This window comes from Symphalangus syndactylus, chromosome 7, assembly GCF_028878055.3.
Source record: "Symphalangus syndactylus isolate Jambi chromosome 7, NHGRI_mSymSyn1-v2.1_pri, whole genome shotgun sequence".
NCBI classification, from domain to species: Eukaryota; Metazoa; Chordata; class Mammalia; order Primates; family Hylobatidae; genus Symphalangus; species Symphalangus syndactylus.
The window spans coordinates 39,025,203-39,313,560 of NC_072429.2; the positions used below are offsets into that span (position 1 = coordinate 39,025,203).

At 38.9% G+C, this 288,358-nt stretch overlaps 1 protein-coding gene across 5 annotated transcripts; it reads left to right on the forward strand.

Annotated features, from left to right (window-relative positions):
• The first annotated feature begins 31,219 nt into the window (after positions 1-31,219).
• Positions 31,220-217,424, forward strand: JAKMIP2 (janus kinase and microtubule interacting protein 2). 5 transcript variants are annotated; one of them, XM_055285729.2, is made up of 22 exons: positions 31,221-31,527; positions 136,420-136,696; positions 147,012-147,509; positions 157,924-158,133; positions 160,005-160,103; positions 163,491-163,637; positions 164,290-164,430; positions 166,725-166,781; positions 167,696-167,815; positions 168,764-168,892; positions 171,469-171,552; positions 172,232-172,294; positions 175,780-175,878; positions 177,047-177,145; positions 178,816-178,869; positions 179,739-179,804; positions 184,828-184,896; positions 187,779-187,856; positions 190,474-190,677; positions 196,206-196,271; positions 206,771-206,841; positions 216,879-217,424. In XM_055285729.2, exons 2-21 carry the CDS (start codon positions 136,568-136,570, stop codon positions 206,819-206,821), a joined length of 2,463 nt encoding a protein of 820 aa, XP_055141704.1. In that variant the 5' UTR covers positions 31,221-31,527; positions 136,420-136,567; the 3' UTR covers positions 206,822-206,841; positions 216,879-217,424. The 5 variants fall into 5 exon arrangements, with proteins under 5 accessions (XP_055141707.1, XP_055141704.1, XP_055141706.1 ...); XM_055285732.2 differs by lacking the exon at positions 172,232-172,294 and having other exon boundaries at positions 31,220-31,527; XM_055285731.2 differs by lacking the exon at positions 206,771-206,841.
• The last annotated feature ends 70,934 nt before the right edge of the window (positions 217,425-288,358 follow it).

Consider the following 288,358-nt stretch of genomic DNA (forward strand, 5'->3'; position numbering starts at 1 on the left):
GAATGGAACTTCAAATTGAACCCACTTATTTGCCTCTTACAATGACATGAGACTTGTAATACCAATAAACCTATGAATATTTTCAATGTTCTAATTTGTTTTTTATTGAACATTTGATGTAGACAGTAATAAATTAGGCACTGTTTTTACATTGTCTCTCTTCCCTCATCCTTCCACTTCTGGAACTTAGAAAATAGTCCCCTCTCTTCTCATATCTCTCTTCTCATATCTCTCTTCTCATATCTCTCTTCTCATTATGCCAGAACTTGTAAGTAGGTGAAGTAGGTTTGTCTCCAGTAATGACTGGGTACCCACTGTCCTCATACTACCAACTAACTTTTTCCTGTCTCTCCATTGAACTCTCATCATCCAGGCCATTCATTCTGCATTCTCTTTCTGTGTGTGTGTGTGTATGTGTGTGTGTGTGTGTATGTATGTGTGTGTGTGCCTGTCTGCCTCTGTCTCTCTCTCTCTCTCTCTCTTTCTCTCTATTAGTGACTCAACCATTCACCTAGTCACCCAAACTATAACCTGAAATTTACACTTAGCTCCTTGCTTCTAATCTCCCTCTTGCTCTCTATCACAAGATCATTTATATTTACTTCCTTAAAAATACATGTAAGAAAGTCTTTATTCTCATTTTGCAGATGAGGACACTGAACCTCAACAGGTTTAGTAATTGTTTACTACTGAAGACTAAGTAAACGGAAAGGCAGGATGGGAATGCCTAACTATGTGATTCTCATTGTGCCATGCTGCTTCCTCTACGTCTTAAGCAGTGTCTCTGGATGTGAATTATAATACAAGAGCTCAGTTAACCTCTACATGAACTATGCATTGTTTGTGGACAAAGGAAACTACTATAAATAGGTAACAAAATTGTTCAAATATATTTGAGGGTTTGATTCATAAAAAAATAATTTAAAGGCAATATTAATTTGTTCATTTAAAAAAATACTAAAGTTTTTGTCTTTGTGCACTTTCTTAACTAATGGATTATAAACATTTTAATTTTTGGCATTAGGGAGTTCCTCATATGCAAAGAAGTTGGAAACCAGTGGCCTTGAGGATGTAATGCATACTTTTTTTTTTTTTTTTTTTTTTTTGAGACAGAGTCTTTCTCTGTCGCCCAGGCTGGAGTACAGTGGCATGATCTGGGCTCACTGCAACCTCTACTTCCCGAGTTTGAGTGATTCTCCTGCCTCAGCCTCCTGAATAGCTGGGACCATAGGCGTGTGCCACCATGCCCAGCTAATTTTTGTATTTTCAGTGGATACTTGGTTTAACCATGTTGGCCAGGCTGGTCTCAAACTCTTGACAGGTGAATCCACCCGCCTCAGCCTCCCAAAGTGCTAGGATTATAGGCATGAGCCACTGCGCCCAGCAAAAATGTGAGCTCTTTTATAGGACATAGCTGCTGGAATTCAGCTTTTGCATAGGTGCTAATTTAAACTCCAGTTATCCCTGCTCTTTCCCTGTCACAGGTTAGACTTACTTCTAATTGCTTGGAACACATTTTGCTTTTGCTCATTTACTACATTTCTTTCCTTCTCTGTCACCATCTTCCAGCACTGATGGATGAGGTGGGCCATACACTTCCCATGGCCTTGCTGGCCCTGTGTGCACACCACTACCACAGCATGCCTCATGTTTTCATTATCCACTTGTGCAATCTTTATCCCTCATTATAATAAAATTCCTTAAATGTAGAAGATATTTCTAATCCATGCCTTTGTCTTCAGGAGGCTCAATAAGTGCCTATTGACCTACATTTTCCTGAATAACTTTGAGTTTACTACCATACTGTCCCCCAAATATATTACTATTATCCATCCACACTACTACTGTCCCCCAAAACTACAAATCCATAAATTAAAATGAAATTTTATTTTTCGGACTAATTTAAAACAAATTCCAGTCAGATGCAAAGGAGAGATAGATTCTATTATTTCCAGATATAGTGTAGTGATAAAATAGAAATTTAAAAATAATCTTAATTGAAAAAATATTTTGATATATTTTCTTTTTCTTGGTGCTGTCTTAAAATGATGTGGGGCTATTCCTAGTTGACCTTTTTCAGCTTTACATAGGACCTTCCACAGAAAGCAGGCTACAATGGGGCTTCATATGATGGGTTAATTCTCAATTATTGGAAGATAGTAAGATAATGCATAGCAAGGGCTGTCTGTGATTAATTATTCAGAATTTGAACAAGAAAATAAAGCAGCATTTTAATTTTGTTCTAAAACCTACTCAGAACACAAACAGGCCACTAAATCCTGTTCATCATTCACAGGACTTCTCACCTTTTATCTTCAGTCAGCCTGTCCATTCAGCTCCCAGAGAGTATTCAAGGGAAATAATTCCAAATCACTGTAAGTACTAGTCTTCTGTTGATCCAGGTATTCTGAATTCACGAATTCATTCATACATTAATTCACTCGACCATCATACCTTGACCATTTGTCATATGTTAAGTAAGGACTGTTTGCTGCTCTAATCCCTGGAGCTTCAATAATATCCAAGTTAGAAAAGATGCCTCTTGTCATACAGCTCACACTGAAATGGAAGGAGTAGGACTCATTACCAAAAGAAAACAAATACACAAACAAGATAACTTTAGATAATGTTAAGAACTATAAAATAAAGAAATATGAAATGGAAGGAGAAGGACTCATTATCAAAAGAAAACAAATACATAAACAAGATAACTTTAGATAATGTTAAGAACTCTGAAATAAATAAGAAGATATGATAAAGACCGATGGGAGGACACAGGAAAGGAGGCAGGATAGATTCGAAATCACCAAAAATTATATGCAGCAATGCTTATCAGGATGTAGAGTCTATTTCTCACTCATTAATCTTGGCTAGCCTCATGATATACTTTGGCCAATACACTGTGGCCAAGGTGATATGGTGCAACTTTCAAGCAGTCTCAAGAGGCCTTTTAGTTTATGCTCTCATTCTCTGGAAGCCCAGGTGTTTTGTAAGAAAGGCCAAACTAGCCTGCTGGAGAGGCCATGTGGAGAAAAATCAAGGCCCTCCAGCTGATAGATTCCATTAACTTCCAGGCAGGTGAATGAGGATGTTTGAGAGCCAGCTCCAGGGCTCCTTCCAACTGACCACAAATGCATGGGTGAACCCAGATAACAGAATGTGGAGCAAAGACAAACTATCCCAGCAGAACCCTGACCAAATAGCTGGCCCTTGAGTCATGACTAAATAAATAGTTGTTTTAAATTACAACGCTTTTGGTGAATTGTTACATGGCAATAGATAACTGAAGCTGAAACCAAGGTGGTAAAGCTACTTTAGATGGGATGGTGAGGGAGAACATGGATGAGGGGGTAGTATTTGAGCAGAAGTTTAAATAGGAAGAAGCCAGCCCTGCAGAGGTTCATGAGACATGATTCCAGGTAGAGGCAAATGCAAGTGCAAGGGACCTAAGGCAGAAAGATATGCAAGATAAATCAAAAGAAGAACATGTGGCTGGAGTGTGATAAACAATGGGGAAAGTAGCACTGTAATAGTAGATGAGGGAACAGAGGTAAAGGAGGCCTTATCAGGTACAGCCTTGTAGACTCTGGAACCAGGTTTTGATTTTATTCTAGACGAAATGGGAAGTTATAGCAGGTTTTCAAAAGAAAACTGATATGACCTTTCTACATGTTTACATATTATCCTGGATACTTTGTGAAGAATGGATAATAGAAGGGTGGAACAGGAAGACCATTTGAAAGGTTGTTGAGTTAGTTTAACTGATAGATCATGGCTTTGACTAGGATAATGATTGTGAAGATAGAGTGGATAGAATAGGTTAGAAATGTGTGTTGAACATAAAAATGGTAGGACTGTTGATTTGGATGTAGTGGGTAGTTAAGAGGAAGGCAAGAATGGAGAATTATTGCTAGGTTTTTGGCTAGATCATACTAATTGAGAATTACATTGAGGGTAGAAGAGAAGCAGTGAATATTTAATTTTTATTAAAGTGTGTTATTTTGAGTGGTGATGTATAGCAGTTAATAGTAGTTAATTGGCTTTTTGCTTGAGACTCAGGGGAGAGAACACAACTAGAGATATACATTTAGGAATCTTTAGCATATAGATGGTATTTAAAGCCATGGAAGAACATGATCTCTGCAGTGAGTTTAGGTAAAGACAAGAGCCTCGGTCCCATAGACAAGCAAAAGACATTGTACTGATGTAAAAAGAGTCACCAGTTTAATGTGAGGAAAATAAAGAGAATATGAATTTGTGAAATACTACATATATATATATATATATATATTTTTTTTTTTTTTAAAGAGTGGGTGGTCAGTTGGGTCAACTGCTACTTAGAAGTTCAAGAATGAAATAGACGTAGACCTGAGGGATGTTTCAACAAGTAAAGTATTAATGACAGAGACAAGAGCAATTTTGGAGAAATCAAACCAAAAAGCTAGAATGGCATGAGCTGAAGAGTGAATGGAAGGTGAAGGGGTACAGACAGTGAGTAAAGATAACTATTTCAAGAAATCTACCATGATAGGGAGTGGAGAAATGGATCTGCATCTCCAGGGAAATGCGGAGTCAATGGAGGACTTTGGAACCTTCCAAAGCATGTTTTTGAACTCATGTTGGGCAAAGATGGAGAAATTGATGATGCAAGAAGGTAGGGGATAATTGTAGATGTAGTATGACCAGGTTTGATGACTGGAAAGTTTAATCTCCCTAGAAAAGGTTTCACATAATTTTTTGTTGTTGTTCATTTTTTGTTTTTTGTTTTTGTTTTTGTTTTTGTTTTTTTAAGACAGTCTCAATCTGTTGCCCAGGCTGGAGTGCAATGGCGCGATCATGGCTCAGTGTAACCTCCACCTCCCAGGTTCAAGAGATTCTCCTGCCTCGGCCTCCTGAGTAGCTGAGATTACAGGCCCTCACCACCACATCCAGCCAATTTTTGTTTTTTGGTAGAGACAGGGTTTCACCATGTTGGCCAGGCTGGTCTCAAATTCCTGACCTCAGGTGATCCACCCGCCTTGGCCTCCCAAAGTGCTGGGATTATAGGCATGAGCCACCGTGCCCAGCCTCATGTTATTTTTCTTTTTTTGAGCTTTTGGAAATGATACTGTGAGCATGCGCTGAAGCAGTGGATGGTACCTGAGCAGGTGGCTGAGACTCCAACAGCACCTACTCCTGTTGCTTTGATGCTCCTCCCTCAAGCATACACCTGTAGCCTCAACTTGAAATTCTTTAATTTCAGTTGACAAATAAAAAAATAAATGGGTTGTGATTACAAATGGCTTTGCATATTGTGCTGGCATAAGGATAGAAATGCACAATGCAAAATTACAGCCCTATTAAAAGCTTTTGTGTTATAAAATGAAGAAAGGAGAGCCTCCCCTTTAGAATATCTTCTAGAAGTATGCTTGTTTTTTCTAATTTTTTCTGGGTAGAGTTGGCTCAAGTTACTAATATATACTACTTCATGGGCTAGCCAGATCATCAGACACTTGGAAAGAACACAACTGAAGATTTAGTAACAAGGACATCTGGGGAGAAAGTATATCAACTTTCTCAGAATGAATATAGGATATAAGGATATTTGTGTTCCATGTGAATACTCACTCAAGAGTACCCATTGAAGAGGATGTTCTCAGTAATCACATGGAAAATGCTATGCTCTGCAGATGTCAGCCCCAAGCACTCTAGCAGTCACTCAACTTGATGAGGTTAAAAATGTTCATGGCAGTAGGGATGAAAGCTATGCATTGGCTCAACAACATGGATTTCACCAGGGCTCACCTGGCTACCACCACTGCTGAATATCCACCTGACCATAGCTGATGCTGAGTCCTTCTATTAATAGTAGCATCATTCCTCAGGGGACTAGGCAGCTACTTGGTGTTAGGTTGATTTTACTAGACCCCTTTCCTAATGGTAGGATAAGTAACTTATCATCACTAAAATACATAGTTATTTTGAAAATGGATTTCCCCTTTCCTGCACACAGTGCCTTCATAGATACTCTTGCAAAGGACTTATTTGGAATCTTCATATTCCACAGAACATTGATGCTTTATTAGTTTCCTATTGTTGCTACAAAAAATTACCACATGTTTAAGGGCATTAAACAATACTATTTTATTCAGTTACAGTTCTGGAGGTCAGAAGTCTAAAATTATTTCATTGAACTAAAGTCAATGTCAGCAGTACTGGTTTCTACTGGAGCTGAGGGGAGAATCTGTCACCTTGCCTATTTCAGTTTCTAGTGGCCCACCTGTCTTCTTTGGCTTGCTACCCCTGTTTCCATCTTCAAGTTCATCATTCCAGCCTCTACTTCTGTCATCATGTCACCTTCTCCTCTCCTGTAGTGGTACCTCCCTCTGACCCCCTCTTATAAGAACACTTGTGACCAGGCCCGGTGGCTCACGCCTGTAATCCCAGCACTTTGGGAGGCTAAAGCAGGCAGATTGTATGAGCCCAGGAGTTCAAGATCAGCCTGGGCTACATGGTGAAACCCTATCTCTATGAAAAATATGAAAATTAGCCAGGCGTGGCAGCGTGTGCCTGTAGTCTCAGCTACTCGGGAGACTAAGATGGGAGGATCGCTGGAGCCCAGAAGGTGGAGGCTGCAGTGAGCTGAGATAGTGCCACTGCACTCCAGCCTGGGTGACAGAGCAAGACCCTGTCTCAAAAAAATAAAAATAATAAAAATAAGAACACTTGTATCATTGGGACCACACAGACAATTCAGTATATTCTCCTCATCTCAAGATTCTTAACTTAATTGCATATGCAAAATCTCTTTTGCTATATAATATAATAGATTTACATGTTTCAGGGATTACTAGGTAGACATATTGGGGAATCATTGTTCAGCCTACCACAGCTAGTGACCAATGAATGTATTCCATAGAAAACAAAGTGGGTCAATGGGCTGACACTCATTAAATTTACTGATCTTGCCACGTGCTCCATTATCCAGAAACACTCAGCTCTGCGGAGCATTAGAATGGCCTAGTGAAGATGTAGTCATACTACTTTCTGACTGAAAACACCCCGCAACCAGCCTGGAAAACATAGTGGGGCCCCTGTCTCTACAAAAATAAAAAAACATAGTCGGGCATGGTGGTGCATGCTTGTAGCCCCAGCTACTTGGGAGGCTGGGCGAGAGGATCACTTTAACCCAGGAGGTTGAGGCTACAGTGAGCCATGTGTGTTCCACTGCACTCCAGCCTGGGTGACAGGCAAGACCCTATCTCAAAACAAACAAACAAATAAACAAATAAAAACATCCTTCAAAGATGTGATGCTGTCCCAAAGAATGTGGTATATTCTTTGAACCAGCAGTCAAAATATGATGCTATTTTTTTTAATAATTGCCAGATTTCACAGTTACGGGAATCAGAGGATAGAAGTATATTCAATGACCAGCTTGAAAAATTTCAACTTCCTGGCCCTATAAATTTAAACTCTGCTTCTTTTAAGGTCTTAATTCCAAAAGGAGAACACTTCTACCACATGACATGATGATTTCATCAATCTAAAAGATAAGACCATCACCTGGCCTTTTGAGGAATCCTCATGTCACTGAAGCAACAGGCAAGGTGAGGTGACTGATCTCTATTAAGGGAAAATACAATGTTCTCCACAATGGGACATGGTTGACAACATATAGAACCCAAGAGATTCTCTGAAGTGCCTGCAGTAATAAAAGTTAATGGGAAACTATAGCAACTCAACCAAAAGGACTACTAGGGGCTCAGACTCTTCAAGAACTCAAGTTTGAATTATACCACCAAGTAAAGAGTATCAACCTGACAAGGACCTGCTTGAGGTTAAAGGAAACATGAGGCCGGGTGCGTTGACTCATGCCTGTAATCCCAGACATTGGGAGGCCAAGGCAGGAAGATGGCTTAAACACATGAGCTCAAGACAAGCCTGGGCAACATGGCAAGACCCCTGTCTCTATAGAAATTTAAAAAAATAGCTAGGCATCACGCCTGTAATGCCAGCACTTTGGGAGGCCGAGGCAGGCGGATCACAAGTTCAGGAGGTCGAGATCATCCTGGCTAACACGGTGAAACCCCGTCTCTACTAAAAATACAAAAAAATTAGCTGGACGTGGTGGTGTGTACCTGTAGTCCCAGCTGCTGGGGAGGCTGAGGCAGGAGAATGGCATGAACCTGGGAGGCGGAGGTTGCAGACAGCCAAGATCGCGCCACTGCATTCCAGCCTGGGTGACAGAGTGAGACTCCATCTCAAAAAAAAAATAACAATAATAGCCAGGCATGGTGGTGCATGCTTGTGGTGTCAGCTACTTGGGAGACTGACGGGGGGAGGATCACTTGAACCAGTAGGTTGAGGTTACAGTGAGCTGTGTTGTTCACACCACTGCACTCTAGCCTGGGCAACAGAGTGAGACCCTATCTCAAAAAAAAAAAAAAAAAAAAAAAGGAAACATAGAATGAGCAGAAGAGGGAATTGCAACTATCACCAGCAGCTGATGATCCGTTAACAACCAATCATAGAAATGATGACTGCAGTTACACATGATTTATTCCTTGCCTGTTATACAATATTTGTGTATGTTAATCAGCTGTTTCCTTTTTCGTCTCTCCCTTTCTTATCCTATTTTATATATAAAGTGGGATGATGGCTATTGTGCAATTTAGTATTTAAATTAGAGAATATCCAGAGTGACAGCTTTTCTGTTTGTATGCAAAATCATTAATTATGTTAGGTAAAAGCACCATATTGTTGTGATTTTTGTTGAATGAAATTTAAGTAACGGTACAAGGGAGGCAAATGGACACTGTATAAGCAAGAGGTGAACTATGTTGACTATTTGTCTATTAATTGCCAGCTCTACCCCTACTCTGTGGTGCTCTTTTCTGAATAACTGGCAGAAATGGGAGCCTGAAAACCATTTTTTCCAGGTTTCATTGACAGTGGAGGCTGAGAGAATATAGTATGAAAGAAGAGGAAAGCCATTTTATTTTTTGCTATTAATGGTGCATCAAGATGTGGCAGCAACATCAGGAGAAGCATGATCTCCTGACTTTCTGCTCAGCTGTAGTGGTACGAATCCAACTGAAGAACTAGCAGCAATGCATTCAGCAGCAGCAGCAGCAGCAGCAGGATTATAAACTCCTGCATTTCCTGATCAGCTGCAGTGGTGGAGATTTAACTGAAGAAGTAGCAGCAATGCATTCAGCAGCAGCAGCAGCAGGATTATAAACTCCTGCATTTCCTGCTCAGCTGCAGTGGTGTGGATCCAGCTGTAGAAGCAGCAGTCATGCATTCAGCCGCAGAAGCAGGAAGATAAACTCCTAACTTTCCTGCTCAGCTGCCTGGATGCAGTTTCAGCATCAATGGCAGCACCTCCAGCAGATAGAGGGCAAGGGTAGCTAGGCTTCAGTCCAGGTTCAATCGCAGCTTCCCGTGCCTGTATAACACTCTTCTTTCTTTGTGTTCTTTCAGTGTTTCTAAGAGCACTGTAACCAATTGTCTGCATTAAATCCCTCTTTGCTTGAAATATTTAGAATGACCTCTGATTGCTGGGCTTGGCACTAACTGACATAGACATGAATCTCTCATTTATATAATGTGTAATAAAACTATTTTCCAAGGTTGTTTGCTCTTTTTAGTCACCATTTTCCACCCTAGACTGGAGTATTGTTTGGGAAATTGGGCTGACCATCTCACCTAGAGAAACAGTGATTCATAATGAAAAAGCAGTCATGCGATCTTAGGCAAGTTAAAATTACCCTTCAGGGTAAGTGTCCTTAAAAGTGAAATAATGAATATAAGCTTGCCCAAAGAATTAAAATAATTATGTAAACTGAAGTATGCAAATTATATGCTTATGAAATTAAATGGTTTAAGAAAAAAAGATAGAATCAATAGAAGTGAGGCTATCTGACTGCTATAAGGGATTGGATGTTTCTATCTATTCTCTTCTTTTGTCCCTCTTCTCTAACATCTCTCCCTCTCTCTCATTCACTTTCTCATTCTCCCTCCCCCACTCTCTAACGAGACCTCTATTATTCTAGAGTATTTTGCACCTTTTTTTCTACTCATTCTCCCTCCCTGTATTATGGCTCCATTCCCAGAGAGACATAGTTCTCCCTCCCATGGTCAAGGTCACTGACAATGTAGTCCCATTATCCCAACATCTGCATCTACAACTAAAAACTTAGTTTACCAGACATTATAAGCATGATCTGTATTAGTCTGTTTTCACACTGCTGACAAAGGCATACAGAAGACTGGGAAAGAAAAAGATGTTTAATTGGATTTACAGTTCCACATGGCTGGGGAGGCCTCAGAATCGTGGCAGGAGGTGAAAGGCACTTATTACGTGGCAGTGGCAAGAGAAAATGAGGAAGAAGAAAAGTGGAAACCTCTGATAAACCCATCAGATCTTGTGAGACTTATTCACTATCATGACAATAGCACAGGAAAGTCCAGCCCCCATGATTCAATTACCTCCCCCTGAGTCCCTCCCACAACATGTGGGAATTCTGTCAGATACAATTCAATTTGGTTTTGGTGGGGACAGAGCCAAATCATATCATTATCTGTGCACATTCCCCTGCCATGGAAAGAATAGAACTTCCCAAGTCTATAGAACTGCAATTCAAATGTAATTCAATTAACTTGGAATTATCACATATCTTTTAATTATCTGGAAATTTAAGTACCAGGGATAGGTACTTAAACACAAATCTGGGAAGCTCTGAAGGGGATGGTTAGGCAAGTTATTGGTCCAAGATGAGGGTGAGGAGTCAGAATCCTATCTGAAGATGAAGCTACTGTGTTGACGGATCCTAGAAAAGGAGTACCACTCCCCTTCTGTGCTCTGCTGAATCAGAATCCTCTTAAGAAAGAAAAAAAAGGTTGAAAAAATTAAAGAATGTGGTGGAACTGTGAGATAGTACAGAGGGGATGCTAAGTCTGGAGAAGGAAGAAGAATGCCAATGATGCCTTCTCCTCATCCAGAGACTCCCTACCCCTGACTATTACTGCTAATGGGTGGTCCTTTGTGACTTCAAAGGCATAGAGTGCCCAGATACTCAACCCTGCAGCAGCCTCCTCTATGGGACTACTGCTGATCATAAGCATAACTCAGCAAAATGTCCTGATCATAGGGAATCCCTGGATGAACTGCTCCTTATGTTCAACAGATAAAATTCTAGACACAGTAGAATGGGAGAAAGGGCCACTGCCCATTAAAAATGAAAGCACAGCCATCAACAGAGGCAAGGATGTTGTACTGGGAACTGATGCCTATTGGCACTTCCTGCTTACACCATAGAATGGTGATATAACAGAGCTTCTCAAGGGCCAGAGCAGAGGAACACGTAAGGAATGGGGAAGCAAGCATAAGCATCGGGGCAAGTCATCTTCAAGGAAGATATTGTCACTGTTCTCAAAGATATCATTCATGTGGTACAGTTATCACTCGTTTCACACCTCTATTCCCAACACACTTCCAAAGCCTGCCCCAGTGTAACGTATGCAGTTACTTCTCTGCATAAGTTCTGCTTTTCCCTATCGAGTCTTACCACATAAAGCTACAGTTCTATTGCAAGAGAGGGAAGAACATCTCTACAGATTGTGTCTTTAAGAACTAACATGAGTATTTCACCCATCTGACTAGGAAGGAGGAGGCTTATCAAGTGATAGTTTAAGAAATCTAGATAGGATTTTTCTCTCAAACATTCAGAGTCAAAGGCCAGAAGTTACTTACCTGATGTAAAGTACTTTCAATTAAACATACTGGAGAGAGACTTGTATCAATGACGTTAAGTTATGAATGACAAAAGAGAAACAATTCAACCTCTTCTAAGGACATGTGTGAAATACTCCCTTGGAGCGTCACCAAGCCAGGCTAGGACAGAGAGCGAGGCCTCCAAACCCCTGGGCAGCACTTGCTTTCTTGAGATAGCATTATCTGGGGATCAGTTTCAGGTGGTAGGCAAGAAGTTAAGGAAGAGTTTGCCGCTATGGTAGAATTAGTTTAGCAGTGGGAAGGTCTATGTTTTGGTCTCAAGAGAGGAAATTGTGAATTTACCTAGAAAGGGTGAAGTTTTACCCAGCAGATAACTCTGCCCTTTCCTGTAAATTTACCTAGAAAGGCTGAAGTTTACCCAGCAGATAACACTGCCCTTTCCACTATGACCCATGTAACCTGGACAGCCCTGTATTGCCCAACACAAAGTTACTCTTAGAACATAGAAGACCTAGGCAGGAAGACCTGGTGGTGTTTATGATGCCCACTGTGGCCTTGACACCACCTAACCAGAATAAGAGAATTTTTTTTTTTTTTTTTTTTTATTAATTTTTTTTGCATACAAAAACAATAAACATTTCCTAAAAATACATACAAACAAAAAGATGCGTATCAAACATATTAGGAAGGTTGCACATGGGAAGTCGGGGAATAGAAATGGGGGTGGGAGTTAAAATAAATGAGAGAGGGACTTTATATGGATCAGTGATAATAACTCAATCCTCTATTTGACAAAGAAGAGGGAGAAGGAAGAGGAAGAAAAAGAAAGTGGGAAAAAGGATCAGAAAGGGAGGAAAATAGAAAAAATTAGAGTATGACTCCAGGGTAGACCTGTTTTGTTGTCATTGAGTTGGTTGGTTGGTTTGTCTGTTGTATTCTTCATGTTTCGCCAAGTTGGCCAGACTGGTCTCGAACTCCTAGCCCGAAGTGATCAACCCGCCTCGCCCCCCAGAGTGCCGGGACCACAGGCGTGAGCCACCACGTCCAGCCCCCACATTGCTTCTGGCCTCCGTGGTAGACCTCCCAGACGGAGCGGCCAGGCAGAGGAGCTCCTCACTTCTACCCAGACACGGGGCGGCCGGGCAGAGGGGCTCCTCACTTCCCAGACGGGGCGGCCAGGCAGAGACGCTCCTCACTTCTTCCCAGACGATAGGTGGTCGGGCAGAGGCGCTCCCCACTTCCCAGACGATGGGTGGCCGGGCAGAGGCGCTCCTCACTTCCCAGACGATGGGCGGCCGGGCAGAGGCGCTCCTCACCTCCCAGACGATGGGTGGCCGGGCAGAGGCGCTCCTCACCTCCCAGACGATGGGTGGCCGGGCAGAGGCGCTCCTCACCTCCCAGACGGTGGGTGGCCGGGCAGAGGCGCTCCTCACTTCTTCCCGGACGGGGCGGCCGGGCAGAGGCGCTCCTGGCTTCTTCCCGGACGGGGCGGCCGGGCAGAGGCGCTCCTCGCTTCTTCCCGGACGGGGCGGCCGGGCAGAGGCGCTCCTGGCTTCTTCCCGGACGGGGCGGCCGGGCAGAGGCGCTCCTCGCTTCTTCCCGGACGGGGCGGCCGGGCAGAGGCGCTCCTCGCTTCCCAGACAGTGGGTGGCCGGGCAGAGGCGCTCCTCACTTCCCAGACGATGGGTGGCCTGGCAGAGGCGCGCCTCACTTCTTCCCGGATGGGGCGGCCGGGCAGAGGCGCTCCTCGCTTCTTCCCGGATGGGGCGCCCGAGCAGAGGCGCTCCTCAAAGAATAAGAGAATTTTAGGGACCACTCCTTTTTCTTTCTTTGAAAAGGAAAACAGAAAATTGGGCATCAATAGAAACATCAGCCTCTGTCCTTCCTGACTTCTGATGTCTACCCTTGGACATCCATGAAATCCCAAGCTGTCTAATTCTCCTTGGAAATGAAAAAGTAGAGAGGGGTGTGCACTTAAGTTTCTCCGGCATGATGCCTCCACCTTATAGGAACAGGTTAAACATCCCCAGGACAATCATCAGCAATTGCCTTTGGATACATAAGGATTCCTAGGATCAATTGATCCCCCGAACTTGGAGAGATCACTTTATGTGTAAGAGAATGAAAAGCACATATATAGGGCCATCGAGGACAACACTGGCCAGAAAATGTAAGGTAAGGGCCGCAGCAAAACAAAGAAGCATTCAAGTAGGATTTCCTGGGCTCACATCATACTCACACCAAGGTCAAGGCTATTTTTAGTGTTCCCTTCCCTTCATCTCAGCTAAGGTCTGTAATTCTCACTGCCAAGTCCCAGGTTCATTTAGGCATGCACTTGATGCCACTTCTAAATCCTTATCTTTACCTGTTTACCTTGCTGTTTTCTCAGTAGTTGTGGCTGGATGTATCTGCTGTCCCAGGCAGACCAAGTTTAAGATATGTACATTGGTCTCCCAGATCAACTTAATTTAAATGGGTATGTCGTCCTTGCTACACACAACAGGATTTTGAATTGATAATCCAGGAAAACTGGAGTCACTTCTCCTGGGATAGAACTCTGCATTTATTTGCTCGAATCAACTGGTAAAGAATGATGGATGAGCCAACGTTTTCATTTCACCATATGGAATCAAAGAAGTTTGCATTCCTTGTTGCTATGTCTCTCAGTCTGTAGTCAACGGAAAATATATTTCATTAGAACAAGAGGGAGCTATTTAAGTTACCTCTTTTATGTTACTATTTATGTTACATCATAAATCAATCTAGTCTTTGATATAAAATCTAGTATTTCTAAAGCCATTACGTAAATACAAAATTACCAATTTTCAGTGCTTAAACCAGGGATGATGCATCTATACTAAAGCATATGAGAATTTTCTTTTTATCAGAAATACTGGTTCTCAGGCCTTTGAGATTACTATAAATATCAATGGGAGACTGACTAAAAGGCTTCTTTTTAAAGATTTGCATAATATTGTCTGGATGGTATTGTAGAACCTGGATCCTGCAATCTGCCCCTACCTTTAACTTGTTCCCATCGTGTTTGCTTGCCTTGACCTACTGGTTAGTCCTGCTTTCCCTGCCATTTTCACTGGGATCTTTCTTCATATGTGCTTATTTGTAGGAAACTCTTCTCCATTTCAGACAACATATTCTAAATGCTCTTTACTGCACTATACTTGAAGAATGCTCCTTTTAGCATGGACTGGTCTAAAAATTATATCAGTGCCAATGCAGTAAGATTTATAAGAGGATGGAAAATGCAGAGCTTGGCTGTTTTTAAACTCTTTTACGTAAGTAGGCTCTACAAAACATTTGAACTATACTTTATTAATATATTGCATCAAAATTTGGTCAACAATGCAAATTGTTGCTGGACCAGGTCCAGTGCTAAGATGATACCCTAGGCATTCAAAAACGCAGCTGAGCACTCCTGTCACATATGAACCATGAAGCAGGACCTGCAGAGTCAAAGGGAGAAAACATACATCTCATCTCCTATCTCTTCTAGTGCCTGCTTTACTTATTTACTCTTAACTGTGTGCATTTTCTTTATTCAGTCATTTATCTGTTGGCTTTATCTTCTTGGGGAAGTTAACTAATTACACAAACAAAACTCTTATCTGATTAGAATCAGATTATGCATTTTGGTAGAAATACCTCAGAAGCGATGCTGTGTCCTTTTCAGTGCATGACCTTAAAGAGACACAGGGCCGGGCATAGTGGCTCAGGCCTGTAATCCCAGCACTTTGGGAGGCTGAGGCAGGTGGAGCACCTGAGGTTGGGAGTTCAAGACGAGCCTGGCCAACATGGGGAAACCCCATCTTTACTAAAAATACAAAAATTAGCCTGGTGTGGTGGCATGCACCTGTAGTCCCAGCTACTCAGGAGGCTAAGGCAGAAAAATCACTTATCACTTGAATCCAGGAGGCAGAGATTGCAGAGAGCCAAGTTCATGCCACTGCACTCCAGCCTGGGCTGCAGAGTTAGATTCTGTCAAAAAACAAACAAACAAACAAAAAACAAAGAGAGAGAGAGAGACAGACATAGGATGTCTGTTCATCCTGCTCTTGGTGATGTTAACTTTGATCACTTGATTAGAGAGATATAGTAGCCCCCTCTATCCCCTAATCTAGGGGATGTGTTCCAATGCCCTCAGTGGATGCCTAATACTGCAGAAAGTACTGAACCCTATATATAGGCATACTTCAGAGATGTTACAGGTGTGGTCCAGACCACAATAAAGTATCAAAATAAAGCAAGTCACATGAATTTTTTTGTTTCCCAGTGCGTATAAAAGTCATGTTTACATTATACTGCAGTCTATTAAGTGTACAATAGCATTATACCTTAAAAAGAACAATGTGCATACCTTAATTTAAAATATTTTGTTGCTAAAAAATGCTAATGATCATCTAAGCATTCAGGAAGTCATAATTGTTTGCTTGCCTCGATACTGATGCTGCTGACTGACCAGGGTGGGAGTTGTTGAAGGCTGAAGTGGCGTGGCAATTTTTTAAAGTAAGACAACAGTGGAGTTTGCCACAACAATTGACTCTTCCTTTATGAAAGATTTCTTTATAGCTACCAAAGTTGTTTGAAAGCATTTTACTCACAGTAGAACTTCTTTCAAAATTGTAGCCAATCCTCTCAAACCCTGCCACTGCTTTATCAACTAAATTGATGTAATACTATAAATGCCTTGCTGCTATTTCAACAAGGTTCACAGCATCTTCACCAGGGGTAGTTTTCATTTCAAGAAACCACTTTTCTTTGGTCATCGATAAGATGCAACTCCTCATCTGTGAAAGTTGTATCATGAGACAGCAGGAATACAGGCATATCTTCAGAGTCTACTTCTAATTCCAGTGCTCTTGCTATTTCCACCATAACTGCAGTTATTTCCTCCACTGAAGCCTTGAACCATCAAAATCATTCATAAGGGTAGAGTCAAGTTCTTCAAAACTCCGATTAATGTTGATCTTTTGACTTCCTTCCATGAACCTCGAATGATCTTCATGGCATCCAGAATAATGAATCCTTTCCAGGAGACTTTCACTTTACACAGATCCTTCCCAAGAATCACTACCTATGACAGCTATAGCCTTATGAAATGAATTATATAATAAGACTTGAAAGTCAAAATGACTCCCTGAATCATGGGTTGAAAATGGACATTATGTTAGCAAGCATGAAAACAACATTAATCTCCTTGTACATCTTCATCAGAGCTCTTGGGTAACTAGGTACCTTATTAGTGAGTAGAAATATTTTGAAAGGGATCACTTTTTTGAGCAGTAATTCTCAATATTGGGCATAAAATATTCAATAAACCATGCTGTAAACAGATGTGCTGTCATTCAGGCTTTGTTGTTTCATTTACAGAGCATAGGCAGAATAGATTTAGCATCATTCTTTAAGGGCTCTAGCATTTTCAGAGTGGTAAATGAACCCTGGCTTCAATTCCAGGTCACAGCTGCTGTCCCCTAACAAGAAAGTCAGTTTGTCCTCTGAAGCTCTGAAGCCAGGCACTGACTTTTCCTCTTTAGGATGTTCTAGATGGTATCTTCTTCTAATAGAAGGCTCTTTTGTCTGCAATGGAAATCTGTAGTATAATATAGCCACCTTCATCAATGATCTTAGCTGGCTAGATCTTCTGAGTGGTTTCTTGAAGCTTCTACATAAGCCCTTGCTGTTTCACTTTGCACTTTTCTGTTATGGAGATGGCTTCTTTCCTTAAACCTCATGAACTAACTTCTGCTAGGTTCCAACTTTTCTTCTGTAGCTTTCTCACCTCTTTTAGCCTTGTAGAATTGAAGACAGTTAGGGCCTTACTCTAGATTAGGCTTTGACTTAAGGGAATATTGTGGCTGGTTTTATCTTCTATCCAGATCACTCAAACTTTCTTCATAATAACATAACAGTAATAAGGCTATTTCACTTTCTTATCATTTGAATTTTCCTCAAGCACTTTTCCTTTGAATTCACAACTTGGCTAACTGTTTGACATAAGAGAACTAGCTTTAAGTCTATCTTGGCTTTTGAAATGCCTTGCTCACTAAGTTTAATCGCTTAAGTAGAGTAAGAGTTACTTGAACACAAAGACTACAATACCGTCACAGTTGATCTAATAATTGAGAGAGCTACTAAGTTACTAACAGGCAGGTAGTGTATACAGCGTGAACATACTGGACAAAGGGATGATTCATGTCTCAGGTGGAACAGAGTAGGACCATGAGAGATTTCATCATCCTACTCAGAATGGTGCATAATTTAAAACTTAGGAATTATTTATTTCTGTAATTTCTCACTTGATATTTTCAAACTGCAATTGATTGCAAGTAATAGAAACTGTGTAAAGCAAAACTAAGGATAAGGGGGAACTCCGGTACCAACTAGGTTTTTTCACTGTAAAGTTATTACTTTGCCCTTGTAAAGAATGGGAGGGGGACCTTGTAGAGGTATAGTCTGACACTCCATAAATATCCTCTTCCTTATCAAACATTCACCCATTAGTTTTAGCATTGATGATTCATCCTTAGAATATTACTATGATGTTTGCTAAATGCTGATTTCCCAAATGATGGATCATTCCTTTTATAGTTATTAGTTGGCATTCTGCTGTAAGAAAAAGCTTTCCTCCGTGTTTATTTCATTTTATTTATTTATAAAAGAATGGAATCATGGATTCTAATTTTATTATATGTATTACATTCCATTACTATTATTATTCTTTCTGATGCCCAAACTCTTTCAGATTTTGTGAATGCCACTCCTTTCAAGCTGGTTCCTTTGACTTTTGAAGTGTTTCCATCTTTCCTTAAGTATTTCTTTACTTTCTACAAGAGCAAGATGTTCCAGGCTCACTTTATCTTTATTACTACAGCTCTGGAATCAAACATTTTGTCCAATGAGTCCTGATTTATTTTCTTTTAATGAAGTATGACCTTTAGAATTCATGCTTTCAATATTGTTGTGTCATTGCTACCAGGCCTTCTGAGCAGACAGAGCTGGCATATACATGTCAGCAATCTCTCTCTCTCTCGCTCGCTCTCTCCCTTCCTCCTGCATCCCCCCATCTCACTACCAACTTTTGTTCACACAAGCAATCTATGAGTGTCTGTTCCTCCACAACCTCATCCACAGAAGCTATTTTTATAACAATTCCCAATGATCTGCTCTAGTCATGAAGGCCCGACTCACACGGATCTGGGAAGAGGCAGCGTTCACTGTGCTGCATAAAAGTGGCGGCACAGGGTGACTAGATGTCACCAAAGGGCTCCCCTCAGTGTGGCAAGCTATGAGTGAAGTTCTGCCTGTAGCTTTTAAGAGAAGGCAGGCTAAGTGTTTCTCAGTAAATTTTGTCCATCTGCCCTAATGTATATGGGACACATAAAAAGAAAGGTCAGCGCAAACCAGAGTACAAATTCTAAGACAGACATGAAGCCTTGTCTCAAAGACTGGTCCCTGATAATAAGCTTTGGATTATTGACACTTCTTCTAAGCATGTCTAGAGTTCTCAAAGGTGGCTCAACGAAAAAAAAAATCTCCCTTTAAAGACTGCATCTTAAAATTTTGCCACAAAGAAAATTTAGAGTGGGAATGGATCTTGGAGAGATGAGAATGTATATGATAAAAGCAAATAGTTCCATTATTCCTCTGTGGCCTGTCTTCAGTGAGATGATTCTTGGCCACAGTAAAGATCCTGGAGGAGGCATGATCTGAAAAGATCCTGGGCTTGATGGTTAGACTTACAAAGTTCTGGGGATAGTATTGGGAGAGGTGAGACTCAGCATTTCATTGATGAACTTTTAATTAAACCAAAACTGGAGAAAAGAATTAAATGAGATGTCTTCTAAAGCCTTTTCACTGGGAAAGAAAGGTGCAATTCTAGTTTCCAGTTGCAGTTCTCATCCACATCCAACTGCAGTTCCCCAAAACTGAGGGTTTTACAGAAATCCTGATGACAGTCATGGAGCCACTTCTCTACTGAAGGTGTGGATGGAGGAGAGGACGGTAGGAATATCAGTGACACATTACTCACACACGTGTTAAAGGAAAAGGAGAGGAATAGCATTAGGATTCCCCTTTAAGTTTGGTCCCTTAAACTAGTCCCTGGATTAAGAAATTACTATGAATTATCTCAATAAGACATTACTTAGAATTATCATGTACTTGGAATTGTTAGTCTCAATCATCTTCATTTCCTCATCCTCTGTTTTATACATGGGTTTGTCTGATCTGAAAATAGGGTGTCAAGTGGAGGAAAGTATGAAGGTTGAGGACACTGAATGAAGCAAAGAATTAGTTTGTAATAGATTAATTAAGGCTTAGATTTTTAAAAAATGGGAAGCACAACAGATGTTAGTAGCCTAAGCCTGAAGCTGCTTTATCTTGGTCTCATACAATCTGCTTTTAAAGTTTCATTTATAGCACCTTACTCAGGATAATCTGTGGGACAGAGGCTCAAAAAACAGAATTTAGTATTTATTACAACCTTTGATTCGAGAAATAGGAAACTTATTATTATGATCTATAAAAGACCAGGCCTTTGACTTGGTCTAATTCGGTCAGAGGCCGTAATTAGGTATAAATTATTCTTTCTAAGTCTGATATCCCATACTTAGATCTAGGACATGAAGACTTCTCCTTCAGGGAAGGTACATAAAGCAAATGTACTCTTGTCTCTGTACTTATGATCTCTGCATAAAGTCAGACCCAGGCCATTTTCCAGAAAATTCTGTGAAATTAGGGCATTGTATGATGCAAAGCACTTTTCTCTTCTGTGACTTCTCTATGCTATAATATCCCAGAGCCAAGTCAGAAATAGTTGGAAAAATGGAGAAAATATTAGATCCATTGCGTCTGATTCACACTGTTTTAATTCTAATAATTAGGTGTTTGAACCAGATAGTCATTAGACACACCATTGTATCAAAAGGAAGAATAAAAATGTACTCCTAATTGTGAAGGCCAGCAGATCTCTAGAATTACAGTGGAATTTGCATGATTCTCAATATGCTATATCTTCTTTTGCTCTTATATTTAAAAATTGTTCCATGTTACAAAGGCAGATAACAGCTTCCGGGAATCTGGGGAAAATAGTAATGAAGCCATGTAACCTACTCCTCCTTTCTGGGTCTCCACTTACTCAGTGACTATACGTAAAATGAGGAAGGATTGGAAATTGAGCTGTTTGGAAATGCAGAAAGCGGTGACATTTTTCTCACTCAGTGTTAATTTGCTCCTAATGTAGTGACTTTGAAAGCCTCACCTAGAATAATATGGTAGGCTGAAAGGGGAGGGTAAATTCACTATTCATAGCATTATTACATACCAGGCCTTCCAGGAGATAAGAAGATGGTGTAATAACAGAACAGTCGACCGGACGCATTGGCTCAAGCCTGTAATCCCAGCACTTTGGGAGGCCGAGGTGGGCAGATCATGAGGTCAGGAGATTGAGATCATCCTGGCTAACACACTGGAACCCATCTCTACTAAAAATACAACGAAAATTAGCCAGGCGTGGTGGCACGCGCCTGTAGTCCCAGCTACTCAGGAGGCTGAGGCAAGAGAATTGCTTAAACCCGGAAAGCAGAGGATGCAGTGAGCCAAGATTGTGGCACTGCACTCCAGCCTGGGCAACAGAGAAAGACAATGTCTCAAAAATAAATAAATAAAAATAACAGGAGAGTCTTGAATTTTGCCACTGATATTCTGCCCCCGTATTGAAAGCCAAGTATTCCAAACTCTGGAAAAGGGTCTGGCCCAATTTCCTACATCATAATATAAAATCTCCATATGCATGGAGTTGGGATGATGTGACTCCAAGAGTTTCTCTGTAGTGTAAAGTCTGCTGATTCTCTGCATTGCCCAAAAGCACAGTCATCATAACTCTGTGGAGAACAATGACTACATAGTGTTAGGCTTTGCAAGAGGAGCTTCTGCTGGAAGGGACCCTAGAGAAGCAGGGTCTGCAGAGTTTACAGTTCTGTTGAGCAGAGGAGAAGCATGAAGTTCTGAGCACTGAGCTGTGAAGGCCTCTGCCAGACAACTCTAGACAAATCAAGGGGAACTTATGAAGCAAAAATTTCTCTCTTTTTCTTCCTGTTTCAAGAAATTCTCTTTTATGAAGGCAAACCATAGGATTAACAGTAAATATAGGCATGAGCAAACTGTACAAATAAAACCGTTTGTATTTTCTGCCACTGTCCCACTGTGCTCTAACGTAGAGGCAATGAAGCATGAAAATTAAAATGATAGGGATATAGCATGGCGCTGCACTGTGTTTCTACAGCACACTCGGCTTACCTGTCCACAAGGAAGATATGAAAGATTGGATAAGGAATTTAACAAGAACTATTTGAGTGGCTCATGCCTATAATCCCAGCACTTTGGGAGGCCAAAATGGGAGGATCACTTAAGGTCAAGAGTTTGAGACCAGCCTAACCAACATAGTCAGACACCATCTCTGCAAATTATCTAAAAACTAGCCAGGCATGGTGGTGCATGCCTGTAGTCCCAGTTACTTGGGAGGCTGAGGCATGAGGATTGCTTGAATCCAGGAGTTCAAGGCTGTAGTGAGTTATGATTGTGCCACTGCATTCCAGCCTGGGTGACAGAGAATGACCCTGTCTATAAAAACAAAAAACAAAAACCCAACTATTTGCTATATAACCTCATATCTCAAACCCTGATTCATCTGGATGAATGAAGGAGCTATTCAAACTGAAAGACCACATTCTTGCTGCATATATTCCCTAACTGCCCTCCACATATTCCACTTCAATGTCTCTCTTAAAGTCCCCAAGAGGTTTATTATATGAGTTGAAGAATCAGTGCAGCAGCCTCTGGCCTCTGCATGTAAAGGCCTGCCCTTCATCAGTGCCACTAAGCATGCAGCTGCTGTTGCTTCTCAAGCACCTCACACATGGTCTGTTACCCTGCAGGAGTCCTCATCTCCTCCATGGCACAGTGGTCGGCCCATTCACTCTGGTCACCAATGTCCCCAGTCCTTGTCAGATTGAAATGCTTAACAGTCTCTTTCAAGGTAAAGAGAATTCACTCTCACCTCTGCGTTATGCTCTTTTAGAGAAGGAGAAAGCTCTTTCTTCTGTATGTTAGCCTTTTTGAGTGAGGTAGGAACAATCCTCTTCACCTTCTTCTGGAAGAGTTGTCAAAGCAGGATCTCTTGGGCCCCAGTGTGTGAACGTGTTGAGTAGAAGGGATCTTTCAGTTTCCACACAGAGTACAGCATGCCTCACATGCCCAGTGTCACTGGGTCAAGACTGGCTCAGAGTCCAGTGCATAGTATACCTGAAAGCATTGTTTACATGCATTCTCCTTTTTTTGCCCTCTATATTTTGGTTATTTATCTGTTTGTCATAAATGTATAGCTGTAAGATGGGAGGATATTGTGAGAGATGAAAACATTGCTGAAACAAGAACTCCAATATCTAACTTTGGCCATATTGTGATTCTGCAGATGGGTTTAAAACCCAATCTGGCAAGACCAAAGAAAGTTAGGAGACAGGGTATGAAATTGTATTTCTCCGACTTCAGGATCAGATAATAGTGTCCTTAACATCCAGTGTGAGGTTTCTCACAGATATAAGAAAAGAGATGAATATTCATCAATCTGTTGATTCAGGTGATGCAAAGGCTGGCTATCATGAACTCAAAAAGTCAACCACTGGCTTAGTTTATTCAAGGTCGTAAATTAGATCAATCATAAGTATAAAATTTTATCTCAAGCTCGAAGCACAAGTGAGTTGTACAAGTAAACTTGGTCTTGTCCTCTTATTTGTACATTTTCTCTAAAAATCTAATTTCTCAAATGTACTTTGGATCCATTTTAACACCTCATTAATTAATTAATTAAAATAATTGACATGAGTTCATTTTGCATTTGCGTAAGGATCCTGGTATTGCCATTTTGAGAATTATACTTCAGCCAGAGTTAAGAATTTAATAGATTTATTTGAGAAATGGATTGGAGTTTTATTAAGAATTGAGAAATGTATTAGAAAGAGAAATGGATGGTGAGAAACAAGAAGGAATTTGGACTTAGGGTAAAAGAGGTTTAAAAGAGTTAGTATGAGGAAATCTGCTGCCCTGAAGTCTAAATCCTTCACTCTTGGCTTGGCCCTGCCTTTCTTCCAAAGCCTTAATTCAGGATTAAACCCACTAGTTTCAGGCATCTCAGGAGAAAGACCTTCAGCTTGTAGCAGTAGCTAAAGCCAAGGACATGTTAAGCAAAATGTCCCATAAGGAGGCAGTGGGGCAGCGAGCAGACACAGAGATCTCAGAGATTAGCCCACAAGGTTTTGTGTCCTTGGCAGGGAAACACACACACACACACACACACACAAAACACAAAACTCAAACTCCTTCATTGTGCATTTTTTCTAACATGGAAGTGTTGGCAAGCTCCAGGCTCCCAATTTCACACTTTGGATCAACTGTAAGAAAGAAATCAAATAGTAATAACATGTAAATACAGGATATGAGTTTATGAGCCAGAAAGCTGGCTCATAAACATATGAGACAGATCATGAAATCTGTAAATGCCACATTCCGGCAACCCTTTTGTCCATCAGTGTCTCTGTACCTGGCATGTCTTTCAAAGGAAAATAAGTACTTAGCTGTTTGAGGTACCTAAAAGATTATTTGGGGGTCTTCAGGTGGGAGGTATTAAGAAAAATGTTCAAATACCTGGGGCCCTGAAGGAAAAGACTAAGGCCCTCAAGGCTTTCATAAGAAATATTCAGATCTGGGGAAGGGCATTATATAATAGAATAGCTGGAACTAAAGAGACCCTTCTACATGCCAGACTTATGCTCAGGTCTTTACAAACATAATTCATTTAAATCTCCACTTAATAGCAAAGGCAATTATTATCCTGGCCTCAGAGATGAGGACAATGAGACACAGAAGATATAGTTACAAGGTCGCATGGTTAGAAGGTAACAGGATCAGGAGTGTGATCGAGGAAGAGGCCAAGCTAGCTGTGAGAGAAAATGCATTCTTAGTAGATAGAGGAAGGCCGTTTCCTATGGCAACCCACTTCTAAGGTCCTTGGGAATTTTCTGAATGAAAATCCAGGGCCTCACCTGCCCTTTTTAGCCAAGTTGCTTTCATTGCAGTAGCATAAGCTCAGTGATGGTTTGCCTGACCCACTGACAAGTTGTTCATGCCTAATTCTCAAAAGCACTAAACCTGGGGAGGGTCGAAGAGGAGTCCCACAAGTTGAGCATTTAGAACACCCTTAAGTTTCTCCACATTTTCCCAAAGCCAGTGCCCTGAGGCCTTTACTCATTACAGAAGGTAATAACTGAAACTTGACAGTGTATCCTTCCAAATGAAAGAAGCTAGTTGTCTACTTAGAAGTAATCCTTGACACCTCCCTCTCCCTCAACCCCAACATCCAATCCCTCAGCAATCCCCAGAATTCTACCTCTAAAATGCATTTGAAACAGTCCAATTTTCTCCATGTCGACCCTAATCTAACAGGTATCATCTCTGGCTTAGATTATTGTAGCATGCTAACTGCATCCACTTTCACCCACCACCAGTTCATTCCCACAGTGCTTTAAACCAAATTTAAATTCTGCAATGGCTGTTCATTGCAATTAAGAAACTCCAATTAACTTACAGTGGGCTACAAGTGCTGAATAATTTGACCCCTTCCCACCTTCCAAACTTCCCCTCATGCCAATTTCACCCTTGCTCACCATACTTCAGCCTTTGAAAGTATTTCTGATTCCTAACTTTCTCTTCAGAGCTCATCCATCCACATGAAACTCTCTTTTCTCAGCTCTTACATGATTGGCATAATTCAAATGTCATTTCTCAGTTTGAATGTCACTCCTCAGTGAGTCACTCACGTTTTCCCTACCCTCAGTCCTTCTTCATCCTTTCTTTCCTTGCTTCGTAGTACTTGTGAAAATTTGCTACTATTTTAGTGGTTTGATTTTTGTTCTTTGGCTTTCCCACGCATTTGACTCTAAGCTCCACAGGGGAAAAGCTATGTCTGTTTTTTCTCTGTGCAATGATGTGTTTATTGTACTCTCTGGCTCACGTTCTCTATCCCAGTGATGTAATAAGACATTTTGGGTCCTTAAGCACTGTAAAAATTATGAAAATTATGGTGCTTCCCATAAATGACTAAAAATAAAAACTAAAGTTACAATAAAACTTATACATATACTGAAATTAAACTGGTTTTTATTTGTAGAATTTCTGATTGTAAAATCTTCGAAAAGGTCATTGAAACAGAAGTTTTCTCATTTCTTTGGTGTCCCTGATTTTTTTGTAACCTAAGCCCATGTGTCATCTGCCATGGTAATATACAACTGTCCAGGACCTGAAAGGGAAAAACTGCTTCTCATTTCAGCCTCAGAGCAAAGGTTTGTATTATCATGTAAATCTTACTTAATAAATCTAATGCAGCAGTAGTTACTGTGAGCATCATACCTCTTTTTCTACTGTTAGAAGAATTAATCCTTTGGCCTGTTTTCATTCATTCTTATCTCATACAGCTTGTCAGCTCCATAGCTATTGACAAGTCCTAATCCCCTTAGTAAATTAACAGAAGAAAAATGGAAGAAAGAAGTTCTGTGTTTACGTGTGCTGGGAGATGGAGACGGCAGATTATTTTGACAAACATATAGGTGGCACATAATGGCTGCCATGTTCCGTGCTAGGTATTAGGATTAAACAACATTTGAGCAGCATGCCATGTTCTTTCACATATCAGGACCTACATGCATATTCCAAATCACCTGCTCCCATTTCACCCCACAATCTTTCCAGTAATATCTTCCCTGAGATTCCAAACTACATTATACTTTTCTTTTATCTGCTGTCAGAGCTGCCTGATTTTCTCTATTGCAGTGCTCAACATAATTTATTTTAAGTAATTATGTAATCTCTCTTTCCTCTTAGACTATAAGCTCCATGAGGGGAGTTCTCATGTTACCTGACTCACAGCTACATCTCTGGTACCTAGTAACAGCACACAATAGAAACTAGCAATAAACATTTCTTAGATTAAGTAACATTAAATGAATGGATGAACTTTAACCTTGACCTCAAAGGCCTTGCACTAAAATAAGAGAGAAAGACAAAGAAAAGAATATTTACCATTCACCATGTAAGTGTAGTTAGGATGTGTCACAATACAATGCTAACTCTGGTATCAGTGAAGATCCCCTGAAGGAGTTGATGGATACATTTTAAAGGTTGAAGAGTTGAGGCAACAAAGGAACCTCAAGAGGAAATAGACTGAGCAAACACAGAAGTGTCTACTTGTTATGCAGGGAGTCATCTGTAAGATCATTGGCCATAAGAGTGTAGAGTTCATAGGAGAGTTTTTCTAATATATTTGCTTACTGATACTATTGATAAAGGACATACAGTGAGGTCAGAATGAGATCCTTATTCTTAGCAAACTCAAGAAGACCCTTACTGCTTACATTTAATGTTCTCTGTAAATGTATACTATATTAATAATCTCTTATAAAGGAGGCAGGGGATAAACAACAGTCACTTATGAATGCCTTTGTTTTTGCCCCCTTTTTGGGGGAAATCAGGCTTTTGACTAAGTGTGACATAAATATCTCCAGAATTCCTCATTATCTGTTGACAGCTGGTCTGCAGCCATAACAGCAAGCTTGTAGAATAACCCCAAGTGATCTGAGTGCTTTGGAAACATCCAGAAAATTGTGCTAGGCATAACCATAGTTAATAAAATTGTGTTTATAACAATATGGATATGATTTATCATTTATTACATGCCAGGTACTCCTTAACATTTTGCACATGTCAACTTCAAAAACGACTCAATGGGACCAAAGACTTCCAACAACCCTAGGAATGAGTTTGGACTCATTGAACTCAGTCAAGCCTTCATATGAGATGGCAACCACAGCCAACTGTTTAACTACAACCTTATGAGAGGCTTTGAGCCAGAAGCTCTGAACTAAGCCACTCCCAGATTTCTGTCCCACAAACAATATGAGATGATAAATGATGTTTCAAGGTGCAAACAAATCCCACAGAACAATAATTCTGTGGGGTAGGTACTGCTATCACGTCACACAGATAAAGAAACTGAGCCACAGAGGAATAAAGCAACTTGTCCAAGGTCACTCAGAAAAGAAATGGTAAAGCCTGGACTCAATCCAGGAAGTCTGTCTCCAAAGCCCACACTTTGCAGCTTCCTCCCATTATGCTGTGGTTATCTCCTGAAATTTTAATGCCACTTTTGGAGCCAAGACTCATACCTGTACTTTTTCAGACATCTCACAGAATTCAGAAGTCAAAGTTGGCAAAGTCCCAGGAGAGGCAGACAGTTTGGTCACAGTTAGTACTATTGGCCAAGAAGCTCTTAGAAGAAAATCAGTGTTTCCCAAAGAACACCACGCCTACCCACTGAGGACATGTTAGATGACTTCGAACATACGTGAGCAAATGTTTTTACTTTCATAACTGTGTATTTTTAAAATCTGTGTCAGATAAACATTATGTTAATATGCATGTGTGTTAAATAAGGTAATTAGTATAATTATCTAAGTAATTATGAGAAATAATATATCTGAACAAATGATCCTATATGTATCATTATATATTTTTTATATATGTATAAATTACAGAGCCATGATTCAATGGAGAAAGTTATTCTTTTATTTATTTGCTGGTTTATTCTTCAACAAATATTTATTGAGCACCTAATATGGCCCAGACACCACTCACAAACAAACATAGAAATAAAAATCCCCACCCTCTCATAGTTTACATTCTAATAGGGAATAATACAGTATATTACTAATATATAATATAGTACACATTATAGTATAGCACACCACATTAAGCAATGTTATATTATAATATACTGCATTATATTATCATATAGTATATTATTAATATTAATTTTCGATATAGTATATAGAAAAATAGAGCATGGTAAGAGAGGAGATGGTAATAGAGAGGTGTGAGTTTTAATCTTTCTTTTTAAATTAAAAATTTTTATAAATAAAGTTGAAGTCTTTGTTTTACTAAAAAAATTAAGAATTTGTTTTCGTTTCCTTCCTATGGGTCCATTATCTTTACCATGTCAATTTTCATTTATGTTATGCTGAAGTCAGAGAAACATTTCATTAAAAAATGAACAAATAGCAAATCAAGTAAATCATAAATAATTAAAGCAAATAAGGGAAAACTATTATTAAATATTGATAACAGTGCTGCCTGGATGTGACCAAAAACAAATGAGTAAGTTGTATTTGAATGGTTAAACTGGACACTTCTTCAAATAGGAAACACCAAACTTTTCTCTCACCAATTGACTCTTGACCAATTGTTTTATGTTGATGGGAGGAGAGGAAAAACTAGAATCACCCACCCTTAGACATTTGGCTCCTAGCGCTAAGGATGAAATGCTGTCCCGAGGACAGTGTGGAGGGTTCTGTCATCTAGTGTGTCATAACTTCTACAGCCTGCAGCTTCCTGGTCTGCTTACTTACAAGACCATCTCTACAGAGAAAGCAGAAGATAAAATACAGGAATACAAAAAGAAGCAAGATGATCGCATCCAATTCCTTTATGCTACACATTACACATAGGTGATGCTGACTTGGAAGTGTGTGCAGGTTGTGTGGCTGCTGAGACTTTGACAGAAGGCAGGGGACACTAGCTGCACAAAGGAGGTTGCAGGCTTTCCCACCAAGTGGATGGAAAGCCAGTGTCAAGTGCTGGGGAAGTGCTGCAACTCTTTCCTCATCACCTAGTTATCTTCAAGCCAGTTTTATTAGAAGAAGCCCCTGACATCAAGAGTGACACCATGCAGGAAAAAGTCTTCTCATGTTTTAATATTAGTTACTTACAAATGAGTAACAAGTAACAGTAGCTACATTTATTGAACATATCCTATCTGCTAAACACTGTACATTTTACACACATCATCTAGTTTAATTTTTGTAATGACTCATGAGGTTCTGTGATTATTTCTTTTTACAGATGAAGAAACGTAGATTTGAGGAAGTTAATAAATATGTTCCAAATTATAACTATAGTAAATACTGGCACTAGGAACGGAGCCTAGATCGTCTGACTCTGGAACTTGTGTTAATCCCATTTGAACCTGTAAATGACTCTGTGGATTAAGAACAAAGATTATTTCCATTTTATGGAGGAGTGGCAGAAAAGCGTGGTGGTTAGGAGAGCAAATGTGTTAGAAGAGTCCATTTGGATTCTGGCTCTGTCGTTTATCAGTTGTGAATTTGGGAAATGTATCTAACTCCTCTGAGATTTACAATGTCCTCAAATATCAAGATGTAGAGAACACTTAATCTCTTAGGGCCTCTCTGTCTTTGCCATCATCATCATGGTTATTACGTATTTTGGGTTTTTCATCTTAATTTTTTCTCCTACCTGAAATTGCCATGTTATTCCCCTTAAACCCTTAGATTAAGAGATGGCTACAATGTACTACTATTATGCTGCTAATAGTAAATATTTATTGTACACTTACTACATGCCAAGTGCTTTTAGTGCATTATCTCCTTCAATCTTTACAACCCCTGCACGAGATAAATACTGGTGTCATCTATAATTTATAGTTAGAAACAGAACTCGCCTAGAACTGGACATTGCTGATTTCGCTTCCCCTTTTCCTGCCCACCACCCTGACTGCCAACGGACTTCGGAACTCCAAAAAGCCATCCATGAAAACGACAGGAATTGCCTGCAGGAAATTGAATGCTCCAGGAGTTTGACACTAAAAAGATTGGGAACTGTCCACCAACTGGTGCTACTGAGAATACTGGTTGTTGAAAACAATTTCGGTCTCTATCCCAACTTACTTTTCCTCAGGGATGTGTCAATTACCGCCAAGTACTCTTCAGAAGGGTAGCTGGAAAAACAGTGAAACCAAGTAACTCACCTGAGAACAAGCCGGGAGTAGTGCAAAGGAATCAACCAGACTCTTAATTTATTACAAAGTCCAGCCACTCCGTTTGCTTTCTAACAACCTTGTTGCCTGGTATTGAGTAAAAGATGCTATAAAGGACGAACACTTTTGGAAGTAATAATAATCTGCTGTTATGCGACATAATTTTCTCCACATTTGTTGTTATTTTTCTGATAATAAATTTCATACATTTTATAGGAAAACCACAGAAAATGCAAAAAATAGCTAAGCTGTTAGGTATGTTTCTATCTAGATTTCAATTAAATTTTAATTATTCTCTCCCCGTGCCTAGCCCCCCTTGCCCCATTTTTTAAAAGACCTGGAATCCAGGGTAGGAGAGATCAAGAGCATCCCAGAGGGCAGCACAAATTCACTCCCCTCCAGACCCTGCAGCTTGCTTCGCCTATCTCCCCTCCCCCTTAGCTTGGTCGCTTATCATTGGTCATTGCCATGGCAACCAGCAGCTGCCGGGCCAGCAGCCTCTACCGCAGCAGGGGTGGGGCACTGGGGGGAGGGGGAGAGAGAGAGGAGGAGCCAGAGGAGGTGTCTGCTGCAAGTTCCTGGCTGCTTCCGAGCTCACCCCATCCTCTGAGAGGGAGGAGGCCCAACTGGTGATGCTGCTGCTGCTGCCGCCGCCGCCGCCTCTATTGCTGATACTCTAGTGGGGCTGAAGGGTGGTTCCTATTCGCACCATCGCCAACCAGAGACAGAGGGGAAAAAAAAACCGGCAGCCGCTGCTGATGTTGGGTTCGGAGACTGCATCCGACTCGGTCACAAGGAAAATGGATTCAGTTTGCATCTCTCCCTCCTTTAAACAGCTTCTCCGGGTCTCAGCATGGTGAGTAGGAAACAGTAGGGCTCCCTTCTTGGTTTAGAGTGTTATTATTTGACCTGTGTATACATTTCTGGCCTGAACTTGAACAATGACTCCCGTGCCTCAGACTAGAAGGGGGAGATGTGGAGACAGAGATGAGGATGGAGGGAGAGGAAGCTTGCCAGGAAGAGAGAAGTGAGAAGACAACCGCTTGTGTTTAAAAAAAAAAAAAAAAAATGGTGTTCTGATTTTATCTCTAACTGGCTCAGAATGCAGACTGAGCCACTTGGTGCCTTTTTTCCTAAGCTTAGCAACAGCATCAGGGGTTGGAAAAAGAGCTAACAACAAGAAGAGGGTGTTATTGAAAGGAATCATTTCATTTGCAGCTCTCACATACAGGGTTGGGCCTTCTTCAGAAATACATCTGGTGTCTCATAAGCTTACCAGACTCATTATAAGGTGTTTTTGCTTATTTTATTGATTGCTTAGAAAAAGTGGCCCCAGAATTTGACATTTTATTTTATATTCTAATGTACTCTTGTTGAGAAATCATTTGCAAGACCCAGTTTTATTTTATACGTAGATTTGATTGTGAACTTACACATGTATATCTTATGGATATACATATCATATATACACGTTACTTAGCATTTATATTGCATTTATGAAGCATATTTATATGTAGGTTGTGCTTTGCAACCATTTTTGTGGATTACATATGTCCTTGCATGCCTGGAAGTAATTGCATGTTTTTGAAACTATGCTTCTGGTTTATATTATTATTCATTGGCTTTTTTTGGATTAATGTGAAATTTACTCTGGTTATTGTCTCTTAGTTTCATTGTGACCAATTGGAACAGATGCCTGTCATTTGATCTGTGTCATAGAACTAGATGCAAATTCGTAGCCTGCCTCTTTATTTTTAATTGGGTTTGTGGGGGATGATATTGAGGACTCCGAATTTACAACGATGGGAATGGGAGGCGGCTTGTGGTATTATTTTGTGTCTAGCATCTTACCAAATCAATGTTGAAGCAAATCAGTTTTCTTGAAATGCCACCCCAATCTTTTCATGTTTGTGCCTTCTGTCCCAGGAAGCACAGCTAAGCTGGAAGGTGAAATGCATTCATTTTATTTAATAGTGCTGCTATCTGCTGTTCATTCCTTCAGTACCCAGGAACCATTTTACAGTTCTCTCAAATGTTGTATTAAGGGTCTCCTACTGTAAATAATTAAGTAGGAAAGTAGGATTGTTTTGAGAATCTAGGTATTCCCAAGCACCCTAGCCCAGCGTTTCCAAATTAGTCTGCTTATACAATGAAACGAAACCAGAGAGTGAGCAAAGCCAGCAGGAGAATGTGTGGCTTGTAGCTGAAATGGGGGGCTATTGTAATTTACAAATGCTTACTGGGATCTGCTTGACCTTTTATTATGTCAAGGCTTTAAGGCAGTTCAGGAGACTAAAGATGCCTGAGATAAGGAGGTTCCATTCCCACCCAGGATAATGGATTTCATTGAATTAAAGCCAGAAAAAATTATGTAGGTAAAGTGTATTAGTAATATTACATTTACCACATAGGCTATTATAGTTTTATCCATTAGTCTCTTCTCTAACAATATCATTGTCAGTACAGACATTTTTTACAATGTAAAATAACAATTGTTTGGGGCTTTAGTCTTGCATCTGATTCTACATACTCCCCCCACATTTATAATTTTCACTTGTATTTGAATCAGGTTTATAGTTTAATTTCACTGAGAATAATTGTTCTATTTGGTTTATACATGAGAAGGGCCCTTGGTGACTCAATTGTGCATGTGCTCATAGCATGTTATGTATTATAGATCCATAGCTTTGTAAACTCATGCTACTTTGTGCCTAATTTTAACAACTATATGAAGTAGGGCAAGGAAAGAGGTACTGGGTTTGTATGTTATAACACATTGTATAACACATTGCATCCTGAATCTTTTAGTGATAACACTTGACTTCCAAAAATTAAAATGCTAGATATGCCTATAGTACACTTAAAAAATTAAGATTTGTACTAGTTGACCCCATTTCATGCAATGAGAGCAGATATCCTGGGGCTTTGTTTTTGTTTCTTTTTTTGTTGAGTTTTCGTTTGGAGGTGGTTTTATATGCAAAGTTGGTACAGTTTGAACAGAGGCAAATCCCTTAGGCCATGTGCTTAAAACTCCTTGTAGATAGCCTGTTTCAGCTATGTGTCAGCTGTTACTCTGACAGAAATACAGGTCTAGCTTTTGACCCCACTGTTTAAAACAATTATATGGCCTTTGCTAAGGGGCCATAGAAAAGTGAAGTGTGTTTCAAGCACTAGAAGTTGAACTCTCTGAGGAAAGAGTTTTAAAAGCTAGGATCATTTCATTTAGAGAAGAGAAAAATGAAATATGACAATCATTTGTTTCAGATAAGCTGAGCATGGGGCATAAGCATAGGACATTGCTTATTGCTACTTTTTGGAACCTCAAATGCCAATGGGCTTCAACTTTATGAGGAATTATGAAGATTAGAAATATAAAAATGTAGAAGTTCCTCATAGTAAGTGTGACTGGTCAACTGGCTAATCAGATAAAGCAATGTACTCTTCTCTCATCAAAACTTCCAAAAGTATGACCTAGATATGCGTTTGTCTAGGATGGACTAGATTTCCTTCTCAAGAACTTCTCTTGATTTTTCTAGAATGAGTCATTTATTTAAGAGAGTACATTAGTTGTTTAAGATCAGGCACTTCTAGGTTATAACAGTAAGACTCCATTTTGTAGTTGGCTTCTAAATTACAGGATCTAGGTATTTGTAAAGAAATCAGCTGATCATCTTCCTAGAGAAATTTACATGTAATCCTGCCAGAATTCAGGAAACTGAACATTTACCTGTTCATAAGAGCCCTTCTTTCTCAGCAGCTTTATGGAGTATGATGTCAAATACCTATATTAAAATTATTTCATATTGTATAGTTAATTTTGAAAAATGTAATGTGTTATTTAACGGGGTCTTTATACAAAGTAATTCAAGAGCCATCAAGTTTTTTTTAAAAAAAAACAAATTATATGAAAGGTACATACAAATTAATGCTTAAATATGCTGTTTAACAAATTAATCTTCCACTCAAACACTATCTTAAAAATGTCATTCATGTTAGAATATTAAAGTTAAATATTTTGATTGGTATGTAAGTCTTTAGTAAAACTTGTTTTAATTAAGACACACACTAATTAATTTCTCACTTTGTAATAGGATATTTCTCATTTCAAGTGACATCAGAACATATTTTGATTTTATGTGCCTGCTACAAGTCCGCTTCAGGATGACTTAGGCAATATTTGGAGAGTGAAACAGCTTTCTACATTTCTTTTTGGTTCATAAAAAGTCAATGCTTTGTTTCTCATGGTTGGAGCTTATTGTGGAAGTTTTAACATAAATAACGCAATGATGGTCTTTTACTGAAAGAAATAAATTAGGTTTATACTTGGTTGTTACTCTGTGAAGTGTGTTACAATTCCCTCTGTTTACACATTCCACTATTATTCTATCAAGAGAAAACGTGCTTTCAAACAGGATAAATTAATCAATTGACTAACAACTATTTGTAGACCTTTTATATGACTAGCAGCATTTGCATATGCTAGCAAGAAAGAATTTCCTTGGAGAATATAAGATATACATCCATGAAACAGTTAATGTTGAAAACAATATAGTTGTAATTAGTACCACCACTTCACCTTATATTAATACAAGTTTTTATGATTCTGTCATTTTTCCATTCTTTGTCATTTTATATTCTATCAATTTCAATTTATAGTCTATCATTTCAATTATATCATATCAGCAAAGCTAGTGTCATAATAATTATTTAAAATAAGTGGAAACAGATTCAGGGAGGTTAGACTTGTCCAAATTTGTGTATGGTAAATGGTGTAACAGGCTGGATCCCTAGTCTCATGAGCACAAACTACGATAGTAGAAAGGTAGCGAATTATCTTACCAATTTGCATTTTAATTGGTAAGATAATTTTAATTCAATTTACTAATCTGTGTTGTGTGGCTCATTTTATTTGAATATTTCAGGTATCAAAATTTGTTCTTTGGCCATATTTAATTGCCAAATACACTAACTATGGGCTTTGGGTATCAGGCAAAAAAACAAACAAAAAACAAAAAGCAAAACAAAACAAAAAAAGGCTCACACACACAAAAAAAGCATTTTAGAGAAAATCTAGGCTTCTTGATATATCAGAAAAACGTAGAAGCATTTGTTTGGGTGAAAATCAGAACTTTGTTGGACTGATATGCACTTATTTTATAGATAAATATTGTTTTTAATTTTAATGACATAGAGGTTGGGAGGTGACCATTTTTTCTGAGTTTAGGATCTGATTAAAATTCCTGTAGGTCCTGAATGTTGAAAAAAGTTATGCCACCTCCTACCTATATGTCCTAAATATCTATCCACCTACACATTCTTAAAGGTAAAAATTATATTGTCATAAAATAAGTGTACATCAGTTCAACGACTTTCTGATATTTTCTTTTTTTAAAATTTTATTATTATTATACTTTAAGTTTTAGGGTACATGTGCACAACGTGCAGATTTGTAATGCTCCTACATTTTTCTAAAATATCAAAAATATTTATTTGTTTTTCAAATATTCTAATTTTCTGGTGTCTCTTTTTCTTTATTAATGCCCTAGGCACATGCTAGTATAAGTATTGGGTAATTCAGCCCTGGCCAAATAGCAAATCATGGCATCTGAACTATATTCTACATTTGGAAAAAGTGTCCCTTATAATTAATTAGCTTGCAGTAAAAATGAGACCTGTCACACTAAAAAAATTATTCTTTAAATCATTATTCATTACTACAAGTAAATTTTGTTGCTTAAAGTTTTTTTATATTTAAAAATAACACATCCTCATTATGGAAAAATGATAATACAGAAATGTATAAAAGGAAGATGAGAACCACTCACAAGCCTACCGTCAAGAAATCATTACTGTTAGCGTTTTGGAATATTTCCTTTTAGATCTTTTTGTATATGCACATAGAAACACATGCAGACGCACAGTTTCATAAATGGACCATACTGAATGCATTGTTTTATATTGCTTTTGCTTTATGTATAGTGGCCATCTATCCATGTCAACAAATGTGTCTCTACTGAATTTTAAATTTCCGCGTGCATTTTTCTTGATGATTCAAGCTGTTTTTTCCCCCACTTGGGAGTCTTCACACTTTACTTTTAAATACTTCTTATGATACAGATAGATCTTGCTTGATTTAAAGCAGCCATGAGTCAGGCATCATATTCAGGAAATATGAACTCTGTTACCCTGACCTGCCACTGCATCTTACAATGGGTCTTAAATTAACCTTGGTCATTCCTTGTCTGCTGATAATGAATGAGGTCTGAATCAAGGCAGTGAAATCCCTGTTTGAGTCACTAGGAGTTTCACCAGGTGCATACATCAGCAACAATTAGAAAACAAAAACAAAAACACATCTGTTTCAGATTCATGTTAGTTTTCCCCAGTGTTGTAGTGGTATGTCCTGTAGTTTTATTTTTTAATTTATTATTATTATGATTTTTGAGATAGGGTCTCACCCTGTTGCTCAGGCTGGAATGCAGTGGCATGGTCTTGGCTCACTGCAACCTCCCCCTCCCGATTCAAGTGATTCTTGTGCCTTAGTCTCCTGAGTAGCTGGAACTACAGGTGCTCACCACCATGCCTGGCAAATTTTTATATTTTTAGTAGAGATGAGGTTTTACCATGTTGGCCAGGCTGGTCTTAAACTCCTGACCTCAAGTGATCTGCCTGCCTGGGCCTCCCAAAGTGCTGGGATTACAGGCGTGAGCTACCATGCCTGGCCTGTCCTGTAGTTTTAACCTTGGTTAAGCAACTCAAATCCATTATGGGAAGATATTTAAATGACTTCTCAGAATAAACCAAGTATATTAGTCCATTCTCACACTACTATAAGGACATACCCAAGACCAGGTAATGTATAAAGGAAAGAGGTTTAATTGACTTACAGTTCTGCAGTGCTGGGGAGGCCTCAGGAAACTTACAATCATGGCAGAAGAGAAAGCAAGCATGTCCTTCTTCACATGGTGGCAGGAGGGAGAAGAATGAGAGCTGAGTGAAGGGGGAAGCCCCTTATAAAACCATCAGCTCTCGTGAGAACTTACTCACTATCACGAGAATAGAATGGGGAAAGCCACCCCCAAGGTCCAATTACCTCCCTCTGGGTCCCTCCCACGACATGTGGGGATTATGGGAACTACAATTCAGGATGAGATTTGGATGGGGACACAGCCAAACCATATCACCAAGATGTAGTTTTGCTATTTCTTCACTATATTCATTATTTCATAATGAATTCATGTATATCATAGTTTTCAAATAAAACCTGTCATCTGACTCTTTCCCCTTTTTTAAATATGAATGGTTACCTCTTCTTAAACTTTATGTCTGAGCTTTAAACATAATACCTTTGAGAAAATTCCCTAGGTATATATACCCTTTTACTCTCTGCAACCTGTGTGTTTCCTTCATAATACGTATCAAAAGTTGTAATTACAGAGCTATTTATTTGCTTTCCCTGCCCTTCACTAGAATGTAAGCTCCAGGAGGGCAGAAAATGAAACTGTGTTGTTCACCAATTGCAATGAATGCCTTGGTACAACATGCGTACTCAATAAAGACTGACTGAGTGGCTGAATGAATGAAAGAATGAGGGTCCCCTAAAGGGCTCCTGGCCTAAGATTGTAGAAGAGACTTCAACTAGTAGCTCTTTTGACTGTGGTTCTCATTCTTTTAATTTGACTGTAAAAACAAAATGAATTGCATTCACATCCTGAGGATATTGTTATGATTTTGATAAGGCAAAATCAGATTCTTAAAGGTATATATCACAACACTTAACAATCCATCATTAAAGACTGCTCACTACATGCTATGATATAAGTAAGAAAGATTATGTGGATCTTTTTATTTTCTTTTAAAAATTGAATTGCAAGTCAGAAACAGTAACATCATTAACGAATACCTTTTAATTCACTGTAATTTATTACAATAAATTAGTAATTTAATTATTATAAGCAGCAAATTATATGATACACACTCACAGCTATTGTGCTATTTTAGAAATCTACTCTACCAAATTCACTAATCATAAACAAATCATTCCATCATATCTCCATTCAAAAATTAAGTTGAATCAGAAATGCATCTCACTCCAAAGATAAATTAAGGCACCATCCTGCTTTCATGAGAGTTTTGAAATCAAATATAAGAAGAGTGACTTGAACAAGAGGGTTAGCTTGACAGACACATGGACATGCCTTTGAACCACTGAGGACAGCAATTTCTATGGGTGTCTAACCTGCTGATACGCTGTAACTTAAGTATGAGGAAAAAGCCTTTGTTGCCTTTCTTTGTTTGGCATCTAAATCAAGATCATGGCACTTACTGCGATTCTTGAATTTCTGGAGTCCAGTTTCAGTTAGAATATGCATGGAAAACTAAATCTGACAAATTTTAGCTGACACTATGTGGCCAGAAAACCATTCGATATTATTTTCAGGAAGGGAATTTTGCTGAGATTATTATGACTCTAAAAAAGCCTCTGAGCATGTGCTTAGGAGAAGAGGGTGATATTTTCATCATGCCTTCTTTTCCAAACTGGAAATGTTCCCCTGAAAAATGCTTATAACCACAGTAAAAACTAGGCAATTGTTTTTTACCCGCATTTCTTACCTGGCTCTTTCTTATGTAGCACTTTATGGAGAGAGGTACATTCCAAAAGTAAACTGAGCTCTTACACTGTAGTCATCACTGACGTATATTTAAGGCCCTTAACCTACTCATAGGTCAAGCATACCTAATTTGAACCTATTTTCCAAATGAAATTGTTAGGTCTTTTAAGTGCAAGAATACTCATGTAAACAACTCGACAATATTTTAAATAAGTACCATTCTGTAAAATCTAGGCTATTGTCTCATTCTACCAATAAGCCATTAAATGAAGAGCAAAACAGTCAACAAATTTTTATATGATGAGAACCAATTTGGAGAATTTATATTAAAAAATCCATGCTGAGAATTCACGTGAGAATTCAAAAGCTGCTAATTCTGCTAACTGACATTGGCAACAGAGAGAGAAGGACTTAGATGTTTTGAAGATATTATAGGCCCTCAACTTGCTTTCTTATGGATTTGCTAGGTAATTCAGGTTATGAAAATGGGTACTCTGGAATTACAGGGGTTTCTCCATCATCTTCTCAGTTCTAGTTTACTAAACCCAAAGGAAGGAATTATTTTGACCACTGGCTCAGTCTCTGTCTCCTGTAGTCTTTTAAGGAGTAATTTAAGTTGTAGTTAATTAACTATAAAACCGGTTTTGTATTTTAGAGAATATATTATTTTTAGCTATATTATGGAAAACATTTGAATTTTGACTTCCTTTTAAAGCACTTCATTAAATAAAATCATCTATAAAATTTAGAATACAGAGTATTTTGAGCCAGATGCTTAAAACACTTAGCAATAATGAAAAATAACTCTCAGCTTTTTAAAAAATGAAGTGGCAAGGAATGCCTTCCCCCAATCAATTTCACATAGAAAGAATGCTTTACCTGTCTTGCTCTCTTCTTAGCCAGATTGTCCACATTTTTGACCTACAGGGTGCAATACCACACTCTGAAATGAGAGAAAGGAAAATATTAGCCTACGACAAGGGAAATCGATTGTTGCATCTGAGTGTGACCTTTGGGTTTTTGCTCTCTGCAGGTTTAAAGAGTCCAGTATTCAAATACACACTTAAACATGCCTGATTCATACTAACACTCTTACGTGGGCAGATTTGACTACATATATACTGTTTAATCTCTTTTAACTACTGTATGTGACTTTATATTTTTCTCCTTTTATCCTACATACAGTTTTTGAAATCAAGCCTACACGGTTTAGTCAAGGCCCCTGAAACATAGTAAAGAGGCAAGATTAGTATTTCTAGCCAGTCACTGGTCATTTGCATGCTGAACTTTCACTAACATATGTATAGTTTGAAAACATGAACTGTCTACATTTATTTTGTATAATCCTCTTGCTTTGAAACATTGATCTTTGGCTGTGTAGTCAACTGTAATCTAAGCAGAATCGGTTAGTTCTCAGTTCACGTGATGCCATCACTAACCATATTCTTGTGGTGCTTAAGTGCTGCTTGACCAATGAAAGGATCCTTATAACAGAGAGTAGCTGATGAAGCAGTGGAAAAGCATTTCGTTCCAGACAGACTTTTGCCAAAGATGCACTTCCCCCTGGGTAAATTTGAAAATTTTTTCAGAGTCGATGCTGACTCATCTTTACTCTTTAGAAGATGTGGAGAGACCCGTAGTTTAGAATTTTCTTTATAATTCAAGTAAAACTATTTATTCCAGTAGTTAATAGGTTAGTGCTGACCTTCCTTAAAACAAGGATATCTGATATGCTCTGAATATAGCAAGTATGAAAGGAACAAAACATAACAACTTCCTTTTTAAAGTTATCCAGAAAATGAGAAAAAGACCTAAATTCTTTGAGCACCTATTATGCATCTAGTATGCTGAGTATTTTCATCCATGCCTGTTTTTGCAGTTCTCACAGCAGGCTGGTGAAGTAGGCATTTTTCTTCCCATTTTGCCAATAAAGATGAAGCTTTGATGGGTTAAATTTCATACCCAAAGCCATTCAATTAGTGATTTTTTGAACTGGGATGGAAATAAAGTCTGTCTGATTATGTAGCACAGTGGTTACAACTGGAGCCTTGTGGACTGGACCCAGCTCAAGAAAAGTGTTTGTAAACATGAGTAAAATGTTAGTACAAAGCAATATATGCTCCTAACACAATATTTTTTAAAACACACTTTTGTCCAAATTTTATAATTTTGACATTTCAGGAGATATTAAAATATCTCCTCCTCTTAGAAAAAAAAAAAGAAAATCTGGCAACACCAGGGCCACCTTTCTTCATGGCATCTGGAGTTGAACTGTGGTTATTCTGGATGGATATTGTGCTACTTCAAATCCCTAGGCTGCCCCCCACCACCCCCTCACAATTGATATTTATTGTTCTTCAGGTACACATTCAGTTTTCATTCATATAGAAGCTGAAAATCATGAATACAGGAAATAATCCTGCAGACAAACATTCGCTAAAAATGAATTATCTGTATGAAATTTAATGCTTTAGATCTGGTTTGTGGGCAATCCCAATGACATTTCAACAGTACAATTTGCAGCTTCAAATGTTTCCCCTTATGTCCCAGCAATTATTTATGTCTTTCATAATTAGTAGACTAAGGCATTTTTTTCAGAATTTACATGTGTTTAATACTTTATTTTTCAAGTTATAAAAAAACTTTTAATACTTTACATTCTCACAAGAATAAAGGTAGGGCAGATATATTATATATTATATATTAATATGTATATCCTAGGTCATTTAAGTATCCTCATCAGATCTTTCCATTCACATGTAATCTGTGCCAGCAAATCTATGGTTCCTGTATGTGGAAACAGCAAAATAAACCAAGAGCTTTTTCTTTTAGGTAGTAGGGGGAGGAATATGAATAGATAGTTCCTGCAGCAGCAGCAATACCACAAAAGCTTCACTGAAGACCCTCAAAATAGAAAATATTTATAGGCTTCCAATTGTTAGCTCTGGTCCCTGTCCAAAAGGAACTTTTGTTTTTAAAAGGATAAAGAGCCAAATATAAATGGAATGTTAATGCATGTAACAATTACAGGAGAAACATAAGTAGCACTACACTTCCCTGTCCAAGTCTTTATTTGTGTGAACTGATCACTGTGGCTTGTAACTAATGGGCCTAAACTATGAATGCATATGGTGATGAGAATGCTTTGAATCAGTATTTAATCCTTCCTCTCTTCTCAATATGCATCTTTCATTTGATGAATCAAATATAATAATGTTTATATTAGTAAATAGGAACTATTGAAATGTATCAGTTTACTTTTTGGACTAAATCCAGGTTAAAATATGTCTAAGGGTTTCTTTTTTTTTGGGTATATCTTTTTTTATTTATTATTATACTTTAGGTTTTAGGGTACATTTGCACAATGTGGAGGTTTGTTACATATGTATCCATGTGCCATGTTGGTTTGCTGCACCCATTAACTCGTCATTTAGCATTAGGTATATCTCCTAATGCTGTCCCTCTCCCCTCCCCCTACCCCACAACAGTCCCCGGAGTGTGATGTTCCCCTTCCTGTGTCCACGAGTTCTCATTGTCCAGTTCCCACCTATGAGTGAGAACATGCGGTGTTTGGTTTTTAAGGGTTTCTTTCAAAACATATTTGACATTAATGCTAGTTTTTGTTTTGTGTTGGTTTTTATTTTGCTTTACTACTCTTACTAGATACTAGCATTGCACTAAATTTGTTGCATACCTTATACCATCACACTTTGAAAAAAGTGATTCTATTCTTATTTTATTCATAATTAAACTAAGGCACATTGATGTCAAGCAACTTAATACTTACTCTAGATCATCCAACTAATGACTGATGGAACCAGATTCTGACCTTAATTCTGTCTGACTGCAAAGTTGCTCTTAACAAATAAGCTAAACTACTTTCCCCTTTTAATGAAAACTTGATTGTGATTCTGAAAATTAAAGTAAATGAAGAAAAAGGCAAATATGTTTGAATGTTATTATTATTGTTACATATTCATCAAGACCAAATTCTTGCTAAAAAGGACAGCAACACTCTGCTTAAATCTACATTCAAGAACAAAGCCCACATAAACACACTTTCCTCAGTGAAAAAAACAAAATAAGGGGAGAATGAATCCAAGTCCTAAAATAAACCATTCAGAGATTTTGTGTTTAAATAACCATTAAGAGATTTTGTGTGAGTTCTGCGTATTTCTACAGTATAATCCAGGATTTATTTTTTAAAACAAAAATTTAAATGGGCATTAAATATATTTTAAAAAGAAAATTATCCAGTTTTCCTTCCTACTTTTTTCAAGCAATAAATAAGAAAGACAAAAATTTTGTTCTGCATTTTTGACAGTTCTTTAAACTGTAAACATTTTCTTTTCCTTTAGATCCAGAGAGCAGTTTCATAGGAATTTCACCTCTGGATAAATCCCCAACTGCATCATAGACTGAGCAGTACATATTTCAGAATTTAATACTATGAACAATATAGTTTCTGTGGTCTTACCATTTACATGGTGTAAATTCACACAACTCGTCTTTTTTGTTTAAATTTTTTGTTTACAGTAAATAGCAGGAATTATAACAAGAATAGGTTTGGATGAGAGACTGAAATTTTGATTTGGTTGTCTATCTCTACACCCAATGGGTATTTTGTGTAGAGAGCCTGGATCCTATTGTCCTTTCTTTTCCTTTTTGCTGTGGCTCACCAGAAATTGTGTTTGTCTATCTAAACCCATTTAGAACCTCTGACCCAGGTGGAGCAAAACTTTTATTTTTCAGAAGTCCTGTGGAGTCACTGTGGATAGCCAAATATATGGATATATGGATCACATATATATGATGTTAATTGTGACCTATCCCAACTGTGCAAAACAATGAAGCCCTTTAAAGAGTGTGTTGTAGAAAAATGTTTAGTGATATAGAAAAAACATGCAAGATTTGTCTAAGTTTAAAAAAAGTCAAAAATCAAAAGATAGAATTTAATCCCAATTCTGTGAAAAGAAAATTGCACAAATATATATACATATGTTTTAAAGGGCCAAAATAGTGCAAATGAAAATATTAAAAGGAATTCGTTCTAGGTGGTAAGTTTATGAGAAATTTTTCTTTAAGTTCTCTGATTTCCAGATTTACTGAAATGCATTTTACTTCTTTCATAAAATGTGGTAAATATTTTTAAGGAAAGATGTTGATATCAAAATGTTTAAATCATCTACAAACCCAAATATTTGACTATTCAGTTTTGCTCCACCTGGGTCATCGGTTCCACCTGGTTTACAGAGACAAACACAGTGTTTCTGGTGAGCCCTAGACAGAAGGAAAAGGTAAGGAGGATAGGATCCAGGCACTCTACACAAAATACCCATTGGTGTCCTAATATTTTGGAAAAAAAAAAAAAAAGATCTAGTCTCAAAATAGTTTGAAACCCAATGATATAATTAATGCAATTGACATTCTGTGTACCTGATTTCTTTAAAAACTAAAAATTTCAATTCTCACTGGGATATTCAGCATCCTATTTTCATTAGTCCATAGTGGGTTTAGTTCATAGTAATTATTAGAATACATGGTAATAAGACAAAAATCCAAGTTTAATACTATGTGGCTCAGTCATAATCCATTTTTATTGAAAAACTCTAACAAGGATTATTACATGACAGGACAAAAATCCATACACATTCTGCAGAATTCTGAGCTTTTTCCCTTTAGGAGGTAGGCACAGTCATCCTCATCATGAAGGACCTGCTTACACTTTTGCCACCCTCTCCGTAGTTTAGATGAAATGAAATCTTTCTCTTCTTGGGCCTAATAATCATGATGATGATGAGGATGATTATGACATCTCACACTTTGAGGATGGGTTCCAGAGGGGCACAACTCCAGGGAGGACTGTGTGAGTGGCACCTCCCTGAGTTGTACAAAGGAGGAGTACTGAATGAGCACCTGCTGTGTGCCAGGCGGAGTTCTGATCATTTGACAACCGTGATATCCTTGAGGCAGGAACTATTGTACTCCCCTTTTAAGTTCTGTATTTGAGGAAACTAAGACAGAGAAATGTTAAGGAACATGCCCAAATTCAACCAGCTAATAAATGGTTAGCCAAATGGCTTCTTCATGCTTGTTTTCATGCTAGGTGTATGGGATAAAGATTAGGATCCTATTCTCAAAAGGCTTATGTAGGAAGACAAGTCTATAAACAAAAAAGTTAACAATAAAACATTACAAACATTGTGACAGTATGTGTCTCCCATTCAGCCACAAAAGGACCAGGCCTCAAACAAAATTTTAGTACTTAAACATTTGCCATAAAGATATAAAGTCTTATTTAAGTGAAATCATATTTGTTCTTTATTGGGGAAGTAAAAGCAGAGTGTGAATTATTTTATAGTGCCCACTTCCTGATGCTGTTTATTACACATTGTAATGCTGTCCATTAGATAGTATATTTTAATACTGTCTGACCAAACCCATGATGAATGTTAAAATAACTGTCATGACTTATTTTTATGTAAATTACTACCAAAGAGTATCTGTTTTTTAAAATGATGTCACCTAATAAACCTGTTCAATTAGGAACCAGAGACATATTTGAACATTTTGAATAGAAACAGAACTGAAAAGTATATTTTAAGCTGAATGCAAACAGGTATTCGTGAAATTTGTGGTCTTGATTGTAATACAATGAAGAATTAAGTTTAAAAATAATTCTAACACCTACGATGGGTTCTTCTAAGTTAGGTGTATGTGTGGGGGAGTAAGTAGTGAGTAGGGAACCTACAAAGATGAATAAAACTCAATCCTAAAAGCACAGTAAGCTGTAAGCCTTGAGGCACTAAAATTTTGCTGAGAGACCCAGAGGCCTTTATCAGAACATAAGAACATTTACAAATTGAGTATCAAATATGTAAAAATCTATACAAGAAAACTTAAGAACATCAATCAAGGCACATGAATGAAGAAAAACAGTAAATTCATGAAAATTGAGTTTACAAACCTGAAAGTGGTGTGTGTGTGTGTGTGTGTGTGTGTAGGGGTTTTATAATCTGTCTTGCCTTAAAGTTAGAAAAGAATGTTAGTTACATGGAATCAAGCCATGAATGGCCATGATTCAGGGAGTAATGCAAAAAATGGATTTTTAAAATAAAGCAAACAAAACAACACAAATAGATCACTTTGCAGAGTGAATGGTTTGCAGTGCTCAATTTCAGCATGCTTGAAACTTCATCACTTAGGAACTATTAGAAAACAGAGTATAAGACTGAAGTAAGAAATGACTATTAAATCCTACAAGGAAAATTATGAATGGCTTTTTAAAGACTTTTTTCCAATTCGAACCTTTTCTTGCGTGTGAATCTAATGAGGGCATATGCATGATAAATACTGGAAAACACATTAGATACATTGATTTCAGTTACAGTCAAGGGACTCTTTCATTATTATTTTTTCTGTATTTAATACATAAAAATCAACCCAGAAAGTGAGAAAAATATAAACCTGGAGGGAAAAAGGTCACTGAGTACTTAATGAGAGTATTGATTCTGATTTGCCTGCCTTCACTTTGGATTTTTCTTCTTTGAGCTATGATTATCAGTACTCCAACCTTGGTATTAAATAATCTGTAAACTCTCTCTTGGTGTGTAGTCAAATGCCACTGAGGCAGAAATCTTTACAACTATTGCAAATCCCTTAAACTCTTTATTTTTCTTTAAGTGAAAAGGAAGTGTTGAGATGGATTATCTACAAGGACTCTTCCAGCTATAAGCCAGTGTGTTTATGACTCTGTGACTGTCCATCACATTTTCTGTCAGTTTTTTGTCATAGTAAATGCTTCTCAAGGTAATAAGGCAATATCACCTTTTTGTCATTTTTTCTCTTTCACCCTGTGTGTATGTGTGTGTGTGCACACCCGCATGTGCATGCACAATGTTGCCATTTGGTTTAGCCAATAGGTCATTAAATTCAAGCTATACATCAAACAGTGCATAAAATGTGGTATGCTGCCAGGCTAACTCTTCAGTCCAATGCATAAAGGAATTGACTACTTTTTTCTCTGCTGCAGCCCACATACTGCATCCTTAAGGCCAATGTGCAAGCAGAAAGTGAAGGATTGATTGACAGATCTCATTGAGAGGTTTCTGGTTTATTTAAGGGCTTTTATCAGTTTATATTACGGCCACTTTCCACTCAGCATTATGAATCTGTGTTAAGTGGACCCCCAAGGTAAGAGCATTCTCTGCTCTGCAAAATATTTGCACTTGCACATTCAGGAAGCCAATGTCTAGCTTTCCCTTTTTAGAGGCCATGTTGGAAGCCAGCTTATCCATATGTGTGATATTTTAATCAAAGTATGAATATAGCTCTCCTTAGAAGGAAAAATCAAATGAAAAAATAAAAGATTATCTTTTTCCTTCTCTCCCATCTCTCAGGGCATGTACTGCTGTTGTATATGGAGTCAGAAGAATATCTCATAAACAGAGAATCCCTTGACTTGACAAGTGTTCTTTTCCCACAGTTGTTATTTTGGTACCAAGTTCACTTATCCCAGCTCTGATTTGTTTAGAGTAAAGCAATATGACACAGTGGAAAGGCACAAATTTGGGAATCAGAAATCAGAGTTTAATATTTGTTCACCTACCAGCTGATTGTATGGCATGAGCATGCATCCTGTCCATTCTTGATTTTTGTTTTGTTAATTGTTAAAAGAGAGAGATAAAAGACATCACTTATTTTTTTCCTCCTTTCGAAAGGGAAGAAAACAAGTAAAAAAAATTCTACAGAAAAGTCTGTTAATTCCTTTGCCTTCAGATATGTAGGCATGTTTGCAAGCTGATTGAAGAAATCCTCTTCTGAATCCAAAGTCTTTTTATTTGCCAATGGTAGTGATTACAATTATTTATGGACTTTACTTATTGTCCCATTAGCCTACAGTGTCTCTTTGAGGGAAGTGAGGCCGAGAGGGAGGAGGAGAAAAATGGGGGGAAACACAACCCTAAGGAGTAGATCATAACCCAAGGTTGGGTGAGGGAATAGCAGATGCCTCAAAAATGCATAGTCATTTAACCTCTAAGTTTTTAATATCTAGCTACAAAGAATAAAACTGCATAAAATTGCCTTGACTGGTTGGAATATAATGAAGATATAAAGAGAGCATCACAGGTTGGACATGTTATAAATGTTTAAAAAATTATCACAGATTAAAAAATGGCAATGAACTACAAAGATGCTTAGAATATATTGAATGAAAATGTAGATTTGAAAACACTATGTCTATTAAAATTTGTTTGTATGTGCATAGAAAAAAAAAAACTTGAAGGAAATATAAAAGTATAAAAAGTGTTCAGGTGGTAGAATTACAGGTGAATTTTTTTTCTTTTTGTTACTTGCATTTCCCAAGATTTTGCCAATGAACACATACTACTTGGTTAATATGAAAAGGAACAACCCAAAAAGAACTTTAAGAAATTGTCTTCACCTGAACATTAGGAAGTCCCTGATGGATATTAGTAGGGGAAAGCAGCCTCATATTTTTTCCACCTTTAAAGCGAGTGATTCCTTTGTTCCCTTGGTCTTTTTTATTTTAATGTGAGTGAATTAAAGGAATTCACTATAAAGATATGCAGGAAATGAAAACCCTAGGATTTAGACAAGCCCAGTGAAGACCAGCAGGGCTGTCTTGCCGTGATTAAAACTGTAATGATACTGAAGGGAAAGCCATGGTATCACGTCAAGTGGACCAAAGTAATTACATCATCACCATCAGTTGGAAAAAAGAGCTTTCTTCATGTCCTATCTACTAATCATTATACAAATTAATACTGGGGTCATTTCTTTTTCGGAAAGTGTGACCAATTGGTTTATATTCCCAGATCTTTTTCTTATTTCCAAAATGAATTGTGATAAACGATTATTTTCATCTATTAGTATTTATTCAGTACATGCTCATGTTGTAATTCTTCTTGGTCATTCCAATTTTTTTTTAATGTATCTATTATGAGCATGAATTACTCTTTTCTTTCTTTCCTTCTTTCTTTCCTTCTTCTTCTCTTTCTTTTCTTTTCTTTCTTTCCTTTTTAGACAGAGTTTTTCTCTGTCACCAGGCTGGAGTGCAGTGGCATGATCTTGGCTCACTGCAACCTCTGCCTCCCTGGTTCAAGCAATTCTCCTGCTTCAGCCTCCTGAATAGCTGAGACTACAGGTGTGCGCCACCATGCCCAGCTAATTTTTGTATTTTTAGTAGAGACAGGGTTTCACCATGTTGGCTAGGATGATCTTGATCTCTCGACCTTGTGATCCTCTTGCCTTGGCCTCCCAAAGTGCTGGGATTACAGGGGCGTGAGCCACTGCCCCTAGCCGAATTGCTCTTTCTATAAATTCTGGATCACTTGAAAAGCTTTTTAAATCTGTTTTACTTAACTCAATATCCCTACCATTTTTTGTGTCTTTGCTCTAGCATCCCACTCCCACCCCGCCCATTTTCAATATCCTCTTTCCACAATTTGCTTCTTTAATGTTGCTTTTCCTGGAACCCCAGTATCTATGACCCAACATTTAGAAGAACCTTTCACTGGCAGAGTAGCCCAGCATATTCAGACCTCCCTTGTCTGAATTCCTGTCATACTTGCGGTCACTATGGTACTGTTCAGTGCATAATTGTTCTCCTTGTTCCACATGTTCTCATTGGAACATCGAGATTCCACATCAAGATTGAAAGGCCCTTGAAAAATCTGCAATCCTCCTTCTGCTCCCAGAAGTGCAAGGACACCTCTGTTTGGGGAACAAATTCTTGTGCCATGTACTACGCTAGGTGTTTTGTGTATTCTCTCATTTAAGCCTGACAATTACTCTGTTAAGTTGGTATTAACATCTTCATATGTCATGAGAGGAGAATGAAACAGAGAGATTGTGTATGTTCCTGAAGCAATGCAGCTGGTTACTCGCAGAGCTATCTGTCTCTTGGTCTCTAAGTATTTTCCATTCCTCCATGGTGTCTGGCTAGGTGATACTTAGGTGACTTTAATGTGGCAGCTCATTTACAACGTTATTTAATTTTCTACCTTTCTCTATTCTTGCTTGGTTTAACATAATTGAGGTAAAATTTTTGGTAGCAAATATTAAATATAACCAGTTCTTGATAATTTGCTTTTAAATGGCCTTCCCTGTTCATGCCAAGTTTTCATTCTTCTCTTGGTATCTTCCCGAAGATAAAACTACATTAAAGCTCAAAGTGCCTAATTCATTAAACTACTTCTCTTCCCCAGGAGCTATTGTTAAGCCCTCTCCATTACCTGGGTGAAAGAACCTACCTTCTCTATATTTCAGTTTCAGATTCCTCTCCACCTCTAAATTAAAATATTTACCCAATTGTGGAAGTACCAGACTCCAGAGACAAAATGCAAAGAAGAAGAAGCAATGATTCCATATTTAATTTCCTGCAGTGCATCTAGGATATTCAAAAGCCTGTAGTAATCTGACCCCAACAAGAGACAGCAGATCAGAGTTATTTATGAAAAGAACGCTGAGTAGGAAAAGGCTCTCCTTCAACAGTGTGAGCATAGCCAGAAGAAAAAGACAGCCTATAGCTGCCCCCAAATGAACCAGAACGTTCCCTGTCTTCTGTCTGTGTTTCTCTTTGTCAATGGGATGAACTGGGAGTTTTATCTTTCCATTAATGTCATGTGAAGAACTGAAAGGGAGTAATTTAGAATATAGAAAACAAAGACTGTCTGAACAGTCTGAACTCATCTATCCAGGCTATTCTAACTCTTCGCCTTCCTTATCAATTTCTCCTCTACTCCCCCAAAATTCATATGGAACTCAGGACTGAACAAACTGGCTGCCTGTGGTCTGGTGTTTGGAACTGGAGTAGTCTCAGGCTATTCACACTTTGTCATAGGCACTCAAGAGGTGATGGTTTGACCAAAGATTTCGTTCCAGGTTACAGAATTCTACACCACATGTATATTGTTCCTTAGAATGGTTGTGTTTTCATTCTCAAACTCTTCTGGCAGAAGTTTAAAGGGAAAAAACTTTCCAGAAGATTTTTGATATGAACTTGTCAATTCATATCAAAAGCCTTAAAATGACACACCCTTTGACATAGCAATCACATTACACTGTTAGGATTATATCCGTGGGAAATAATTGGATAAAAATCACTTTATAATTTATTGTCAAATGATTTATACCAACAGAAATTGGGAAACAACCTGTTATGGACTAAATTATGTCCCTTTACCCCCAAATTCATATCTTGAAGCCCTAATCCTCAATGTGACTGCATTTGGAGATAGGCCCTTTAGGGAGCTAATTAAGGTTAAATGAGGTCGTAAGGGTTGAGTCCTAATCCAATATGACATGTGTCCTTATAACAAGAGAAAGGGACACCCAGATAGTGCACCACAAAGAAAAGGCCATTTGAGGACACAGCAAGAAGGTAGCTGCTGTCTGAAAGGTAAGGAGAAAGACATCAGGGGAATCTAAACCTTCCAACACTTTGACTTGCACTTCAAGCCCCCAGAACTGTGAGAAGATAAATTTATGTCGCTTAAGCCACCTGGTCGATGGTATTTTGTTATGGTAGCCCTGGCAAACTAATACACAGCTCAATCATTAAACAATAGGAGAAAATTACATGAATAAGAGTACCATCTAACACTAGTATATAATGTAACTATAAAAAAATAAGGGTTTGAATCATGTTTATCGCTATAGAAAATGCTCTCAATATGCTTTTAGTTAGAAAAGGAGGTAACTAAAAATATACTAGTATGATCCTGTTTGTATACAAATATATTTATCTGTGCATGTGTGCATATGTGTAAGTGTCAAGAATTACATCCAACAAACCCTCAAATCCTTCCTAAATATAGTTTTCTTCTTTCTTCTCACCTTCCCTCCTTTCCTTCCTTTCTTTTTTCACTTGTCTGTAAAGCCTATTTTTTCCCAATGAACATGAGTTATTTTTGGAAATATTCATAAGACATATGTATTTTTATCCCATGTTTTAAAAGTGCCTTTCAAATGTAATAAAACTTATTCAGATTGTAAAATTCTTGAGCTTAGTAACTACCAGTGTCTTATAAATCCATGCTTATAATATAATTAAATGTTTAATTACTTTTATTATCATTATAATTTAACTATTTTCTTTCCCATGACTAAAAGGTCCATTTTTATACCATTTGTCATATTTATTTAGCATTTTTGAGTGATGAAACATGTAACATTTTTACTCTCTGCTTCTGACACTTAGTCTAGTGTTAAGTGCCAATAATACACACTTACAGAAAGATCCAGATTTGAATATTTGCCCAGCCACTTAGCATGACCTTGAGAAAGTCACCTAACTTTTCTAAGTGCCACTTTTCTCAGCTGTTAAATATAGAATAATTACATTTTCTTGTAAGTTTGTCGTAAGATAAAGTTAGATAATAAATCCAAAACACAGTGGAGAGGTTAAGGGCAAGGAGTCTGCCATTGGAGTGCCTGGGCTTGAAGCTCAGGTAACTGACTTGCTGTATGGCTGTGGACTTAAGATTCTTAACCTCTCTGTGCCCCAGACTCCTCATGTGTAAAATGGAAACAGTGATGCTCCCTACATAATCAATATTTTTTCAGTATTAAATACATTATTTATAAAATTCTTATAACAATTTTGGCACATAGGAAGACTACGTAGATATTAATTAACTATATGAAGAATTAATACAGGAGCTGGATTACCATCAGAAGAACTACATTGTCAAAATATAATAGCTCAGGTGTTTTGTATATTTTCAGTGCTTTTCTTGTACAACTGCTGGGAACACCTTGATTTAGAAGCATTTTTGAGAATCCATTCCTTTAAAAAAACTCTATTTAGTATAAAAGCAGACACTAAGAGATACTAAAGAAAGAAGATTCACCCTGTGTCTTTATTTAACGTGTTTTTAGTTACTTGTATTTCTTCCCGGTCTATCTAATACAAATATGAGGTCATAGAATTAATGTGTCTTGGTATAGGAACCTCATACTTTTCCCAATGGGAGAGTGTCCCTGTACCTTTCCAGACCAGCGAGAAACCCCGGGGCTCTGGATCCCACCCCTCTCACCTCTCAAGGTCTTTCCTCCTGCAATTATTTGCTCATTCTCTGGAATCATCCATTTCTTCCTCTCAACTGTATCACTCACATCAGCATATAAATAGGCTGTCATACCTCACATCTTAAAAGAAATTATTTGAGCTTAACATCCCTTTCAATCATTATTCAATTTATATTCTACCCTTTACAGCAATGTGTGTTGAAAAAGTCTTCTCTCAAAGGTGTCTACACCTACTCACCGCGAACTTTATCCACAGCTGCCCCAGTTGGGCTTCCATTGTCATCATTCTAATGATACTGCATCTGTCAAATCCTTAACAAACTATGTCCCTTGACGCTTAATTCTAAAGTCACTTTTTCTCTTTCTTTTTCTTACACAGACCTCTCAGATAAGACTATTGACCACACTTCTCTTATTAATGGCTTTCCCTTCATGGTTTTGATAACTACACACTGAATGATTTTTTTTTTTCACTGACTGCCTCTTCTTTTGTCCCTCTTCTACTTTCCATCTCTAAACATTTGGGTTTACCAAGGCTCAGGGCTTGACTTCCTTGTTTTCTAGCTACTTTCTCCCCAGGTAATCTCATGCATCTGCATCTCTAGGATAACACCAGTCTGCAGTCCTGACTTCCCCTCAGAAGTCCAGGCTCACACTCAGTTGTTGACTTAACATTTCCACTAATGTGTTTACAAGTCTTTCTTTTTTTTTTTTTTTTTTCTTGAGACGGAGTCTCGCTCTGTCACCCAGGCTGGAGTGCGGTGGCGCGATCTCGGCTCACTGCAAGCTCCGCCTCCCAGGTTCACGCCATTCTCCTGCCTCAGCCTCTCCGAGTAGCTGGGACTACAGGCGCCCGCCACCACGCCCGGCTAATTTTTTGTATTTTTAGTAGAGACGGGGTTTCACCATGGTCTCGATCTCCTGACCTCGTGATCCGCCCGCCTCGGCCTCCCAAAGTGCTGGGATTACAAGCGTGAGCCACCGCGCCCGCCTGTGTTTACAAGTCTTTCGATCTTCACAGGGGCAAAGTAGACTTCTTTACTCATATGCATGCTCCACCCCGGTACAAACGTGTCCTTCTTTCTCTCTATCTTAGTAAATGGCATAGGTTTTAAAGCCAATTTGAAAAGCTGTCCTTGATTTCTTTCTTTCCTTTATAACTCTCATTCAATCTGTTAACAATCCTGTTGCTTTTACCTCAAAACATTCCCTAAATCTGTTCACTTTTCCATCTCTATTGCCACCTTTCCATGTAGGGCTGCCATCTTCCCCTGCCTGAACTACCTCAGTAACCCACCAGTGGGACTGCCTGCTTCTCTCCCCTGTGTGGTAAATTCTCCTCACAGAGAACACAATGACCCTTTTAAACATTGTCAAAATTACCAAATCCTACTAATTGACTTTGCGACTTCTCTCCTGATCTGTTCCTCGTGTCTTCCTCTTCCTGTTAATCAGACACATTTTTCTTGACTCGCACTTCTCCTTACCTTATTAGGTTAGCGGCTTCCTGTCATTCAAATTGCAGCTTAAGTGGCCTGTTTTAAGAGAGGCTCTCGGCCAGGCGCGGTGGCTCACGCCTGTAATCCCAGCACTTTGGGAGGCCGAGGCGGGCGGATCACAAGGTCAGCAGATCGAGACCATCCTGGCTAACACGGTGAAACCCCGTCTCTACTAAAAAATACAAAAAAAAAATTAGCCGGGCGAGGTGGCGGGCGCCTGTAGTCCCAGCTACTCCGGAGGCTGAGGCAGGAGAATGGCGTGAACCCCGGGGGGCGGAGCTTGCGGTGAGCCGAAATCGCGCCACTGCACTCCAGCCTGGGCGACAGCGAGACTCCGTCTCAAAAAAAAAAAAAGAAAAAAGAGAGACTCTCTCACCATCCAGTCTAGAGGAGCCACCAGGTACTCTCCAGCACCTCACACCATCTAATGACCTATATTACATTTATCGTTGATTGATATTTTATTTAGTGGTTGGTTTGTTTCCTGTCCACCACTAGCACTCTCTTTGTTCATTTTCATATCCCTGAAGCCTAGAACAGTGCCTGAAGAGTAGATACTCAAATTTGTGCATGAATGCTCTAGATCAGAGTTCACGTAAACATTCCTTCATGTGACCGCATGGTCCACAAAACTATCTTTAAAAAATAATAATTAGTCAAATTGATATGCCATCTCATTTTTTAGACATTCAGGTCATTTTCTTTTTTCTTTTTTCTGTCTCTCTGCTCCTTTTCTCCTTTCTCTTTTTCTTCCCTCCTTTCTTTTCTTTTCTGTTTTCCAACTTCTACCTTCCTCTGTTTATTTTCTTTTGTTTTCATTATTAGATAACACTGATAAGAACATCTCCTGGTATGGGCATGTATTTTTTCTCTTCCTCTTATTTATTTTCTGGAAACAATTTACCCAGCTATGGAAATAGGATCAAAAGATAAGACATAACCCTTAAAATTTGTTGCCTCTCTTTTCACCTCTTAAAGTCTTTATCATCAAAAATAAAAGAAGGTCACAAGAGAGATTTCTAAGAGGAAGAGCAGACACTTTCCAGTAATAGAGGGACTAATGTCCTTTAGTGTATGGGTCAGTGGTAGAGGCACTAGACAGTGCACCCTAAACAATGCACCTGCACTATACATAGTTCAATAAATTGCATTCTTGGGACTTTTTATTTGCTGTTTTCTGACTTAGTTTTGCATGCATATATGATATGTTTATGTATGTTCTAGTGGCGATTTCATTGTATAAAACTCTTTTAGCTAGTCGTGATGATATGCACACCTGTAGTCTCAGCCACTCAGGAAGCTGAGGCAGGAAGTTCCCTGGAACCCAGGAGTTCAAGGCCACAGTGGGCAACATAGTGAAACTCCATGTCAAAAAACAAAACAAAACACTTTTTTATTCAATTATGTTGAACCTTTTCTTTGTGATGTACTGTTTTTATTTTCAAGCATTTGGAATTATTGCCTCTTTAAAGATCTGATAGTCCATTTTCAGTTAATTTTGTTCTATGATTTGAAGGTCATAGTTAACTCATTAAACAGCCTGAAGCTTATTTTGTTATATGGTATAAACTACAGATTATGTACGTTTTTCCAAATTATTTTTCTTTGTTCTATGTAACATTAGATTTGTATTTTAAAAGAAGTTATTTTTACCTCTTCTAAAAATTAGCCTTCATTTGCATTTATCAGTTACTCACTATGCCTTTTCATTACCAACAGAAATTATTTAAATTATTTAGTTGCAACATTGCCACAGACTTTTCTGTAACTGTTTACATAAAGTTGTAAAATTTGAAACTAGTGGACAATATTCTAATTACTCTAGTATTTACATGTCCTCATTAGAGGAATTAAACCTCAGAGGCCTTTATTAACTTTTTGAATCTTTACTAAACAGTGTGTTACAACATTTGACTATTTTACCTAGAATAAAGTCCATGAGGAATAAACTTTTAATAGATTAATTTATCCTTTGTAAGTTAAACAGCACATGATACAGCTTATGTATGAGTTTTAAAAATGTTGTGGCTCATATTTTGAAGTTAAAATCAGGTTAATCAATATTAGTACTTGATACATTCCAAAGAGACAAAAAAGAAGAAACAGAACCTGTGGATTGAAGTTGATTCCAAATATGTCAAATTTTTCATCATATTTTCCTCAAATATCATCATAATACTTTAAAAATTTTGTGGATTGATGCGGAGCCTCAGGTGCAACTGCATTATCATCTCAGGATTTAAAAAAAATTGCTACCAACATCAATTAATATGTGTTAAATTCTTACCCTGTCTGATACTGTGCTAAATGTCCACATGCATTAGCTCATTTCATTATTATCACAGCGGCTCTGAAAGTCAGTTATTCTACATATTATTATGATCACTGCTTTCAGAAATAAGGAAACTGGGGTCCAGAGATAACATAACTGGGCCCAGGTTAAAGGGCAGAGGCTGGATTCTCACCAAGCACCATTAGACTCCAGAACCAGTGGGATCCCATCCCTGACTCAGTTGATTTGAGTAACTCTCTTGTTTCATGAAAGCTATTACTTCTCAAAGGTTTTCTTATAGATATTTATAAAAATTTAAGGACCACATTTAATCCTGTGGATGGAGAGAGTAAGAAGATTTTCCCTAATGCCACATCACAGTCTCAGCTCTGCTACCAGCATCAAGAACTAAGATAGTGACTTCACCTGTGAAGAGTTCTCCCTCACCCTCAATAGTCCACTTTACTAGAAAAAGGGTTTGCAGGAAAGTTGTATTTTTGGTCCCAGTGGCTACCTCTATCCTTTAGGTTCTTTATTTTTCATAGTCATATTTCCTGCGAATGGAATGGGTCCTATCTGGGTGTAATCACTGTATGGACCATGTAAACAGACCATGACCCCACGCCATGCCTCTCTTTCCCTTTATGCCTCCATGCATGCATACATTCATTTATTTCATGATCAGCAACATTAATTCACAGGGACTCTCTTCCTTTTCTCTACCAAAAAAAAAAAAAAAAAACAGTTTCCTTTAATCAAATAGCATAAATTGTGTGAAGGGGAAGAAAATAAGCATTTATTGAGCACCTACTATAAAAATATGACAGCATCTAGCACAGTTTACAGAACACAGACAGTACTTTGTAATTGTTGATTTTTCATGTCCTCTCTTCTCTATCTCCCTACTCTGCACTTCTGCTGTTTTGTTCTCTGTTGTGCACCTGTGTTAACAGATGGTAAATCTGGAAACAGCAGCTACCACATGGGAAGGGTAGAGCATGGGCTGTTTATATTGACAGGCCCTGTAGGAGGATAAATGTCAGTAGCCCTGCACCTCCTTGGTGACTTTAGATATCTGCAGCTACCCATCCACCCTCCTTTTCTTCTCTCAGTGTCTGTTCTCCCTTTACCTGTCCCAGTCTTCATTGAGTGGAAAAGAATTCCCATGAGCAACTGTCTTAAAGAGATTTACTGGATGTTGTTTGTAAAGCTTTTTGAATTCCTCAAACAAAAAGAAATATAAATACAACACATTATGCCGAGCAAGGTCTTTCCTGTTTAATGTTTTATAACCATGAGAACTTTTCATGAACAAAGGCTTTTTGAATAGCTCAGAAGGTAAGGTCTGCAATAATTCTAAGGCTGGGTGGTTAGAATGCTCTAATTTGTGTGTGTACCAGAGTAAGGGGTGAGGGCAGGCGCCTCCCTGTCATATTTTTAAAACTGACCTTTACTGACTTAAATGGTTTCTCCTGTAGAGACAACACAAATACAAGTTGTCTTTGATAGAATTCTTCTCTCTGATGCTTCAGTCACGACATGAATCTATAAGGTGCTTTGAAAGGAATAATAATTCTTTCAAATAATTGTACTTCCATTTAATTCATTATAGTCAAACTATTAGTAACCAAAGAAAATATTCCTTTTTGAAAAGAATGTAAATACTCCTATTGGTCCCTTCCCTTTGCACTGATATGCTCATTTATTTCTCATACTTCCACATGGATATTTGCAAGTAACCTGTGTTTCTTTTTGTTAGAGCAATACAGGATATACATATATATGCAGAATAAATTAAATGATCTCAGTTTTCATTGTGGCTCTTCAAAGGGAATGTGTTTAGTTGACTTATATCCTAGTATCATGGAATGCTCAGAAACCCCTAGTCATTCATTATTTGTGTATGGACTAGTTACTTTCAAAAAAGAGCCAGAGTCATTGGCATGGACCAATAGTCCCAACTACGCCGGTGGCTGAGGTGGGAGGATTGCTTGAGGTCAGGAGTTCACTATGAAATGCACTATGATTGCTCCTGTGAGTAGCAACTGCACTCCAGCCTAGGCAACATAGCAAGATCCTATCTCTAAAAAAATTTAAAAATAAAAGTTAATCTGCCTTGGTTAGTTTCAACCAATTAACAAAAACAAATTACAGATGTACTTAGAAGAATGGTGCCTAACATCAAATTAAACGTTATTGTTAATATCCATGTATCACTACTGTGGGTGTTGCTATTGTGTCTAAACCCAAACGTATCTGAGATGGGCATCAATCAATTTAGAAAGTTTATTTTGCTGAGGTTAAAGATGAGCCCGTGACACAGCCTCAGGAGGTCCTGATGAAGTGCGCCCAAAGTAGTTGGGGTACGGCTTGGTTTTATGCATTTTAGGGAGACATGAGACATCATTTTATGCATTTTATACATTTTAGGGAGACATGAGACATCAATCAATATGTATAAGCTATACATTGGTTCAGTCCCAAAAGGGGGGACATCCTAATCTTCTTTGTCCTCACTGCCAGTATCCTTATTTAAGACTGTTGTCTTTTGTCTGGATTGTTTCAATAACCTCCTAGGAGTTTTGCCAGCATTTAATTTCTCCAAAGCTTTGTTCAAAATTCTTGAGTTCATTCTTGATCTTGTTATTCTGATTCTTACAAGCATCCCAAAAGTCCTTGCTACCTATGGAATAACGCTCCAACTCGATAGTCATAAAATCTGCACCTAGTTTACTTTGCAAGACTTACACTAAAATATTCACAGCTGCTCCTCATGTGCACAGCTACCCCCAACGCTCCTTGATGCAAGCTGTCTTCCACTTATAATGGCCTAATCTGTAGTCCTCAAACCACAATATTTTATGTCCACATGTTGCTTACCCTACCTTGTGATAGAGTTTACTGTTTAAAAGCCCAGGCTTTCAAGTTATATAGACTTGGAATAGAATATAAGTTTTCACAATAATTAGCTATGAGGCCCTTGATAAATTACTTCACCTTTCTGGGCCTTACTTTCTTAATATGAAAAGTGGAGACTGAAAACCGAATCTTAATTGGGTTGTTGTGAGGAATGAGTTACGAGTGCAATAATACCTCACTTGCGGTAAACTTTTAGTAGCTGTTTGCTTATATCACCCAAAATGCAACGCTTATAACTTGAATTCTGAAACTCTAGTCATCCTTAAAGTGAGAACTGAGTCGTAACCTTTCCTCTGTAGCTTTCCTTAAGCTAGACTTCTCTCAGCTCTGCCACCATGTCCTCATTGTTAATCATCCTTTTATCTTAGTTCCCAGGGTATTTTGTAATCCTTCTATTATGGCATGTGTCTCGATATATTATTTTTATGGGTCTTCCTCCTCCACTGGAAAGATAGTTCTCCTGGGCGGAGGCAATGGCTTATTTGTTTTGTATCCTGGGGCCCAGCACACATCCTGGCATATAATAGTCATTCATTAATTGTTCACCAGATTGAGTTTGTTGGACACTTCAAATATCCTCTTGCTTTAAATGTTTCTCCTTGTTACAAATTAGAGGTTGTTGTGCTGAAAATTGAAAAGATAAGCCAATGATAGCATTTTAATCTCCCTTTTATGAAATTATTTTAAGTTGGAACCATCAATAGAGTAACCTGTTTCTCCATAAACCAAAGGTAGTAACAAGAATTGAATCTTTAAAAAGGGGGAGGAGAAGCATTTAATGTCTTTAATTCTAAAATCGCATGGTTTGTTGGCACAGTGATGTCAGTGATGTCAGTGTAGTTGCATCATTACATTAGGGGGACTACAGGAATTCATTAGCCACTCAGACAATATGATTTAGAGTTTCACTCTGGTCATCGTCTGAAAATGGCTACAGTGTTCCAGACACAAAAAGTAAGTGCCTAGTGGAACCTTTAGCTATTATAAGAAACATCTTTAGCAAAAAAAAAAAAAAAAAAAAACATTCTGCTGAGCACATAGGCACAATGTGTTACACCAGACTCACCAGTAATATTTACTAAGGGGTAGATTAGCTTTTCTACCACAAGGAAGATGGTTAGTACACTGAGGAATGTGTGAGAGGTAGTTGCTAAGACCGAATTCTTTAATGCCTGCTCTAGAACAATGAGCAGGCATTAAAGAATTTATTTTATGTTTAATTGAGAAACTTCATATTTATAAAATAAACTGGATTTTCAATTTCTCTTGAAAAATCAGACTTGACAATATCACGTGATTGCATTTGCACAGAGCAACGCTCAGTGGCAGCTGAGGAGCCATTGCTCACTTAAGGAAGGTCGTTGCCTTGCCAGTTGCCATTATTCAGTACACGGTCCCCTTCACACGTTCATATTTCCTGACTCAACCCTGTAGGAAAGCCATCTGTGCTTTTCATCCTTTCCTCTAAGCCTCAGTTTCTAAATCTGTATGTAGAATTAATATAGCAGCAACTAGCTTGAGGAACTCTTGAAAAGATTAAGTAATGTAACTTGTATTAAGTGCCTTACTCAGTTCCTGATGCCATTGTAAGTTCTCAGTAAATGGTTACTATTTCTTCACTTCGAAACCAATATTTATTGAGCTTCTACTATGAGTCAGGTGCTGGGGTAGAGATGGAAATCTAATTTTGAGCAATTAGAGGCATGGCCCCTGCCTTGAGATAGTTTGTGGTTTAGCATCCAAGGAAGTGCCAGCTATAATGCCATTGGTCACATGGCTTTTGTTTGTGTTATAGAACGAGGAGGAGATAGAAGTCATTGGGTTGCTTTGCAATTTCTTGTGCTGGACTGAGAAAATAACAACAGAGAGGCCCTATAAAAAGGCATTTCAGACTGAACGTTCTCCAACAGTCCTTCGTTTTCACTCTTCCCACAAAGCTGCCCCTCCCCCAGAACTCCCCATCTCAACAGATGGCCTTCTTATCCACTCAGTTGTTCTAGCCAAAAAGCTAGAAATATTTTGAGTCCTCTCAAGCCTCTCCTCCATCTCCCTTGATGTTTAATTCACCAGCAAATTTAGTTGGCTCTTGTTGCAAATCATGTCCTGGATCTCTCTATTTCCCCATATCTATAGTGCCACCCTGCACCATGGTCCAAGCCATCACCACCACCATCACCTCCACCAGGGATAACTGCACAGCCTCCTGCTGCCATGCAACCAACTTTTCCTCCAAAGGGCCAGTAGTAAATATTTTAGGTTTTGTGGGCCTTAAGGTAGGTCTCTGTCACAACCACTCAACTCTCCCTTTGTAGCACAAAAGCAGCTATAGACAATATTTAAATGACTGGACATGGCTGTGTCCCAGTCAAACTATTTACAAAAGTAGGCTGCAGGCTGGATTTGGCCTGTGGGTCATTGTATTATAGTCAGAGTGATCCTTGTTAAAATGAAATATGGTCATGTCACTCACTTAACTCTAACCCCTGCAATGATTTCTCAGGCGCTAAGTTTACAGTACTCAGTTTGGTCTGCATGGCCTTGTTGATCCAGCACCCATTTTGGCCCCAGCCACTCCATACTTCATCCAGATTTTTAAACAAAACAAGGTAATTGCCTTGACGGGGCCTCTGTACTAATTGCCTGGAATTCGCCTTCCCCATCTCAGCATGACTGATTCCTCCTTATGTATCAGATGTCATCCCCGAGAGAAGCCTTCCTGATCCCAGTGCAGACTCACTCCAAATGACAACTTAGAGTCATCCATTCCTCTATTTTGTGTTCTTTTCTGTAGTACTCCCCATCATCAGAAAATCTCTTATTTATTAATTTGGTTGCTTTTATATGGTAGTCTGTATTTTCATACTACTTTATAAGCTGACGGCAGACTTTGGCTATTGTTTGACTGCTCTAACCCAGATCCTCAAAAATACTGTTTGGAAGGGAGAATAAATAGATGAGTACTCTCTATCAGTGTAAGCCACAGCACCACTTAAGCCTGCAGTCCTACAGAACCTCATCCATCAGGGCAGGCCACAGCTTTATGCCACCCTCCTTGCCCAAATGTGCCAAGTGTGGCTGGCCTAAGGAGATGGAATTGTAAAAACTTTTTCAACCAGAAAGAATTTCAGAAGGAAAAAGAGTAAAATTCCTCTAACAAAGAGCCTGTGTTATTGCTAAGCACACACTGCTTTTGGCTGTGTGGCTGGTCTTTGTCTCCCTGTGGCCCTGTGCCCTTTCTTAATGTCTGGAGGGAGGTACTTACGGAAGAGACTCCTAATAAAGACACTTTACAAAACAAGGGATATATGAAGGGGGTTGGGGGAGGGGGAGTAATTAATTTTTCTTTTTGTTTAAAGTAGGAAAGCCAAACTACATCTCCCAAGCACACCACTTGACTTGAAAGAGATAGAAAAGTCCTTTCTCTTAAAAGTCATCCTGGCCGGGCACGGCGGCTCACGCCTGAAATCCCAGCACGCTGGGAGGCAGAGGAGGGCGGATCACGAGGTCAGGAGATGGAGACCATCCTGGTTAACATGGTGAAACCCTATCTCCACTAAAAATACAACAACAAAAAAACTTAGCCGGGCCTGGCGGCACGAGCCTGTAATCCCAGCTACTTGGGAGGCTGAGGTAGGAGAATCGCTTGAATCGGTAGGCGGAGCTTGTAGTGAGCGGAGATCATGCCACTGCACTCCAGCCTGGGGGACAGGGTGAGACTCCGTCTCAAAAAAAAAAAACAAAAAAAACAAAAAAAAGTCATTCTGACTCTTAACAGGGAAAATATAACCATCACTTGTATAGGTGGATGGGAAAGAATTTAATACAAATGTTAGTGGATAATTCTACTTGGGCTGCCGCAATAGAAAACCACAGACTGGGTGGCTTAAATAGCAGAATTTTTTTCTCAACAGTTCTGTAGATTGGAAGTCTGATGTCAAGGTAATGACAGGGTTGGTTTCTGGTGAGGCCTTCTTGCTGGCTTGCCAATGGCCTCCTCTCTGTGCACTAGGAGAGAGATCTCTGGTGTTTCTTCCTCTCTTGATAAGGATACCAATATTATCAGACTAGAATCCCACTCTCAAGACCTTCCTTAACCTTCATTACCTTCTTATCTCCAAATACAGCCACATTGGGATCGGGGTTAAGGCTTCAACGTATAAATTTTGGGACAACACAATGTAGTTCATAATAGAAACCTTCAAATGCTGCAATTTCATGTAATATACGTTTATTTTGTGTGTCTGTGTGTGTGTGTGTATTTTCTGGCACGAAGAGTGACATCTTCCTTGGGAAATGGGTGTGCTGACTCATTTTTTCTTATTGGCTCTCAGACTTTACTTCAGTCTTAATCTTGCAGCTCTTAACAAATTAGAGATGAGAGTCTCTAAATAAGTGAGTATAACATGTGATCTCTCCATGAGACTGGAGAACAAAGGAAAACCCTCCCCATGGGTCCTTCATCACACATCTTAACGACACAAAGGTGTCATATGGGGATTGTGTCCCTTGGGTTAAGAACGCAGCTGTTTACAACAAAATGGCCTTCCTGCCATTTCTCACACTCTTGGCCCTTTCAGGGCACCTTTCCCAAGTGAGTGTTTTAGCTTCTCTTCCCTCATCTTCACTTAAGTTTATTTCACAATGGTTGTGATCTTTCCTGAGGAAGATATTAGATCTAAACCAGTAATTCCTGGGATGATAAGGAGATATTCTGTAATTATTTGACTTTTTCAAAATAAGTTTTTATTTATGAAACAAACTTTGCTGAGTGCTTACCATGTATGAGTCATGATCCCAAGTAGTTTTCATGAATATTCTTTTAATCCTATCAACAAACCTAAAAGGGAAATATTATTCTTATCTTCTATTTATAGATGGGGAAACTGGTTTGGAATGGATAAGTCAAACCAACAAACAAAAACATGTATAAGCATGGGGCAAGATAACCAGCTCAATCCAATTTCAGGGCTGAGCTTCTTAACTATTGCAACAGTTTTTTCTCATTCATTATTCATCCATAAAGGAACTGGACTCAAGCCTCTTGCCATTATAATTTAAAGTGTTAGCATATATGTTAAATATTTTTATGCACCATTTGATTCTTTATAATCCAACTTCCAATGTGACATTAAATTCAGTCCAACATTTATTAGGCATCCACTACTTGGGAGACATTTCTAGGTAGGCGATGGTGTATAGGGCAGGGTCCTACTCTTCAGGCGACTGGCAGGTTGGCAGGAGTGTGTGATATATGCACAACTCACAGAGTATCAAGTGACATAGAAGTAGCTACCACTAAGAGAACTGGAAGAAAAGAAGAGTAAGGGAATAGCTTCCACTAGGCAGGATGTTGTTTTAGGTAAGAGCCAGGGTTTGACTTCTAGCTCTGTTACATGTAAGCTGTGTGACTGAACAAGTTTCTCTAAAGCAAAGTTTCTTCCTCTATAAAATAAGGATTAAAAAGGTTTCCTTTTCTTAATCTGCTGTAAGAATCAAGTAGGATAATGCATGAATAGTGTTGAGTGCTATGCCTGGCACATAGTAAATATTCAATAAATGTTAGTGAATAGGTTTTTTTTTTTTTTCTGCTGTTATTGTTTAGCCCTAAGGAAAATTCCTAGATCAAAAACAGACAACCAGTTTGTCTGTATTGCAGAAAATAGGATAAGAGGCTTCAAACTGACAAATTTATGTGTGTTCTAGATGTCACATATCAGCCATGTAACTTTGGACATGCTTTCAACCTTTTTGAGCTTCAATTTTCTCATCTCTTAAGTGGGAATGAAGTGGCATCGTTCAACTGAGGTAATATCCTAGGTTCATTGTCTCATGCCAAGGAAACCAAGGATGCAGACACACGAAGAGTGAGGTTAAGAGTGGAGGTTTAATAGGCAAAAGAAAGAGAAAAGCTCTGTCTTGCAGAGAGAGGGGTCCCAAGCAGGTCTTCTGGTTCACAGTGAAATGCAAGGGGTTTTATGGATGAGCTTGGGGAGGTGGTGTCTGATTTAGATAGGGCACAAAAGATTGGTCGGACCAAGTGTGCTATTTGCATAAGGTATGAAAAACTGGTTAGGGCTAGGTGTGCCATTTGCATGGCTACCCCCACCCTAATCTTTTATTTTGCAGATGGGTTCTCTACCTCGCCAGTGCCATGTTGCCTGTTCCTTTACTGTACATGTGACAAAGAAAACGAAAGACAGCATCTCCATGTTGAACATACCTGGCCCCCGGGTAGCCCTTTTCTATTGGCACAGCTGCCGGTATTCATCTGTGCAAGCTTCCAGCTTGCTTATCTATGTCTGCAGCTCAATTTTTCAAGCTGCTCTTTGTTAGAAAAGAAATGATTTGGGGCTACTTTTTGTTAAAAGGGAAATTCTGCTGAGGATTCTTTTACCCTCACTATTTGCCTAAATAATTTCTTTCTACCTCCTGTATCAAGAATAATGATGACATCTACCTTGTAGCATATTGTGAGGTACTATAATAACAGCATCAGGTATTTATAATTACAATTGGCCAGAAGCTGTTCTGTGGGATTTATATATATTATTTCATATAATCCTCATAATAACTCTATTTGGTATTAGCTGTATTATCATTATCCACATTTCACACATGAAGACACAGAATGTAAATAAACTCTCAAACTCATACAGCCAATAAGAAGTAGAGCCAGGATTTGAACGCTGGCATTCTATACTCTACAATATTACGTTATACTTTTCTCATTTTGTGAGATAAGTCTATGAAACCTTTAGCAGAGTGCTTGGAATAGTCTCGGCATTCAGTCATTCAGTCAATGTTCCCAATTGTTGTTATCAATAATAAAGTATGGGAAAATGGCCCCTCAGAACAGGCAGCAGATGAGATGCACCTTGAAGAATATATGCCAGCAAGTAAATAGTTAAGCAAACCAAAATTTTGAGAGGATTTTTGTGTTTACACATTCTAGACAAAGTAGATAGCTTATGCAAAGATACAAAGGCAGGAAAACACAGGGTATATAGGAGAGAACAGTGGGAGTTCAATTTGGCTAGAACATAGCATGAAGGAAGTAGTGTGGGACAATAAGCCTAAAAAAGGTAGGCTGAGGTTAAATGCTGGGGCAGTTTAAATAAAATGTAAGGAATCTGGTGATTCCTTACATTCTTACTGATTCTGAGTGGAGAGTCTCTCAGGTATTAGTTTTGATGGCACCTGGAAGGTGGTCTGCGGGACACAAGAGCCTGGGAAGGAGAAGACTAGTAGCAGGCTATGGAATTTGTTTGTATGACTTATAATGGGGTCCTGAGGTAGACCAAGTGGCCCTGAGACTGCATCAGATCAGAGTCAGCTTCTTTCTGTTTAGCTATATCTTTGACAATTACCAATTGTTATTGTTTGAATCCTCATGTTTTCAGGCCCAGCTGTGCCCAGTGTTGTAATTTTTAATCTTTAACTGGTTTAATTTACCCTCAGAACAGACACTCTTGCCGGCTAGGTAGAAGTGACATTTTAAGCATTTTTCTTGTAGGGATGTTTATATGTGTGATGATTTCCATCTTTATCCGCCACTGAGAAATGAAGAGCAGATCATTTCTGTGGGTTGATTGCCTGGCCAAGCTCAGTGGAATGGCTTAGTACTGGTCAGCCTTCTCCGGTTGCACCATGGCACTGCCAAAGTTTAAAGGAATCTTGGTTTTTCAGAAAAGCTCATCATGACTCACTGGGTTAAAAATAAAAATAGTAATAATAAAGCACTATGGTATGTGGGAGAGTGGGGGAAAGACATTCGAGCTTACCTGATCATCAGTAAGCACTGGACATACAAACAGCTTTCTCTGCAGGGAGGGTTGGTCCCAGAATTTAGGAGAAAAATTCACTCTCCTGCCTTAAAGCACTAACTTATGGGCACTGGCTCATTTGGTGACTTCATTTTTTAATTAGCAGAATAAATAGCTTATCAATGTTCAAAGATATAGGAATCATTAAACAAACCGTGTTAAAGGAAACCAGTGGACTACTAGGTCACCAATTATAAAGTTAAATATGTGAAGAGTAGTAATGTTTCCAATGTTACGTATGTGAGAATTTCTGAGTAATAACCATTTTTAGAAAAATGAAAGTGTGCATTTTAATACTAATGAATGAATGAAGATACTGTATAAAAATAGAGGAAAACACAGAGCTGTATAACTGATTGATGTTTTGGTGAGTATTTAATTCTGCAGTAATGGAACGAGCTATGTTTCTGGAGTACTTTCCATGTTTCAGACTCCATGATAAATGATATATAAATAGAAAATTTTATAAATTATGTATTTTATTTTACATATTTGCTATTTATGTTTTGTATATTATATTTCCACATATTCATTTGTTTGTATATAAACTCTAGTTTATAATGCATAAGGGAACCTATAGTCCCAGAAGGGCAATTGGCCACAGAAAATTGTTCTGAAGTTCTATCTTTGTGTTAACTCTATTCCCATCTTTCATCCATGAGTACAACCCAGGTCATCGAGCTTTTTCTAGGAGAGAATTTGATGAGGGAATACCTCTACTTGGCATGTCTGAATGAAAGGCCATTAAGCATTTCTGGAAGTATGGTAAAGCCCTGCTGTGCCAGGATAGCAGGGATGCTCAAAAGAATCTTAAGTATACCTGTTTCCTCTGGCTGAGTCTGATGCATGCAAAAGTCCAGCTCTTTCTAACTGCATATTTACTTTTGGATTTTTCCAACTTGGATCCTATTCTCTCAAAATTACAAACTTTGATCTCTTCTTCCCAGAATTCAGCTGTCTGGAAACTTCTATCTTCAACACCACTAATAATCTGTAACAATAATAATTGTAAATACTTGTGTATATCAGTTAAGTGTAATTATATATAATATCGTACTCCTATTAAACCATGACATCTATTCTATTACATTATATAAATACACTGATCTTCACCAAAATTCTGTGTATAATTTTATGGATGAAGAATCTGAGGCTTAGAGAGTCTCTGACAAAGTAAAAGTACAAAAATAAATTAACTAAATAACGTCCAAACATTGAAGTTAATGCCATGTATCATGTATTCATAATAACATTGTCCTAAAGATGTCTGTGTCTTTTTCTAAGACACAGCCAACAAAGTTAGTTCTTTAATCTTTAATCTCCCAAGAAATAAGAAAGTACAGAGCAGATGAGAGTCTATTCTTTGCAGGCTCAGTGGCAGATGTGATAAATATAATTGCTGACAACAAAGGAGGAGAGTACAAAAGGCCATAAAAATCAAACATCAGAGCTAAAACCTCCATGGTGGTCTGGAGTGATTAGGGCAGAACGGGTATCTTTGTCCTCCTGGATGAATCCTAAGACAATCACAGGTAAGTGAAACCAAAGACAATTGCTAGTTCTTACAGTGATGATACAGAGATAGCAAGTCAAGATTTTGTTGCTGTTGGCATTCTCTGTTAATAAAGCAAGGAGTGGTTAATCAAGCAGAATCCAACAAAACTGAAAGGTTTGGAAACCTAAAATAATAGATCTCGAGTTCTCCAAATTATTTGAAGACAGCTTAGTCTTAAAATAAGATTTTCTTGCACTGGTTAATATTTTGCTGACATGCTGTTCTCAGATCATTGGTAAAGTGTTTGTTAGTGTAGATCTAAGTTGCATCCGCCAAGGTTGGTTTGTTTATGTTTTCCCTTAGGATCTAGTGTTCAAGAAGTACTCAATGGCATCTTACAGAATCTACAATAGGTGCTGAAGCCAGACCTTATTCTTTTTTTTTTTTTTTTTTTTTTTTTTTTGAGACAGAGTCTAGCTCTGTTGCTGGGTTGGAGTGCAGTGGCGTGATCTCTGCTCACTGCAACCTCTGCCTCCCAGGTTCAAGTGATTCTCCTGCCTCATTCTCCCGAGTAGCTGAGACTACAGGCACGCACTACCATGCCCAGCTAATTTTTGTATTTTTAGTAGAGAAGGGGTTTCACCATGGTGGCCAGGATGATCTCAATCTCTTGACCTCATGATCTGCCCACCTTGGCCTCCCAAAGTGCTGGGATTACAGGCATAAGCCACCGTGCCTGGCTTTAACTTTTATACTGTATCCACATAAGGATCTGGGTACACTCACAGAGATACTGTAACAGGACTGAATGACATTCATCATCCATTTTAAATCTTTATATTTTTGTATCAATCTTTAAATTTTGTATCATTAAACAGCTTATAGTAAACTATGATTAATTTTATATAATAAAGACTGTAATTATTTTTGTAAGGAGCACACTGATATTGCTCTGCATCTTTGCTTTAAAACAGTATTAATGGGTTTAATAGGTTTAAAATATGTAACAACTTTCAGAGAATTCTTTTGGATTTTTATTTATTTTTAATGCAACTGGAGGCTCCAAAATAGAAGTGGCCTAGGGCTTACTTGGCCTTGGAGAATCTTTGGCAATTTATTTATTAACCTCAAAGAAGGCCAATGAACTTTTAAGAATCTGGATGTGATCTTAATGATGTCACATAAAGGGTCATGTGGAAGCTGGTGGCTTCTTATAGACATATTGCCCCCTGTCATCATGAAATATGACACAGCTGGCCAGAGAAGACTTGTTTACTTTTGGTAAGCACAGCTGGAAAAATAATTCAAGAGCCATCCTGGGTCCTCTCCTCAATATCTCTAGCTGCCCTTTGGAAACAGGACAATTTGCTGTGTTGGTTCATTTATTTGATATTTTTCACTGTAAGAAACAAATGAAACAACTTGCTTTAATGAGAGAGAAAAATATAGGAAGGAAGGAAGGAAAGGAAGGAAAGGAAGGAAGGAAGGAAGGAAGGAAGGAAGGAAGGAAAGAAGGAAGGAAGGAAAGAAGGAAGGAAGGAAAGGAAAGGAGGGAGGGAAGGAGGGGAAAGAAAGCTGGCTAGCTAGCTGAGTGCTGCAGGAGAGGGTTACTGGATTCAGGCTTCTGATTAGCCTTGGAAAAATGCCAGCCTCCACAGAGGAGCATATTTTTCAATTCTGTTTTTCAAGGCTGAGCCTTTTGGAGAAGAATATCATTAAGAGGTTAAGGGCTTCAAGGGCCTTCTGGTAGCTCCGGAGAATTCACAAGGAAACCAGAGCCAACTCAAAACATAATACCCTAGACCAAAAACAAGAGGAGGAAGACAAATCTCTTTGGCAGAATCCTTACACTCATTAGGATATTCAGTACTGTGGAGCATTCACCAATAAAAACTCAAAGTAGCATTGAACTGTCCAATCAAGCAGCCTATCTGTGAATTATTTTCTGGATAATGGAGAGACAATAAGGATAAATTACTAATCCAGGTTTCTGCTGTGTCAAACCTCAACCTAATCCCATTAGTGAACAGTAGATATTTTAAAAATAACAGGGCTATAAGTTTCCTTTGAGATCAAAGTCTAATGCCTGCATTTTATTGTGAGGGATGCACAGATTCTAATTAAAAGATTTCTCCTCCACAATCACCCACTCAAATACTGCTATTCAAGTACCATCAGCAATTTTTGTATCTTTAGCAGGTTAACCAGCCTTCTACAAAAAAGTCACTTCAAATTAAGTGGATAATATAAGTTTTATTTAGATAATGTGTGTGAGAGTGATCACTGGTTTGTCTCAGGTCAGGCAGCCTTGTCTTGAAGCCTGTCGCACCTCCTGCAATCCAAAAAAAGAAAAAGGATCCACATGAGTACTTCCCTCCGTGTCAGTTTAAGGATTCATAAGATGATGACTTAAAGAACTGACATGGAACAAACTCATTTATTTTTCATAATAAGTACTCAGTAAAGTTGATTATGATTACAGGTACTATTTGGAAGGTTTCTCACAGGGAAAAAGCCAAACATTGCAGATTAGGAAAGTGTGTGGAATTCTGAGGTGCGTCAAAACTCAGTTCTATTTCAGGTTTCCAATGCTGTAAATCAAGGAGCCTTGTAAAATACCTACTATGTGCCAAAATTGTGCCAGACTTTTTTTTTAGTCATTAGTACTTACATTTCAGTAATTTCTTCAATTCTAACACCAAAATAGTTGTAGGAATGATTAACAACTCAGTAAGTTAAAAAACAAATGCCTGGAGGAGGGGCTAGCATCATTTCTTGAAGGACCAACTGACATAACAAACATAGGATTATGAACAGCTGTTCATTCACATACATAATAAGCATTTATTGAGCACCAACGATCTACTTTCTTCATCATACCACATAAACTAACCCCCATCTCTCTATTCCCTTATCTTGCTGGACTTTTTCTTTTTAGCACTTGTCATCTGCTAGGCTTCAAATTTATTTAATTTATTTTTTGTCGTTATTGCCTGTCTTCCCTCACAAGATTGCAAACTTCATGGGAGCTAGACTTCGTTAGTTGTTTCCCATAGACCTGGCACGTAGTAAATGCTTAACAAATATTTCTTGAATGATTATGTAGGAAGGTAGGAATGAGAGCCACTTGCTCCTTGCCACAGAAGAGCCCAACAATGAGTTGACTTATAAAGAGAGCAGAATGTTAGCGTAATCCTGGAAGGCAAGCATTGAGAGGGGGCTGTCTTGCACTTTAGTTGCATTGAATAAACAAGCATCAGCGATTTTGTAACAGCTCAGGAGCCTCTCGTTATCTTAAGGAGCATATTGCAACTCAGCCAAAGTCCCACAAAAAATCCACTGAAAGATACAATACAATAGTAAAAACATATATATATATATATATATATATATATATATATATATATAATCCACAGGGCTAACGGGGAACACAGAAAGAAGGTCACAGATAAAGCAGTATCAAAGTAGCAAATCATAGTACACTATTATATATAAAGTATATAAATAAGAGTACACTAGTTAGCAGAGTGATTTTATAGTGGCAAAGCTTTTGTCTTTTAATATAGTGTTCGTGTGTGTGTGTGTGTGTGTGTGTGTTTAAATAAAATCTTAAGCTGGACCTTCTATTTGTCCAGCATTATTGTCCCCTTTATTGTTAAGGTTGGGACATAGAGCAGCAAATGGAGTTCATCTTGAGTTCTGTTTTTTTCCAGCAGTTTTGCTGATGCTTGTCCCCATACTTTATGAAGGCTCAAGTATTGATTATACTGACCATTGATTCTAAACTAGTAGTATTAATTCACTACTTAATTATAGTTTACAGGCTTTCCCTAGAGCTAGAAAGAAAACACTTTCTTGTGCTTTGCTAAAGGAAAATTTTTCCCTTAGTTAAAACCTGGAATGAATATTGCCCATTTTTACCAGTTTTCTGTGTAATTATTTTCTTTCATTGAGTAACAAATGTATTACCAAGCTCAATGGATAAATCAGAGTAAAACAAAGATTTCTTAATATTCTGGTGAATTTTAAAAGTGAGTCCAATTTCTTGCTTCTAGGAAAAAGTATATACTTGTACCTTTTACCTTCTTATGTATTAAACAAGTTACATATATTCATTTTAGAAAAAAAGTAATGCAACTCAAAGGAATAGACATATAAATAAATACCACACAATTGTACTCTCTCAAAGAAAGAGCATTTTGATATATCACATTCTGAAGTTGGAAAATTTATTTTTTTGGAAAGTATATATCTGATTTTTTTTTGCAATGCAGTTATCATTGGAGTTATTTTAAATGTACTCTGTGCAACTATTAATTTATATTTGAAGAAATACTGAAATTATTTTAGTATTTAGGTAAAAGGTAAAACATTTTTTTCATCAAGTGGTATCCTAACACCTAATTTAGCTTAGTGAGCTTATATTTCAGTTGATCAGGGTTTTGCAGCAGGATATGTCTGTAATACACTTCCAGACCTGAAGGGACAGGGATGATCTCTGTACTGATCAGCTTCATCCCAAGAAGCTGGGCCTATATGATATGAGGCGTTAGTGGTCTAGGATACTGTGAAGGGCTGAAATATGTTATCTTATCGGGCCTTCCAACTCTAGCGATCTATGATCATATTAAAATGCCTCCTCATGTAAAAGAAAGCCACAGCTCATTTTGGAGACAATTTTCCTCTTCACCAACCCTTTGTGTGAGGTTTGCCCTTCAAGATAGGTTGCAGTAATGATAATAAGACCCTTTCCCCGACCCACGCTGTCATTTATCAAGCACATACTAAGTGCCAATCACTATGCTAAGCTTTGGTTATGAAGACAAAGCCTGACACTGGAGCTTCAAGTTTAGTTTTCATTATGCCAGGGGATTCCAGGAAGATGAGAGAAGGGCATTCAAGACAAAGATGACAGGCTTGCTAAGACCCCTCCACACTGCTTCTAAGTTGTCCAAAAGTTTATGGAAATTCAAGTGTGCTGAGCAGCAATGGGGAAGGCCCTTGGGTTGTAGGGTAGGTTCATCAGCACAACTACCAGGTTCCAGCCTGGGCAAGGCTCTCAATCAACTGTTGAAAGAAATTGCATGAAATCGGGTTGTCCTTTAGAAACAAGGCTATAACCAGTCCTTTTGTGACAGCTCCCTAACCTCCAGCAATGTTCAATCTGGCTTCACAGTGTGCTGATAGTCAATAGATTTTTGTTAGGTATGTAATGGCAATCAGTTCCCAATTTCTTCTTTATATCTGTGATTAGTGTATGTCTTGCATTCTGATTCTATAATTAGACATTACATCTTATTGCTGCCTACATTCCCACTTTACATATTGTTTGGCCTTATATAACGTTGGGCTGGGTATGTCTAACAAGCACTCCTGGTGGCATCTGGCTAAAGCCAGGATGGCAGGTTAGAAGTGTGACTCAAAAAAAGAAACCATTTGCTTGTACCAATAAGGGACTTGTGTCCAGCAAGTGAGGTTCCAGTTGATTTAAAAAGGAGAGAGAGCTGTTTATACCAATAATTAGTTGTACTTTGAACAAATTCAGCTCACGGAACATGAACCAAAACCTTTTATTTTCATATTCTATTGCTGTCTTTAAAATGCGCATACTAGACATATCTTTCTATGACCCTAGGTGGAAAATGGGCAGGGGCTGTGACTTCTCTGGTCAGTCTACGAAGTCCTGCAATCTCTTTAAATCACAGTCTAACTTCAGAAATTAGGCCATCTAGTCCCAGAGGATGATCAGAGCTCATAACTTGATTTAAGCGGGAAGGGATGTCTTCTTGTCTTTTTTCTCACCCTCTATCTCCCTCACTGAAGTTGGAGCACTGGAAAGGGAAGGGGCACAGTGGGCCGAGAAGGTATTGCTTGAACTGATGCTGCTTCAAGAGGGCTTCAAGCTCTCTTCTGTGAAGCTTCTGTTGCCCACCGAAAAATAAGTTCAAAGCTGACTCTTTTACCTTATGGACATTTTTGTGGGCTCTTCAGAGGCTCCTCTGTGGGCCTCTGTTGGTCTCATGCACCAGTCAACGTCACTGTTTGGCCAGCCCCTCCTTGCTCTGCCGCTGGTTGTCTGGGAGAACGCTCCACATAGATTCTTATGGATAAAGTCCCATTGCCTCTTCCAGGTGGTACTTCTGGGCATAAGTTAAAACACCCCTAGGCAGGCGTTTCTCCTCCTGTGGCATAAATGTGTGGGAAACCTCACATATTCTTTGACCCGCTAGAGAAATGAGAGAGAATGCAGTTACCCTGCAGATGCCGCAGCACCTCGCCTCCACCGTCCCAAGAAAACCGCTCGTGCATTTCTCTGCCGCCCTCCATCTTTCTTGGTGAGAGTCTGACTCAAGTCTGTTGCCTCTAAAGTTCTGGGAGACCCATATTAAGCTTTCCCCAGCAGGCTCATTCAAGCCCCTCACCAGGCTGCTGTGAGCAGAGCCCCTTCCCCTTGGTGAGGCTTAAGGAGCAGGTGTGACCTACCATCCTCCAAACCCTCTTTCCCCAAATCACTTAAACAAAACCCTCCTCCATTTCACCTGCAAAAATTTTATATCCTATATCTTGTTTAAAGATCCTTGGATGAAGAGCCCAAGGGTTATGAAACTGATTCTTAAAACATTTTGATCCAGTTTCTTTCTTTGATTTACAGCCTCTGTTATATCTTGGGTCTTCGTAAAGACTGTGATTATCTCGTGATCTCATTAAATCCTAGTGACAATCATGGGAGGTAGCTGCCACTCTTATCACTCTTTTTCTTATGGGAAGATAAAAACTTCGTAGATAGATGGGCCAAAAGTTTGACTAAACTTCACCTTCTTATAGTTTCACTTTTTAAGTTATATTTAGAATATATTGATAGATTATAAATTGATTGTGAAACTTCTGAATTTTTTGGCATGCGTACTCAGTTACACGAGTATAAAGGGTATTTTCAGTCTTGTTATCTTCAATTGCAGTCTTTAAAAAAACTCACCCTATTGTTTTACTTGTTATATGTCTATTCATACAGTAAATTCATTTCAAGGTTTATGCCAGTGGGTATTATTGCTGCTTTTTGAAGTTGAGGTGAACTATCCAGGAAGGTCTTGTTAATGTTATGTTCATCTATAATGGCATAGGGGGAATACATGTATTTTTAATATTGTAAACATTTGTACTGAATAACCCTTCCCTCCCCCATGCCACAAGCAAAACTGGTTGAACAGCAGATGAAGATATGGAATTCAAAGCTCTAATGGGGACATTTTTGAAGAGAAGTTGTGGCTTATGTGGAGTTTATATGGGCCTCTGATGGAAGAAAGCTAATATGTTTAGTATTTGTACATTTTACTAAAATGGCAGCTTAAAGTTGTGTGTCTGCTATTGTGATTCCAGTGACGGTGTTTTAAGTGGGAAAAAAAAATGACCTCTTTGTGCTGTGTACACAAGATTTCTGGAAAAGTAAATAAAAACCCTTTTTATGGCTCATACAGCTTAAGAGTAGCTGCCTCTCAAATGTGTGCTCACAGTTGAGCTGCTTTTGTTTTATTCTAAATAAATTGTTTCTTTTGAGGAAAAAAGAACTTGTAAAAGTAACTGGTTCAAGCTCACACACCTGTTAAGTGGGAGGACTAGGATCTGATTCTGGGCTTTTATCACTCCAAAGCCCAAGCTCTTAATAATCAACTTCATATTTACTAAGACACTTGCCATCTTAAATCTAACGTTCTGTAAAGGAAGTTCTAAGGTAGTGTTCAGAACTAAATTTCCTGAACTATACATTAAATTTCCATGCTTTGAATTTTCTTATAAAGCACACATCTCAAATTTCTTTTGTCTGCAAGGTATTGATACTTAAACCCATTATAACATTTTGAAAAAGAAGTATATCGATATATTGCACTCAATAAGACACTTGTAACTCAGACACTTCAACCAACCAACTTAATCAATCTAGAATTCTGACTACCTTTAGTGAGAATGTTATTTTCCAATAATATTATTTTAAATAGCTAAACCTGGAGGTCTATCACAGCTTGATTGCTTTCATTGTCAGAAAGTATACCTTAAAGATTACAAAAGTAGGAGAGTTTTGGGAAGATCCCACTCAGTGTAACATTTCCAACCTTTGAGGACTTCAATTCTAAATTTATATCATCACCATTTCAGTTGAGGAAAATAAAAATCTCAGTGCTATTTATTAATAAGTGCTTTCTTCATTTCTGTCTATAAGAAAAAGTACTTGAATATCTTGGTCTAAAACTGAAAAAATAAAAAGTTACATCTTTATTTATAGTCTTGATTTATAACACTGCAAGAGCAGAGTTATAACAAGACTAGAACAGGGCACAAAAAATTTTGTGATAATCATATGCTTCTGCTGTATAATTAGTTTTATTAAGAGATATTTTGACATTAAAGTAGGAAGTATTTTCATTCTGCCACAACAGGCAATACTTAAGCCTCAGGAATTAAAATAGTACAGCATTCAAAATTTCTATTACAATAAATATTTCTGGAAATATTCTGGCTTTTTTCTCTAAATTTGTGTTCTTGAATGGAGATTGCTGGGCCTGACATCAGATAGTCAGCCCTACAGTAAGAAGCATATGTGAACCCTTGTGATCATATAAATCATATATCTCATGCATGACTAGTAACTGAGCACAACTCAAATCTTACCCTATCAGGCACAATGTCTATTGTAGAAAACCTCTCTCTTCTTCCCTAATTTGGGAACTCAGTTGGGAAACAGTAATACTTAGCAAATATATGTGAAGATTCACCCTAAATTCCATACATTGCCATAAGTTACCTGAATATCTTCAATGTTGAAACAATACAGGGTTCACTTAAAATTTGTGTAAAAGATACATATAAATATCCAACCTCATAAAAGTACAGGGTTTTGATTAAATAAACTCTATGATACCCCCTAAATAGATAATGTTCTTTAAATGATACGGATTAATCTTCCTAAAATGCTTCTGGCAATGATTGAAACAAAAGTTTAATTTTTTAATTTTTAATTATTTACTTATTTTTTGAGATAGAGTCTTGCTCTGTCACCCAGGCTGGAGTGCAGTGGCGCAATCTTGGCTCACTGCAACTTCCACCCCCCAGGTTCAAGCGATTCTACCGCAGCCTCGCAAGTAGCTGGGACTACAGATGTGTGCCCCCACATGCAACTAATTTCTTTGTATTTTTAGTAGACACGGGGTTTCACTATGTTGGCCAGGCTGGTCTTGACCTCCTGACCTCAAGTGATCTACCTGCCACGGCCTACCAAAGTGCTGAGATTACAGGTGTGAGCCACCGTGCCCAGCCCCCAAATTTTTCATCTTAATTAATCATGAAATAGATAAACTAGAACACCCCAACTCTTGAGAATTATAGGTGAAAACCAGTTCACTCTATTTTTTTAAGCTGGTTGAGAAATGAAGGGTAGGAAAGAGTGTTGATTTATGGGCATTGCCTTATTTAAACTGTCCTGAGGTTCAGAGAGGAGAATGACTTGCTCAGAGTGGTAACAAGTGGAATGACTTTCTCGGAGTGGTAACAAGTTGAATGACTTTCCCAGAGTGGTAACAAGTTGCACTCCAACCTGAGACCAGAACTATCAAACTACTCACTTCAAACCAGCATTCATTCTAGTCCACTGTGCTGACTTTATTTCCTAAAAATAGAACTTACACTGAACTACCAATAGCAGTGTTTGTTAGAAAGTACAACAGCTAATAAACATTAAATACTATGCCTAATAAATAGAACTTTGAGCTGGCCAATTATGAAAGAAGGCTAATCATTAACAATAAATCATTTGTCATTCAATCGGTGGAAACTTTTGAAAGATGATGCCTCTACTAATAATAAATGATATGGTTTGGCTGTGTCCCCACCCAAATCTCACCTTGAATTGTAATAATCCCCATGTGTCAAGGGTGGAGCCAGGTGGAGATAATTGAATCATGGGGGCAGTTTCCTTTAGTGTTCTTATAGTAGTGAGTAAGAATTATGAGAGCTGATGATTTTATAAACCAGAGTTCCCCTGCACAAGCTCTCTTGCCTGCCACCATTTAAGACATGACTTTGCTCCTCATTTACCTTCCACCTTGATTGTGAGGCCTCCCCAGCCATGTGGAACTGTGAGTCAATTAAACCTCTTTCCTTTATAAATTACCCAGTCTCAGTTATGTCTTTATTAGCAGCGTGAGAACAGACTAATACAATAAGCAACATTTGAAGAGCGCTTTACCATTTGACAATCACTTTCATATTCTGTAAGTTGTCTCACTTGAATTTCACACAACGCACTTTCTTTAAATGAGGGAACTAAGACAGTTTAAGTAATTTGGCCAAGGTCTTATTGTTGGCAAAGCTGGCACTCAAACTGAAGTCTGGCAGGAGAGAAACAAATAGAAATAGAGACACCTCAATAGCAGAGATCTGACCCAGCATATGCAGATCGCAGGAATACCATTTTCTTTTTTTTTTTTGAGACAGAGTCTTGCTCTGTCGCCCAGGCTGGAGTGCAGTGGCGCGATCTCGGCTCACTGCAAGCTCCGCCTCCCGGGTTCACGCCATTCTCCTGCCTCAGCCTCTCCGAGTAGCTGGGACTACAGGCACCCACCACCACGCCTGGCTAATTTTTTTTTTTTTTATATTTTTAGTAGAGACGGGGTTTCACCATGGTCTCGATCTCCTGACTTCGTGATCCGCCTGCCTCGGCCTCCCAAAGTGCTGGGATTACAAGCGTGAGCCACCGTGCCCGGCCTAGGAATACCATTTTCAGGTGTTTCCTGTCTGACCCTCTGTTTGCATTCTTGCAAAACTACTGAAAGAAGGATGTTTACTCTGCTTCCTGCAGTAGTAGAACATTTCACTCTTAAATAGGTGTCTACAAGGGCCTCGGGGTACCCCCTCCATCTGTCCACTTTACACAGAGGATAAATCAGACTTTGTTTACAACCCACTAGAACAGAAGGCAATTTATTAGCAGTTTGTTATGATCTACGTGTAGTTTGTAAATCTTACCCCAAAATCAATTCCTGTTGTCCTTCTTGAAAAGCAATCAGTTTTGTCAATAACCTTACATGCAAAAGTGCTGAAACTGCAATGGTAAATGAAAGGATGGAAAGTTTATCACACATAAATAAGAAAACAAAAAGGCATTCCTACTTTTTTTTTTGTATTATAGTATAAGTTCTGGGATACATGGGAAGAATGTGCAGGCTTGTTACACAGGTATACATGTGCCATGGTTGTTTGCTGCACCCATCAACCTGTCATCTACATTAGGTATTTCTCCTAATGCTGTCCCTCCCCTAGCCCCCCACCCTCCAACAGGCCCCGTTGTGTAATGTTCCCCCCCTCTGTCAATATGTTCTTATTGTTCAACTCCCACTTATGCGTGAGAACATGTGGTGTTTGGTTTTCTGTTCCTGTGTTAGTTTGCTGAGAATGATGGTTTCCAGTTTCATCCATGTCCCTGGGAAGGACATGAACTCATCCTTTTTTATGGCTGCATAGCATTCCATGGTGTGTATTTGCCACATCCTATTTCTCCACATCCTCTCCAGCATCTGTTGTTTCCTGACTTTTTAATGATTGCCATTCTAACTGGCATGAGATGGTATCTCACTGTGGTTTTGATTTGCATTTGTCTAATGACCAGTGATAATGAGCTTTTTTTCATATGTTTGTTGGCCACATAAATGTCTTATTTTGAGAAGTGTTTGTTCATATCCTTCACCCACTCTTGGTGGGAGGGTAATTTAGTTCAACCATTGTGGAAGACAGTGTGGCAATTCCTCAAGGTTCTAGAGCCAGATATACCATTTGACCCAGCAATCCTGTTACTGAGTATATACCCAAAGGATTATAAATCATTCTTACTATAAAGACACCTGCACACATATGTTTACTGCAGCACTGTTCACAATAGCAAAGACTTGGAACCAGCCCAAGTGCCCATCAATGATAGATTGGATAAAGAAAATGTGGCACATATACACCATGGAATACTATGCAGCCATAAAAAAGGATGAGTTTGTGTCCTTTGCAGGGACATGGATGAAGCTGGAAACCATCATTCTCAGCAAACTGACACAGGAACAGAAAACCAAACACTGCACGTTCTCACTCATAAGTGGGAGTCCAACAATGAGAACACATGGACACAGGGAGGGGAACATCACACACCGGGGCCTGTCACCAGGTGGGAGAGTAGGGGAGGGACAGCATTAGGAGAAATACCTAATGTAAATGACGGGTTGATGGGTGCAGCAAACCATCATGGTACGTGTATACCTGTGTAACAAACCTGCACGTTCTGCACATGTATCCCAGAACTTAAAGTATAATAAAAAAAGATAAATATTTTTAAAAATTGTTTTCTCCAAAGGGTGAGTGAAGTCCCTGACCAGAAGGCATAGGGAGCAAAATGTAAAGTGCCAGCACAAAAGGATAATAATTAGGAAAGGCAAGAATGAGGCAGTTCAGTAACAGCATAAACATTATAAAGACATTCTTTGTTCATTCCATCCCTTGTTGAGCACAGCTCAGCATGGACTGAAGTTGTCCATTTCAGCTTTTGTATCTGAGTTGCTCTCACATCTAAAGTGAATTATATTATCATGAGTAATGTTTTTGTCTATTTTTTGTCCGCATTTACTCAATAAGCATTCCTGATGACAACTACCTGTCAACTATTGTGCTCATCAATGAGGATGAAATGATTGATACCATCTCTCTCCTTAAGAATTTAAGAGTTTAATGGATTGAAAAAATCCTCACCTAAACCATGAGTTAATTATAAGTTGTTTTGCATAGCCAATTTCTATCAGTTTAAAATTCTGTAAGCATTATAAGGATCCTAATTTTGGATATTTCTTTGAAGGTGCCAGGAAGACAGAAGGATTCTAATACAGTGCTTTGAGCTGAAATGGCAGAATGGTGTTAGATATGTCAGAACATAATACCGTAAAAGATAAACATCACAGCATGAAATTAAGAATAAAATCAAATGCCAGAAAGATCTGGGTTTAAATCGTGTGATCCCAGCTGTGAGACACTGGGCAAGCTAGTTAACCTTTCTAAGGCTTAGTTTCTTTACTGAAATAATATAGTGATAGCACTTACATCGTGGGGTTTTGTGAGGATTAATGACATTATGCAAATGAAGTTCTTTGCACCTAGTAAATGTTCAATATACAATTGCTATTATTATTTTAATAGTAGTATTACCTCATTATTACTATCTGAATACAATAAGCCTTATGTTTTCTCCTATCTCTACCATTGAGGCAGACAAGGAGAAATAGCTGTATTTAAATTCTAACATACTCTTTTACAAGAGATGGAGCCATCTCTGTTTTCTGTGTTGATAATTAGCAGCTGCGAATAGAACGCTGGCAGCTCCACAAACGCATGGTGAAAGAGAAGAACATTAAGAATCTATCCAGCAAGATGGGGGAAGGGCACAAAAGTGGCAATTATTGTAAATGAAGCCACTAAACATTTTTATAGTTATTTTGGGCATTATAAGAAATACATGGATTCACATGGGCTGCTTTCTTAGATGCCATTTAATCAAAGCTTTATACAGAGTCTATTAAGTGTGCTGAGAAGAATTCACTAAACATAGACTGGAAACCTAAAGGGGTAAATTTTGGAAGTGCAAATCGGGAGTCTGTATTTACCACCTTTCTTAGAGGAAAACTCAGGGATGGAAAAGAGATCACCCATGCAGATTAGAATTTACCTTGCAACTACTTGGCAATATTTAGTTTTAAAAACCCACGTAATAATACAACATGTTCCAAGATTTTCTGTAGTGATGTTTTGTATGCACAACACAGTGATTCTAATTGAAATGCTGAGTGGTTTTCTTCTCCAAGGCTCAAATTCTTGATACATCGTCTGAATATCAAATACCCAGAACAATGCTGCAACACTGGGAGATGTGCAAATAAATGTGTTGTGTCGGGTTTCTGCCATGATACCAAGAACAGCTAATCATCCTCAGCCCCAGATGGCTGGAAACAAAATAGTTTTGAAATCTAGGTGACCTATTTTTCAAAACTTTTGTTGCAGTTGTCTTAGAAGAAAATAATCTGGATAAAAGGAAGAAGGAGGCATTGCTGTGCTTGTAGAGACTCTAAACCCAAAGGTCTTCCTGGGTAAACATCACCATTAATTTAAGGGAAAATAATCTAGATAAAAAGAATAAGGCATTGCTGTACTTGCTGGGACTCTAAATCCAAAGGTCTTCTTCCTAGAAAAACATGACCATTAATTTAAGAGATCATGAACTTAAGTATGTTATTTGAGAAACTGCTACTTTCACAACTTCTGCAAAAGCCTCATTGAGGATCCCTCCAAACAGTCCTCATTTATTCTTAAGGCTTCAGAAGTAAGAGTATTATGTATAATTTATTGTCCAGACCTGGGCACTTTTAGAACACTGCCAATAGTCATACCAGGACAGCAGGTGTAAAGTTAGTCTTTCCTGAGCTACTTGAAATATTACCATTGCTTTACCCAGAAGTCTAAATTACCTCACATCCCCAAAGGATTTATTTCATCTTTAATGATTTCTTTTTCTAAAAATTCCAAGCAGCGCCTTTTATGAGCAAACCAGATCGTCGTGGTCTCATTGAAATCTCTCCCCTTGTCCATCCAAAATAGAACTGACATGACCCTTGCTTCTGCATCGCATTGCCTCTATGAATCTGGCCTAGGACACTCACTTTCATTTCCTGCCCATTCATTTTGTTCCAATCTAACAACTTTGCCTCAATTCTTCTGTTAAAGAAAAAATTATCCAATGTTATTTGTTAAAGCATGGTTAAAAAAAAAAAAAAGCCTTTATTCAGGACCATCATGATAAGTATAGGGACCACTGCGACAGTCTTGCAGTGGGGGAGAGAGATTGAGCTCACCTCCTAATACAGCATGAGCAAGTGGAAATGTATAGCCAAGAAGCAGAGTGGGGGTCAGTGGAAGGAAAATTACCAACAGCAAACATCAGCGGTAAGGGAAATTCTGAGTAAACTGAACTAATAGGATTCTGGCTTAAGATAGGGCAGGATGGGCTGGGTGTGGTGGCTCACACCTGTAATCCCAGCACTTTGGGAGGCTGAGGCAGGTGGATCACGAGGTCAGGAGTTCAAGACCAGCCTGGCCAACATAGTGAAACCTTGTCTTTACTAAAAACACAAAAATTAGCCAGACATGGTGGCGTGTGCCTGTAGTCACAGCTACTGGGGAGGCTGAGGCAGGAGAATCACTCGAACCCGGGAGGTGGAGGTTACAGTGAGCCAAGATCGCGCCACTGCACTCCAGCCTGGCAACAGAGCAAGACTCCACCTCAAAAAAAAAAAAAAAAAAAATAGGGCAAGATGATCCAATATCACATGGGAGGCAGTGGAGGATGAGGAACCTAATCATGTATTGAGGGTGATCAGACATTGAGGGTGGAGGCTTTTTGCCAGACTGACTTAGCAGCTTCTTTGCTAAAACTGAATTTTACAAGGACATACACAGATGGACTTAGGATCTTGATGAAAGTTTGGCCAGGCAAAGAATCTTTGTCAGTTTCTAAAACCTTGAATCTGCTTACATTCTTTATCAACCTTCTAACTGGCCTGAAATGACTCAGGCTTCACCCACGGTTAAACAAATGTAAGTGTATTGGTAGGAAATCACCGAGTGTGCCAGACTCTGCAGAGACCATTTACTGAGCATTTTCTATGTGCCAGGAACAATGCCAAGCTCTTTGCTTATATTATTTTTATTTAATAATTGGAATCATCTTGTCAGATGGCTGTTCTTCCTGTTTTACAGATAGGAAAGTGAGGTTTAGAAAGGTTAAACAACTTCTATGGTCTTGTAGATAATGAATTGCAAACTTATTTCAAAGCAGGCTGAGCTGACTTCAGTGTCTGCTTCCTTAACCATAGCACTCAGCTGCATCTTCTTTGACTCTTGTGTTTCCTCTGCTTTGTTCAGAAAGTTTTGCAGGGAATAAAAATTTCACAGAACAAAGCTTTTTTTTTTTTTTTTTTTTTCAGACGGAGTCTCGCTCTGTTTCCCAGGCTGGAGTGCAGTGGCGCAATCTTGGCTCACCGCAAGTTCTGCCTCCCGGGTTCACGCCATTCTCCTGCCTCAGCCTCCCGAGTAGCTTAGACCTATAGGCACCCGCCACCAGGCCTGACTAATTTTTTTTGTATTTTTAATAGAGATGGGGTTTCACCGTGTTAGCCAGGATGATCTCAATCTCCTGACCTCGTGATCTGCCAGTCGCAGCCTCAAAATGTGCTGGGATTACAGGCGTGAGCCACCGCGCCCGGCCAGAACAAAGCTTTCTATGTGACAACATCTAACCCTGCTTTAACCTTTTGAAATTATAACGGTTTAGAGACATAAGGCTTAGTGATTTTTCTGCCCTCCCCTGCCCCACACCCAGGTTTTACTGATGACACCTAAGCATCTTCTTTTAGTTTTCAAAGGGCTGTCTCGAGCATCCTCTGATTTTATTCTCAAGAAGTGAGGAGGCGACCTAGGCAAGGCTGGGATTATGACTTTATAAATGAGAAAACAGTCATGGAAGGGCTAAATTCTTAGCCAAGGTCACGCATCTGTGACAAAAACTGATGTCAGCCAACTCTTAATTCAGGGACATCCTAATACTATGTGAGAGAGGAATTCTTCCCTCTTTTCCCTCTTTCCTGCCTTCTCTCCTCTTCCTTCCCTTCTCCCTTACACACCTTGCATGTAAAACTGTTTCTTCAGTAGTCTCAATTACATGTTACAATGTTAACTCTTAGCAACTTTTATTTTTGGTGAAAAACTTGTAAGCAAGTGATTCTAATTATGTACCAGGTGTGGCACCTAGGACACCAGACAGAAGTGCAGATAAGGTCTGATGCTTTCCAGCATTGCTAGAGGGAATGGCTAATTCCACATGTCCCCAGACTGTATCTAGGATCTAATGGCTCTAAAGCAGGTAAGCAGAACAATTTTCGAAAGTCAGAGAAGCAGTTTATGACCTTAAAGCATTTAGCAAACCAAATATCTGACCTGGCTAATTTAGACCAAATGTCCAAATTTTACCAATAATCTTTAAAATTGTCTTTATTTCCCAAAGATTATTTAAGTCATATGAACGAAAAGGCATTAGTTTTTGTTTTTCTGACAATATTTGATTTAAGCATTCATTATTTTTCAGCCAATTAATCAGAGCTCTTTCATATACAAACATCACACACACAACACATATAAATACACAGACAGAAATAGTTTCAGTACTTGTACGATTTTGTTCATTTGCCAGTTTTTAATGTTTCTCTTTGAAACACAGAGTTTCTAGGACCTAATAATTTGGCACAGCTGGAAGGCAAAGCAGATCCCCCAAAATTAAGGATCCCATTTTTATATTACATCTTGAATCCCAAAAGGACACTACAGAACAAGACAGTGCAAGGATTTTACCATGCATTTTATTGCAAGGCAACCCAAAACCAATCAACTCACTCTGTGATTAGCCCACCCTGATGGGAGCCTTATCTCTCAGTGGAGGGGTGGAGACTTTTCCATACCTGCCAGATGGCCAAGAGCATGCTTCTCCCATCCAAATGTGCAAAGATCCAAGTATCCTCTCATAACTGCCATTAGCCACCCCTAAAAGTATATTTCCTACCTAGTTATTATAAATCAAAATTCTCACATACTGCAAAGTAATTTCTGATACCCCTAAAAAGTCAAAAAACGTCAGATAAGGCAAAGCAAAACAGAGCAGAGCCTTAGATTTTAAGAGGGATCTGTCTGCTTTTAATTCCTGGGGTTTCATGAGGAGAATAGATGTTTTTTCCCAAAACGCAGTCTGTGGCGCCTCTTCTGTTTTTCCCAAGGAGTCCCAGGTTGTATTATCTTAGGTCCTCTCATGTGTGCATCAAGAGTAGCAAGAAGACAAAATGGAGAAGAAAAGAAAAAAACTTTTTTCCAGAAAAACACAATCCAAGAAGAGAATAAAACATAAAGGCCTTTAAAATATACCTATAGCTTGAATATCTGCTTTTAATTGAGCTGACTTTTAACCGTAGTGCTCCTTAAAAAATGAAATCCTTTTAAATCTCTTACCATCCTATGAGATGTTTTGGCTCTATGTTGCCACCCAATTCTGATCTTGAATTTTAATCCCCATGTGTTGAGTGAGAGACCTAGTGGTGGGTGATTGGATCATGCTGTTCTCATGACAGTAAGTTCTCATGAGATCTGATGCTTTAAAAGTGTTTGGCAGTTCCTCCTGCATTCTCTCCTGCTGCCATGTGAAGAAGGTTCCTTGCTTCCCTTTTGCCCTCTGCCATGATTGTAAGTTTCCTGAGGTCTCTGAAGCCATGCCAAACTGTGAGTCAATTAAAGCTCATTCCTTTATAAATTTTCCAGTCTCAGGGAAGTTCTTTATATCAGTGTAAAACCAGACAAATACACCCTACTTTAGCCGGGCAAAACAGCCAATATTTCTGGCTTTTAAACGTTACCAAAAATAAACTCACGCGAAACCAGTAAGGCTTAATTAAGGTTATGACTTAACCACGAATGGACAAGGTCTTCTCAAAGAGGTGGTTAGCAGTTTTTAGGAGATTTAGAATCTCCACAGGTAGCTCAGAGAAAGGGAGATTCAGAAATGAAGCCAGAAGTTGTTCGTGGAGGAGATGAGAGTCAACAAACGGTAAAGGTCACACAGATGTTAAGCCAGAAAGGACCCATTCCCTAAGCTGGGAATTGAACCCTGAACCCAGGCCGTCATTGTGAAAAGACAGAGCCTTAGCTACTAAGCCACAGCACTGGGCAATTTCCATTGCTCTTCCCAGAGGGAGTCTAGAGCAGCCAATTTTGAGCTTGCAAAGGCTTTTAACTGCTTGAGGTAATTTTTGGAGCTAACTACAACATGAACCCCCAAATTGCTGTCCTCTGGATAAGCAGAGACTAAGAGAAAGTACTGCCATGTGGTCACAAGCTCAAGCTTCCATGGACATAAAATAAGACGAGAAGAAAACTTCATTCAGTTTTTGTTTGTTTGTTTCAGGGACCTGCAGCAATGTTTGTTACTGACCAGCTTGCCAGGCTGGCTTTAACAGTGGGCTTATGGGGTCCTAAGCCCATGTTCTATCCTAAGGTACTCCTCTTTATGACAGAACAATACAGGAAGATAAATTTATAGCACAAAGTACACCACATTTGCTACAGCTTCAGACGCGCCTCACAAATTCTTTTCCCATTAATCAAAACTTCACAGAGGGGATAAACAGTTATTTTTGCCGTTTATTCAACTAGTTTGCACACAGGGAGGCCCAAAGCCTGACTGGTAAGAAATTCCTACCCTTTTGCCAGCACGCCAGGCTTCTGCGTTCCCTTTCCTTGGGCGGCCCTAGTGACCTGGCTCGCCACACCACGGCCCTGGGGGCCAAATTGCAACACAAAGGAAAATCATCTTCTTCCATTCTGAGCAGAGCAAAATATGTGTGACAAAACATAAACATTAGCCACTCCACTTAGCACCCAATATTCAACTGGCCAGGCTCAAACTTGCCCCTACTTGGGCCTCGTCATCTTTGATCCACTCAAAGTGGGGTGGAATGATTCTTGTGACCAAGTGTTTCAACATGTGGTGTCTGGGCAAGATGGTTGCCCTGTGTAACAGAAAATATATAAAAGGAGAGAAAAGGAGAAAAGCATTGTCTGTGGCAGGGTGGGGAAGGCGAGGAGCTCAGAGAGGCAGAGAAAGACCTACTTATTGCAGCAACACTGAATCAAAAGTTCAGGTCGCCACTTGTCAGTAGTGAAGGAATCTTCACTACCGTCCCATCAGCTCTCGAGTTTCCCCTTTCTGGAGAATAAAAGCTCCCCACGTCCAGTTATCCTGTACATGCCTAATCCTGTCACCCATAGCTGTCAGCAAAGAGTGCAAGGCAGATTAATCCAAAGAGAATAGCAATTAACATCCCATCATGCCAAATCCATTTTTAACCAAGAGGGACTTCACTGAGAGAAGCCTTTAGACCTCTAAATCTTAGGAAGGACTCTAACCTTCCTAAGTTGGGGCTCAAACCCAAGTTTGGTCAAGTATCCTTACCTTTTATTAAGAGGGGCCTTTAACCTTCTCCGTCTTAGGAGGGACTCTAACCCAATACCATCATTTACCTGGGTAAAATACACCCCACCACTTACCCAAAGTCAGCCAAGTGGTTCTGCAGTCTATTTCCTTTGGGTCAGGCATCTCCTCAGGGTAGTCCCTTCCTGGTTGCCAGGAAGATGTTGCCAAAAAGGAGTTCCAGTGCAGACCCCAAGAGAGGGTTCTTGGACCTTGCACGAGAAAGAATTCAAGATGAGTCTGTAGAGTAAAATGAAAGCAAGCTTATTAAGAAAGTAAAAGAATAAAGAATGGCTACTCTATAGGCGGAGCAGTGGTATGGGCTGCCTACCTGATTATACTTAAAATTGCTTCTTTAATAATTATATGCTAAACAAGGGGTGGATTATTCATGAGTTGTCCAGGAAAGGGGTGGGCAGTTCCCAGAACCGAGGGTTTATCCCCTTCTTGGACCATATAGGGTGACTTCTTGATGTTTCCATGACATTTGTGAACTATCATGGCACTGGTGGGAGTGTCCCTTAGCATCCTAATACATTATAAATGTATAATGAGCAGTAAGGGCAACCAGAGGTCACTTTCATCACCATCTTGGTTTTGGTGGGTTTGGGCCAGCTTCTTTACCACAATCTGTTTTATCAGCAAGGTCTTTGTGACCTGTATCTTGTGCTGACCTCCTATTTCATCTTGTGACTTAAAATGCCTAACCTCCTGGGAATGCAGTCCAGTAGGTCTCGGCCTTATTTTACCCAGCTCCTGTTCAAGATGGAGTTGTTCTGGTTTGAATGCCTCTGACACCTTCCTTCCTTCCTTGGTTTTTATCTATCTATCAAGACAGTGATTAAAAAGGAAAAGAAAACATCAATCTCCTGATCTAACTCTTTTAAAACCAGTTCAAGCGTACCCAATTTAGGAAGACTTTGTGAAGGAAGATAGGGTGGGTACAGTAAGATCTTCCTTCTATATCACCATTGTATTTAACAGACCTGAATTTGAGTTTGAGCTTGAGCTGAGCCTCCTATTAGCCTGGTTAACTCAAGGGATTTAATGAGTCACTTTGAACCAGAATTTCTTCTCATTACATTGAAATGATAATTGTTTTTATTTGATAAATATTTAGAGGATTTTAGGGACAATACCTATAAGGCACTTAGCCCAATGCTGGGTACAATAAGTACATAACACATTACAATTTGTCTCTTTATTGTTACTGTGTTATTGAAGAAGAACAAGAAAGACGTAAGAAGATACTTCTGTATAACACCTTGCCATATTCTATCAAGCTGCAGGTGGGATCAATGAATAAGAGGAAGACAACAAAAATAATGGTGGTAGAAAATGTATGTTTGGAATGTTTACAGAGGGCATCATTTGTAAGCATATGGCACCTTAGATGGTAGAAGAAAACTACCTTGCATTATAAGTACTCTAGAATAAAAACAAATTTAAGGTCTGGTGCCTTGTATCCACAGGACCTAACTCAGTGCTTGACAAATAGCAAATATTAAAAAATGTAGATTTATGAATAAAAGAATTACATAATTTGCTTCTTACCTTTGTAGCCCTATCCTCTTTCAGTGGCACAAAACAAGTCCTCACTGAAGTGTCTGGTTAAGTGAATTACTCTTTATAATAAATAGCATCTTCTGAAGATTGAATTTGATTGTATTAAAGCCCCTCTGGAGATGTGAGAATACTTTCCCACGGGTAGTGAAAAATTATTAGGTCATTTCACCACAGTATTTTCAGATATGTTATACATCTGTCTTTGGGGATTTTAGACCATTCATTATATTTTGTAAAGCATTAATGTGTCTGAGGTTACTCTCCCTAGGCTACCATAAAGAGACAACCATGGCTGGTGGATAAGACAGAACGAGTACTTTTTAAGCTATGTGGCTTTCTTTCCTGTAATGTCTAATGATGGTTATACAGACTGCATAGTAAATGAGACAAAAGGCAGAGCTGTAATTGCTAAAAATAACTATGTCGAAACACACAGAAGAGTAAGAGAGTCATCTTGTGAATATTAAAGAGGAATATCAACTTTTTACTACATTTGACCAATGATAGCCTGTTCTAAAAATACTGCCTTTGATTAGACACTCTGTTTTGAGAGAAAATAAGTGGTTTCTTTGAAAAGTAACCAATCTTCCCCTCATAGTATTGCACAAACTTCATGTTAATAGCCCAAACAAAAAATTGTAATAGAACATACCATCGAGAATGTACAAAGTCATTGTGTTAAACTTTCCCCCTATTCTCTTTGAAAAATGTCTTTCATCATACAAATGTTTCTTATTTTTGGAAGAGTTATTTGGCATGATCTTTACATGTTAGTTTCAAAAGTATTCCATTTAACATATGTGAGAGGGCTAAGATACCAAATGCCAGGTAAATCAACCTATTTACAAAAATATATGTATATCTAGATTTTTTGTATCTGACAATGTAGGATATATTGTATTCTCTCTAATCTTATATTAAAATAAGATGAACAAGAGATAAAGGCCAAGTAGCTTAGGAAGGCCAACCCTACTAGTGAAATGCAAAATATATACAGTATTCTAAATTTTCCACTATTTCCTTTAGTTGCAATACAGTGTTAATGATGAGTGGTTAAATTTTTTGAAATTCAAAATGTAATTAATAGCATAATATTCTTATTTTTCATCCCCCAAAAATGCTTTGCTGATGTTGTGTAACTATACTAGTTTTGTAAAAGCAATGTATTCTCTCCTGCAATAACCACGTGAAATGGGGATGCAGAGGGATAAAAAAAAAAAGAGGATGGAATGGAAATGAACTTTCTTTTCTATCTCTAATTTTTTTAAGTTAGATAACTTTTTAAGAACATTAATTACCTTGGCATCAAGAGAACAGTAAATGATAGGTAGTCTTTTTTCATTGAACAAAATACCAAACTTGTCATCTTCAGTATCAGATGATTTAGTTTCTTCTTCATTTCATTTCTAATAATACCAAAATATTATCACCTTCCTTCTATGACTGTCATTGTCCCATGCAACTCTCTCATTAGCTACACTTTGCTGGGGCTAGTCATGCATTTTAAAACCACAGGTCGCCGAGGGCGGTGGCTCACGCCTGTAATCCCAGCACTTTGGGAGGCCGAGGCGGGCGGATCACGAGGTCAGGAAATCGAGACCTCGGTGAAACCCCGTCTCTACTAAAAATACAAAAAATTAGCCGGGCGTGGTGGCGGGCGCCTGTAGTCCCAGCTACTCGGTGAGGCTGAGGCAGGAGAATGGCGGGAACCCGGGAGGCGGAGCTTGCAGTGAGCCGAGATCGCGCCACTGCACTCCAGCCTGGGTGACGGAGCAAGACTCCGTCTCAAAAAACAAAAAAAAAAACAAAAAAACCCCCCAAAAAAACCACAGGTCAAATACTCTTCACTCAATGAGACAAAATACAAATAAATTATAGCCTGTGACATTTTGGAACTCATTGGTGCAAATCCTCCAGGATTTAGAGATTTGGGAAATCGTGAAGAGGAATTTTCAGGAAAAAGCTGCTGCTTACACAAGGAACCTCCCACGTGCAAAGCAGGTAATCAGAAACGAAGAAAAAAAGAGTGGGGAAGGGGAATTAAGAGGAGAAAAGATGGGGAGAGAAATAACTAAAAAGAGCAAGAGACAAACCTGAATCCTGTGATAGCAAGTTATAACAGCATCCTTAAATGATTGCACAGATATTTATAAAATCATCAAGGTGAGAATTGCAACAAGAAGGAAAATACTAAGATTAGTCGTTTGCAGCAAAGTCAGGGAGAGATTACAAACAGCAATCAGTTAATTTTTTTAAATGTTATAGATGTGGAGGAGCCTTTAGGAATCATTCTGTTCCTTGTCTTTAAAATGTCACACCACCAAATACTTTTGTATTGTAAATTATTTATGAAAACTCAGAGTAAATAGGAGGGACACCTTTTAACAGGAAGTAGGTATTTCATAATTATTCTGAAATAGTCTAGGGAGACTGCTTCCTAAGAGGTCCCAGCCATGGGAAATCATCAGGAAGGTGATACCCATATTTCCTCCCACACTTTAGTATGAAAGAAATATAATTTTAAAACAATATCATTAGATATGATATGATGTATATTATGTCTTGCAGGGATATGTTTTACTCAGAGATGAATGTTTTAGAAAAAACCTCCTACTACGACTATGGACTTGTCTGTTTTTCTTTATAATTTGGTCAATTTTTCCTTTAAGTTTTTTGAAGCTGTATTAATATATACATACAAATTTAGAATTGGCATGTCTTCTGAGGAGAAATGGAGTTTTATCACTATGAATTATCCTATTTGTTCTAGTAAAATCTTTTTTTCTAGTATTAATACAGCCACCACAGGCTGCTTTAAATTTTGTTTTTATGTTATATATAATATAGTAACATGAATACATAATACATATATATTTAATTATTTTATATGTGTATATTAATAGAAAGGCTCTTTAGAGAACATATAATTTTGGCTTTCTGTTTGCTTATTTTTTCCCAGTATGCCAATTTCTATCTTTTAATTGGTATATTTCATTTATCTAAATTTAATACAATTACTGATATTTAGATTTAAATCTACTACCTCATTATGTTTTTTGTCTGCCCAAATGGCTCTATATTAATTTCCTCCTCCTTCCTTTATTGATTTATTTTGAATCTACAGGAAATTTTTTAATCATTCAATTTCTTCTATTAACTTAGAAGTTATAGACTAATCTTTGTGTTAATTCTAGTAATTATAACATATTCTTCTCTTATCAAAGAATAATTGTAATACATACATTTATGTTTCTTCTAGCCCTTAAAACCATATCTGCTGTTCTTGAATTACAGAATTAGATGCTATCACTCTATGATTATAATTATATATATTTTCATATTTTTAATAATCAATGTTCTTTTACATTTGCCCAGATATCACTTTTACTCCTTATTTTTTTCTGTATCATTTCCCTTCTGTATAAGTAACATCCTTTAGATTTTTCTTTAGTGTGCATCTAAAACATCTTTGTTTTACCTTCATTCTTGAAGGACATTTTCAGTGGGTATGGAATTCAAATTTGGGTAGTTATCTCCTTTCAACCTATTAAAAATATTCCACTGTCTCCTGCTTCTTATGTTGCTGTTGAGAAGTCAGCTCTAAGTTTAACTGTTCTCTTTTTATAGGCCAGTCATCTATTTTTCTTGGATAGCATTTAAGATTTCCTCGTTGTCTGTGATTCTTGCTGGTATTCACTGGGTTTCTTGACTCCATGGATAGATATGTTTCATCAATTCTAAAAAAAATTTAGCCTTTAGCTCTTCCAACATTGCCTCAGCCCCATTCTGTCTCTTGGATTCTTTTAAGGCTCTACTGAATATATGACAGACTTCCATGCTGTGTTTTCTATGTCTTTTACTTTCTTTTGTTTCTTGCATCATTTCCATCTTTTGGTCTCTCTGTGCTTTCGACCCGTTTTTCATTCCCTGATTCTCTCTTCTGTTACACCTAAATTCCAATGAACTCATCAATTGATTTCTTAATTTTGGTTGTTATCTTTTTCTGTTTATAACTTCTATTTTGTTCTTTCCCAAATTTCCTACATAATATCACTTTTTATATTTTCAGGTTGCCTTTCAAATTTTTCATGCCTAACTTTTATCCCCTGAAGTAAGCATGGCTGTTTTACAGAACCTTTGTAATGGCTACAGTATTTGAAGTCTTTGTGTGTTTCTGTTGTCTTTTGGTTCTGCTGGTTCTTACTCATGCTGTCCCACCTCCTCATGTGTTTGGTTACCTTTTATTGTGTGTGAAGTATGGTGTTTCAGTTATTGCTAGTAGAAGTTATTTGAGTGTCCCAAGTCAGTTGTCTTTTGCTTTTTCCAGGCTTGTAGGCAATAGCAATCTGGAATTACTTTAATCTAAATAGAAGGTCTCAGATTGTCTAGGTCACCCAGATGACTTACAGTCGGGTTGCAGTCGTTATGAGTACTCATTTACTTTTGCTTCGCCTTTGCTGTTAGAATGTGGCACTCTGAAGTCCCAGCCCAGAAACAAGAATAATGATCAAGCTTACCTAGACACCAGCTTTTTCCATCTAGCCCCCATTAGTCTATCAAAACCTCCGTTCAGCCTCTTAGCCATCTCTCCTGGATCAGCAAATATCACCAGAGCAAAAGTCCCTGAGTGCTCTATGTTCTTGGCTGTGGTCTCCTATTTACCCTCAGATCTCAGCCTGATAATTCTTTATAATCTCATGTGTTCTTAAATGCTTTTTAAAATTTGCAGTTTTTCTCCTAGCCTTTTAAATTGTCTTTATTGGTTGGCGATTGTCCAGAATTACCCAGTCTGCCATTAATTAAGTAGAATTTCATATGTACTTAAAATTGTATCGTTTCCTATAGTTTTATTACTCATTGAAAAGGGGATTACCTGTTTCATTACGCTGTTTTAAGTAAACTGATCCATTTAAAGCCCCAAGAATAGTACCTGGTATATAGTGAATGTTCAATAAAGTTTAGCTTTTATTGTTTTTTCTAATATTGTCACTTTTTGTTAAAAAACGTCTCATGTAAAAAAATGGAACCTTGATGTTAGTGAAAGGCTCACACTTACAAAAAAGTCTTCCTAGTTTATAAACTGTCAAAGAAATTAAACAAATGTTAAGCAAATTTGTATTCATATAATTAAGGTATACTAATTCTACGATCCTTGAAGTTAAAAAAAAATTCTGGTCTAGCTCCATTGTATCATTGCTGGCTGTAGATATCTGAAACGTAAAATGTATCTAATGAATTTTATACAATGTATTATTAATATTCAGGATGTGGCTTATTTATGGAGGTTGCTGGTTTTAACAGTTCCTTTTACTCTTGCTTCTCTCCCTTTTCCTTAACATATTTTTAAATTGTTATCCATATTCCTTAAAGGAACCCTGACTTACTAGAATTACTTGGATTTATTAACTCAACAAAGAATTTATTTCAATTCTTAGCATTCTCTAAAAGGTGACTACTTAGGCTTTTACTTGAGAAAGAGGAAGAAAAGCGTCTGTGTTTGCAGTAAAATGTATGCTCTTCCATTTTTGCTTTTAAACATTCATAGGCATAGCTACTCTTTCCATCAGAGTGGAACGGGTGGGTGCTGGGTGCTGTGTGGTTATGATGTCAAAATTAAGATGGATGAGGAGCAACCAAGTGAAACATCCAATTCCTAGTTTTAAAATATCCCCTCCCCCACCTCCACTAAGTGATATTGGCAAAGCAATTTTATAATGTGTGAAAGCCACACAAGAGATGAGAATGCAGCCCTCCGTAATATTGTTAGTGGAAGGACTCTAAAATTTGTTCCCTGGACTATTTGCTCCTATTTTTTCAATGGGTTTCATATGATTTTAGAGGAGTCTTGTATGTCAAATGTCATCATTTTCACACCAAAATAAATTTTACAAAAATAGAAACAGGAATTTATAAAACAATGGATTTTAAAAAGGCACTATCACATTAAATCCTGTCATTTAATGAATGCAGAAACTGAGACTTAGGAGGGTGAATTGCTTCGTTACAAAAAAGAAAATTGGCTGAATCCTTTCCCTGGGCTGAAGAACTCCCATGGGAACCTTGATCAGGTGGCCTTTGCAGTTATTTTCTGGAGTGGCTGGAAAACACGACTTCTGTGAGTGAGTGTGGGTTGTAGACAAGAAGGGTAGGCCAGAACAGAAGACAGGCGGCACAGCCAAGGTGAGAATGTGAGAGATTTGGATCTGAAAACAGAGTTCAAAGTACAACATGGCATAAATATTCAGATTCTAAGACATGAATAAAGCAAGATTCCTTGTAGAATGTTCTAACATCGCATTAAGGCTATTTAACTGGTTTAAAGTTGCATAATTGATAAAGATATCTTTATCAACACCATAAAGTCTACATTTCTTAGAAATTTACTATGGGCTGGGCACAGTGTCCAAGGCGGGTGGATCATCTGAGGTCAGGAATTCAAGATCAGCCTGGCCAACATGGCAAAACCCTGTCTTTACCAAAAATACAAAAATTAGCCGGGTGTGGTGGTGTGTGCCTATAATCCTTGCTACTGGAGAGGCTGAGGCCAGAGAATCGCTTGAACCCAGGAGGCGAGGTTGCAGTGAGCCAAGATAGCCCCACTGTACTCCAGCTGAGGCAACAAGAGCGAGATTCCGTCTCAAACAACAACAACAACAATTACTATGGGTTACACACTATGATTTACACTCATTGCTTCATTTAATCTTCTCAAAGAACCATGAGATCAGTGATGACACTATTCTGTTTTTATCGATGAGGAAACTGAGGCTCAATAAAATTAGGTTGCCCCCAAATCCCATAAGTGCCTCTCTCTTTAGGCTGTCTATACTCTTAACCAATATGCCCCCTTTGCCTTCCTTTTCGTTAATATTTGTTTTCTCTGCCTGATTGAAAGGTCTGGCAAGAAAATAAACCTATCCTTGTAATTCACTACTGAGGTCTCACTTCCAAGCAAAGTACCCAATGCAAAATAAATACTTGTTGAATGAACTAATAAATGAGTAAATTAATAGAGTAAGGCATTTTACCATCACTCCTGTGGGCTTGCCAACTACCTCATTATGACTCTAAGAAGCCACAACGACCTCTTTATGACTTTAAGGCTCTGGGTTAGATGAATGTTTCCCCTTATACTAGACACAATCATCTGTTTCTTGGCAGTAATTGTCATATTTGCTTTTGCCATTAAGTCCTTGTTCTCAAAGTTTTCATGAGAGTAAAAATTAAAAAGTTAATTTTTAAAGTAGATCTATTCATGTCTCTACTATTGCAGACTACTGTCACTTAACATGTTATCTGTTCAACAATAGTAAATAATGTTTAGAAAGATTTAAAAGCCTAAGACTTTTGGCTTAAATAAGAAATAGTAGAAAGATTTTTATTCCTGTCTGTTGAGAAACATTCATTTGTTACCTAGACACTTTACTACTTGGAATGCATCCTTATAACTGATTCAGAAATCTGCATCAAGATATAAAATAATATTGCCTCACATTTGCATAATGTAATTAAGATTTCAGAACTGTTTCCCATCACATCTATCATTTTATGTTTTTCTTTAGCAGAGCCTTGGTGAATTTTGAATTCATTGTGCCATAACAATATATAGTTTAATGCCATTAAAACATTGGTATTGAGGGGTAAAACTACAACCTTCCTTTATACAGCACTATATAAACTGCTTTCACATATGTTATCTTAATGGACCTCACAACAACCCTGAGAAGGAGATAAAGCAAGTATTATAATCTTTATTTTACAGAACAGGAAATGGAGCCTAAGAAGTTAATTGACTTACTTTTGAAGGTCACTCAGCTAGTAAGTAGTAAAGCCCAGACTAGATTCTAGGACTACTGATTTTAAGCCTGTTCTCCTTAAATCTTTTTATTCTCCCTGACATTTTGCTGTATATAAAATTTATGCCTCTTGATTTTAGTCTTTTTAACTTTCTTTTTTTGATAGCTAATATATTTGATGGAAGCAGTGATAAAATTGTATGTTTCAGCAGAATCCATATATCACAATAATGTTATAAAGCATTTATAATATGAAAAAAATTTAATATGTGAAACAAAAAATCTGTATGATACCTTGAAGAGTAACTAAACCCACCCTGTAATTGTAAGGATAACTAAACTGGATTCCAAGTAAATTAATGATTTGCCCATGTTCAAGAAGGTAATTAGTAAAAGAACTCATAGTGTTCCTATTTCCTGACTCATTTGTTCATCAATACTCCTTCGGATTTTAAGCCTCTATTACAGGCTGATCATTCTATTAGGCATTGAAGAATTCAAAGACAAGTAGAACATCATTGCCTTTGTATAATTTCCAGCCTAATAGAGACATGAGGCAGGCACATTGATAAATAAAATGAAATAGAGAGGACAATGGCACCTTAAAGAAAAACTACGATTAGGAGAACAAAAGAAGAAAGACTAGGATGATTGTTTTTTTGTTTGTTTTTTCGAGATGGAATCTCACCCTGTTGCCCAGGCTGGAGTGCCAGTGTCACAATCTTGGCTCACTTTAACATCCGCCTCCTGGATTTAGGCAGTTCTTTGCCACAGCCTCCTGAGTAGCTGGGATTACAGATGCATGCCTCCACTCCAGGCTCAATTTTTGTATTTTTAGTAGAGATGGGGTTTCACCATCTTGGCCAAGCTGGTCTTGAACTCCTGACCTTGTGATCCACCTACCTCGGCCTCCCAAAGTGTTGGGATTACAGGCGTGAGCCACCCCACCTGGCCTAGAATGATATTTTTACCTCTTGCTTTCTTTATACTGACTTCAGAGTAAGTCATCGATATACAAAATACTTAATTCCATTTTTTAAATATCTTAAAACATATACTATATACATCGGTATATATACATGTACATATTTATACAGGTGCTTTTATAGATCCTTGTTATTATACATAGAAATATTTTTATATGTAATTGTTGGCATGTATGTATGTAGGTATAGATGTGCACATAAATATTTTTAAGTGTGTCTGGATTTACATACACAAATGCATGCAAGTATGTATAAGAGTCTCATAATACAAACTAGCAACATTCTCATTGGATACTGAGATAGTCTCAATTCTGCTAATGTAATTTAATTTTTCATAATACAGTTATAAAATATCACTTAAACACTGGACAGCTCCATAAATCTATTTATGTCATTTATTTAATAAATATGTGAACAAAGCAAGTAAAATTTATTACCACAGTTCAATTCCTTGATTTATTAAAAATGCTTCCTTTTAGGTTAAACTGTCATGCTTAAACATTTTCCCTTCCATCACCAGCACTAACAATTGGATGCACTGAGAGGATGATTTCAACAAGGAAACAAAATATGCTGTTGAGGTGGTAGTGGTTGTTTAGGGGAGTCACTGCCTCTACATGTTTAGTGGGAGAGTTCTGTAAGAGAAAGAGGTGGCATTTGTGACTAAGTGGAGTGTTCAGATTTAGAAGTCAGTGGCATTGGCAGTTGAAATTGTGAGCACCCTGAGATTAGGGACCCTGTTTTTCTGTTTACACCTATTCTCGGTGCCTAACATGGCAATGGGCACATAATCAACACTCAATAAACGTTTGCCATGAGGCAAGTATAATAATTTAATAAAAAAAAAAAAAAAAGAGTAAGGCCAACTTGCCATGGTGTGTAATGGCCTGTGTTCACACCCAGGAGGTAAACTCAGCTGCATGCTGGCTTCAGAGTCCTCACAAATTGAACCCAGGAACCCACAATGTTACAAACGGCTTCATGTTGTGAAACTTTGAGGTCTCTCGTAACTGTTGAATTTCTTCGATTAAGACATAATTCATTGCATTTTGCAACATTGATTTACTACCATCTTTTCAGGAAAAAACACACATCAATTTTAAAAAGCACCTCAATTTCAGGAACATTGAAATGTGGTAGGGGGAGCAGAAAGTTAATATTAGAATTGAATAAACAGAAGTTAAAACTGCGAATGAAAAATAACAAGGTTACAGAACTATTTATTCTGGAGATTATTAAACTAATCATAATTAACATGTAAGTGTTGGTAATTATAATTCCAACCTATTTCTCCTCCTACTCCTACGTGACTAGCTGTTAATTAAGTCAGTGTTTTGGAATGTGGTGTGCATCAGAATGAACTGGGAGCCTCCTAAAAGTGAAGATGCCTAGTCCTCACCTCAGAGCTTCTAGTTCAGATTTATATGGGTAGAACCTAACTGCTGCGTGGTTCACAAACTCCTCAGGTGATATGGGTTATCTTCAAGTTTTGAGAGTTAATGTCTGAAACTCAATGCTGAGGGAAATATGAATCTTTCTTCGGTCCACATTTCTTTACATTTTATTTTGTTTTTCATTTTTTGTTAGCTTTATTGTTTTGAAGTCAACACTATTTTTCCATTGTCACTTAAATCTTAGTCTTGTGGAGTTTCACCATATGTATTTAAATGTGTAAAATAATTTCATACTCTTTGACTCAATAGTTGCACATTTCCCAGAACATCTCCTAAGGATATCTTTTAGAAAATAGGCAAATATTTATTTGCAAAATATAAAATACCAATTTAAATTGCCCTCTTCTCTCACTTACAATCTTTGGGGAAAATGCTGAGACATCACATCCAGCATTTTCTAACTAACTTTGTTCAGACAAGCTGATGTAGCCCGCCTCAAAACACTTATATTCTGTCCTGTGGAAGCATTTGGTTCAAATCATGACTCCTCCCTAATCTCTTACTTCAACTCATTTTGCTAAGAAGACTCTGTGCTTACTATTGCTGATCTGATTTGCATATCAGTCATTGACTCACCATAAATTTAGTATCAAAACCCACTGTTGTGCATTACATCTACAGTCAGTCAAAGTTTAGGAAGGGTGGTGCATGATGGAAAATGAATATATCTATCAATTTTGGAGCAGGATATGTTACCAGGGAGAGTGTACCAATGCTAGGGAAACACTGGTAGCTACATGTTTCAGTTCTGGGAGCAACAACATCATAAAAGTTAAGAAAAGAACATCTCACGGGGCCTAGGAGGGGGCTGTGTCACTCTGAGATAATGTGGTATTTATCTAGTATTTCCCAGAGTGTGGTGTTGATGGCATATGAATGGATTTTTCCCCATAGTAATATACTTATTGTAGCATGTACTAGAAAATATTACTGACATACCACAACTTTGAACAGATATGGTACTTAGGCTGAGGCTAAAATAGCTGGACTTTGAGGAAAAGAAATGAGTTAATTTACATAGAAATGAATTAAGTAACGTTAAGTTGGCATGTGGATATGATGAAGATTGCGAGGATGCTACAAAAATGCCTAAGGTTTAGTTGAGCATCCCTAATCCAAAAAATCCGAAATCCGAAGTGCTCCGAAGAGCATGTCCTTTGAGTGTCATTTCAGATTTTGGATTTTAAAATTAGGAATACTCAATCTGTAATATTTGGGTAGATCATAATTTTTAGGATAAATGGTAGAATATACAGAGATTTCTAGTGATACTTCATAATAGGTACTCAATACTACAGTATTATTGTTATTATTTGCTTTCTTTTTTAAAGAGATGTCTGTTAAACCAGATGACCATAAAAAGTGTTAAGAAAAGAATTTGTAGCTGGGCACAGTGGCATGTACCTATAGTCTCAGCTGTTTGGGAGGCTGGGGCAGAAGGATTGCTTGAGTCCAGGAGTTTGAATATCTCAATATTTCAGCCAGAATCCCCATGCCTCTTCCTTGCCAGCCTTGACTGAAAAGCATTGCTGGTCAACACTTTGTTAGAATGCCGTTACTGGTTCTCCAGTCTTGGGGAAGATGGAAAAAACCAGTATCCCTTCTGATCCTCTCTTGAATCAGTGAACCAAGGGAATTCACTTCTGTAAGAGTCTTTCCTTATTAATATAGTTTAAAGTTTTCCTGTCAGATCTAAATTTTATTTTCCAATATCTGCATGATATTCCACTGTAGAGCTATGCCATTATAGATACTAATATTTAGGTTATTTCCAGCGTTTCACTACCTGAAGCAATACTATATTTGCATAATGCCATATACAAAAATCATTTCACACATGTTCAAGTATACCTATAACATAAATTCCTAGCAGAGTGTCTAAATCAAAGGCTATTTACATTTTCAATTGTTAAATATGTTGCCAGATTACTCTGCAGAAAGCTTGTGCTACTTTATACTCCCACTACAACACAGGAGTGTTTCCCCACATCCACATCAAAACAGTCCATTTAAAACACATTATTCATCTTATACATAAAAAATAGAGCTATAGTTTTAAATGGCAAGTCCTTAATTATGCATAATGTGAAGGCTTTGCTTTCTTTCAATGCTTTATGACAAACTGCATAACCAGCCTCCCAGCCATACACTTTATCCTGTGGATAGAAGGTCAGAGCACTTCTGCCCTGGAAGTAACCTTGTATTTCACTTGCTTTGCATATCGGAAAGGTGACGCCCAAGGTAGAGACGATGGGGTGTTGCCAAGAGTCACACAGGACCTCAGACTTTTTTTTTTTTTTTTTTTTGAGACAGGTCTCACTCTGTCACCCAGGCTGGAGTGCGGTGGTGCAATCTTGGCTCACTGCAACCACTGCCTCTCCGGCTCAAATGATTCTCGTGGCTCAAATGATCCTCGGCTAATTTTTGTATTTTTAGTAGAGAGGGGTTTCTCCATGTTGCACAGGCTGGTCTCAAACTCCTAGGCTCAAGCAATCCATCCACCTCGACCTCCCAAGGTGTTAGGATTACAGGCATAAGCCACCATACCCAGCCTTACTGTTTACTTAACAACTGACCATTCACTGTCTCTGAGTGAAGGGGTTCCTGGAATTCTCTTCCTGGCTCCAATAATCCACTGCTTATGATGCAGAAGATAAGTGACTTTGTTAGAATTTGAGGGCTCAAACTCAGCTTGATCAACACAAGTTTTTCACACACTTATAATGGGTTTAACTGATGTAAAAGGCATTTTAAGAAACCAGAGGAAATTTATTCTTAAAAGCAAAGAACATTCTGTTTTGCAACAACGAACATATTCCAAAGAGATTTCACTCATGTATCCTGAATGTGGCATCTGATGAGATAAAATTATCCTGGCTGATTTGTGTGCAGATGTTTGCTTGTACCTTGTAATTCATACTCTGCTACATTATTAGTGCTATTTTCTCTTCCTATAAAATGCTGCATCCTTCAGAAAACAGCTCCAATGGGCCTATGACTACCTACCTTCAAACACAGTCAAATAAAGTGCTTCTTTGGAGAAGCTTCTTCCTCACTCCACCATAGAGCCTTTCTGCAAAATCAGAATAACCACAGTATCAAGTAGAAATGATTATTGACAGCCAAAGATATTTAAAAGTTAAGGAAGTGAAACCTCTGCTTGACTTTACTTTTGAGTAATGACTGGGGCAATTGATTACCAGAGGGAATCCAGTTGGCTTTCCATGAAGAAGCTGACTAATAATGGATAATTTAATCTTCTGGGAGAGTGAATCATTCCTCACTCCCTGGTTGTCTTTCCTCTTACCTTGCTCTGCCTCTAATGTTGGAGCCTCCTCCTCTCTTCCCTAACACCAAACTTCCCAGTAAAAGGAGGCCAGGAGAGAAACAGAACATACAGCCATGTCCCACGCGATGATGTTTCTGTATGATGTTTCTGTCAAAGATGGACCACATCTACCATGGTGGTCCATCCCATAAGATTATAATGGAGCTGAAAAGTTCCTTTTGCTTAGTGACATTGTAGCAGTCATAACATTGTAGCACATTGTAGCAGTTTTAATGTTGTAGCACAATGCATTACTCACGTGTTTGTGGTATTACTGCTGTAAACAAATCTACAGCATTGCCAGTCTATAAAAGTATGTCACATATAATGTTGCACAGTATATATTTGATAATGATAATAAATCATTATCATTATCAAATGATATTTTGCTTATTTGATATCATTATCAAATACATATGTTGCTTATGTATTTGCTATACTATACTTCCTTGTTATTTTAGAGTATACTCCTTCTACTTATATATAAAAGTTAACTGTAAGACAGCCTCAGGAGGTATTCCAAAAGGCATTGTTAATATAGGAGATGACAGTTCCATGCATGTTATTGCGCCTGAAGACCTTCTAGGGGGACAGGCTGTGGAGATGGAAGACAGATACTAGTGATCCTGACCCCTGACCCTGTGCAGGCCTAAGGTAATGTGTGGTTGGTGTTTGTGTCTTAGTTTTTAACAAAACATTTAAGAAGTTAAAAACAAACATTTAATAGAAAAAGCATACAGAATAAGATATAAAAAAGAAAATGCATAGCAGTACAAAAATATTAGTGTTTTAAGCTGTTGTTACAAAAGAGTCAGAAGTTTAAAAATTAAAAAGTTTATGAAGTAAAAAAGTTGAAGTAAAAAAGTGTATGAAGTAAACAAGTTACAGTAAAGGCCAAGTACAGTGGCTCATGCTTGTAATCCCAGCACTTTGAGGCTGAGGTAGGAGGATTGTTTGAGTTCAAGAGCACGAGACCAGGCTGGGAAACATAGTGAGATCTTGTCACTACAAAAAAAAAAAAAAAAAAAAAAACTAGCTGGGCATGGTTGCTTGCACCTGTGGTCCCACCTACTCAGAAGGCTAAGATGGGAGGATCACTTGAATCTCAGAGGTAAAGGCTGCAGTGAGCCATGACTGCACTACTGCACTCCAGTCTGGGCAACAGAGCAAGACTCTGTCTCAAAAAAAAAAAAGTTACAGTAAGCTAAGGTTAACTTCTTATTGAAGAAATAAAACTGTTATGTAAATTTAGTGTAGCCTAAGTGTTTATAAAGTCTACAGTAATGTACGGTGATGACTAGGTCTTCACGTTCACTCACCACTCACTTATTCGCTCACCCAGAACAACTTCCAGTCCAGCAAGCTGCACTCACAGTACGTGCTCCATACAGGTTTACCATTTATTTTTATATTGTATTTTTATTGTACCTTTTCTATGTTTAAGTATGTTTAGATACATAAATACTTATGACTTAACAGTTGCCTACAGTATGAGTACAGTTGCGTGCTGTACCCATTTGTAGCCTAGGATCAATAGGCTATAACATATAGCCTGGGTGTATAGTGGGCTCTACCATATAGGTTTGTATAAGTACATTCTGTGATGTTCACAGGATGACAAAATCGCCAAAAGATACATTCCTCAGAATATATCTGTCTTATTAAATTACACATGACTGTATATCATTATCTCTTCTTGAGAGAAGAAAAGTATAGGAGACCTGGATTTTAGCACTAGATCCACCACTCACTCACTATGGGATATGAGGCAAGTCAAAACATTTCCCTGGGTATCTCTTTATCTCTGAGGTTCTTTACTTCTTTGAAATTCTAGGATTTTTAATGTCTTATTAAACTCCTATTGGAAACAAATCCCATTTATTGCAGAGTTTCCCAAGTACATTTGTGAGGAGTCTTTCTTTTGCAGTTTGCCAAAACACAACTCAAATTGACATAAGCAGGAAAGATAATTTATCTCATATAAATGGAAAGTATAGAAATAGAGCCATACTCAACCATGTTTGGATCATCAGCTTCTGTCTTGCTGCCTCTCAGTCTCCTTCCCCCTTGGCTTCTGCTCTTTTCTTTTCTTTCTTTCTTTCCTTTTCTTTCTCTCTCTCTCTTGCTCTCTCTCTCTTCCTTCCTTCCTGCCTTCCTTCCTTCCTTCCTGTCTTCCTTTTCTTCCTTTCCTTTCCTCTTTTCTCTTCCTTCCCTCCCTCCCTCCCTCCCTCCCTCCCTTCCTTCCTTCCTTCCTTCCTTCCTTCCTTCCTTCCTTCCTTCCTTCCTCTTTCTTTCTTTGTACATAAGTTCTTTAGTGGTGATTTCTGAGATGTTGGTGCACCCATCACCCAAGCAATGTACATTGTACTCAATGTGTAGTCTTTTATCCCTCAACCCCCTTCCACTCTTTCCCCCTAGTCCTCAAAGTCCATTGTATCATTCTTATGCCTTTGCATCCTCATAGCTTAGCTGTTTCTTCTGTGTTGATTCTTCCCTTGTGTTAGCAAGGTAGCCACTAGCAGGTTCAGATTAATATTCCATCAACTCCAGTAAAATAGTTCCATCAAAAGTTCTAGAATTGGGTTGCACTAGACAAAACTGTGTTTGCTGTAAGCAGTTGCTCTGGATCATGTTTCGACTTTTGTGTCAGGCAATTAGGAAAGAGGCGGAAGGGAAAATGCAGCTGACTCTACTAAAATCATATGGACTCAGAATGAGAAGAGATGTTTCCCCAAAGGCAGTTCTGTTATCAGAAGAATGGAGAGATAATGTGCAAGCAAAATGAGTAGTCAGTAGTGTCTTAGTCCATTCTGGTTGCTATAACAAAATACCTTACGCTGGGTAATTTATAAATGACGGAATTTATTGCTCACAGTTCTGAGGCTGATAAGTCCAGGATCAAGGCACCAACACATTTGGTGTCTTGTGAGGGCTCATTCCTCATAAATGGCACCTACTTGCTGCATCCTCACATGGCAGAAGGGGCAAACAAGCCTCCTTGGGCCTCTTTCATAATGGCACTAGCTGCATTGCCTATTCAAACTTGGTGCTGAGTGAAGGAGAAAATTATTTTCTGGCATGGAGCCACAAGTCATCCTTCATGGTGGTGTGTGACCTGAATGTATGCTATCTATGTTAGTTGAAAACGTATTAGCTGAAAGGCCAGTGCTCCCAATGATCAAAAATTGATGAGGGTCAAGCCTTAGTGACCTACTCACCTCCCAAAGGCCCCTCCTCTTAATACTGTCACTGTAGGGGTTAGATTTCAACATATGAATTTTAGGAGGATAAAAGCATTCAGATCATAGCAAGTAACTTTTGCTCACAAGAAGATTCCTTCCTTCCTTTTCAAGTAGAGGCTGCTTTTCATCTTACTTGCTCTAATTATGAGGGTAAGGAAAAGGAACCAGCGCTCTTTTTATCTTTAAAATATTCTGTCTCCACTAATCAACCACAAACCAGTATCTGATCACAAAGTAATTTAACTTCTTTCACTGCCTCTGGATCCATCCTTCTTGAGTCTAATCCCAGGATACCCTCTTGCCTTTCCAGAATCATATTCCTTTTATTTATCTTGTTTCTCTCCTTTGAGACTTTTTCCTTTATGGCATTGGTCTTCAGCATATTTTGACCTTATAGCTTTTTTACAAAACAAATTCTTACCATAGCCTACAGGACTCTACCTAATCTCACTCCCAGCTACCATACTTTTCTTTTATTATACCTTCCTCCAACCACATAAATATGCCAACCAAATGAATATGCTCAAATATCAAAGACACCACCCTTAGTTTCCACTTTCTGCTAGAATGAAGTAGCCCATGACAGCTCCATGCTTCCACTGAAAACAATTTAAAAAGCCAGATATGTTACAAAAATTATATATTAAAGTCATCTGAGAGCTGCAAAAGAAAGCAAGATTAGGGGGACTAAAATTCCAGAAGGGCAAGAAACTTCCAGAGGTGATCTGAAGATCAGCAGTTGCTTTTTCCCTCAGAGATTTGCTAATTCCTGGCTATGGCTAGGGGCTGAGAATCTGGACTTGGTTTTGATCAAAGCTTTTAGTAGTGACAAAATGGGGAAACAAAGACACAGCTGAATTTCCCCCATGAGACACTTAAAGACAGCTAAATTCTAAAGCTACTGTTATATCTCCTCAAATATTAATATACTTATCCTAAGTTTGCCTTTTTTCTCCTCCTAGAAATTGCATGAGATATATATTAGCCTTTCTCACTCTGATTTCCATTTGTCTTAACCATGTATATATATTTTAAATATCTGTCTTCTTGTTCCTACTATTGAATAATTTCTTTAGATCTACTTGCTAGTTCACTAAGTGTCTCTTTATCTGTATCTAACCTAATGTTTACCATCCATTTAATTTTCAATTATAATTACTTTTTTTCCTTCCTAAAGGTTTGGTTTATTTTTACAGTCACTAGTTCTTTGTTTATGTCCCTTATTTTACTTTTAATATTTTTTATATTTTTAACTATTTTTAGTATCATTTGTACTCTATGACTAATAATTTCAATATTTGAATCTCTAATGGTCTGATTTTATTTCTGTTTCCCTCCACTCCATGAACTTTTCTACTTGAGAACTTTATCTGGGGAAATGTTTTGAGCTCTGTGTTAAAAGGGTATTTCTCCAAAGAGGTTTTGAATTTGCTTCTCTTTGATCATTGGGAGCACTGGCCTTTCAGCCAATATGTTTTCAACCAACATAGATAGCGTACATTTAGGTCACACACCACCATGAAGGATGACCTGTGGCTCCATGCCAGAGAATAATTTTCTGCTTCACACAGCACCAAGTTTGAATAGACAATTTTCCTTGGTGTTCTTCAGGAAGGGCAGGTTGATTTTAGTTCTCTTTGGAAACCCAATTTTATGCAAGCTCCTTGATACAAAGAAAGTCCTACTCTTGAAACCCTAGCATTTGTTGCCTATCCCCAGTGTACAATAGGCATCACATTTTAGCTGATGCTGTAAGGATAGAGCCATCTGTGGTGTTTGTATTTCTAGAATTCTATTTTTGTTCTGTGACTGGCTTTTGCTATTGTTGTTAATCCAGAAATTTTAGGTTTTTTTTTTTTTTATGAGTAAGATGTTCAAGAAAACTAGTTCATTTATGGCTGGGGTAAAAAATGTTTCTTAATTCCTCTCTATTCCTCAAGCCACTCAGCCCTCATCCCACCTCACTTGCCTCTCTGCCTACCCTCTTTTCTTGTGGTCTTGCTGTTATTTAAAGAGTCCCTAATTGTTTTTTTTTTTTTTTTTTTTTTTTACCAATGTAAACAACTTCCCTAGATCTTTCAATTACTTTCTCTTACCCCGGAATTCTCTCTACATCTGTTCTTCACCATTTCCATCCAGGCTAGAGCGTGATTCTGTCTTATCTAACAATTGTACAAGTTTTCTTACCATAACCCATCTTGACTTACTTGAACACAACTCTGCTCATGTCAACACCTACTCAAGCCAGCAGCAATTCTTTCAGCCTACCAAATCAGAACTTTAACTGCCATTATTTTCTTTAAATTTTCTTTACCCTACAGTTCAAATGTGATATGCTTTAGTGTTTTTCCTACCATATGTAATAACAGATGGGTGTATATTTTCTCTTTTATTGATTAGGTTCATAGCATGAGCAAAGGCCTGGGGGATAGAAGAGCATAGACCAATTACAGGAAAAGGTAGGCAGTGAATAGATCTTATATAGCCAAATCTTAGATAACTTAGATTGTGATAAATGAGGTTCAAGCCAGACTGTGAAGAGCTTTCAGAGCTGAGGAGGTGGCATTATTCTATGGCCCACATAGTACTAGTGAAATTCCAGATTATTTTTGTACAACCACTTTCCACTTTAAGCAACTCTAGGAAGCCATATTAGTCCATTCTCATGCTACAATGAAGAAATACCTGAGACTGGGTAATTTATGAAGGAAAGCGGTTTAATTGACTCATGGTTCCACATCGTTGGGGAGGCCTCAGGAAACGTGCGATCATTGCAGAAGGGGAAGCAAACACGTCCTTCCTCACAAGGCAGCAGGAGAGAGAAGTGTTGAGTGAAGGGAGAAGCCCTAATAAGACCATCAGATCTTGTGAGAACTCACTCACTATCATGAGAACAGCATGAGGTAAACCACCTTCATCATCCAATCACTTCCCACTGGGTTCGTCCCACAACACTTGGGGATTATGGGAACTACAATTCAAGATGAGATTTTGGTGGGGACATAGCCAAACCATATCATTCTACCCCCATCCCCCCAAATCTTGTGTCCTCACATTTCAAAACATAATCATGCCTTTCCAACAGTACCCCAAAGTCTTAACTAATTCCAGCATTAACCCAAAAGTCCAAGTCCAAAGTCTTATCTGAGACAAGGCAAGTCTCTTCTGCCTATGATCCTATAAAATCAAAAGTAAGTTAGTTCCTAGATACAATGGGTGCAGGCATTGGGTAAATACACCTGTTCCCAATGGGACAAATTGGCCAGAACAAAGAGGCTATGGGCTCATGCAAATCCAAAATCCAATAGAGCAGTCATTAAGCCCTAAAGTTTCCAAATGATCTCTTTGGACTCCATATCTCACATTCAGGTCACACTAATGCAAGAGGTGGACTCATGGCCTTGGGAAGCTCCACTCCTGTGACTTTGCAGGATACAGCCCCCCTCCCAGCTGCTTTCACAGCTGCCATTGAGTGTCTGCGGCTTTTCCAAGCACACAGTGCAAGCTGTTGGTGGCTCTACCATTCTGGGGTCTGGAGGACAGTGGTCCTCTTCTCACAGCTCCACTAGGCAGTGCCCCAGTGGCGACTCTATGTCAGGTCTCCAACCCCACATTTCCCTTCTGCACTGCCCTAGCAAAGGTTCTCCATGAGAACTCCGCCCCTGCAGCAAATTTCTGCCTGGACATCCAGGCATTTTCATACATCCTCTGAAATCTAGGCAGAGGTTCCCAAACCTCAATTACTGACTTTTGTGCACCAGCAGGCTCAACACTATGTGGAAGCTGCCAAGGTTTAGGATTTGCATCCTCAGAAGCCATGGCCTGAGCTGTACCTTGGCCTCTTTTAGACACAGCTGGAGCAGCTTGGATGCAGGGCACCAAGTCCCCAGGCTGCACATGGCAGGGTGGCCCTAGACCCGACCTATGTAACCATTTTTTCCTTCTAGGCCTCTGGGCCTGTGACGGGAGATGCTGCTATGAAGGTCTCTGTCATGCCCTGGGGACATATTCTCCATTGTCTTGGTGATTAACATTTGGCTTTTGTATGATTTGGCTGTGTCCCCATTCAAATCTCAACTTCAATTGTATCTCCCAGAATTCCCACGTGTTGTGGGAGGGACCCATGGGGAGATAATTGAATCATGGGGGCTAGTCTTTCCCGTGCTGTTCTCATGATAGTGAATAAGTCTCATGAGATCTGCTGAGTTTGTCAGGGGTTTCCACTTTTGCTTCTTCCTCATTTTTCTCTTGCTGCTACCATGTAAGAAGTGCCTTTCACCTCCTGCCGTGATTCTGAAGCCTCTTCAGTCATGTGAAACTGTAAGTCCAATTAAGCCTCTTTTTCTTCCCAGTCTCAGGTATGTTTTTTTTAGCAGTGTGAAAACGAGCTAATATGGGCTCCTTGTTACTTATGCAAATTTCTACAGCAGGCTTGGATTTCTCCCCCAGAAAATGGGTTTTTCTTTTCTATTGCATCGTCAGCCTGCAAATTTTCCAAAGTTTTATGCTCTGCTTCCTCTTGAACACTTTGCTGCTTAGAAATTTCTTCTGCCAGATACCCTAAATCATCTCTCCCAAGTTCAAAGTTCCTCACATCTCTAGGGCTTGGGCAAAATGTTGCCAGTCTCTTTGCTAAAGCATAGCAAGAATCACCTTTATTCCAGTTCCCTACAAGTTCCTCATCTCCTTCTGAGACCACCTTAGCCTGGACTTCATTGTCCACATCACTATCAGCATTTTGGTCAAAGCCATTCAGCAAGTCTCTAGGAAGGTCCAAACTTTCCCATATTTTCCTGTCTTGTCTGAGCCCTCCAAACTCTTCCAACTTCTGTCTGTTACCCAGTTCCAAAGTTGCTTCCACATTTTCAGGTATCCTTATACCAGCACGGCACTCTCTGTAGTACCAATTTACTGTATTAGTCTGTTCTCATGCTGCTGTAAAGAAATACCCAAGACTGGGTAATTTATAAAGGAAAGAGATTTAATTGACTCACAGTTCTGCATGGCTGAGGAGGCCTCAGGAATCTTACAACTATGGCAGAAGGGAAAGCAAACACATCCTTCTTTGCATGGTGGCACAGAGAGAAATGCCGAGCAAACGGGGAAGCCCCTTATAAAACCATCAGATCTTGTGAGAACTCACACACTATCATGAGAACAGCATGAGGGAAACTGTCCCCATGATCCAATCACTTCTCACTGGGACCCTCCCATGACACATGGGGATTATGGGAACTACAATTCAAGATGAGTTTTGGGTGGGGACACAGCCAAACCATATCAGAAGTATACATGAATGGCATCTCCTGAAGTTTGCAACATGTAGGTCTCAGTAAACCTTGTATAGAGCAATATCTTAAATATGGTTGGCGCTCAGTATATGTTTACTAAATTTTGTCCAACCTCCATAAGGGATATGACTTCCTAACCTTTATTGAGATAAGGAAAGTTAAGGCTGGTAGAAGCCTGTAATTGGAAAGATGTCCATAAAATATTGTTGTATTTTTGTCTCTCCTTTAAAATGAAAGCAAATATTATAATATTATGTTCGGACTTTAAACACTTCATCTTTTTGGGCTTTAAAATATATAATATAATAGAACTATGTGTTATTCTATATAATTTTGCCAGAAAAAAAGTTTCTATTATATATAACTTAGGTCTCAGTCTAAGTCAAGCAGTTACATCAAGAGTTAAATCTGAATTTCTATCAATCAGTATATAAAAATTAGTATAAATGAGGGGGAAAACTTTCTGAATTTTCTCACTTGTTCTCTCTCTCTCTGTCTCTGTCTCTCTCTCTCTCTCTCTCACACACACACACACACACACACACACACACACCTTTCACTTCCATAACAATAGAGGAAGAAATGAGAAACGCAAACTTTACTTGCTGGTCAGAAGCTATGGAAGAACATATAATAAATATCTGGGCCTGATGCCCATGCTAGTGATGCTACTATTGGAGAAGTGCCATTGCCATTCAATAATGCCCTAAGGAGGAATCCTATTCATCTGGCTCTCTTGAGACAGGATATGTGGGAACTGATACAGCCAAGCTGCAAACTAACAGAAGCCATTAATCCAGTGTCCATCATAAACCTCATCTATCTGGAGTCTATGAAAAGGAAATCTGGATCCTTGAGAGTCTTCTACCTTAGAGGTAGATGTGGAAGGAAGCTGGGCAATTGGTGCCATTTTGCTTTTCTTTTTTAGCCTCTCAACTACTAAATAGGCTTTTCTTTATTTAAGCATGTATTCAGCAGCACTTAATTTAGTTGGATCATTGGCAACTGTCTATAAACTGCCAAACTTAGTACAAAAAAAAAGTCATTCCATAAGAGTCCTAGGTGTTAATATTTAATGCATTGTTAGTTTGTTTTGAGTCTAGCTTGATCATAAATACTCATGCCTAGCAGAAATTTGAGAATGAAGGGAGAAAATCCTTCTGATCCTGCATCCGAAATGGTTACGTATAAAACAAATTGGCTCGCTTGCATGTGCTTTTATTATCCTGTGCCTCCAAGTTACTCAGCCTCCAGTGTAGAACCTTAAACAAACACAAAATTTGTCAGAATTTGATAAGCTCTGAGCCCATATGTGCATACTTTCATCAAAAGTGCAACAGACTTAAAATTTAATTTCTATGCCTGACAAAACAGTTTAGTTCTCTGTGTTTTATTTTCTTCATTTGAGAGTTGTTTTTATTTTCACAGTAAATTTTTCAAAGATGAATTCTGGCTATTCAACAGCAAAGAAGAGTGAATCTGAACAATACCAAGAGATAAGTTTGAGAAAGATGCAGTCTCAAAAGTAGAAGTGACACGAAGGCACATTCAGGGAGACATGAGAGGCCAAATTACACATTAAATTGTAAAAGCTGCAGATGGAAATTGCCAGTCACCAGGAGGGAGGGAGAGACAGGAAGGAAGAATGCCAAACAGCAGCTTTGACAAGCATAGCCTATCAACTTCACTAGACAATTATAGGATCTGTAGGAATCTTGTTGGCTTGTTCATTTTCCTGTATACCCTCTTTATTTCTCAGGAAGTCCTGACCCAGGGTAATGACTGCTTGTGGTGTAGACAGCCAATCAAGGAGTCCTGTTCCTATTTTAGTTGCCCATGATATGACTGTGACTCCACAATTAACCACAAAGACAAGAAGAGAGACACCCAAAAAGAGCACAAGCTGCTGGCATCTCCCTGGAAAATCAACTTTATCCTCTCTAGCCAAAATGGATCACTAAAGGAGTTTTTTAAAAAAAATCTTGGTATTTTCCCAGTATAGGCAGTAGTGATTTCCAGCAGACAGGTCAACATTAAAGCTGAGGTTGAATGAGAGTGATCATATTTGACACCAGGAGAAGAGCTAGGTTCTAGCCTGGCTATTCTAATACCAATTTAAAAATATTAATTGGCTCTCTTGGGAGAGGAGATGTGGGAATTGGTGTAGCCGAGCTGCAGATGAAGAGAAGCTATTAATCCAGTGTCCATCGTAAACTTCACCTATTTGGAACTTCAACAACCAAGTTCTTGAAAATGTTGTTAGTAGAAAGGATTTATTTGAGAAGGGGCCACCACAGCAGATATGCTTAATTACTTTGATTTTATGAAATTCTATTTATTTGATCAGAAGTATAACCCCCAAATTAATTGTAATTCTAAGGATTTAAACCATTCAGTTAACCTAAGATTTTAACAGTCATTTGAAATTTTGACTTGACAAGACTGAAACGAAAGTGCAAAAACTTGAACTTAAAAATCCACCATAAAATAAATTAATGCTTTCAAAAGAATGAAAGCAGGGAGTTTTAATTCCAATTTGTTTTTTTTATTTTATCATTTTATTTTGTGCCTCTTACTCTCTTGCCACAAATTAAAACATTATGTTTTCAGCCCCTTTTTTTATTAAAAAATGTGTTTGTGATATCTCTTTGCCACACTTAATCACACACATCACTCACCTATTTTGTTCATTGCTTTCTAATTCTTAAAGATGAAAAGGGAAAATGATTTGTAATGTGTAGTTCTGATGTAAGTAGGTGAGAAGAGCTGAATGACTACTCACCATGATCTCATCAAATGTCACATGTCTGATAATATTAATGGTGAAAATGTATGGAGGTTTACAACGTGCCAATTACTTTGGTATGTATTTACATGAACAGTATTAGTTTATTAGATGCATCCAAACAACTACTCTATGAGGCAGAAATTAAAAGCTGGGCAGAGAGACGTTAAGTAACATGCCCAAGGTCACACAGTTAGTAAGAGATAAGAGCTGGCCTTTAAGCCTAGGGTCTGACTCCAGAGTTCTTGTCCTTAAGCGTAAAGCAACATCATTCTTCCAATAATTTTTATGATATGTGAACATCATATTATATTTATAAATAGCTAACTTTAAAGATAGGAAAAATGTATAATTTTACTGTTTCCCTCAAATAAAAATTGTTTACAATTTTAGATCATATACAAAACTGGTGGCACACATAATTATGATTGTGCTGTTTGATAATAAGATATAAGATAAAAAGCATTCATTTTCTGTAACAGAAATGATTTGTTTTCATTTTTCACAGTTTTGCAGTAATTATCATCAGTGTTAGTGTTGACAGTTTTCCCTGATATTATGAACTGTTTTGTCAGTCTTACCCATATTACCCATAGACTTTTAAAAAGGCCATTGTTCAAATCTAGATGGAGAGAGGGCGAGCTTTATTATGCTTTCAAATGGACCATTTCCGCATGTCCCCAGGCCAAAATTACAAGTGCTGTACTCTCTTCTTGTCATTCATCAATCCATTCATTCATTTACTCTTCTTTCATTTAAAACATCTTTATCATACTGTTTTTATATTAGTCATATGAGCAAACACTCTCCCTACTTTCACAAGTCTTTCATTTTAGTGGGAGAGATAAATATTGATTTAAAAAATCGAATATATAACCACAAGCTCTGATACATGTTATTTAGAAAAATAGCTAGTATTGTGAAAACATGCACTGGAAGAACCTGGCCTGATCTGAAAATCTCAGGAAGATCTGTATTTATTTTCTAGAGCTGCTGTAACAAATTACCACAAACTGGTGGCTTAAAACAACAGAAATGTGTCCTTTCACAGTTCTGGAGGCCAGAAGTCTGAAACTGGGTGTCAGCAAGCTTGGTTCTTTCCGGAGCTCTGAGAAGACTATTCTATCCTCTCTTCTAGCTTCTGGTAGTCACTGGCATTCCCTAATGTTTTTTGATTTGTAGACACAATACCCCAATCTCTGCCTTCATTTTTACATGACATTCTCCCCTGGATATATCTGTATGTTTCTGTCTAAATTTTCCTTTTTAAAAGGACATCAGTTATCTTGATTACATTTGCAGAGACTCTATTTCCAAGTAAGGTGACATTCCTTGGTACTGGGAGTTAGGACTTAAACATATCTTTTTTTTTTTTTTTTTTTTTTTGAGACGGAGTCTCGCTCTGTCGCCTATATTAAACATATCTTTTGAGGGGACATGACTCAATCAACAACAGTTTCATTGAGTCAATGACACTGGAGCTGAGATGATTAGAATCTATGGAAGACAGGACTTTGCAAAGGGAATGGGACATGTAAAGGCCCCAAAACAGGAAGGAGCATCCTGTTTAAAGACTTGAGAGAAGGACACAGAGACAAACACATGCACAGGGAAATACAGGAGCAAAAAGTCTCAAGGAGTCAACCACGGTGCTGCTTATCCACTCCCATGCACAGACTCGCCTCCCATGAGGCGAGGACATCACAAACCTAATCGCCTTTGCTCCAGGTCTACCTCCACTGACCAGCCAGCACCTTCATGTGCCCTTGAGTCAAAAGAGAAGCAAACACTCCTCTCTCTACGCTAGACTTTAAGAGAGAAAGTCTATGTGGTAAAGAATCCTTCAGGGGCAAAGCTTGGGTTGTGCTACATGAACACAAGATTCAGGAGAAGGCTTGGGTTAAATCCCAGCTTTGTGCAGCCTTGGGTAAGGGCATGATTCTGAGCCCCAGTTATTTCGTATAAAAGGTGAGGTGACTATAGCGTCTGCATCACATTCAAGTACTTTGTAAATTTCAGCAATAAGGAGAAAGAATGCTACTTGGAATAGGGAAGATGAAAAATCCTTGGCCTTTTAAGCCTAGCATAGTTCATCCAAATTACTTCACAGTAACAGAAGGAGCTGGGTGGCGGATGGAGGGAAACTATTAATAGCATTCCCCAATCTGTGTACCATGGAGGAGGTGAGAAGGTTAATAGTAACAATAACATTTCATCTGTGCACAATGGAGAGGGTGGGAGAGCAAATATTAATCATTTTAATAATGGAATATGTTTACAGTGATTTATGGGTAACAGTGTTTTCTCATATACAATCTTATGCAATGCTTGTGTCTCCTATCCCACTTTTAAAATAAAACTCATGTATCTGGGGGATGAGAGAGTTTTAAAATACCAACCTCCCTATCTGCTAGCACTTTGACTGGAGTAGTTCACCACATTAACCAATCTTGAGAAGGCTGAATGAGTGGGTGAGATGATAACCCATGAGGAAAAGGAGACCAGAATAGAGCTTCAGGCACCTACCCCCAGGAAGATGTTGGAAACAGGGGAGAGAGGAGAAATCTCATTTTCTCCCAGGACCCATCCTGTGTACTCAAAGGGTCTCAGCATTTCCAGCAACAGATCCAGGTATATAATTTGTCAGAGTTGTGGTCAAGGTTAGCTTTATCTTGCAGAGGGCCACACAGTGTGCATCATGCACTGGCCACGAAGCACTGGAGAAGGAGCTACACTCACCTGAGACTCATTCCCCAGAGGGTTTGCAATGAACCATGTGAGGCATCCAGGAAGACTTTTTGATCCCTCAATGAGATGGACCCTGTTACCTCATATATCTTTCCAAAATGTTTTTATGCACATATGTACATATAGGTCCACATAGATGTGTGTGCATATGTGTGCATATATATATAAATATAATCTCTTTAGTTTTTTTACATGACTGACATTATACTTTGGACTTCATTCGTCATCTTGCTCTTTAAATATTTTGAGCTGCAACTAGCCTCATTGGTTCATGTAGATCTTCCTATGTGTTTTTAAACTATTGCATAGTAATTTATAGACTGGACATACCACTTTAATATGCTGGTCCCTTTTTTATTTTTGTTTTTTAAGTTTCTTTTTTAGGGACAAGATCTCACTCTGTCACCAGGCTGGAATGCAGTGGTGCCATAATAGCTCACTGCACCCTCAACCTTCTGGGCTCAAGTGATCCTCCCACCTCAGCCTCCCAAATACCATGCCTAACAATTTTTGTTTGTTTGTTTGTTTCTGGAAACAGGGTTTCATAATGTTGCCTAGGCTGGTCTCAACCTTCTGGTCTCAAGTGATCCCCTCGCCTCAGCCGCCAAAAGTGCTGAGATTACAGGTGTGAGCCACTGCATCTGGCCCAAGCTGTTCCCCTTTACATGGACAGTGCATTGTTTCTAATTTTTCACTATGACAGTGTTGCACAGGTGTGGGCTAGATCATCATGAAGTCTCTCATTGTTACCTTTTGACATACTATATGACTTACATAGTTATCTTGTGGATTTTTGTTTCACTCTGCTAGAGTATAAACTCCAGGAAAGCGAGAATGTTTGTTTATTCTATCCTCAGCTCTATCTCCAGCCCCTAAAACTGTGTATGCAGTGAATATTCATTGAACAAATGTGCTATAGCCGTATTCTGCAGCCACATATAGTTATGGTGTAACTATTCTTTTAATAGGAGGACAGCTCTCTGAGGGCATGGACATCCTCAGAGTGTTTTAGCTGCAGTGCCTGGCACAATGCCCTGCTTAGAGTGGGAGCTTTGTACATTTTAGGAAGAACCGGTAACGTGTACAGTTTAATACATCATCAGATCAATGTGGCTCTGCATCTCAGCTCAACTTACTGATCCCATGATTCTGATGAAACATCCACCCAAAAAGGATTACCATCAGCTTGCATCTAGTCCTATCACCACCTCCCTTGCTTCCACTCTGGTCTAAGCCGCTACTGTCTCCAAGCTGGATTTTTGCAGTGACCTCCAAACCAGTCTGCTTAATTCCACCCATATGCTCAGTGTTCTTTTACTAGAGCAGTCAGAGTAAAATGTTAAAAGCTAAGTCAGATCAGGGTACTGCCCCTCTCAACTCCTCCTGTGGCTTCCTACCCACTCTGAGTAAAAGCTTAAATCAATGCAAAATGGCCTAAAAAGCACAGCATGGTCTGCACACACTGCCCTCCCATTAATGTCTGCCCTCTAGTTGGCTGCTGTCCTAGCTCACTCATTCCACCAGCCTCCCCAGCTCCCTGAAGTTCCTGGAACTTGGACGTCTGTGCTCACTGTGGAGCTCTTCTACTATTTCCTCACTACCCTGGCACGCTTTCCCCCCCAGGCATCAGCCTTTAATCAAATAGCAACTACTTAGGCTTTCTCGGATCTAAAATCACAACCCCACCTGGATCCTTCCTGTCGACCTCTGTTCTGTATTATTTTTTCCCATAACACATTATTATTATAATCTAGCACAGTATATTTACTTAACATGCTTATTGTGTGGGTCTCCAACTAACATAGTAGCTCCATGAGCCAACAATGTATGTCTGTTTTATTTATTCACTGCTGTATCTTCCATACCAAGTACAGTGCTTGGCAGCTATGCAGCGTTCAATACATATTTGTTGAAGAAGCTGATTTTAGAACAGAGCACTTATTTGGCACATACCATGCGAAACGCTTTACCAGCCTTATTCCATGTATCCTTCGCCACCAACTTTTAAGGGTGGGACTATAGTGATACAGTTAAGAGAATGGGCCCTAGAGTCTAACAGCTGAGATTAAATCCTATCTCCATTGCTTACCAACACTGAGCAGAAGGTCAATCATTTATCTTCACTAAGTCTTTGTTATGTGAATGATTAAAAGTGAAATATTAATGATTATTATTTATTATTATTAGTTGCATTTAATCAGACTCTGAAGCAACCAGTGCAACATCATAAGAAGTTTTTCAACCACAACCCTAGATTTAGGCACTAAATCCCCTCTTATTTAATTATCTATCTCATGTGATCATTTTATGATGTAATAGCTATGTTGTGCATACGGTTTTGCAGGATTAAAGCACTCCCTTGCCTGAACCCTGTTTCACATAGGAAAAATATTAACTGCTAGTTTATAACCACCCTAAGAAATGGGATTTCTAAGTGAAAAGCCCTAAGCGATTAATTCAATCAGTGTTCAGAACATTATGACAATGAATGATACATAGCCTTGTGTTAAATCTTCATAATGCTCTGGACAGCAAATGTGTTTACTGGCCTTAGACTTTGACTTCCATAAAACAGGACTTATTTGTAAGTCATCTGAGAGTTCTAAAGGCAATAATAGGTATGAAAAAGAGTGTTGTGTTTCTGGTCCTAAGGGAAAGACAAGGACCATGCAGCGGTTAAAACAAATGTTTTGGAATCAGGCTGAACTGATTTTAAATTTTGTCAGACACATCACAGGCGCTCAAAGAACATTAATTGAGTCAACGAATGGCTCCTAGGCATACAAGTTCCATGACCCTGGGCAAATTTAAAAGTTTTCATTTTCTCTGTTATGTAACTGAAAAATGATACCTACCTCATGAATTTGTTTTAATGAGTTAATACATGTACAGTGTTAAATACTGTGCTTGGCATGTAGAAAGATTGTAATAGAGTTATTATTAAATAGCTTCTTTCCATTCTACAGTTCAGAAAATAGAATTTTCTTCTCCTAAATTAAATGTTTTATCTGTCGTGTGAGGTGTAAGAATAGACCAGTTTTAATATCAGATATAAAAACGAGCCCTTTCTAAATTCTCTCCTCCTTCTGCATGTTACCTGCAACTCCAAGCTAATCAATAGTCTTGATACATCCATAATTCTTACCAAATTTTCTTACATAATATTTACTCAATTCTTCTTTATTGCCAGGACCACAGGGCAAATCCTCTCTCATCTTTCAAGACTCAGTTTAGCCATCCCTTCTGTTAGACACACTCTCTGTCCTTCCTAGGGAGTTGGAGCTCCTCCTCTGAGCACCAGTAGTGCCTGGTTTGCTTCTCTGTTGCAGCACTCATTACATTTTCAGGCCTGCAGTTCATTATTTACATGTTGGTCTCTCTCAGTGGGGAAGAGTTGTAGACAGGATTCATAAATCATACGTTCAGGGCTGGAAGATGACTTTTAACACTCACTTCAGAGCATTAAAAAGATAATGCATGTAAATAGATTTGCACAGTGACCAGCAGTAGTAAATGGTCAATAATGATAATTATGATGATGATTAGCAGTAGTAGTAGTAGTATTCATCTGCCACAGTAGGAGATGAGTAAGTGGATGAAGAACAGTAATTATCTTTACAAGTGCTATGATGATCTAGAATATTATAAGCCAGGACTCCAGGGCTTTGGAATATCAAAGATTGCTTACTATACAAAAAGAAAACAATGGTTCCCAGAATCTTCTGAGATTTTAAGATATGTAAGAAAAAATTATGAGCCCTGGAGATTTGTTTTTCCTAACAAGTTGTCTATAGAAATAGCTTAAAACTTAAAATGAGAAATTGTAATGCCTAGTTTCATGTGCCAGGTAATAAAGAAAATGCTAGGAGGAAAATGTGTTTCTCAAATATAAATTTCTTACATTTGGAAATATATTGCTCAATTTTTAAGTATATAAATACAACTAATATACTACAGTGTTTAATGTGGATAAAACAACATTTGGTTTACTCAATGGTAAGTGACACTTCATGCTGTAGTCATCTGTGCTTTGGAAGAACAACATTAAAATTTTGTGGGTTTGAGGAATTCTTTACTCTTGCCAGTGATAATTTCGTTTTGGCTCCATTCAGGTACCCCTTCAGCAAACATTTTAGAGTTCCTGCTATGAGGCACTGTGCTAACTACTGCGGATACAGTTGTGAACAGGCCCAGGGAAATCCCTGCTTCTATAGAGCAGATATGTGATAGAGACATTGAAGGGAAAAAAGTGAATATTATAGGGTATCCAATTTATTTCCTTGAGTGATTTGTACCCGTGAGTTTGGTAAGATATGCGTGAGAGAGGCTGGCTTCCCCGAGAAAGGTAGATTTGATGGAAAACAGTGCCCCCTCCCAACACTGATTTCCAAAAAAACAATTTATTCAAGTTCCAATCTAACTGACTGCACAGTCCCTCCATGAAAAGAGGCTGGCATACATTCAGAAGTTTGGTCTGGCCTTGTTGATTCCAATTAAGTCAGGTTTTGCAGAGTGGACAATTGTGCTGTGACTCGCTATGACTAATGGCTGGTTCTCTGTTCAATGAAGAGGAGAGGCACTTTAGAGCCCAAAGCATTTCAGATTAGGAACAAGGTCCCTATGTTTGCGTTAATTCCAGCTTTTCATGATGTTATGTCAAAAGCATGGCCATTGTGTTCCAGCCTCACTCCTAGCTTCGGCTGGTTGTCTACCTTATTTTCCCTTTGCTCCACTTTCCTCACTGAATTCTTCTGTGTTTTGCTTCCCACCGTACCCGCCACCCTGCGCTATGCCAGAAACATTATTTTATTCTGATTATAGAAGCTATACAACAATCATAGAAATCCTAAGGAAAAGAAAAGCCTCAATTATTTTAAATTAAGATCTCTGATCATCTGCCATTCAAAAAAAACTACTGCTATTTGAACACCTATCTTTATATATATAAACACATATGCTATCTACTTCATTTTAAATGCCTTACGTCACAATATGTTGAAGTTTATTTCTATAAAGTGCTCAGAAATTGCTTTCAAATAAGTTGTGGAATAAATTTTTTAAAGTTGGTAAATCAATAAATAGTAAGAAGATGGTACTGCTTTCCCTCAAATATGATTTCTGTAAAAACAAACTGAAGTATTTCTAGTACAGTGTTTCTGGTACAATTGGGCTTACAGGCTCCGGAGTAAGGCTAGCCATGTTATTATGTACTGCCTTTGCTATTTACCACCTACAATTTTGCACAATCTATATTTCTTCTTTGAGCTTCTTTTTCCTTAATATAGTAGTTAATATAGATCATTTACTGTAGTGCCTAGCTTATATTAAGCCCCCTGAAAATATTAGCTTTTCTTATTTTGAAACACATGGGTGACTCCTTTGATCTTACTGAGTTCATTGATGTTACCTACATTCTTCCAATGTCCCTTACTGAGAGTTGGGTATCATCTTCAACCTTTCCTTTCTTTGACTATTGCCCAGTAATGAGCACATTATATAGACTTTTTCTACATTACATACTAGCTTGAGAGAAGCACTAAGAAGCTTCAGGCTCAAACACATCCTAATTATGTCATTTTGCTAGCACTGTGACTTTGCGTAGGGGATTGACCTCCTATTAACTCAAGTATCCCATCTATAAATGGGAAATAATAACTCCATGTATCTCATAATCTTGTTTTAAGTATGAAATGGAAGGATGCACATAAATTGCTACATGGTACAGTGGTCAGCACACGCTAAGTGCTCTCTAAAGAGAAGATGTGGACAGATGAAGAAAATGATAATGGTGAGATGAGTAAGTTCCTTTAGCTTAGGAAAGAGAAAAGCTCTTCTACTCCTCCATCATAATCCAAGCTTCACTTTTTATCTCTGAACATTTGCAATAGATTTCTATCAGGACCTACGGCCTCTAATTTCTTTCTCTTCCCTTCTGCTCTGCATATAACTTCAAGATTAACCCTTCTTAGAAAAAAAAGAGCGTGCCTCTTCTCTTAAAAACATTTATCACATTCCCAGTAATTATTAAACCAAGTACAAATTCACTACCTAGGCAGGCAAGACATACATAGTTTGCCTTCAGTTTATTTTTCTAACTGCACATCTATTGGTTTCTCAGATTAAACTTTCCATACCAAACATAGTGATCTACAATTTATTCCTCACACTTACCTCCACTTGTCCTACCTTTTTGACTTTCCTCAATCCCTCCTATTCACCCTTCATTTCCCAGCCTTAACCATAAAATCTTCGGTTTTGGTGAAGTCATCTATTTATTCAGAAGTATTTTTTCAGAACTTACCTGTGCCCAATACTATATTAGACACTGGGATTTAACAGGGAGCCAGATATAGTCTTGGCCTCATGATACAATTCCTCTTGTTCTCAATGTGTGTGTGTGTGTGTGTGTGTTCTTTGGCACTTAGAATATGCAGGCCTTTTTGGTAGATACATATTGTATTATCTTTAACTCTACCACAATGCCTTGCACATAATTATGGTCTAAAAGATAGTTGATGATCTGATTCCTGAAGTGATTTTCCTGTGGAATTTGGCCTATGTGGATACGTTGACTACCTTCCATTAGTCAACCTGACAGTCTTGCTTTTAAGATCTCATAAACTGGACAGAAAATGTAGGTGAGCACTGACCCCAGGGACAAAACTCAAAAAAGAATCCTCAATGTTAAAAACAGATCTGTATTGCTCTGTAATTTATTCCTATATTATAGATACCATAGTATAACATAGAGAAAATACTAATAGTTTGTCTTATGTAAAGTATGGAAAATTAAATGCAGTTCTTTATAATAGAACTATATAGTATATCCAAAAGCTATTTTATCCAGCCTTCATGTACTTTTACTTAAGTAATATTAATCTGTATACATCTTTATATTGAAATTGTTCTGCCTTTTTTAAGTAGCAGGCACATATTATTCTCCTATATATAGACATTTCTGCTCATGTCTGACACCTTGAAAAGGTGGCTTTATGATAGCTTTTTAAAAAAATTCAAGGCCTTTGAAAACAGTCACCAAGGAAACAACAGAATAGGTTATATATGTTTCACTTATGCCTAAAATAGAAAATCTTGCTGTCAGTTATAAATATGTTCTATGAAAGCCACTCCCTCCAAAAATTTGGGCATTTTCTTTAACTTTACATGCTAGGGATTTTTGTTGTTGTTGTTGTTGTTGTTGTTTGGTTTTGTTTTGTTTTTAAGACAGAGTCTTGCTCTGTTTCCTAGGCTGGAGTGCAGTGGCATGATCTCGGCTCACTGCAGCCTCTGCCTCCCGGGTTCAAGTGATTCTCGTGCCTCAACCTTCCGAGTAGCTGAGATTACAGGCATATGCCACCAAGCCCTGCTATTTGTATTTTTAGTAGAGATGGGGTTTCACTATGTTGGCCAGGCTGGTCTCAAAGTGATCTGACCCCAAGTGATCTGCCTGCCTTGGCCTCCCAAAGTGCTGGGATTACAGGCATGAGCCATCACACCTGGTCACCAGATTGTTTTTAGTAACTGTGCACATATACAGCAATTACCTGCTTTAGGTGGGGGCTCTGATGCATGTTTCTTGCTCTGCCTGACCTTGAATACATAATTGCTTCCCGCTCTGTTTGAGATTTCTCCTTCATGTCCAATGAAGTTGACACTACTTACTCTGCAACAGCTGTAAAACACTTTGAATCCAGAGAAAAAATACAATAAAATAAGACTATATGACACTTAAAGACTTACTTTGTTAAATTCATCCTAGCAAAAGCCTTCTAAATCCAGACAAAAGAGTACAATACAAGATGACTTATCCAGTGCTGAGGAGTGAAATTAAGCTTGATACTATGATGGATGGAGGCAAGGATTAAGAAATGTCAGCAAGTGGCTTAAAGAAAAAGACATTTAATTTTATTGTTTATTCCAGTATTACATCAAACTTTAACTTTTGCCTGAAATAGCCATTCAAGGGCTCCTGCAAAATAAAAGAAATTTCCCATAATAAAACTTATTATAAATGGTCTCTGTAGAAATTATGAAATATATCACTCAATCTCAGTGTTTTCCTTGGATCTGGATCAATGTTAATTAGATTGAACTTCATGGTAGTCATTGTTGACAGGTACAATGAGCACAAAGATGAATAACACACAGTTTTACTCTTAACTGGGACTCAGTCACCTGAATAATAACTATTGAATAGTTATCATTCTGTATATATACTGGATTATGGCCACATTCTCCTAACTGTTCTCTGTATACCTGTGTTCACCTTCTTAGTTCGTTCTACCTTCTACTGCCAGAAGAATATTACTAAAACCAACATTTCATCAAGTCACTCCCCTACGTGAAATCCTCCAGTGACTACACATTGATTTGTGGATGAAGTCCATCTCTTTGACATAGTTTAGACTACCCTCTACCATCTGCCACTGCTTACCACTCCAAGCTCACCTCTTGCCATTTTCCTATTCACTCACAATACTCTTGCCAGTATTTCTCTCCAAAGCATCATTCTTATTATCTTTTACCTCTAGAACTTCATGTTCAGCATTCCTTCTGCCTAGAATATTCTTCTTTCCCACCATAACCCTTTGCTTGCTGGTTCCTTCCTTCTTATTTTACAGATCTTAGTTATATATGTCACTTTTCTTTTTCTTTCTTTTTTTTTTTTTTTTGAAACAGAGGTTCGTTCTGTCACCCAGGCTGGAGTGTAGTGGCACGACCTCAGCTCACTTCAACCTTGACCTCCCAGGTTCAAGTGATCTCACCTCAGCCTCCCAAGTAGCTGAGACTACAGGCATTTGCCACCACGCCCGGCTAATTTTTTTGCATTTTTTGTAGAGATGAGATTTCTCCATGTTGCCCAGGCTGGTCTGGAACTCCTGGACTCAAGCGATCCACCTGCCTCGGCCTCCCAAAGTGCTGGGATTACAGATGTGAGCCACCACACCTGGCCAGTATGTCACTTTTCCTAAGGAATCTTTCCTGACTCACCGAGACTCCTATGATGCCCATCTCCTGTCATCTGTGTGATTATCACACTGTATTAAATTGCCGATTCCTCCTCTAGGGTGGGCAAGTATGCTGTCTCTCATGCTTAGCACACACGTGACCTCTACCAGGCACTTCATGAATTTTTAGTATTTTATTTGTATTATAAAATTTGTATTTTAGTGAGTTAATAAATTGAAGAATCAGTGATGAATGTCATAGAAATACCTTCAAAGTGAAAATGAAAACCCAGATGAAGGAATAATTTATTCCACCCGGGGTATGGTGAAGAGGTATGAAGAAGAGTGATATGACATGACATTTGATCTGGCCCTAAAAGATGAGTAGGATGGAGTTCACCAGTGAGTTGAGGGAGGAAAAGGGAACTCAAACGAAGAATTACATGAGCAAAGTCAAGGGTTTGCTTGGTGGATCAGTTCTGGGTGAATACTACTTGCTTTGGATCTCAACTTAGACATTACTTCTACCAAGCCTTCCTGACAGTCCCCCTTAAAGAGGCTGGATGTCTCTTGTATGTGTGCTGAGTGCTTTCTCTCCATACTTTATGAAGCATATTTCAAATGTGAAGTTTTAAACCTGAGATCCAAATTATTTATCATGAGTAATAACTTTTTGGTTATATTTATGTAGCATTCTTTTCATGTGAAACAGTGTATTGACTTTAAATAATTTGTAACAATAACTACTATTATGATGATGTGATAAAGAGAGCGATTTCATACACTAGGAGGGAGAAAAACAAACAAAAAGTCATATAAACCTGGAAATTTACAATCCAAAAGATGCAAAATTGCTACTATGCTGAATGTGAATAATTCACATTCATTTTCCTCTAACTGACATGTAATGGATTAAAACTTTTTGACCCTATAGCCATGCCAGCACATTTCCTTTATTAAGAGAAGGTAGAACTTCAAGGTTGGACTGGCTTAAATAGCAACCCTCTCTCCTCTATATTAAATTTTTGGGTCAAATTTATGAATATGCAGTGTGACATTTTTCCTGAATGGAGAAGAGTTTAACAAGTAACAGGATGTCACTGCAGGTGACCAGGAAAAAAGTATGCAAGTTTACTTCATTCATTTTAAACACTAATAGCATCTCATTGAAAAGCATCATCTTTGGAAAAGAAGGGAGGCTTAGAGGAACTAAGAAGGCTTTGTTAGAATTGACATATCCAAATATTACTTATAGAGAAGGGTTGAAGCATTTAGCTTCATACATGTGAACGCTAGCTATTTTATATAGCAGTTGCTTTCACATCACAATGCAGTGGCAACAGCCATATTGGAAACCTTGAGATTAATAATGACTTTATTCAGCTTATAGCTTGGGGCAGAACCAGCTACAAAGCCAAGACCCCTGGGAATTCTGACCCTGTCAATGTAGGTCTCATTTCCCCAGAAGCAGAAGCATGAATTTCTTTAGTCTCTTCAGGGATCTCTGTGCTTTCTCTGCCCTGTCCTTTTAACACAAAGAGGTGATAAATCAGTTTCCTATTCCCTCTAAATTTAAGATGATGTTTAGTGGATAGTTAGGTCATAAAAAAGGAAATATAACAATGATAATAATAATTTGCTAGTCATTTTACATACTTTAACTCATTTATTCCTTGAAACGGCTCAATGAGGTAAATACAGCACTTTTCCCATTTTACAGTGAGGAAACAGAAGCTTAGAGAGTTTAAGCAACTTCTCAAGAATATACAGCTAGGAAATTTTATTCAAAACCAGTTTCTGATTTCAAATTCCAAACTCTTAACTGTTACTAATCACCATTCTATTTTGTAACCCCAGCTGACACCTTTGCCACCTCTGTAGCCTATTGGCAACCAGAGCTGAATCCTGCCCTCTCTTTAGGAAAGTGTTATTATAGCTAAGCTGCTTTGGAGACTGACACGTGTATTTGAGTTGCAGCTCTGCCATTTCTTAACTGTGTAATTTTTTGCAAGTTAACTAACCTCTTTGAGCCTCAATTTCCCTATCTAAAAAATAATAAAAGTAAATGTCTGCAAAGTTAAATTGGAATAGTTCAATGAGTTAATGCCATTGCCTGGCACAGAGTAGGAGCTCCATTAAGGTAGGTAATATCATTCAGGCTCAGCTCAATGCCATCCTTTTTATGAAGTCTTCATGCTTTATCACTCCACTCTTAGCTACATTCATAGCATTTACTATTCCCTGCTTTCTAGAATTATTTCCTTTTTGCAGATGTTTGTCTCCTCTTTAGGTTGGAAGCCACCTAAGGGTAGGAATGATACACTTTTTAACATCTACCGAAAGCCAAGAAGAGTACTCAGTAAATAGTGGCCATATTTTCTTGACCACATGTGGCTACATTTCTGACAAAGATTTGTGTGGTATTTTATGATGTGAGAGTCAGTAGAAAATGTAGTTGGAGGCTGGGTGTGGTGGCTCACGCCTGTAATTCCAGCACTTTGGGAGGCCAAGGTGGGCAGATTTCTTGAGCACAGGAGTTCAAAACCAGCCTGGACAACATAGAGAAACCCCATCTCTACTAAAAATACAAAAATTAGCCGGGCATGGTGGTGCATGCCTGTGATGCCAACTACTTGGGAGGCTGAGGCGTGAGAATTACTTGAACCTGGGAGGCAGAGGTTGCAGTGATCCAAGATGGTGCCACTGCACTCCAGCCTGGGCAACAGAGCAAGACTCCGCCTCAAACAAACGAACAAAAAAAAGGTGAGGAGCAGGTGGGGAGGGAAGAATAGAGAGATGTTGGTCAAAAGATACAAAATTTCAGTGAGTTAGGAGGAGTTAAGTCTGGATGGAGATCTGTTGTATAACGTGAGTATAGTTAATAAGAATGTGTTGTATACTTAAAAGCTGCTAGGAAAGTAGATTTTAAGTGTTCTCACCACAAAAAAATAAGTATGTGAGTTAACGCATATGATAATTTGCTTGATTTAGACATTCCACAATTATACATATTTCAAAACATCATATTGTACACCATAAATACATACTTTTTGTCAATTAAAAAAGAAGAATGCTGAATGGGAGTTTTTAGACCTGAAAATTTGTTTATCAAGAATGGATTTGGAAGCTGCCTAAACACTGAAAGATGTAAAAGGACTATATTGGGAGTAGATGATTCAAGATAATTTCAGATGGGGCATCCCACTCCTGGTCTCCAGAAGTACCCTGCCAGGAGGAACCTTGGTGAGGAGGGACAGAGGCTGCATTTGCCTCTGCTGATGTCACTCCTCTTCTCTCAGTGGCTTCTCTCCCTCAAGAGTTTTGTGCCAGTTCCTAAATAAAGGGCTCTTTTAATATATAAAGTCTTCTGTAAGTGTAGAACTTGAGTTATCAATAATTTTACACATCCCCCCTCATTCTTACTCAATTTAAGCATCTTGAAGACAGCGCTTATAGGCTATTTTATTTCCTCCACTGTAGCTAACAGTAGAGATAGAAAGCACTCAATAAATGGTTAGTTCTTGCATCGTGAGCTGTGCAAGAGCATCATTTACATCCGTTTGTTTAATTGCCAAGCAATCCAGTGTCATAGGTACTACAGATCCCCGTCCCTCCAAACCCCATTTGAAAGATGAGGAATATTGAGGCCTAGAGAATTACATGATTTAAGATCATACAGCTACTAAAGGCAGAGGTGGGATTTAAACAGGTTTGCCTGACTCCATAGCCCATACTTTTAATCAAAAGTTCTCAAAGATGCCTATGTATCAGAATCATGTGCCAATTACTACATCAGAATCTTCAGAAGTGGAGCTTCTTATCACTAGAGCTCTCAAGTAGATTTTGACATAACCAGACCAAAGATTCAGGAAGCCCTCCTCTAAAATACTACACTATATTTCCTTCTCAATAAATATCTGTTAAATGAATGAATGATGCCTGTAATTCTTTCACTAATAATCCAATCCTCTATAAAGGTGTGCTCTTAAGCAATCATCTTCAAAATGCAACACTTTCTAAGAGGCTGTCTCTAACTTCTCTAATATCTTTATCAGAGATAGAAATCATTACAGAGAAACTCCACCTCAGTGGCTGTAGGAGGTACCTGATTAGGGATAGTGGAAGGCCTGAAGAGTAAGCTAAAATTCACATATTTGATGCCTCACAATGTTGCCTGGGGCTACTGCTGCCTGACCATGCAGCTAGGAGCTAGAAATCTAGGGCTCATTTAAAGTTTCTTCAAGTTTTTTATGATGTAAATCTCCTGCAGAGATTGGCCCTTAGTGGAACAAGGCTCGTACCCTTCCTCCGGATAATCTGCTGGGTCAGACATCATCAGTGGCAAGGACTCTTGGGGTGTCCGGAAACATTCCACCTGTGTGCAGTGATACCTTCAGGCACTCTTTTTTTTTTTTTTTTTTTTTTTTGAGACAGAGTCTCGCTCTGTCGCCCAGGCTGGAGTGCAGTGGAGTGATCTCGGCTCACTGCAAGCTCTGCCTCCCGGGTTCACGCCATTCTCCTGCCTCAGCCTCCCCAGCAGCTGGGACTACAGGCGCCTGTCGCCAGGTCCGGCTAATTTTTTTGTATTTTTATAGTAGAGACGGGGTTTCACCGCATTAGCCAGCATGGTCTTGATCTCCTGACCTAGTGATCCGCCCGCCTCGACCTCCCAAAGTGCTGGGATTACAGGCTTGAACCACTGCGCCCGGCCCAGGCACTCTCTTTTTTTCACTCCTTCAAGAGTGATGTCCCTTGTCATGGCTGGCAGCTTCTGTAGAAGCTTGACCTTAAGCCACTTACACAAAGGCAGCAAGAGGATCCATTAGGCAATGAATGAATAAATAAGATGTAGTTTATCCCTACAATAGAATATTATTCAGCAATAGAAATGAAGTATCAATCCATGGTACAACATGGATGAACCTGGAAAACATTATGCTAAAGTGGAAGAAGCCAGTCACACACACACACACAAAAACGATGTCATATGATTCCACTTATACAAAATGTCCAGAACAGACAAATCCATAGAGACAAAACTAAGTAGAGACAAAACACCAAATAGACTTAGTGGTTGCCTAGGGCTGAGAGAGCTGGGTGGGGAATAGTGAATGACGGCTAACAGGTATAGAGTTTCTTTTGGGGGTGATGAAAATGCTCTAAAATTGATTGTGTTGCTGTTTATGCAACCTTGTGAATATACTAAAAACCACTGAATTCTACATTTTAAAAGTGTGAATGTTACGGTATGTGACATATCTCAAAGAGGCTATGAAAAGAAAAAAAAAGCAGCATAAGGAGACAAAAGAGATTCAGTAAAATTAGAGTATGAGAATCATGAGATTGCCAGGCACCCATTACAACTGGAGAAGAATTTGGAAAGTTCTCCTCTACCAGAGGGGTGTATAGGACCATGGTTATGAAGTTGCTCACCTTAAGGCACCCATAGGCTGATGCTCTCAATAACTTCCTGTGATGATTTTTCTCTTCTGAATGTGCATCTATTTTTTTTCACCTTTTCCTTTTCCTCACCCTTTGTGGGACTAAGTTCACAATACTTCCCAGGCTAAAAATATATAAAGTCTGGCACGTAATATTTTTAAGTAGAATTATAAGTTAAGATGTAAAATGTATCTATTATATCTGTCCCTTTGCACATTTTTGCTACAAGTAACTCTGTAGAACTCGTAGTTGTTATTTACAATGGGAGAGAAGAATGTTCAAAACAATAGTAATGTTTAAAAATTGGGCATGGTTCCATCAATGACTCCATGTGTCAAAGTTGCCACTTTCTTTTTATCTGTTGAGGGCTGCATTACCCCTCACATGGACCATTAAAGCAGCCTAACTGACTTTCTTCCACCGTCTTCCTTAATACTGACTGTTACCTTCCTAAAATGCAAATACAAGGCAATGCAGTCCAGAGAATAAGAGCTTGGTTCTCAGTCTCAAATTGCTTAGATTTGAATCTGAGCATCACCACCAATCAACTTAGTCAATTTAGGCAAGTTACCTAATCTTTCAGTTCATCGTATTTCCTTTAACTTTGTGAGAATTAAGTAAGAATAGTATGTTAAGCCCTTAGTCCAATGATGGGCTCATTGTGAGCAGTCAGTCATTAGCAGCTCTTATTGTTATTACACTTATGTTCAAATGCTGCCATGTTTCCTCATGCCTGTAAAATCCACTCCAAACTCCCTAGCCTATCATGCAACAACCTTCGAAATCTCACCTCGTCTCTGTTTTTCCATTTCACAACCTTTTCTAAATACACCAGGCAAATTTGTGGCTTCAGGTTTTTGCTCAAGCTCTTTCCTCTACCATTTCATATCTGCATTTAGAAAAGCCTATTCTTCATTCAAGAAGACAACAATGAAGGGACTATGAAGCTATTCCCAAGCTCCTTTTTTTCTCTGTATTCCAGCAGCACTTTAGGGGTTTGAGGGAAATTGGCCAAAGAGGGTCAGATTTTACAGACAAAGCAAGCAGAAATTCTTAGTGAACTGAATGAGAGAAACAAAGAATAAAATAGAAGAAAATATAATTTTTAAGTTTATATCTGGGACAACTGGACATGTGGTTTTGCCATTTAATGATCTAGGAAAACCTGGGAAGAATAAGGTTTGGGGGGACTAATGTAACAAAGACATCTGTATTAGTTATGCTAGTTTTGAGATGCCAATCAGATATTCAAGTGGATTTGATAAGTAAAGTGTTCTATGTATATACAAGTCTAGTGTTTGCATAATGGAGTGTTGTATGTATATACAAGTCTAGTGTTTGCATAATGGTCGGGGCTGTGGATATAGAAATGTGGGTCATAACTATATAGGAGGCTAGTGGAGGTCATCTGGAAAAGCCCAGAACAACAACAACATTTAGAAATCAAATACATAGAGAGAAACCTGTTAGATAGATATATATATATATATGTGAATTTATTCACTCACTACCTACTTGAGTTTAAGTACTATCTTATTTATCCTTTTGCCTATTGGTGCTGGTCACACAAATGTTCAATATGTGCTTGCTGAATTCATTCCAAGACTAAAAGCAAAAGAAGATGGCCTCTCAGAGACCTCGCAGCCCTGCACTTTAATAATTTGGCCAGATTTGCAAAGGAAGCATGAAGGACAACTCCAGCATCTAGCACAGGATGGAATGTGGTGGACAGTTCCATGACGGCTGCCCACAGTCTCATCCTTCCTATCTCCTAACCTCTCCCTGCCCCCTTCCCCCAGGGACACACTCCAAAGAGCATAGCTTCAGGGCTCACGAGCAGATGGCACAAAGCCCAGGATCCCAGCATGCTTGTCAGTGCTAGATACAAGGGTCTTAAGAGAGCAGCAGCTGCCAGAACATATGGGTGGTCAGCAGGAGTTCCCCTTCGCTCTGGACTGAAGCTCCTCAACATACACAATGCCCAGTTTTCTGAAAGGTTGCAAGAGAAGCTGTCTCTAGGATCTTGTCATGTTTTTCCCATTGACTTTAATGATTCAGTATTCCTATTTTTCTGGGCCCCTTCTTCCTATGAAGTATTCAAGAATTTGTAAATCAAGACACATCTGCCTTCCCCCACCCCTTTTCTCTCCTCTTGCCACAATTCTGATTAGGCTTTCATCATTCTTTACCTGGACAAATTCAGTTGCGTTCTATGTGGTCTTCTTGCATTCATTCTCTCTCCATTCTGCCACCAGAATAACCACACCAAAGTACTGCTCTGTTAGGGCACACACGTGCCAAGAACTTCAATAGCTTCCCCATTGCTTACTGAAAAAAGATTCCAACATTCTAAGCTTGGAATTCTAGGCCTCCCCACCATCTATCCTTTCCAGGAAACCTTTCCAATATTAGTGCCCATCAACCACATTTAGGGGTATAATTAATCAGGCCCTATTTCTTCCCACAAATAGTCATTGTGATTTCTCTCTGTTGTGTCTCAGCACCTGCTTTTTTCTTTGCCCAGGATGCTTCACCTGTTTCTCCATCTGTTATCATCTTACCCACTCCTCAAGTTCCAAGCCAATGGTGTCTTCTTCAGTGAGCCTTTCTTATTCAACCCACGTGGAAAGAGAGGTCACTGTTTATACTTCTGAAACAATTCATGCCTATTTTTTAAAAAATACTTTTCAGATTATGGATGGGGATATAGATAGATAGATAGATGATAGATAGATAGATAGATAGATAGATAGATAGATAGATAAATTTTTTCCCATTGGAATGCTGACTTATTTTTCTATTTCAAAATTCTATACCTAGCACAGCATATGGAAAGAGCTCTAACAATATTGACTGATTGAATGAATGAATGAATATGTGAGTGACTCAGTTAATCCAGTGATTCATTTATAGTTATTCCCCACTTCTCACAGTTTAGCTATTACATGTAATCCTGTCTCTATACATTGGCTTTTCTTAAAGTTGGGTCTCTCTGCCTTTTGAGGTCATCACATAGGTGACTTCCTTTAACGACCAATGTTTGGAGTATCAGTAAGTGACATGGAGGAGATAAGGATAGAAGAGTGAGCAGTTTCAGGTAAAAAGAACACTCCAAGACATGAAAGAGATATGCTTACAGGTGAAGGATTTTAAGCAAGATATTGAGATGATTAAATAAGTTATTTGAAAAAAAAATCACTCTAAACTCACCTACAAGTGGACAGGAGATACTGAAGATAGGAGAGCCTCAGGAGGAGGCTCTTACAGGTAACTCAGGCTGAGAGTAGACTGACTGGCACTTAGACCAGGCCTTTGCCAAAACAATAACTACTATCTCTGCCTCTTCTCAGGGCTTCCAGGGCAGCGATTGAGGAGACCTTACCAAGGAGCACCACACAGTAGATGCTGAGACATCGTACTCCAGGATAAGAAACAGTAACATGGCAGCACCTGCTTGAAAGAAATTAAAAACCAACAGACTCCATTTAGAAAGGAACAATGTCCAAGAAAGGGCGAAATAAGGGCGAGAAGCCCGAGGCACTCATTGTTGCCCTTCAAGCTGCCAATGAAGACCTCAGGACCAAGCTCACAGACATTCAGATAGAGCTGCATCAAGAGAAGTCCAAGGTGAGAGAGGGCTACCTGAGGTCGTGGCCTTAAGAGCAGCTGTGGCTGTGTCCACATGCAGCGAGCACAGCTCTGCCTGCTGGCCCACCCCAGTGGACTCCTGCCCTTTGCCAGAGAGGGCAACATCCCCTGTACACATGGAGAGCTTATTGCATATGGCAGGAGGGAACTGAGCACAAGACACACAGAAAGTGAGAATAGCATGCTCACTAGACAGATCTTAGCCTCCTCTGGAAGCCCGGTTCAGGAAGCTAGATATGAAAATTCAGACAGTGTCCCCCTACCACCGCCAAACACTTAATAGTTGCATGACCTTGGGCAAGTTCCGCTCTTGCCCTCTATAGGTTATTAACTCCCAGAGCATTCAGAGCAGTCCTTCCGAAATGTACCACATCATGTTACTCCACTGCCCAATACCTTCCAAGGGCTTCCTATCTCTCTTAGACTCAAAGGACTTTCTCTACCACTGCAGGATATTAGCTCCATCCCCCTCTTTGACTCATCTCCCACTTCTCTCTCTCTTGATCACTCTGTTTGCTATTGTTGCTGGATCAAGAGAGAGACCCCGATCACATTTAGGGCCTTTGCACTTGTTCTTCCTGGACAGCTCCATGCTCCTTCACTCACCTCTTTCAGATGTCTGCTCAACCATCAAGCATCTGACCACAGTCTCTAAAACAGAACAGTTCCCCATTGTCAGGTACTCCCCATAGCCTATTCTTGGCTTATTTGATAGTAATTTATAGATTTGCATTTTACTTGTTTAGTGCTGTCATTCCTCAATCTCTACAAAAGCAGGAATTCGGTTTACTTAGTGTTCCTAGAGCCTAAATAATGTCCAGAACTTAAAATCTCAATATGTATTTGTTGAATTAAGAGGAATAATTTAAAGATGATGCATTCCTTATACTTCAGTTTCTTTATCACGTCACAGCTGTACTGAGGTATGAATTAGACAAGTATATTATGTGCTTATGAGGATTGAACAAAAAAATTTACGTCAAGTGCTCAGAGGGCTGCCTGATACATAATAAATTTGCAAAAAATTGCAGTATTAGTATTCTTTTTAATATTCTATAGATTTAAGTCAGTTGCTAACTAGACTTGGAAGTCTCTTTACTTCTCTCAATCCCATCGCCTAAATGGACAAGCAAACACATATCTCACCAAGGTGGTGTGAATATCAAATAGGGTCATGTCTAGGAAAGCATTTTGAAATCTCCAGCATTCATGAGATGTTTTTGCTCCCTGCAAACCAGAGACCACCATGACAGCATAAAGTTGCCTTATTTAGATAATTATAAAGTAAGAAAACATTCTTGATCAATAAGCAGTAGTCACAAGCCAACAAATACATTTATTCCATTTTTGTCTACATCTTCTTCCTTGACATCATTATTAAATTTTAATTTGTTATTTCTCCTAAAATCTATTTCTCCTCATTTTAACAGTAATAAGTGGCCTTTGGATCTGCCAAAGCCTCTTACTCCCTGCCTTAGCTAAGCCTTGACCTTAGATAAAGAGACTGCAATGTAAAGTTTGTGAAGGAAATTTTTTAGTTTCCTTGAAGCCAAAGGGAACATGATGTCATTTTAGAACAGCATTTGTTTGAGAGTCAGAAGACATGGGGCATTATTTGTCTGTATCTCTCCTTGGAGATGAATTTAAATGTCTCAGTGTCTCTATCTGTAATTCAGATGACTGAATCTGCTTCTCCATATCTGTGCTTGTCAAGCATCACTGTGCAATGGTATAACCTGGGAGAACCTGATTAAATATTGAGATTCCTGTGCCCACAATCTAAGAATTCTGATAAAGTAGTCAGGTGAGAACCAGGACTTGTAATTTGGTCAAGCAGCCCAGGCAATTCCGATGCGCTACATATGCAGATGACTTCCAGCCTTCGTGTTGACAACCACTCTGCTGTAAGATTCCATCTAGGTCTGACAATCTCCGAACATTTCATTGGCCTTAACTCTCCCTGCAGCAACATCACACTTCAAGGGAGGCAGACTCTTTTAATTGTAGTTATGACAGGATGACAATCTACATTCCTAGGAAGAAGTTTGTCAATCTTGAGACTGGGAACCCTAAACTGCTGCTGCTTTCCAGAGAACAAACTGATGAGATTCTCAGAAACAGAGGCTCTGAGGACTTCAACACTGCCAATACTCCACATATTCAAGCCTTTTAAAATGGATAACTCTCAAGTTTGAACCAGGCTGCCTGTTTATCTTGGGCCTGGCACCCTTGTCTAAGCCCGCAGGCCAAGCTTAATCTCCCCTTCCCCTGAAGATTGACTGGCAGCCAGCTTCTTAAATGAGCGCACACAGCCTCGTCCTTTTCTCTGCTGGCTGCCCCTGCCTGGCTCCCTCTCCTTGGCAGTTAATTACGGTCCCAGCCCAGGAGCTAAAGGAAAATCTCATCTCCTGTCAGCATCCTTCCCCAAAGAGCAAAGGGAATTTAGAGGGCAAACAAGTCATAAAGCACTTTTATTATAAATAAATATGATTGGGTTTTCAAAGGGCCAGGCTTTAAAAGAGAGAATATGAACAATGCCAAGATGTGAATTTATACTCTCAGGTTGGCTCTGAGGCTCTGATTACAAAATGACAGTTCAACTACTAGGGAATGGATAAGTTAAAAAGTGGAAACCTCTGGGGCGATGGGGCAGTATTCATTTGTCCAGCAAGACAATCCCACTGATATTTACAGAATAGCCATTGCGTACAGAGCCAAATCTTAAGACCTTTGGGCTAATAATATAAATAGCTACAACTTATTGAATGTTTACTATCTGTCATGGGCTGATAAGCGCATTTCATCCTGCCAGAGTCCCATCTGCTTCACTAGCACCTGACTGGCCCGGAGAAGGTTATAAAACCCCTCTGCGTTTTTCCTTCTTCATCTGTCAAATGGGACAATAATAGTATCTGCCTCACAAGGGTATATGTGTGAGTGCTAATTTTTGAGCAATTAGTTTGTGTCAAGCATATTAAGTGCTTTCATGCCATTATCTCATTCCATCCTTATTTCCACCTGCTGAGGTGGGCATTGTTATCCCTACTTTACAGATGAGGAAACTTCCTGGCCTGCAGGAGGTGCTCAAAATTACTTGTGGAATGAAATTACATGATTCTTTTTAACAGCTTTCCCCCAAACCCTGTGGCATAAGTACCATTACAGTACTCACTTAGGTGAGAGAACTCCAGGCTTGGGTAGAGAAAGGATTTCCACCCAGATCTGTCTGCTTCTTGGAGCAGCACCCTGAGCCACTAAGTTGCGATATTTGCCCCGTTTGTCTCTTCTGTGGACACCATGAGTGCATGATCCAATGGTTAGTGTGTGCGAACAAGCCAGGGGCTGCCCCAGGGCTTCTTACTCTCCCTCAGAGATAAACTATGGTTGCGTGAACAGCATGGGCACAGTGACAGAGGGAATGAATGCACAGGAGCAGAGAACAGGGTTCTCAGGGCAGAGGCAGCAGGGCAACAGGCCTGGGTTGCAAGACTGAGAAGAATCAGCTCCTGACAGGAGCTGTCCCATTGGCACAGCCCTTCAAACTGCAAAGCATTTTCACATCGGGCTTCACAACCATCAGAGCAAGACTGTGACAAAGACAGGGTGCAATTACTATCCTGCCCTCACTGAGGAAGAAAATGAGATTCAAACTGTTTAACTCATTTGCTCCGAGAGACACAGCTAGTGGAGGAGCCACGATGGGAATTCCTGTCTTCTGTAAGATGGTGGTGATCAAGGTAATGCTCACTGTCTGATTCAAGGCCCTCTATTGCCTCTAGGGCATTCTAAGAAAATCAGCCAACATTCTCTATCCTTGAGTGACTGTCCCCACAGCCTCCAGATACAGGTACCAAATTTGGGATGGGGTATATTTTTCTGTCTACTCCTTTAGTTCTGTTTTCAGGAAGCATTAAGTAGCTGAAAACAAGAAATTTTAAAAATAGGATCCTTTGCACTGGATTGTGTAAGGTTGTATAGGACCTTCCTTGTAAACAATCTTCCTAGAGCGACTCCTTCACACCTCCTCTCTGAGAGTTACTTTGTGCCTATGAAAATCCCTGCCAGTTTACTGTGTTCCTCCGGGAACATCCAATGCAGATAATCCAGGCCAAAGTTTGTGTTAGCTTAGCTTGCCTTGATAACCTCTCAACCTTTTCCTTACCTTTGACTGAGCTGTCCAATTTATAATCCTAGATTTCTAAGATCACTTTTAAAGCTTAGATCATCACTATCTTTCTCTTGGCAGAATTTACGTTGGCATTTTGCAAAGGCTAGACCAGAAGTAGTACAGAACGGAAAAATACAACATGAGGTCTGTGTAAGATAGTCATAAATTCTTTTTTCGCTGTCATAGTGTAACCTTTCCTTGGTAGGATTAAACTTGCCTAATGATTTTTTTTTTCCCATAGAACCTCTAGGGTAGAAGGGATTTGGAAACCCATCATTCAAAGCCCCACCGAGTGCTCTCCCCTTCACCCTGCCCCACCCCGCACCACTCTTTAGGCCCACACGCACCCCAGGTGTCTTCCATGTCAAGATTAGGTGCTGCCAATGCCAGAGAACACAATACATACTAAAGAAACTCAGCTTTATCTTTGAACATCTCTTTCTGTTGGAAAAACAGTTACCGTCTTAATAATGTAATATAGTAATGTTACTCTTATCAGGATGATATGGGTACTTTTATATTTATGTTGTTGGTATTAATGTAACAGTACATAATGTAATATTAATATATACACAGTATTAAAATTAATATTATAATATCCACATGTATTAATAGTTATTAATCTCTAATGTGTTTCAGCTTTTCCAAAGGGCTTTTGATCCTTTGCCTATGTCAATCAACACAATAGCCATATGAGAATGACATCAACAACTGCGGTTTACAGATGAGAAAATTTAGGCTGACAGAGGTGAAGCAAGGTTTCAGGTGCAAACACCAGGTGTCCAAGGTTTCAGAGCAAACAAGGAGGTGTAGGATCTGATCTGGAGCTGGCTTCTGGCCCACAATGTACTTTAGTGAGTCTTCTTTACATTGTTCTTATGTAAAGACTGTTTCTCACTTTTCTTATCACAAATTGTGATGAAACAAAGACTTCCTACATCATAGAGCTGCCCAGGAGGTTAAATGCACTGATGTGTGTAAAGCCTATTTAGAAAGGTGCCTAACTCATATTAAACCCTCAATAAATGCTAGCTATTATATGGTTGAGCTGAAATTTTTCTCCATGAAACATCTCCATGTATCAAAACTGGTTTCTTTCTTCTACTAAATAATTTCTTCATTTCAAAGTATTATCATCTTTATATTTTCATTGTTACTCAGGAATAGTTTATCATTTTGTATATTCATTTAAGATTTATATTAAGATATTTAAATCTATATCCTTAGTGGTGCCATCTGCACTGCAAATAATTTTCAGAAAATTTTTATTGGCCTTTATCCCCCAAAATTTCAGTCACATTGTTTGGCTTTTCTTCAGAATAAAACACTTCTTCCAGACTTAAAAAGAAGCCATAACTAAAATCCTGCAAAAAAACGTCAGTTTTCATGACAACCAAAATAAGTAAACATAAAAACATGCCAAATGTTACTCAATTCCTTTGAATTTTCTCTAGTTTTCATGGATTATTTTAAGGGATAGACTGTGTTTGTTTTTGTTTTCGTCTTCAGGCTGGAATATATGTTTGATGTACCTGTATTTTTACTTCTTTAAAAATAATTTCTTTCATCTCCCCTTCAGTTCTCATGCAAAAGCTTTGAGTTGATAATTTGGGGTAAATGACAGAATCACAGGAAGATACAATATGGTGCACCTCCAGAGAATTTGACATAAATAATTTTAGATCAAGGAGTATCTCCTGTTATATCCAGTAATAATATTATCTTACACTTCATAGTGCTTTACAGTTCAAGGTACTTTTCCATACACAATCTAGTTTAACCCTAAAAATAACCCAGTTACAGACATTTTTAAGTGTAATCAAAAATCCTCAGAAGGATAAAGCAACTTTCTTAGAGATAGCAAATGGCGAAACAGGAATACAAACCCAGGATTTCTTACCCTTTGTCCATTTTTACTACAGTTTTTCACTGTTCTTGGAAGAATGGCTAAAAGTTTCCCTTGTTACCCACCAGCCATTGCAGTCATGATACTGTTCCAGATGCCTAGTGTAAATGCATCCTGCAGAAATTGAAGATGACTAAATTCCTATCACTTGAGCTAAAGTAACTTTCCCAAGGTCTTATATGGAAGGTAAATTGTCATAGTTTCTAAATCAATAGAAAACAAGGCTTTTACTTTCAAAAAAATGCATTATCTAGAATAAGAATCAGCAAACTCTTTCTGTGAAGGGCAAGATAGTGACTATTTTAGGCTTTGTGGGCTAGACAGTCTCTGTGAAACTACTCAGCTCCATTGTTGCATGAAAGCAGCCTTAAGCAATATGTAAATGAATGGGCATGGCTGTGTACCAATAAACTTTATTCATAAAAACAAGAGCAGGATGGATTTGGCTCATAGGCGGTAGTTTGCCCACCCCTGATCTAGAAGATGCCCACTTCCATTCACTCTAGAAAGATGGAGAGTAAGATCTAGATTGTCCTTATTGAAGCACCAAGAGAAACACCTAGCAGAGAGAAGTGAATTCTTATATGTTAGGGTTTTGTTTTGTTGTCATTTTATACTGGGAAGGGGTTGAGGAGGAGCTGATCTGGTAACCCTGCAAGCCTGTATTCTCTAAACCGTATGACAGAAAATACTATTTTGCCTCTGGCTAGGGGCCTAGCCAGAGAGATGTAACAGCATACATCCTTTAATTCCACACATGCCACCTGGTTTCTTATATATTGTTCTGGGAGCCACTGGGTACACAGAGATGAGGATGGCTCATTGGCAACTTTCTAAAAGTTACCAGCCTGGGGCAGGGGTAGAAGACGTGATGAGGACAGACAAGTGAGCAAAAAAATGCAAAGATAACTGTGAAAACCACTATTAAGGAGGTGTTTCAAAAGTATACTGAGAAGACAAAGGTAGGAGAAATGAGCTTTGCCCTGGATGAGTAGGGTGGCATGACAGGAGAGGATGACTCTAGCTAGGCCATGAGGAACGTGAGGATCCCAAAAGGAGCTGATGGAAGAATAAATCAGGAAGAAGAAACTGTGGCATCTGGGTACGAGATGCAGGTATGTGCAGAAAATAGCATAATCCCCCCCACCTAGAGCACAGGACAGGTGAGGAGACAGAGAGGGAGAAGTAAGAGCTGGAAATCCAACCAAACCTTCCTGAGAGCCTAAAAGGTGAAGCTGGGCTGTTGAGATTTTATTCCACAACATAAAAGAGCCTGAGTGGTTTTGAGCAGACACATAAGTAAAACCAGAACTGAGCTTTACTAAGAGAATATCACCAGGAGTGTGGGGAAAGCTACGTTCACCAAATGAACCTTTAAGAACTCCAGAGCAACACTGTCCAAGAGAAGTGTAATGTGAACCACAAATGCAAGCCGTGTCTGTGAATTTAAAATTTCTCGTTAGCTGCAATTTTAAACAGTAAAAAGAAACAGAATCATTGTAATAATATCATTTAGTATAATTTATCCAAAACATTATAGTTTCAATGTGTAATCAATATAAAAATGATAAAGGAGATATTTTACATTCTTTACCTCACACTAATCTTCGAAATCCAGAGTATATTTTACATGGAGAGAAAATCTCAGTTCAAATTTGCAGTATGGTAACTATTGGGCACCACATAGGACAGCACAAGTCTATAGCCTAAGAGAGAAGAGGCCTCCAGGAAGGGACTGTAGGTGTAAGCTGGAGGTGAGATCAGAGGATGGTTGTTTGAGGATGCCTGGCTGCTTATTTCACCAAATCCCCTTGTGCCCCAAGCTCTTTTAGAATAAACATCATGGGAATAATTGCTGTGCCTTTAAAAATAAACTGTTCATGAAATATTATGCAAACTTAGAAAATACTGTTCTAGCCAAAGGTAGGTAAACTCTTAAGGTGAGTAAAATCTCAGACACTGTATATTAGTCAGGGTTCTCTAGAGGGACAGAACTAATAGGATAGGTGTATCTATAAAAGGAGGTGTATTAACGAGTATTGACTCACACAATCATAAGGTCCCACAATAGTCTGTCTGCAAGCTGAGGAGCAAGGAAGCCCGTTCAAGTCCCAAAGCTGAAGAACTTGGAGTCTGATATCTGAGGGCAGGAGGCATCCAGCACAAGAGAAAGATGTAGGCTGAGAGGCTAAGCGAGTCTAGTCTTTTCACCTTCTTCTCCCTGCCTTTATTTTGGCTGCCCTGGCAGCTGATTAGAATGTGCCCACCCAGACTGATGGTGGGTCTGCCTTTCCCAGTCCACTGACTCAAATGTTAATCTCCTTTAGCAACATCCTCACAAACACACTCAGAAACAATACTTTTCATCTTTCAATCCAATCAAGTTGACACTCAGTATTAGCCATCACAGACACTTTATATTACAATGGTTCCAATATGGAGTCACAATCTTAAGATTTTTCAACTGGAAAGGCTCTTAACTATTATTTTGTAAAACCTTCCAATTTTACAGATGGTGGAGACTCAATATCACTCAACTAGTTATTACTCCTGAGACTCCCCAGTTTTCTTCCCTTTCTCTTCTTTTTTTTTTTTTTTTTTTTTTTTGAGACGGAATCTCACTCTGTTTCCCAGGCTGGAGTGCAATGGCACGATCTTGGCTCACTGCAACCTCTGCCTCCTGGGTTCAAGTGATTCTCCTGCCTCAGCCTTCCCAAGTATCTGGGACTACAGGTGCCTGCCACCATGCCCAGCCAATTTTTGTATTTTTAGTAGAGATGGGGTTTCACCATGTTAGCCAGGCTAGTCTCGAACTCCTGACCTCAGATGATCCACACACCTTGGCCTCCCAAAGTGCTGGGATTACAGACATGAGTCACTGCACCCAGCCCCCTTTTTCTAGGTTACTCTGTGTATGTGTCTGTGTGCGTGTGGGGGTTGTGTGTGTGACAGAGAGAGACAGAGAGAGAAGACAGAGACAGAGACAAGCAGGAGAGATGAAGTGGGGGAGGAAGACAGCATAACAGGATCACGGAGAGGCTTTTTCAAGACACAAATGTCTGGGCCCCACCTGATCTACTGAATCAGAGACTCACAGCCAGATTAGATCAATAGGTAGTGCCACTGCTAATCAACAAGGAGGCCTATATTATCACAGGAAATTTAGCAAAACAGAATAGTTTTAAACCAGAATTCCTGAGAGGTAAAAAGCTTATTCAAAATATTTTATCAAACTACTTGGAGTGTTGGCTTGCGGGGCAGGAAGGGAGGAGGAGGAGGAGGAGGAGGAGGAGTGAGAGTGAAAAAGGACTCAAAGAGACATTCATGGCACATTCAGAAATAACAATGGTCACTAAAGTCCTTCATCAGAGAGAGGACCCAATGATCTGCAGTTTTGTTGGTGGTGGTTTTCTGTTTGTGTGTGTGTGTGTGTGTGTGTGTAAAATTTGGGGATGAAACTAACCTGCCATACTAAGAAAGGTAAGGTTGAGGCTATTATCAACTGTCTTCATTTTTCACCTCCTTAGCAGCAGCAGCAGCATCTCTTCAAAAAAGAAAGAAAGAAAGAAAGAAAGAAAGAAAGAAAGAAAGAAAGAAAGAAAGAAAGAAAGAAAGAAAGAAAGAAAGAAAAGAGGGAGGGGGATGCTCAATAATATCACTTGAGGCACTAATTTATTAGCCTGATCACAATATCAAACTGTGAGCTATTCTAAGACACACATTTATCAGTTTGGATCTAGCTAGGGTTGCCTAGTCTAAAAGGCTCTCCAGGCAATCTGCTTTGCAGCCTTCCCCGTAAAGGGAAAAACCATGATAGCGATACTTTTAATTTTAATGTGTATACCAAATCGCATGGGGATTTGTTAAAATGCAAATTCTGAGTCATAGATCTGGGGCTAAGCCAGGGATTCTGTGCTTCTAACATGCTTCCTGGGTGATACCGAGGCTGCTTGTCTGCAGACCACACATTGCATAGTAAGGCCCCAGAACATCAAATATTCATCTGAACAAAGTAATATAAATATCCTCAGGTATTTCCTCCTTTTATACACTGTATTCCCAGCTTCAAGGCCTGTAGTTCTTTTTTCTCAGAGGGCCTGGAATTGGAAAAGAGATGAGGAATTAAGAGATCACAGCAGCCTGAGCTGCAAATCTTGCCTAGGAGCACACCTGTCCTTTGAGGCTCATTTCTCTTCATCCTTTCGCCTCTCTGTTTTTAGGTATCAAAGCTTGAAAGAGAGAAGACTCAAGAAGCAAAGAGGATTCGTGAGCTGGAGCAGCGCAAGCACACGGTGCTGGTGACAGAACTCAAAGCCAAGCTCCATGAAGAGAAGATGAAGGAGCTGCAGGCTGTGAGGGAGAACCTTATCAAGCAGCACGAGCAGGAAATGTCAAGGACGGTGAAGGTACGTGACGGAGAGATCCAGAGGCTCAAGTCTGCTCTCTGTGCTCTCCGCGACGGCAGCAGTGACAAAGTAAGGACAGCGCTCACCATTGAGGCCCGGGAGGAGGCCCGGAAACTGTTTGACACAGAGCGCCTTAAGCTCTTACAGGAAATTGCGGACCTGAAAACGGCCAAGAAGCAGGTGGACGAGGCTCTGAGCAATATGATCCAAGCAGATAAAATCAAGGCTGGGGACCTTCGGAGTGAGCATCAGTCCCACCAAGAAGCCATCTCGAAGATCAAGTGGGAGTCGGAGCGGGATATTCGGAGGCTGGTTAGTACAGTAATCCCATCAGACCCATGTAGAACCCATCTCTTCCAGGTTTCAGAGCGCTGTGGGATTTGCTTCTTCATGTGTTTTCTTGTCAGTGGATTGTAAACAGTGCCTACCTTTTGTCCAGTGCTCTATCCAGGATAGATCAGTATGTAGGTAGGTAGATCAATCGAGAGATATGCTCAGGCCAAAATCGAAATTGTAAAGTGTAAGAGATTTTGGAAATCACCTTTCTCATAAAAACTGGATTCTCCAAGGACTATATATATGGAAAGTATCTCCAAGGAACATATATATGGAAAGGACTCCTGTTTTCTTAGATATTTATAAAAATATTCCAAATCATGGATTCTTCTAAAGTCAGCATGTTTTTGTGGGCTTTTCCTTTGTAGAGTTTTACTGTTTGTTTGTTTTTATAGAGGGTAGGAGAAGACTTTCATGATGTCTGAAAACGGCAGCTACTGAGAACATCTTGAGTCTTTTCTTCCAGAAACCATGACTGAAAAAAGATACAAAACGATAAAATCCCTAGTCATTTTAAAGATAGATATTTTTCCCAAAGTATACAGGAGTCATTTAAAACAGGAGCCATTATAATTTTTAAATTGGATGTCATCCCTAAGTAGGTTGTTTGCTATTTATAGTTTCCAAGACTTACCTCAGCCCCTGCAGAGTTGGTCTTTCCTTCTAACATGTTTGACCAACAACCAGATAAGCCTCTCACTATGCTTAAATATAATACAAATATAATTATCATCTGAAAATTACAATGTCCTAGGTTGACCTTGTTTAATTATTTTAGGCCAAAAGATTTTACGTTCATCTGCATTCGGATGTTTAGCATCTGTTACATCTGTTACATCTTACTTTAATGTTATCACATCAACTATCGCCTGTTAGAATGTACTGTATCCTTCTCTGGAAATAAGGTTTTTTTTAGGAAAAACTACACTTTTCCTTTTTTGTCTTCCAGTTCTAAGCAATTACTTTCGGAGAATTCTAATTATGTTCCTTGGGTGATATCTCTAGGCTTTTAATTTTAAGTTCAAGGTGGTTACCATAGAGCATTTTTAAAAGCTAATGTTTAATTTTCTTTGTACTGCAATAGAGTGTAACTGTAAAATATTGCCTTTGCCACATTTTCTGAATTCTTTGTGTCAACTCATTCTATTGCACTGTTTGATGATAAAGACCAAACACAGTGCAGAAATATTGGTCTCTGCCCTGCCTTTGGTTTTTGAAACGACGGTGGCTGATGAAGAAAGAATTAGGACTTCGAACTCTGGAGTTGGCAGGTAAGTATCCAATGAAAAGGCAGCTTTGCATTAAATATTTTCATTTGTTGATGGTTTTCAATATAAAATCTGTAAGTATATCCACTTGATCTGCTAATTTTTTCCACGACTTCCTTTCACCGGCGTATTGCTGAAGTAGGCATGAAATCCCTCTTAATAACAACATGAAGGGGAGGGGCCAAGATGGCCGAATGGAAACAGCTCAGGTCTGCAGCTCCCAGCGAGACCAACGCAGAAGGCAGGTGATTTCTGCTTTTCCAATCGAGGTACCCAGGTCATCTCACGGGGACTGGTTTGGCAGTGGGTGCGACCCACAGAGAACCAGCAGAAGCAGGGTGAGGCGTCGCTTCATGTGGGAAGTGCACACAGCAGGGGGACCTCCTTCCTCCAGCAAACGGAAGCAGTGAGAGACTGTGCTACCTGCCCAAGGTACTACGCTTTTCCCATGGACACTTGCAAGCCACGGATCAGCACATTCCCTCATGAGCCTACACCACCAGGGCCCTGGGTTTCAAGCACAAATCTGGGCAGCTGTTTGAACAGGCACTGAGCTGCAGGATTTTTTTTTTTTCCATACTCCAGCGATGCCTGGAGCTCCAATGAGTCAGGACCACTGTCCAATCTTCTGGAAAGGGGGCTGAAGCCAGGGAGCCAAGCAGTGTCACAAGCAGGTCCTAGTCCCACCCCCATGCTCCCATGGAACCCAGCAAGATAAGAAGCACTGGCTTGAAATTCTCACTGCCAGCACAGCAGTCTAGAGTCGGCCTGAGATGATTGAGTTTGGTGGGGGGAGGAGTGACCGTCATTACTGAGGCTTCAGTTGGTGGTTTTCCCCTGACCGTGCTAAGGAGATTGGGAGATTTTTGGACTAGGTGGAATTCACCACAGCACAGCAAAGCGGCTGTGGCAAGACTGCTTCTCTAGAGTCCTCCTCACTAGGCAAGGTCTCTCTGCAGGAAATCCAGCAGCTCCATTCAGGGGCTTACAGACAGAACTCTCATCTCCCTGGAACACAGCATTTGATGGGAGGGGCGGCTGTGGTAGCAGCTTCAGTGGATTTAATCTTTCCTGCCTGCTGGCTCTGAAGATACTGGCTGATCCTGACAAGGGAGATTCTCCCAGCACAGCGCACCAGCTCTGCTAAGGGACACGCTGCCTCCTCAAGCAGGTTCCTGACCCCTGTGCCTCCTGACTGGGAGAGACCTCCCAGCAGGGGCCAACAGACACCTCATACAGGAGAGCTCTGGCTGGCATCAGGCCAGTGCGCCTCTAAGGTGAAGCTTCCAGAGGAAGGAGCAGGCGGCAATCTTTGCTGTTCCGCAGTCTCCACTGGTGATACCTAGGCAATAAGGGTCTGGAATGGACCTCCAGGAAACTCCAGCAGACCTGCAGAAGAAAGGCCTGACTGTTTGAAGAAAAACTAGCAAACAACAACAAAAGTAAAAAAGCAACAACAACAATACCAACAAAAAGACCCTCTCACAAAAACCCCATCCAAAGGTCATCAGCCTCAAAGATCAAAGGTAGAGAAATCCACAAAGATGAGGAAAAAACACTGAAAATCCCAAAAGCCAGAATGCCTCTTCTCCTCCAAACGTTCACAACAACTGTCCAGCAAGGGCACAGAACTGGATGGAGGATGAGATGGACAAGTTGACAGAAGTAGGCTTCAGAAGGTCAGTAAATAACAAACATCTGTGAGCTAAAGGAGCATGTTCTAACCCAATGCAAGGAAGCTAAGAACCGATAAAAGGTTATAGGAACTGCTAACTAGAATAACCAGTTTAGAGAAGAACATAAATGACCTGATGGAGGTGAAGAATGCAGCACGAGAACTACGTGAAGCATACACAAGTATCGATAGCCAAATCGACCAAGCAGAAGAAAGGATATCAGAATTTGAAAACCATCTTGCTGAAATAAGGCATGCAGACAAGATTAGAGAAAAAAGAATGAAAAGGAATGAACAGAGCCTCCAAGAAATATGGGACTATGTTAAAGACCGAACCTACAATTGACTGGAATACCTGAAAGAGATGGGGAGAATGGAGTCAAGTTGGAAAATACACTTGAGGATATTACGCAGGAGAACTTCTCCAACCTAGCAAGACAGGCCAATATTCAAATCCAGGAAATACAGAGAACATCACTAAGATACTCCATGAGAAGATCAACCCCAAGACACATAATCATTAGATTTTCCAAGGTCAAAATGAAAGAAAAAATATTAAGGGCAACCAGAGAGAAAGGCCAGGTCACCTACAAAGGGAAGCCCATCAGACTACCAGTGGATCTCTCAGCAGAAACCCTACAAGCCAGAAGAGAGTAGGGGCCAATAGTCAACATTCTTTTTGTTTGTTTGTCTGCTTTTCTTTGAGATGGAGTCTCTCTCTGTCGCCCAGGCTGGAGTGCAGTGGCGCGATCTCGGCTCACTGCAAGCTCCGCCTCCCAGGTTCACGCCATTCTCCTGCCTCAGCCTCCCGAGTAGCTGGGACTACAAGCACCCATCACCACGCCCGGCCAATTTTTTTGTATTTTTAGTAGAGACGGGGTTTCACCATGTTAGCCAGGATGGTCTCGATCTCCTGACCTTGTGATCCACCCGCCTCGGCCTCCCAAAGTGCTGGGATTACAGGCGTGAGCCACCACGCCCAGCCATCAACATTCTTAAAGAAAATAATTTTCAACCCAGAATTTCATATCCAGCCAAACTAAGCTTCATAAGTGAAGGAGAAATGAAATCCTTTCCAGACAAGCAAATATTTTATCACCACCAGGCTGCTTTGCAAGAGCTCCTGAAGGAAGCACTAAATATGGAAAGAAAAAACCAGTACTTGCCACTGCAAAAACACACCAAAGTATAAAGACCAATGACACCATGAAGAAACTGCATCAACTAGTGCGTGAAATAACCAGCTAGCATCATGATGACAGGATCAAATTCACATGTAACAATATTAACCTTAAATGTAAATAGGCTAAATGCCCCAATTAAAAGACACAGGCTAGCAAATTGGATAAAAAGTGAAGACCCATCAGCGTGCTGTATTCAGGAGACCCATCTCACATGCAAAGACACATGTAAGCTCAAAATAAAGGGACAGAGGAAAATTTGCCAAGAAATGGAAAGCAAAAAAAAGCAGGGGTTGCAATCCTAGTCTCTGATAAAACAGACGTTAAACCAACAAAGATCAAAAAGACAAAGAAGGGCATTACATAATGGTAAAGGGATCAATTCAACAAGAAGAGCTAACTAACCTAAAAATATATGCACCCAAGACAGGAGCACCCAGATTCATAAAACAAGTTCTTAGAGACCTACAAAGAGACTTAGACTCCTACACAATAATAGTGGGAGACTTTAACACCCCACTGTCAGTATTAGACAGATCAATGCGATAGAAAAATAACAAGGGTATTCAGGATTTGAACTCAGCTCTGGATCAAGTGTACCTAATAGAACAGAACTCTCTATTCCAGATCAACATAATACACATTATTCTCATGCCACATGGCACTTATTCTAAAATCAACCACATAATTGGAAGTAAAACACTCCTCAGCAAATGCAAAAGAACTGAAATCACAACACACAGTCTCTCAGACCACAGTGCAATGAAATTAGAACTCAGATTAAGAAACTTATTCAAAACCACACAACTATGTGGAAATCAAACAACCTGCTCCTGAATGACTACTGGGTAAATAACAAAACTAAGGCAGAAATCAAGAAGTTCTTTGAAAACAATGAGAACAAAGAGACAATTTACCAGAATCTCTGGGATACAGCTAAAGCAATGTTTAGAGGGAAATTTATAGCACTAAATGCCCACATCAGAAAGATGGAAAGATCTAAAATCAACATCCTAACATCACAATTAAAAGAACTGGAGAAGAAAGAGCAAACAAATCCAAAAGCTAGCAGAAGACAAGAAGTAACTAAGATCAGAGCAGAATTGAAGCAGATAAAGACACAAAAAACCCTTCAAAAAATCAATGAATCCAGGAGCTGGATATTTGAAAAAATTAACAAAACAGACCACTAACTAGACTAATAAAGAAGAAAAGAGTGCACCAAATAGACACAATAAAAAATGATAAAGAGCTATCACCACTAACTCCATAGAAGTACAAACTACCATCAGAGAATACTATAAATGCCTCTACAAAAATCAACTAGAAAATCTAGAAGAAATGGATAAATTCCTGGACACTTACACCCTCCCAAGACTAAACCAGGAAGAAGTCAAATCCCTGAATAGACTAGTAACAAGTTCTGAAATAGAGGCAGTAATTAATAGCCTACCAACAAAAAAAGCCCAGGACCAGACAGATTCATAGCTGAATTCTACCAGAGGTACAAAGAGGAGCTCGTACCATTCCTTCTGAAACTATTCCAAACAATTTAAAAGGAGGGACTCTTCCCTAACTCATTTTATGGGGCCAGCATCATCCTGATACCAAAGCCTAGCAGAGACAACAAAAAAAGAAAACTTCAGGCCAATATCCCTGATGAACATCGATGCGAAAATTCTCAATAAAATACTGACAAACCAAATCCAGCAGCACATCAAAAAGCTTATCCACCATGATCAAGTCAGCTTCATCCCTAGGATGCAAGGCTGGTTCAACGTATGCAAATCAATAAATGTAATCCATCACATAAACAGAACCAATGACCAAAACCACATGATTATCTCAATAGATACAGAAAAGGCCTTCAATAAAATTCAACATCCCTTCATGTTAAAAATTCTCAGTAAACTAGGTATTGGTAGAACAAACCTTAAAATAATAAGAGCTATTTATGACAAACCCATAGCCAATATCATACTGAATGGAAAAAGCTGGAAGCATTCCCTTTGAAAACCAGCACAAGACAAGGATGCCCTCTCTCACCACTCCTAGTCAACATAGCATTGGAAGCTCTGGCCAGGGTAATCAGGCAAGAGAAAGAAATCAAGCATATTCATATAAGAAGAAAGGAAGTCAAATTATCTCTGTTTGCAGATGACGTGATTCTATATTTAGAAATCCCCATCATCTCAGCCCAAAACTCCTTAAGCTGATAAGCAACTTCAGCAAAGTCTCAGGATACAAAATCAATGTGCAAAAATCACAAACATTCCTATACACCAACAATAGACAAGCAGAGAGCCAAATCATGAATAAACTCCCATTCACAATTGCTACAAAGAGAATAAAATACCTAGGAATACAGCTTACAAGGGACATGAAGGACCTCTTCAAGGGGAGCTACAAACCACTGATCAAGGAAATAAGAGAGGACATAAACAAGTGGAAAAACATTCCATCCTCATGGATAGGAAGAATCATCATTATGAAAATGTCCATACTGCTGAGAGTAATTTATAAATCAACACTATTCCCATCAAACTACCATTGACATTCTTCACAGAATTAAAAAAAAAAACTACTTTAAATTTCATATGGAACCAAAAAGAGCCCATATAGCCAAGACAATCCTAAGCAAAAAGAACAGAGCTGGAGGCATCACACTACCTGACTTCAAACTCTACTACAAGGCTACAGTAACCAAGACAGCATAGTACTGGTACCAAAACAGATATATCGACCAATGGAACAGAACAGAGGCCTCAGAAATAATACCACACATCTACAACCATCTGATCTTCGACAAACCTGACAAAAACAAGCAATGAGGAAAGGATTCCCTACTTAATATATGGTGCTGGGAAAACTGGCTAGACATATGCAGAAAACTGAAACTGGATCCCTTCCTTACACCTTATACAAAAATTAACTCAAGATGGATTAAAGAATTAAATGTAAAACCCAAAACCATACAAACCTCAAAAGTAAACCTAGGCAGTACCATTCAGGACATAGGCATGGGCAAAGACTTCATGATGAAAACGCCAAAAGTAATTGCAACAATTGCCAAAATTGACAAATGGGATCTAATTAAACTAAAGAGCTTCTGCACAGCAAAAGAAACTCACATCAGAGCGAACAGACAACCCACAGAATGGGAGAAAATTTTGCAATCTACCCTTCTGACAAAGGTCTAATATCCAGAATCTGTAAGGAACTTAAACAAATTTACAAGAAAAAGCAAACAACTTTACCAAAAAGTGGGCAAGGTATATGAACAGACACTTCTCAAAAGAAGACATTTATGCGGCCAACAAACATGAAAAAAAAAAGCTCATCATCTCTGATTATTTGAGAAATGCAAATCAAAACCACAATTAGATACCATCCCACACCAGTCAGAATGGCAATTATTAAAAAGTCAAGAAACAGTAGATGCTGGTGAGGCTATGGAGAAATAGGAACACTTTTTGCACTGTTGGTGGGGGTGGGAATGTAGATTGGTTCAACCATTGTTGAGGACAGGGTTGTTATTCCTCAGGGATCTAGAACCAGAAATACCTTTTGACCTAGCAATCCCATTACTGGGTATACATCCAAAGGAATATAAATCATTCTACTAAAAGACACATTCACACGTATGTTTATTGCAGCATTATTTACAATAGCAAAGACATGGAACCAACCCAAATGTCCATCAATGATATAGACTGAATAAAGAAAATGTGGTACATATACACCATGGAATACTATGCAGCCATAAAAAAGAATGAGTTCATGTCTTTTGTAGGGACATGAATGAAGCTGGAAGCCATCATCCTCAGCAAACTAACACAGGAACAGAAAACCAAACACTGCATGTTCTCGCTCATAAGTAGGACTTGAACAATGAGAACACATGGACAAGGGAGGGGAACATTACACACTGGGGCCTGTCAGGTGGTGGGGGGAAAAGGGAGGGAGAGCATTAGGATAAACACCTAATGCATGCGGGGCTTTAAGCCTAGAGGACCGGTTGATAGGTACAGCAAGCCACGATGGCACATGTATACCTATGTAACAAACCTGCACATTCTGCACATGTATCCCAGAACTTAAAGTAAAATAAACATTAAAATTTAAAAAAGTAAAATCTGAGCCACCTCATGAGTAGTTCACAAACTGCATGAATACAGAATAACATAGGAAACTTTTTCAATAGCGCAGATGGACTCATCTTCATTTTTTCCTTCTTTTTACTCTGTGCCTACCCGTACCCCAAGCTCCATTTTTGGAACTGGAAGGGAGAGAAATGGGAGTTGTTCTGTCTAGAAAATTTCTCCAGAGAATTCTGGTTTATACCCTTTCCCATCTAAGTAGGGCTTTGGTTGATTTTCAGTATTTTGAGATCAGAGTCCATGCTCATAACTGCTATGCAATAAAGCTTTCTCAATGCTAATTGCTATATATCCCACAGGAAACCACTTTGGGAAATGCTTAAACTATATGAATAATCTTAAAGCCAGTATAGCATAGTACCTAACAGAATGGGCTCTATAGTTAGAAGATTCCATTAAAAATAAGGCTTCACAACTTACTAGACATACGACTATGACCAAGTTTTTAAGCTTTCAGGTCCTCAGTCATCACCTGTAAAATGATGACGACTGAACCTACTGAATAGGATTGTTATAAAATAAGGTATATTAACCTCTGAGTATAGTACCCTGAATATAGTGAAAGATCAATAAATTTCAGCTATGATGATGATGATAATGAGGCTGAATGTGGGCAGTAATAGAATGATTTTTCAACAAGTTTAACAAGGTGAGTACATAAAAAACAACTAGAGCTATGCCAACTCATAAAAAGTAACTAGAGCTATGTTAACCTGCAAATAAAAGTAATGCTCCAGATGACAAGTCTGACAAATAAACATGCTGCTCAGTTAAGAAAAACACAGGTCTCAAGTCTTCTACAAGGAGACTGAAACCAAAGGCAACGCTATTGTTCCCAATTAACGGGACAATATTGAATTCTTACCAAGTTATCAGATGATATTACAAGATCATGCAGAATTTAGCCCAAAGCTCTCTCAGAATTGACCTAAAATTTAAGCATGTGACTCAAAGGCAGTAGCTCACAGATATTTATATGTGGAAAATACGTGACTATGTAACACCATTTCTGTTAAAAATATTTTTTTCTGGTCTAAGAGCACACAGCAAAGAAAAATTTATACAAAAGTATTTGTTTTGTATAAGGAGACACTTTTAGAAAAAGCAAAACAGCATAATGTTGTTTGTATTAAATGTCTTTTCCTTATCCCCATTTTGAATGTACACATAGAATATAGTGAAATGAGAAGAAAGGTTTCACCCAATGGCTATGCTCTCTTTAAAAATTGTTTATAGACATTCACTTCATTAGCCCTCATCCTAGGATGGCAAAAAGGTTTCATTCCAAGAGAACTCAAATCAATTGATTTTGAATGCCTGTGGCCTTTAGTTGAGAAATTCTTCTGAGGCCATCCCTAGGCTTAGCAGAAATGCATATTTGGGTCAATAAATATATCTCACACATGTGGGAGGGAAAATAGTGGTTAATATTGCCAGATATTTACTATTCCTGTTAATCCCAACCATGATTTTCTTATAGTAATGATAAAATGGTTGCTAAGAACTGGCTGCTTTGAAATACAAGTGAGAACAGAAAGAGATATAATAACATGAACCGTGGAAGGACCTCCCTCCAAATCCATCACCTGAATGCAAGCATGTTAGTCTTGGAAAATGACTAAGCCACTGGGAAGTCTGAAGTTTCTTCAGTTACAAATGACCAGCTACTAACAGGAGCAACAGCTATTTTGATTGAATCTGAATACCCATTTGCCCAAAGAAGAAGTGACATCAAAAAATGTCCTAGGAAACATTAGAGTGGAATATTTAATGTTCATCTTTATTAAAATTAATGGCTATTTTAAAGTTAGACTTTCCTTTGCATATCTAATCAACGCAGACTATTTGAAACAATATATTGAGTCAAAACATCTTCACAGGATGTACTAGAGAGAAAAAACATTACTCTCCTTGACACCTAGTTGACCCAGGATACTTCTTCATTACACAATGTTGCCTCATCTTACTCATGAAACCAATACACTTATCATATCTGTGATTTTTTTCTGTATCAATCAGATAAAAGAAGTTAAACTTACACCATTGTAAAAATGTATTTCTTTACAGCATTGTTAAATAAAATGTCCTGGGTCTCATTTAATTCAGATGGATGAAATCAAAGCCAAGGACAGGATCATCTTTTCCTTGGAAAAGGAACTGGAGACCCAGACAGGCTATGTACAGAAACTCCAACTTCAGAAGGAGGCTTTGGATGAACAACTCTTTCTGGTCAAGGAGGCTGAGTGCAACATGAGCAGCCCAAAACGAGAAATTCCAGGAAGGGCAGGTGATGGTTCCGAACACTGCAGCAGTCCTGTAAGTCCATTCTAGTTGAAGTTAAGAACACACAAGTCGTCTTTTATTTAGCTCCCAAGTTTTACCTTTTACTTAAGCTCTTTTCTTGTTTACTACAAAGAAATCAATCTACCTCCTACTATAAAATCAGCTTGTATCTTGAGAACAGGGTTTTCTAAACTCGTAGACGACTAAGTGGTCTGCACTACATTAGCAGATCACATGAGATAGATTTCTTTAAATCCTTCCCAGAATTTTTCTAGCCAGGCAATACCCATCCAAACTTAAGTCTATTATGAGAAACATAAATTAGATGAAAATATTTTGTCTCTTGCCTATACTGGTAATTTTCCCTTTTGTTAACAATTGGGTTGGAAATTGATAAAGATGGTTGTCATCTACAGGGATCAAAATGTATAACTGCATAAAAGACAAAACCATTTTTAATCTTCATCTGAAGACCTATTGTCTGATTGAACTTACCACTTATTTCCATGAATTTTCATCATTTTATATGAGAAATTATTTTCAGAAGTGCAGCAATAGAAATGGGCTTATAGGCAGTTGGCTATAACTCTTATACCTTTCCAATTATTTAGCTGCTATAATGATGGAAATGTATTATTTAGGAACAGAGATGGGTTCCAAAGTACTACTTAGAACTAAGTAATGAATAGTTTATGAATTAATATTCAGAATAAATATATGTATACATATATATGTATATAATCTTAGTAGGTGGTGGAAAGAGTACTTATCTAGGATTTAGCAGTTTCTGTAAGTTTTAGTTCTGACACTCACAGGTACCTGCAATATAGCATAGTTGTCAAGAGAATGGGCTCTAGAGTTAGACTGTTTGGTTCAAATCCCAAATCTGCCATTTACTGTGTGTCCTTAGGCAAACCACTTCACCATTCAGTTTCCTCATCTGTAAAATAGAAGCTGTAGTAGTACCTCATAAGGCTGGTCTAAAGATGAGAAGAGGTAATATGTAAAATGTTGAGCATGGTTTCTGGCACATAGCATTTAATACATATTAGTTACTTATCTTTTGACACTAGCCAGAAGACCTTAAAGGAGTTATTAACTACCTGAATTTTACCTGTTCTACTGAATCCTTTAGGATATTATGAATGTTGGGATACAATGTGTTTGAAACTACTTTGTCAAACAGTACAGCATTATCAAAATGTAAGATGATAATATAATTGTTAGCATATGATAATAACAGTCCTATATAACTCTACAACATGAAATTAAGCCATGAATGCCCTGTGTAAGGTGATTCACAGCCGTTCTGCCAGTGAAGAAGCCAGCTGCATTGGGCAGAATATGCTAGTGAGGCCTATCCTATAAACTACTGCCCTTTATACATGAAGGTAATACATCAACATTTTCTCACTTTGACCTTTTTCTTCAGAAGTATGAAGGAATTGACAATATTCATCCCTACCTCCTACTCTCTCCCCTCTGTGGCTAATGGTAATACCAGGACAGCTGTCTAAGCTGTGGGAAGCAATGTGTGGCCATGACACAAGGGATACCCTTTGAACCTTATGTAATCACAGTATGACCTTGGTCTCTCAGCACACAGCTCTGATAAGTTGATCCAACCCTCTGCACTCTCCCTGCCCTGAGTCCTGGCTCCAGGGAGTATCCGCCACGTGGAATTCATTTGCAATTACAACCTGGCGTGGTCTTCAACCCAAGTGGTGAATACTGAGAATTATAAAAGGGTAGATATTTACTCTTTGGATAAGAGAATATTTTATTCTCACTTCAGGAGCCAGATAAGAGAACTGAGCCTATTACTTTTATGAATAATAACTGATATTCCCAAACTTCGTGAAAAGTGTTGTTGAAGAAATACCCATTTTAATTTTTCTTTGTAGGATTTGCGAAGAAATCAAAAGAGAATAGCTGAATTGAATGCCACTATAAGAAAATTAGAAGACAGGAATACCTTGCTTGGAGATGAACGAAATGAACTGGTGAGATATACTAAAGATTTTTGTTGTTGTTGTTAAGCATTATGTTACAGGATTACATACTATGTTATAGATATGTACCATAATAGAGAAAAGTGTACGAATAAGAAAGATACCATTCAGTAGATATTCACAAAATGGCACACTCAAAAAACCAAAACCACCATCCAGATGAATAAATGGAAGATTACCAGCATCTCACACCCCCGCTTCTTGTGACCCCTCCCAATTAGCATCCTATTAAACTTAACCACTATTCTGACTTCAACCGCCATAGATGTCTATCACCATTTAACATTTTTTTATAAATGGAATCATACAATGTTTTCTCTTTGTCTGACTTCTTCTGCTTCTTTTACTCAGCCTTGTTTGTGAGATTTATCCATTGTGTTGCATGCAGAATTCATTCATTTTCATTTCTCTATAGTATTCAAATAATATATCACAATATACTTATCCATGTTATTGTTAATGGACATTTATGTTGTTTCTTAAAACTTCTGAGCTGTTTTGAGAAGAAAAGTGCTTCTACATGTCATTTGTGAAAAAATGTGCCCATTTCTGGTGGAATATACAGAGGAGTAGAATTACTGGATGTTAGAGTATGGATGTAGTCAGCATCAATAGTTATTACCAAACAGTAAGTTGTCACAATTCCCACCAACAATGAATGAAAGTGGTAGTTTCTCCATATCTTTTCCAACATAAAAAGATAATTGTTAGTCATGTTGGTGGATGTAGGGCATACTCTTACACCTTACATTATGGTTTTAATTTTCCTCATTATTAAGAAGGTAGGGTAACTTTTCAAATATTTACTAGCCTTTCAGATATAACTTGCCCTTAGCCTTTTGCCCATTTTCTGTTATGCTGCCTTTACTGTTTAAGTTACTATTAGGATTTTTTGTCATCACTTGTGGTTACATTTGCATTTAAAATATCTTGCTCTATGGCTTACATTTTTGTTTTTAATAGAGCTATTCATATAAGAGTTATTTTCAGCCTTTCCTTTTTTCAAATATATGCATTTCAGGCTGTAATTGACCCTCTAAGCCTTGCTTTAGTTTAACATATTGTTATTTCATTCAAAAATTTTTCTAAAGTCATGTAATTTTTCCTTTGATATATGAGTCACTTAGAAGTATATGGCTTAATTTCAAAACATTTAGAGAATTTTTAGTTATCTTTTTGGTATCAATTTCTACCTTAATTCTACTATAGTCAGAGAATGTACTTTGTATATTTCATTCCTTCAAAATTTATTGAGATTTGCTTTATGACCTCAGCATACAGTCAATTTTATAAATGTTACATGTTTACATGAAAAGGAGGCATACTCTGTAATTATTAGTTGCAATTTGATTGAAGTTTGTTAATAATCGTGTTTAAAATTTTTCAATTCTTACTGATATTTTTGTCTGCTTGTTCTCCCAATAGATTTGTCTATATACTTCTTAGTTCTTTAAATTTTACTTTATATAGGGAACAATAATATATATTTATAATATATACTATATTAGAAATTATGTTACTAGATGAATATAAGTTAATATTTGTTATATTTTTTGTGTGTATTGACCCTTTAATCATTATGTGTTTTTTTTTCCTCTGGTAATACTTCTTGGCTTAAAGTCATTGTTATTAGTTGAACTGTATCAGATTTTTGTTTTAGTGTTAGCGTGAATATACATGTGTATGTGTATATATGTATGTATTTGTAACTATATAGACATACATATATACATACATCTTTACACATACGTATATACACACAAACACACACTTTTTTTCAACCTTTCTGTGTTTTATTTAAGGTGTATCTTAAAAGGAACATTTTGTTGGGTATTGTGGGCTATGGTTATTGATGTATGATGTGATAGAATTATAGATATTTTCTTTGTGCATATCTGCATTTTCTATGAATTGTATTAATAAGTAAATTTAAATATTTAAAACTCACATCATTGACCTTCAAAAGAGACAGATTAAAAAATAAGAATAACTTATTGTCCTTATATGTATACAATATTTAATATTAATGCTTCAGGTACTAAGGACTAAGGCATTAATGCTTCAGGACTAAGATTATTTATAAAAATAAACCCAGTTTTGGCCTTTAATATGAAATAGAGTTCTTTCTTTAATATGAAATTGAGATTGAGATGGATTTGTGGAAGTGCTGTTTAAGAATCGTAAGATGAGATTTTACAAATAGTTCATAATTAGCTAAGTCTTCCACCTCAGCACTTCCCAAAATCTTAGAATCTCAAGAACAGTAGTGCATACTTTAAAATGTCTTCTCAAATATTTCTAATACACCCCTCCTTTTTCCTTGCTCTTCTCGCAATACATATTCACATTCAGAATCATTAGTAAGAAAAGAATAAGCTAATCATCAGAAGCTGAAAATGAAAATCTATTATGTATAGGATGATCATGAAATATACAAAAAGGAGAGTTTTAAAAGTAAAGGGGAGGACTATTAACAATCCCCTCAAGATAATTTTCATAAACTTAGACCAATGGTTCCCAACTACAGGCGATTTTGGCAATATCTGATGTTTTTGATGGTCACAATTAGCAGAGTGTTACTGGCATCTAGCAAGCAGAGGCCAGGGATGCTGCTAAACATCCTCCACTGCACAGGACACCTCACATCAAAAAAACATCTGGCTCAAAATGTCACAGATGCCGAGACTGAGAAACACTGCTTTAGACTAACCAAGCAAATGAGAGTATGCTCACTCTTAATTATGAGTGGATAACAATACAATCATACTTTACTAAGCTTGGGGAGAATTTGATATCCTTACACAAACATCCATAGAGTTTCAAACTTACAACTTACGTGTGGGTTTTTTTCCCTCAATAAAATTTCTTTTAAAATAACAACTGTAGTGCGAGTCAGGAGATTTCCACAAGATCTCTGAAAGAATGGCCTTTGGAGATAACCAGGCTTGGATTGAGCTCCTGGTCTCATTACTTAGTGACCGTGTGGTCTGGGTGAGCTCCTTTATCTCTGAGCTAATGGAGGTCATTCCAGGTGCAGGGATTGCAGCTGAGCACGGTGGAGTAACAGGTGGGGGAAAGGAAAGAAAGCAAGGAGAGGGGGTCCTCTGGAGCGTTTCCAAAACCAGTCTCTGTAGTTCTTTCCTTAAGACAATGGATTGATATAAGGCTATGAAAGTTGTGGTGAAAAACCATTAGAGAAAACTGAAAAGAAAACAAACAGTCTGTTAAATGAAGGATTGAAATGTCAGTGGTCAGTCCTGAGCCACATAGCGAAGCAGACAAGGCTGGCTCCAGGGGTGCTTTCACTCCCACCACTTTACTCCCCTGCCCGCATGTCCCCCAAACACAAGACACAAATCTTCACTTATTTCTTCTCAGTTAAAACGTGTGCGGGAAACCGAAAAGCAATGTAAACCTCTCCTGGAAAGGAACAAGTGCCTCGCCAAGAGAAACGATGAACTGATGCTGTCCTTGCAGCGCATGGAAGAAAAACTAAAAGCCATTACCAAGGAAAATTCAGAAATGGTGTGTATCACAGATTCTGCAAAACTGCAGCTTCCTTAATTATATTACTGTAATGACCTGACTTATTGCCATTTCTCAGCTTATTTTAAAAATACAATGCTATTTGGATTTTTCCTTATGTAAGCAAGGAAGCCTTAACGAAGAAAGCAAGAGAAGGTTGCTGGCTCTGAATTTTATGAGGTTTCTATATTTGCAAAACTGTAGGAGTGCTTCCAGGAATTTGCACGCTTTCCAAAAGCTTGGAAATGGAGAAGGAAAGCTTTGACATAACTTAGCCACGGAAACCTTCCATGACTTCACTAACATGCTATTTACAGACCTATACCCCAGGCACACCTTGTCTTCTAAGATCATGCATGATAGTTGGGAAATAGATACCATTACTTGTGTTATATATGGACAAGTGAAATGCTAATGTACTCCTTAATAGACTTTCAATACATCTATAGAGATCTTCGACAATCCCCAATAATATTGACTTATTATGGCAGATAAAATGTGCTTGAGGATTTAGTTGGTGTATGTGTATTCAGGCTGGGCAATTTCCAAATTTAGCTGGAGCCTTATAAACTTTCTACAGATATTTTATGTTAACAACCAAAGTTTGAGGTTTTTAAAGTCTCCACCTGTACTTTCTTCTTTTCCAATCCAGAGAGAAAAAATAACATCCCATCCACCCCTGAAGAAATTAAAATCTCTGAACGACCTCGACCAAGCTAATGAAGAACAAGAAACAGAGTTTCTAAAACTTCAGGTCATTGAGCAACAGAACATTATTGATGAGCTCACAAGGGTAGGTGCCAATCAATCTGTAAACCCTAAGTTGTTCCCAAGGACAAGTAGCCAACAAAATGTACACTGAAAGCAGTTAATTTTAGTTTAACCTCAGAGGCCCAAGTTCATATGTTAAATATGTAATTTTGTTCTAGAGACTGTATTCCAATATTTTATATTGTTCAACTGCTTTACACCTTTTAAATTATAATCCTTTGTTAACTAATTTGGTAGCACAAATAGTAACAGCAAAGCACATTAAAAGAACTTTTAAATGCCTTGTTGTATAAGTTTGTAGGTAGGTTGGGTGTGTCTTGTAACTGCCTTCCAGTAGCAGGATCCCGAGGCTCAGGGATTTAATATGTTGTCTATGCTAACAACATCACATATATATCTTGTTTCCCAGGTCTCAATTCAGTATCTAGCACATAGTTACAGTTAATAAATATTTATTGGATGAACAGCAACAATATAATTACATAACAGAGCTAAAATTTCAGCCCAGATTTTCTGATCATTACTTCAGTACCTGCTGAGTGGGTAGAGCAGTTATTACTTCCGTCAGAGTTTGGCTGAGGTTTGTGTTACCGGTAAGGATGCACTAAGACCTCTAGGTGCCTTTGGGTTTTCTTCTTTGCCTCTCCATCTGTGTTCTGTGAATGACATCGCTGGTTGCTCACTTCAGGACCAAGTCAAGGCCTAAAGACTTGAATTGCAAGGAGAGAGTTAGGCAATAGTCTCCAGAGTGAGGTGAGAAAAGTGGTTCACTGCCACTGAGAGAAAGAAAGGTTATAGCTTCTGTTTATGATTACCTATGATTCATCCTTTTTAAAATTTCTATGTTGACTATATGTTATAATGAATACACTAGATTAGGAAGGTAATTTAAATATATAATGTATTAGGGCTCTCTAGAGGCACAGAAGTAATAGGATAGATGTATATATAATGGGCAGTTTATTAAGGAGTATTGGTACACATGATCGCAAGGTGAGATACCACCATAGGTCATCTGCAAGCTGAAGAGCAAGGAAGCCAGTCCAAGTCCCAAAGCTGAAGAACTTGGAGTATGATGTTCCAGGGCAGGAATAATCAGGAGAAAGATGTAGGCTGGGAGACTAAACCAGTCTAGTCTTTTCACGTGCTTCTGCCTGCTTTTATTCTGGCTGTGATGGCAGCTGATTAGACTGTGCTCACCCAGATTGAGGGTGAGTCTACCTTTCCCAGTCCACTGACTCAAATGTTAACCTCCTTTGGCAACACCCACGTAGACACACCCAGGAACAATACTTTGTATCCTTCAATCCAATCAAATTGACACTGAATATTAACCATCACAATAATTTGTAAATTGTAAAAGTCTCATATATAGAGGCTGCATTTTTACTTATAAAGGTGAAAAAAAAAGCCCAAACACCACTGGCTTAAACCAGGTTACTTATTAAATGTGGTCTCCCTGTTTTCCTCATTTCATTTTCACATCCTAATAACTCATACATTTTACAGATTCATGAGCCCAGGAATTTGCCTGGCTTTGAGTATCCTGAGATTAAGCTGTAAATTTTTTATAGAATTTTGGGCTATTTAGGCATACTCATCAGACTTTTCAAAAGACATTCTATCTAGTTTAAATTTTTACAGTAAATACATGGAGTGCTTAGTGAATAAACCCCAAATTCCTACGATATCTCTATTCACAGCAACAATAAATCATGAAATTGATCAATATTTCTAGGCATTCTTTGAGATTCCCAGAAAATTTTTTAAAAACTGAAGACAAAACAGAAACATTAAATGGCTCCAACCCACTAGCTACTCTGTTCCCTGTCCTATTTTCAGGGACTGCAGGTGAGAACAAGGATGCAAAAATAGGCCAAAGACAGCTTTCTATGCATTTCAAATGACTAAATGAAAAGAATACGCTTTTACTTTATTGTGAAATTATATTTTTAACACAAATTTAAAGTAATTTTGGATCTAGGAGAACTAAAGTACTGTGCTTTGGGGGAATATAAGTAACTATTTTCATAGCTACTTGATGTTCGAGTATAAAACAGGATTCTGATTAGGAACACAGTACACTTTCTGATCACGAGGCTCCTTGATCCACATAAATCATCAGGAATAGTTGTAGAAGATTCTTATCTTGAATGTATTTAAGTATCAATCCCAAAAGTTGCCAAAATTTAAAAAACAAAGTCTTATTCTATTCCAAATATAATGCCTTATGGGAAAAAACACTCCATCTTTGCAAAAAACTATAAAGAAACGTCTACCAATTCTGGATCTGAAAATCTGTCATCTGTTTTCCAGGACCGAGAAAAGCTCATCCGTAGAAGAAAGCATAGAAGAAGTTCTAAGCCAATTAAGGTAATAAGAAATCGAAGTTATCAGGCATTTGCCACAAACAGCCAGAGAGATGAGGCTTGGCATGGAATCTTCCTACAAAGATGTGATGAATCAGGTGTTCCAGAACTGTCACAGCAAACCATGGGCTTTATTTGCTAGAAGAAAACCTTTTCTGTTGACATTTCTTCGAAGTCTAAAAATGATTCTGTTGTAAATTTTAACCTGAAAGGGGTTTGCTTTAATATAACTTTCTCTAAATGGAGATGCCCCTAGGTTTGATGTAGAAAGGATTACCTGACAAGTTGGAGAGTCATATTCAAGAAATGCACATGATTTGATGTCTCCCACTGAACAGTATTAGAGTCTGATGTCCAGTTTATGACAATTAATACATTTTTATTATTCATTCAGACAGTATTATTGATAACAATGCTCCCAAGCCATCAATATCTGCATAGCGTCTTATAATCCACAAAGTTTTGTTATTCAGTTTGTCTATTTGATTTTTATTTTGTTTTTACCAAGTATACCATTTGTTTTTAATGTGGACTTGGATGTCAAGGCTTAAGATTTGATCATCTCCATCACATAGATACCTGAGTTTTCAAAGTCCTTTGGTCATAATTTAAATACAGGAAAGAGTAAACCACATTAGCTCATCATGATATAAAATGTAATATGAAAGACGCTTCAGTGTTTCTATGAAAAAAGCTACATATTATGAATTTTTCTTAAGATGTCAGAAGTAAAATAATATGGGAGAAACACTTATTGGAATTATTATGCTCATGCGTAATGTTTTTATTTCAACAAAGAAGCATAGAGGATCCATGTCTTCTATATTCACTTACATGTATGCCAGTTGACAGTATTTTAACATTCAACTTTCCCTACTGTTAGCCGTGTCAGTAAATAGGTACTTTCCCTCCATTTAGAGGCCTGTTTTGGACCCGTTTATTGGCTATGATGAGGACTCTATGGATTCAGAGACATCATCCATGGCCTCATTTAGAACAGACAGAACACCAGCTACTCCTGATGATGACTTGGATGAAGTAAGATTTTCTACTTCTCTAGCCTAGGGCGATATTGTCACCAAATCTTTGATTTAATGGGGAAGAAAAAGGATTTCACATTTCATCTCCTTTATATAAACAGCACAAAGTGATCTCATAATAGTAACCAATTTTGAGGCTGCACTTTATTATCTCTTGAAAAATAGCTTCACTTATAGCAGGTAAACCTTTTAGAAATTTCTCTCCAGTTCAGCTCTCTAATTTGAAGACTTCTTTCAAAATAAAAGTTACTTTCCAATATTCTTTATCTAGGGAGGGTAGGAACCCAAGAGGCCTTAGCAGGCTTTTGGATGTGGTCTGAGACACAGTTGAGTGAAGTGTGTTCTGTGGACCACCCTCATCAGAATGATCTAGAGGGCTCAGTTACAATGAAAATTCCTGGACCCTACCATGCAACTCCTGACTCAGGATCTTAGGAGTGAAACACCCCAGTCTGCATTGTTTCCCAAAATTCCCTGCCGATTATGTTATGTCCTGAAGTTTAAGATGTAATGCAATAAAACAGTTTTTATGATTTATCTGGGTGAAAAAACAAATTGCTGGAGATGAACATATTGAAAAGAAATAAGAATAAAATTATAGGGTATCATTTCCTCAAATTTAGGTCCAAAATCTGGATATGACTTTTTCTTATTTGGATCCAAAATTGACTACATTCTAAGCCCAAATGATTAACAATGAGAAACATATCAAATGCTAAATGCTTCTTTTACTAAAATAAATATTTGTGTATTTCTGCAGAATCCATCTTGAATGTATTACAGTATTTGTCCCCACATATACACTTCAGAGCTAAAAATAAAATCAAATAGACTGTTAAACAACCTTTTACTTCTTGTAAAAAGTGGGCAAATGTTAATATTTCACATTGAAAACAGGACCTGAACATAATACAATTGTTTTGGGGCTTTTTTTCTTAACCTCAAGAGTTTAGCAGCTGAAGAATCTGAACTAAGATTTCGACAATTAACAAAAGAATATCAGGCCCTCCAAAGAGCATATGCCCTCCTACAGGAGCAGACGGGAGGCATCATCGACGCTGAACGAGAAGCCAAGGTTAGTGTGTATCTGTGAGAGTGCTCTGAATTAGCATGCAGCAGTCACAGCGTAAAAGCACCGTGGACATAAAAATATCAATAAGACAGCTTTCCCTGTATTCTTCTCTCCTCTGCAGCTTTTGAATTGTTATAGCTTTTATGTCAACAAACCTTGAATCTAGAAACATTAGAACCAGCTTAGATCAATGCTTTTGTTCTTTTAAAGATAATTGAGTACATAGTTCTTGTTCTTGCTGTTTGAAAACATACATTTTCAAAGATAGACAATATTGGATTTTGTTAAGCCATTTTTTAGTTTCTTGCTTAGAAAAAGAACTTTTTTATCTTTCAAAAGCAATAGTGAGCCAGTGTCTTCTCTTCGTTAATAAGTGTCCAGCGTTTACGTTTGACAGCTTACCAGAATTTTCACAGACAATATCTCATTTAACCCTTGGGACAGTCCCCTTAGGCAGATATTTTATAAAAGAGAAATTTGACACTCAGAGAGGTTAATTGAATTGCCCAAAATCGCACAAATAATAAATGGCAAAGCTGATATTACAACTTAAGTCTTACTGGGTCAAATGTTCTTTCCTTTATATCATAACTGCCTCTCATGAGCCTATTTCAACAAAAAGAAAAGAAAAGATAGACATGTACTCTACTAATTCTTAATATTTATTGAGTGCTTGCTGTGTTCCAGGCATTGTGTTGAACACTTTACACACATTATCTATATAATCCTAAAACAACCCTAGGAGCTAGATATGATTATTATCTTCTATCTATAGAAGAGGAAATAATAGCTTAGTAGAAGTTAAATGTAGTTTAGCGAAGTTAAATTATTTACCTAGGTTTACCTAGGTTTCCTACCCTTGTGACTTCACAGTCATAATCACCAGGCTATAATTGCCTCCTAGGTAAATTTACATGAGCCAAAAGGGAGCATGACCACCGAGACCACCTAGTGATTTCATCCTACTTTCTTTCTGGAGGGTCTACAATGCGCTGAGGAGTTTTGTAGAACTACTGTTGTTCAGTGGGAAAGGGTAGATGAAACAGTTATACATTTTTCAACAGTAGCGTGCATACACACATATATAAGTAAATAAGCAGGTTTTTAAAAAACACCGATTTAGAACAGGCAAGCAGTCATTACAAAGGAATGCGCCTATAAGCTGTCATTATATGCCCCACTGCTATAATATTTGTGGTTAAGTGTTCTTACCAATATGGATTGGGGAATTAAAATAATAGCATATTATTTTATTTTTATTTTTTGGAGATTCCTCCAAAAAAAGGAGACTTCTCCTTTTATTTTTTGGAGATTCCTCCCTCTTTCATTTAATTCTTCTATCTAAATAAAGTTTTCGCGTTATCCCTGGCAATTAAAGTTAGGAAAACTTACCATTCTTAGAAAAATAATCTAAAAGAAATAATGATGTTAGAAAAAGAACAACAGAGTAAATTTAAAGAGACTAGAAATTAAAAAATAATACAGATGAAAGCATCATTGAAAACAAAAGATAAAATTAGGTACAAGAAAAAATAGGTTACAGTCAACATCAATTCACAGTTAAAATAAATCTTAGTAAAATTAATTATTTTTTGGACCTGATAAAGGTAAATGTAATATTTAACAATCAAAAGAATTATTCTCCTCACAATGAATATCTATCATCGCTGTTTTTATTCAACTTTGTACTAAAAAACCTATCCAGATTGTAAAACAACAACAAAAAAATGGGTTTACAGGCAGGAAACAAATTACTAGGCTAAATCACATAGGACAACAAAGTTGCTCCATACAAGATTAGTATTCAAAACTACTTACACACACAGACACACAAAATAAGATATAGAAAGAAAGACAGAGAGAAATTGATTTGAAATTTAGGCACAAAGTTTGCTCTGAAAGAATGGAAAGGCCAGGTGCACTTTGGGAGGCAGAGACAGGTGGATCATCTGAGGTCAGAAGTTCGAGACCAGCCAGGCCAACACAGTGAAACCCTATCTCTACTAAAAATACAAAAATTAGCTGGGCGTGGTGGCAGGTGCCTGTAATCCCAGCTACTTGGGAGGCTGAGGCAGGAGAACTGCTTGAACCCAGGAGGCGGAGGTTGCAGTAAGCCGAGATCGTGCCACTGCATTCCAGCCTGGGCAACAGAGTGAGACTCTGTCTCAAAAAAAAAAAAAAAAGAATCGAAAGAATTTGGGGAGGCAAAATGGAACAAGGCTTTCATGAAAGAAAAATCATTCAAATAAAGAGAAGAGTGGAGAGTTACAAGGCGTATTTAGGAAACAAGAATTATGCCAGCAGGTAAGGGTTTGACTCTAGGCTGATGAGTAGTAGGAAAAGATTGGAAATATAAGGGGAGTTCTTGAATGCCAAGCTAAAGAGTTTGAATACTAACCTGAAAATAAAGAATGCTACAGGGAATTTTAAACAAGAATTTAGATCAGAAAGATTCTTTTGTCATAGAAAATTCTTCTTTTTTTCCTCTCTTTCTCTCTCTCTTACTTGTTGAGTTCTAGTCAAGAAAGATATTGAATAACCATTTTACTTGCTGAGTTCTGGAATTTTGGTTTCACCAGGCTCAAGAACAGCTCCAAGCAGAGGTGCTAAGGTATAAAGCCAAAATTGAAGACCTGGAAGCGACTCTGGCTCAGAAAGGGCAGGTAGGCATTTGGTTGCTAGCTCTTCTGCAGATGCAGACAATTCAATCTGACCTTCCTCTAGCTCACCTGTGCATGGGCCGCACCCAGGACACAGCTTGGCTCTCCACAGTGATCTTTCTCAAACTGCGTTAGAATGTTCAACTCTGTACTTCTGTCCCTGGTGTTTTTCTGGCCAGAGTATGAACCCGGCCACAACAGTGAATGAGGTTGGGCAAGAGAGAGAATGCCAGAGGAAGAGGAACCCTGTACAAATAGCCTAGAGTTGTCATAAGCTGCTAAGACCTAGACCCACCCCTCCAGCTGCGTTCTTTGCCTCTATGCTACATTTATGGTTCTGCATTTAATGTTTTCCATCCATATGTATCTAGCCTGTGTGCATTCTGACCCTTTTCACTTTTTGCCTGTGTGGTCACTTCTGAGTCCCCAGAAGGCTGGTCCTGGATTATTCAAACTGGAAAAGGTAGAAATAGGGAGTGATGATGAAAACGGGGTTAAATTTTCCCGGCAACTTTGGCCCCAATGTCTTTGAAGGAGCTGGCAGAGGTGGGTGCTACTTACCAGTCTTTGGCAGGCAAACAAACAGGGTGGGGAGAAGGCAGCTCTGGCAAAGTGGTTTGACGACACAGGCTCTTTCGTGCCACTCTGAAATGCTGACTGCGCGATATTCTTTGTCAAACAGGATTCACACTGGGTAGAAGATAAACAACTTTTCATTAAGAGAAACCAGGAGCTTTTAGAAAAGGTATGTTGGGCACAACACCCTAGCGGGGCAGAGGAGAAAATCATGAGAGATCCAGGAGCAGCAGGGGGTGCTCTCAGGAGTGGCACAGGGGCCGGGGGAAGGGGAGGCTTTTCCGGCGCTGCTCTGTCCTCGGCTGCGTGCTCAACCGCATCCCTGTCACCGCCATCACCATCAGTGAAGTGGCACGAGTGCATGGCTCTGCGCTGGGCATTGTGCAGACTTGAAAGGATATGATCCCTGAAACCTGCTGATTTGCTAACCATATATACATATATACTGTATATATTCTGTACATATATATACACATACACACACACACACACACACGTGCACATCCTGTGTAGTTGTTTATCTACAACAAAACCTCTATGAGGGCCAGACACAGTGGCTCAAGCCTGTAATCCCAGTAATTTGGCAGGCCGAGGTGGGTGGATCACCTGAGGTCAGGAGTTTGAGACCAGCCTGGCCAACATGGTGAAACCCTGACTCTGCTAAATACAAGAAATTAGCCAGATATGGTGGCACATGCCTGTAATCCCAGATACTTGGGAGGCTGAGACAGGAGAATCGTTTGAACCCAAGAAGCAGAGGTTGCAGGGAGCCGAGATTGCGCCATTGCACTCCAGCTCGGGCAACAAGAGCAAAACCCCATCTCCAAAAAACAAAAAAACCAAACCAAACAAAACAAACAAACAAACAAAGAAACCTCTATGAATAGAACTTGTTATTTTGTGAGAAGAAGTGACAGAGTATGACTCCAAGACCATGCCGAAACCTAGCATAGGCTTAGATTCTCACTTTTAGTCTTTTTATTAAGCTTGAGTCTTTCTTTTTTTTTAATAAAAGATTTTTTTTTAGATGAATACTGTTTTTAAAACATAAAACAGTATTCCTGGAAATTACTCAACAAATTAAGAAACAAAAACATGGCTTAGGCTTGAATAGATATAATTAATTTTGGTTATCTGAACATAGAGGCAATTAAACATAACACATTTTCAGTTCAAAGGTGGCTTTTCCTTTGATATTTACCTTCTACAAATCTAGTGAAAGATTTCAAAATAATTTTTTTTTTTGAGATGGAGTTTTATTCTTGTTGCCCAGGCTGGAGTGCAATGGCACAATCTCGGCTCATGGCAACCTCTGCCTCCCAGGTTGAAGCGATTCTCCTGCCTCAGCCTCCCAATGAGCTGGGATTACAGGCATGTGCCACCACATCCGGCTAATTTAAATTACAAAATAATCTCATATTATGCTTGACAAAAACAGAATTTGAAAGCCCAATTGTGTAGGGGAAACAATTGTGTAGGTCAATCCAAAGTTATGCAGAAATTATTTTAGAATTGTTTCTATGAATATTTCTTATCCTTGACAAGTAATAAAAATTAACCACAACATCCTGGCTGGTAAGCATGAGAAGGAGGAAAAAGATGCTTGTCCTACCTCCCTTCTAGTCTGGCAAAGTGAAGACATTCTATCTCATGCTTTGCATGCTGTGAGACAGAGCTGATGTGTTCGTCACATAGATGTACAGATGATGTATATATACGTCATATACAGAGTGGGCAGGTATTCAAAAATCAAGAACTGGTGTTTTCAGGAAGGTTAAGGGACCCTATGAAGAAATTTTGTTGGCATTGAATGAATTACAATTTGTGAACCACTGATCTAATTGTTTCATTAACCACTAGAACCAGCAATCTCTCTAAATATTCCACCATCGATTCAGTAGAAGATTCTAGGAAGTAGAATCTCCTTTATAATGTTAAGTTAATTTCTACAAACTTTTGAAAGTTTACTAGGCCACAAATATCTAGGGTAGAAAACTTGACTACATTATTAATGTACATAATTTCTCACTATTTCCCTGTATTTCTTTTCCTATTAGTTTCAGAGATGCTCAGTAATGAGTGTTATTATATTTTTTTATCATCAAAAAAGAATCCCATTATGTCTTCTATCTGATTTCCATTAGTCTTAATCTCTTTGGGCTAAAGGAGGAATTTTTATGCTCAGGCTTCTAAGAATAAAATAAATGAAATAAAAGGGTGGCAGAAGTGACAATGAACCTAAATATGTAACTTCAAATGTATATACTTGGGAAAGTAAGATTCGTCCTATGTTAAAAAGGCCCTGGTTTGTATTTCTAAATTCAAGATTTTAACTAGTTACTGTATGTAATGCCCACCCATACAGCTAATATCAAGGGAAGCTCAAAATCCATTGTACTTCATAAAGATTTTCTGATCCCTTAAAAGCCAAAGATGATGGCTGGGCACAGTGGCTCACGCCTGTAATCCCAGCACTTTGGGAGGCCGAGGTGGGCGGATCACCTGAGGTCAGGAGTTCAAGACCAGCCTGGCCAACGTGGTGAAACCCTGTCTCTACTAAAAATACAAAAATTAGCCAGGCCTGGTGGCAGGCACCTGTAGTCCCAGCTACTAGAGAGGCTGAGGCAGGGGAATTGCTTGAACCCGGGAGGCAGAGGTTGCAGTGAACTGAGACCATGCCATTGCACTCCAAGCTCGGGGACAAGAGCAAGACTTCATCTCAAAAAAAAAAAAAAAAAAAAATCCAAAAATAACTCAGACATGAACCCTGCCTACAGGGGAAGGTGCATTTGTACACAACTAACTGAAATCCATGCTTCCTCAAGTTATAATAGAGGTCCTATAAGAAAGTCTAGAGGAAAACAAAAGGAGAGGTGTCACTTCTGAATGGATTGACTAGGGAAGGCTCTTATGGACATTAGAGCTTATTTAAGTGCTAATGTTTAAGAGCTTAGCTTTAAGGTGTTTAAAGAAGTGTAGAATTTTCTCACATAGCAAAGGAGATAAAGTGAGCCATTTTCAGGCAGAGCTGAGTAGCTACAGAGTTCCTGGAGTAGTCAGTTCATTGGGTAGGCCACAGTTTCTAGATTCTAGTGTTTGCATGATCACATGTGGGTGTGTTTGTACAGAGATGACAGTGATAATATTTAAAATTGGAAAGCTGGGTGATAATCAGATTATTAAGGTTTTTGAATTCAGTGTTAAAGAGCTGGCTTTCTTCTGTAGTAATTGAAATTCAGCCAAGTTTTGTATATGATGAGAGCTGTTAAAAAAATTTCTGTAACAAATATAACTCGAGAAATGAGAAGTATCAGTCCCTCTTACGTATACCATTAAATTTGGTTCTAGTAGACTGTCTCTGACCCATCACAAGGGCAAAGTGAGTATTCTCAGATTCACTATTCACAGAATTCCTAGATTTTAATTCCAAGGAACAGAGACGTCTTCTGGCATTTTTCTCTGTGACTCAAAAAACTCAACCGAAGGATAACTAGAAGGAAAGCCAAATACTTATTTTATTCATATCTACTTGGGGATTTTTTCGTGGTCTGGAAGACTTATTCACTGAGGAAACTGAACACTATTCATGCTTGCTTTGCAAAGTTGTAGGTGCTTTTCTCAATGCTTACCTAACTTCAGGATTTACTTTATTAGATAGAAAAACAGGAGGCAGAAAATCACCGGTTACAACAGGAACTACAGGACGCCAGAGACCAGAATGAGCTGCTGGAGTTTCGAAACCTAGAGCTAGAAGTAAGGAAATGATGATGATAATAATAAAAATAATCGTAACGATTAACATGCACAGAGCACATTGAGGAGCTAGGCGCTGTATTAAGCATTTCAGATTCATACTCTTATTTGGACCTCACAGTCACCCTCAAAATTATATAGTGGAGGCAACTAAATTAACTAACTTGCCTAAGTCCTGTGACTAGTAAATGGTAAAGCTTTGATGCAACTCAAAACTGTCTACTTAGATACTTTGCTTTTCAACACTACTATCTTTTATAAGCAAGACTAATAAATAATTTTTAAATAAGTTAAATAATAGATTTCAACCATCCTCAACATTTCATTGTTTTTAAATACTCATGTCCATCCTTAATTAAATTTTGACTCATTAAAACATGTTACTGCAATAATTATATTTCAAAATGTGCTATATAAAAAATATTTTGTAGGTAAATGTGAATTTATAAGTAAACATTTTAGTCCCTAATGCATTTATGAAAAAAAGGCTAAGAAGCCAGGTAACTTGTCTTAGAAAATACCTTGATTAATCTGACCAAATTTCAGGTGTTTGTTTTTTATTTTGCAAGTAAAACATAGAAACATCAGATTTTGATTGTATCCTGCAGAATCTGACTTAGGATCTAGTTCGGTGTATGTTGATATATAAAAGTATAAGAAAAATTCCCATTTGATTTCTGTTATTTTGCCAGTTATTTCTTCTTTAGGCTATTTCGAATTAGGTCTGGATAAAAAGTTAGGTGTCAGTAGGCTTCAGTGAAGAAGAGTCATTCTTTTGTAGCCCACATATCTTACTCATAAAGCTTGAATAGATTGAATATGCAAAAGGCTGTTAGCGGCCATAAAACTTCATGGCAAGACCACGCTGAGATATTTGAAAGCTCTAAATATTCATACAGTTTAAACTGGATGTCCACTTCCTGCATTTCCCTGATCAAAAAATTTGCAAGAATGGATGACACCATCTATAAATTCTTCTTCTCAATCTCTTAGTTGACTAGTCAGTTTTTTCCATCACATTTAATCATGAACATCTTGAGATTGAATTTTTTTCCTTTTGCCAAATGACAGTAATAAACTGCTGAAAAAGCATAAAGAGACCACTGGTTTAGTGTTTAATTAATCAGTTTTGTTTTTAATTTCCATATATTCTTCACTGTATTTCAAGGAGAGAGAGAGACGATCCCCTCCATTTAATCTCCAAATTCACCCATTCTCAGATGGTGTGAGTGCTCTACAGATCTACTGTATGAAAGAAGGTGTTAAGGTAGGCAGATATTTAATTTTTTATGTTTGTAGAAATTAGAAAAACTGGGAATTGGAAAAGGGGAGGTTACTGATGACTATTTTGTCTTTCAGTCACTGGATGTCATCATTTTGATACAAACTATGTAGGAATTGAAAATAGTCACTTCTACTAGAAGATTAATAGAATGTTTTTTAATGTGTGACAGATATACAAATGGTAACAGAAAAAACACAGGCATCCATGATTATTTAGAACAGAGTCATATGAAGAAAGATGCAGCATCAAAATTAGCCTTAATTACCTGGGAGAAATGTGAAATCAATTTAATACTTAAAAAAATATATTTCAAGTCTGCCAGATAGAAAAGTTTGAGTCCCTTTGTTGAGCCATTCCAGGTGCTATGGAATTCATAATCATGGAATTGCAGAGTTAGAAGAGGTTTGAAGTCATCTAGTCCATCATCTCTTTTGATGTGTTTAATTTAGGGAGGATTCCTCTTTTGGAAGGGCTTACGGTTTATAACAGGTTGCATATTAAATAGAATATAATTATCTTTTTAGTGCTACTGGATATATTTTAAGTATTAGAGTTGAATTGAGGTAGCTCTTCCCCCGGGGAAATATATTGTCCTTCAGTATAGTGAAATCACATTGTGAATATCCGTTCCTGGGGTAAAGTTGGGATGCTGCCTGCTATTCCTGGTCTCTCCTTACCTTCCGCATGGCCCTTCCTGCTCCCACTCTGAGCTGCCAAATATACTTGCTTCAGTTGCCTTCTCTGTACTTATGAGATTGAGCTAGACTTTCCCTTTCCTGGTGGTGGGGCTCTACTGTACTGCTGTTTGAACATGAGTAAGAGGAGAACATAGTACTAATACGGTAAAAAGTAGAGAAAACTTTGGTAGTAATATTGTGCTTCCTTGCCTTCCATCTTAAACCATCGTCCTGGTATTTAAACTTCTGGCCTTCCTGGGCGGCGTGGTAATTTGTCAACCAAAGCAATTTTTGGATTTCACTGTAATTAAATGAAAACAATTTACTTTGCCTTTTCCTTCGATGCTTTTTTTCTCAGATAAATCACAAACAAACTAATCCAATGAACTCTTTCAAATGGAGTTCAGCTGCTTCAAACTGACTCAAGGAACAGGATAAAAATCAGATAGATGAAATTAATGCTAGCCACCTTAAAAAAAATAGTACTGCACTATAGTTTTCTACATGGCAGTCAAAATTCAATCAGGTCAGAATTTTGCTAATTAGAATGAAATTGGTTGATTCTTTATATTTATTACCTATTAATTTTTTATACCTGAAAGTCTATCACAATTGAAAAAACAAGGTTTGGCAGTCATGAGAAGAAAGTTAATGAGAATATTACAAGTCTTTTACTGCATGCTACACTCTTTCATACACAGTCTGTTTATCCTGAAGATCAGCTCAGCCTATGAAGTAGGAATTTATTATCTCCATTTTGCAACTAGCAAAATTAAGAATGATCTGTTAAGTGCCTGACCCAAGTTCACACAGCATGTAAGAAGCAAAATTGAAACTTAAAACTAGGTGTGCCAGATTGAAAACATCCCAAGGAAGTTCAGGCCCTAAAATGTCTTCCTTTAACTTCATGTTCAGGCACTGATGGAATAGTAGGCCACATTTGTCTTTGACATGAGTTTCTGCTTGATTTTGCAGGATGTGAACATCCCCGATCTCATAAAGCAGCTTGATATCTTGGGTGATAATGGGGTAAGTAAAGAATTGATTTAGTATAGATATGAATTTGCCTAAACAGAGGCAAGAGATACTTAACAATGCATCATGTGTAAAGTAAGAGCAAGTGAGATGCCATTTCACTTAAGGATGTTGCTCCTTGGGAAGAATATACAATTTATCAAACAACTTGGCTAAAGGGTTGTAAGGATCTCTGGAAGGTAGTAGCAGAAATGAGACCTGGTAAAGTGCTTTTTGTGGGCAGGTTTTAGGTTTGAATGCCGACCACATCTCCAATAAGTAAAGCAATTATTGTCTGACTCTGGCTCAAAGGCATCCAGTGTGAAATTAATCAGTCACGCATTTGCAAAGGCTGCTAAATACTAGGGTTGTTGGCAGTGCCATAAAAATGGACCAGGAGGCTATAATCCATTTTCTTTCCAAAAACATCTTCCAGACAGGGTCAAGGCACGTTAATTCAGTGGGAGGACCATTTATTGTGATACTAGGTGAATGGTGCTTGTATGTTGAAGGAATCACCGTTTTTCCCTTGAAAAATTATCAAAGGAGAGAACAGAATTAGTAAAATTGCATCAAAACTTCTATGAAGAGACTTCTTTATTACATTTTGGTTTCTCTTTTTGTCATAACATGACAATAAAGTATGCCTTCAGTGACACAAAATCAAATCAGTGTTAAGGAGATATTTAAAAAATCACGTTTAATATACTTCTTCCAGGTTTTGATTAACTCTTTGTTCAGAATTATTACTAAACAGAATAGGAATTTGTTAAGGTTCTATACAGGCTTATACAGAATGCTCTGTAGCAGTCAGTCAGACAGTATTTTCTTTGGGGTAAATAATATCAGTATGTTCAGCTTATGGCCTTTCTTATTTTTTACAGAATTTAAGAAATGAAGAACAAGTGGCCATAATTCAGGCCAGCACTGTGCTGTCCCTGGCAGAGAAGGTAATGAGCCGTAGAAACATTTCAAATCATCTCAGTGTCTGGCTTAATACTGAACGAGCAGACTAGGGTGTGAAGGACGTTCCCTCTGCATATCACTGTGTGTGAATACCTAATATACATTTTATTTTTAAGGGTGGTACAACCCAGATAGAATGAGAACGCCCAAAAGAAAAGTCTATACACTGATTTGGGATGGGTGGATAATTTTTGCTTTGAAGTTCCTTAAAAATACATATAATTATTTAAAAACAGAAAACCTTCTGGATTACATTATTTACACAATCCCTACCAAGCTGGGAAACCACAAAGAAGAGTTTTGTGGGGCGGTGATAAACTGGAGCATTGCTCTTGTCATAGACTTATCCTGGAGTGTGTACATACCATTGCTCCCAACTGATCCTGTGGCTTAGTAGTGGCTCATTGCCGTCTCATTCAGAAAGCCGGACGTAGAGATTGTCAGGAGAAAATCAACACTGACTGTGCTCTGGCTCCACCTTGTGTCTAAACCTGGTAAATGGCCAGATAAATTGGTGTATTCAGAGTACCTCATGAATCAATGCATAAAGCCTGGCTGGGTGGTATGTACCTACAGTCCTAGCTACTTTGGTGGCTGAGGGAGGAGGCTCACTTGAGCCCAAGAGTTTGGGGCTGTAGTGTACTATGATCATGCCTGTGAGTAACCACTGTACTTCCGCCTAGGCAACAGTGAGACTCCGTCTCCTTTAAAAAAAAAAAAAGTACCAGTAAATACTTGAGAGTCACGTGCACATGGTTGGATAAAATGAGAGCAAGCAATCAGCTGTCTCCAATCTGAAATGAGGGAATTCTACGGGTCAAATGACAGTTAAGTTACTCAAACAAAAGAACGAAATAAAAAACAGGGAGAACAAAGAAGTATAGCTATGAAATAAAAAGACACTTAACCAGGTGTTTTTTAAAAAAGGACATTTTGTTGACAACTGGAGAAATTTAATGTGGACTGGGTATCAGATGACAAAAGTAATTAATGTTAATTTTGTAAAGTGTACCAATAACCTTGAGGGTTGTTTTTTTTTTCTCACAGAAAGGCCTTATCTGTTAGAGATACACATTGAAGTATTCACATGTGAAATAAAATGAAAGCTGGAATTTTTTCTTTTAAAAAAACTTACTTCCTACATAGTTTGATTACAGACCTAATCAGTTTCTCTGATCCCTCCCCAGCAAATGCCGCATTATCTCTAACAGAAGGTCCAAATTTAGAATTTGGCATACAGACCCTCTGGGATTTGAGTCTTATCTACCTATTTCTCTAGTGTCTCCCCTCTCTTCTCTCCCTCCATTCTCTGTCTCTCTTTCTCTCTCCATTCTCCACTCTTGGTCCTTTACACTGATCTTTTTACCTGGAAGGTAGTCCCATCTTGTCTTTCTACCTCTGCCTGGCTAAATCTTGATCATCAGACCTCCCTATACATGAGGAAGCCTGCCTGTTCACCCAAGCCCCCTTAGGTGTTCCTGCTCTATGTTCCCACAGTGGCCTGTGCTACTGCTCCCATGGCTTTTGACAATTGCATTGCACTATCCATTTGCATTTGTCATATGGTCCCATCTAACTACCGCTAGACTCTAACACCCATGAGGACAAATAGTTGTGTCTCTCCACTCCCCACCCCGTTTTTTGCCCTAGCTTTTCACACCAGTCCAGCGCATGTAGTAAGTGATGAATAAATGTTAACTGAAGGAGCAAAGGTGTGAATTTGTGAATGCTCACAAAACACCATTTCAGTGACAACACAAAAATGAAAAAAACACAGTCTGTGCCTCCTGTGCTGCTATCATCTGGCAATGATAGTGAGAGAGCCGTATTCAGCTGGAATCATGAAGGGCTGCAATTCTTTATTGCAAGAAAAAATCGCCTTGGTTTAGGGCTACAAACAAAACATGGGCTGATTCTATGGAAGATGAGGACTGAGGAGGTGAAAGAAAGGAAATACAGCCTTGTGTGTCTCACATTTACTGAGATTGATGGGAGAAATATCTTCTGCTCCCTGCCCTGCGTGGGTGCAGTACAACTGTACTTACCAGAACCAAGACTTGTGCAGTGCTCCTTTTGAGATAGGCACTTTCTAACTGCTGGAGACTAGGTACTATTGTGACCTTTATTTCACACAAGGAATCTGAAGCACAAAAAAGGTAGATAACTGCCTAAGGTCACACAGCCTGAAGTTGATGGAGTCAGGATTCACACCCAAGGAGTCTGGTTCTAAAGCCCATGATCTTACGTCTTGCACTAAACTCCTCCTCCTGCAGAAAATAGGCTTTGCAGACCCCATGGGAGCTGGGCTGTCAGAGCTGAGGCAAATTAGCCCATGCCTCTGCTTACCTTTTTTTGCAAGAAAGGTATAGGGACCAGTTGAACAAATATAGGGTGATGACTCTGTACTTAGCACTGTGGTAGAAAGCTAGGAACCAGATGAACAAGACACAAGCCTTCCCTAAAGTGCTCACGGTCTGTTCAGCTGCCTTTTGTGCAGACTTTTGCAATGCACAGATTAAACTTACCTCTTGTCTGTGGGATTCACAGATAAAAGTTTCTACATCCAAGTAACTCTAAACATCAACAACGAATGTCTTGAGACTACCAATTTGAATAGCACTCTATCATATGGGAGTATGATCTTTAGCCAGAGTTTGAGCCTAGACAAAATTCCAACAAGCAAACCCAGTTGTCACTTTGTATTAAAAATAATGGCAGTGACCTTGAATGAGAACATATTAGGGGCTGGATACTGCACTCAGTGCCATAAGTACATTATCCCACTGTTCCTTACAACCATTCTACAGCTGCCATTATTTTTTAATTTGTATAAATTTACGGAGTACAGGTGTACTTTTATTACATGGATACATGGTGTAGTGGTGAAGTCTTGGCTGTTAGTGTATCCACCACCCAAATAATATACATTGAGGTACCATTGTTTTTACTTTATACATGAGGAAACTGAGGCTTGGGATATTCAGTAACTTGTCCTGGATTACACAAGTAGGAAGGAACAGCAACCAACACACAAATCTATATCTAACGCTCATGATATAATGACTTTAGTTCACGGTACTCTTAAAAACATGATTTTAAAAAATATGTTTCTTGATAACAAATGGACAGCAAGCAAGATGAAGGATTTTAGGTTTTGGATGGGTACAATTGCAATATGAGTCTATTTACACAAAACCCATGATTGACTGAAATTTGTTTCAAGGGGAAACCATGTGTATGTACAAAGAACTGAGAGATTAGCACCTCTCCAGTCTCGGCATGCCTGTTTTCTTTCACCATGTTCCCCACAACCAAGAAGTGGTTGAACATGGTATCCCCTTGTAAGTAGCAAGGCTGTCGTGTATAGAAATGCTCGCTGTGCTGCATAATTTATCACAGGTACCCTAGAAAGAACTATCTGCGGAAGGGCGCAGTGGCTCATGCCTGTAATACTAGCACTTTGGGAGGTCGAGGCGGCCGGATTGCCTGAGCTGAGGAGTTCAAGACTAGCCTGGGGAACACGGTGAAACCCCGTCTCTACTAAAAATACAAAAAATTAGCCAGGCATGGCAGCGTGCACCTATAATCCCAGCTATTTGGGAGGCTGAGGCTGGAGAATCGCTTGAACCTGGAGGCGGAGGTTGCAGTGAGCCGAGATCGTGCCATTGCACTCCAGCCTGGGTGACAGAGCGAGACTCTGTCTCAAAAAATAATAAATAAATAAATAAATAAATAAATAAATAAATAGTACCTTGTAGTGAGATACCACTAGTACATGCAATACACAATGGATATTGCCTCATGTTTTTTACCTCCTTAATCTTTACTTATTATTAATCCCATTTGACAGACAAGAAACTTGAGACTTAGAGAAATCAGGTAAACTTTCACCCACCCATGAAAAGCTGGAAATGAAATTACGGCCAAGGTAGTCTGTCTTCAGAACCCACTTAATTATTATGCCCAACTGCTTCCCTAAAATATAAGCTGACATTTAACTTGCTAGAGATTCATTATAATAATTTGTTCTATAAAAACCTGTATATGGTAGGGTCACATATTATTCAAAGTCTGCATTCAGAGTGTTTATCAATGCTAACATAAATATCATATATTCTGAGTACTGGGAAAGATAAGTTTTTATGTGATTTAAAACACCTCCACTTCACAAAAATAATTCATCTCCACTTTGCTGTAATCAGTTTTATATACTGAAAAATTACCGTTGTCCCAATTCTCCAGTGTACCTGGCCTTCTTTCTCTCATCCTGCTTCCTCCAACAATAGAACTATTGGACATGATGTCCCTTCCGCTTGGAACTTCCTCTTCATTTTTTCCCAGTCATCTCTCACCCATTCTTTGGACCCCAGTGCAATTATCACTTACAAGAAAGCCTCCCACGGTGTTCTCCAGTAAGGGCAGGAGTCTTGTTGATCTGGTTCACCACTGCAGCCCTAGGACCTGGTACAGCACCTGACACTTGCCAGTCATCCATAAATGCATTTGTTGAATGGGTGAATGAATGAATACAAGGAAGACTGTAGTCGTTTCTGAACTATGAGATAAAAATGTGGGTCGGGCATGGTGGCTCGCACCTGTAATCACAGCACATTGGGAGGCCGAGGCAGGTGGATCATGAGGTCAAGAGTTCAAGACTGGCCTGGCCAAGATGGTGAAACCCTGTCTCTACTAAAAATACAAAAATTAGCCATGAGAGGTGGCAGGTGCCTGTAATCCCAGCTACTCGGGAGGCTGAGGCAGAGAATTGCTTGAAAGTGGGAGGCGGAGGTTGCAGGAGCCGAGATCACGTCACTGCACTCCAGCCTGGGCAACGGAGCGAGACTCCGTCTCAAAAACAAAACAAACAAAAAATGTGTTGTTTTTGCTTCAGTTCTCAGTCTGCTTCCTGAGATATAAGGGGAGGAGACTGAGCACCTCATGGGGGCACACAGATATACACCATATCAAGCAGCCATGTCAAACACTTTTGTCTTGTTAACCCCTTAGTGGATCCAGCAGATTGAAGGAGCAGAGGCTGCCCTACACCAGAAAATGATGGAATTGGAAAGTGACATGGTAAGTATAAGATGAGATATTGTAAAAATTAAGAAAAATTTACAAGGCAAATGGAAAATTAAACTTGCCTCTACCAGTTTTATCTGGCACTGATGAAAGTTTGTCATCTTCCCATTATTATTTTATGTACAGAAGATGGAAAAAAATTACCAGAAGTACCAAACAATTTCAGGCTATATTCTCCCCCAAAAATGTTAGTTTTTGGAAAATATCCAAAACTAATGCCAAAGAAAATTGAGTTTTCTTATGTTTTCTTTCTTAGGCTAAATAATTTTTCCACTGTATTTAATTAACAAGTAAAAATTACAGAAATGGAAGGTGTAACTCTGATTTTAAAAATCCCTAAGCCACCTTACATCCATTAGAACAGCTCTTATCAAAAAAAAAAAAAAAGTAGAACAGAAGACCTAGTGCAGTGGCTCACACCTGTCCCAGCAATTTGGGAGGTTAAGGCAGGAAGAGTGCTTGAGTGCAAGAGTTTGAGACCAGCCTTGGCAACATAGTGAGAGCCCATCTCTACAAAAAAAAATTAGCGGGCATAGTGGTACGTGCCTGTGGTCCCAGCTACTCAGGGGGCTGAGGCAAGAGGATCATTTGAGCCCAGCAGGTGGAGACTACAATGAGCTATTTTTGTATCACTGCATTCCAGCGTGGGCAACAGATCAAGACCCTGTGTTCCCACAACCAAAAAGACGAAACAAGTGTTGGCAAAGATAAGGGGAAATTGAAACCCTTCTTCACTATTGATGGGAATGTAAAACTGGTACAGCCACTATGAAAAAAAGTATGGTGGTTGCTCAAAAAAAATCAAAATAGAATTACTATATGATTCAGCAATACCACTTCTGGGTGTGTATCCAAAAGAATTGAAACCAGAGTCTGGAAGAGATACTTATACACCCATGTTCATAGCAGCGTTATTCACAATAGCCAAAAGGTAGAAGTAACCCAAATGCCCATCAATGGATGAACAGATAAACAAAAGGTGGTGTATACATATCATGGAATATTATTTAGCCTTCAAAAGGAAGGAAGTTCTGATACAAGTTACAATATGGATGTACTTTCAGGACACTACGTTAAGTGAAATAAGCTATTCATAGAATTATAAATACTATATGAATCCACTCATGTGAGGTGCTAGATTAATCAAACTTAGAAACAGACAGCAGACTGTGGTTGCCAGAAGGTGAGAAGGAGAAACATAGAGCTGTTGTATAATGGGTATAGTTTCAGTTTTGCAGCATGAAAAATTCTGTACATTAGTTACATGACAATATGAATATACTTTGTACTACTGAACTGTACACTTAAAAATGAGTTAAAAATGAGTAAGGTTGTAAATGTTATGTGCATTTTACCACAGTTTTAAAAGTTTCTTTTTACTCGCCAAGTCTAAAAATTGGTTATTATTAACTTACAGCAATGCATAGAAATTTATAACAAGATTCGTCTGGGCACAGTGGCTCATGCCTATAATCCCAGCACTTTGGAAGGCCAAGGCGGGCAGATCACCTGAGGTCAGGAGTTCGAGACCAGCCTGACCAACATGGAGAAACCCTGTCTCTACTAAAACTACAAAATTAGCCTGGCGTGGTGGTACACGCCTGTAATCCCATCTACTCGGGAGGCTGAGGCAGGAGAATCACTTGAACCCGGGAGGTGGAGTTTGCAGTGAGCCAAGATCACGCCATTGCACTCCAGCCTGGACAACAAGAGCAAAGTTCTGTCTCAAAAAAAAAAAAAGAAATTTATAACAAGATTATAATTAATGTTATCATTATAACTAGAAAACATGTAGTGGATTCCTACTGGATCAGGGAATCCTATAAAAACAACTTGCATTTGTGTAGCACATTATAGCTTATAAATTATTTGCTTATATTTTATTCAGTGCTCACATTTTACTAAGAGGTTCGGCTCCAATGTCAAGGCATATAAAAAGAACAGTTTGTTATTTTATTTTACTTTTATATTTGGCCAAGAAAGCTTTCCAAATAAACAATTTCTCTTCAAAATTACCCTTGAAAACTCTTTAAAAGCGCAAATATTAATTAAGCAGTTAGCCTGTATCAGGCACTGTTCTAGGTGCTGGAATTCAGCGGTCACCAGCAAAGTCAACAGCAAAATTACTCCATACAGATATATGATCTCTCAAAAGTCAGCACCATTGAGTTTTTCTTCAGAGTTGGAAGAAGTCTTTGTTCCTTCAGTTAAGCACCCAAAGAAACAATTGACTTGTGCTTGGGACTATGTCGTACCCAAAATACAGTTTTAAGTGCTAATGGCAAGATGCTCATAATATGAGAAGCACACAGAAACTGAGAACAAGAGAGGGAACATGAGATTGATTTTTCCCAGCTCACACTGTCTTTGTGGCAAAAGCAGACCACCCACTCATTAAGCAGCCGTGTGGGTGGAATCCCTCCCACTCTTTAAGTTGCTATTTTTGTCCTTATGTTTGCTAGTTGTACACAGATGAATTTGAATCAGTTAAACTTGTTGATTATGCAAGCCAGCTATGTTACATTTTATCACATTCTTACAAAAATATATTATCATAATATATTTATATAGATAGGCTTATTATTATTAAACACTAGTCAAAATCTATACTTAATCACGTGCTCTCAGATTAAAAATCTTTTAGAGCATTCTATGTGGATTTTTCATTATATCTTTTATGCTGCTTTCCATTGATTTTCACATTCCTGTGTGAGACTATGAGAGTTGAACTATTTCCCTAACAGACAAAATTTATGACTCTACAAATACTAGTGATTTGTCTTATGGTAGAATTAGAGGAAACATTAATCAATGCCATTTGTATGTCACTTTCTAGTTAACTAAGCTGACTCTATCAATGTGGCCCTTTGTTATAGGAACAGTTCTGCAAAATCAAAGGCTATCTGGAGGAAGAACTAGACTACAGAAAGCAAGCTCTTGACCAAGCATATATGGTAGGTACAACAAGCAATAGAGACACCCAAAGTATTTACAGTTATGTACTGTGGAATAAAGTATCCTAATTAATTTTCCATGCTATGTACTTGAATAGATCACGACATGCAGTTCATTCATTTACTGGTTTTCAGATCTAATTTTAGAACAAATACATTCCTAGTTCTTTACTTATTCTAAGATTCTTATAAGATATTCTTATAATATCTAATAAATATTTAATTATACTTCATTTTTTAATGATTAAAAGGCCAGACGTGGTGCCTCATGCATGTAATCCCAGCACTTTTGGGAAACCAAGGTGGGCAGATCCCTTTAGCCCAGGAATTCCTGACCAGTGTGAGCAGCATGAAAACTTATATCTCCAAAAAATAAAAATAAAAATACAAAATACAAAAATTAGCCAATCATGGTGACACGCACCTTGTAGTACTAGCCACTAAGGAGGCTGAGGAGGGAGGTTTCATTGAGCCTGGGAGGTCAAGGCTTTGGTGAGCTGTGATCGTGCCACTATACTCCAGCCTGGGCAACAGAGCAAGATCCTGTCTCAAAATGAAACAAAACAAAAACAATTAAATATATGTTGTTGGATAATATTAAATGAAGAACAGATTGGATGGCAATGTGGATTAAAGAGAAATTTTATTAAACCAAATCCAATCATTTGGGAGTCTGATCTAGTGGTGGAATAATGTGTTTAATGTTTGTTATGGGTATTTTTAATTCATTTATCTCTTACAACAACCCTGTGAGGTATAGGTAAGATTATTATTCATATCTTACATAGGAGGATAGTAAGATTTAGAGAATATAAGAACTTTGCCCAAGTTGATAAATAAGTAGTGTGTAGATCTGACTCCAGGTCCTGTGGCCTGCCATAATCCAGCCACAGCAACTGAGGCTTCCATGGTAAATGGGCTGTGCCTTTTTGTCTCCCACAGAAGATTATGCTGATTAAGGAGCACATGTGATCCATTCCCCTCTACCAAATTCCTATTACACACTTCTTCATACTGAACTACAGTCCACATTTCTTCTCTCCTTATGCTCCACCCTCCATTAATTCATAGTTATGAATCAAAAGAAAAAGAGCAAATTAAAGGAACATTTCAAAGAATTCCTAGCAGAGGTTTTTATAATGCTTTCCTGGAAGCAGCTTGAGTCACTTTTGGGGAAAGAGTGAAGCACTTAGTCCCTGCTCGTTACAAAGATGAACTTGTCTTTGCATTCCAAAATGAGTAAGAGATTCTGAGCTTGTTTGATGGGAAAAGAAGAGAATGGGCATTTGTTGCTAATTAGAGACAGAGAAGGAAGTGAGTTTTGCTTCACTTCTACCTTTCACCCTTGCCTCTTCTACCTGTACGAAATTAAGTTGTGTGTTTATGTGGGTCCCGAGACTACTGAGTACTCATTCAGAAAACCATATTTATCCTTAAAAAGATGAGATCTGCTTAGCCCAGGACAAGAGCTAGGAAAATATTTCTCACCAAAGCATGTCTGGTCACTTCTGTCAAACTTAGAAGGGATAAGATTGTAGATTTTAGCAACCGTTATCTGAAGCATATCAAAAAAGAAAGAAAAAGAAACAGATATAAGAGGCAGTGCATACTTCATCTACAAAAGAAAGACTCAGAGAAATATTATAATGAGAGCAGCCATAAATCTCAGAGAACTTGAAAACAGACCAATTCCAAAACTTCAGGTCATTTTTGGATTTTATTTTTCAATTTTATTTCAAGAAAAAATATGGAGACCATAAAGCCATCTTCAAGTACCAGAGGTTTGTCATGTATTAATAAAACGGGGGCGGTATTTTGTGCATAAGATATATCTCCAATTTTAAGTATTTTGTTCTAACTTAGACTATTTATTTCTAGAAGTATGGCCACCATGGTAGATGTCTTTAAATATATGAAGAGCTGTCTTGTTGGTTTTTGTTTGTTTGTTTTTTGTTGCTGTTGTTTTGAGATGGAGTTTCACTCTTATTGCACAGACCAGAGTGCAATGTGTGATCTCGGCTCACTGCAGCTTCTGCCTCTCAGGTTCCAGCGATTCTTCTGTCTCAGCCTCCTGAGTAGCTGGGATTACAGGTGCGCACCACCACACTCGACTAATTTTTTATATTTTTGGTAGAAATGGGGTTTCACCATGTTGGCCAGGCTGGTCTCGAACTCCTGACCTCAGATGATCCGCCTGCCTCAGGCTCCCAAAGTGCTGGGATTATAGGTGTGAGCCACCGCGCCTGGCCAGAGCAGTCAAGTAGAAGTGAGAACACATTTATTCTCAGCTACACTTTAGGATAGGAAGTACAGTTATTATAACAAAGCGAGGGCTTTCTAAAAAGGAAAAGTATATAAAATGGACAGGGTCCCAAGAAAGAACAAATGTTCCCTCACTAGAGAAGTTCATGAATTGGCTAGATAACCCTTATGGAATCTCATAAAAGGAGATTTTCAGAAGTGTAATTAGGCTAGAGAAGCTTTGAAATTATTTTCTTGCTAAGATCCTATAAGCTTAAAATTGACAGCCATACACACATACATACATAGCACACACTCCCACACCAGATATCAATGGCAAGTTCCGAAGTTAGACTTTTCTAATTCTATTTGCCAGAGAATCCAGGAACTAGAAGCTACTTTGTACAATGCTCTACAGCAAGAAACTGTTATCAAGTTTGGTGAATTATTAAGTGAAAAACAGCAAGAGGAGCTGAGGACGGCAGTAGAAAAGTTACGGCGGCAAATGCTGAGGAAGAGCAGAGAGTATGACTGTCAGATTCTTCAGGAGAGAATGGAGCTCTTACAGCAAGCCCATCAGGTGAGGACTGAGTCACTGCCTCTGCGTAGGGTTAGTACTAGCAAATGGAACTTAGTACTAGGTACATGGTATTGAGTATGGGTACGGAGAAGCCCAGGAGATACAAGTTATTTTCAGAGAGTAAAATAAATAACCATTGTTTTCTACCTTCATGCACATACAAAAATGACAGTTTTATAATAATTCAATCTTGAGAAAATTGGCGTTTCAGAAGGACTGAATACTGTTACTATTTTTAGAACTACGTTTTCATGAAATACCGTTTGAATTTCATGGACTCTGATTATCTGCCTTATGCAGGGAAGCAGGACACTCTCCAGGGCAAAAATAGTGCTTCCCATGTACTGCTCACTCCAGTCCATAAACAAGCCTGATAATAATCCGAATAGTGTAAAATAGAGCAAGGACCGTTCACATTACAAACATCACCACCAACAAAGCCCGGCAGCTGCTGTTTACTTACTGACATTTGCTTTATGTCAGTAACTAAACTAAGGGCTCTACTTACATCATTTCATCTTCATAATAACCCTATGAGGTAAGTATTTTTATTATCTCAATTTTGGAGATAACAATACTGAAGATAAGAATGCTTAAGTGATTTGCCCAAGATGACACAGATGGTAAGCAACAGTCAGGATGACAGCCTAGGTCTGCTGAACTCCAAGGTCAGTGTGTCTAACCACTGTATTGTACCGTCATCCATGACTTATGTGATTCATCAGCAAGGTCCAAAATAGGCACCCAATACTAATTTCCAGCCAAAATTTTTAATTGCAACACTTTATTCATGCCATAGCCTGACAGTTGAGGGCTGAGGTCCTGGTCAAAATACAGATTCAATGAGGACTCCAGCATTGAAAGTGTCAGGTTATAGTATTCAATCCTCAGAAGCTATAAGAAGCAACTGGTACAAAATTCAGATGGTATGAATAGGCGGTAAGAATCGTGTGGTCATCAGTGATCAAGGTAAGTGGAAAAGAAGTAGGGGTTCTTTTATGAGGCAAATAAAAACAATTCATGGGGGACATGACACAGCACACTTCAGATGCAAGCAGGAGCTTTGTGGATTTTATAGGCTAACAGATTACCCAAGTAGGTGGAGAATTCTGAAGCCACGTGTCCCAGAAATGATAAATACATACATGTTCCTATTAATGCCCCTTCAGATTCCATCACAAAAGTTTGAGTTTTGACCCATGGAAAGACTTCTTAAAGTCTTTAATAATAGACTCTATGGCATCATTGCATTGCTTCATGCATTCTTTTCTTCTAGCAGGGGATAAAAATGTATTCTGCACAAATTTCTTGCGCTGCAATAGCATGTAATTACTTTCAACAAATTGGGAGTTATGTCATGGAAACACAGAAGTGTTTACTTTTAAGATGGACTCATAGTTATCTCAATTTATTTATGATAAAAACTTTATTCCATTTGAGTATTTCTTTTACCATTTAGCTGAGATACTTCTCTCCTGAAAGAGTTGGTTTTAAGTTATCCAGTAGTGCTGGTAGTACACTACATTTCTGAACCTCAGAGAGTTTCATTGACATTTTCCATCCATCTTCTAAACAAATGTTCATTAGAATATGCCTTTCCCAGTTATTTCTTACTCTTCTTCTTCCCTTTTAATTAATAGCTGAGTTTCATAGAATTATTCCAGAAGATATTGGCCAGGATTTTTTACATATAACTATGTAATACACTCTAACTTCTCAAGTATATCACTAACCATGTATTACACAGTTCTGCTTGAATGTTTAAGAGTGAACTGATGTGTTCTTATCCTTACTTCTCTTCTCTTTCCCCATCTGCCTGTCTTAGTCAGTAGAATTACCGTATCTCAACACTCTGGCTAGAAACACTGGCGTCTTCTCTATTCTTTCTCTGTAAGCATTAACACAGCACCACATCCAACTGGCATTTCCCCTGAAATGTTTTTGATACTGGTCCATTTTGTTCATTTTTGTCACCCCAGGCATGTGCAGGACCTTTCATTGTTCCACCAGCTTCCAGGTACTGCCAAATGTTCTCTATGTGAATCTGACTCCATCACCTATGCATTTATTCAGTCAAACTTTTAAATGTGTTTCCTAGGTGCTAAGTACTGTGCTAGACAGAGAATTCACCGTGGACCCTGCCTTCACAAAACGTAGGACCCATAGATGGTTATAAAATGATTAACACAAAGAAAAATAATTATGATATATCATAATAAATAGCATTTTTAAAAGTACATGCAGGTGCCATGGGGACCTAGTTCTAGCTCTCCCCTTTTCAATCCACCGCACATCTCAGCACAGATTCTTCTCATTTTTCCTCATGGTACATTCTTGCCCCAAAGCCTCCATGGTCCAATTTCCAGTTGAGCAGAGTCTTACGCAGGTCTCTTCAGGTCCTTCAGTAGCTGACTGCCCCTTCCTCCAAAACCAGATTTGACCCAACCCCAGAGCATACTTCCCTCTCCACTCATGCAAAACATCCTGGTCCCACTTGTGCTGTGATTTTCCACCTCTAAGCCCTTGTTGCATGATTGCTCATCCTAAAGTGTCCATTCGTTTCCATTAAATTGATCCAAGTGTTCTCATTTTTCCAGTCCCAGTTTAAGATCCAACCCATTCAGGATCCTCTCCCTCATGAAAATTTTAAAAATGAACCACATACTGCTCAAGATATCTATATTCTATATGCTGTTGTGCACTCATTCACAACCATTTAATGAGGCCCTGCTGTGTACCAGGTGCTGGGAGTATAATGGTAAGCAAAGACATACAGATCACTACTCTCATCTATCTCACAGAGGGACAGGGACAGAGCCACAGCACAAATGAACAATGACTGAGGCAATTTCTGAGAGTGGCAATAAGTGCTATGCAGAAACGTATACAATGTGTATGTGAGTTTGGGAGTAGGACTGGCCACTTTAGGCTGGCTGGTCAGTGGAGGCCTCTCTGAAGATACCTAAGATCCAAGAAATGAGCCACACAAAGATCTTGGCCAAATGTCCCAGAAGACAGGGACAACAAGGGCTAAGTCCCTGTCATGGGAATAAGTTTGGAATAGTCAAGGAACAGAGCAAAGGCTAGAATGTCAGGAACACACAGAGCCAGAGTGAGGTTGATAGGAGGAGACATTGCAGAGCTAAGAAAGGGCCACATCACACAGGGCTTTGCAGGAGTTTGAGTTTTATTCTGAGTACAACTCAACTAACTCTTCCTTCTTTTCTTCCCCACCCGCCTAAACTCAGGGGACCATGGAGATCATTTTTACACTCTGAGAGTTCACAATGGCTGCTATAGATGGAGTAAGATGGTCAAAATAAAAGGCAGGAAGAGCAGGTAGAAGCTGCCATACCAGCCCTGACAAGGGAAGACAATGACTTGGTGAACTTGGTATCAGTAGAGATAAAAAGAAGTGGGTAGAAAAGGAATGTTTTGGATCCAACAAGGTTTTCTGTTGGGTGGATGGCAAAGGGATGGGAAGCAAAAAGAAATCAAGTATACATCATATGATGTAGCGTAACACATTTATTTGACAAAAAAATATGTGTGGACACCTTCTCCATACTAAACACTGCACTAGGAATTGGAGATGGGTGATAAAGTTATTCAGTTTTTTTCCATTGTTTACCTTTTCTATTTAATTTTGTTATTCCATCTGGATCTGATAGTTCTTTGAAAAGGGAACTAACTGGTGCCTGATCTGTATTGTCCATTACATTCAGCACAGTCATGAGCATGTAAGGAGGTGCCCAACAAGCATAGATGTGATGGCTGAATGGATACTGCAGTAATTTTACATATTCATGATTTTGTCCATATAGTACTTGCCTCCATATCCAGCAGACATGCCAAGGAATTACTTGAACACTCAAGGTGGAAATATCTAGCAAATTTATTCTTTTACTGTGTAGCTATGGAGCACTGACAGCACTATGGAAATATACACCAGCACACACATCGTACATGTATACACACACCATCAACATTCCAGTCCCATCCCTTTCTCCAGCATTCATAATGGTATAATTTCAAGGTTAGCCTTTATGGTCTCACTCTGACCAAAACACACCATCTCTTGTTGCACAAACCTTAGCCCCCTTACGTTAAAGAAGAGTTTCTCAATCTCAGCACTACTGAAATTTTGAAGCAGGTAATTCTTTATTCTTTTTTAGGGGGAGGGGTGGCTGTTCTGTGCCTTATCGGATGCTTAGTAGCATTCCTGGCTTCTACTCGGTAGATGCTAGATGCACATACTCCCAGTTGTGACAGTACAAAAATGTCAAGACATTTAGATAGTGGTGATGGTTGCACAACTTTGTGAATATACTAAAACCACTGAATTACACAACTTAAAATAAATAAACATATTAACTAACTTTAAAAAATGTGCAGAACTGCCAAATGTCCCTGGCTGGGGCAGGGAGAGACAAACAGTTGAGATCTACTCTTTTAAAGAGAGGGAGATATGCTTTCCAAGTTCAAGTACCCCTTGTTCTAGCTGCCCTTTTTTTCTCCTACCATTGCATTATAAAAACCTCTCTTTCTATATTATCATTCCATTTGGCTTCTAGTGTTTTCTCCATGGACTCCATTTCTCTATTTTCTAATTCTTCCCAGCAGAGGTATTAAATAAGAGCCTGCATTATATAACCATGTACACGAACACAAAACCCTTTAGATTGCCAGATATAAATGTGAAGACTTTATTTTACTTGTAAATAATTGTTATGTAATGTTGACTTCAAATATTTGGTGTTTAAATTAGTGGAATTTTGTTACATAATTGAGAGATAAGTTCAAAGACCGTCTTGGAACTTTTCATCTTTAGGATTACTTGTGTTATGCTTGTTATGTTCTGGTGTTTTCCTAATTTACCAATTCCCTCCTGGGAATGTTTGTTGATGTGTAATCTCTACTTTGTTTTATGAGAATTTACCAATTCTGTTTTGTGAGAAAATTCTATCCTGAAACAGGGTTGAAATGGGGTTAAGAGAAAAAGGTTAAGAAAGAACAATTGGATTGTTTACATCTATATGAGTCAGCCTCAGCCATTTTTAATGTGGTAACAAACAATCAAAATCTCAATCCAAATGGTTCATAACAAAGCTTGTTTCTTGCTCTCTAGTTCTGAGACACACTACACCCTCTACAAGGATTTGATATTCCCAAATCTTATTCCAACTCGCATTACACTGGCCAAAACAAGTCTCTTTGCCAAACTCAATGTCAGTGGTGTGGAATCTACACCTCACTAGGAAGGGGTCTACAGGGATAAGCTCAGTAGAAAAGGTGGCAAATATTTTTTGAAAAGATAATCAGTAACAATGATTTTCTACCAGAAACATAGATAATTTCTGAAACATGCAACATGTTTTTGGGTGGGGAAAACATACATGCGATGTTTCCAGCTGCTTATACAAATATTCAGGTTTGTATAGGAAGTTTCGTGTTTTCATTTGGTAAATTATTTTTCCGCACAACTTACCACCTACTGATGCTTTCTTTCTTTTCTTTTCTTTCTTCAGAGAATTCGTGACTTAGAAGATAAAACAGACATCCAGAAAAGACAAATAAAGGACTTAGAAGAAAAGGTATGTGTCAAATTCAATAACTATCTTATTATTTGTTTAATCAGAAAGCAATATTGATTTTGCTCACTGTATTTTCTTCCTGGCTTCTCAGTTATTGTGTGTCTTGCAGAGGCAGGGGTAGTTACAGTAAACCTAGCTTTCACCTTTAGTCAGACAGAATGCCAGCAAAGCGTCTGCCATCAGTAACCTAGCCTTCACATGTTTGTCTTTTGTGTTGCTTTCCTATTTTTTCTGTGTTTTCTTTCCTTAGTTTCCCCTTCCTTATCTTCATTTCCTTTCCGAAAGTTTCTTCTGAGTTTTGTTACCCTACTTTGCTCTTTTTTTAAAAAAATCTTTTAGCACCTTTGTTTTACCTTTCCCATTATCATTCATAAGAAGACCTTTCATCCTTGTGCTGCAGTTTCACCTTAACAATAAGTTCAGAAACTTGGGTTGATATGTGATAATCATGTTGTCCTTTCACTTACCCAGTGATCTCAAAGAGTGGCTGCTTCTTCCAAGTCAGCTAGTGTTTTTGAGGGATATAACAACATGGCTTTTACAGAGGGCACTTGGAAATGCGTGTGGGGTGGGAGAACAGACAGAGCTCAGGGTGGGATGCTGAACAAGCTGCAGTGAGCTACACAGGCTTGCACAACAAAAAAAGCCAAAGCCTGGAATTCCCAAGCAAAATGGCCAAATAGGAACAGCTCCAGTCTGCAGCTCCCAGCCAGACCAACACAGAAGGCAGGTGATTTCTGCATTTCTAACTGAGGTACCTTGTTCATCTCATTGGGACTGGTTAGACTCCGTGCAGCCCACGGAGGGCAAGCCAAAGCAGGGTGGGGTGTTGCCTCACCCAAGAAGCAGAAGCGCAAGGGGTCAGGGAAGTACCTCCCCTAGCCAAGGGAAGCCATGAGGGACTGCGCTGTGAGGGATGGTGCACTCCAGCCCAGATACTACACTTTTCTCACGGTCTTCGCAACCCACAGACCAGAAGATTCCCTCAGGTGCCTACACCACAGGGGCCCTGGGTTTCAAGCACAAAACTAGGAGGCCGTTTGGGCAGACACTGAGCTAGCTGCAGGAGTTTTTATTTCCTACCCCAGTGGCACCTGGAATGTCATCAAGACAGAACCGTTCACTCCCCTGGAAAGGGGCCTGAAGCCAGGGAGCCAAGTGGTCTTGCTCAGCGGATCCCACCCCCATGGATCCAGCAAGCTAAGACCCACTGGGTTGAAATTCTGGCTGCCAGCACTGCAGTCTGAAGTCAACCTGGGAGGCTCGATCTTGGTGGGGGGAGGGGCGTTCGCTATTACTGAGGCTTGAATAGGCTGTTTTCCACTCACAGTGTAAACAAAGCCATGGGGAAGTTCAGACTAGGTGGAGCTCACCACAGGGCCACAAAGCTGCTGTAGCTAGACTGCCTCTCTAGATTCCTCCTCTCTGGGCAGAGCATCTCTGAAGGAAAGGCAGCAGCCCCATTCGGGGGCTTATGGATAAAACTCCCATCTCCCTGGGACACAGCACCTAGGGGAAGGGGCGGCTGTGGGTGCAGCTTTAGCAGACTTAAACGTTCCTGCCTGCTGGATCTGAAGAGAGCAGTGGATCTCCCAGCATAGCGCTCAAGCTCTGTGAAGGGACAGACTGCCTCCTCAAGTGGGTCCCTGATCCCGTGCCTCCTGACTGGGAGATACCTCCCAGCAGGGGTCGACAGACACCTCCTACAGGAGAACTCTGGCTGGCATCTGACATGTGCCCTTCTGGGACAAAGCTTCCATAGGAAGGAGCAGGCAGCAATCTTTGCTATTCTGCAGCCTCTGCTGGTGATAACCAGGCAAACAGAGTCTGGAGTGGACCCCCAGCAAACTCCAGCAGACTTGCAGCAGAGGGGCCTGACTGTTAGAAGGAAAACTAACAAGCAGAAAGCAATAGCATCAACATCAATGAAAAGGACAACCATGCAAAAACTCTATCCGAAGGTCACCAACAGCAAAGGCCAAAGGTGGATAAATCCATGAAGATGAGGAAAAACCAGCACAAAAAGGCTGAAAATTCCAAAAACTGGAATGCCTCTTCTCCTCCAAAGGATCAAAACTCCTCGCAAGCAAGGGAACAAAACTGGATGGAGAATGAGTTTGATGAATTGACAGAAGTAGGCTTCAGAAGGTGGGTAATAACAAACTCCTCTGAGCTAAAAGAGCATGTTATAGCCCAATGTAAGGAAGCTAAGAACCTTAATAAAAGGTTAGAGGAATTACTAACTAGAATAACCAGTTTAGAGAAGAACATAAGTGACCTGATGGAGCTGAAAAACACAGCACAAGAACTTCTTGAAGCATGCAGTATCCATAGCTGGATCAATCAAGTGGAAGAAAGGATATCAGAGATTGAAGATCAACTTAATGAAATAAAGTGTAAAGACAAGATTAGAGAAAAAAGGATGAAAAGAAATGAACAAAGCTTCTAAGAAATATGAGACTATGTGTAAAGACCAAACCTACGTTTGATTGGTGTACCTGAAAGTGATGGAGAGAATGGAACGAAGTTCGAAAACACACTTCAGGAAATTATCCAGGAGAACTTTCCCAATCTAGCAAGACAGGCCAACATTCAAATTCAGGAAATACAGAGGACACCACAAAGATACTCCTCAAGAAGAGAAGCCCTGAGACACATAATCATCAGATTCAGCAACGTTGAAATGAAGGAAAAAATGTTAAGCACAACCAGAGAGAAAGGGCGGGTTACCCACAAAGGGAAGCCCATCAGACTAACAGTGGATCTCTCAGCAGAAACCCTACAAGCCCAGAAGAGAGTAGGGGCCAATATTCAACATTCTTAAAGAAAATAATTTTCAACTCAGATTTTCATATCTAGCCAAACTAAGCTTCATAAGTGAAGGAGAAATAAAATCCTTTACAGACAAGCAAATGCTAAGGGATTTTGTCACCACCAGGCCTGCCTTATAAGAGCTCCTGAAGGAAGCACTAAATATGGAAAGGAAAAACTGGTACCAGCCACTGCAAAAACAACCCAAAATGTAAAGACCATCAACACTATGAAGAAACTGCATCAACTAATGGGCAAAATAACCAGCTAGCATCATAATGACAGGATCAAATTCACACATAACAATATTAGCCTTAAATGTAAACAGGCTAGATGCCCCAATTAAAAGGCACAAACTGGCAAACTGGATAAAAAGTCAAAACCCATTAGTGTACTGTTGAATACAGTCATGTGCAAAGACACACATAGACTCAAAATAAAGGAATGGAGGAAGATTTACCGAGCAAATGGAAAGCAAAAAAAAAAAAAAGTTGGGGTTGCAATTCTAGTCTCTGATAAAACAGACTTTAAACCAACAAAAATCAAAAAAGGCAAAGCAGGGCATTACATAATGGTAAAGAGATCGATGCAACAAGAAGAGCAAACTATCCTAAATATATATGCATCCAATACAGGACCACCCAGATTCATAAAGCAAGTTCTTAGAGACCTACAAAGAGACTTAGACTCACACACATTAATAGTGGGAAACTTTAACACCCCACTGTCAATAGTAGACAAATCAACAAGACAGAAAATTAATAAGGAAATTCAGGACTTGAACTCAGCTCTGGACCAAGCAGACCTAATAGACATCTACAGAACTCTCCACCCCAAATCAACAGAACATACATTTTGCTCAGCACCACATAGTTCTTATTCTAAAATCAACCACGTAATTGAAAGTAAAACACTCCTCAGCAAATGCAAAAGAACAGAAATCATAACAAACAATCTCTCAGACCACAGTGCAATCAAATTAGAACTCAGGATTAAGAAACTCACTTAAAACCACACAACCACATGGAAACCGAACAACCTGTTCCTGAATGACTAATGGGTAAATAACGAAATTAAGGCAGAAATAAATAAGCTATTTGAAACCAATGAGAACAAAGACACAACATACCAGAATCTCTGGGACACAGCTAAAACAGTGTTTAGAGGGAAATTTATAGCACTAAATCCCCACAGGAGGAAGTGGGAAAGATCTAAAATCACCACCCTAACATCACAATGAAAAGAACTGGAGAATCAAGAGCAAACAAATTTAAAAGCTAGCAGAAGACAAGAAATAACTAAGATCAGAGCAAAACTGAAGGAGATAGAGACACAAAAAAACCTTCTAAAAATCAATGCATCCAGGAGCTGGTTTTTTGAAAAGATTAGCAGAATACATAGACCCCTAGCCAGACTAATAAAGAAGAAAAGAGAGAAGAATCAAATAGACGCAATAAAAAATGATAAAGGGGAGATCACCACTGATTCCACAGAAATACAAACTACGATCAGAGAATACTATAAACACCTCTATGCAAATAAATAGAAAATCTAGAAGAAATTGATAAATTCCTGGACACATACACCCTCCCAAGACTAAACCAGGAAGAAGTCAAATCCCTGAATAGATCAATAACAAGTTCTGAAATAGAGGCAGTAATTAATTGCCTACTAACCAAAAAAAGCCCAGGACCAGACGGATTCACAGCTGAATTCTACCAGAGGTACAAAGAGGAGTTGGTACTATTCATTCTGAAGCTATTCCAAACAATAGAAAAAAAGGGACTTCTCCCGAACTCATTTTATGAGGCCACCATCATTCTGATACAAAACCTGGCAGAGACACAACAACAAAAACAAAATTCCAGGCCAGTATCCCTGATGAACATCGTTGTGAAAATCCTCAATAAAATACTGGCAAACCAAATCCAGCAGCACATTAAAAACCTTATCCACCATGATCATGTCGGCTTCATCCCTGGGATGCAAGGCTGGTTCAACATACGTAAATCAATAAATGTAATCCATCACATAAACAGAACCAATGACAAAAACCACATGATAATAGATGCATAAAAGGCCTTTGATAAAATTCAACACCCCTTCATGCTAAAAACACTCAATAAACTAGGTATTGATGGAACATATCTCAAAATAATAAGAGCTATTTATGACAAACCCACAGCCAATATCATACTGAATGGGCAAAAGCTGGAAGCATTCCCTTTGAAAACTGGCACAAAACAAGGATGCTGTCTCTCACCACTCCTATTCAACATAGTATTGGAAGTTCTGGCCAGGACAATCAGACAAGAGAAAGAAATAAAGCCTATTCAAATAGGAAGAGAGGAAGTCAAATTGTCTCTGTCTGCAGATGACCTGATTGTATATTTAGAAAACCCCATTGTCTCGGCCCAAAAACTCCTTAAGCTGATAAGCAACTTCAGCAAACTCTCAAGATACAAAATCAATGGGCAAAAATCACAAGCATTCCTATACACCAATAATAGACAGAGAGCCAAATCATGAGTGAACTCCCATTCACAATTGCTACAAGGAGAATAAAATACCTAGGAATACAACTTACATGGGAAGGACCACTTCAAGAAGAACTAAAATCCACTACTCAAGGCAGTAAGAGAGAACACAAACAAATGGAAAAATATTCCATGCTCATGGATAGAAAGAATCAGTGTCATGAAAATGGCCATGCTGCCCAAAGTAATTTATAGATTCAATGCTATTTCCATCAAGCTACCATTTACTTTCTTCACAGAATTAGAAAAAACTATTTTAAATTTCATATGGAACCAAAGAAGAGCCCATATAGCCAAGACAATCCTAAGCAAAAAGAACAAAGCTGGAGGCATCATACTACCTGATTGCAAACTATACTACAAGGCTACAGTAACCAAAACAGCATAGTACTGGTAACAAAACAGATATATAGACCAATGAAACAGAACAGAGGCCTCAGAAATAACACCACACATCTACAACCATCGGATCTTTGACAAACCTGCCAAAAACAAGCAATGGGGAAAGGATTCCCTATTTAATAAATGGTGTTCAGAAAACCAGCTAGCCATACTCAGAAAACTGAAACTGGACCCCCTTCCTTACACCTTATACAAAAATTAACTCAAGATGGATTAAAGATTTAAACATAAGACCTAAAACCATAAAAACCTTAGAAGAAAATCTAGGCAATACCATTCAGGACATAAGCATGGGCAAAGACTTCATGACTAAAACACCAAAAGCAATGGCAACAAATTCCAAAATTGACAAATGGGATCTAATTAAGCTAAAGAGCTTCTGCACAGCAAAAAAAAAAACACTCATCAGAGTGAACGGATAACCTACAGAATGGGAGGGAATTTTTGCAATCTATCCGTCTGAAAAAGGACTATTATCCAGAATCTACAGGGAACTTAAACAAATTTACAAGAAAAAAAACAAACAACCCCATCAAAAAGTGGGCAAAGGATATGAACAGACGCTTTTCAAAATAAGACATAATGCAGCCAACAAACATGAAAAAAGCTCATCATCACTGCATTAGAGAAATGCAAATTAAAACCACAATGAGATACAATCTCACGCCAGTTAGAATGGCTATCATTAAAAAGTCAGGAGACAACAGATGCTGGAGAGGATGTGGAGAAATAGGAATGATTTTACATGGTTGGTGGGAGTGTAAATTAGTTCAACCATTGTGGAAGACAGTGTGGTGATTCCTCAAGGATCTAGAACTAGAAATACCATTTGACCCAGCAATCCCATTACTGGATTTATAACCCAAAGGATTATAAATTATAAACCCATTACTGGATGTATAACCCAAAGGATTATGAATCATTCTACTATAAAGACCCATGCACATGTACGTTTATTGCAGCACTATTCACAATAACAAAGACTTGGAACCAACCCAAATGCCCATCATTGTTAGACAGGAAAAAGAAAATGTGGCAGAGGGCCAGGCATGGTGGCTTACACCTGTAATCCCAGCACTTTGGGAGGCCGAGGCAGGCAGATCACCAGGTCAGGAGATTGAGACCATCCTGGCTAACATGGTGAAACCCTGTCTCTACTAAAAATGCAAAAAATTAGCCGGGTGAGGTGGTGGGAGCCTGTAGTCCCAGCTACTCAGGAGGCTGAGGCAGGAGAATGGCATGGACCCAGGAGGCGGAGCTTGCAGTGAGCCAAGATCACACCACTGCACTCCAGCCTGGGCGACAGAGCAAGACTCTGTCTCAAAAAAAAAAAAAAAAATGTGGCACATACACACCATGGAATACTATGCAACCATAAAAAATGATGAATTCATATCCTTTGCAGGGACATGGATGAAGTTGGAAACTATTATTCTCAGCAAACTAACAGAGGAAAAGAAAACCAAACACTGCATGTTCTCACTCATAAGTGGGAGTTGAACAATGAGAACATACGGGCACAGGTTGGGGAACACCACACACCAGGGCCTGTCGGGGGGTGGGGAGCTAGGGAAGGGATAGCATTAGGAGAAATACCTAATGTAGATGACGGGTTGATGGGTGCAGCAAACCACCATGGCACATGTATACCTAGGCAACAAACCTGCACGTTCTGTGCATGTATCCCAGAACTTAAAGTATAATAGTAATAATAATAATAATAATAATAATGATAAAAAGTCTGGCCCAAGACACCAGGAACATTCTGCTGAGGGAAACAGCAAGGATGCCAAGAGGTTTTTGTCTGGAATTCCAATCAGATTGATTGAAAGTAGCTACCTGAATCCCTGTATGGTAAAACAATATGGCTGTTTTATAATAGCTTCCATAGGCACACAAGAAGAAAATAGCAAACTATCTGCCCTTCCTGCAACAATGGTTAGAATTTGGTTCATCCCAGATTGCTTCTATAATTATCCGTATATGTGAGGTTAAAGGGAGTTGGTGGGCTCAAGTAGCCAGACCATCAGGCATCCAGATTTTTATATAGGGTGGGTCTTCAGGTACTCATCTGACCTTAGGTAAATAACTTCACCTCTTCTGTCTAAGCCATATCTCTAAAACAGGGATGATAACACTTGCCCCTTCTTCCTCCCATGGGTTCCATGAGGAACGAATGAGGTCACTTATGTGAAAAAGGAAACACTAAAAAAGTGTAAGTCAAATTCTGAAAGTGTAATTTTTAAAATTTCGGACCCAAAGTATACATTCTCTGCAAAATTTTAAATTTGAATTTCTCTCATTTCAGAAGGGGCTATTTAGTTCTTCAGGATTGAATGAGGCAACGATAACATATAATAAATTTCCCAGTGATTGGCAGGAAGCCCCACAGAAGGCAGGGATTGCTTTCAGCTTCCCTGTTTGTCAAAGACCACACTTAATATCTTCCATTTTCCACACTTGTGAATGGCCAGCTCTTAGCTCTCTCTCTGCTAATTCATAAGCTACCCTAGGGCTGGCTCAAGGAAGAAGTCAAAGTTAAGGCTATTCTTCCCCCAAAACTTGACAATACCCATTCAGTCCTCATCCAGCTGAGGTTTAAAAAAAAAACAAAAAGGGGAGAAAACAAAATCTATCAACGTCATCACCCTCGCCATTCTCTAAATAAAACCCTCAAAAATTTTGGAAGAAGGGAGATTAAGATCATGTTCATTGTTGGAATTCAATGTAAACTTTTTCACAATTCTTTTGCTCAGTACACTTTACAGGTCTGAACTTCCTAAACTTTTGTGATAATGGGGTAATAATCTTACTCCAAAGAAAATAAGGATCTAATTAGCAACATTGCATATTTCACAGATGGTAGCAAATTCAACCACTTCAAAAATAATCCAGTTGGCTTCTGATTAGATATTTGACTAGAGATGAGGTTTATGATTCACCTTCTACTCACTGGACTTCAGTTCTCCTCACCCTTAAGTCTAGTAAGGAGGCTAAAGATCCTTTATGCCAGAGATACTCTTCATTCTTCCCTTGTGGTACTTGAACACCTACTCAGGGTACGTGTAATATCCCTTCTTTATTGCTTATTTCAATGCACACAGTTAGTATGAATCAGGTGGTAACAACAAACCTAGAAAAATTGCTTCAGCTGTGTGCAGCACTTATCTAGAGCATAATATCTGTATGCACCATATCTAGAGCACTTCCACTGCCATCATTTCATCTGATTCTCATAATTACTCTATGAGACAGACACTACAGATGTTATGATCCCCTTTTATACAGATAATAAAACAGTGGCTCAGAGAAATTAAACAACTTGCCCAAAATTATATAACCAATTTATGGCAAGTCAAAACCAGAGGTCAGGGTGTCTGACTCCAAATGGCATGATCTGCCCACCACACTGCCGGGATTAAGACTCTCATTACAGATTAAGTCATGGGCATCTCCTCATGGCCACAGAGGTAGCTCTGATGTCTGATCTCATAGAAATAGCGGGAACGGGAATTCGTCCATTACTCTTTCTCGAAATTCTCCTGCTATAAGTTTACCTTCAAGGAATGAAGAAAAGCAACAGTTTTTGCTTTTCAGAATAATAGACTAGCCACCAACACATGCCTCTTAGAGCCATACTCGTAGCTTGTTTATAGAATTTAGCCATAGTGAAGCAAAAACCTTATAAGCAGTAGCATTAAAGGAAATATGCTAATAATATTCACAATATGAGAATGCCAGACATAACCCTTATTCACAGATGTGTCCAATGGTGTGTTCCTGGAGTGTGATAATCAAGTAAAAGGCTTACTCTGTAAAATAAAAGCACCAAGGAAATCAATTATTTTTTTAAAACTGACCTTACCCATGACTTTTTATAGTTAGTATACAGTTAGTTATATACCTGTGCTACTCAAGCACTGTTTGCCCATCCAATTATCTGTTTCTCAAGTGAAAATTTTTGGTGAAGAGAAACAAATCAGATTCCATTTAACTTCATGAGTCAAATAGGAAGAAGTCTATCTCAGAGGCATAACAGCTGGCACAACATCACACATTTATTATGTGAAATGCCCATTGATGCAGAAACAGGTTTTATACCAATAGCATGACCAGATGTCCCCACTTGCCTAGGATAGACCCAGTTTTTACCCATCAACCCAATGTAATTATTAACAGTGTCCATTTCTTTCTCTGAAATGTTCCACTGTGAGTAATTAAGTATATATTTAGCCTACAGATTAATATTCTCTCAGCTGTGCCTTAATCCTAAAACCTACCATATTAACCAAAAAAAGATAGTACTGCATGATTAAGTGTATGTTCTGATCATATTTTGTGTTTTTGAAATACCCTCTCGTGCATGAAAGATAGAGATGGTGATATATAATAAAGTAGGATTCAGGCTAGCTAAGCTTTAGCCCTCACTGTGCCATAAAATTGTATGAAATTAAACTATTGATTTACTGCTCTGTGCTTATTTTTCTTATCTGTAAAATTAGGAGCTTAGACCAATTGTTTGTAAGACCATCTCATGATTCTAAAATGTATGAATCAATGTTAGTTGAACACTGATACTCTCTGTCAGTAGCTACATAAAAGGTGTGGATTTTTTTAAACAAAAAGGTGCTTGATGTTCATGGGTGAAGTGATTAGACTTGAGCAATGTGGAAAAGCTGAGGTTTTGTACTACCTGAATGGCACTACAGAAATTCAGATTTACATAATCTTCTTCTTTTTCTTCTGCAGTTTCTGTTTCTATTCTTGTTCTTCTCTCTTGCCTTTATTCTATGGCCTTGATGTCAAGGTGCCTCTTAAAGGTAAGATTCCATTTAATTCTCAAAATGTGGTTCTAAGAGGTAATTGATAAAAAGGATGTTACCTATAGTTACTATGCCTTTCTTTAGTTTTTTGTTTTGTTTTGTTTTGTTTTTTGAGACAGAGTCTTGTTCTGTCACCCAGGCTGGAATGCAGTGGCACAATCAGATCATTCACTGGCAGACTCAATCTTCCAGGCTCAAAGCGATCCTCCAACCTCAGCCTCCTGAGTAGCTGGGACTACAGGCATGTGTCACCATGCTCAGCTAATTTTTTTATTTTTATTTTTAGTAGAGACAAGGTCTCACTTTGTTGCCCAGGGTAGTCTTGAACTTCAGAGCTCAAGCAATCCTCCTGCCTTAGCCTCCCAAAGTGTTGACCAAGCCATCAGGCCTGGTCTATATTTTTTAACCATGCTATGTTTTTAAAAAACAAACACATTTGCTTTGGTTAGCATAAATGCCATAGATTGAGAAACAGATCCAGTCTATTTGGGTGATTATTAGAAAAGTGAAGAAGCTGAATATTCTCGGAATCAAGAATTTGTTCCAGTTAACTATTACTTCGGGAAGTCACAATGTCTGCGGATGCTAGTATTCTCATCATAATCTCCCATTATGCGGAAAGTTACATCTATATCTGCAAAGTGAAATAAATAATGACATTATCTTTAGTGTTGTGTTCAGCTTGAAAATTCTGATTCTGCTAATCTAACAAGCTAGTAATGACTGCTGTTTTTTCACCCCTTTTCCCCAGTAGAGACTAGGGAGTTCATTAAAACTCAAGAAAGCAGGCTAAGTGGATCTTGTTTTCAAATAAGTTACTTCTCAATGTCAATATAGAAAACAAAAAGGAGAGTCTTATAATTACTATTATCAAGTCCATGTCTCATGAATACATGCATAAATAATCTTAGTGATTCCCGGTGCTTAAAAATATAGATTTTTAAGCCCCACCTCAGACTTGCTGAGTCAGATCACTAGAGATTGAGGTGAGATAGAGAGAGGGTGGGAGAGGTGAGAGCAAGGATTGGTCTGTATTTAACAAGCACGATATGTGATTCTGATGGCCAGCCAAACAGGGAAACCACAAATCTCAATACCATTGTTAAAAAAGAAGAAGGGCCAGTGGCTATTCGAAATCCATTTATCATAGTTCATGTCAACTCTGATTATCCTATTAAATTATATTAGCCTGAGATCTTTCCTGGACTTCAGGTGATTTTAACATTTTCTACAGCAAGTTGCAAGACAGAAGAAAGGCACTTTCTCCCTCCACAGGTATGAGATCTGTTACCTGGATATGGAACAGACAAGTAAAAGTGCTTTAGAATAACCTGATACAAGCAAAGAGTTAAGCAGATATGCTCAGAAAATGTATGAACTCATAACTCACTCTCTGGCTATATTCTTTCTTCCAAAATACTTTCTTTTCAGACTGACCATTATCCTTTGTCTGTCAAGAAAGGTGATAGCCTTGTAGGATGCAAAGAAGAGGATTGAGTCTCTTAAATTGAATGGTAATATCCAAATTGAAGTGGAGGGAGATTCACTAGTAAAGGATCAAAATGACCAGAGTATCAGAAAACAAACAGCCTCCCCCACCAAAAAAAAAAAAAAAAACAGTAAATAAATTTTAAAAGTAGGGAAAATAAATTTTAGTAAGAGACAAGTAATACATGGTAGTTTAGGGAAGAAATATCAAACATCGTAAGTACTAGGTAGAAAATGGATAGGCTTCAGCATTAACATCAATGCTGGCCAAAGCTGATTATGTCCTGGGAGCTGTTCTAAGTAATAGATACATTTAATCCTCATGAAATCCCCTGTGGGATACGTATTGCTTTCATCCCTAATTTGTAGTTGGAGAAACTACCGCATGTGACTTTCCCAAGGCTATCCAGCTACCAATTTGTACCCAGGCAGCCTGAGCCCAGAATCCACTTTTAACCACTAAACTGCCTCACAAATAAAAAAGGGCCTTTCTCCCGTATTTCAAGCAACATTGGTGTTCATATGTATCCTCATCAGAAGCATCATCTATTTGTGTAGTACTACTTAGCCATTGGCTTTTGAAATTACAGTGTGCTCGTCTCTGTACCTTTTCCCATTTTGTGTAACTCCTTGAGGGATGTACAAGATTTGATGTTTTTCCTCCAAAGTAGCACATAAATGACACTTAGTAATTGTCTGTTAAGTGAATGACTATAATGATAATTAATAATATAGCAGATGAATGTGACAGTGAATCTGGAAAATATAATATAATACATATGCAATAAAATGGCTGAGGGGTTAGAGTGCACAGCTTACAAGTCAGATATACTTTTAAGCTTGAGTCCTGCCATTTACTAGTTGTGTGATGATAGGCGGTTTATTTAATCCACCCAAGATTAGGTTTCCTATTCCACAAAATGGTTATACTCATGTTACCTACAGCAGGATGTTGTGTTGAGAGAATGAAATGAGGTTATGCATGTCAAAGGCATAACAGTGCCTGGAAAATTATTAATCAGTAACTCTTAGCTATTATTAGATTTAAAAATTAACTACCACATTTACTGAATTCAAAATTACACTAAATTATACTAGTATTCCAGTACACAAAATTATACTAAATTCAAAACTATAACCTCTGGTACTGCCAAGTAGTTTACAGCCTAAACCCAAACAAATAGTTGCTTTTTCATCTCCTCTCTTCAGGGAATAATGTGGACTTAAATAATATTAGGGAATAAAACATCACTGAAAACTGATTAATGCTACTTATGTCTCCAAAGTTGGCAAGAGAGAAATAGGAATAAGTAAGGGAAAAAGTGCTTTTTTATTGGTAGGTAGTGAAAGCTTACTGCAAATTACCATAAATTTTTTTCCATACTAAATTAATGATTTGTATTCTGTTCATAAACCCAAGACTAGCTTAAATTACAAAGTCCTCCTTAAAATGGAGTGACTCCTTCTTCTTTTCTTTTAGTAATTGCTTAAGTCATTATTGTCAGTAATGATATAGAAGCCATTGAACGCTCCCTAGAAGGCACCCTTACTGGACTCAGTGCTGGCAGACTAAATAACTGCATGGATTATATTAGGACTTTTACTTTAAACAAGGGGACTCCAGGTAGTTCCAGAAGATATCATCTGGCTATGCATTCTGGTCTTCCAAACGAATAGCATATCAATGTATTAGTCAGGGTTCTACAGAGAGGTAACAAATAGCATAGATAGATAGATAGATAGATAGATAGATAGATAGATAGACAGACAGACAGATGAAAATGAGAGGGGCTTTATTAGGAGAATTCTCTCACCTGGTTATGGGGGTGGAGAAGTCCCGTGGTAAGCCATCTGCATGCTGGAGAACCAGAGAAGTAACATGGCTCTGTTCAATTCAGAAACCCAAGAACCACTGGTGACTCACGCCTGTAATCCCAGCACTTTGGGAGGCTGAGGCTGGCAGATCACAAGGTCAGGAGTTCAAAACCAGCCTGGCCTATATAGTGAAACCCTGTCTCTCCTAAAAATACAACAATTAGCCAGGCATGGTGGTGGGTGCCTGTAGTACCAGCTACTTGGGAGGCTGAGGCAGGAGAATAGCTTGAACCTGGGAGGTGGAGGTTGCAGTGAGCTGAGATCGCACCATTGTGTTGCAGCCTGGGCGACAGAATGAGACTCCATCTCAAAAAATAAAAAAAAAAAAAAGGAATAAGAAGACCCAGAAGACCCAAGAACCAAGGAGGCCAGAGGTGTAACTCTCAGTCAAAGGCCAAAGGCTTGAGAGCCCCAGGAGGCTGCTGGTGCAAGTCCCAGAGTCCAAAGGCTGAAGGACCTGGAGTTATTAGGCATTCACTCCACCTTCATGGCCTCTCATCAGGTTCCAACTCCCAACACTGTTGCATTAGGGATTAAGTTTCTAACACACACTTTGTGGGAGACACATTTAAGCCATAGCAACCACTTATTGTGTCACATTACATGGTTACACAGGGAGACAAAGCAAAGAAAAAAATGAGAGGAATACAAAAATACCTATCACCAGATTAGTTGCTATACCCAGGTTGCAATGACCCATTGAAAATCCTCCTCTTCTGAGCAGGGATGAATTAATGAAGAACATGACAGCACCAGTTTTGCTCATTATGAAGTTGGGAGGACCACAGAACAGGTGATCATGATTCTTTATCCACATACACTGGTCTAGCTCATTTTTACTGTCCCCCACTGGACAAATTTTACATGCATTTGGAGATATATATATATATATATATACATATATATAATTTTTAATGATATTTCTCCAGTGTTAACCATAAATTTTTGAACTTGACAGCCCAATATTTTTACTTCCTGTCTAGTAACATAAAAACTGTTAAAAGGCACATAATACCGTGTTATTGTTCTAATGAAAAAAGCTTAAGAAAAATTAAATACTGTATTATTTGTTAAAATGTGCAAATATTGACTCAGGTAGCCTGGGGAAAACAAATGGCCACATGACCAGTCTCTATTATATTAGTCATTTAGAGTATTAGTAGGATCGGCCAGGCGCAGTGGCTCACTCCTGTAATCCCAGCACTTTGGGAGGCTGAGGCAGGCGGATCACCTGAGGTCGAGAGTTCGAGATCAGCCTTGCCAACATGATGAAACCCCATCTCTACTAAAAAAAAAAAAAAAAAAAAAAAATACAAAAATTAGCCAGGCGTGGTGGCCTGTGCCTGTCATCCCAGCTACTCAGGAGGCTAAGGCAGGAGAATCACTTAGAACCAGGGAGGCAGAGGCTGCAGTGAGCCGAGATTGTACCACTATACTCCAGCCTGGGTGACAGAGTAAGACTCCATCTCCCCAAAAAATAAATAAACAAAGTATTAGTAGGAAAATTTTACTCCTTAGTTTTTATATGGATAAGGAATGTCTATAAGATGAATCATTGTATGCCAGTTAGTAATTCCTTTTTATGTAAATGTATCCATTAGCTTTATCCAGTCATATATAAATTGTTTCCCTATTTGTCTCACAAATTGTACTAATAAAGCATAGGGTAGGAGTTATGTTTTATTCATCTTTGTATCTTTAGTGTCTATAACAGTGCCTTATCTATCCTAGGTGCAGAATAAATTTCAGATTGACAGATGAACTGAGAGGCAGATGGATGAATGAATAGCTGGGAAAATGAATATGAAAGCAGATTTGGGATATGTTAGATCAGAGCCATGAATAGAGTTGTCATATCTTTCAAAGATAACTCATATTCGATTTTTTTTTATATACCATTTGAAGACTACCTTAAAGAATTCATTGACAAAGGAAAGAGGACATAAACAAATATATTATCCCCTCCTCCATAGCTGAAGTAGCCCACTAACTGGGCTCAGTGCTTCCACTGTAGACATTCTTGTAACTCATTCACCACACAGCAGTTAGAGTGAGCTTTTAGAAAGGCAAACCTTACCTTGACCCCCTCCTAGGAAAACATCACTATCAGGATCAAGTTCCTTCAACCAATCTATTGATAACAAGTTAAAAAGAAAAATATCAAATCTGAATTTTTTTAACTTGGCCAACAAAGCCCTGCATGGTCTAACCACATGGGCAATCTCTCAGGCTTCCTCTTGCTCCAGTTTCCCTTAATGAACCACATGCCTTCCTGCCTTCCACAGAGTTTGCCCAAGCTGTCTTGGTGCACAGAATGCTTCCCTTCTGCTTTAAGTAGTAAACACCTACTGCTCACCTATCCTTCAGATCTCAATTCAGTTGTGATTCCCACAAGGACATCTTTCTCGACTTCCTTTCTGAACAAATTTTACATACATTGGGGAAATATATATATATATATATTTTAATGTCTCTCTTTCTCATTGTAAATATGCTTGATGCGGATAATGACCATATAATTTTGTTTGGCCTTATATACCAAATACCTAGCACATAATCAACAGTGTCTAGCATGTAGTCAACAATCAATAAATACTTTTAAAATAATATTAATGATATTTCAATAAGGAAGGAGAGGACAACTTGCTTAACAGTTCAAAAGGTACATTTATATTTATTATTTTATGTAATACTTACAACAATCCTGCATAATAGAGACTTATAACTCTCTGTCTTAGTCTATTTGTGCTATTGTAACAAAAAACCTGAGACTAGGTAATTTACAAGTAATAGTAATGTATTGCTCACCACTCTGGAGGCTGGAAGTTGAAGATCGAGGCACCAGCAGGTTTGGTCTCTGGTGAGGGCCTGGTCTCTACTTCCAAGATGGCACCTTGTTGTTGCATCCCCTGGAGGGGGCAAAGCTGTGTCACAGGACAGAAGGGACGGAGGGGCGAAAGAGCCTAAGTTAGTTCTCTCCAGCTCTTTCATAAGGCACTAATCCCTCATCCATTCTGCACTCATGGTCTAATAACCTCCCAAAAGCCTCACCTGTTAATACTCTTGCACTGGGGATTAAGTTTCAACATGAATTTTGGAGGGGACACAAACATTCAAAATATAGCACCCTCTAAACATTAATTTCCTAATATAAAAAATTAGCAAGTAATAGCACCTACTATTTTTCTGAGGATTGAGTAATATTATATACAGGTAAAGCAACTAGTTTAGTAGTTGGCACATAGAAAGGCTCATTAAAGGTCAAGTTTGTAGACATACTAAGCATTCTGTCTTGAATCATGCCTTTCAAGATGTGCTTCCATCTTCCTGGACCACATTTCCCACATCACCATTAAATGGTTGATACCCATTCATCCTTCCCGCCTCAGTAGAAAATCAGGGAAGCTTTCCCTGATCCTCCAGTTTCAGTTACATTTCATACAGTATTATTATGTCTTCCCTACCAGGATTTTTATGGACCAATTATTTAATAATCTTCAGTCTCATTGTCCTCATCTGTATTGTGGAGGTAATAATAATAGTTACCATTTATTGAATACTTTATGATAAATTGCATATATAGGGTGAGGAGTGGAAGGTGTCAGAGATGGCCCTTGTGTTCCTGGATGGTGTAACTGATTAAACGGTGGTGCCCTTACAGATGCTACAACCACAAGTCAGAAGTCACATCACCGTACTCAAGACTTGGAGTTTGTGGCATTAGCTGGGCACAGTGGCTCTCTAATCACAGCACTTTAAGAGGCTGAGGCAGGTGGATCACTTGAGCCCAGGAGTTTAAGACCAGCCTGGGAAACATGGTGAAACCCCATCTCTACAAAAATACAAAAACTAGCTGGGTATGGGGGCACATGCCTGTAGTACCAGCTACTTGGGAGGCTGAAGTGCAAGGACGGCTTAAGCCCCAGAGGTCGATGCTGCAGTGAGACAAGATTGCACCACTGTACTCCAGCCTGAGCAACAAAGCAAGACCCTGTATCAAAAAGAAAAAAAAAGAATTTGTAGCATGCAGTAAAGTCTCAGAAATGATAGTGGCAATTGCTGTTTTCCACAGATGAAGAAACTAAAGTGCAGCACTGTTAAGCAACCTGTTAAAAAGAACTCCTGTTACCCACTGGGTAACTGCAATAATTCAGATTGCTAATTTGAATAAATCTGGCTTCACTATAGAAATAATAGTTCCTTTTACAAGTACGTCTCAATTCAAAGAAACTTAACATTCCAGGAAACTGCCTGGACTGCCTGTAAGTCCACTGGTTTTTAAAACCAACATGTGTTTACTCAAATGAGAGGTTGTACTTCAGTTGTGATAGGTGGAAATGATGCATACATGCTTTGACACAATATATAGGATTTAATCTTTGATACGCTATACATTGAAAGTTTGCAAGTAAAAGACTTTTTGTGTTTGTATATTTATTCTATATTTAAAAACACACAAACAAAAATACATCCCTGAAGAATTTTTTATATATATTCAGATCAACTCTCTTCTTTACCATGGAATAGAAGAAGGTTATATTTGTAACTAGTTATTTGGGGCTCTGATCCCAGTGGAATGTAAATATGAACTCAATCTATTTTCTCAAATCATAGCTTTCTTCACTCAGGCTCTGTCTTATTTCCCTCTCTCATCTTTTAATTAAATATTAGGTTGGTCCCCCAACTTCTCAGTCACTTTCAATCCTCAAAAGTCTTAACCCAGTTTAAAAGTTCAATTTCAGACTCTGTTTTATTCTCATTTCTTCCCTTATCCTACCTTAGGCATGAGCCAAGTACCCCCATGGAGCTGTAGTTCAGGGTCTGACTCCAAGAGAACTCTTCCTCTCCTCTTCTTCTTCAAGGCTCAGCCATTCTGGAGAGCAGGGAGGAAGAAGAGGGAAAAGGATTCTCCCTCTCACCTCCTTTGACAGTGATTGCAGATGTTTCTCTGGCTACTATTGACCAACACTTGATATCTTTTCTATGAGAGGTGACCAAAGGCTGGCCATTCTGGGCAACATATGTGTGAATTCTTCAGAAGGCTGTGCAGAGGATGCCCACTGCACTATTCCCAGTCTGGCCAAGGCCCAGCCTCTTCCACTGCCTCACTGGCTCCCATCGTTGGTGGTACAACCCACAGCTTTTTGCTGAGGAGGTAGCTTTTTGATAAAGTATGGGGCAAGGAGACAACTACACTGTGGCACCTGTCTCTGCTTTCTCTTCCCTGTCATCACTCTTCAGTTCTCGCTCACATATAAGCAAGGAAAGATGAGAAAGTCTATGTCTGAGCAATAGGAAGCAAGTGTGCCTCTTTGAATCCACCATCAATCTCTTTATGCCTCTTTGTACCTCCTCCTCATTCCCTCAGTGTGATCACTCCCCAACCACTGTACTTCCTTCCCACAGGTTCTCCTCTGTGACTCTGTCACTCTTTCATCCCAGTCTAACCTTGTCTTGGGAGCAAAATGGCTCTGCAAATATGCCTTTGGATCTTTAAGTTGCCTCTGGTTGGTAGACTAGAAGTATCCTTGGGGTACTAAATGCCTCCTTTTCCTCCATTTTGGATTGTGGTTTTAACATTTAACTTTGGATTTAACATTTCTGCAATAATAGTAAAGTCTTTCTACAGAATCAGTTTCCTTATTTTATAGATGAGGAGATTGAGGCTTAGATAAGTTAAATAACTTATCTTTGGGCATACAGCAAGAAAATAGAAATCCCATTTTCTCTATCCATGTTGTTCAGACCCTAAAGGCCATTCCCTTAAGTAGCACATGACAGCACATCCTCATAGCAAATCTTCTGTGCTATTTCTGGCTTTCATTGGAAGACAGCATTATGACCTAGACTTCTACATAAATGAAAACTCAGACATATGGACTTACAGAGGAACAGGGCTAGGAGTCCTGACTGGCACATCCCCAGGGTAGCACCTTTTCAGGGACATCTCTGGGCCAACCAAGAAACCTGTGTGGCAGAATTCCCAGGGAGTTCTTCAATCAGGACTTCAGGGGGAGACAACTTGCCAATGGTTACAATTTTTGGGGGGAGGAAATGTGACATAGAATTAAGTCACTGAAGGGAATACACAGGTCTGCTATTAAAATAGCATCTTGCAGAAACAGTAGATACTGGAGACTCCAAAAGTGGGGAGGTAGAGAAGTGTCAGGGTTTGATAAATTACCTATTGGGTGCTATGTTCACTTTTGTGTGATGGGTTCAACAGAAGCCCAGACTTCTGCATCATGAAATATATCCATGTAACCAACCTGCACATTTACCTTCTGAATCTAAAATAAGTTTCAAAAATAAAATAACATCTTAAATGGATATATTGGGGCATGATTATTCAATTTAACTTCTTAGCTATCACCTTGGAAGGCCTCAGAGGAAAAGGCAGTAATGATAATAATATTTCAGGCAACTTACTTTGAGACAAGAACCATTAATTGTTTTATATGCATTGTGTTGCAACAACCTTTGAAATAGAGACTTCTATTTTCTCACTTAAAATTAAAGTAACTAAGCTTAGAGATGTAACTTGCATAAGATCATACACATCAAAGCAGTGGTAAAGAATAAAAAATCTGTGTCTTTTTTAAAAGTTTGTTTTTTATGATTCAGCTATTAATAAAATTGATATATAAATAATTTTTTCCTCTGTTTTACAGAGTAACCGAAAACATGGATAAGATCCCAGAAAGACAAATGCTTCTGAACCTTCAAAGATGGCAAAATTGTTTACACCAGTGAGAGGGAGATCAAAAGTTAAGAACTACCCTGTAGCCAGGACTACAACTGTGTATTTTAAAGCCATTATTCAAGGTTTCTTACTTGACAGTTCCTACACAACCCTGTTGAAAATCTACAATATATGCTGCATTTAATGAAACATGTATATGTCAAATCAGAAGAGAAGAACTATAAACATGTATTGTGTAAAGAAAAAGTTCAGCAATGGAACTAGTTTCTGCAGATCAAGCAAAGATGTGTCTTGGGCATGGAACCAAAGTTACAATGAAACATTCAACCCCTGCTGTGCAGGGGGGTCATTTTAATGTAACACCACACCCCATGGAAACACTAGTCCTGATAATAAACATCATTTTAAAAGATCAAAAGAAAACAAACAAACAAAAAAAACAAGGGTGGGTGGGGAGTGAAGCAGGAGGAATACCTATGAAGAGCTATTTACAATAAAATGTTTCGTTTGAAAAGTCTGGTTTCTTACTACAGGGATTTGCTTTTCTGTCTTTATGATTGTTTTAAACTCAGGAACAGAGACATCTGCATCGTGAATGGGAAGAAAAACACTCTCTCCTTTGTTTTTCTGCAAAAGGTGGAGCTTGTGGAATTCATTCCACAGATGACAGATGAGAAGTGGATCACAGTGACCATAACAAAACTGGTAACGAAGTCAAAGGACCCAGGCGAATGTGACATGTGAAATAAAAGCAGATTCGATGCTTCCTTGTCCTACTCTCACATCCGCATCCCTCCGTCAACAATGGACTGATCTCATTCATATTGAAAACTAAGAAGATGATACTGTAAATCACATGCTCCCTGACTTAGTTCTATTTAGAACGCCAACATCTATAGGGAACATGGGCCAGAGAGCATCTCTGAATCTTTCATTTCCAAAATACTGGTTTTCAAATGGCTGCTTCAAATTGCCTGCAAATGAATATGCTATATGATTTGGGCAAAAACACAACAGAATCAATGAGTAAATTTCTACCAAGAGTCGGGTTTGCCACAGAGATGTGAATATTAAACTAAACTATTATTTTTTAAAGAATCCTCATATGCCTAGAGCATTCTGACCTCTTCTTGTTTAGAGTGATAACATTTTTTCCCAGACAGATGACAGCAACAAGATAGCTCTACTTTTTTATATAGAAATAACATTATGTTACTGACAAGGTAACATAATGAGACAATTAGAGGACTGGTACTTTTCCTAAGTTGTATATTACTGAGTCTTGGAGTCATCTGTGAGAGCAAATATATGTTCCTGAAAAGCTAATTTTACACCTCATTTACCGTAGATAACAGAACAACCTCAATTTTTCAAATTTTTGAAGTTTTATTTATGGGGGTAGAATTCCCATGCATAGAGAATATGTGTAGGGAGCCAGAAACTCTTTCTATGAAATGCTATACAAATCTTCCCATATGTGGGTTCACTATCATCCTTCAGTTTTAGCACTGGCATTTGCAAAGCCAGAACAACAGCTGAAGAATGTACAATAAAAACTAGAATGCTGGGGTCCCACTTTTTGTTCTTACATTTACTGCTGACCCAGGTATCTTTGGCCCAGTCACTTAACCTCTCTGTGCCTCAGTTTCCTCATCTGCAAAATGGGGTTAAAATGCTTTTTCATAAAGTTTTATTTGCAATTTTAGAACAAGAGGTGCTTAAAGTAGCACAATGTGCTTTGTAATTATTATAAATGCTGTATTATTTGACTTTCTTGTGTTGTTGACAAAAAGATTCCCTCATGTAATAAAATAGTGCTTCAGTTTGGTTAAATTTAAGCACTATAGCACTGAAGCTTGCTTATCAAGCTACTTGGGACATTATTAGCAATAAAAACTGAGAGATTCAAAACCAGGATCTTTAATAATCTATAGCAAATAGATCATCTCATGCTATTGAACAAGATAGAAGAGTGTGTCATTTCTATGATAAGCATCTCCCAGCTCTCTTGATTGCATATGCATGCCATCATACAGAACCCCACTTTTATCATGGGAGAGCCAATCATTAAACAAAGGCTTGGAGCAAACTGACAGTATCACAAAATTAGCTTGATTATCTTTTATTCTGGAGGAAAGTCAGGTGATATGTCCCTACTGGGAAGATACAAAACAGACTATCCTGCTGTATTCTTTTTTTTTTTTTTTTTTTTTGGGATGGAGTCTTGCTCTGTCACCCATGCTGGAGTGCATTGGCACAATCTCGGCTCACGGCAAGCTCTGCCTCCCAGATTCAAGTGATTCTCCTGCCTCAACCTCCCTAGTAGCTGGGATTACAGGTGCACACCACCACACCTGGCTAATTTTTGTATTTTTAGTAGAGACAGGGTTTCACTATGCTGGTCAGGCTGGTCTCTAACTCCTGACCTCAAGAGATCTGCCTGCCTCAGCCTCCCAAAGTGCTAGGATTACAGGCACAAGCCACTGTGCCCGGCCTCCTGCTGGATTCTTTATTCAACTAGGTAGGTTCCAGATTAAATATGAGCCATATGCTCATTAGGCAAGAAATGTGAAAGAGGGTGCCTCTACAGTGTTGGTGACCCAACACTAGCAAACTTGAGTCAGAAAATATGGAAGAGGATAAATTACTCTCACATATCTAAGATGTTTCCATTTTTCTTCACTTTCTGTTGCAGGGCCCATATGACTATATTCCATCTGCTCCAACACACACCTTCCTTCTCTTAATTTTGCTTTCCCACCCACCAAGAAATTTGTAAGTCAAAATTTATTTCCATAAACAAGCTATTTCTAAATGATTGGAAATTTTTGCAAAAGTGGTATGGTTTATATGCCTAATCTTCTTAACTGCTATAAATCATATGAGAACAACAGCTAGGATAATTGTCCAAGCAGCTTTAGATGTGTTTAGGGCCAGGCAAAAGGTTTGCTTGTTTTTTCTTTCTGCTTAAGATCCGGGAGATTAGCAAATTTCTCAAGACTATAGGCTGAACTGTAATTTTTACCAAGTCTTGCTCATGAGCCTCAAAATTAATATATCCTTGAATAAAGTATAAATATTTCAGTAGATACATCTCTCTATTATCCATTTTCACAATTATAAAAGCATCAGCAAAATTGTGGATATATGTTCCAGTCACTCATGGATCTATGGAAATGGACTGTGTTTAAATGAATGCTTCCTTTGGATAGGATGTTCAGCAATAGCAAAAAAAAAAAAAACTTATCAATAACAATGAGATTTCCTGTGGCTCCACTTCTGCATCTGTACTACCTAGATGCATTTGGCTAATGGGTTTGTAGCAGTCAGAACAGCATTCTTCAGGGTTCATTAACTTAATTTTTCTTAATAAAATATTCATACCCTGGAAAATAAACATAACTGACTACTAAAGATAATTTGAGATAAATAAAAGCCCCAATTTAAATAGTTATTCAGGATAGAAAAATTTCATGAAAGGGGAAAAACATAGGGAGACTATCTTTGACTATCGTACTTAAAAACCATCTATTACTAAATTGAATGTCAAACTTTTCTTTAATGCCACCCTACTTTTAGGAAATATAATTTGCTGAAAAAAATTACAACCCTTCTGACTTATGCTATATAAATTAAATTATTACGAACAGTTAGGTTTTAGGGGTGGAAGAATAGATCTTGCTTTAATTTTTTTTTTTTTGGCCCACAAATAACTGCTCATACAGATTGTATGTGTCTTCCCAAGTCAATAAGGTAGAGCTGATATAGAAGGCCTGGGTTATCACTTAGGTAGCAAGCAAACGTGTTCTCCACTAGTAATAGGAGAAATAAAGTTTGCTAAATAATTTTTGCTACAGTATTTTGTTTCAACTTTGCTTTCAATTTTAAATAAATCTCTGGCAAACTTGTTCCTTTTTGCCCATTGACTGTCAAATTTTCCTGTAAACCCATTGTGTAATCCTTATGTTTGCTTTAACATAATTCACAAGTTCATCGTTTCAAAATGAAGCACGTCTTTTTAACCTGCCTAGGTTTTTGTAGAAACTGTAAAAAGAATATTCATTGATTTTGTGTTGATGTTTAAATAATTGGATCATCTGTGTTAAATTACATCAAGATAGATGGACAGCATAGGCATTTTATTTTTAAAATATTTAATTGCATTGTTTCAATCTGTCAAAGAGTGGCACAGAATATACACACACACACACACACACACAAACACACAGCAATAGAAATTTGCTCTGTAATTTGGGAGTTGCATTGCTCGTTGCCTTTTGTGAAATTTTCATGACAGTGTTTTGGTAATTAATGACAGCTTTTGGCAGTTTAATTCTATCATTTTACTAATTTAGATTTATCTATTGTATTGAAAAAGTTCAATATAACTTTTGAATGATAAGCATTCAAAGCAAATCTTAGATGACTGTTTATGTCATGAGTTTATGCTTCCAATATGGACCCAAGCCCCTCTTTAAGCAGACTTCTAGGTCTTAAGTGAGGAAAGATGTCATTGTGTTCTACTGCCTTGTCATTTCTATATAATGTACTATCTTGAGAGTTAATTTCAGGCATATTGGCAAGAAGATACAGACATAATGGAAGGTTGGAGTTAATCCCTGTAAGGCCTCTTCAAGTGCCAAATTCTATGATTCCATTTCAGAACGGGGCAGGGCAGATTCACAATCCTTTGCTGTCTTTAGTTTGGTGGTTTAGTTCTTCGTAAATAAATCTCTTGCTGAGAGTCCAAGTCCAATGTTTAATCAAAATTCCTAAAGATAGCTACTCAGAAGGCTAAGGTGGCAGGATAGCTTGGGCCCAGGAGTTTGATAACGGCCTGGGCAACATGGTAAGACCTCATCTCAAAAAAAAAAAAAAAAAGAGAGAGAGGAAAAAAACTACTAAAGATATAGTTATAGGTCCAATGTAGCAAAAATAGGATTATAATTTGCTATATTCAAACTAATGTGTCAGAGGTACACGTGGTTGATTTGGTGAGGGTTCCTGTTTTAGTTTTTTTCTGCATTACGGTCTTTGTACCCATGCTTATATTTTCATCCTTGTTATATGCAAAGTTCTGAAGGGTGAGAATGGTAAAGTTAAACAACTTTGAGCCCAATTTTGCCTACAATCAATATCCCATGAACTTACTAAAGAATGGATGATGCAATTTTCCAACTAAAAGCAGATCCCCAGCATGTTAGTAACAACACTTCTATTTGACTGACATCTCACAGACTGTGCCTATACCAGCCATTAACCATAGCAACTTCCCACAATGAGGCAGATCAAAATCCAAACATTTTTATAAATATGTGATGTAAATATATGCACAGATATATTCTGTACATAGTATGATGGTGTGAGCGCTTACTAAACGTGTACTTCTGTTCTAGGATGCAGGACTTCAAGAAAGGTTTTTGCTGCTGCTGCTGCTGCTGCTGGGAACTCATGTTTTTGTTGAGCATTTAGTGTTTGAACTCTTCCTGTCCTTGACTACCTCTTCTCTCCCTTACCCCACCTTCTGTTCACTACTATTATTTCTGATTGTTGACTGAGGCAGAGACTACTCAGTTTTTCAATTATCCAGGCCCATAAACCAGCAAATAGGTTTTTTTTATTTGTTTGGTTAGTTGGTTGATGTTTTTATTTGAAAGAGCAACAGAAAGTTCAGCACAATCTACAGTATTAAAATTAGCCAAAAGTCCCATATCTTTATTAGCTAAAAATTCCATCTCAACAGGGTTCATGCATGTTTTAACCTTCGAGATCCAATACTTTGGGGACTCAAGTATAGAGCTAATGTGTTTGAATACATAATTCCCCAGGTGTTTACTGTGTTAATGTAGCCAAGAGTCCAATTTCACAGAGCTTTCATTCAATCAGCTGCCTCAATTGGGGTTCTTTCTTTCCATCTCATTAGCATGACTCCATATATCACTTCAGTGCTTGTTTATTAATGAAAGAAAAATAAAAATTGACTGAGTTTCACCAGAATGATCCTCTGAAGTACACTGAATATGTACATGTACTGTATGCATTACCGTAGAGATTGGAATCAACTTACTGTATGTAAAGTTTTATGAATGGTTATTTTATAATTTATGTATTTAATATAGGAATCAATGAACTCTGGTGTTTTAGTTTATATAAAAATAAAACAAGCTGCATTTTTTTAAAACTTTATCTTTCATTGTTTATAGCTGTTTGTTTAATGAACTCTTCCACTTTTTTTTTTCTGAGACAGTCTTGGTCTGTTGCACAGGCTGGAGTTCAGTGGTACGATCTTGGCTCACTGGCTCACTGGCTCACTGCAACCTCCACCTCCCAGGTTCAAGTGATTCTTCTGCCTCAGCCTCCCAAGTAGCTGGGACTACAAGCGTGCACCACCACACCTGGCTAATTTCTTTGTATTTTTAGTAGAGATGGGGTTTTGTCATGTTGGTCAGGCTGGTCTCAAACTCCTGGGCTCAAGCAATCCACCAGCCTGGGCTTCCCAAAGTGCTGGGGATTACAGGCATGAGCGACCGCGCCCTTCCTCTAATCTACTTTTGAAAAACAGGGTGAGGCAAATCAGGGCTATCAGTGCAATGTAAGGAAATAAACTCTATATCCAGGACAGTAAATAGATTTATTCTCATCTTCCCACTCTGCATTTGTTACTGTGTGCGCCATGGGCACTATGATAAGGAGGCCAAAACAGAACGTATACCCCTGAGGAAAAAACTATCATCATTAGCATCTCTGCTCTGAACATAGTTTGGGAGAGAATCTTGCCTGCTATTTTCCATCCTTATTCTGAATGTTACTTCTCCTACTCTATCCATCTACCTTTTTTTTCTACCTTGTAGACCCACTAGATATAACAAATTAACAGGTATGTGTTATGTGGGCATTGAGCATGTGCACATTCCTATGGCCTATGTACATGTGGATCTACCCTCAAAGAGCTTACAGTCTCATGTGGGAAACAATCCCTGTATCCATGAATCAAATAAGAAACCAATATGACACAATAGAGGTACAATTTTGTAAGTCACCATGAAGAACTGTTAAAAATAGGCCAGGTGCAGTGGCTCACACCTGTAATCCCAGCACTTTGGGAGGCTAAGGCAGGAGTATCCTTGAGGCCAGGAGTTCAAGATCAGCCTGAGCAACATGACAAGAACCCATGTCTACAAAAATTTTTTACATGCCATTACCTGGCATGGTGGAACATGCTTATAGTCAGAGCTACTGGGAGACTGAGGAAGGAGGATCACTTCAGGCCAACAGTTTAAGGTTACAGTGATCCCATCACTTCGCTTTAGTCTAGACAACAGAGCAAGACCCCCAACTTTCAAAACAAAAAAGATAAAGAACAATCAAAAGTAATATTAAGCAGGATACTGTAGCTCACACTTGTAATACAGTGCTTTGGAAGGCTGAGGCGGGAGGTTCACTTGAGGCCAGGAGTTTGAGACCAGCCTGGGCAACATAGCAAGACCCTCATCTCTACTAAAAAATAAAAATAAAAATTAGCTGGGCATGGTGGTGAGTGCCAATAGTCCCAGGTACTTGAGAGGCTGAGGGGGGAGGATCACTTGAGCCCAGTAGTTCAAGATTACAGTGAACTATGATCATGCCACTTCACTCCAGCCTGGGCGACAGAGCAAGACCTTGCCTCAAAGAAACAAAGAAAAATTAGTATTTTGGAATGGGCTCAATAACATCCATGTTAAGAAGATTTCCTCTTTTAATTGTAACCTCTTCATCTTTATTAGCAAAAAAAAAAAAAAAAAATCACTCATCGGTTGTTACAATGTTCTGTCACTCATTCATAGGAAGCACCTATATGCCAGGAGCTATAGCAAATTCTAAACACAGAGAAGAATAAGACACAGGCCCAACTCTCAACACATCACAATTTACATTATTTGATGATGGTTTACAACAATTGAGTCTCTATGAGAAAGGTGTCTTACATATCAGCATGCCATAAAATAGGCAGTTATTATGGGGTCCTGTATAACTTTATAAAAGAAAGGCTCTGTTTTGATTAACTCCAGTTTTGGTATATAATTCAAATGTGTTATGTCAACAACTCAATTGGCCTCTTCTAGATCCAGAGAAAATTACCCCAGTGTTTTCTGGAGATGCCAAAGTGGGCAGCGGGCACTTCCTTCCACAGTGCTAGTGAGACAAGGAAACATTTACTAGGCCCATATGAAACCCACACAAAGGAATTCCTCCCACCAGCTCATGACATAGCCCTGCCTCTGACCTACAGGTACAGTTGCGGAAGTGCAGAGATATAGTCAAATTCCTACCTACCCCGTGGGTTAAGATTTGTGCCAAAAGGCTGATGAAGAATGCTCATTTTACTTAAACAAATTTGTAGCTACATATGAAATATAAAAGTAAATAGTGAAGGCTTTTTTTCCTCATTGAAAATCCTCTAGAGAAAAAAAAACTGTTTTTAACCCAAAACATTTTTGCGCATACACATATTTATAAATATGAAGTAAATTTTTGGTCAAAAAGCTCTATAACAAATAGTCATTGGTAATTTGTGCCTGTAATTACCATAAAAATATTTTAAAAAGGGCTATGACATCTGTGTCATTTATATGAAGCCCCACATGACACTTTCTTTTAGAATTTAGAAGAAGAAAAACACAAAAAAAATAACAACCACCTCAGGAGCCAGATTTTTCTTCCCTTGTGATAAGAGAAAATTTACTATGTTCCCATTTTGCCCTGACTGCTGACAAATGAAAAACATATCTATATTTAATCATGACATCTAATCAATTTTTTCTATTTGCTTTGTTATTTTATTGTTATTTATGTATTTATTTTTTTGAGATGGAGTTTCACTCTTGTTGCCCAGGCTGGAGTGCCATGGTGCAATCTCGGCTCACCGCAACCTCTACCTCCTGGGTTCAAGTGATTCTCCTCCCTCAGCCCATTGCAGGCATGTGCCACCATGCCCAGCTAATTTTGTATTTTTAGTAGAGATGGGGTTTCTCCATGTTGGTCAGGCTGGTCTCGAACTCCCAACCTCATGTGATCTGCCTACCTCAGCCTCTCAAAGTGCTAGGATTACAGGCACGAGCCACCACACCGGGCCTATTTATTTTTTTTTTACAGTGAGGCCTTGCTGTTGCCCAGGCTGGAGTGCAGTGATGCAATCATAGCTCACTGCAACCTTGAGCTCCTGGGCTCAAGCAATTCTCCCACCTCAGACTCCTGAAGTGCAAGGATTATAGGTGTGAGCCACTGCACCCAGCCTTTTTTATTTTATCGATCTTATTGTTTTGCCTTTCATTTGCTTTGATTTTGCCTTTAATTTACATTACCTCAAATCTTTTTTGTACAGTCATAATATATGAATTCAATATAAAAATGCACATTAAATATTCTTAGAGCCACCACAGAAATGTGTGTAGAAAAAAATATTCAAAACTTAGGCATAAGGCAAATAAGAAGTATATGTCTCTATAGTTTCTCTATAGTTTATAATATTCCAATTGGGGAAATACAATGATTCAAGAGAGCTCAGAAGTTTTACAATTCTATAAAGAAAGAGGCTAATTCATAGAAAAATGATAAGGTATGATGCGTTTTTCAACCTGATAGAAAAAATAAAACCATGCAAATAAAGATTGAGTTTTTGTCCTATAAGCACATTAACTACTTTTGTTTCTAACATACTGCTTTCATTTCAGCAGGTCTTTCCCCATCCTTCAATTTCTTCTCAAACCAGCTCAGTCATTCTACTGGTTCCTTTAATTAACAAGGTATATGACATTTGGATACATGTTTGTTTTAGAATGACATTTTTAATAACTTAATGAGTTATTTTTTGAAATGTCTTTTAAGGAATATTGAGATAGAGAGACTTAGTCCTTGCTCTCAATGACCTTACAGTAAAGTAAGACAGATAAAGCTGTAAAAATGAAGTAGAACTCAACACAGGGTGGTTAAAGCCATAAGGATACCACAAGATACTAAGTATCCTGAATGAATCTTTCATTCCAGACCTGCATTTTCTGCTACCTTCCCCAACTCACTGAGAGATGTTAGGTGGAAATATGGTGGATTCGTGAACGTAATTCTCATCTCCTTTTTTTCCCTCACTCTCTACAACTAATTCTTCCGAAGTCCTGTTGATTTTAGTTCTCCAGTCTATCCTCTATTCTTCATCACTTCCAAGAGTTTTTCACCTCAACTCTTGCAGTAGCTTCCTAGTTAAAATAGCTAACTCAAGTTTTGTCCCCTTTAAATACACCTTACTCATTGTTTTCAGCTTGATTTCATGTGCAAATCATACCAGGTTGTTCTCCTCTTTAAAATTCCTCCTTCGTTTCCCATTCCCATTGGTACCTGTGGTTAACTTATGGGAACTAAGCATTCAACATAAATATGGGATTTAGGAGTAGAGTAAGAGACTTTGGCCAAATTAAACAAAAGGATACTCTTTCATCTAACCCAGCACTAGAAAATAAGGTCAAACTCTCTCCTCAGCATGACCATTTATGTCCTGGGGCACTTGCCTTACACAGGTATGGGGGGATATTTCAATATTTCAGTGTAGGTTCTTTCTATTTTCCCTAAGTGTCAGCCAGTATGAGAAATAAAAAGAAATAGTACAAAGAGAGAAATCTTATAGCTGGGCCTCTGGGGGTGTCATCAAATATCATTAGGACTGTGATGGTGACCTTGGGCCACAAAACCAGCAAGTTTTTATTTGGGATTTTAGAAGGGGAAGGGGTGTATGAACAGGGAGTAAGTCACAAAGATCACATGCTTCAAAGGGCAATAAAGAACACAAGGCAAGGCAAAATTAGAATTACTGACGAGGTTCTATGTCCCGCTGTGCATGCATTGTCTTGATAAACCTTTTAATAGGAAACAGGGTTCGAGAGCAGAAAACCAGTCTGACTAGAATTTACCAGGCTGGAATTTCCCAATCCTAGTAAACCTGAGGACACTGCAGGAGACCAGGGTGTATTTCAGTCTTTATCTCAACCGCGTAAGACAGACAATCCCAGAGTGGCCGTCTATAGACCTACCCCCAGGAATGCATTCCTTCCCCAGGGCTATTCCTTGCTGGGAAAATAATTTAGTGATATTTCTCCTACATGCACATCCATCTATAGGCTTTCTGCAAGAAGAAAAATATGGCTCTATTCTGCCCGACCCTTCAGGCAGTCAGACCTTATGGTTATCTTTCCTTGTTCCCTGAAAATTGCTGTTATTCTGTTCTTTTTCAGGGTGCACTGATTTCATATTGTTCAAACACACGTTTTACAAACAATTTGTACAGTTAATGCAATCATCACAGGGTCCTGAGATGACATACATACTCAGCTTCCAAAGATGACAGGATTAAGAGATTAAAGTAAAGACAGGCATAGGAAATTACAAGAGTATTGATTGGGGAAGTGATAAATGTCCATGAAATCTTCACAGTTTGTGTTCAGAGATTGCAGTAAAGACAGGTGTAAGAAATTATAAAAGTATTAATTTTGGGAACTGATAAATGTCCATGAAATCTTCACAATTTAGGTTCTTCTGCCACAGCTTCAGCCGGTCCCTCCGTTCGGGGTCCCTGACTTCCCGCAACACACAGGTTACACTGTCCCATCTTCTCCAACACAAACAGACACACACATACACTTAGACCTTAGCAGGTCAAAAGAGCTGGTATTTATGCAGGCTTCCAGGCAAATTCATGCTGTGGATTTTTTGCTATATGCTGCTCTTTATGTCTAGAAATGTTTTTCCTATTTTTTTAATCTAGATAAACCTTTTTTTTTTTTTTTTTTTGGGGACAGAGCCTCGTTCTGTCGCCCAGGCTGGAGTACAGTGGCACAATCTCAGCTCACCGCAACCTCCACCTCCCAGGTTCAAGTGATTCTCCTGCCTCAGCCTCCCAAGTAGCTGGGATTACAGGCATGTGCCACCACCATGCCCCGCTAATTCTTGTATTTTTAGTAGAGACGGGGATTTCACCATGTTGATCAGGCTGGTCTCGAACTCCCAACCTCGTGATCTGCCCGCCTTGGCCTCCCAAAGTGTTAGGATTACAGGTGTGAGCCACCATGCCCAGCTACCCAGTTAAATCTTATTCCTACTTGAAGACTCAGCCATAATCTTCTTTAAGAGCTGGACAAAATATCCTTTGTTCTTGCACTCTATGTGTACCTATCATGCTATTTACCATGTATATTAAAGCTGCAGGCTGGGCACGGTGGCTCACACCTGTAATCCCAGCACTTTGGGAGGCCGAGGCAGGTGGATCATCTGAGGTCGGGAGTTTGAGACCAGCCTGACAAACATGGAGAAAATCCATCTCTACTAAAAATACAAAATTAGCCGGGCATAGTGGCGCATGCCTGTAATCCCAGCTACTCGGGAGGCTGAGGCAGGAGAATCGCTTGAACCCGGGAGGCAGAGGTTGTGGTGAGCCGAGATCGTGCCATTCCACTCCAGCCTGGGCAACAAGAGTGAAACTTTGTCTCAAAAATAAATAAATAAATAAAGTTACTTGTTCTGTCCCTTTCCACTTATGCCCAATGAAATCTCAGTTATTTGAGGGAAGAGATGTTCCTTTTTCAGTTTTTCATTCCCAGCACCTAGCACAGGTCCTAGCACCCTGCAGAGTCTTGGTATATTATTGTAATTATAGTGTTTATGTATTGAATTGTGGAGGGAGGAATCACTTCTTGTTTGAATGCTCAGAGAAGGCCCCACGAAGGTGGAAATAGGATAACTGGGCCATTTTATTGGAAAGTAATTTTGTTGTTATTCTTAGTTTTTTGTTTGTTTTGTTATTCTTTCCTTTCTTTCTGTTGTTCTTTTTTTTTTTTCTTTTCTGAAGGTGTCTTTTTGATAAGCCATAAGCTCTTCAGAAAACGCAAATAGATCATCACGTTCTCTGTTCAATTTCACCATATTTTCCTGGTCAAAGTTCTCCATTTTTCTGTATTCTACTGTCTGACCACAGGAGGGTAGCATTTTTCCAAAAGTCCAGGGAAAAAAAGTGTGAGCTCAAGGAAAACCTAAAGCTGATTTTACGTGATATTTTGATACCCCTTAGTTTTGCGTTTCGATTCCCCACATCCATATGAAAGTAATAACCTAAACATAAGCATTGCTTTGTCCATTCGTCTGGCATGATTGTTCACTATCTCGGGTTTTGTAGCCTCTCCCTATTTCAGGGAGGCTGGATTGCTGTCTCTGCCGCAGGCAGCAAATTCGTTTCCAAACACAAAGACCCAGGGAAACTTAGCGACCTCCAAATAGTTTCAGACTTGCTCAGACACCAGATAAAAGAGGTCAAGGCAGTTCATCAGATCCACTCCCTAATTCCCCACCTCTGAAACAAGCTTTCCCCAGAGAACAGACAAGTGAAGGTATGCTATTGTGTCTAGAGTTTTTCCCATTGTGTGGATGACCTTGATTTTTTTTTAATAATATTGTTAATGTTTTAAATATTTTTGCCAGAACATTTTATGTTTCTTAAAGGGATTTTTAAAGAAAAAAAAAGACAATTTAACAAAAAGTTAAGGCCCAAGAATCTCAAGAATGAAAAAAACAGCAATAATTTCTTGTTGTTCTTAAAAAACATTAGCTAGATAAGCTTTTATTTCATTAGTCTGCCATTCCTAACCATAAACGGCATTTTATAAGTCACTCAGTAATTGACCGAGGATCCCTGCTTCTTAGTGCTGCACCGCCTCAGTTATTAGGGGCTGCTATGGGAAAGCGCCATTCAAAATAAGCCAGGTGCTTTAATTTTATTTTAATTACAAACGGAAATAAAGCAGAGATCCAGTGATGCTGGCTTTTACTCCTTCTGATCTATTTTTCTTTCTACTCTGTTACAAGAGGCAATATGTATACAGGAGACACATGAATAGGAGATAGAGAATTCTATCTCTGCCACTAGGTATGTGTCATTGAAGAAGCGATTTGAGCATTTTAAATCTCCCCCCAAACGGGATAATAATACCATTTACCTTGTTAGGCTGTTGAGAAAATTAAATAAGATATGTAACAGGATTCACACAAAAAGTTGCAATGTGTGCTATATAGTAAAGGCTCAATAAATCACACTTTTATTAATTATGTTGTTCAGTTCATCTGTTAGTATAAAGGGATAAAGTGCAGAAGGATAATATGAGCGTATAAAGCCTGAAAGAACAAGAGCATGAAAGGATGCCTCTTACCCAGACACCCTGCCCTCATCATCCTCCCCCGATTCCTGGTGCTCTCTGAAAAAGCTAAGCAAAACATCATCACCAAGAGCATTGCAACATTGAATAAATAAGCAGTGATTTATTTAAATAACCAAAAAAAAAAAGTCTTTCTGTTCAGGATTGGGTTAATAGTTCGCAGAGGAAGAACAAACAAATCTCAGGCAAAAATGCCAAGAACCAGGCACTGCAATAGCTAGCCCTCGCAGTACTCACCGACACCACAGGGGGACGCTGTAGAAAAACCGCTGTGGTTTGGGGCGCCTCTCAGACATCGCTGACAATTAACTTTTTATTTGATCATCAATTGTTTAATTTTTCGTGTGTGAGTATCACAATAAGAGTCATTTTTTAAGACCTGAAAAGGACCTTAAGAATATTCATTTTTTATTCGTTCTTTTTTTTTTTTTTTAACCAAATATTTATTGAACAACTGCAATGTGGCAGGCATGCCTGAATATGAATGAGAAAACTGTGTAAGTGGGCCAGGCGCCATGGCTCAGCCTGTAAACCCAGCACTTTGGGAGGCTGAGGCAGGAGGATCTCTTGAGCTCAGGAGTTCGAGACCAGCCTGGACTAGCCTGGTCAACATGGCAAAACCCTGTCTCTAGGCATGGTAGCAAGCACCTATAATCCCAGCTACTGTGGAGGCTGAGGCAGGAGGATCACTTGAGTCTGGGAGGCGGAGGTTGCAGTGAGCCGAGATCACACCACTGCACTCCAGCCTGAGCAACAAAACAAAAACAAAACAAAACAAACAAAAAAATGGGTGCAGTGGCTCATGCCTGTAATCCCAGTACTTTGGGAGACCGCGGCTGGAGGCTGGTGGATCACCCCAGGTCAGGAGTTTGAGACCAGCCTGGCCAACGTGGTAAAACCCTGTCTGTACTAAAAATACAAAAATCAGCCGGGCGTGGTGGCACAGCCTTATAATCCCAGCTACTCGGGAAGCTGAGGCCAGAGAATTGCTTGAACCCGGGAGGCAGAGGTTAAAGTGAGCCGAGATTGCTCCATTGCACTCCAGCCTGGGGGACAAGAGCGAAAACTCCGTCTCAAAAAAAAAGAGAGAATACTGTGTAAGTGACTTGCCTATTGGTGGAGCTACTAAATGGTTGAGCCAAGACGTGGGTCAGATCATCTGACTTCAAGTTTAGTGAACTTTCCCTAAAAATAACAATATAATTATTTTATATTATAATATAATTAACTTATATTATACAATCTGGCCGGGCACAGTAGCTCACGCCTGTAATCCCAGCACTTCGGGAGGCCGAGGCGGGTGGATTACTTGAGGTCAGGAGTTCGAGACCAGCCTGGCCAGCCTGGTGAAACCCCTGTCTATACTAAAAATACAAAAATTAGCTGGGCATGGTGGCGGGCACCTGTAGTCCCAGCTATTCGGGAGGCTGAGGCCCGACGATCAGTTGAACCCGGGAGATAGAGGTTGCAGTGAGCCAAGATCGCACCACTGCACTCCAGCCTGGGTGACAGAGCGAGACCCAGTCTCAAAAAATAATAATACTAATAATAATTGATGTTTATTATATAATCCTATATAATATCTTAATATAATTATCAATATAACTAACATATAATTCACTATATATTAAATAAATAACGATATAACAATGACTGAGCCCCTACAATGTATAAAAAATTTTTCATGCATTTTTAAATTTGCTATATGGCCTCTAGAGTGGTGTGAGGATATAGGCTTTAGAATGCTATGTTTGAATCCCAGCTCTGTTCCCCATTAGCTATATGACCTTGATCAACTTAATGAACATCTCTAAGGCTCAATTTTCTCATCCATAAAATAAAAATAATATAATCTGGGCTTATGGTAAGGATTGAATTAAATTAAATTAAAATATTATTTAAAATATACATAAAATGCCTGGTACAGGGTAGAAGCCCTATCATTATCATCCACGCTCCTAACAAATTTGCATTTACTAAGGAGGAAAGTAACACATAAAAGTTTAGTAACTTGCCCAGATTTATTCAGCAAATAAGTGGCCAAGTCAGAATCTGAATTCAGATCTGATTCCAAAGCTTATGTTCATTTCACTATTATGTTGCCAGTGTAATTTTGTCTCCAGACATAAATGTCTTTAATATAAATGTCTTTAATATTCCTCCACACACCTGGAATAGGCTACACCTGGAATAGGCTACACATGTAAGAGCTAATCTACACATGTCTATTAAATGTTAGCAACACTTTTAGACAAGGGGAGGATAGAGAATAGGAACGTTTTGTTTTGTTTTTGTTTTCCTCTTTTTCTGTTCCAATTACTATACTAAGGATTAAGAGGGAACATAGCTCCGTTCCCTCTTTTTCACTGTTCTTTTTCACTAAAGACAAAAGGATATGGCGCTTCACTATCTAGAAGGTTGTGTATCCACACTGTTATCCACAAAGAATCCCTGTGGTTTTTTACTTCCTTTTCAAGTTTAAACCAAGGTTCTTTTCCCAGTTCCCATGATCTTCCTCAACAGAAGGGACTCAGTGAATCCCTGCATTTCTGGCATTTCTAGAAGGAAAGGGACAGGACCAGGAGGAGTGAAGGCCCCTGAGTGTACATGAGATCAACAGCTGCCTGCTTGGTGGGAACTGAGAGGGGCTGAAAGGATTCTACCCAATCGCTACCACCGCAAACACACACACATCCTCAAATGTCCTCTTGGAGTTAAATATGTATCTACATTCCAGGAAGTCCCTGGGCAAAACGGAGGTAATTTACCCAGAAGGATCATATAATAAGATATTAGAATCCATTAACAGAAACCCTTGCCTTTTTATTAAATTGTTTAGCTGCTCTATTTGGAAACCCTGAAGGGAAAAAAAGCATCATGTATGATAAGGGAATGTCCTATTAGGGAATTATGTTTTACTGAGAGACCCAGATGAGAGGCACATGGGCAACGGGGATTAACCAGGACAACTGTAAATGTCGTACCAAGAGTGTTGTGTTGGTAAACAGGCTCTAGGAAGCGAGGGCGGGGGGCTTGATTTATACTCTGCAGATTTCTTCAAGGTAATTATCTCACCATAGCTGATTTCGAACTACAAATGACAAAATATTTAACAAATGGCCTCCAGGGCTGGTACAAGCCAGCTCAGGCACATCACTACCAATAATTTTGGAAGGATGAGGTTACTTCCGGCCAATGACAAACAGTGTGACTTTTCAAAGCAGGTGTGTGTTTATCCCTGTCAAGTTCAATATGCTCCCTACCCAACCCCACCCCTCATAGCAGGGCTACAAAGGAATACGTAGAGTTAAGGTGGAGTAACAGCACAAATGAGTGCATGGAAAAACTGGTGAAATCTGAATACAGTCTGCAGTTTGCACTGTACCAATGGCAGTTTCCTGATTTTGCCATTTTATTCTAGTTACTTAAGTTGTTACCATAGGGAGACGCTAAGCGAAAGGTACATGGTGCGCTGTGTGCTAATTTTCCAACTTACTTTAGGGTTTATAACTATTTTAAGATAAAAAAGCTATATTAAAAAACCCTCAAGCAATATAAGAAAATATGTAGATGACAGCAAAGTTTGCCCCAAAATCATACCACACAGAAATAATCGTGATTATCATTAGGTGGACAGCATTCTAGACATCTTTTGGTGTACATATACAGATAGAAAAGGAAAGAGTTGATGCTACTTTTAGAGAAATAGAGTTCCAAAATAGATTCTATTTTTTTGTTTCTTTTTTTTTGAGATGGAGTCTTGCTCTGTCGCCCAGGCTGGAGTGCAGTGGCGCAATCTCAGCTCACTGCAAGCTCCGCCTCCCGGGTTCACGCTATTCTCCTGCCTCAGCCTCTCCGAGTAGCTGGGACTACAGGCGCCTGCCACCGTGCCCGGCTAATTTTTTTGTATTTTTAGTAGAGACGGGGTTTCACCGTGGTCTCGATCTCCTGACTTCGTGATCCGCCCGCCTCGGCCTCCCAAAGTGCTGGGATTACAAGCGTGAGCCACCGCGCCCAGCTAATAGATTCTATTTTTAAATTCATGTAAATAATTTAATTGAAGTTAACAGAAGAACCTGATATTAAACTGTAAGAATCAGTAAACTTCAAATCACACACACACACACACACACACACATATATTTACACCCATACAATGGAGTATCAGATTTCGTAGATGATGAGACCAGAGCCTGTGGGACCATTTTTTGGCTCTAAAATTAAGGCCTTTAAAATTATAAGTTGAGTTATTGTATTTCCTGTTCTCAGAGACCATAGCGCTAAGAAAGGAGGCATTGAGAGATTCAGCCCACTAAGGTTTCAGAAAAAAAATGCAAAAACACTGAACATTAACTTCAAAATGCCTTAGAACCTTGATTGACAACTAGGCTTTTTATATTTGACTTCCTGCTCTGTTTCATTAGCTGAAGCCTTTGACCACACTGTCCTCTTTTTATCTATATCTTGAGGCCACCAATATGATAATACAGTATTAATAAAAAATTAAAATGTTAATGTTGATATTTTGTCACAGGGTTTACTTTGCTAAGTATTTCAGTAACGTGCTAAACCACATTACAGATCTAGCCAGCTTTATAATTTTAAAAACTCAGCACAGTTTTTACCTCCTTTGAGTGTCATAGCAATCTGAACAAGAGTCCAGGCTGGTATTTCATCCCCATTTTAGGAGTGGTGAAAGCGAAGCTCACAGAAGGTGGGCGGCGTGCCTACAGCCAGGGGGAGGAAGTGGAAGGGCCATGGGATCTCACAGATTGCTGGATTTTCTATTGCTTTCTATTATCATATGTTAATAGAAGCCTGACATGGCTTTAGAACCTCCATATGTCAAATGTAATTCAACGCAGTTTGTAACACACTCAGGAAATTAAAGCTTAAAAGGAATTGAAATCTTCCCTACTCCCACGAAAGAAAAATATTTCAAACCTACTAAGAGATTAGCAAGGATCTTTTAAAAATCAGACTAGCAGTTTATTTCATTTCATGCAACAACAACTAAAGGAATGGAACACACAACATATAACTTTTGGTCCTGGATGGGAAAAATAATAATAGCTAATATCTTTCATATGTCATGGCACTATGCCAAGTGATTTATTTTTATTATTTAAAATTCATAATAATCCTTTGAGGTATATATTATGATTATCCTGATTTTGCAAAAGAAGAAACTGAAGATTGAAAAATCAAACAGGTTAAAAGAAGATCTAGAATTTGAACGTGTATTTGTCTAATGTGAGGCTATATTATACTCTCTGGAGAATAGAGGAAGGCCACACCAACAAATGAAACCAAAGACTGATTAAAAATATAACTGAAAAGAAGGAAAATTAACCTTTAGGATTCTCATATATTCTCTGCCTTTTCCTCCTAGTCCCCTTCTCCCCTCCAACTACCAAAGCTAATGGATTCTATTTCTTCTCTTCCAAATCCAAAGTTGCTCTCTAAAAAGTGTCTGGATCTCACTGAAGTTTAAGAGGAAGTAACTCTTCACAGCATTGAAAACCATTGCCCCTGGAGCTTTATATCCAGCTTTAGCTAATCATTTGGAAGGTTCATTTATTCAGTTCTCTGGAACCGGAAATTTGGGGTAGGAAAAAACAACTATAAAAAGTATGGCATACAGTCAATTGATAGTTGACAAAAGTGCCACGACAATCAAATAGGGAGAAAAGAGTCTTTTCAACAGATGCTGCTGGGACAATGTGTACCTACATGTAAAGGAATGAATGTGGACATCTACCTTACATTCTATACAAAAATCATCTCACAATGTATCACAGACCTAAATGTAAAGCTAAAACTCTTAGCCAGGCGCCGTGGCTCACGCTTGTAATCCCAGCACTTTGGGAGGCCGAGGCGGGCGGATCACGAGGTCAGGAGATCGAGACCACGGTGAAACCCCGTCTCTACTAAAAAAATACAAAAAAAATTAGCCAGGCGTGGTGGCGGGCGCCTGTAGTCCCAGCTACTCGGAGAGGCTGAGGCAGGAGAATGGCATGAACCCGGGAGGCGGAGCTTGCAGTGAGCCGAGATTGCGCCACTGCACTCCAGCCTGGGCGACAGAGCCAGACTCCGTCTCAAAAAAAAAAAAAAAAAAAAAATCTCTTAGAAAGGGGGTCTAAATCTTCATGATTGTGGATAAGGCAACAGTTTCTTACGTATGACACCAAAAGCAAAAGCCACAAAAGAAAAAAATAAATAAACTAGACAGCATTAAAATTAAGAACTTTTGTGCTTCAAAGAACACTACCAAGAAAGTGAAAAGGCAACCCACACATTAGGAGAAAATTTGGAAAACCATATATCTGATAAGAAACATGTGTATCTAAAATACATAAAGAACTCTTAGGCCAGGAGCGATGGCTCATGCCTGTAATCCCAGCAGTTTAGGAGGCCAAGGCAGGTGGATCACAAGGTCAGGAGTTTAAGACCAGCCTGGCCAACATGGTGAAACTCCCGTCTCTAGTAAAAATACAAAAAATAATTCACTGGGCATGGTGGCAGGTGCCTGTAATCACAGCTACTGGGGAGGCTAAGGCAAGAGAATTGCTTGAACCTGGGATGCAGAGCTTGCAGTGAGCCAAGATCGTGCCGTTCCACTCCAGCCTGGGCAACAAGAGCAAAACTCTGTTTCAAAAAAAAAAACAACTATGATTGAGAGATCACTACATAAAAAATACTGACAATACCAAATGCTAATGAGGATTTGGAGAAACTGGGTCTTTTATACATTGCTGGTAGCAATGCAAAATGATATGCCTCCTGGAAAACAGTATGATACTCTCTTAAAAGAAAATTTTTATTTATTTGAGACATGGTCTGGCCCTGTTGCCCAGGCTGGAATGCAGTGGTGTGTTCATAGCTCACTGCAGCCTTGACATGTCTAGCTCAAGCAATCATCCCACTGCAGCCTCCTGAGTAGCGGGGACTACAGTTTCCTGCCACCACACTCAGCTAATGTTTTTCTTTATTTTTTGCAGAGACAGGGTCTCACTATATTGCCCAGGCTGGTCTCAAACTCCTGGGCTCAAGTGATCCTCCCACCTTGGCCTCCTAAAGTGCTGGGACTACAGGCGGGAACATACCATGCATGACCAAAAGGAAAGGTTTTATGTAAATGAAATCATGAAATATGTGGTCTTACGTTCTTAAAAGAAAATACACTTACCATACAACGAAGCAACCACATTCCTGGGCATTTATCCTAGAGAAATAGAAACTTATATCCAACAAATTTTGTACATAATTGGTCACAGCAGCTTTATTTGTAATTTCCAAAAATGGAAACAATGAAAATGTCTATTCAAGAGAGGAATGCTTAAACTAACTGGTCTATACCATAGAACATTACTTGGCAATAAAAAACAGTGAACTGGGTGGGCGGTGGCTCATGCCTGTAATCCTAGCACTTTGGGAGGCAGAGGCAGGGGAATCACCTGAGGTCAAGAGTTCGAGACCAGCCTGGCCAAGATGGCAAAACCCTGTTTCTACTAAAAATACAAAACAAACAAACAAATAAACAAAAATTAGCCCGGTGTGGTGGTTTGCACCTGTAATCCCAACTACTTGGGAGGCTGAGGCAGGAGAATTGCTTAAACCCAGGAGCCTGGGCAACAAAAATGAAACCCAGTCTCAAAAAACACATAAACAAAAAACAGTTAACTACTGATACATGCAACTTGGTTGGATCTCAAAGGCATTATGCTGAGTGAAAAGGTCCAATCTCAAAAAATCACCTGCAGTATGATTTCATTGACAATAACGTTCTCAAAATGACAAAAATTATGGAGATGGGAAACAAATTGGTGGTTGCCAGGGGTTATGGAGGCTGGAGGGAAGGGATGGGGGTAATTGTAAAAGGGTAGTGGGGATATGTATGCGTATAGATGAACAAGAACTACACAAAAAATCACTAAAATTAAGCCCATTGCTGCTCAGACTTCTCAGACGTAAGAACCCAAGATAAAAACCAAGAGGAATTGCTCCACTGCACTCCAGCCTGGGTGACAGAGCGAGACTCCATCTCAAAACAAACAAACAAACAAAAACAAGAGAAATGAATCATCTTCTGCAGAAGTTATAATTCCTGAGACATCTTGTCTACATTGAAAATGTATGTAAATAAATGATAAATAAACATGACACATTCTCTAAATTTTGCCAGCTTCTAAATATTCACCGTAACTGTGGATTTTAGTCTCTGGAAATATCTAAATCATGGCTAAGATCCCCCAATCTAGCGGAAAGGTTGTGTCATTACTTCATTTCCTACCACAGTAATTTTCTCCTTTCAGGTTCTTACACATAGAGAACCCGCTCCTCTTTCACTCCACGGGGCAGCTGGTTTCCAGCCATGGAGTAAATGCAAACTTTATGGTTCAGAACATGCCAGCAGCTGCCAGAGGATCCTAACTTTTCAGTTCTTGGACTGTTCTGAAGAAGATTTTAAGCCAAGGTCATCAAAGACCGACTCCACTACTCAACAAGAGCCAGATAGGCAGGGTAGACGGCTTCCCCTTGAGAGCCAAGCCCAGCTTCTCTTTGGTACAGACTCATTTGTCGGGGTCTCGGCTGCATGAACCTCATTCTTCACTTGGTCATATCCCTCCCTGGCAGGTGTAAAAGTACAAATCTCTATGTACTTGGCAGCCAGACACATGCTAAGACCCTGCCACCACTAAGGTTGCCCAGGCCCACCAGGCCAGACAGACTCAATAAGGAAGCCCTTCCCACACTGGAGTCCAGATACCTTCATGCCTCTCATTACAGCCCTTCAAGCCTTCCACCCAACTCTGAACCCTCCTCCTCAACATCCTGCTTTACTTAACATTGTGATTTATTTCCTCATCTTCTGCAAAGTCTCATACAGCCCACAGCACAGTCCAATTACTATTGTTAACATTGTTACTGACAGACACCACAAGAAAAAAACTTAGTATGTTTCTAGGGCTTTGTATACATTACATAATTGAATCGTGACAAGAACCATAAAATAGGCACAATTATTATCCTGATTTTCCAAACACACTAAAAGACATAAGCAACAACAACTGAGGTCTTTATAGTTCCAAAGTCCCTGTTCTTAATGTTTCCACCATAAGGCTTCCTGGGTCTGATAAAGGCCTTGTATTTCCATAATCAATACTGTGACCTTCGGAAAATGAGACACCTGGATGTGAACCTAGCTAGGTGACTCGCTTGCAAAATTGCACATCAGATCGCCATTCAAGCCTTAGTCCCTCATTTGTGAAAATTAGGGATTAAAATAATGCTGCTTCACTAAACTGTTGTGTAAGTTAAATGAGATAATAAAGTATTTAAAGTGCTCAGCATGATGCCTAACAAACGATGAACCCCAGTGAATGCCTGTCAAATGAATAAAGAAATGAATCTGTTACAATTAACATAAATAGGGGAGAGGAGACAAAAAGTGCCAAACAATGACTCACAAGAGAGCAGTAATACTTGGCTTTGTGATGTGGCCAGAGACATCTGGATAAGAAAATTCCATGGCTGTCTACCAGTTCTATTGGCTGTTGCCACCTGCAGGAGCTCAGTGCTAATGAGACCACAGCCAGGAGGTCCTCACCCTTGGGCAATTCACCTTGCTTGGATCCACAGGCACCAATGGCATTTATAAGGCAGCCATTCAAAAACACTGTTTTTAAGGGGGACTGGCACCAAAAATAATTACAATTGAAGAACACTCTCTATCTTTGTTGCTGGACAAACAATTGCAAACCAACACACCACTAACATCAAAAGAGGGATAACTTCAAAAAGATAGCAAAATTCACAAGAACAGACTCACATCTGTGTTGGGCCCAGTATTTCTGTATCATCAGCTCACTGGTTCTGGGACTTTGAGATTTCCCTTACTAGTAAAATAGTGGGAAAAAACTCAAAAAGGTATTTTATAAAGTAACATTTTTTAACAAAAAGAATGGAAAAAATTCCCCCCTTCTTTTTTTTTGAGACAGAGTCTCGCTCTGTCAACCTGGGCTGGAGTGCAGTGGTGCAATCTTGGCTCACTGCAACCTCCACCTCCCAGGTTCAAGCGATTCTCCTACCTCAGCCTGTAGCTGGGACTACGGGCATGTGCCACTATGCCCAGATAATTTTTGTATTTTTAGTAAAGATGGAGTTTCACCATGTTGGTTGATCAGGATGGTCTTGATCTCTTGACCTTGTGATCTACCCGCCTCGGCCTCCCAAAGTGCTGGGATCCATTTTTCTAACTGTGTAAAACTTAACACTCATCACACTGATCTTATTTTTCTAATTTTACTACAGGCTCATAAAAACTTTGTTATGTGCCTAGTCCAGTATACAGATACACACACATACACATACACACACAAGTACATACACATACATGCACACATATCTATGTATGGATAAGTATTGGAGAATGACTTCATTATATTATTTACTTCATAAAAACCCAGAAACAGGGCCAGGCGTGGTAGCTCATGCCTGTAATCCCAGAACTTTGGGAGGCCGAGGTGGGCAGATCACCTGAGGTAAGTAGTTCAAGACCAGCTTGACCAACATGGAGAAACCCTGTCTCTACTAAAAATAACAAAATTAACCGGGCATGGTGGCGCGTGCCTGTAATCCCAGCTACTCAGGAGGCTGAGGCAAGAGAATTGCTTGAACCTGGGAGGTGGAGGTTGTGGTGAGCCGAGATCACACCATTTTACTCCAGCCTGGGCAACAAGAAAGAAACTCTGTCTCAAAAAAAAAAAAAGAAAAGATAAAAGGAAAAAGAAAAAAAAAACAGAAACACATTTTATTTTCAGTTTACAGAGACAAACACTAAAGGTAAAGAGATTTTCCAAAGACACAGTGCATTAGACAGAGGGGGTGGGCTCAGGCCAAAAAGGTTAGACATTCAGAAGATCTTACCACACAGTGCCACAAACTGTGAGATACTAAGGAATTCACAGAAGGCATAAATTTAAGCATACCCAAATTTAGGCAAAATTTACACATATATAGCTGCAAATACATAAATGAAAATTGGAAATGTTATCGGTTATGTATAGTGTTTTTCCACCCTCCAAAAAACAGGCTATTGGCTGGGCATAGTGGCTCATACCTGTAATCCCAGCACTTTGGGAGGCTGAGGCAGGCAGATCACCTGAGGTCAGTAGTTTGAGACCAACCTGACCAACATGGTGAAACCCTGTCTCTACTAAAAATACAAAAATTAGCTGGGTGTGGTGGTGGGCACCTGTAATGCCAGCTACTTGGGAGGCTGAAGCAGGAGAATTGCTTGAACCCAGGAGGCAGAGGTTACAGTGAGCCAAGATCGTGCCATTGCACTCCACCCCAGGAAAAAAAAAAAAACAGACTATATGTATAGATACAGGTAAGGGTAATGTTTTAATCTATATATTGCATATTATGTAGATTCAAATTGAGAGACCACAGCATCACCATTCTGTTTCCCTCTCTTTCTGCCTTCCCTCACGTTCTTTTCATACAACTCTACCCTCTTGGTCCCACCAATACTCTGCCTTTCATATACTGTGTACACTTTGAGAGGAAAGAAAGATGGAATGAAGTTTTTAATAAGTTTTCAGAAGCAAGTTGATAACAAAACCATCTTGGAAACTCAGCTAATTGAAGGCCAGTCAAAACTTTGCTGCAAGGTCCCAATATCATGATAAAGTGCTTCCCCCGAGATAAGTCAGTCTTAGTTCTACCAGATAAAACTACTAAGCTCTTGGTCTACAGAATTACTTCTCTTTAGAGTCACTATTTTAGAACAATGCCTGATGTCACCATAATTGATGCGAAGAACATTATTTGATGACTAGACACCCAGCATGCAAACACTGCTAGAGCTGACAGCAGACAGCTGGGTGAGTCAGCTTAGAGTCAACTCCATCCATGGACCTGTGTTCTTCAGGATATTGATATGTGCACCTTTCTGTACTCCAAACAGCAGCAGCAGGAGGAACAATAACAGAAAAATGTGTTATGTTCACATTTATTTGATTAACACTGGAATATGTTATTTTCATAGAGGCCTGCTTAGTACCTTTATACAAATGGTCATTATGAATATCCAAATACGCTGAGTTTTTCAAATGTATTTGACAAAAACTCTTTTTACAGGGTTTAGAGAGGCAACTTAAAATAAAAAATTCCTAGACTACCATCCTGACTAACATGGTGAAACTCCATCTCTACTAAAAATACAAAAAATTAGCCAGGCATGGTGGCGGGCGCCTGTAGTCTCAGCAACTCAGGAGGCTGAGGCAGGAGAATGGGGTGAACCTGGGAGGCAGAGCTTGCATTGAGCCAAGATTGTGCCACTGCACTCCAGCCTGGGGGACAGAACAAGACTCCATCTCAAAAAAAAAATAAAAAATAAAAAAAATTCCTAGACTATTGCCTGTGGATCTGTGGTTTGGGAAATTATGTTTAAGCCGCAATGTGCTATCCAGGATAGCTTACTTGAAACATTTCAGATTGGCAAATTCAGATTGGCAAATATGTTTTTTTTTTTTTTTTGCTAACTTTGTACCCTAAAGTGAAAAAGATAAATTGTAGATGTATTTTTTTATTTTCCAAAACCATGACTCCATAGAATTGGGTCTAACACATTCTGTAATTTTTCTCCTTTTCAAGACCCAAAGCGACCTCCCTCTATAAATCCACTCTCAACTATAATTATAAAAGTGAAAATTTAATAAAAACTCAGAAATGTGCCAATAAGCACAATGCATGCAATCTTTCATTTAATCCACAAGTCAAAGCTATAAAATAACTATGATTATTATCCTCACTTGCAGATAAAAGATCTAAGTCTTGCTAGGTTAAGGTGGTTTTCAAGATCACTTGAATAATCACTGGAACCAAGGCACACTGTCTGCAGAGCCGGAATCTTTCCACAACTATTCCTTCTCAGCTGTGCATGTCCTAAAGCCCACTCTTGCCTGTCTCTTCTTGATACTTTATCATACCCGGGCATGTATAAAACCTGCATATCACTCTACTCCTCCTGCCATAGTGCCTTAACACTGTGTTGGGTGTTTTATTAGCACTTTTTGATTTGAATAGAGAGAAAAAAAAAATATCCAAAAGGATCAAGACATCTCCATGGGGAAAGGGGGCTGACTGAATGTCCCTTCCCAGACAAAGGCTGTGTCCATCTCTTTCCTTTGTGAGCTGTTCTACACTTGAAGGATCCTCACGAAGCACAAAAGACCTGTGAAAGGGGAAGAGCAGTCCAGCTGACTGATAGAAAGCCTTCTGTGTGTCCTGTTCCTCTGACTTGGACCCCAGTGAATACCATTTGTTTAAATAATGATCAGAACATAATAGATACGATGAGGTTGCCAAGAGCCTGGTCATTCAGCCTCTGCTTGGCTAAGGGGGGGAAAAAAGAAAGAAAAAAAAACCCGCCCTGATACGGCCATGGCATGGTTCACTGGGCTCAGATTTCCCCACTCTGAAGTTTGAACTGAAATCCCAAGATCTATCAATTTTAGAGAACAAAAAAGTTGGCAGACAAACAGAACCTTCCCCTCATCTCCAATAAATAAATACATTTTGAAAAGTGGGATAGAGAGGACTGCTAACCACATAGGAGTAATTATCAGAATGGCAGAATAGTGATATTCCCATCCTGTTACTGTCCCTAGTTGGGAGTGGAGGTGAGTGATGTATTTTGGAAAGGCAGAAGTGTGCAGGAATAAGGAACAGGACTTCTGCTGTTATTAGATTGAGGTTTGAGGCCTAGCTCTTCTTTGCTCACATTATGTGCCCTTGATCAAGTTGTTATTACTTCTCTGAGACTTGTTTTTCTCAGCTGAGAAAGTGGAGAAAATACAGCCACAAGTTTTATGAAGATTAAATGACTTACTGTGCCTAAGGGCTGTAGAAGTGGAAAAACTTTGCTCATCTTTGGAAGCCAGAATCTTCACTATCAAGCCATGGATGATGCATTAACTCTGCCCATCTCCACTCCTACCCAAGAGCCCTAAACTCTCCTCCTCCCTGCTTTAGCCATATGCCACATTAAAAAACAAAAACAAAAAACCCAGGAGCATGTAGTGCTTAAAATCCAGTACAGTAGTTGCTACTGACCATGTAGCAAACATGACAACTATCCCTGGTGCACCTGGAAGCCTGACATTCTAACTTATAGAGGCATACACATACTTCCCTGGCCTCCAGCAGAAAGAACTTGGCAGAGAAAACTCAGAACTAGGCCAGGCATGATGGCTCATGCCTGTAATCTCAGCACTTGGGGAGGCCCGAGTGGGAGGATCACTTGAGCCAAGGAGTTTGAGTCCAGGCTGGGCAACATCAGGAGACCCCATCTCTACAAAAAATAAAATAAAATAAATTAGGCAGGTATGAGGACATGTACCTGTGATCTCATCTATTTGGGAGGCTGAGGTGGGAGGATCACTTGAGCCTAGGAGCTTGAGGCTGCAGTGAGCCATGATCATACCACTGCACTCCAGTGTGGGCGACAGAGTGAGACCCTGTCTCAAAAAAAGAGTAAAAGAAAAAGAAAACTCAGAACTGCCCAGTAAAGAATGGTCACTGAATATTGTTCCTGTAGATGGAGACTGGTTACTGAGGTCCACACTTCTCCAGGCAGGAGTGCTATAGTCCAACTAGCAAAGCCTATGTCTACAGTGTTGCCAATTGACTTTCCTTTCCTTCAATTCTCTGTGTAACCAAGAGGAGTTACCAGATGGTGGGAATAAACCTGCTCACTGATTGGAACCCTGCACCCCTGAGAAACAGTACTTCCTACACAGCAAGTGCTTGATAAATGGAAGCTACTTTATAAATGCAAGGTATGACTCGGGGGGTGAGAAGCTTCGTTCCAAGATGGTAAGAATTTCTAACTATATATGGATTATCATCCAAATGACTGCAGAATATTATCCTCACCATTCATGAAATGTCTTGTAATCTCCATCAGTTTCACCCAGAACTTTATTTTCTTTAAACCCAAACTCCTTAATCTGGTTCAAAATTAACTCGTTATTTTCCAAAATAAACCAACATGTCTTCTGGGCTAGCTTTCTTCCATTAGTCCGTTTTCTTCTCACTCTTGCATTACCTCTCTGCTGTATAAGTGGACTCTACTTACAATTTATATCAGAAGCACAGCTTGGGTATTACAGTTAAGACCTTGTTTCTACAAAAAATTCTTTTAAAAAATTAGCTGAGTATGGTGAAACATGCCGGTAGTCCCAGCTACTCAGGAGGCTGAGGTGAGAGGATCACTTGGGACTGGGAGGTGCAGGCTGAAGTGAGCCGAGACCATGCCACTGCACTCCAGCCTGGGTGACACAGCAAGATCCTGTCTCAAAACAAAAGTAACGTCCAGGCACGGTGGTTCACACCTGTAATCCCAGCACTTTGGGAAGCTGAGGTGGGCAGATCACTTGAGGTGAGAAGTTCGAGACCAGCCTGACCAACACGGTGAAACCCTGTCTCTACTAAAAATACAAAAAAATTAGCCAGGTGTGTTGGTGCATGCCTGTAATCTCAGCTACTGGGGAGGCTGAAGCAGGAGAATCTCTTGAACCCTGGAGGTGGAGGTTGCAGTGAGCTGAGATTGCACCACTGCACTCCAGCGTGGGCGACAAAGCGAGACTCCATCTTAAAAAATAAAAATAAATAAAATATACTCAAATTATTCTAAAAAGTATTTGGGTAATCTCATATTAATTTAAATTAACACTAAACCATATGTATCCAACACACACACACACACACACACACACATACACAATTATTACATAAAATCAGGAATCTGAGAAAAAGGTGACTAGATCACAACAAAGAAACTCTCCATCCTCTCCCCTACTCTACTGCTGTGGGTATGCAGAGAAGGATTTGCTGCCCTTACCCTAAGAAGCTGGAGACTATGTTAGGCTCCATGGGAATAAACAAGGAAATTGCAACAAAGTGAATTACATACAACTACCAAAAAATCTCAGTAAAGGAAAGCATTTGCTCATTAAATATCTGGACACACAAATCTCAGAAATTTTATCTTGGCCTGATTTGGGCAATAAATTAAACTATATTAGTTCACTTTTTTTCTTTTTTTTTTTTTTTTTTTTTTTTTGCCTAGCTACAACTCTTTACCCCCAAGCTGAGCCCACCCAGGATGGTTCTTCAAGAGAACATAATTGGGGAATTTTGGTCTCAGTGTGAGGCCTTCAGAACTTAATCACAGGAGTCCAGAATCAAACAGCCCTTAAAAATCAGTTCTTTCAGTTTTTATACAAAGAACTTCCTGGAACACAGGGAAGCATCATACTGGCTCAGCCCAGCATTCACTCCCCCTCACAGAACTAGACTGACTATCCTTGTCTCAGGTGGCTCCTCAGGCAGTGGGCGAGTCCTTTCTATCAGTCCTTTCTCTCATGGTTCCCTCTGTTCCTACCTTTGAAAGAGAAGCCAAGCTGAGTGATTAACAGTCTGCCCTTGTGAGAAAAAGGAGTTGGGAATTACAAGATGAAGTAGCTGGCAACTTCCCTAGCTGAAAAGAGAAACATGCAAGTCTAATCTTTATGCTCTTCTGCTTTTGAACCACAGTTTTTTAAAAAATCAAATATGTCAAGGAAAAAGCAAGGTCCCACAATGAAGGGCAACAGGCTAGTCAGAGACGACACCAGTGGCAGCCAAGAGATCTTTATTGGAGAGGTAGAGGTCAAGTCGTGCGGGGGAGAGACAGAAGAGAAGAAAGAGAGGAGGAGGAGAGGAGAGGAGAGGAGAGGAGAGGAGAGGAGAGAAGAGGAGAGAGAGCTGCTGGTGTGCTGGGTTTTATATCCCTTGGGCCTACGTGGGGCGGGCCCAAGGGAAGGCGGGAGATGCTTCTTTCTGATTGGCCCTCCTTTGGCGGGTTCAGACAGTGCCCGGTCAAGGAGGGGAGAAGAACCCGGAACCGGCGCCATTAAGGTATCCCTGTTACCTAACATTCCTCCCTTTTTTGTTTCTTAAGAAGTGGGGAAATGGGCATTGTAGTTCGTCTGACTACTTCCGGCTGAGCGGGGGCGTCGTGGGGGAGGGGTATGGGAGGACTGTGGGGGTTGCGTACGGGGCACAGCAGGAGTATAAGGCCAAGCAGTAGGGCACTGTATGTAAACATCTCCTCAGTTGTGAAGTCCATGAATGTTCCTTGTAGCCAGCCAAAGGGCAGGGAGGGGTCTGTGATGAGCCAGCAGTCTTTGCGGAGATCATCTAGGAACTGGTGGAACCGAGACATGGCGCTCAGGGTCTGTCTCTGGAGTCAGCCGAAACGGAAGGACTAAGGAGCCTCTGAGAGGCGGAAGGCCGTGGGTCACCTGGTACCAGGATTTTAACGAGTAAAGGAGAGGGGCCCAGGCTGGAGACGCGAGGAGGAGAGGGAGAAAACTCTGTTCCCTGCAGGCCGAGACGGAAGTGAATGATAGGGGCCTACCACTGCTGTAAGGGCGTCGGGCAAAATGTGTCCGTCACGGGAGCGGCTAGGGTCTGGCGATTTGCCCGAGAGGTAGGCCCGGGAGGGGAAAACTTACCGAGATGAGGCCGGTGGTGGGCGAAGAGCTCGGCGAACAGGAAAATGGGTGAAGGCTGGCCGGAGGTCTAGACTGAGCCTGGGAAGGGGATTAGGGTCCCACCTAAAGGTGGGGAATCCCAATCCGAGTCACGGCACCAAAATGAAGGGCGACAGGCTAGTCAGAGACGACACCGGTGGCAGCCAAGAGATCTTTATTGGAGAGGTAGAGGTCAGGTCGCGCCGGGAAGAGAGAGAAGAGAGAGAGAGAGCTGCTGGTGTGCTGGGTTTTATAACCCTTGGGCCTACGTGGGGCAGACCCAAGGGAAGGCGGGAGATGCTTCTTTCTGATTGGCCCTCCTTTGGCGGGTTCAGACAGTGCCCGGTCAAGGAGGGGAGAAGAACCTGGAACCGGCGCCATTAAAGTACCCCTGTTACCTAACACACAAGACTCCTGGAAAGGAGCCTTTTTGTTGAGCAGGGAAATGCATATGAACACATGAATTACAGAAGCCAAGAATTTAGAAAGGGAAGGAATGTGGAGGGATCCAGAGGGGAATACTGTATCTAGGAGGGAAAAGAAGTTGAAGCCAGCAAGATGGGGAGGCAATGGAAAGGAGGATTGGGAGAGAGAGAGACAGTGTGTGTCTGGCGCCTAGACAGAAAAAAAATATATAGAAAAAGAACAGAAATAAGGAAAGTAGATTTCTCGAAGTTTGGACATATATTTGAGATGTTCATGTATTTGTAAAAGAAACGAATCAGTCTTCAAGCTGCTGTAGGGTGGGCAAAGACAGCTAGGGGATCCCGTCCATTAGGGTTATTGTTCTTTTTTTATTTAATGCTTTGAAAAGGCAAAATAGATAAATTTAACCGTCTAAATTCAGTACCTTGGACTTCTTTAGCAAATAAGCTATTTAGTGAGCTTTCTTTCCTGTTCTGATGGCAGAGTTTATTCTTCCGCTGGAGTGACAGGGGAGAATAGGGGATATGAGTTAGAATTATTCTTTCCTCAACTAGTTTTTCTATCATGACTGGATTTCAGTTCAGTTATACTTTAATAAACCCATATTTTGAGCTTAGCATTTTCAGATGTTTATGATTTCTTTTTCTATATATAAGAGAACTAAGATTAAGAGGTTTAGAAACTTACCCCAAGTTCCATGGCCACAATGTGAAGACACGTTTTGATTCCTGGATTGGAGTTCTTTCCACCACAGCTGTCACTTGTGTATTTCTCAAAGTGTGGGCCGCAGATCAACAGCATCCACATCCTCAGAGAGCACAGTAGGAATACAGCATCCTAAGTCCTACCCCAGACCTCCTGAATCAGAATCTGCATTTTAAGCAGGCCCCGAGGTGGTCCATAATCAACGTTTTGGTTTGAGAAGCTGGCATTCCACCATACTGCCTTCTCCAGCTACAGGGCATTCCTCTCTAGCCACAGCTTTGCTCTGGCTATGAAATAGCTGAGAAAAGCTCTGTGTGAACTTGGAAAAAAATCTATGCCATTAAGACACTATAGAGGATAAAAAGCAAGCCAGAGAACAGTGGGTACAGAATAATTCTATTTTAAAATATATATTTTTTGAGACGGGATCTCACTCGGTCACCCAGGCTGGAGTGCAGTGGCACAATCATGGCTCACTGCAGCCGCAACCTTCAAGGCTCAATCAGTCCTACTACTCAGCCTCCCGGGTAGCTGGGACCACAGATGTGCACCACCACACCCGGCTAATTTTTGTATTTTTTTAGAGACCAGGTTTTGCCATGTTGCCCGGGTTAGTCTCAAATTCCTAGACTCAAGCGATCCACCTGCCTCGGCTTCCCAAAGTGTTACAATAAATTATATATATAGTAGGTATATATATATCCATGCAGAAAATAGAGACTAGAAAGATTTAGGAGAAAATGTTCTCTCTGGTGATGTGATGATAGGCAATCTTGTCTCCTTTTTTTTTTTTTTATTGTTCTAGTTTTCTTTTAGAAGCACCTGTTACTTTTTGAAAAGTTAGGTTTTCTACAATAATCTTTACTAAATCTGGTTTGCTAAGGGATGAGAAAAGTAATGCATGAGAAATCTGGGAGCTGGCATGAGTGATCCCAATAGAATGCCACTACTGAGGTTTTCTTAGATATTAATGGGCACATAGAGCTCACAGCGTTTATCAGCCTCCTGCAACTACTCTACTCACTTCCAGGGAGGGGCTCATTCTTCTGGCCCCCAGGGGGCAGTCCTCCATAAGTTTACAAAAGCCTACTCTTTTTCCCCCACAGTGTGAATAATCAGGCATCATATTGGCCACAACTCAGCTACACCAAGGTCTGAGAGATTCTGGGCACTTTAACAACAACAGCAAAATACTATAGAAACCGAGAGATAATATTTTATAAACAGAGGCAAAATCCCCAAATAAACAGAAAAGAAACAGAACACAAACCACCCACATTGCTCAGCCATAGCACCAAAAGATTTCCATCTACAAGAACATTCTTGTGTTTGGGGAGGGAGGGCAAAGGTGGGAAGGATACACACAACAAAGACACTACACAGGGTTCAGATTGCTGAGGTCGCTTCTATTAATACCTCCTACTACCTGTTAAACCTTGGGCAAGTCACTTAACTGTTCTGCTCCTCTATTTCATCCATTGTCAGTTTCTCAATCTGCAGCCTTGAAGATTTTCTGAGTGCTTTAAAAACTGTCAAGTGTGCAAAGATAAGCTTCTTTGTTGTGCTGGTTGTTCAACATTTTCCCTCTAGATCGATTCTAAACCCTTCTCTGAGTTAGTCTGTGCCTTGAGATGCTGATGTTTTTGGATTGTGTCATACAGGCTCTCTGACCCACTGGCATCTGTTGGGAAGTAACAATAAGAGATTAGACAACAGGAGAAGACAGAGGTAGACACTTCCTTGCCAGATATCTATGTTATCTTAAAGAAGACCCAGGAGAATAGCACTACCAACTTATTATGTAATGCTGACAGCTAAAAGGCATGCTTGAGATTTTACAGTTGTTTTGTGCTAATTATTAAATGTCAGGTTTTCTTATTCACCTTGTTGCCAAACACTGAATAAACCTCAGAATGTTAGAATAGGGTGCAATTTGAGGTATTAGTTTAGTAGTTTCCAAACTATGAGTGAAGTCATCTGGTATCCAAAGAACAGTGAAACAGAACACCAAGTGTGTGTGCTTGCCTGCGGCATTGCCTGCAGGTGGAATAAATTATGTGTCACATACAGAAACTCCCTGTTATTTTCCAAGTATATGTAAATGGACTTATGACAAAATGCAAGGTCTTATAAAGGCATGACAGAATTCATGGGGGCTTGTAACTCATTGCATAATTTTTCAATAAGCAGTAGTTGAAAGGGCCATCTTTTAATATACAAATTTTGGAAACAACTAGGATCACTTCTAATGAAATCAAACTTTTTATGGTTTTTGTTCATCATTTCAGGTAAATTATTTTCCCTTCCTTTGATTCATTCAACAAAAACTAAGTGAGATCCTCATATTTGTTTAGCATTGAGCTAAACATTTGTACTTCTTCCAAAAGTGAAAAAAAAATCAATTCATGGACCTTATTTTCTAATGACAAAGGAGTTCATCAGACAAATTATTACACAAATATTTGCTTAAATTAAATGTGTGGCAAATGCTATGAATCAAAGTTATAGGCTGAGAATGTAGATATACCAGGGGACGTAGCCCATTCTAAAGTGTTAGTGAAATACTCCCTAAGAAAGAGATACAATATTTAAGTTGAGACTTAATAATACCACTGAAGGAAGCCACTTTGCCATAATTTGCTCTTCACTAAGCCAGTGGACACCACCCAGGACTTCAGCAAGTGTCTCCTGCAGTTGGTGTTACGCAAACTGCTCAGTAACTTCCCAATGTCTTGCTCTTGAACTTAAGCAAGAAAGAACTCTAAAATGAGCATCTTAAAATTATCAATATATTCCTTTCAACTCTTGTTAAAACTGGGCATTTCGCTTCTTGCCATGCATGTATTTTTCAAGATGCTCATCTTAAGGCCCTTCATGGACTGGGCGTGGTGGCTCACGCCTGTAATCCAAGCACTTTGGGAGGCTGAGGGGAGCTGAGGTTGGAAATTCGAGACCAGTCTGGCCAACATGGAGAAACTCTGTCTCTCCTAAAAATACAAAAGCCGGGCATGGTGGCACTCGCCTGTAATCCCAGCTACTTGGGAGGCAGAGGCAGGAGAATTGCTTGAGCCTGGGAGGTGGAGGTTGCAGTGAGCCAAGATTGCCAAGATCACACCTTTGCACTCCAGTCTGGGCAAAAAAAAAAAAAAAAAAAAAGGCTCTTCATGCTAGACTGTAACAGAGAATGGTGAAGTAGAAGTTTCATTATGATGAGTAGTATTTTTCCTTACTATTGGAAAATTAACCCAGAGTGGATGAAGTGTGAATTTATTTGCTTAGTTTATCTTTAAAAATACTCTGGACTATATTTGAATAAATTTATTAGTCTTTGATTCTTAGAATGTTTTTTCAGATTTTAAGTGTGTATATATATATACATATATATAGTGTTGTGTTTATATATACGTGTGTGTATATATATACATATATAGTGTGTATATATACACAAGTGTATATATATGTGTGTGTGTGTGTGTGTGTGTGTGTATAGTGTTGATTCAGAATCCAATTTTAGCATGTGCTATGGATAAGGTGATTTTATGAGGTCAGATTGGGGGAAGGAAGCTCTTATTTTCTAAAATTATGGTTGTCAAGGCTACGAAGTTGAATTAAACTTACTTTGCAAAATCCTTGAAATCTTCTAATGTTTGGGGAAAAGAAAACTTTATGCATATCAAATAAAGTAAATCAATATCAGCAAGGACCTTGGCAATACCCTAATGAGCCCTAAGTGAATGTAATCATGGAAACAGTAGAGAAGTGGTGAAATAAGACTCAGCCACTGCAAAATCCCCTGGCAATTGTTGAGAGATGGCTATACGTAAAGCAAAGCCCACACTGGAAAACTGAGGGAGGGCTGCTTAATTCCTAAAGAGAATGGTTCTCTACTACCTGCCATGCTGGGAATAATTTTAGAGAGATATTTGGCCGAAGATATTAAGGACTAATGGTGGTTAAATTGTTTTTTTTTTTTTCTTTTTGTTTTTTGTTTTGAGACAGAGTCTTGCTCTGTCACCCAGGCTGGAGTGCAGCAGCACAATCTCGGCTCACTACAACCTCTGCTTCCAGGGTTCAAAAGATTCTCTTGCCTCAGCCCCCGAGTAGCTGGGATTAGGGGCGTGCATCACCACGCCCGGCTAATTTTTGTATTATTGGTAGAGACAGCGTTTCACCATGTTGGCCAGGTTGGTCTCGAATTCCTGATCTCAGGTGATCCGCCTGCCTCGGCTTCCCAAAGTGCTGGGATTATAGGTGTGAGCCACCGTGCCCGGCCTTTTTTGTGTTTGTTTTTGTTTTTTTGTTTTTTGCTTTTGAGATAGAGTCTCTCACTGTTGCCCAAGTGGGAGGCGCGATCTCGCCTCACTGCAACCTCCGCCTCCGGGTTCAAGCGGTTCTCCTGCCTCAGCCTCCCGAGTAGCTGGGATTACAGGCGTGCACCTCCAAGCCTAGCTAATTTTTGTATTATTAGCAGAGACCAGGTTTTTCACCATGTTGGCCAAGATGGTCTCAAACTCCTGACCTCAGGTGATCCGCCCGCCTCAGCCTCCCAAAGTGTTAGGATTACAGGCGTGAGCCACCGTGCCCTGTGGTTTACTTCTTATCTCACTCTTAGCCCCAAAGAACACACTATTCAGGCTCGGCTATTTCAGAATGTCAGTGGCTTTTCTTCTTGTTCCTCAAATCACACCACTTCTAATACCATAATAATCTGTCAATCTCCATGCCAGACAGTGAAACCTCAACTTCCTCATCTATAAGATTAGGATAATACTAACTTTCACCAATTGCCAGAGGTTTTCAGCGAGGCAATGCATGTAACAGATTTAACCGCAATTACTTGTATGTAGCAAAGATTTTTAAATACTAGCCATCAATCATTATTAGCACTCTTTTGTGGTAGTTAGGGAAGCGGCCATGTACTCATCACTATATTCTTAGCACCTACTACAGTGTCCAGTGCATAGAAGAGGTTCAAAATTTATGGAAAGAGTAAGGATATTATTAAAAATCGAGGATTCCCAGGGTTTAGAATCCAGAATAATAAAAGATCTCTTTTTGTTTTTCATTCATCACATCAAAAAATCCAGTTAGACTCCACAGTCTTACTCTGACACTGAGAAAAGTGAAAAATTCAATGGTTTTATCCTAAACAACAAACACAAATAATATGTTTCTCATTAGGGAAAAAAATACCTTGACCACCAGTTTCCAAACACTGACTTCCTGAAAGAAAGTGGAAAAATCCAAATCTAAATAAAAATCTGCAGCTTCTCCAAGACCCACGCTCCGGGCCATATCAACTAATACTCCGGGAGGGATTAGTTTCCGTCCACCAATGGAACTAGCTTCCCTTTGCAAAGCCCCTTTTATAGGCAGAATTCCTTTTCCATTTCCTTGGGGTTTTATTTCACTTTGTGGGCTGTTTGCAATATTCTGGTTTGAGGGAGTAAAAGGGAAAGAGGAGGAAAATGCAGGGTGAGTTCCTCCAAATGTCAGGCTGGGTAGTGCCAGGACAGCTGGGCCTGAAATCCTGTACCTAAGGAGGGGACTTGTGTGGCCGAGAAGAATGTGAGCTCAGCCTCATCTGGTTTCTTTTAATGCTCGAAGCAAAGAGCCTGAGTTATTGCATTCTTTCTCGATGTCTTACATAAAATCAGATTATTAAGTGCAGAGACAGTCGACTGTTCTCTGTCCTCCTGGCTAGCTTTTAGCATCCCCATAGCAACATCGATAAACAGAGAAATAAATGAACTTCTGAAGAACAAGTCTGTTGGCTTTGCTGTCTAAATTATTCTCACTGTCTCTGCTTAAAGACACACACACACTGTTATTGTTCGCCTTCCTAAATCTATGTGCTTTTTTAGCCCAGTGATGACAAGTTTGAGCTTTTACATTTAGATTTTGATCGATTTTGAATTTGGTTTCCGTCACCCCTTTGTTTAAAAAAATCTTCAACTACTCACTGTCATCTACAGAATTAAGTCTGTTTCCTTTGCACAGTATTCAAAATTCACTTGATCGCTTTCTTTTCTTTCTTTGTTTTCTTTTTGAGGCAGAGTCTTGCTCTGTCGCCCAGACTGGAGTGCAGTGGCGCGATCTTGGCTCCATGCACCCTCCACCTCCTGGGTTCAAGCAATTCTCTTGCTTCAGCCTCCCGAGCAGCTGGGACTGCAGTCACCTGCCACCATGCCCAGCTAATTTTTGTATTTTTAGTAGAGATGAGGTTTTACCATATTGGCCAGGCTGGTCTCGAACTCCTGACCTTAAGTGATCTGCCCGCCTTGGCCTCCCAAAGTGCTGGGATTACAGGCATGAGCCACCACGCCTGGCCTCACTTGATCTCTTTCAAAGCCAGTTCTCCGCCATTGTCAATGACGCCTTAAGCTTCATTCAAGGAGAAAAAGGCTCATTTTCCTTATAAGACACTTTCTCATCTGACATTAACACCCCTGTCCACACTCCCAGCTATGATATTAAAAAAGGGTGTTGGACCGGGCGTGCAGTGGCTCATGCCTGTAATCCCAGCACTTTGGGAGGCCGAGGTGAGTGGATCATTTGAGGTCAGGAGTTCGGGACCAGCCTGGCCAACATGGTGAAACCTCATCTCTACTAAAAATAAAAAATTAGCCAGGAGTGGTGGTGGGCACCTGTAATCCCAGCTACTCGGGAGACTGAGGCATGAGAATCGCTTCAGTCCAAGAGACGGAGTTCGCAGAGAGCCGATATTGTGCCACTACCCTCCAGCCTGGGTGACAAGAGTGAGACTCTGGTGCAAAAAAAAAAAAAAAAAAAAAAAGAAAAAGGAAAAGGATGTTAACGTCAGATGAGAAAGAGTCTTATAAGGAAAGCAATAACTAAAGCAAACTTCAAGTCCATCTGCAACATGGAATCCCAGTCTGGCCCCTACCGCCGCCAGCCTGGATCAAGCCATCCCCAGGGCCAATCTAGATTACATCTTCAAGAGTCTCCGAACTGGGCTTGGTGCTTACACTCTTGTCCTGCATGGTCTGTTTATTGACACAGCAGTCAGAATGATCTTTTAAAAACATAAATCGTATTAGGTCTCTCCCCTGTTTAAAACTCTTCAGTGACTTTCCTGGCACATAAATGAAGTCCAAAGATCTTATAATGCCTATCGGGTCCTAAGTGGCCTGGCCTGTGTTCATTTATCTTGCCTCATGTTGTGTCTCTTCTCTCACCTCTGGCTGTTACCCTCCAGAATCACTGGCCTTATTTCCATTCCTTAAACGTGTACAGCCCTTTCCTGCTTCTGGCCTTTGCATTTTCTCTTACCCTTCCTGGAACAGTTTCCTCTGATTTTATGGGGTTGATGCCTTCTCATTGCCATTCAGGCCTCAGCTCAAATGTTTTCTCTAAATGTTTTAGAGAATTTATTGACCACTCCATCTGTAGTTCCCTTACCCCATCCCACCTCAGTATGCTATCAAATTGTTCTGTTTCCTTGTTATCTTGCTTATTTATTTGATAACTTCATTGTCTGAGTGTCTCCATTACAGTATAAGGAGGGCAGTAACCATTTCTGATTGGCTCACCACACAAAGTCTTGGCACACAAAAGGAAATCAATCAAAATATTTTCTGATTGGGAGGCCGAGGAGGGCGGATCACGAGGTCAGGAGATCGAGACCATCCTGGCTAACATGGCGAAACCCCGTTTCTACTAAAAATACAAAAAATTAGCCAGGCATGGTGGTGTACACCTGTAGTCCCAGCTACTCAGGAGGCTGAGGCAGGAGAATGGCGTGAACCCGAGAGGTGGAGCTTGCAGTGAGCTGAGATGGCGCCACTGCACTCCAGCCTGGGTGACAGAGTGAGACTCCGTCTCAAAAAAAGTACATATATATATATACACAAACGAATCAATAAATAAATCCCATTTTTCAAGACCCAGTCTGTATATGACCTCTCTGGTGAAGCCTTTATCACCCATTACTAGAAAGTGCCTCTCCGTGCAAATCTCATGCACAGCATTGATCATTTCTTTTAGAGGTCTGATGTGCACAGCTGCCATACCTTCTCTATTAAACTATAACTTCTTAAGCAATGTCTGGTCCATTTTATAAGCTACCACCTATATCTTTATATATCAGAGGTGCTCAACTAACAAATATCACTGTTTTGCTTCTTACCCCTACAATAGCTCACATGAACAGGCCTGGCCCTACAGTTGTCCTTCTACTTAATGTTGAAGCACAGGAAGTTTATTTCTTGGTTACTAATTATAGCATATCTTTTCAGTGGTTCACATCACAGTCCTTGGCTGCCATCTCATGTGTAAGCTATTGAGAACAGTTCTTTGTGAGATGAAGCATTGTTGCCTCGTGTATTAGTCTATTCTTACATTGCTATAAAGAACTACCTGAGACTGGATAATTTATAGAGAAAAGAGGTTTAATTGGCTCACGTTTGTGCAGGCTGCATAGGAAGCATGGCTTGGGAGGCCTCAGGAAATTTACAATCATGGCGGTAGGTGAAGGGGAAGCAGGTTTGTCTTACATGACCAGAGCAGGAGGAAGAGGGCGAAGGGAGAGGTGCTACACGCTTTTAAACAACCAGATCTCACGAGAACTCACTCACTATCTTGGGAACAGCAAGGGGAGATGTGCACCCATGATCCAATCACCTCCCACCAGGCCCCTCTTCCAATATTGAAGATTGCAATTCAGTGTGAGATTTGGGCGGGGACACAAATCCAAACCACATCAACAGGGTCTCCAGGTGGGTACCAGAAATAAGAGCCTTCTTTGGAGTAACAGCAGACCACTCCACACCCCCGCACCCCTCCCACCACACACACATACCCTTCAGAGGTGCCAGAGAGCTAACACTCTACAAGGGTAATGGTCAACCAATGGAGACAGAAACTGGATATAAGTGCCTCATTTTTCTGGTCTTTAGCTGGGCCAATTTGAGACACATTCTAGAGAGTCCTCAAATATTCTGGCAGAACTAAACCCTGTCACCTGTGGCAGTGACTTCACAATGGACCTTCCTGAAATTTTATCTTTTGTATTCTATTCTCTTTCTCATTCTTTTCTCATCCTATTTTTGAGATCACCTCCCAAATAAACTATCTGTAAATAAGTTGTCTCAGGCTCTGCTTCAATGGAACTCAAAATAAGACATCAAATTTTTCTTTAAAAATCTCCTTTGCTTTCAACAAATAATGTTGGTAAAACTGGATATCCACATTCAAAAGATTGAAATTGGACCGTTACCTTACACCACATACAATAATGAACTCAAAATGGACCACACCCTAAAAGTATGGGCTCAAACTATAAAATTTCTAGAAGAAAACACATGGGTAAAACTTTATAACATTGGATTTGGCAATGCTTTCCTGGATATGACACCAAAAGCACAGCAACAAAAGGAAAAGCAGACAAATTATACTACATCAAAATATAAAATATCAGGGATGGGGTATAGTGGGTCATACCTGTAATCACAGCATTTTGGGAGGCCGAGGTGAGAGGATCACCTGAGGTCAGGAGTTCCAGACCTGCCTGGCCAAAATGGAGAAACCCCATCTCAATTAAAATACAAAAATTAGTCAGGCATAATGGCATGCACCTGTAATCCCAGCTACTCAGGAGGCTGAGGCAGGAGGATTACTTGAACCCAGGAGGCGGAGGTTGCGGTTAGCTGAGACTGTGCCATTGCACTCTAGCCTGGGTGCCAGAGCAGGGCACCATCTCAAAAAAAAGAAAAATTTGTAATGTCAAAGGACAATACAAAAAGAGTAAAAAGGTAACCCATGCAATGAGAGAAAATATTCAAAAATCATATATTTAATAAGGGATTAATAGTCAGAATATATAGAGAACTCTTACAACTCAACAGTAAAAAAAAACAACCAAATTAAAAATGGGCAAAAAACTTAAATGGGCATTTCTCCAAAGATGCTGTATAAATGGACAATTAGCAGATGAAAGATGCAACATTACTAATCATTAGGGAAACATGAATCAATACCACAATGTGATATCACTTCACATCCATTAGGATGGCTATTAAAAAAAAAACAACAACAACAGAAAATAACAAGTGTCAGCAAAGATGTAGAGAAATTGGAACCATGGAAAACAGTACAGTGGTTCCTCAAAATATTAAAGATAGAATTGCCATATAGTCCAGCAATTCCACTTCTGGGTGTATACTGCAAATAACTGAAAGTAGGATTTCAAATAATATTTGTTCATAGCAGCATTATCTTCTTTAGCAAAAAACAAGTGTCTATTGACAGATGAATAGATTTGCAAAATGTGGTATATACGTACAATCAAACATTATTCAGTCTTTAAAAGAAAGAAAATTCTGATATATGCTACATGGATGAAACTTAAAAACATTTTGCTAAGGGAAATAAGCCAGTCGCAAAAAGACAAATACTATATGATTTTAGTTATATGAGATATTTGAGTAGTCAAACCCATAGAGACAGAACATTTACAACAATGTGCATGCAACTATTGACAATGAGGTAGTCAGTTAAAATTAGTTAATGCAGAGAGAAAGAGAAGAAAAGGAAAAGGTGAAGGGAAGGGAAAGGAAGGAAAAAGGGAAAGGAAGGGAAGGGAAGGAAAAAGGAAGGGAAAGGAAGGCAGAGGAAGGGAAGGGAAGGGAAGGAAAAAGGGTAGCTCATGCCTGTAATTCCAGCACTTTGGAAGGCTGAGGCAGGCGGAGCATCTGAGGTCAGGAGTTCGAGACCAGCCTGGCCAACATGGCAAAACCCCTTCTCTACTAAAAATACAAAAATTACCTGGGCACAGTGGCGCACACCTGTAATCCCACCTACTAAGGAGGCTGAGACAGGAGAATCACTTGAACCAAAGAGGCGAAGGTTGCAGTAAGCCAAGATTGTGCCACTGCATTCCAGCCAGGACAACAGAGCAAGACACCATTAAAAAAAAAAGAACTTCTTCAGCTTCAAATCTGTAGAAACAAAGTAGATTAGTGGTTGCCTAAGTATGCAGGGGCTGGAGGAAAATAGGAAGTGATTTCTAATGAGTATAACATTTCTTTGGAGGTAATGAAAACATTCTGAAATTGATTGTGGTGATGGGGTTCTGGGCATACTGCCACTCAGATATGACACCTTGGCATTTGAGAAAGTAGCATAAGCAGGAAAGTCACTCTCTCACTTTCTCCTGCCCTTCTTCCCTGAAGCAAGTCATAAGACCCTCATTCCAGAGGTGTCCCTTCTATACATAGAGGAAAGGAACATCCTTATCACAGAAAGACATGAACACAGAAGAATTTGAACAAACATGCCCGCTAAGTTCCCTCCAGCTTATTACCATTAGATCACACCCTCTTTGTCTAATTATATTTCTCCACAACTGTCCACTCATCAAACCTAAGCATAAACACACATATTCCCTTTTTCTTTGGATTATCATTTCCAAAGCTTCTCATATCACATAAAGCTCACATTAAATAAATTTGCATGCCTTTTTCTTGTCGATCTGCCTTTTTCTTACAGGCACCTCAGCCATGAACCTAGCAGTGGGTAAGGAAAACTAATTTTTCCTCCTGTACAGTGGTGATGTTGCATTTTTCCTCCCATGTAGTGGTGATGTTGCAGAACTCCGAATATACTAAAAACCAATGAATTCTATGCTTTCAATGGGTGACATATGGTATTTGAATTGTATCTCAAAAAATTATTATATTAGAAGAAAAAGGAACCTCTTTTCCTTTGCCTTTTGACAATCCCTCTACTTAGGCATGTAATCAATGATCTTGGATATCCATAACATTCTTTCTCATTATGTCCAAAAATTCAAATTGCTTTCTTCTTCCACAACAAAATTAACTATCCTCTGTCCTATTTCTTTCTCATTCTGCCGTCTTAAAACTAGTATGGTATGCATCTATTTTTTTTTTTTTTTTTGAGACGGAGTCTTGGTCTGTCACCCAGGCTGGAGTGCAGTGGCGCAATCTCAGCTCACTGCAAGCTCCGCCTCCCGGGTTCCCGCCATTCTCCTGCCTCAGCCTCTCCGAGTAGCTGGGACTACAGGCGCCCGCCACCACGCCTGGCTAATTTTTTGTATTTTTTAGTAGAGACGGGGTTTCACCGCGGTCTCGATCTCCTGAACTCGTGATCCGCCCGCCCCTTCCTCCCAAAGTGCTGGGATTACAAGCGTGAGCCACCGCGCCCGGCCTGCATCTATATTTTTTAAAGGCCTAATGAATATCTCTATGAATACACATATTAGGAAAAAAAAATCTCTGCTACTTAAATAATTAAGCTAATGTGTGAAGTCCAGAAAACCTGGCAGAATAATAAGGAGGATATATTTAGATAACTGTCACAGCAGACACACCAAATACTGCCCATCGGCTCTTCTCTTTAGCTGCCAACGAGAATAGGAACCCTCAGTCACAGAGCTAAGTTGTACTTTCCAGAAAGGAAAACTGGAAAAAATGGAGCAGTTTCCCAGCAGCCTGAGTCATTGGACTCAGCCAACTTGATAGTAGTAGTGTTCCAGACTGATTTTGGTGTCCCAGAAGATAACATCCTGGGACTCATTGTGAGAGCTCAAGATTAGAAAGGGCAGCCTTATTCTAGCTCTTTTTAACTGTGCAATCCTGGGTAAGTCACATATCATTTCTGACCCTTCAGTTTTTAGGATTGAAATCTAATTCTTCCAAACCCACTACCTCTTCCAAAATCCTACCCTTACCATAAATACTTTATTTGTTTATTTAGAGACAGAGTTTTGCTCCTGTTGCCCAGGCTGGAGTGCAATGGCACAATCTCGGCTCACCGCAACCTTCGCCTCCCGGGTTCAAGCAATTCTCCTGCCTCAGCTTCCTGAGTAGCTGGGATGACAGGCATGCACCACCACACCCAGCTAATTTTGTATTTTTAGTAGAGATGGGGTTTCTCCATGTTGGTCAGGCTGGTCTCGACTCCTGACCTCAGGTGATCCGCCTGCCTCGGCCTCCCAAAGTGTTGGTAGTACAGGCATGAGCCACCGCACCTGGTCCATAAATACTTATTGTACTAAAAGGTAAGGGACTTGGGTTTGATTATCATCTCAGTAATTGTCAGCTTAGACAAGTTAGGTAGTCTCAGAGACTCAGTTTCCATAGCCTTAAAATGACAACAAATGACCTTGACAAAGACTAGAATTTGTGGGCTCTTGCTTCATTACATTTTCTTGAATATTTAAAAAGTTTATAAAATTCTAATAGAGTTTATTATTCTGTGAGGTAAAGTGAAAAATTTAAAAGAATTAAAATATCTTTTCATAAAGGATTGGTTAAGTTAATGGCATGTTCACACAACAGAATCCTAAGAAAAACATTAAAAATAGATATTTATAATAGATTTAGAATAAAGGCCAGGAAACATTAAGTGGGAAGAAAAATCAAGTTGCAGAACAGGACTATTAATTAGATCTCATTTAAATTTTTACTAAATAAAAAAGCATAAATAGTATATGAATTTGTACATGCACATATGTATATATACAAAGATAGAAGCTTGATAGGATACAAACTACACTCATATGCCTGGATTGTAAGATAGTGTGTGTTATATGCACACGTGTGTGTGTGTGTAAGGGAGTAAGGAATTAATTAAAATTTTTTTTTTTTTTTTTTTTTGGGGACGGAGCGTCACTCTGTCACCCAGGCTGGAGTGCAGTGGCGCAGTCTCGGTTCACTGCAAGCTCCTCCTCCTGGGTTCATGCCATTCTCCCGCCTCAGCCTCCTGAGCAGCTGGGACTACAGGCACCCGCCACCACACCCGGCTAATTTTTTGTATTTTTAGTAGAGACAGGGTTTCACCGTGTTAGCCAGGATGGTCTCGATCTCCTGACCTCGTGATCTGCCCGCTTCAGCCTCCCAAAGTGCTAGGATTACAGGCATGAGCCACCGCGCCCAGCCGGAATAAATTAAATTTAACATTAGAATTTATCAGTCAGGATATCACTTTTCCCATTACAGAATGGGCAACTTTGGGCCAGACTACTGTACTAAGCATTTTATATTCGGTAACTCATTTAATCATCCAAATACCTGAAGGATTATTGCTATTATTATTAATCCCATTTTACGAATGAGAAAAGTGGGGCACAGAGAAGTTAAGTAACTTACTCAGAATCTCATTTTTTTCTTTAACCAATATTTAGCTTCTTAGCTAATTGCCTTTGAAATAAAAAAAAAAATTTATCAGCAGAGTAATCTCTAATCCTAACATGATTGTTCTCTCTTCATCACAAAGATACCAGTCATAGATTTCTCCATTTTCTATTCAATATGGGGAAATATTTCTCAGATAAAAATGCATATAGCTGAAGGAACACCTGTCCATATTGTATTAATATTCAGCAGTATATTTGTTCTTTCCAACATGTAGTTCAAACTATCCCTTGTTTTCTGTACCTTTATAAATAGTCAATAAATTGAGTGAGGGGAAAATGTCACTAGCTAAATGACAAAAACATTTCACTCCCTACTTGCATCTACTTATTGCTCCTTTCTCTAATAACGTGAAAAAAATTAAATGTAGGTAAATTATAGCCTACTCATAAACTGAGAAACTCAATGCCTAAAAGTGAAAATGGGAATGAACTGGCTGACAAATTTTTCAACTGCTTGAAGACAGAAAAAGTAGTTTAACTGGAACAGAATTTGCCAGTTATCCAGCTTGCTCCAAATAAAAATAGTTTTTAAGTACTATGGGAAAATGTCAACTCCATCTCATGAACCCCTCTTTGACCCACCCAGGCAGCTTTCTCAGCAAAGCGCATGAAGGTGGGGCTAAGCATCAAAAGAGAAAGAGGGCAGTGGGGGATTAAACATGACACCCCCAAAACATACATACAAACACACACACACACACGTATGCGTGCATGCACTCACACAGGCTTGGTGCTTAGTGATTATAGTGATTACTGAAAATAAACAAGAAAGTTCAGATTCTCTTCCAACGTTCCTTTGTATCATGACTTCCACCTCTTTGAAATTCCCATTTCTCCCATTAGGTGAATGGCATCCTTCCTACTTCATCTCTCACAGGACACAATTGCAAAGTATTGATTCTTTGTTGAGTGATTTGAACATGAAGGATTTATAAATAGAAGACATTATTAAGGCAAAATAATACCTTGGGGCCAGTGATGCAGTAGGCTGCTTTTCTACTTCCCTTTTTCCTCCTTCTGGTCCATATGAACCTTCGCCTTTTGTTTCTCCTCGTCTTCTGGTTTCATTGCATCTGAAACCACCAAATATCTATTTTATATGCATGTTTCCTCTTCTATGTTTAAATGGAGAGTTTATTGATGTATCAAAGTGACAAAAAATACTTTTGTTTCTGTCATTTTGGCATAAGAGGGGAAGAGAGAGGTGCCCTAATTCACAGCAAGAGAGAAGAGAGTTTCATACTGCTCGGAAGCAGAGACTGCCTGGTGCTCAGCAGATGCCTTTCCCCTTCTTCCTGAGCCTACAGTCAGAATATGTTTCTCAGCCTGTCTAGTGCTTAGGTGTCATTAGGTCATAAAAAAATCTCCCAACTGTCATTCTTTATGCTCTTTCTCCTTCCCCTGACTCGATGCTAAAAAAGCACAGCAACCTTAGAAGCCATCTGATGAAGATAGCAGGGTCATGGAATGGAAGGAACCCAGGCATCTACGTCGCCTGGGAGAAAAATGGCCCATCAGTCAAAAACAACTATTGTTATTTTATACGGGCAGGAAATAAACTTCTCTTGTATTTAAGCCACTATGTGTTTTGCAGGATGTTTGTTACAGCAGCTATTTTCACTGAATTTATGCAAGTTTTCTTCCACTAGGAAAGGCACTAATATGAAGTAGGTCATGGCTAAGAATTTCATCCGGTTAATACCAGACTATAATGTCAAGACAACACCATTTTTCATCCATTTTGGTTGAGAAAACAGAAGTCCTAGGAGATAAACTGAATGGCCAAGAAATTAGAACAAAAGAACTAAATCGTTGTGCATTATAAAACAAGAAGAGTGTTTAAAATTTTCTGGAGTAATTCAAGAGTGTTGAAGAGGCTCTTAAATACATATATTGGGATTGAATATATAGACTGGAAATATAAGAGAAAAGTATTGAAGATGAAGTAGAAGAAAATAGCAACATGGGAGGATTTATAGATAAATCATCCAATGACAAATGTTCAATGGTTGGCTGGCTGTAGAATTTAAAAATCATAAAAACATTATATTAGTATTCATGTCATTGGCTTTGTGATCATGTGACATATCTCCCTTCAGTGAATGTGATACATGGTCCTTTCATTGAGATACCCTAAGGAAATCAAGGAAAATATGCTGCGGGCTCATCTGGGTAACACCCAGCCTCCAGGAGAAGAATAAAGACAGAACGATGAGAATGACAGTTAAAAATTTATCAGGAAATGAGGAAGTCAGCAAATGAGGAAGAAATAAGTAGAAAAAAATGTAAGACTATAAGCATCTTTGGAGATAATAGAAGAGAATGCTAAATTTTCTACTCCCTGTGGATATGTAGTAAGTATTCTTACACTCTGGCTCTAAAGTTGGACTGCCTATTACTTAACCTAGGTATCACCAGTCACTGTGTGACTTTGGGCAAGTTAATTTGTTTCCCTGGGCCTCAGTTCTAGACCCTGTAAAAAGAACAATACTAGAACCTATCTCCTAGTGATGTTATGAGGAATAAATGAATTAAAAGGTAGTAACAGCAATGGATGGTATCTAGCATACAGTAAGCCTTCAGCAGACTTTTATTGATAATGATTATCATTATTAATACTATTATATGTGGAATTACATGTACTTGGTTATAAAAACTCTTTACAAGGATATTTTTCACAGCATTCATCTTAATATCCTCAAGACAGAAACAATCTAAATAGCCATCAAGTGCAGAATGTATACATAAATTGTGCAATATTCATACAATAGAACACTACATAGCAACAATTATTTTATTTTATTGTTTATTTATTTATTGAGACAGAGTTACACTCTTGTTGCCCAGGCTGGAGTGCAATGGTGCAATCTTGGCTCACCACAACCTCTACCTCTTGGGTTCAAGTGATTCTCCTGCTTCAGCCTCCCGAGTAGCTGGGACTACAGATGCCTGCCACCATGCTCGGCTACTTCTTGTATTTTTAGTAGAAATGAGGTTTCACCATGTTGGCCAGGCTGGTCTCGAACTTCTAATCTCAAGTGATCCACCCGCCTCCGCCTCCCAAAGTGCTGGGATTACAAGCATGAGCCACTGAGCCCAGCCAGCAATAATAATTTTCAAATGAGCTCCTGCTATGCACAACATGGGCAAACCTCACAAAAATAATGTTGGGAGAAAGAAGTCAGACATGGAGGACTAACTACTGTGTGATTCATTTACATACAATGAATAGGTAGTTTTAGAAACATATAGTGTTAAATACTCAATAGTGAGATGCATATACAGTGTACACTTCAGGGCCGTAACAACCTTTGACAGGCAGGAGTAGTGATCCTGAGGGGACGGAAGCGGGATTTTTGGTAACATTCTTGTTTTTTCCCCGGTAAGTTGTTGCACCAGTGTGTTTACTTTGTCATAATTCTGTGAACACAAAACACTTTTGATTTGTGCTCTCATACTTCAGTATGAAGATTTTTAATAAGACGATTTTTGATAACTTTGGATTTAGAGTAACCTCCACTAGATCCAGAATGGTCTTTGCTCTTTGCTCCCAAGATTGCAAATTTGAAATCTCCATCAGTGGTCAGAGATTAAACTATGGAAGAGACTCTGGCCTTACCACAAAATGACCTAAAAACATAGACATTCCTTGAAGCAAGTAAGCAACAAAACCTCATATTACAGCGGGTACCCCACAGGCTACCCTGAGCTGCTCCCAGGCTTAAAAAACTAAAAAACCTTCCATTTTAACACGCCTATTTGTCTTACCATTTTCATTGCTTTGCACATCAGGAATTTTTATTCTTTCTTTTTTTTTAATTAGCTACTTTAGATTCAATGTTGAAATGTAGTTGAATAAGATTCTTTCAAGAAAATAGTAAGCACCAGGTACAGTGGCTCATGCCTATATCCCAGTACTTTGGGAGGCTGAGGCAGGAGGATCACTTGAGGCTAGGAGCCTAAGACAAGCGTAGGCAACATAGCGAGACCCTCACCTCTATACAGAATTTTGCTGGGCATGGTGGCATGCCTGCAATTGAGGTTGAGGTGGGAGGATCTCATGATCTCAGGAGTTTGAAGCTGCAGTGGGTCCTGTTCACACCACTGCACTCCAGCCTGAATGGAAGAGCGAGACACTGTCTCAAAAAACAAACAAACAAAACAGTAAGCAATGTGTAAGCTTTTATGTAAAAAGGATTCAAGTTTAGTCACTAGTCATTTCTGTATTTGGTGATGCCATTTGCCCTGAAAATATATCAGTTTAATAACCAGAACTCACAACAAAAAGACCTCATCTTCATTGCTGCTTACCACTTGTAGTCATATATTTATTGTGCAATTGCTCCTTTAATACCCTTCTCACTCATGAGACTTAAGCTTAATTAGGCCAGGGACTACATCTTTGTTTATTCCTTTTCTATATATCCAGCACCTACAAAATTTATGAATAAATAAATCACAAAATACTTCTATAATTTTCCAATGCTAATATGTTTTCAAATATTTGAAGGAAGGGAGCAGCAACAAATAAAATCTTATGAGCATCCCTGATGCATGGAGCTATAGTGCATGATTGTCTTCAGGTATCGCTATGCAATCCTTAGGGTCCTCGGAGTAGAATATGACAGCAATGTGACTACTTATACAAGTAACTACATAGTTCTTTGTATTGTGTAGAACTATTCATATATTCAGCTAGCTGGAAAGTTTCTGGATGTCTCTAGCAGACCTACAAATAAACGAGAATAAGGCAAAGTAGAAGCTGTAATGCTGTGAAACCATCAGCAGCAATCTCCTTACTGAACTCAATTCTCTTATTTTCTGTCAACTCTCCCTTTATGTCTTTCAGCAATTTGCTCAAAGCTCTGAAGCTGTCAAGTACTATAATAAAAGTAGATCCTATTTACTGAGCATTTACTCTGTGCTTGTGCTGTGCTAAGCGCCTTATGTACATTATCTTGTGTAATCCTGCTTATTGCTATTTTGTAGCTGAAATAAATTGAGGCTAAAAGAGATTTAAAAAAACTAGACCAAGTTGGCTGGGCACAGTGGCTCACACCTGTAATCCCAACACTTTGGGAGGCAGAGGTGGGCAGATCGCTTGAGGCCAGGAGTTTGAGACCAGCCAGGCAAAACCCTATCTCTACCAAAAAATACAAAAATTAGCCAGTGAACTCAATTCTCTGGGTTCAAGGGATCCTCCCCCATCAGCCTCCAGAGCTGCTGGGACTACGGACACATGCCATTGCACTCAGCTATTTAAAAACAAAAATTCATAGATATGGGATCGGGCTTTGTTGCCCAGGCTGGTCTCAAACTCCTTGGCTCAGTTGATACCCTGCTCCAGCTTCCCAAAATGCTGGGATTACAGGCATCTGCCACTATGCCTGACCTGTTCTTCATTTTTAAGTGGGATCTGATTGATAAATCACAGTGTTTACGACAAGCTTCATGATAGATCCCAAGAGAGAACTACTCAACTAAGCCTAGTCAATCCACAGAAATATGAGAAGTAGCAATAAATTGTTATATGTAAGGCTGAGAGGGAGGACAGTGGTACTAAACATCTATCTGTGGATAACCAGAACAGAAGATAGAACAACTGAGCTTTAGGACACCTTGACACACTCTGCAGGGAGAAGAGTAGGAGCCAGCTGGAAGACTGAGAAGGAGCAACCAGTAAAGTAGGGGACAAAGAAGTTAGGCTAGGCATGGTGGCTTATGCCTATAATCCTAGCACTTTGGGAGGCTGAGGCAGGTGGGTTATTTGAGGTCAGGAGTTTGAGACCAGCCTGGCCAACATGGTGAAACCCCATCTCTACTAAAAATACAAAAATTAGCTGGGCAGTAGTGGCGTGTGCCTGTAATCCCAGTTACTCGAGAGGCTGAGGCAGGAGAATCGCTTGAGCCTGGGAGGCAGAGGTTGTGGTGAACTGAGATCATGCCACTGAACCCCAGTCTGGGCAAGAGAGTGACACCCTGTCTCAAAAAACAAACAAAACAAACAAACAAAAGAAGTTCAATGTGTCAGACTTGGACCTGTTGACCCTCAACCTATTCCTCATCCTTTCCCCACTGTGGTCTGTTCTGCAGTGGATTGACACCTGCAGGCTGCTTTTCCAAGACTCTCCTATTAGCTGGTTTCCAGCTGGGATTAGTTTACTGAGGGCAGTGACTAGAAATAGGAGAGAAAACGCAAAGAATAAACCAGGGGCTGTATTTCCATCTCTGGTATATTACTTCTAATAGTAGTTATATCTCTTCCCTGGCTCCAGCTTCTGCCAGCCAAACCGTGCATAGTTCCAGCTTCTGATGAGTCACCCCAGCCCATGGATTCTGCTACCAGCTTCTCTCATCTTTGTTCCTCCAGCCTAAGTTGGTATTGTGTTTCTGCTGCTGCCAATGTCTGCCTCACTATGTCCCATTTGGCTTTTTAGCTCTTTTGTTGTCTGTGTCCTTAATACCCTGCGTTAAATTCCCTCTGGTCAAATACTAAGAATAGTTTCTGGGTTTGTTGTTGTTATTGTTGTTGTTGTTTGAGATGGGCTCTCACTCTGTCACCCAGTCTGGAGCGTAGTGGTTCAATGACATGATCTCAGCTCACTGCAACCTCTGCCTCCCAGGTTCAAGCGATCCTCCTGCCTCAGCCTCCTGAGTAGCTAGGACTACAGGTGCCTGCCACCATGCCTGGCTAATTTTTGTATTTTTAATAGAGAGAGGGTTTCACCATGTTGCCCAGGCTGGTCTGGGACTCCTGACCTCAGGTGATTCACCTGCCTTGGCCTCCCAGAGTGCTGGGATTACAGGCATGAGCCACCGTGGGCAGCAGTTTCTGTTTTCTTGATTACGTCCTGAAAACCAAGTGAAGGAAGTATATCCAGGAAGAACATGTAATTAACTGTGCCAAATGCTATTAAGAGGTTAAGATGAAAGCTGAGAATTGATTATTGGATTTAACAAAATGGAGGTCATTGATGACATGATCGGAGCAGCTTCAATGGAGTGGTGAGCAAGTGAAGGACAGATTAGATTAATCAGGAATTACCCCTAGAGCGGCTGTAGGGCCAATTGCCCAAAGGACTGACACAGGGAAAACAGAATGAATGTGAGAAGAATGTGGGAAAATAACCACAACCTCCACTCCCACCAGGAGGGAGGCAGAGACTAGGGTCACAAGAGGGAATTCATTTAGGTGGAAAGGGCTGGAGATCAAAGCCAGAGGCTTGTAGTGAATGAACTCAAGGGCTTAGGTACATGACAGAAACACATGCCAAAGCAGAGAGTTAAAACCGTTTCAGAGAAATTCAGAAACTCTGGTTAAAGCACGAGAAAACTCAGAATTCTTTTAGGGAACAGTGACTTTCTGCTTTTCAAACTTCATTTTGGTCATTGGACAAACCAATTAATAGTGTAATTGTGGGCAAGTTTATTGCAAGAAGTCAGTATAAGCTGATAAAATATGTTTACATGCAATAAACTTTAGAATACATTTTTGAGCAGGGATTCCACTTGAGGAAAGCTAATCCAAAGAAATAATCCTAAAAAGGAAATGTTTGGGCATAAAGATGAATACTTAATTATTATTCATCAGGATAGAGAAGTTGGAAACTCCTTAACTGTTTAGAAATATAGGACCAAGTAGATAAAATATGGAACATCCACTCAAAGGACTATTGGGAAAACCATGAAGAGTTATGTTTTTATACATAAATAAATTCAGACAATTTAATGTTCAGCTTTTGCAATGAAGGATGTAGGCTGGGTGTGGTGGCTCATGCATATAATCCCAGCACTTTGGGAGGCCGAGGCGGTTGGATCACTTGAGATCAGGAGTTGGAGACCAGCCTGGCCAACATGGTGAAACCCGTCTCTACTAAAAATACAAAAATTAGCCAAGTATGGTAGTGCATGCCTGTAATCCCAGCTTCTCAGAAGGCTGAGGCAGGAGAATGGCTTGAACTCGGGATGTGGAAGTTGCAGTGAGCCAAGATTGCGCCACTGCACTCCAGCCTGGGCAACAGAGTGAGACTGTGTCTCAAAAAATCTTAAAAAATAAAAAATAAATGAAATGAAGGATGCAGTATTGATATGCAGAACATTATTATAAGTAAGTGGAAGTGTGCTAAAATTTAAGTAGTGTAAGAATGGTGAGACCCTGGGTAATTTTTCTAATTTTACATTTTATTCATTGATCACATATAATTTTTCCTAGTAGAATTAACAAACTCTTGAAAAGGGAAGAAATTTAAGGTGATAAAAGACAGATCATTCCCTATTGAAGAAATTCTGTATTTAAATAACAGACACAATCCCGATGGCTTATTTTACTCTCAGGACAAACCATGTCCTAGCTAATCAAAGTCTTAATCTGAGTTTTACTTTCTATTGTTGCTTGTAATTAGCAGAGTTTTTATACTTGTGTCAAAGCTGCTACCCTTGTGATCTTTCTTGTCCCATTACTGAAGCTATTAATCCACATCATAACACATGCTTAAACCAACAAAATGGCAGGTATTCAGATGTCATAGCTAATTGATGCAACTTTACAGGATCCTAATGATACTAACAAAAGCTTTCATTGCATGCAAACGAATTGGAATATCTTCACTGAGACAAGAACAGAAAAAAAGGATGCTATATTAAAAATATTTTTAACATAATCCCTTGGATTTAAGGGATAAAAAGTATGGGGAATTGAGTTTGAGTTAGATGTAATGCCTTTCAAATATATTATGAGTTCTCAGATCCAGATTTGGGAGAATCTATCCAAATTTCTCCAGCCAGAATCAACATACTTTTCAAACTACTTTGTTGTTTTAAAACCTAAATGGATAGCATGTTATGCTTTCTTTATATTATTGGAGAATATGTGCTAACAAAAGATAAAAGAGCTCTCAGACATTAAATTAAGCTCAGAAGAACATCAGTGAAGAACCAGAATCATAATTCCAACAAACCCCCAAACAAAGAAATATCTTGGATTTCATTGTAAATGAGGAGAATCTAAGAATTTCTTTTTGCTTCTTTTTAAGGTTAAGCAAGAAGCAGCAACGAGTATTATTCATTTGGCTTTGATCGTAACAACAAAACATTCCAGATATCTTGTGCAGACAAGCAGTAAAGGTCTAAACTTTAGTTATTTTCACACTCCTCAAATTATTTTAAAAGATGGATAAATAGTAGAGATGTTGTTTTGGTAATGCAAGAGATTTCTAATCAGGTATATATGTGTTTTCTTCAAAATTTATCATTCTTCCTTCCCCTTGGATCAGGTACTATATTTTTTTCTAATCATACTAGCTCAAATTCCTCTTTGCCCACTCCTAAATTAATAATGAGTCTAGTATTTTCAAGTCTTAATGGCATGTTGGGTCAAAAACAAGAAACTGCATAAAGCAATGGACTCAGCAAAATTTTAAAAGCATGGATGTCAAAGTTCCTAGTTTCAAATCCTGCCTTTATCATGTACTAGGTGAGTGACCTTAGGCAAGTTGTTTGACCTCTCTGAGACTCAGTGACTTCACTCATGAAAAAAGGATAATAGTACCTCCCTTTAAAGATTATTGTGGTCTAAACGAATTAATACACTTGAAGCACTTAGGATGGCACTTGGTACACTGGGTATATTTAAGAAAGTGTTAGCTGTAATTATAATCAGTAACCTTTGTGTCCAGCTCCAGGAAATTCTTTGGAGATGACTACACCCACCCTTCAAGATAACATGGCAGGACTGAGAGTTAATCTTTCTAGCTCACTTAACTGAACATCTGGTCAAGTTTTCATTCTAAACAATATCAGTCAGAATGAATCAGCCAGAACATGACTAAATAAGGCAAACATTCTGTAATTTTACTGTATTACAAACCAAAAATGTTTTTCCCCTCTGCTGAGAGCCAGAGGCAATGTTAAGGTGGGGTGGTAATTTATTTTGTTTAACAGACGAGGAGTATTTAAACTAAATGCATGAACTCCAAATGCAAATATCCTGATTAAATATTTTTTTAGGGGCAGAAACTTTTGTCATTCATGTACTTCAGGAATTTATCCATTAAATTCTAGTTAATTTTGTGATAACTCCTCTCCCATAGAGAAGAAAGAGGGAGCCAACATGACTGATCTAGAAATGACGATCTTCACTGAAGTTACACACTGCTCTGTAAAATGTAACTCCTTGTCCACAAAACCTTAATGCCTGAAGGATTCTTTTTTAAGATGGAGTCTCGCTGTGTTACCCAGGCTGGAGTGCAGTGGCCCAATCTCGGCTCACTGCCAACTCTGCCTCCCGGGTTCAAGCAATTCTCTTCCTCAGCCTCCCTAGTAGCTGAGATTACAAGTGCCCATCACCACGCCAGGCTAATTTTTTGGTGTTTTTAGTAGAGACGGGGTTTCATCATGTTGGCCAGGCTGGTCTTGAACTCCTGACCTCCCGATCCACCCACCTCGGCCTCCCAAAGTGCGGGGATTACAGGCGTGAACCACCACGCATGACCACCTCAAGGTTTCTTAAAATGGCACAGACTCTTTTGCTAAATAAGAATTATAGAGATAAGAAAACCTTTGAGATTGTCTATTTTTCAACCACCATATTCAGAGAGGAGATAATTTAAAGCTAAAGAAGAAAACTGACGTATTTAAGGTCATATAACAAGTTTGGGACAAAATTGGGACCAGAATTGAATCACCTAACTCCTAAGGCAGTGCTTTTCATAAGATCTTCATTATTTCCCAGACTCTACTGCCTGCAATTACAGAAAATGTCTTGGCACACTGACTTCTGGAGACATATCAGCCTGGATTTCCAAATATAAGTCCATTTGCAAATTGAAAAGTGAAACGAAAGTTTTTTTCCATCTTGGCCATCTGGACACCATATGGAACATATATGGCACTTTTTAAGATAAAACAAGTTGTGGGTGTGGCCCAAAAAAACCCAGTAATTGATCAAAAATGCATTGTACCTAGGATGATTTTAACTATCTATTGAAGAGATAAGATGGGGTGGGTCTTGGGCTAAATTCTTTATAGGAATTATTTCATTTACTGCTCACAGGAACTCTATGATGTAGTTAATATTACAACCACTCTTTGACAGATAAAAACAAACTGAGGCTTAGATAAGTTAAATCAATTGTCTAAAGTCACAAAGTATGAAGTATCAGAGTCTAATTATAAACTTGGGTATTCTTACCCTGAAGCCTGTTGTTAACCTTTATTCTGATTTGGGGCTATTATGGCCTTTGGCAGATTTACCACTGTCTCTACTTGCTCTACTTCTTGCGTAAAGTTCACAAACCTGAATGCACTCTAGGTTTGCTGGCTGGATGTTGTTTTTTTTTTTTTTTTTTCAGTATTCTGTTTATCAACAAACACTTATACAACAGTGGTGCATCAAGCATTGTTCTAAAAATATATGTTTATTACATATATATTTGTTTACTCTTTACCACAACCCAATGAATGAGGTAAAATTAATATCTTCATTTTATAGATAAGCAAACTTAGGCATTTGCCCAATGTCAAACAGTTGGTAAATGGCATACTCTACACAAAGGTTGCATTATTTAATGTCATCTTTTTTTCTCCTCCTACTTTTTTAAAGCCCTATTTTCAAAAAGGAAACTTAAAGGAGAAGTACTTTAATTAAAGGATGATTGGGTAGTCCCTGATTCGTCTCTTCATCACCCTTACCACGATAACCTTTGGGGCACACCAAGCATCAAAATTAGAAAATTACTGCTTTAGCACATGTTTAAATAAACTTTTTCCCAATTATTCCACACAATTGTTGCCTATTCTGAAACCTAAAGGAACTGTGTTGCCACAAGCAATAACTTGTAGATGATTATGAAACCATTAAAATGACAATTATAAGGACTGTGTAATAACATGGCAAAGAAGCTGTAATATTAAGTGGAAAAAAGGAACACAAAATTGCATGCATTGTATGATTATATGTAAAAATCTTTATGCATATACATCTTGGAGTGGCATTCTTAGAGCAGTGGAGTTATAGGTGTTTTTTTTTCTTTTTAAAATTCCATCTGAGGCTGTTCTATCATCTAAAATAAAAGCAACCCCAATAAAATACCAAAACAAGGAAATAGTCTCAAGGAAGTATTCATTCTTTAACCTAAAGGAAAGACTTTAGTTGTAGGTTAACTATGAGGACAGTGATTCTTCATTAGATTATATTTTTGGGGCATCTATCTCATAATGATCTACCAGCATTTGGTAGATTATTTTAAGGGCATTGCTCTTGAATATTAGTCAAGAACCGTGTCGAGGCCGGGCGCAGTGGCTCACGCTTGTAATCCCAGCACTTTGGGAGGCCAAGGCAGGCGGATTACGAGGTCAGGATATCGAGACCACGGTGAAACCCCGTCTCTACTAAAAATACAAAAAAATTAGCCCGGCGTGGTGGCGGGCGCCTGTAGTCCCAGCTACTCGGAGAGGCTGAGGCAGGAGAATGGCGTGAACCCGAGAGGCGGAGCTTGCAGTGAGCCGAGATTGCGCCACTGCACTCCAGCCTGGGTGACAGAGCAAGACTCCGTCTCAAAAAAAAAAAAAAGAACCTTGCTGAATGAACTACATGCTTCCTCTTTAAATATCATTTTGCCATTAAAATAACTATTTGTAATGGGTTTGTCATGACATGGTAATATTTATATTAAAATGGTGAATTTTTTAAAAGGTGAAATGTAATGTTGCATACATAGTATAGTCATAGCTATATTTATATATTTTTAAAAAGCAATACATAGGAATAATGTAGAAAAGAAATACACCAAAATATTAAGGCTGGTTGTGTTGAAGGGAAAGTAGTTGGTTGGGTAAGCTTTTTCTTTCCTTTTAAAAATATTTTTCAAATGTTTTGAAAAGTATGAGTTATTTTATAATAGAAAGTTATAAGCTTCAGCTTTGTTTTTTTAAGTCAGGAACCTAAAGTAAAAAGCAAGAGAAGGCAGCATTTTATTTGAGGCTTCTGAGTGAAGGAAGTTGTTTAGAGTTCTATTTCTCATCTCTCTCTCCCTGGGAGATGGGAAATGTGATGAAGTGGGAGAAAGATCATCCAGTTTAAATGTAGACCCCAAATTTCTCAAAACTGCATAGGTAGCTAATGTTTTAGTCTTTGGTGTCTTGGACAAATGCCCAGTTTCAAAAGAGTATGTACCTTGTAAAATGTTAAGACTACAGCAGGCTCTCTTCTTAAAGAAGCCATTGTTTTTGTTTTTAAATATAATTTAACTTTAGAGATGTTATAATTTTTTAAAAAATAGTATATCAGTTGCATTTTCCATTTGAGACAAATCCAGCAATTCTATTTAGGAACACCTTGCACCACCTTAGAACTCCCAGATCTGGATGGCCATCAGAACAATCTGGGAAGCTTTTGAAGATAATAAAATGCCCAGGCTTGCAGGAGATTATGACTTAGTAGATAAGGGATGGCAGTCTCCTCTGGTTTGCTTAAGCAAAGATCTGTAACCAGGCCAAAGAAACACCATTTTAGGATGACCAACCATTCTGATTTCCCTGGGCCTGTCCTCATGTTAGCAATGAAAGTCCTGCATCCCAGGAAATCCCTCACTTCTGGGCAAACAAGGACAGTTCATAATCCTAAATCATCTTCTCTAGGCTCTTGACAATGACATACACTTAAATCACCATTTATCATGGTACAAACACAGAGACGTAAAAACTGAAAAGAGTGAAGTGAATACAAATAATTTCTTTGTAGAGTATTGAAATCATCAAAATGGTCATATTTTAAAAAGGAAAAACCACTTAGATTTTTAATCTTCTAATTTCCTGAATGTTTCTCTTTCCCAACAAGCATTTAACTTAAGAGAATATAATAGGGTTTCTTAGCTGTTATGACTTTATTTCAAAATGCCTCTTAGGAAAAGGCCAAAAGAATAACAATATTATTCAAAATGTAGGTTCAATTCCCAGCCATCTTGGGTAAACATTGCCTTTATTTTTGTTTCTTTCTTTTCAACTTTCCAATGGTAAGATAGTAAGCCCAAACATTAATGAGAGGGCTTTCTTTCAAGTTTGGACTAGAATTAAAGCATTTGGGTCAGTTGCTCCATCTGTTGAAGTTGGAATTGGGTACGGTATAATTCTAAGATTGTATTACTGTCTTCATCCTTTGTTCAATAGCAATGCAGTTGGAGGTATGAAATATGGAACTTTTGAGCATTAACAATGGGATGAAATGGGATGAGTAGTATTTATTATTATTAGAGATTTAGCCTATTACAATGAGCACATATTGAACCACAAGAAGTTTTATAGCTTTAGACAAATCTCTTTAAATATAGTGATGAATGACTTCTTGCTTTTTCTGCACCAAATCACATTGTGGAGCAAAAATTGACCGAAGGTCCATTTTCAATTCTTGTCCCAAATAAGGCTATACTACTTTCCTAGTGAAAACAAAACTCTGTTATTTTTACCTTTGTCAACTCTAGGTTAAGGAGAAGAAAATTATATGGAAGTTTTAAAAGATATGATTTCGTAATAAGTCCTTTTGATATTCATCCTCAGTACAGAATCTTGGGTAAAGCTTGCTTATAAAATTTTAATAGTGTTGGTTATGCTTTCAATGTCTGTTTATTTTAACAATAGGCTTCCTATCTAGGATCAGAGAACAAGTACTCTATTGCTAAATAAACGTGTCATCCTAGCTGGAGCAAAGGAAAATCAAAGGATGGCCACACTTTGGAGGAGCTGAGATGACTCACATGCAGTCAGCTGGCAGTATTGTGTAGTGACTTACACACTAGCTCTGGAGGCAAACTGATTGTGTTCAAATCCAGGCTTTATGTTTTACTAGCTCTGTAACCACAAGCAATATTTTTATTTTATTTTATTTAAGAGATGGGGGTCTCACTACATTACCCAGGCTGGTCATGAACTGGGCTCGAAGCATTCTCCTGCCTCAGCCTCCTGAGTAGCTGAGATGACTAGCATCCACCACTGTGCTCAGCTTAAGACATTTTGAGTTTAAGCTTTAGTTCCCGTCTATAAAATGGAATAATGATACTGACCTCATAGAGCCTTTGTGTGGCTTGAATGAAATAAGCAAAGCACATAGCATGGTGTGAGCAGTGAGGTACGTGCTCAGTAAGCCCTGGGTATTGATTTAATTTTCTTCTTCATTCTCTGTGCTGCAAACCCAGAGGAATTTATTAGTTTTTAGAATGGACCGCATGTTTGATTTCAACCTTAGGCCTTCATAGGTGCCATTTGTCTTATAGAAAATGCTCCTATAGCCCTTCATCTTCCTAAATTCCAACATCCTTCCAGTCTCTGTTCTTCAGAGAGGTCTTCCTTTATCACCTAAACCACAGGCTGATCATAAAGCCTCCCCTTCATTTGTGGGGACTAGCATGTAATAGACACTTAAAAGAAGATCATTATTATTACTAACATTATTATTTAAAAACCTAATGTCATAAATCAAATAAATGAGGAAGAGAGAGAGATAGCTTTACAAAGTAATGGTGTTCGTAGCCAATGCATTTTGCCACCTCTCACTGCAATTAAGCAGGATGTATCATGTAGCATATGCCAAATTTCAGTAATTATATTAACTTCATGGTTTTTGCCATATCTACACAATATTCATACAACTATTTTCCCAGAGTTTTCCTTATATTGGTTCACTTTTTTGTTTAATTTTATTTGAGAAAATATTAAATCACAACCATTAATGGGAAACCAGTCTCTGAGAACCACTGATCTAGTTTGACCCTTTCCGTTTCCAGATCAGGAAAATAAGGACAACAGAAGAAAAAGAACTTACCCTCAGTTTTATACCAAGTGTATATCAATATATCAATAGTATATCAATGGCAGCAGTTCAGGTTTTTTCACTTTTTTTTTTTTTTTGAAACAGAGTTTTGCTCTTATTGCCCAGGCTGGAGTGCAGTGACATGATCTTGGCTCACTGCAACCTCCTCCTCCTGAGTTCAAATGATTCTCCTGCCTCAGCCTCCCAAGTAGCTGGGATTACAGACAGACATCACCACGCCAAGCTAATTTTGTTTTTTTAGTAGAGGCGGAATTTCACCATGTTGGTCAGGCTGGTCTTGAACTCCTGACCTCAAGTGATCCACCCACCTCAGACACCCAAAGTGCTGGGATTACAGGCATAAGCTACTGTGCCCGGCGTTTTTTTCACTTCTTAGCAGGCATTTTTTTGAGTACTGCACACAGCCTCATGTAAGCTTTATTCCAGATAGGGCATGTTTTAGTTAGGTTGACACATTTGAAAAGGCCTGAAAGAATAATCCACACTTATTTTTGATGACTTGTAATGCTAACTAAGAAACCACCCTGGTGGTAGCAGTTTCTTTCTTTCTTTCTTTCTTTTTTTTTTTTTTTTTTTTGAGACGGAGTCCCAGGGTGGAGTGCAATGGTGCAATCTCGGCTCACTGTAACCTCCGCCTCCTGAGTTCAAGTGATTCTCCCGCCTCAGCCTCCTGAGTAGCTGGGATTACAGGTGAGCACCATCACAACTGGCTAATTTTTGTATTTGTAGTAGAGGCATGCTTTCACCATGTTGGCCAGGCTGGTCTTGAACTCCTGACCTCAGATGCTCTGCCCACCTCAGCCTCCCAAAGTGCTGGGATTACAGGCATGAGCCACCGTGCCTGGCCAGCTGATTCTAACAGAAAGATGATGCCCTAATATAAAGGAGTAATTAATGTTTCAGAAACTGCAACAAACTAGTGACCTTACTTCTCATCTCTGAAGATCACACCACAGCAGCTTCTACCTACTTTCCCAACAAGTAAAAACAATAAATTTAAACACAACCAAATTCTTCATTCCAATAATTGTAATAATAAAGCTGCTTATTTATGAACAGCTTTATTGCAATTCATACTTCACACAATTAAAGTATACAATTTAATGTTTTTTCATATACCCAGAGGGTTGCCATGGTTGATGCAACTATAACAATATAATTTAAAAACAGCTTTGTTTCCCCTAAAAGAAACTGATATCCATTACCAGCCAATATTCACCTCACCCTCCTTCATCCCTACTCCTACTTCCTGCAGTGCTGAGCAATCACTAACCTACTTTCTGTCTCTATAGATTTGCCCATCCTGGAAATTTCGTATAAATAAAATCAGACAATATGTGGCATTTTGTGTCTGACTTCTTTTACCTGGCATAATGTTTTCAAAGTTCCTCAATATGTTGTTCCTTTTTGTGGCTAAATAATATTTCATTGCATGAACAAACCACATTTGTTTATCCATTCATTGGTTGGTGGACATTTCAGTTGTGTTTACTTTATAGCTATTATGAATAATGCTACTCTGAATGCTTGTGTGTAAGATTTTGTGTGAATGTGTGTTGTCATTTCTCCTGGGTATATATGTACATAGGAGTTGAATCATTGGGTCATATGTTGGTAATTCTATGTAAAGGCTACTATTTTACCTGCCCCAAATCCTTGACTCCTAGTAACAGTCCTCCTCCATCCCCATTTAGCTGCATAATTTCTCCCTCTTTGGCTAATCTTGTAGAACTATCAATCAACTGATCAGGATCTTCTCTGCCTAGGGGGTGAGCATGTGATCCAAGGCCTCCATCAGATGCGCTCTTCCTGGAATTTGAGTCTTTGGAAAAAGGACATCTACACTGAAAGGAGTAGGAGCTCATTCATCTCGCCCATTCATTTTCTAATATCTACATCCCAGAATGGCACTTAACACTTCAACTTTTTCTTTAAGGATTGAGTTAAATGATATCCCTCCAATAAGTTACCTAATTTTGTTTTTTCCTTAAGTAGGCCAAAGGTAGCTTTGTTGTTTACAACCACTTCTAGCCACATCTTGGACACTTTCATTGGATAAATATAAACACATGCCTATTTATCACTACAAACCGGTCTTTCTGCTGATGCCATAATTTAATCAACTCAAATCTTTTTTCCCTAGCCCATCATCCAAGAGAGAAAAGGAAAAACACCCTCCATTATATGCCTTATTCCCCAAAAAGGGAAGCTTCAAACAAGGCCCTGAACTTGCCTGGTTTCAAAGACAAAGATGCACACATGCCAGAGCCACCAACAATAGCTCTTTCTTGGCCAAGTTATAATCAGAAGCATTTGCATCAGTATGGTTCCTGCTCTTTCATGTGTATAAAAAGGATGCAGTTAAAACAAATTAAGGGTTTGCATGTCTTTGTGCTGTATTAATCCACAGAAGGGTTCTTCAAGCCCAGAGATTGGGTCTTGAACTCCCTTCTTTCCAACTGTGAAAGACAAAATGCATGGGATGATTAAAAAGATGATTTTATTCACTATATTATAATAAGAAAAATGTTTATTAATGAAGAATATTTCAAAGAAAAGGAAGGGGCCCATGATTTTATGGAGAAAATTAGACAAGGGACTCATGAGGCTGAGTGGAGGTGGGCCTCCACTGAATCACAAGTGAAGGGTGGTTCTTTGTAGTGAGTGCGTTCCTGAAACAGTAAAGCTTGGGAAATTTTAGTGGGGAGAAAAACAGAGGGCCTAGATAAAGCTAGATTTGGTTCCATACTTCATTTATTTCTTCCTTCCCTCTCTTTTCCATACTTTGTTCATATAGGAAATACACATTGAATATCTATTTTTATGGGACCAGGGCTCTGGCTTTAAGACAGAAGAAGATCCTGGTTTTAAAGTCCTTGTCAAAGGAAACAGAAAGCAGTAGGTACCTTGACCTGTGTAGGCTCAGGGAGCACTTGGTTTTGAGGCAGACTCTTTCTCTTACTGCCTCATTCTTATCACTCCCATTCTGAAGTCGCCTCCCCTCTCTTTAGTCTCTTTACCTTGGATCAAGATGCCGCTCTCTCTGGATAGCACTTTCACATTTTCCTGCTGCCTAAATGTAGTTTCCTCTAAAGAGCTTTTCTAGATTTCAAGGGCAGTACACAAGACAGCTTTCGGAGTTTTATGGTCTCTGCCAAACCCAATCCCATTCTTTAAAAAAGATAGTCTACACTCTGTTAATTTTATGTAAAGTGGTATCTAAAATCGACTTCAGGATAGCCTCCAGCCCCCTCTTCCAACTCAACTGCCTCTCCTAAATGCCCCTTATACAGAAATTCCAGTAGATCCCCAGAGCCTAATGAACTGCTCCTTTCTTTATTATATTCTTTAACATTGTGCCTTGTTGAAAGTATTTATATATTTCTGTTCTGGTAGTTTTTAAGACTTTTTTATTCATGCGTATCTCCCCAAATACCTTTTATACTTATCAGGTATAGAAGTCTTCCTGAGTTTAAGGAGCAAGAGAGAATTACAAGTATTGTAGGGAAAAATTTGCACTTCAGTGAACAACTATGTATTGTCTATAGCACGTCTTTCTAGTGTTCTCTTGCTCCAATTCTATGGGAACTACAATTCTGGAAGCTATAGAAAAATAATAGCAATGTCAAATAATTCTTGTCTACAGACATGCAAATTCTATTCAGTAGAGCTTCAAATGATTTCCAACTTTCATTGTGGGAGAGTTCACTCTTGCCTATATTTGCACATTCATTTCAATATTCCTGATCTATAAATGTGTCTGTTTTATGATTTTACTGATTTTTAACACAACTCTATTTTTCTCATTACTTTGTTAAATAAAATTCTTAACACATATCCTTTTTTCAAGTCTATATGAGAATCATGATTTTACCTGTTTTCAAAAATTATATTTTAACAAGGCTGAATTACACTGAGTTGCTCAGCTCATCAAAGTACACAGAGGAAAATCCCCATAGATATGAGTTCAGGAAATAGTGTAGTAGTTAAGAATAGAGGTCTGGAGTCAGACACCCAGGTTCAAGATCTAACACTTTTTTCCTCCCTGAGATCTATGACCTGAAGCAAGCTACTTACCCCTTTTGTACTGCAGAGGAGATAATACTGCTTATTTTACAGGGATGTTGTAAGGATGACATGAGTACATCAAATTACATGTAACATACAGTTTTACAGCAGACACACCTGACAGCAATAATTTAAGCATACACTGAGAATGACCCTGTGGTCTAAGAAGAATGTGTCTTTGAAGTTCTGAGCTAAGGGATCCAGGAACAGCCAACCGGGAGATTCATTTCCAATCTATGAAGGACATCCAAACTCCTGGCCCATATTTTTGTAATGCAGGCCGTAGAGAGAAATGGGTCTCTTTGTTTTGGGTTGAATGGTGATTGCTAGGTGGAAGTTGCTGAATAAAAATGCTTTATAAGTTACATCCTTTTTACAAACGATAGTGGTTTTCCTGTCTGGGCCCTCTGCTCCTGGACCTCCCTGTATGTAAAGCCCTCAATTGATCCTATGTCTTCTTCGCTGGCTCTGGGTTTCCTTGGCCCCTTGGACATGGTGCTATCCCTATTGGAGTCAATAAAGGTCTGGCACGACATTAGTAAGAGTTCAATAAATATTATCTATGTGTATTATTAATCAGTAAGGAGACATGTAAGTAAATTCTGGAACCCATTGAATTCTAGCGGTTAAATACAGCAAAACTTTACAAATCACATGTCTCAAATTCATAGCCATGGTTTAATTTATAGGAGAAAAGTTTGAATTGATAAAAAGGAGTAGAATCTAGCTTCCTGAGATATTATTCTGCAATTTTTGTCCCACTTTGCAAATAAGGCATTTAAATGTTCACCCTGGGATTTTCAAACCAAGGATCTTAATTGACAGACAAGTCCATCCTGTCTCTCTCTATCTCACTTTTAGACATCACTCCTCCACTTCTACTCCACCGCACCCTTCCAGGATTTCTGACAAATATCTTCTCTGACACCCAATATAAAATGGGGCCGAGGCACAAATATCAGGGACTTTTTTGTCTCGGGAAATCCATTTTCAAGGTACCAATATGGAATCCTTTCTAGCCAATTCCTGCCAGTGTATTTTCTGAGTCATTTTGGAGTCCTTCGTAACCTCACATTTTACCAGCTACGTTTTTGGCCAGATAATAGTAATTTCCTTTATGGATATCTCTGATTAGTTGTCTGGAAGACAAAGATAAACATGAGAATAAACAACCCACGAAACAGAGGAAGAACAAGGAAGCATCAGATTCACATGGGAAGCTGGAATGGCAGGAGCAATGTTTACCTGCATTCACACTGCTATTTGCAAATTATGGGCAGTGGAAAGAAGTTGTATCTCAGGGAAGCAATCACAGTGCTTGCATTCTTTATTCATGGGGTGATAGATTGTTTTGCTCTATTTTTGTTTTTTGGATTTTTTAGACTGCTTTTGTCTTTTCTAAATCAGAACAAATTAAAAAAGATTTTAATGCATAATTTCACTTTTGAATAGTCTGTTTTATCTCCTCATATCCATAGGTAAAAGATGAAAATCATGTTTATTTTTTTCACATAGTGTCAATTTTCTTTTTTCTTTCTTTTTTTTTTTTTTTTGAAACAGGGTCTTGCTCTGTTGCCCAGGCTAAAGTGCAGTGGCACCAACATGGCTCACTTCAGCCTCAACCTTCCTGGGCTCAAGTTCTCCTGCCCTGGCCTCCTGAGTAGGTAGGACTACAGGTGTGTGCAATCATACCCAGCAAATTTAATTTTTTGTACAGACAAGGCCTTGCCCTGTTGCCCAGGCTGATCTCAAACTGTTGGGCTCAATCCTCCCACCTTGGTCTTCTAAAGTGTTGGGATTACAGGCGTCAGCCACTGTGCCAAGCTCTCAATTTTCTTAATTATGACTTCATAAGCCTGGAGAGGTCAAGAGAGCTAAATGTTTAAAGTATATATACTTTATATATATATATGATATATATAGATATATATGTATATGATATATATATCATATACATATATATCTATATATATCATATATATATCTTAATAAGTACTTCTGGTTACTTTACTTTTGATAACTACATAAAAAGATTTAGGATTACCCCAATTTTAAGACTCATTGCTTTAGAAGATTTAAAAAATGGAATAATTTTCTCATCCCTTCCAGTCATTGAGCAATGGAGGCACTTGAATAAAGAATGAATTTTGAGTCACCCTTTGATCTATCTCTCCTCCAAGACTAGCACTTGGCGTAAGTAAGTGCAATAGAGGGGAAGAGAGAGAGGGTGATTCTAGGGAGCTACAAGAGTATATGATCATTGCAATTTTACAGGACAACAAGAGACCACTTTTCAAAATTCTTGTCTATTCATTGACATAAAAAATCAACATAAATTGGTTCATCTTTCATTTGGAGTAGTAAGCCTCCAAGGTCAACTGGTTAAGTGATGTGAACCAAGTACATTCAAGTGTGAGATAATGTTCTGATTATTTAGAATGTTTGGAGGGATTTGTTCTCTGATGAGGCTAAAAAGTCACCACAGTAAGGCTATCAATGACTCATCATAAAGGTCAGGGGGGAGAAAAACTGTTCCCCCCTCCCTCAGTATGGCATAAATAGTTGGATTCATTTTCCCTGCTTTTAACCTGTTTCTCAAATGCCCTGAACTGACTAAAGCAAAGGAGAGAAAAAAAAGATCCATTTATTGTTCAGTTCAGTTTCCCAGTTCAGCATATTCGTATTGAAAATGTTTAACTCACATACATAACAAGCCTTTAAAAGGGAGGTTGCTTTCGACCAAGGAATGTCATATTTGGGAGTTGTTTACCTCTGAAAAACTCAGTCAGAACCTTTAGGAGCAGCCCCTGCGTTTCAATAGTTGTAAAAAGTTCTAGTGATTCTAACATGAGAACCATTGGTTAGAGTCAGAAAGATCTGAATTTTTAACACCATTTCATGTTCTTAAGAATAATGTGGTTCCTTTGTAATTCACTTCAAACTCGAAGCCTGTTTTCTTGTCTGTAAAGTGGGGATATATAACAAATATTATATTAGGCTTTAATAAATATGGAAAAGAAAAAAAAGAAAGGCACAGTCTAAAAATTATATGTTAATCCTTTTCTATCCTACAACAGACACCCTCCCCCACAAAGAGTTATAAAAGTGACAAATGTCTCATTACCATATTCAAATGTAATGAATTTAAAATAACGGTTTTTTAGATGATTAATTCTGACCAAGCATCTTTTCCTCTTTGCTGAGTGAATAATAATAATTAATTTACAGTAAGCAGGTGATTCACATTCTACTCACACACAGATTTCCTGGCTAGACCCAATGAGGAGGATCAAGCCATCTTGGCTGGCTGCCTATTCATCCATGGGATTATTCTTCTTTACAAACAGACTCGCCACAGCAAGATGAATTCACATCCAGCTGAGACAATTGTCCTTATCACCATGCATCTTCTGGGAATGTTCCCCAATCTCCACCACATGTCCTCTATCTCCTTTTGTAATCACACGAGCAACCATTTTGCATGCTTTCTCTGCACCAGTCAATTTGTGCTAATTATTTCACATATATTATTACATTTAACCCTCACAACAGCTCTGCGAATGAGACATTATTATCTTCATTTTACAGATGAGAAAACGAGCTCAGAGGGGTTTTAAAAACTTGCCCATGGGCACAGAACTAATATTTAACACCTGGATTTGAATCCAAGTCAGTCTGGCTCTTAGCCATTACATCAAATTCCTTCTTGACCCACAAGACAAATTAAGTCCCACCCAGATTTTGCTCTTTGTTCCAGATCAAATTGGAGAGCAAATAAAGTATCCTATCTCAGAAAACCTAAATTGCACACTTGCATTACTAAAATAGCTGACATTTATTGAGGAATTACCGGGCACTGAGTACGTTTATGCCTATTGTTCCTTTGTGAACCACCTTTTCTAGACTTTTCACATTTTTTATTTTTAAACTAATACAATATTCTTGCATGTTCAAAATTATATGTACATACTCACCTACATATATCATGTCTATTCACTGTACTCTTCACACTCTGCTTCTCCCACTCTGCTCATAGGAAACTATTTGCAATTCCAAGAACCAGCCAAGCTATTTCTTGCCACTGGTGTCCTACATAGAATCTTCTTTTCTTCTTTTCTGTAGTGTGCGCCTTCAATACCACTTTTCTTCTCCTTACTCGTTCTTCAGAAGTCACTTTCCCTTACCTTCTAGAGATGGCTTTATGTGTCTTGTGTCTGGGCTGACCCTTTTGGTACTATTTAGCAGGCTATATTTTCATTTGCATTTCGTTTCATTTTCATTTCATTTGTTTGTCTTTCCCATGATGTTGAGAGCTCCTACAGTGACTGATGCATTAGATGTGCGTAACAACATGCCTACATAGGCTGAATCCATATAAAAACCTCTTTTAAAATATTGTACATCTGATTTTTGTAATCCACACTGGACCACCTTGAT

Coding starts and splice junctions, on each gene's coding strand:
- JAKMIP2 (XM_055285729.2), top strand. CDS start 136,568: ATGTCCAAGAAAGGGCGAAATAAGGGCGAGAAGCCCGAGGCACTCATT. Junction 160,104..163,490: donor GAGATGAACGAAATGAACTG/GTGAGATATACT, acceptor ATTTCTTCTCAG/TTAAAACGTGTGCGGGAAAC. Junction 163,638..164,289: donor CCAAGGAAAATTCAGAAATG/GTGTGTATCACA, acceptor TTTCCAATCCAG/AGAGAAAAAATAACATCCCA.